The 288358-nt window shown below is 48.2% G+C and overlaps 2 protein-coding genes across 4 annotated transcripts; both read left to right on the top strand.

Moving 5' to 3' along the window:
- The first annotated feature begins 64035 nt into the window (after positions 1-64035).
- LOC135054664 (NACHT, LRR and PYD domains-containing protein 3-like) lies at positions 64036-195375 on the top strand. 3 transcript variants are annotated; one of them, XR_010243550.1, is made up of 12 exons: positions 64036-64122; positions 67265-67316; positions 68200-68490; positions 168446-168484; positions 174963-176652; positions 176968-177066; positions 185741-185908; positions 187205-187375; positions 189283-189453; positions 190074-190244; positions 190680-190748; positions 193768-193836. XR_010243550.1 is itself a non-coding variant. In XM_063957904.1 (12 exons), exons 2-12 carry the CDS (start codon positions 67295-67297, stop codon positions 195223-195225), a joined length of 3162 nt encoding a protein of 1053 aa, XP_063813974.1. In that variant the 5' UTR covers positions 64036-64122; positions 67265-67294; the 3' UTR covers positions 195226-195375. The 3 variants fall into 3 exon arrangements, 2 of the variants coding, with proteins under 2 accessions (XP_063813974.1, XP_063813975.1); XM_063957904.1 differs by lacking the exon at positions 190680-190748 and adding an exon at positions 195057-195375 and having other exon boundaries at positions 193768-193938; XM_063957905.1 differs by lacking the exons at positions 187205-187375; positions 190680-190748 and adding an exon at positions 195057-195375 and having other exon boundaries at positions 193768-193938.
- A 25807-nt stretch (positions 195376-221182) lies between these two features.
- LOC135054667 (zinc finger protein OZF-like) lies at positions 221183-262950 on the top strand. Its single transcript, XM_063957911.1, has 2 exons — positions 221183-221387; positions 261289-262950. Exons 1-2 carry the CDS (start codon positions 221198-221200, stop codon positions 262533-262535), a joined length of 1437 nt encoding a protein of 478 aa, XP_063813981.1. The 5' UTR covers positions 221183-221197; the 3' UTR covers positions 262536-262950.
- Positions 262951-288358: the final 25408 nt, after the last annotated feature.

Genomic DNA, 288358 nt, shown 5'->3' with positions numbered 1-288358 from the left:
TCGCTATAGCGTAGCGGACGCTCGGGACCACGAGGAGATCACCAGCGGCGCTGACGCTCACAATGTTAAACCTTTATATCTAAACCATAAACAATGAAATATGCTGTAAAACCTTAGTGTAGAGATAGGGTGTAGATGCAACCTAGTGTAACCTTATTAACTTAAAAGCTGTTTGAGCGTCACCGACGCTCTGAGAATACTAGACACTATAAGAAATACACAGATACCTGGGCTTAGGGTCCAACGCCTAATATGTATATATTTTGAATGATAAACTTGCAAAAGAATTAATACAAATACAAATCATACACTACAATATAACATAGACTACCTAACCAGCTAACTACACAGGAAATATATTACAATTACTATTTAAAGGAAAATAAGAGAGAAAGAGGAGAAGGGAGAGAGAGAGAGAGAAATTGGCCCACAATAACAAGAGGATCAATATAGTTGCGGAGAAACACTTACGCACAAGGGGAAACGATCGCATGCGCCTCGATATCCAGCTCCCGATTATCAGCAATGAGAACCGTTGAAGAGAGTGAACTGGATATGGTCGGCCTGCCTATTTATGCCCCACACACAATACAATTCAATGGTCCCTACAATCTCATTGTTCATTGGACACAGGAATTCGGCTTCGCATTATAACAAAAGGTCATAGGTTGATTCATACAGGTGGGCTGTGACTGCTTCCAACTGTTCAGGTGGGTGGGATACTGGGTTTCCCGCCGCATGACTAAATAAGAACAAATAATAGTAAATGGACATAAACTTCTTATGTCCATAACTATTCGCACGAGCGATTAATCCGCTCCAAACCAACACCGGAATATTGCTATTTAAATACTCTTCCGATGGGTACTAAACACCACTGTATTACTCCTGTCTGACCCTTCGTATCAAACAAAGAGGGATTTCTCTGTTCATGAACATTCTATATTAACCAAACTTTCAGAATCTATCAAAGGGACCATGATCTACAAAATACATTATATAGTGAAAATATGTAATGATTGAGTCGCACGCTACGATCACATAAACTCTACCGTAAATACGCATACCGTGCGCCTGCGGGTGCCCGCGACTGTGAGTATGCGCACGTACGGGAGAGCGTACGCATGCGCAGCACGGACCTGTGTGAGGTGCAAATATGGTAGTGTGCATAGAGATATTTTTCTGACTTTGACATAACCCTCCTCATCAAACATGTCGACACAGCCGTACCGACACACCGCACACACACAGGGAATGCTCAGACTGAGGACAGGACCCCACAAAGTCCTTTGGGGAGACAGAAAGAGAGTATGCCAGCACACACCACAGCGCTATATAACACAGGGATTTACACTGCTAATAAGTGATTTTCCCAATAGCTGCTTGTTTGTATCTATTTGCGCCTAAATTTATGTGCCCCCCCTCTCTTTTTAACCCGTCTTGTACCTGGATACTGCAGGGGAGAGCCTGGGGAGCGTGCTTCCAGCGGAGCTATGAAGGGAAAATGGCGCTGGTGTGCAGAGGAAGAAGGCCCCGCCCCCTCAGCGGCGGGCTTCTGTCCCGCGTTTTCTTTAACTTAATGGCGGGGGTTTTTACACATATACAGTTAACTGACTGTATTATGTGTATATTTAGCCAAAAGGTAATATAATTGCTGCCCAGGGCGCCCCCCCCCCCCCCCAGCGCCCTGCACCCTACAGTGACCGGAGTGTGTGGTGTGCTGTGGGAGCAATGGCGCACAGCTGCAGTGCTGTGCGCTACCTTAATGAAGACCGGAGTCTTCTGCCGCCGATTTCATCTTCTGTCTTCTGGCTCTGCAAGGGGGACGGCAGCGCGGCTCCGGGAACGGACGATCGAGGTCAGGCCCTGTGTTCGAACCCTCTGGAGCTAATGGTGTCCAGTAGCCTAAGAAGCACAAGCTAGCTGCACGCAGGTAGGTTTGCTTCTCTCCCCTCAGTCCCACGTAGCAGTGAGTCTGTTGCCAGCAGATCTCACTGAAAATAAAAAACCTAACAAATACTTTCTTTCTAGCAAGCTCAGGAGAGCCCACTAGGAGCACCCAGCTCTGGCCGGGCACAGATTCTAACTGAGGTCTGGAGGAGGGGCATAGAGGGAGGAGCCAGTGCACACCAGATAGTACCTAATCTTTCTTTTAGAGTGCCCAGTCTCCTGCGGAGCCCGTCTATTCCCCATGGTCCTTACGGAGTTCCCAGCATCCACTAGGACGTCCGAGAAATAGTCTATAAACAGCCCGGGAGTCAGGAGCATAAACTTGTATGATTACATAGGCAAATGCAGGGGGGGTTTCTGGTTGCCCAGAAACCCCCCTCCTCTTGGCAAGTGGCTCAAATTATGACAACAATAGCAATGGTATATTGGGGGTCATTCCGAGTTGATCGCTCGCTAGCAGTTTTTAGCAGCCGTGCAAACGCATAGTCGCTGCCCACAGGGGAGTGTATTTTCGCTTTGCAGGAGTGCGAACGCCTGTGCAGCAGTGCGCCTGCAAACACATTTTGTGCAAAACACGACCAGCCCTGTAGTTACTTATTCTGTGCGATGATTGCTGCGTCGAGTGACACGGTAATGACGTCAGATACCCGCCCAGCAAACGCCCGGCCACGCTTGCGTTTTTCCAAACACTCCCAGAAAACGGTCAGTTGACAACCACAAACGCCCTCTTCCTGTTTATCTCCTTGCGTTCGGCTGTGCGATTGGAATCGTCGCTAGAACCAAAGGACTTCGTAACCGTACGACGTGTGTGTGCATTGCGGTGCATACGCAAGCGCAGATTAGCCGTTTTTTTTCACTGATCGCTACGCAGCGAACAACGGCAGCTAGCGATCAACTCGGAATGACCCCCATAATACACTGGGCGGGGGTCAGCGTTACAGCATGTCAGGAGACATTTCCTCACAGCGAGACCAGCAAGTAGTGGGCTGTATCTGTAATGACAATGGCCCTCATTCCGAGTTGATCGCTCGCTGCCGTTTTACGCAACATAGCGATCAGGCTAAAAATCGGCTGTTGTGCGCATGCGTATGGGCCGCAGGGCGCACGCGCCAAGTAATTTCACACAAAACTATGCAATTTTACACAGGGGCGAGTGACGCTTTTCAGTCGCTCTGCTGATCGGTGAGTGATTGACAGGAAGTGGGTGTTTCTGGGTGGTAACTGAGCGTTTTCTGGGAGTGTGCTAAAAAACGCAGGCGTGTCAGGCTAAAACGCAGCAGTGGCTGAGGAAACGGGGGAGTGGCTGGCCGAACGTAGGGCGTGTTTGAAACGTCAAAGCAGGAACTAAACGGACTGAGGTGATCGCAATCTAGGAGTAGGTCTGGAGCTACTCAGAAACTGCAGTAAAATATTTTCGTGCAGTTCTGCTAATCTTTCGTTCGCTATTCTGCTAAGCTAAGATACACTCCCAGAGGGCGGCGGCCTAGCGTGTGCACTGCTGCTAAAAGCAGCTAGCGATCGATCAACTCGGAATGAGGGCCCATGTGTAACTGGCAGCTGTTAATCCGTGTTAGCACTTTTTTTTTTTTCATTGTCACACTTAGAAATATCTGCGCGGAGTTCCCCTTTATACAACTGTGCAGGGTCATTGGGAGGTATGAGGAAATCTTGCTGCCGCAGTCTTTCCTTCCGACTCAGAAGAGTAATGCAGTACAGTGATACTGACATGAGCTATATGTGCATAGAGAGTGACAGCGCTAGTTACACAGACAGCAGTAATTACAGTACAATTAGCTAAGGATCAGTGATAGTAATATACACTTGTTATGGTGCTTGTAGTGTACAGTCCTGAGCAGTGTCTGTCCTGAATATGTGCAGGCCCGGCGATAGGGGGGGACAAAGGGGACACCTGTGCTGTCCCTTCTCTCCACGCCGTCCTTTCTCACCGTGCCGTTCCTTTTCTGGCCCTGCTGCCACCTAGGAAGAGCTGGACGGGAGCAAGAGCGCAGCGTGGCCAATTAAGACAAGCAGCAAGCAACACCTCACCATCCACATCACCATCCCCACCCCAGATACAGCACAGCAGCGGTCTCGGTGCCAGGCCAGCAGTACCTACTAGTCTACTCTCTAGTCAAGATGAAGTACACACCGCCCTCATCATCACGCACACCTCATCACGCAAACCTACTAATCTACTCTCTAGTCAAGATGAAGTACATACACCGCCCTCATCATCACACAGACCTCATCACGCAGACCTACTAATCTACTCTCTAGTCAAGATGAAGTACACACACCGCCCTCATCATCACGCAGAACTCATCACGCAGACCTACTAGTCTACTCTCTAGTCAAGATGAAGTACACACACCGCCCTCATCATCACGCAGAACTCATCACGCAGACCTACTAGTCTACTCTCTAGTCAAGATGAAGTACATACACCGCCCTCATCATCACGCAGAACTCATCACGCAGACCTACTAGTCTACTCTCTAGTCAAGATGAAGTACATACACCGCCCTCATCATCACGCAGAACTCATCACGCAGACCTACTAGTCTACTCTCTAGTCAAGATGAAGTACATACACCGCCCTCATCATCACGCAGAACTCATCACGCAGACCTACTATTCTACTCTCTAGTCAAGATGAAGTACATACACCGCCCTCATCATCACGCAGACCTCATCACGCAAACCTACTAATCTACTCTCTAGTCAAGATGAAGTACATACACCGCCCTCATCATCACGCAGAACTCATCACGCAGACCTACTAGTCTACTCTCTAGTCAAGATGAAGTACATACACCGCCCTCATCATCACGCAGACCTCATCACGCAAACCTACTAGTCTACTCTCTAGTCAAGATGAAGTACATACACCGCCCTCATCATCACACAGACCTCATCACGCAGACCTACTAGTCTACTCTCTAGTCAAGATGAAGTACATACACCGTACATACACCGCCCTCATCATCACGCAGAACTCATCACGCAGACCTACTAGTCTACTCTCTAGTCAAGATGAAGTACATACACCGCCCTCATCATCACGCAGAACACATCACGCAGACCTACTATTCTACTCTCTAGTCAAGATGAAGTACATACACCGCCCTCATCATCACGCAGACCTCATCACGCAAACCTACTAATCTACTCTCTAGTCAAGATGAAGTACATACACCGCCCTCATCATCACGCAGAACTCATCACGCAGACCTACTAGTCTACTCTCTAGTCAAGATGAAGTACATACACCGCCCTCATCATCACACAGACCTCATCACGCAGACCTACTAGTCTACTCTCTAGTCAAGATGAAGTACACACCGCCCTCATCATCACGCAGACCTCATCACGCAGACCTACTAATCTACTCTCTAGTCAAGATGAAGTACACACCGCCCTCATCATCACGCAGACCTCATCACGCAGACCTACTAGTCTACTCTCTAGTCAAGATGAAGTACATACACCGCCCTCATCATCACGCAGAACTCATCACGCAGACCTACTAGTCTACTCTCTAGTCAAGATGAAGTACATACACCGCCCTCATCATCACGCAGACCTCATCACGCAGACCTACTAGTCTACTCTCTAGTCAAGATGAAGTACATACACCGCCCTCATCATCACGCAGAACTCATCACGCAGACCTACTAGTCTACTCTCTAGTCAAGATGAAGTACATACACCGCCCTCATCATCACACAGACCTCATCACGCAGACCTACTAGTCTACTCTCTAGTCAAGATGAAGTACACACCGCCCTCATCATCACGCAGACCTCATCACGCAGACCTACTAATCTACTCTCTAGTCAAGATGAAGTACACACCGCCCTCATCATCACGCAGACCTCATCACGCAGACCTACTAGTCTACTCTCTAGTCAAGATGAAGTACATACACCGCCCTCATCATCACGCAGAACTCATCACACAGACCTACTAATCTACTCTCTAGTCAAGATGAAGTACATACACCGCCCTCATCATCACGCAGAACTCATCACGCAGACCTACTAGTCTACTCTCTAGTCAAGATGAAGTACATACACCGCCCTCATCATCACGCAGACCTCATCACGCAGACCTACTAGTCTACTCTCTAGTCAAGATGAAGTACATACACCGCCCTCATCATCACGCAGACCTCATCACGCAGACCTACTAGTCTACTCTCTAGTCAAGATGAAGTACACACCGCCCTCATCATCACGCAGACCTCATCACGCAGACCTACTAATCTACTCTCTAGTCAAGATGAAGTACACACCGCCCTCATCATCACGCAGACCTCATCACGCAGACCTACTAGTCTACTCTCTAGTCAAGATGAAGTACATACACCGCCCTCATCATCACGCAGAACTCATCACACAGACCTACTAATCTACTCTCTAGTCAAGATGAAGTACATACACCGCCCTCATCATCACGCAGAACTCATCACGCAGACCTACTAGTCTACTCTCTAGTCAAGATGAAGTACATACACCGCCCTCATCATCACGCAGACCTCATCACGCAGACCTACTAGTCTACTCTCTAGTCAAGATGAAGTAAATACACCGCCCTCATCATCACGCAGACCTCATCACGCAGACCTACTAGTCTACTCTCTAGTCAAGATGAAGTACACACACCGCCCTCATCATCATGCAGACCTACTAGTCTACTCTCTAGTCAAGATGAAGTACATACACCGCCCTCATCATCACGCAGAACTCATCACGCAGACCTACTAGTCTACTCTCTAGTCAAGATGAAGTACATACACCGCCCTCATCATCACGCAGAACTCATCACGCAGACCTACTAGTCTACTCTCTAGTCAAGATGAAGTACATACACCGCCCTCATCATCACGCAGAACTCATCACGCAGACCTACTAGTCTACTCTCTAGTCAAGATGAAGTACATACACCGCCCTCATCATCACGCAGAACTCATCACGCAGACCTACTAGTCTACTCTCTAGTCAAGATGAAGTACATACACCGCCCTCATCATCACACAGACCTCATCACGCAGACCTACTAATCTACTCTCTAGTCAAGATGAAGTACACACCGCCCTCATCATCACGCAGACCTCATCACGCAGACCTACTAGTCTACTCTCTAGTCAAGATGAAGTACATACACCGCCCTCATCATCACGCAGACCTCATCACGCAGACCTACTAGTCTACTCTCTAGTCAAGATGAAGTACATACACCGCCCTCATCATCACGCAGAACTCATCACGCAGACCTACTAGTCTACTCTCTAGTCAAGATGAAGTACATACACCACCCTCATCATCACGCAGAACTCATCACGCAGACCTACTAGTCTACTCTCTAGTCAAGATGAAGTACATACACCGCCCTCATCATCACGCAGAACTCATCACGCAGACCTACTAGTCTACTCTCTAGTCAAGATGTAGTACATACACCGCCCTCATCATCACGCAGAACTCATCACACAGACCTACTAATCTACTCTCTAGTCAAGATGAAGTACATACACCGCCCTCATCATCACGCAGACCTCATCACACAGACCTACTAATCTACTCTCTAGTCAAGATGAAGTACATACACCGCCCTCATCATCACGCAGAACTCATCATGCAGACCTACTAGTCTACTCTCTAGTCAAGATGAAGTACACACACCGGTGCAGACCTCATCATCACGCAGACCTCATCATCAGTGTCACAGTGCAGTGTGATGTAAGTCATACCTCCCAACGTTGTAATGATGTCCGGCGGGACCCGCCGCTCCAGTGTCGCGGGCGCGGCCAAATATGGGGCGGGGCTTTGTCAGAATGGGCATGTTTTCCTCAGAAAAGGCGTGGCCTCTTCGTCCGGCCCCTGTTTGCGCACGGCATCTACAGTAATTCAGTGATCACCGGCTGCTTGGCAGAGCAGTGGTGATCACAGGATCTCCCACCTGCCCGCAGGACACTGCGACCCACAGGAGGGACAGTGGGACAGTGTCCGAATAGCGGGACTGTCCCGCTGAAATTGGGACAGTTGGGAGGTATGGGTAAGTGCATGTTTACTTTCATTTCCACTGCAAGCCTGCGTTCTTTTCTTTCTTTTTTACAGCATAACAGTGTCTTTTATTTGGTGTTACACACAGGGAAGTGTGGGTGATGGGCTCAAGGGGGAGGGGCCCTAGAGACATCGGTGTACCGGGCTCTAGGATTTCTATTGCCGGCCATGCATGTGTGTATGGGTATGGGGGCTGGGTGTTATTGGTGGGTTGGTTCGTGTGACACGGCAGTTGGGAGACCGCCGGTCACCACACTGACGGCGGGATCCACGGCTTTTAGATGGCCGGCAGGGGTGGCAAGCGCTCACCACGCAGCGGGCTTGGTGTATCGCTGCACTTGCCACAGGTTCTATTCCCATTCTATGGGTGGCGTGGCTATTCACAGTTCGGGATCCCGACCGCTGGTCTCCTAGCCGCATCCTGTTACTGGCATATAGGCCTATCAGCACTGGTAACCTGCCTGTGACATGTAAGTGATACAGGACACAACACACAACTGCTTCTATTATACAAAGCCCAGAGTATCTGTTACCACAACGTGTGTAACTAAGGGGGAGGTTATACACTCTATTACACCCTCATACCCGTTCCACATATTCTGTATACTGCTCTGTGATACCATATGCTCTCCTGTGATGTGACATACCTCTGTATACTGCTCTGTGATACCATATGCTCTCCTGTGATGTGACATACCTCTGTATACTGCTCTGTGATACCATATGCTCTCCTGTGATGTAACATACCTCTGTATACTGCTCTGTGATACCATATGCTCTCCTCTTATGTAACATACCTCTGTATACTGCTCTGCGATACCATATGCTCTCCTGTGATGTAACATACCTCTGTATACTGCTCTGTGATACCATATGCTCTCCTCTTATGTAACATACCTCTGTATACTGCTCTGTGATACCATATGCTCTCCTCTTATGTAACATACCTCTGTATACTGCTCTGTGATACCATATGCTCTCCTCTGATGTAACATACCTCTGTATACTGCTCTGTGATACAATGTGCTCTCCTCTTATGTAACATACCTCTGTATACTGCTCTGTGATACCATATGCTCTCCTCTTATGTAACATACCTCTGTATACTGCTCTGTGATACCATATGCTCTCCTCTTATGTAACATACCTCTGTATACTGCTCTGTGATACAATGTGCTGTCCTCTGATGTAACATACCTCTGTATACTGCTCTGTGATACCATATGCTCTCCTGTGATGTAACATACCTCTGTATACTGCTCTGTGATACAATGTGCTCTCCTGTGATGTAACATACCTCTGTATACTGCTCTATGATACCATATGCTCTCCTGTGATGTGACATACCTCTGTATACTGCTCTGTGATACAATGTGCTCTCCTCTTATGTAACATACCTCTGTATACTGCTCTGTGATACCATATGCTCTCCTCTTATGTAACATACCTCTGTATACTGCTCTGTGATACCATATGCTCTCCTCTTATGTAACATACCTCTGTATACTGCTCTGTGATACCATATGCTCTCCTCTTATGTAACATACCCCTGTATACTGCTCTGTGATACAATGTGCTCTCCTCTTATGTAACATACCTCTGTATACTGCTCTGTGATACAATGTGCTCTCCTCTGATGTAACATACCTCTGTATACTGCTCTGTGATACCATATGCTCTCCTGTGATGTAACATACCTCTGTATACTGCTCTGTGATACCATATGCTCTCCTGTGATGTGACATACCTCTGTATACTGCTCTGTGATACAATGTGCTCTCCTCTTATGTAACATACCTCTGTATACTGCTCTGTGATACCATATGCTCTCCTCTTATGTAACATACCTCTGTATACTGCTCTGTGATACCATATGCTCTCCTCTTATGTAACTTACCCCTGTATACTGCTCTGTGATACAATGTGCTCTCCTCTTATGTAATATACCTCTGTATACTGCTCTGTGATACAATGTGCTCTCCTCTGATGTAACATACCTCTGTATACTGCTCTGTGATACCATATGCTCTCCTGTGATGTAACATACCTCTGTATACTGCTCTGTGATACCATGTGCTCTCCTGTGATGTAACATACCTCTGTATACTGCTCTATGATACCATATGCTCTCCTGTGATGTAACATACCTCTGTATACTGCTCTGTGATACCATATGCTCTCCTCTGATGTAACATACCTCTGTATACTGCTCTGTGATACCATATGCTCTCCTCTGATGTAACATGCCTCTGTATACTGCTCTGTGATACCATATGCTCTCCTCTGATGTAGTGATGAGCGGGTTCGGTTTCTCGGAAACCGAACCCCCCCGAACTTCACCCTTTTTACACGGGTCCGAGCCATACTCGGATTCTCCCGTATGGCTCGGGTAACCCGAGCGCGCCCAAACGTCATCATCCCGCTGTCGGATTCTCGCGAGATTCGGATTCTATATAAGCAGCCGCGCGTCGCCGCCATTTTCACTCGTGCATTGGAAATGTTAGGGAGAGGACGTGGCTGGCGTCCTCTCCGTTATTGTTGAACTTGATTGTGCTGTGCACTATTGCTTAATTGTGGGGAGGGCTGGGGAGCAGCTGTATATAGGAGGAGTACAGTGCAGACTTTTGTTGATCAGTGACCACCAGTTATCCGTTCTCTGCCTGAAAAAAATGCTCCATATCTGTGCTCACAGTGTGCTGCATATATCTGTGCTCACACTACTTAATTGTGGGGACTGGGGAGCAGCTGTATTATATAGCAGGAGTACAGTGCAGAGTTTTGCTGACAGTGACCACCAGTATACGTTGTCTGCCTGAAAAACACTCCATATCTGTGCTCAGTGTGCTGCTTTATTGTGGGGACTGGGGACCACCAGTATAATATCATATAGGAGGAGTACAGTGCAGAGTTTTGCTGACCAGTGACCACCAGTATATAATATATAGCATTACGGTACAGTAGGCCACTGCTGTACCTACCTCTGTGTCGTCATTAAGTATACTATCCATCTACATTCTATACCTGTGGTGCATTTTAGTTTTGCAGTTTGCTGACACAGTGACCACCAGTATACTATATATAGCAGTACGGAAGGCCACTGCTGTACCTACCTCTGTGTCGTCATTAAGTATACTATCCATCTACATTCTATACCTATGGTGCATTTTAGTTTTGCAGTTTGCTGACACAGTGACCACCAGTATACTATATATAGCAGTACGGAAGGCCACTGCTGTACCTACCTCTGTGTCGTCATTAAGTATACTATCCATCTACATTCTATACCTGTGGTGCATTTTAGTTTTGCAGTTTGCTGACACAGTGACCACCAGTATACTATATATAGCGGTACGGTACGGAAGGCCACTGCTGTACCTACCTCTGTGTCGTCATTCATTAAGTATACTATCCATCTACATTCTATACCTGTGGTGCATTTTAGTTTTGCAGTTTGCTGACACAGTGACCACCAGTATACTATATATAGCAGTACGGAAGGCCACTGCTGTACCTACCTCTGTGTCATCATTCATTAAGTATACTATCCATCTACATTCTATACCTGTGGTGCATTTTAGTTTTGCAGTTTGCTGACACAGTGACCACCAGTATACTATATATAGCAGTACGGAAGGCCACTGCTGTACCTACCTCTGTGTCGTCATTAAGTATACTATCCATCTACATTCTATACCTATGGTGCATTTTAGTTTTGCAGTTTGCTGACACAGTGACCACCAGTATACTATATATAGCAGTACGGAAGGCCACTGCTGTACCTACCTCTGTGTCGTCATTCATTAAGTATACTATCCATCTCTTTTATCCGCCTCTTTTTTTCTTTGCATCATGTGCTGTTTGGGGACTATTTTTTTGAAGTGCCATCCTGCCTGACACTGCAGTGCCATTCCTAGATGGGCCAGGTGTTTGTGTCGGCCACTTGTGTCGCTTAGCTTAGTCTCACGGCGACCTTGGTGCGCCTCTTTTTTTCTTTGCATCATGTGCTGTTTGGGGACTATTTTTTTGAAGTGCCATCCTGCCTGACACTGCAGTGCCACTCCTAGATGGGCCAGGTGTTTGTGTCGGCCACTTGTGTCGCTTAGCTTAGTCTCACAGCGACCTTGGTGCGCCTCTTTTTTTCTTTGCATCATGTGCTGTTTGGGGACAATTTTTTTGAAGTGCCATCCTGCCTGACACTGCAGTGCCACTCCTAGATGGGCCAGGTGTTTGTGTCGGCCACTTGGGTCGCTTAGCTTAGTCTCACAGCGACCTTGGTGCGCCTCTTTTTTCTTTGCATCATGTGCTGTTTGGGGACTATTTTTTTGAAGTGCCATCCTGTCTGACACTGCAGTGCCACTCCTAGATGGGCCAGGTGTTTTTGTCGGCCACTTGGGTCGCTTAGCTTAGCCATCCAGCGACCTTGGTGCACCTCTTTTTTTCTTTGCATCATGTGCTGTTTGGGGACTATTTTTTTGAAGTGCCATCCTGTCTGACACTGCAGTGCCACTCCTAGATGGGCCAGGTGTTTGTGTCGGCCACTTGTGTCGCTTAGCTTAGCCATCCAGCGACCTCGGTGCAAATTTTAGGACTAAAAATAATATTGTGAGGTGTGAGGTGTTCAGAATAGACTGGAAATGAGTGGAAATTATGGTTATTGAGGTTAATAAAACTATGGGATCAAAATGACCCCCAAATTCTATGATTTAAGCTGTTTTTTAGGTTTTTTTGTAAAAAACACCCGATTCCAAAACACACCCGAATCCGACAAAAAAATTTCGGTGAGGTTTTGCCAAAACGCGTCCGAATCCAAAACACGGCCGCGGAACCGAATCCAAAACCAAAACACAAAACCCGAAAAATGTCCGGTGCACATCACTACTCTGATGTAACATACCTCTGTATACTGCTCTGTGATACCATATGCTCTGCTGTGATGTAACATACCTCTATATACTACTATGTGATACCATATGTTCTCCTGTGATGTCACATACCTCTATATACTGTTCTGTGATACCATATGCTCTGCTGTGATGTGACATACCTCTATATACTACTATGTGATACCATATGTTCTCCTGTGATGTAACATACCTCTGTATACTGCTCTGTGATACCATATGCTCTGCTGTGATGTGACATACCTCTATATACTACTATGTGATACCATATGCTCTCCCGAGATGTGACATACCACTGTATACTGCTCTCCTGTGATGTGACATAACTCTATATCCCGGATACCATATGCTCTCCTGTGATGTGATATAGATAGGGATGGGGCTTCGTAAATTGCAGATGGAGCAGAGCTATACTCAGTGGGACACTGCCAGGGAGATTAATAAATCATTGCTGGGCTCTGTGCTGTCAATGGTGGAGAACCATTTTAGCACCACCATCAATGGCAAATCTACATTCTATAGGTGATTAACCATTGATAGTCAATGGCCACCTGTAATTTGTGGGCTGCATGCAAAAACAGCCAGTATACCCAGCTTGCAAACATAATACATGTATTTGACCCCTTGCATTGCAGCATGGTTTGTCCACGGTCTCTAATCTGCCACTTAGCTAGAGTGACAGTTGGAAGTAAGACGCCAGGGTAAGTACAACGGCAAATAAAACTGAGGTTGCTGGCTGGAACACTCCCAGAAAATGCTTTCCTGAAACATTCGCTGAAAACACTTAAAGTATTCTAGAAAGAATTCCAAAGGTAGTTTTAATCCTTTATGCTTGAGTCCTTAGGTACAGGGCCTGATCCACAGGCATCTAGGATGCATCAATCGGAAATTACAGCATCCAACAAAAGTTGGAAAAACATGAAACCCCACAAAAAAATTGTGTTGACCATATGCTACGTCGACTGCTGTCATGTTGACCCTTTGAACCTATGGACCTTTTGGCCTTGACGACCTTTTGTACAGTCTACCTTTTACATGTTGACCATATGCTGTCAGCCTACTGAGTGTCAAATTATCATCCACTACCCGGATGTACACAAGGGAAGACGTTTATAGGCCATTTGCCTAAACTCACAGATGGGTGAGATGCTGCTGTGTGCTCTTTTGCTCGCGAATCTTGCCCATAATGCTGACTTTACAATTTAGCTATGAGTAGGGAGGAGGTCGGTCAGGTGGAGGAGGTGAGTGTGAGTGAGGTTAGTGAGGTGGAGGAGGGTTGGTGAGTTTGCTGCAGCAGCCTCAAGTGACAGTGATAGTGACAGTCAGAGAGCTCCGCAGCCACGCACCACTACTAAGACTGGGCGGAATGTCAAGTTTAGTTATGCAGAAAATGTGGCATTGGTGCGGGAGCTGATGAAGTATCAGCGCCAGCTATTTCGTCCTGAGTCCGCCAAGGTGCCAACACGGAGGAAGACGGTGTTGTGGGCGAAAGTAGTTGCTGCTGTAAATAGTGAGGGGGTGGTGAAGCGGACGGAGGACACGTGCCGCAAACGGTACTATGACATAAAGCGACGTGTCAAGTCCAAAATGGCCAAGGAGGCGAAGTCGGCTCGCAAAACCGGTGGTGGTCCGCCCTTTATTGCCACATATCTGGACTATGAGGAGCCTATGCGGACTATAATCCCTCCAGAAGTAGTGTCTGCAACTCATGTCCGGGATTCCGATCGCCCCAGGAAGGATGGTGAGCATGTGTATTTGCCTTAACATTCTATGACATTACTTCTGGCTTACTGTATGTTTTAAATGTGTGTCATGTGACGTTGCATATTACTCCCATCTTCAAGTGTGCGTCATCAAATACATTGTTTTGGGTCATGTTTTATTCAAAAGTCAATGTAACGTCTTACTTGCTTGTATGTCATGTGGTTTTTGGACAGTACATTTTCCATGTGTAGTTTGGACTTGGTGTGTCATTGAATTGTCCCGCAATAATGTTTTCCTTTTGCACATTGTACATTTTGAAAGTTGGAATATGTTTTTTATTTCAGTTATCCATGTGCAATGTTTCCAAATCAGTGGTTGATATGTTAGAGGCTGGAGTAGTGCAAAGTGTCTTTGAAGGCAGTTACATGTGTAATTTCATTAGTACTCAATGTAATATTGTTTTAGTCAAGGCCACTATTTGCTGGTTCATTTTGAGTCTGTATTTGTACACTGACACAACAACTGCAGACTTAGTTACCTTACTGTTTTTTATTTTTTTTTATTTTTTTTTATTTTTTGTTGTTGGCCTCATATTGTGGTAATGTGTGTTTGGAGTGCCACATCACAGACCTATTTCTATATTGCATCTGTCATTTTTTTCATTTTATTAGAAAATGAAGCTGTGTGTGTTTTGACTTGTTAGTGTATGTTTTTGGAATTGTGTCCTATGTCTGTGTCCTGTATATGATTCCCTGTGTTGCACTTTCCATAGTGCATATGGCTATTGGACGTTTTTTTGGGTTTGATGTTGTGCTTTTTGTGTTTAATGTCCTTATTTTTAAATTCATAATAAAACATCCATTTTTTAAAGATGTAATGTTTATAAGCATAATGGGTGGATGTATTAACAATAGCATGTTTTTTTTTTGGGGGGGATTTACAGTGTTGAAAAAAAGCAGTACTGGTCGTCCTACAGTCACTCCCATCACATCTGATGATGATGACGCTGCGGAAGCAGGTAAAGTGTCCATTGTAGTATAGGTTAGGTTTGTAAATGAATGGCCATAACAAAATGCCACTTTCAATACTAGGTCCATCCAAAGAAGTCTTAAGCAGCAGAAGGCGCACTTCTGGAACACACCACAAAAAACATCTGCCAGCAAAGAAAGCAAGGTCTGATGTCCAGGGCCAACCACAGCAGGCTACCCCACCACGAAGATTATCTACTGTTTGTTCGGTGCCCCCACTCCAAATTTTGGACACACCTCCAAGACGCCAACCACACTTCCCTCATCTTGATTGTGAGTAACAAACTGATAACAATTAAAAATGTCAGATCATTAAAAAACCATTTCCTTAAACTCATTAAGTAAATACCCATCAAAATCTGCTATACTTACCCAAGTCAGTAAAACATGAAATGGAAACCTAACAAAATGGCCTTCACAACATCCAGTAAAGATATGTATGTCCACTTCAGCCATACAGTAGCACATTGTGTGGAAGATGCTGCAACATAAACTCATGTGTAAGCTTTGCAAATAGTAAGGTTGTTAGAATCATTTACACATGTGTGTTTGTCCTAACATTGCCAACTGCATACAAAAACATTACTATGTTTTGGTTGGAGACACTATAAGGCAACACATTATGGATTACAATGTGTTTTTAGTCAGGAGTATGTCTGATGTACCATACAACTCATGTGTTTGCTTTCAGAATGAAGTAACCAGACACATTTGCCACAAACAGGCATACGTATGTATTTAAGTAATGAGTGATGATGTTGCTAGGCCGGATATCTGAAAGCACCAGTCCATTACATGTGTTCCATGTTTAGTGCTTTGTACCAATGTATTAAACATATGGATAAGTAACGGATAAATGTTTTTAATTTCATCTTCTAGTCCTGGTACCAGCATCCCTCTGCAACAACAGCAACACAGTGACATGGATGACACAATCATGTTAGAAATGCATCCAGTAATCGAAGGAATCAGCCCCCCAGCACCTGTGAGTACTCCACCACAGCAAAGCACACCACCACCCCAAACAGCCCAACAACACCAGTAACACAAGGCCCTGATCAAGTGTTCTGGACCATTTGGGCTAGACAGCAGGCCACTAATGAAGATTGCCTGCGTAGGCAGACCCAAATGTTTGCAAGCCTACCATCTCACCTCAGACGAATCAGCAGAAATCTGAGTAGACAATATGAAACAAACACAAGAATTGCAAATACCATGGAAATCATGCGTGCAGACATTACACATGTCATGGGCAACTTACAGCGCATAATGGAAGAACAGCACAGACAACAGCAAAGCTATATCAACATTTTAGAAAGCAATCAAATGATCAATGAATCCATGTCCAGAATTGTAGACAATCAAAATGCTGCAACACGTGAACTCAATGCCACCCTCACTAACCTCAATGAAACACTCAGATCCCTGCAGCAACAGCAAACAAGCAGCAGTTCTGGTACGACTACTCCAAATGTAACGCCAGTGTCATCACCACCAAGGCGCTCCACCAGAGCATGCCAACACGACAGTGGTAAAGGCAAAGGCAAGGACAAGCAACCACCCAAATAAACATTTTAAAAAAGCCACACCCATTTCTTTAAAGAGAAGCGAAACAAAACACTTACCAAGTGTATGATTAACAGAATATATATAACACTTAGCTCCTTGACAATTTGTACAACATCATTAATTATAACTGGTACAAACAACAACAGGAATTTCTCTGACGTCCTAGTGGATGCTGGGAACTCCGTAAGGACCATGGGGAATAGACGGGCTCCGCAGGAGACTGGGCACTCTTAAAAGAAAGATTAGGCACTATATCTGGTGTGCACTGGCTCCTCCCTCTATGCCCCTCCTCCAGACCTCAGTTAGAATCTGTGCCCGGCCAGAGCTGGATGCACTTAGTGGGCTCTCCTGAGCTCACTAGAAAAGAAAGTATTTGTTAGGTTTTTTTTATTTTCAGTGAGATTTGCTGGCAACAGACTCACTGCTACAAGGGACTGAGGGTAGAGAAGCAAACCTACCTGCTTGCAGCTAGCTTGTGCTTCTAAGGCTACTGGACACCATTAGCTCCAGAGGGATCGAACACAGGGCCCGACCTCGATCATCCGTTCCCGGAGCCGCGCCGCCATCCCCCTTGCAGAGCCAGAAGACGGAAGATAAAGATGAAAAACGGCGGCTGAAGACTCCTGTCTTCATTAAGGTAGCGCACAGCACTGCAGCTGTGCGCCATTGCTCCCATAGCACACCACACACTCCGGTCACTGTTGGGTGCAGGGCGCTGTATATGTGCAAAAACCCCCGCCATTAACATTATAAAAAGCGGGAGAAGCCCGCCGCTGAAGGGGCGGGGCTATCTTCCTCAGCACAGCCAGCGCCATTTTCTCTTCACAGCTCCGCTAGAAGGACGCTCCCCAGGCTCTCCCCTGCAGTATCCAGTACAACAAGGGTAAAAAAGAGAGGGGGGGCACATAAATTTAGGCGCAAATTGGTCTTAATAAGCAGCTATTGGGAAAAATCACTCAGTATAGTGATAATCCCTGTGTTATATAGCGCTGTGGTGTGTGCTGGCATACTCTCTCTCTGTCTCCCCAAAGGACTTTGTGGGGTCCTGTCCTCAGTCAGAGCATTCCCTGTGTGTGTGCGGTGTGTCGGTACGGCTGTGTCGACATGTTTGATGTGGAGGGCTACGTGGAGGCGGAGCAGGAGCCGATAAGTGTGATGTCGCCCCCTACGGGGCCGACACCGGAGTGGATGGATATGTGGAAGGTATTAACCGACAGTGTCAACTCTTTACATAAAAGGTTTGATGACGTAACAGCCTTGGGACAGCCGGCATCTCAGCCCGCGCCTGCCCAGGCGTCTCAGAGGCCATCAGGGGCTCAAAAACGCCCGCTAGCTCAGATGGCAGACACAGATGTCGACACGGAGTCTGACTCCAGTGTAGACGAGGATGAGACAAATGTACAGTCCACAAGGGCCATCCGATGCATGATTACGGCAATGAAAAATGTGTTGCACATTTCTGACATTAACCCGGTTACCACAAAAAAGGGTATTATGTTTGGGGAGAAAAAGCAGCCAGTGACTTTTCCCCCATCTGATGAATTAAATGACTTGTGTGAAGAAGCGTGGTGTTCCCCTGATAAGAAACTAGTGATTTCTAAGAGGTTACTGATGGCGTACCCTTTCCCGCCAACGGATAGGTTACGCTGGGAGACATCCCCTAGGGTGGACAAGGCGCTCACACGATTATCTAAAAGGGTGGCACTGCCGTCTCAGGATACGACCGCCCTAAAGGAGCCTGCAGATAGAAAGCAGGAGGCTATCCTGAAGTCTGTATATACACACTCAGGTACTATACTGAGACCTGCTATTGCTTCAGCATGGATGTGTAGTGCTGCAGCAGCATGGTCTGATACCCTGTCAGACAACATTAATACCCTCGACAGGGATGCTATTTTGCTAACCATAGAGCATATAAAGGACGTTGTCTTATATATGAGGGATGCACAGAGGGACATTTGCCGGCTGGCATCTAGAATTAATGCAATGTCCATTTCTGCCAGGAGAGTATTATGGACTCGGCAGTGGACAGGTGATGCTGATTCTAAAAGGCACATGGAGGTTTTGCCTTATAAGGGTGAGGAATTGTTTGGGGATGGTCTCTCGGACCTCGTATCAACAGCAATAGCTGGGAAGTCGACTTTTTTACCTCAGGTTTCCTCACAGCCTAAGAAAGCACCGTATTATCAAGTACAGTCCTTTCGGCCTCAGAAAGGCAAGCGGGTCAGAGGCGCATCCTTTCTGCCCAGAGGCAGGGGTAGAGGGAAAAAGCTGCACCAGACAGCCAGTTCCCAGGAACAAAAATCCTCCCCTGCTTCCACTAAGTCCACCGCATGATGCTGGGGCTCCACAGGTGGAGCCAGGTGCGGTGGGGGCGCGTCTCTGGAACTTCAGCGACCAGTGGGTTCGCTCACAGGTGGATCTCTGGGTTATACAAGTGGTATCTCAGGGATACATGCTGGAGTTCGAGGCGACTCCCCCTCGCCGTTACCTCAAATCAGCCTTGCCAGCGGCTCCCAGGGAAAGGGAGGTAGTGCTGGCGGCTATTCACAAGCTGTACCTTCAAGGTTCCCCTCCTTCAACAGGGACGGGGTTACTATTCCACAATGTTTGTGGTACCGAAACCAGACGGTTCGGTGAGACCCATTCTAAATTTGAAATCCTTGAACACTTATGTAAGGAAGTTCAAGTTCAAAATGGAATCGCTCAGGGCGGTTATTGCAAGCCTGGAAGAGGGGGATTTTATGGTGTCGCTGGACATCAAGGACGCTTATCTGCATGTCCCCATATACCCACCTCACCAGGAGTACCTCAGGTTTGTGGTACAGGACTGTCATTACCAATTCCAGACGTTGCCGTTTGGTCTGTCCACGGCACCGAGGGTATTTACCAAGGTAATGGCCGAAATTATGATACTCCTTCGGAAGAAGGGAGTTATAATTATCCCGTACTTGGACGATCTCCTTATAAAGGCGAGGTCCAAGGAGCAGTTGTTAGTCAACGTAGCACTATCTCGGGAAGTGCTGCAACAGCACGGCTGGATTCTGAATATCCCAAAGTCGCAGCTGATTCCTGCGACGCGTCTGCTGTTCTTGGGCATGATTCTGGACACAGAACAGAAGAAGGTGTTTCTACCGGTGGAGAAGACCCAGGAATTGTCATCTCTGGTCAGGGACCTCCTGAAACCAAAACAGGTGTCGGTGCATCACTGCACGCGAGCCCTGGGAAAGATGGTAGCTTCTTACGAAGCAATTCCCTTCGGCAGATTCCATGCAAGGATCTTTCAGTGGGATCTGTTAGACAAATGGTCCGGATCGCATCTTCAGATGCATCGGCTGATCACCCTGTCCCCGAGGGCCAGGGTGTCTCTGCTGTGGTGGCTGCAGAAGGCTCATCTTCTCGAGGGCCGCAGATTCGGCATACAGGACTGGGTCCTGGTGACCACGGATGCAAGCCTCCGAGGTTGGGGGGCAGTCACTCAGGGAAGGAACTTCCAAGGACTGTGGTCAAGTCAGGAGACTTCCCTTCACATAAATATTCTGGAACTAAGGGCCATTTACAACGCCCTGAGTCAAGCAGAACCCCTGCTTCAAAACCAACCGGTGCTGATTCAGTCAGAATAAATCACGGCGATCGCCCATGTAAACCGACAGGGCGGCACAAGAAGCAGGATGGCGATGGCAGAAGCCACAAGGATTCTCCGATGGGCGGAGAATCACGTGCTAGCACTGTCAGCAGTGTTCATTCTGGGAGTGGACAACTGGGAAGCAGACTTCCTCAGCAGACACGACCTCCACCCGGGAGAGTGGGGACTTCATCCAGAAGTCTTCACGCTGATTGTAAATCGTTGGTAACGGCCACAGGTAGACATGATGGCGTCCCATCTCAACAAAAAGCTAAAAAAATATTGCGCTAGGTCAAGGGACCCTCAGGCGATAGCTATGGACGCACTAGTGACACCGTGGGTGTACCAGTCGGTTTATGTGTTCCCTCCTCTTCCTCTCATACCCAAGGTACTGAGGATTGTAAGAAAGAGAGGAGTATGAACTATACTCATCGTTCCGGATTGGCCAAGAAGAACTTGGTACCCAGAACTACAAGAAATGATCTCAGAGGACCCATGGCCTCTGCCTCTCAGACAGGACATGTTACAACAGGGGCCCTGTCTGTTCCAAGACTTACCGCGGCTGCGTTTGACGGCATGGCGGTTGAACGCCGGATCCTAACGGAAAAGGGCATTCCAGATGAAGTGATTCCTACGCTGATAAAGGCTAGGAAAGACGTGACAGCACAACATTATCACCGTATATGGCGAAAATATGTTGCTTGGTGTGAGGCCAGGAAGGCCCCTACGGAAGAATTCCAGCTGGGTCGATTCCTGCACTTCCTACAGTCAGGAGTGACTATGGGCCTAAAATTAGGATCCATAAAGGTCCAGATTTCGGCCCTATCTATTTTCTTTCAAAAAGAACTGGCTTCACTGCCTGAAGTTCAGACGTTTGTTAAGGGAGTGCTGCATATTCAGCCCCCTTTTGTGCCTCCAGTGGCACCTTGGGATCTTAACGTTGTGTTGGATTTCCTGAAATCCCACTGGTTTGAGCCACTTAAGACCGTGGAGCTAAAATATCTCACGTGGAAAGTGGTCATGCTATTGGCCTTAGCTTCGGCTAGGCGTGTGCCAGAATTGGCGGCTTTGTCATGTAAAAGCCCTTATCTGATCTTTCATATGGACAGGGCAGAATTGAGGACTCGTCCCCAATTTCTCCCTAAGGTGGTATCAGCGTTTCATTTGAACCAACCTATTGTGGTGCCTGCGGCTACTAGGGACTTGGAGGACTCCAAGTTACTAGATGTAGTCAGGGCTTTGAAAATATATATAGCCAGGACGGCTGGAGTCAGGAAAACTGACTCGCTGTTTATCCTGCATGCGCCCAACAAGCTGGGTGTTCCTGCTTCAAAGCAAACTATTGCGCGCTGGATCTGTAGCACGATTCAGCAAGCTCATTCTGCGGCAGGATTGCCGCATCCTAAATCAGTAAAAGCCCATTCCACAAGGAAGGTGGGCTCTTCTTGGGCGGCTGCCCGAGGGGTCTCGGCTTTACAGCTTTGCCGAGCTGCTACTTGGTCGGGTTCAAACACATTTGCTAAGTTCTACAAGTTTGATACCCTGGCTGAGGAGGACCTTGCCTTTGCTCATTCGGTGCTGCAGAGTAATCCGCACTCTCCCGCCTGTTTGGGAGCTTTGGTATAATCCCCATGGTCCTTACGGAGTTCCCAGCATCCACTAGGACGTCAGAGAAAATAAGAATTTAGTCACCGGTAATTCTATTTCTCGTAGTCCGTAGTGGATGCTGGGCGCCCGTCCCAAGTGCGGACTTTCTGCAATACATGTATATGGTTATTGCTTAACTAAAGGGTTATTGTTATGAGCCATCTGTTACTGAGGCTCAGTTGTTGTTCATACTGTTAACTGGGTATGGTTATCACGAGTTGTACAGTGTGATTGGTGTGGCTGGTATGAGTCTTACCCTGGATTCCAAATCCTTTCCTGGTAATGTCAGCTCTTCCGGGCACAGTTTCCCTAACTGAGGTCTGGAGGAGGGCCATAGAGGGAGGAGCCAGTGCACAACAGATATAGTACCTAATCTTTCTTTTAAGAGTGCCCAGTCTCCTGCGGAGCCCGTCTATTCCCCATGGTCCTTACGGAGTTCCCAGCATCCACTACGGACTACGAGAAATAGAATTACCGGTGAGTAAATTCTTATTTTTGTTTGCAAATTTCTTCATTATCATCTTTGTATTTTTTGTTAGCAGGAAACTGTTGTTTGAGCTGCACATAGATGTTAGCATGCAGAAAGCAGACCACTTGATTTTTTTCTAATCATTACTCTTTCTAGATTCTAATCATTCTTTGAGCCAGCAGACAGACTAATTGGCAGCCAGGCAGATTGTCTTAAGCAGGCAGAAAGCAGACCACTTGATTTTTTTCTAATCATTACTCTTTCTAGATTCTAATCATTCTTTGAGCCAGCAGACAGACTAATTGGCAGCCAGGCAGATTCATCCATGACCAATACAATTTACAATGTGAATTGTAACTGTTTAACATTTCTTCTCTAGATGTTTTGACAATAAAAACACAATTGAGTTGGCTAAAAGTGTCCTAATATGTTGGGGATAATATTTAGATAATTCAGTCCGAAAATGACTGACATTATTGTTGTGCCATGTTTGTGTGTGTTAAAAATAAGTAATCAGATTTAAAAACATGGGGGGTCATTCCGAGTTGTTCGCTCGTTATTTTTTTGTCGCAACGGAGCGATTAGTCGCTAATGCGCATGCGCAATGTCCGCAGTGCGACTGCGCCAAGTAAATTTGCTATGCAGTTAGGTATTTTACTCACGGCATTACGAGGTTTTTTCTTCGTTCTGGTGATCGTAATGTGATTGACAGGAAGTGGGTGTTTCTGGGCGGAAACTGGCCGTTTTATGGGTGTGTGCGAAAAAACGCTACCGTTTCTGGGAAAAACGCGGGAGTGGCTGGAGAAACGCTGGGTGTGTTTGTGACGTCAAACCAGGAACGACAAGCACTGAACTGCTCGCAGATGCCGAGTAAGTGTGGAGTTACTCAGAAACTGCTAAGAAGTGTCTATTCGCAATTTTGCTAATCTTTCGTTCGCAATTTTGATAAGCTAAGATTCACTCCCAGTAGGCGGCGGCTTAGCGTGTGCAAAGCTGCTAAAAGCAGCTTGCGAGCGAACAACTCGGAATGACCCCCATGATGCAGAAACAACATTTGAAATATTTGAAAGTTGAACACAAATGTGTGTAATAATGGATACATGTTAAAAAATGTGTATTGCCTTACAAATCTACAAGTTTTGGGCTGCAAACAGAAGGAAATAAATTATTTTGCATGAGAGAAGTTTGTGTCCCTTTTATAAGCATCCTAATTCTGGTTAGAATGATTTGTAAGTGTCAACACATGTAAACACGGATGAAAAAAGCAGGTCTATTTTTTGCCGCTTTTTTTACCGATTCGCAAAAAAATACGACCGCAATTGAGCACTCAGAAACTAACACCCAAATACGAATGAATAGTGAATGCCCGTATTCTATGAAATAACAGCCGCGTTTGACCGATGGTCTATTCATTCGTATTTCTGAACGTTGCCATTCAAACCATTACGAATAGTCCAAACACTGCCGAGATTGGTGCTTAGTGAATTCCCGGATTGGGATTTAGAAAAAAACACACAAATCGGACAAACTCGAATTTTTAATAAATACTGGCCCAGGTCTGAATTAGGCCCTATATTTCTTGGCTACCAGCTGTACAGCTATGTACATGAACTATATAGAGAAAAAACAGTAACAATGTCTTAAACTATAATATTGAGTATCATTAAAGCAGCAACCAATTTGACATAACTTTGCGCACAGGCAGAAGTGACGCCTGGACAGCAGTGACCACACACACATCATCTGTATCAGAGATCAGCAGCCGATCAGGTCTGAACTGCACATGCGTCGGTGCCGATGGTCACCTCAGCCCAGCGCGCACCTCTGCCTGATTGACAGGGGTGGGAGGGTGCGTTCGGCCTCCGTTTTGGTGGCGCGGTCCGGGCATCGCAGGCGTGCCTGGACCGTGCGGGGGGGGGGGGGGGGGGCGCGGTGACTGCGTGACGTCACACGCAGCCGCTGAGACCCATACAGCTATGGGTATCTCCCTGCCAGCGTGCAGCAGCTGCACTGGTAGGGAGCTACTCACCAAGTACAAAAGCATCGCCACTGTGCGATGCTTTTGTACTTGTGTAGAGATGTGCCCTGTAGGCACATCAGCGGTGCTGACTGTGGACAGCGCTGGGGCAGCTTGTCTGCCCCCAGCGCCTGTCAGTGCGTGGCGGTGGCGGGTGTCCGGTGCAGGGATTACCCTTTTCCCTGCACCGGACCAGAGGCTGCGGAGGGCTTTGAATGTTGGCGCCCTCCGGGAGCCAATCGCGGCTCCCAGAGCGGCGGCCAGTCAGAGAGGGACGCGGTGAGCCAATCGGCGCTCGCCGCGTCATAGGCCCCGCCCCCGGCGTCTGACGTCAGGCGGGAGCCGAAGAGGTGCAGAAGCGCGCCGAAGAGCGGGAGAGAAGCGGCCGGGACTCGGAGGGAGAAGACCGCGCGGGTGAGCGGAGGAGACGCCGCGAGGAGAAGAAGAAGACGGCCGTGGAAAGAGGAGCTCCGGTGGCCGCTGAAGAGGCCGGAAGACGTTGGGCTCCTGCAAGAAGATGTCCAGCGGCGGCTGGACGCGGAGGAGCGGAGGCGACGCCGCTGGCCAGGACGGGTCAGCGGCAGAAGAGGGCGCTGGAGATCCCTGGAGCAGGTGAGGCCTCAGTGAGGCTAACCTTCCCCCTCCCCTTTTCCTTCCTTGACCACCAGGGACGGGCATTAGGCCCGAGGGCACAATTCGGGCACTAGGCCTGGGCGCAGACAGGAGGTTGGGGGTCATCATTGCCTTTGGTGGTTTGGGCATTAGGCCCAAGCTACCAGGAAGCAGCGCAGTAGGCGGGCACCTGGCCCGGGGGCAATTCAGGCAATAGGCCTGTGGGAACATTAGAGGGCATTAGGCCCTAGTGTATTTGGGCAGTAGGTACATATAAGGTGACCCTGGGTACAAGGCCCAGGTCACCCAACGGGCAACAAGTTAGGCGGGCGCTAGGCCCGTGGGTGAAGACAGGTCTCTGGCCTGTGTGCAGCTAGGGGGCGCTAGGCCCAGTGAATAAGACCCCTGAGGTGAATAAAGGAGGCACTGGGCGCAAGGCCCAGGCCACCCTGAGGTATTTAGGTAGGCAGGCCTGGGGCCCACATAAGGGAAGGTACAGGAGGTGGGTAGGCCGTGCGGCGCCCACCCCCTTACCAGCGGGAGGGATTTAAAGGGACAGCACCGTGTGATCTGGTATTCCGATATTGTGATGTATGTTGTTACCGTGCAGGGCAAAGTGTATGCGTTGTTTAAGTTGTGCATAGTTGTGTCGCACCACCCACACGAGCTAGTTTGAGGGCTCTGTTTATGTAGCTAGTGTAGCGGACGCACACTAGGGTAGTTCTTGGCCCTGCACGGCTGTTTCTCTTTGCCTCCTTACAGGGACCTGTAAGTGGAGAAGATCGGAGTGCAAGACTTGTGACGGTGAGTAGCATCCGTGTACGTTTGTCCCTTGTCTGTCCCCAAGCGCCGGAGTCGGGATTGCTCACGGACGTGAGAATCCTTTTCATCACACTACGTGCGAGAGCGCGAGTGTGTGAAATCTGGGTGGCTGAAGCTTTGTGCCGGTGATGACCTTTCACCCAACCGGTGAAGGTCGCGGTCACCCCTGGGGTATCCCCTTTTCCAGTGGAAGAAGGGTCGATACCCCCCTTGAGGTAACCTATTCTCTCCTCAGCTCGATCGTCGGTCAGCTCCGAGAGGGAATCGCCGTGTCCGGATCCGATTGAAGATTGCCAGGTCCGTTGAAGGTTCCGGTACCTGAAGGTGAGAGAGAGCGGCGCCTGGTGACTACCGAAAATACACCTGCACGGCAGCAGGCACCACCACACGCGCAGCCGCACCTCTTACACTTGTGCGGGGGAGGGCCAGACACGCGGGGCGGACTAGCATGTCTGAGTAACTGATCGCAGCCGTGCAAAATTCTGTACGGCTTTGATCAGGTCTGAATTAGGCCCCATGCCAGCCAGGAGGGGCTGGACAGTGGCTACTAGGAGGGCTGAATTTTTGCCTAGGCAGCTAGCATTATAGTTCAGGACTTAATTGCAGAGCGGTAAACCTAACTCTGGAATGGTTTCCTAAAATACTTTATATAACTGTTCTCAGCTAATAGTTTAGAAACTCGCATTTCCATTGTTAAAAACACATACACAATGATCAGATTTACCTGGAGGAAAAACTGACAGCACAGCGCGGACCGGTCCAGCAACATTCTACTCCTATAGTTTACTTGTAGATTGTGGTTGCTGTTACTTTCCTGTAAGCATTATAGACGCCTAAGGGTTGATTTGCAGCAGAGCAAAAACAGAAAGTAACTCTGTATGTGGACAAACCATGCAGGACCCATACATACATACATACTCATGTGCAGGACCATACATACTCATGTGCAGGACCCATACATACATACATACATACATACATACATACTCATGTGCAGGACCATACATACTCATGTGCAGGACCATACATACTCATGTGCAGGACCCATACATACATACATACATACATACATACATACTCATGTGCAGGACCATACATACTCATGTGCAGGACCCATGCATACATACATACATACTCATGTGCAGGACCCATACATACATACATACATACACACACATGTGCAGGACCCATACATACATACATACATACATACATACATACTCATGTGCAGGACCCATACATACATACATACATACATACATACATACTCATGTGCAGGACCCATACATACATACATACATACATACATGCATACTCATGTGCAGGACCCATACATACATACATACTCATGTGCAGGACCCATACATACATACACATGTGCAGGACCCATACATACATACATACATACTCATGTGCAGGACCCATACATACATACATACATACATACATACTCATGTGCAGGACCCATACATACATACATACATACATACATACTCATGTGCAGGACCCATACATACATACATACATACATACATACACATGTGCAGGACCCACATACACATGTGCAGGACCCATACATACATACATACATACATACATACATACTCATGTGCAGGACCCATACATACATACATACATACATACATACATACTCATGTGCAGGACCCATACATACATACATACTCATGTGCAGGACCCATACATACATACATACACATGTGCAGGACCCATACATACATACATACTCATGTGCAGGACCCATACATACATACATACATACTCATGTGCAGTACCCATACATACATACATACATACATACATACATACTCATGTGCAGGACCCATACATACTCATGTGCAGGGCCCATACATACATACATACATACATACATACTCATGTGCAGGACCCATACATACATACATACATACATACATACTCATGTGCAGGACCATACATACTCATGTGCAGGACCCATACATACATACACACACATGTGCAGGACCCATACATACATACATACATACATACTCGTGTGCAGGACCCATACATACATACATACATACATACATACTCATGTGCAGGACCCATACATACATACATACATACATACATACATACTCATGTGCAGGACCCATACATACTAGAGATGAGCGCCGGAAATTTTTCGGGTTTTGTGTTTTGGTTTTGGGTTCGGTTCCGCGGCCGTGTTTTGGGTTCGACCGCGTTTTGGCAAAACCTCACCGAATTTTTTTTGTCGGATTCGGGTGTGTTTTGGATTCGGGTGTTTTTTTCAAAAAACCCTAAAAAACAGCTTAAATCATAGAATTTGGGGGTAATTTTGATCCCAAAGTATTATTAACCTCAAAAAACATAATTTACACTCATTTTCAGCCTATTCTGAACACATCACACCTCACAATATTATTTTTAGTCCTAAAATTTGCACCGAGGTCGCTGTGTGAGTAAGATAAGCGACCCTAGTGGCCGACACAAACACCGGGCCCATCTAGGAGTGGCACTGCAGTGTCACGCAGGATGTCCCTTCCAAAAAACCCTCCCCAAACAGCACATGACGCAAAGAAAAAAAGAGGCGCAATGAGGTAGCTGTGTGAGTAAGATTAGCGACCCTAGTGGCCGACACAAACACCGGGCCCATCTAGGAGTGGCACTGCAGTGTCACGCAGGATGTCCCTTCCAAAAAACCCTCCCCAAACAGCACATGACGCAAAGAAAAAAAGAGGCGCAATGAGGTAGCTGACTGTGTGAGAAAGATAAGCGACCCTAGTGGCCGACACAAACACCGGGCCCATCTAGGAGTGGCACTGCAGTGTCACGCAGGATGTCCCTTCCAAAAAACCCTCCCCAAACAGCACATGACGCAAAGAAAAAAAGAGGCGCAATGAGGTAGCTGACTGTGTGAGAAAGATAAGCGACCCTAGTGGCCGACACAAACACCGGGCCCATCTAGGAGTGGCACTGCAGTGTCACGCAGGATGTCCCTTCCAAAAAACCCTCCCCAAACAGCACATGACGCAAAGAAAAAAAGAGGCGCAATGAGGTAGCTGACTGTGTGAGAAAGATAAGCGACCCTAGTGGCCGACACAAACACCGGGCCCATCTAGGAGTGGCACTGCAGTGTCACGCAGGATGTCCCTTCCAAAAAACCCTCCCCAAACAGCACATGACGCAAAGAAAAAAAGAGGCGCAATGAGGTAGCTGTGTGAGAAAGATAAGCGACCCTAGTGGCCGACACAAACACCGGGCCCATCTAGGAGTGGCACTGCAGTGTCACGCAGGATGTCCCTTCCAAAAAACCCTCCCCAAACAGCACATGACGCAAAGAAAAAAAGAGGCGCAATGAGGTAGCTGTGTGAGTAAGATTAGCGACCCTAGTGGCCGACACAAACACCGGGCCCATCTAGGAGTGGCACTGCAGTGTCACGCAGGATGGCCCTTCCAAAAAACCCTCCCCAAACAGCACATGACGCAAAGAAAAAAAGAGGCGCAATGAGGTAGCTGACTGTGTGAGTAAGATTAGCGACCCTAGTGGCCGACACAAACACCGGGCACATCTAGGAGTGGCACTGCAGTGTCACGCAGGATGTCCCTTCCAAAAAACCCTCCCCAATCAGCACATGATGCAAAGAAAAAGAAAAGAAAAAAGAGGTGCAAGATGGAATTATCCTTGGGCCCTCCCACCCACCCTTATGTTGTATAAACAAAACAGGACATGCACACTTTAACCAACCCATCATTTCAGTGACAGGGTCTGCCACACGACTGTGACTGATATGACGGGTTGGTTTGGACCCCCCCCAAAAAAGAAGCAATTAATCTCTCCTTGCACAAACTGGCTCTACAGAGGCAAGATGTCCACCTCATCTTCACCCTCCGATATATCACCGTGTACATCCCCCTCCTCACAGATTATCAATTCGTCCCCACTGGAATCCACCATCTCAGCTCCCTGTGTACTTTGTGGAGGCAATTGCTGCTGGTCAATGTCTCCGCGGAGGAATTGATTATAATTCATTTTAATGAACATCATCTTCTCCACATTTTCTGGATGTAACCTCGTACGCCGATTGCTGACAAGGTGAGCGGCGGCACTAAACACTCTTTCGGAGTACACACTTGTGGGAGGGCAACTTAGGTAGAATAAAGCCAGTTTGTGCAAGGGCCTCCAAATTGCCTCTTTTTCCTGCCAGTATAAGTACGGACTGTGACGTGCCTACTTGGATGCGGTCACTCATATAATCCTCCACCATTCTATCAATGTTGAGAGAATCATATGCAGTGACAGTAGACGACATGTCCGTAATCGTTGTCAGGTCCTTCAGTCCGGACCAGATGTCAGCATCAGCAGTCGCTCCAGACTGCCCTGCATCACCGCCAGCGGGTGGGCTCGGAATTCTGAGCCTTTTCCTCGCACCCCCAGTTGCGGGAGAATGTGAAGGAGGAGATGTTGACAGGTCGCGTTCCGCTTGACTTGACAATTTTGTCACCAGCAGGTCTTTCAACCCCAGCAGACCTGTGTCTGCCGGAAAGAGAGATCCAAGGTAGGCTTTAAATCTAGGATCGAGCACGGTGGCCAAAATGTAGTGCTCTGATTTCAACAGATTGACCACCCGTGAATCCTTGTTAAGCGAATTAAGGGCTGCATCCACAAGTCCCACATGCCTAGCGGAATCGCTCCGTGTTAGCTCCTTCTTCAATGCCTCCAGCTTCTTCTGCAAAAGCCTGATGAGGGGAATGACCTGACTCAGGCTGGCAGTGTCTGAACTGACTTCACGTGTGGCAAGTTCAAAGGGCATCAGAACCTTGCACAACGTTGAAATCATTCTCCACTGCACTTGAGACAGGTGCATTCCATCTCCTATATCGTGCTCAATTGTATAGGCTTGAATGGCCTTTTGCTGCTCCTCCAACCTCTGAAGCATATAGAGGGTTGAATTCCACCTCGTTACCACTTCTTGCTTCAGATGATGGCAGGGCAGGTTCAGTAGTTTTTGGTGGTGCTCCAGTCTTCTGTACGTGGTGCCTGTACGCCGAAAGTGTCCCGCAATTTTTCTGGCCACCGACAGCATCTCTTGCACGCCCCTGTCGTTTTTTAAAAAATTCTGCACCACCAAATTCAAGGTATGTGCAAAACATGGGACGTGCTGGAATTTGCCCATATTTAATGCACACACAATATTGCTGGCGTTGTCCGATGCCACAAATCCACAGGAGAGTCCAATTGGGGTAAGCCATTCCGCGATGATCTTCCTCAGTTGCCGTAAGAGGTTTTCAGCTGTGTGCGTATTCTGGAAAGCGGTGATACAAAGCGTAGCCTGCCTAGGAAAGAGTTGGCGTTTGCGAGATGCTGCTACTGGTGCCGCCGCTGCTGTTCTTGCGGCGGGAGTCCATACATCTACCCAGTGGGCTGTCACAGTCATATAGTCCTGACCCTGCCCTGCTCCACTTGTCCACATGTCCGTGGTTAAGTGGACATTGGGTACAACTGCATTTTTTAGGACACTGGTGAGTCTTTTTCTGACGTCCGTGTACATTCTCGGTATCGCCTGCCTAGAGAAGTGGAACCTAGATGGTATTTGGTAACGGGGGCACACTGCCTCAATAAATTGTCTAGTTCCCTGTGAACTAACGGCGGATACCGGACGCACGTCTAACACCAACATAGTTGTCAAGGACTCAGTTATCCGCTTTGCAGTAGGATGACTGCTGTGATATTTCATCTTCCTCGCAAAGGACTGTTGAACAGTCAATTGCTTACTGGAAGTAGTACAAGTGGGCTTACGACTTCCCCTCTGGGATGACCATCGACTCCCAGCGGCAACAACAGCAGCGCCAGCAGCAGTAGGCGTTACACGCAAGGATGCATCGGAGGAATCCCAGGCAGGAGAGGACTCGTCAGACTTGCCAGTGACATGGCCTGCAGGACTATTGGCATTCCTGGGGAAGGAGGAAATTGACACTGAGGGAGTTGGTGGGGTGGTTTGCGTGAGCTTGGTTACAAGAGGAAGGGATTTACTGGTCAGTGGACTGCTTCCGCTGTCACCCAAAGTTTTTGAACTTGTCACTGACTTATTATGAATGCGCTGCAGGTGACGTATAAGGGAGGATGTTCCGAGGTGGTTAACGTCCTTACCCCTACTTATTACAGCTTGACAAAGGGAACACACGGCTTGACACCTGTTGTCCGCATTTCTGGTGAAATACCTCCACACCGAAGAGCTGATTTTTTTGGTATTTTCACCTGGCATGTCAACGGCCATATTCCTCCCACGGACAACAGGTGTCTCCCCGGGTGCCTGACTTAAACAAACCACCTCACCATCAGAATCCTCCTGGTCAATTTCCTCCCCAGCGCCAGCAACACCCATATCCTCCTCATCCTGGTGTACTTCAACACTGACATCTTCAATCTGACTATCAGGAACTGGACTGCGGGTGCTCCTTCCAGCACTTGCAGGGGGCATGCAAATAGTGGAAGGCGCATGCTCTTCACGTCCAGTGTTGGGAAGGTCAGGCATCGCAAACGACACAATTGGACTCTCCTTGTGGATTTGGGATTTCAAAGAACGCACAGTTCTTTGCGGTGCTTTTGCCAGCTTGAGTCTTTTCAGTTTTCTAGCGAGAGGCTGAGTGCTTCCATCCTCATGTGAAGCTGAACCACTAGCCATGAACATAGGCCAGGGCCTCAGCCGTTCCTTGCCACTCCGTGTGGTAAATGGCATATTGGTAAGTTTACGCTTCTCCTCCGACAATTTTATTTTAGGTTTTGGAGTCCTTTTTTTTCTGATATTTGGTGTTTTGGATTTGACATGCTCTGTACTATGACATTGGGCATCGGCCTTGGCAGACGACGTTGCTGGCATTTCATCGTCTCGGCCATGACTAGTGGCAGCAGCTTCAGCACGAGGTGGAAGTGGATCTTGATCTTTCCCTAATTTTGGAACCTCAACTTTTTTGTTCTCCATATTTTATAGGCAGAACTAAAAGGCACCTCAGGTAAACAATGGAGATGGATGGATTGGATACTAGTATACAATTATGGACGGACTGCCACGGTTAGGTGGTATAAAAAAACCACGGTTAGGTGGTATATATTATAATAATAATACAATTATGGATGGACGGACTGCCTGCCGACTGCCGACACAGAGGTAGCCACAGCCGTGAACTACCGCACTGTACACTGGTTGATAAAGAGATAGTAGTATACTCGTAACAACTAGTATGACACTATGACGACGGTATAAAGAATGAAAAAAAAACCACGGTTAGGTGGTATATATTATAATAATAATACAATTATGGATGGACGGACTGCCTGCCGACTGCCGACACAGAGGTAGCCACAGCCGTGAACTACCGCACTGTACACTGGTTGATAAAGAGATAGTAGTATACTCGTAACAACTAGTATGACACTATGACGACGGTATAAAGAATGAAAAAAAAACCACGGTTAGGAGGTATATATTATAATAATAATACAATTATGGATGGACGGACTGCCTGCCGACTGCCGACACAGAGGTAGCCACAGCCGTGAACTACCGCACTGTACACTGGTTGATAAAGAGATAGTAGTATACTCGTAACAACTAGTATGACACTATGACGACGGTATAAAGAATGAAAAAAAAACCACGGTTAGGTGGTATATATTATAATAATAATACAATTATGGATGGACGGACTGCCTGCCGACTGCCGACACAGAGGTAGCCACAGCCGTGAACTACCGCACTGTACACTGGTTGATAAAGAGATAGTAGTATACTCGTAACAACTAGTATGACACTATGACGACGGTATAAAGAAAGAAAAAAAAATACCACAGTTAGGTGGTATATATTATAATAATAATACAATTATGGATGGACGGACTGCCTGCCGACTGCCGACACAGAGGTAGCCACAGCCGTGAAGTACCGCACTGTACACTGGTTGATAAAGAGATAGTAGTATACTCGTAACAACTAGTATGACACTATGACGACGGTATAAAGAATGAAAAAAAAACCACGGTTAGGTGGTATATATTATAATAATAATACAATTATGGATGGACGGACTGCCTGCCGACTGCCGACACAGAGGTAGCCACAGCCGTGAACTACCGCACTGTACACTGGTTGATAAAGAGATAGTAGTATACTCGTAACAACTAGTATGACACTATGACGACGGTATAAAGAATGAAAAAAAAACCACGGTTAGGTGGTATATATTATAATAATAATACAATTATGGATGGACGGACTGCCTGCCGACTGCCGACACAGAGGTAGCCACAGCCGTGAACTACCGCACTGTACACTGGTTGATAAAGAGATAGTAGTATACTCGTAACAACTAGTATGACACTATGACGACGGTATAAAGAATGAAAAAAAAACCACGGTTAGGTGGTATATATTATAATAATAATACAATTATGGATGGACGGACTGCCTGCCGACTGCCGACACAGAGGTAGCCACAGCCGTGAACTACCGCACTGTACACTGGTTGATAAAGAGATAGTAGTATACTCGTAACAACTAGTATGACACTATGACGGTATAAAGAATGAAAAAAAAACCACGGTTAGGTGGTATATATTATAATAATAATACAATTATGGATGGACGGACTGCCTGCCGACTGCCGACACAGAGGTAGCCACAGCCGTGAACTACCGCACTGTACACTGGTTGATAAAGAGATAGTAGTATACTCGTAACAACTAGTATGACACTATGACGACGGTATAAAGAAAGAAAAAAAAATACCACGGTTAGGTGGTATATATTGTAATACAATTATGGATGGACGGACTGCCTGCCGAGTTCCGACTGCCGACACAGAGGTAGCCACAGCCGTGAACTACCGCACTGTACTGTGTCTGCTGCTAATATAGACTGGTTGATAAAGAGATAGTATACAATACATACAACAATATACTACTATACTGGTGGTCAGGCACTGGTCACCACTAGTCACACTGGCAGTGGCACTCCTGCAGCAAAAGTGTGCACTGTTTAATTTTAAATTAATATAATATTATGTACTCCTGGGGGCTCCTGCTATAACAACCTGCAGTGCTCCCCAGTCTCCCCCACAATTATTATAAGCTTTGCCTTTTATACATTGATGTGCAGCACACTGGGCTGAGCTGAGTGCACACAGACTGAGTCACACTGTGTGACTGGCTGCTGCTGTGTATCGTTTTTTTTCAGGCAGAGAACGGATATAGCAGAGAACGGATATATTATATTAAAATAAATAAAAGTTAACTAACAACAACTGCACTGGTCACTGTGGTAAACTCTGTCTGACTCTGCACAATCTCTCTCTCTCTTCTAATCTAATTTCTAATGGAGAGGACGCCAGCCACGTCCTCTCCCTATCAATCTCAATGCACGTGTGAAAATGGCGGCGACGCGCGGCTCCTTATATAGAATCCGAGTCTCGCGAGAATCCGACAGCGTCATGATGACGTTCGGGCGCGCTCGGGTTAACCGAGCAAGGCGGGAGGATCCGAGTCTGCTCGGACCCGTGAAAAAAACATGAAGTTCGTGCGGGTTCGGTTTCAGAGAAACCGAACCCGCTCATCTCTAATACATACTCATGTGCAGGACCCATACATACATACATACATACATACATACATACATACTCATGTGCAGGACCCATACATACATACATACACATGTGCAGGACCCATACATACATACATACATACTCATGTGCAGGACCATACATACTCATGTGCAGGACGCATACATACATACATACATACATACATACACACACACACATGTGCAGGACCCATACATACATACACACACATGTGCAGGACCCATACATACATACATACATACATACATACATACTTATGTGCAGGACAAATACATACTCATGTGCAGGACCCATACATACATACATACTCATGTGCAGGACCCATACATACATACTCATGTGCAGGACCCATACATACATACATACATACTCATGTGCAGGACCCATACATGCAGACGCTTGTGCAGGACCCATACATACTCATGTGCAGGACCCATACATGCAGACGCATGTGCAGGACCCGTGCAGACGCATGTGCAGGACCCGTGCAGACGCATGTGCAGGACCCGTACATACGCATGGGCAGGACCCGTACATACTCATGTGCAGGACCCGTACTGAGCATGTGCCGGACCTGTGTATACGCATGTGCAGGACTCGTGCATACGCATGTGCAGGACCTATACATACACATGTGCAGGACCTGTACTGAGCATGTGCTGGACCCGTACTGAGCATGTGCTGGACCCATACATACACATGTGCAGGACCCATACTGAGCATGTGCAGGACCTATACATACACATGTGCAGGACCTGTACTAAGCATGTGCAGGACCCGTACTGAGCATGTGCATGACCCATACTGAGCATGTGCTGGACCCATACTGAGCATGTTCTGGACCCGTACTGAGCATGTGCCGGACCCGTACTGAGCATGTGCAGGACCCATACTGAGCATGTGCAGGACACGTACTGAGCATGTGCAGGACACGTACTGAGCATGTGCTGGACCCATACTGAGCATGTGCTGGACCCATACTGAGCATGTGCAGGACACGTACTGAGCATGTGCAGGACCTATACATACACATGTGCAGGACCCATACATACATACATACTCATGTGCAGGACCCATACATACATACACATGTGCAGGACCCATACATACATACATACATACATACATACATACATACATACTCATGTGCAGGACCCATACATACATACATACATACATACATACATACTCATGTGCAGGACCCATACATACATACATACATACATACTCATGTGCAGGACCCATACATACATACATACATACATACATACTCATGTGCAGGACCCATACATACATACACATGTGCAGGACCCATACATACATACATACTCATGTGCAGGACCATACATACTCATGTGCAGGACCCATACATACATACACACATGTGCAGGACCCATACATACATACATACATACATACTTATGTGCAGGACAAATACATACTCATGTGCAGGACCCATACATACATACATACATACATACATACATACTCATGTGCAGGACCCATACATACATACTCATGTGCAGGACCCATACATACATACTCATGTGCAGGACCCATACATGCAGACGCTTGTGCAGGACCCATACATACTCATGTGCAGGACCCATACATGCAGACGCATGTGCAGGACCCGTGCAGACGCATGTGCAGGACCCGTGCAGACGCATGTGCAGGACCCGTACATACGCATGGGCAGGACCCGTACATACTCATGTGCAGGACCCGTACTGAGCATGTGCCGGACCTGTGCATACGCATGTGCAGGACTCGTGCATACGCATGTGCAGGACCTATACATACACATGTGCAGGACCTGTACTGAGCATGTGCTGGACCCATACATACACATGTGCAGGACCCATACTTATGCATGTGCAGGACCTATACATACACATGTGCAGGACCTGTACTAAGCATGTGCAGGACCCGTACTGAGCATGTGCATGACCCATACTGAGCATGTGCTGGACCCGTACTGAGCATGTTCTGGACCCGTACTGGGCATGTGCCGGACCCGTACTGAGCATGTGCAGGACCCATACTGAGCATGTGCAGGACACGTACTGAGCATGTGCAGGACACGTACTGAGCATGTGCTGGACCCATACTGAGCATGTGCTGGACCCATACTGAGCGTGTGCAGGACACGTACTGAGCATGTGCAGGACACGTACTGAGCATGTGCAGGACCTATACATACACATGTGCAGGACCCATACATACATACATACTCATGTGCAGGACCCATACATACATACACATGTGCAGGACCCATACATACATACATACTCATGTGCAGGACCCATACATACATACATACATACATACATACATACTCATGTGCAGGACCCATACATACATACATACATACATACATACATACATACTCATGTGCAGGACCCATACATACATACATACATACATACATACATACATACTCATGTGCAGGACCCATACATACATACATACATACATACACATGTGCTGGACCCATACATACATACATACATACATACATACTCATGTGCAGGACCCATACATACATACATACATACATAATCCTGTGCAGGACCCATACATACATACATACATACATACATACTCATGTGCAGGACCCATACATACATACTCATGTGCAGGACCCATACATACATACACATGTGCAGGACCCATACATACATACATACATACATACATACATACTCATGTGCAGGACCCATACATACATACATACTCATGTGCAGGACCCATACATACATACATACATACATACATACATACTCGTGTGCAGGACCCATACATACATACATACATACATACTCATGTGCAGGACCCATACATACTCATGTGCAGGACCCATACATACATACATACATACATACTCATGTGCAGGACCCATACATACATACATACTCATGTGCAGGACCCATACATACATACATACATACATACATACATACTCGTGTGCAGGACCCATACATACATACATACATACATACTCATGTGCAGGACCCATACATACTCATGTGCAGGACCCATACATACATACATACATACATACTCATGTGCAGGACCCATACATACATACATACTCATGTGCAGGACCATACATACTCATGTGCAGGACCCATACATACATACACACACATGCGCAGGACCCATACATACATACATACATACTTATGTGCAGGACAAATACATACTCATGTGCAGGACCCATACATACATACATACATACATACATACATACTCATGTGCAGGACCCATACATACATACATACATACTCATGTGCAGGACCCATACATACATACTCATGTGCAGGACCCATACATACATACTCATGTGCAGGACCCATACATACTCATGTGCAGGACCCATACATGCAGACGCATGTGCAGGACCCGTGCAGACGCATGTGCAGGACCCGTACATACGCATGGGCAGGACCCGTACATACGCATGGGCAGGACCCGTACATACTCATGTGCAGGACCCGTACATACTCATGTGCAGGACCCGTACTGAGCATGTGCCGGACCCGTGCATACGCATGTGCAGGACTCGTGCATACGCATGTGCAGGACCTATACATACACATGTGCAGGACCTGTACTGAGCATGTGCTGGACCCGTACTGAGCATGTGCTGGACCCATACATACACATGTGCAGGACCCATACTTATGCATGTGCTGGACCTATACATACACATGTGCAGGACCTGTACTAAGCATGTGCAGGACCCGTACTGAGCATGTGCATGACCCATACTGAGCATGTGCTGGACCCGTACTGAGCATGTGCTGGACCCGTACTGAGCATGTGCTGGACCCGTACTGAGCATGTTCTGGACCCGTACTGAGCATGTGCCGGACCCGTACTGAGCATGTGCAGGACCCGTACTGAGCATGTACTGGACCCATACTGAGCATGTGCAGGACACGTACTGAGCATGTGCAGGACACGTACTGAGCATGTGCAGGACACGTACTGAGCATGTGCAGGACCTATACATACACATGTGCAGGACCCGTACTGAGCATGTGCTGGGCCCGTACTGAGCATGTTCTGGACCCGTACTGAGCATGTGCTGGACCCGTACTGAGCATGTTCTGGACCCGGACCCATACTGAGCATGTGCAGGACCCATACTGAGCATGTGCTGGATCCGTACTGAGCATGTGCAGGACCCGTACTGAGCATGTGCAGGACCCGTACTGAGCATGTGCAGGACCCATACTGAGCATGTGCTGGACCCGTACTGAGCATGTGCAGGACACGTACTGAGCATGTGCAGGGCCCGTACTGAGCATGTGCAGGGCCCGTACTGAGCATGTGCAGGACCCGTACTGAGCATGTGTTGGACCCGTGCATACACGTGCAGGAACTATACATACACATGTGCCGGACCTGTACTGAGCATGTGCAGGACCCATACTGAGCATGTGCAGGACCCGTGCATACACATGCAGGACCTATACATACACATGTGTAGGACGGGGACCCATACTGAGCATGTGCAGAACCCGTACTGAGCATGTGCAGGACCCGTGCATACACATGCAGGACCTATACATACACATGCAGGACCTATACCATACTTACCTACATTTTCTTTCCCCTCTCCGGGAGAAGCCCGGAGAGGAGACGCTGCAGTGACTTCGGGGGGCGGGGCCGGACTGTGACATCACTAAGCCCCGCCCCCGCATCGGGAAATGCCGCGATTCGCGGGTCCGCGGGAAGGGGGCGGGGCCAAAATGACGCGATTTGCGTCATTTTAACCCCTTCACCCGACGGACCCGCAACCGGGAGGTTATCTCTCTAGGGTGCAAGCAGGATGCGGGAGACCTGCCCACTCTTCCAGGGGTGCGGGGGGCTACCCCAAAAAACGGGAGCTTCCCGCAGCTTCCGGGAGAGTAGGTAAGTATAACCTATACATACACATGTGCAGGTCCCGTACTGAGCATGTGCAGGACCTGTACATACACATGTGCAGGACCCGTACTGAGCATGTGCAGGACCCATACTGAGCATGTGCAGGACCCATACTGAGCATGTGCAGGACCCATGCATACACATGCAGGACCTATACATACACATGTGCAGGACCCGTACTGAGCATGTGCAGGACCTGTACAGCCACTGTTACACCCTGCCGCCCTCCTTCACTGTGCCCCCCCCCCCCCCTCCCTCGAATCCCTGCTGCCTGTTGAATTCAGCTTCCCCATGCTCTGTTTGCCTGATGCAGTAGACCAACAGCAGTTGCCCTCTTCAGAGTCTGTGGTGCGCTGGCTAGCACCTCTGAGGTCTCCTGCTGGTCACAGGTGCCTCACGCCTCTGCCTCGCTTGGGTCAGCCTGCCTCTCAGAAACTGACACCCGGTGCAAGCAATTCCATTTGCCACCCTTCTCAGTGCCGGGGAAACAACTTCTCTCCTAGTCCCAACCCCTTCCTGATGTTATTGGCACCTGAACCTCCCGCTCTGCCCACACACACATACTAGCCATCTTCCTAGAGGAGAGCTTACTGCATGCTATCGGCACAGCACCCCCTCTATCGGATCTGCAGCAGCTAGCGTGAAAATAACTCAAAATACTGTTTTCATTACAGACGTCAGACAGATCTGGGCCCTAGGCAGCTGCCTGGTCCGCCTCTGGGAATATCCAGCTCTGTTCCACCCCCTATCATGTGGCACCTTTACCTCTACCAACATTGTCTAACTTAAACATGTTTACCCTAATGTAGCAGGGGTAAAGAGGGTGGGGGTTGAAGACCCCTGCTTAATTCCCTATACTTTGCTGAGCATTAAACCATTTTATTTATTATCCTTTATTTATATGGCACCACAAGGGATCCGCAGCGCCCAATACACAGTACATAATAAAATGAATAAACAAGAAAACCGCACTAACAGTACAGGATAAAATAGGACAGGTATAGAAAACCCGGGGTTAGGTGCCGTCAAAGGGAGTATGGAGTATAAGATAGTGTAAGTGAGAAAAGGAAAGGCACATGAGGAAAGAAAAGTAGAAATTTTTCACACTGCGCTCATCCCCGGTTTTGGATTTGCTTGTGTCTACACTAGTGTAATAATGGTGAAATGCTTGTTTGAGTTTCAAAGTGATGTTTATTTAATGAATAAAATTGAAAAGCAGAAAAGGATAGTCTTAAATTAAATGCACTATATTTGGCTGTAATTAGCCTTCTTGCTAATGGTGCATGAATATGCTTGATTCTAAGCGTATTTTGATGAAGTCCAAATATAGTGAAAAAAATGAAAAAAATGAAAAAAGGAAAAAATAAAAATAAAAATGAATGAATGAATGAATTATTGAAAAATGAAGAAAAATTGAAAAAGGAGAGAAAATGTCTATTTGATTGAAAATCGGGCCGCGGCGTCCCGCTGGTATTAACTGAGTGCACTTGTTTAAAAGTATTCTGCTCCTGACAGACAAACAGCAGTGGAGAGTGCGTGAGGAAGAAAGGGACTCCGGACTGGTCTGCCTCCCCCTGCTTTCGCCGCCGTCACTGTGACTGTGTTCTGTCACAGATCGGAGGCTTGTCAGCCTGGGTTTGGTGCCTGTCTTGGAGGGGGAGATGCACGCACTGCGACCACTCTCAGAGTGGTTCGTTGCCGCACTTCCCCCACCTACAGAGACTCACCTTTGATCTCCTTCTCCTCTGCTGGATGTGTCAGCGGCAAGTTGTATCCACGCTGTTTGGCCGTCGTCCGTGATCTGCAGACACTTCCTGGTTTTCAGTCACGTGACCGGGTTCTGTGTCTTGTTCCGTTCTTTCTGCTCGATCGTGCAGCTGTTGTAGATATTGTGGGGAAAGTGCTCCAACGCGTTTCGGCCCTTGGGGGCCTTCCTCTGGGAGAAGAAGTGTATTCTTCTCCCAGAGGAAGGCCCCCAAGGGCCGAAACGCGTTGGAGCACTTTCCCCAACATAATATCTACAACAGCTGCACGCTCGAGCAGAAAGAACGGAACAAGACACAGAACCCGGTCACGTGACTGAAAACCAGGAAGTGTCTGCAGATCACGGACGACGGCCAAACAGCGTGGATACAACTTGCCGCTGACACATCCAGCAGAGGAGAAGGAGATCAAAGGTGAGTCTCTGTAGGTGGGGGAAGTGCGGCAACGAACCACTCTGAGAGTGGTCGCAGTGCGTGCATCTCCCCCTCCAAGACAGGCACCAAACCCAGGCTGACAAGCCTCCGACCTGTGACAGAACACAGTCACAGTGACGGCGGCGAAAGCAGGGGGAGGCAGACCAGTCCGGAGTCCCTTTCTTCCTCACGCACTCTCCACTGCTGTTTGTCTGTCAGGAGCAGAATACTTTTAAACAAGTGCACTCAGTTAATACCAGCGGGACGCCGCGGCCCGATTTTCAATCAAATAGACATTTTCTCTCCTTTTTCAATTTTTCTTCATTTTTCAATAATTCATTCATTCATTCATTTTTATTTTTATTTTTTCCTTTTTTCATTTTTTTCATTTTTTCCACTATATTTGGACTTCATCAAAATACGCTTAGAATCAAGCATATTCATGCACCATTAGCAAGAAGGCTAATTACAGCCAAATATAGGCCCTCATTCCGAGTTGATCGGTCGCAAGGCGAATTTAGCAGAGTTACACACGCTAAGCCGTCGCCTACTGGGAGTGAATCTTAGCTTCTTAAAATTGCGAACGATGTATTCGCAATATTGCGATTACTAACTACTTAGCAGTTTCAGAGTAGCTCCAGACTTACTCTGCCTGTGCGATCAGTTCAGTGCTTGTCGTTCCTGGTTGACGTCACAAACACACCCAGCGTTCGCCCAGGCACTCCCACCGTTTCTCCGGCCACTCCTGCGTTTTTTCCGGAAACGGTAGCGTTTTCAGCCACACGCCCCTGAAACGCCGTGTTTCCGCCCAGTAACACCCATTTCCTGTCAATCACATTACGATCGCCGGAGCGAAGAAAAAGCCGTGAGTAAAAATACTTTCTTCATAGTAAAGTTACTTGGCGCAGTCGCAGTGCGAACATTGCGCATGCGTACTAAGCGGATTTTCACTGCGATGCGATGAAAAATACCGAGCGAACAACTCGGAATGAGGGCCATAGTGCATTTAATTTAAGACTATCCTTTTCTGCTTTTCAATTTTATTCATTAAATAAACATCACTTTGAAACTCAAACAAGCATTTCACCATTATTACACTAGTGTAGACACAAGCAAATCCAAAACCGGGGATGAGCGCAGTGTGAAAAATTTCTACTTTTGCACCAATATTCTAACAAGTAGGACCAACTTGTTAAACACCAGCAGCACTCCCCGTAACGATAGCACATTTCTGTGCGCAGTCCACCCAAATCCTATATCTTTCTGACATGAGGAAAGAAGTCCCTGCTCTTGCGAGCTTACAATCTAAAAGGTGAGGGGCTAACAGACCGGGGTGACACAGAAGGGGTAGACAGTGAGCATAGACAAGAGGGTTAGGAGGAGAGTTGGCTGAGTTTGGTGAAGAAGTGGGTCTTGAGAGCCCGTTTGAAGTTTTGTAGAGAGGTGGAGAGTCTGAGGGGGAGAGGTAGAGCATTCCAGAGATAGGGAGCAGCACGTGCAAAATCTTGTAGGTAGGAGTGGGAGGAGGTAATTAGTTGGCAGGAGAGACGGCGTGCATTAGCAGAGCGAAGAGGACGGGTGGGAATGTAATGAGAGATAAGGTCAGAGATGTAAGAGGGAGAAGAGTGGGTGAGGGCTCTGTAGGTGAGTGTGAGAAGCTTGAATTGGATTCTGAATGGGAAAGGTAGCCAGTGAAGGTCAGTGGCGCACCCAGGGGGGGGGGGGTTCCGAGTACCCAGAAACCCCCCTCCACTTAAAAAAAAATTTTTTTTTTTTTTTTAGCTGCATGAGTATTATTAATGACTGTCTAGCGTCCTCTGCAGCCTGCTGTCTTCCTGGTGGCACTTGCAAGTGCAATAAAATGTACTTTATTTTAATTATAGTACATATATATCCATGTGCCTACATATATACACATGTATATACATACATACATACATATATACACACACACATATGATATATATATATATATACATGTGTATATATATGTGTACTGTATGTGTGTGTGTATATATATATATATATATATATATATATATGTATGCATGTTTAATATGCTATGTATATGTGTATATGGGTTCACTACGATCTCCCGGCGGCCGGCCTCCCGGCGACCAGCATACCAGCGCCGGGAGGCCGGCCGCCGGCTTACCAACAGTGTGGCGAGCGCAAATGAGCCCCTTGCGGGCTCGCTACGCGCGCCACACTATTCTACTCTGCCCAGTTCTGGAAACCCCCCCATGCAAATCCTGCGTTTGCCACTGAAGGTCCTGCAAGAGAGGGGATGTGGATGTAGTACGTTTGGTGAGGAAGAGGAGACGGGCAGCAATATTCAGGATAGATTGAATTGGAGGGAGGCCAGATACGAGGAGATTGCAGTAGTCCAATCTGGAGATGACCAGTGAGCGGATGAGGGTCTTAGTAGCATCCTGAGTGAGAAAGGGTCTGATCCTGGAGATGTTTTTGAGGGGAAATGACAGGTTTGTGAGAGGTGCTGAATGTGTGGTTTGAAGGAGAGTGAGGAGTCAAGGACAGAGGCGTAACTAGGGCTTTTGGAGCCCAGGGCAAGATTAATTATGGCGCCCCCCCTGAAAAAAAAACCTACAAAGGAAAGTATGTGCACACGCCACTGGCACGCACTGAAAAAAAATGGCCAACATGACATTCCAGCTGTTTCATGTCATACTGGGAACATACTTTTAAATTCTACATGCACCTTACCATCATCATTTCTTGCACAAATAGGTGTCACTGTATATAAAGATGTCAGGTGTGTATGTATAGATGTAGGTGCAGTGGTTAAAGTGTAATTTTTGAAGTGGGGGTATAGAAAAGTGAAGGGTGCAATTATGTGCGCGCCGAAGGCGCGCACGCTCCGGAAAAGGAGGCGTGGCCACTCAAAAGGGGACGTGTCCTTCAGTGCTATAAGTTCACATTATAGCACACAGAATGAGCTGAAATTCACATTATAGCACACAGAATGAGCCGAAATTCACATTATAGCACACAGAATGAGCCGAAATTCACATTATAGCACACAGAATAAGCCGAAATTCACATTATAGCACACAGAATGAGCTGAAATTCACATTATAGCACACAGAATGAGCCGAAATTCACATTATAGCACACAGAATGAGCCGAAATTCACATTATAGCACACAGAATAAGCCGAAATTCACATTATAGCACACAGAATGAGCTGAAATTCACATTATAGCACACAGAATGAGCCGAAATTCACATTATAGCACACAGAATGAGCTGAAATTCACATTATAGCATACAGAATGAGCCGAAATTCACATTATAGCACACAGAATGAGCCGAAATTCACATTATAGCACACAGAATGAGCTGAAATTCACATTATAGCACACAGAATGAGCCTAAATTCACATTATAGCACACAGAATGAGCTGAAATTCACATTATAGCACACAGAATGAGCCGAAATTCACATTATAGCACACAGAATAAGCCGAAATTCACATTATAGCACACAGAATGAGCTGAAATTCACATTATAGCACACAGAATGAGCCGAAATTCACATTATAGCACACAGAATGAGCTGAAATTCACATTATAGCATACAGAATGAGCCGAAATTCACATTATAGCACACAGAATGAGCCGAAATTCACATTATAGCACACAGAATGAGCTGAAATTCACATTATAGCACACAGAATGAGCTGAAATTCACATTATAGCATACAGAATGAGCCGAAATTTACATTATAGCACACAGAATGAGCCGAAATTCACGTTATAGCACAAAGAATGGGGTGGTCTTCTGTATGCCGGCGGCCAGGCTCCCGACGTCCAGCATCCCGGCGCCGGAATCCCGACCGCCGGCATACCGACATTTATTCTCCATCTTGGGGGTCCACGACCCCCCTGGAGGGAGAATAAATAGCGTGCATAGCGCGCCACCGTGCCCGCAGTGTGGCGAGCGCAGCAAGCCCGCAAGGGGCTCATTTGCGCTCGCCCAGCTGTCGGTATGCCGGCGGTCGGGATTCCGGCGCCGGTATGCTGGTCGCTGGGAGCCCGGCCGCCGGCATACACTACTACAGTCAAAGAATGAGCCGAAATTTACATTATAGCACACAGAATGAGCCGAAATTTACGTTATAGCACACAGAATGAGTCGAAATTTACAGTATATCACAAAGAATGAGCCGAAATTCACGTTATAGCACAAAGAATGAGCCGAAATTCACGTTATAGCACAAAGAATGAGCTGAAATTTACATTATAGCACACAGAATGAGCCGAAATTTACATTATAGCACACAGAATGAGCCGAAATTTACATTATAGTACACAGAATGAACCGAAAATTCAAAGGGAAAGTGACAGCAGGGACATAGGGACAGGGAGAGTGACAGAGAGAGGAGTGGGGAGGGAGGCAGGGGGGTGTAATGTTTGGGGAGAGAGGAAGGGGGGTGTAATGGGTGGGGAGAGAGGCAGGGGGGTGTAATGTGTGGGGAGGGAGGCAGGGGGGTGTAATGTGTGGGGAGGGAGGCAGCGGGGTGTAATGTGTGGGTAGGGAGGCATGGGGGTGTAATGGGTGGGGAGAGAGGCAGGGGGTGTAATGTGTGGGGAGGGAGGCGGGGGGGTGTAATGTGTGGGGAGGGAGGCAGGGGGGTGTAATGTTTGGGGAGGCAGGGGGGGTGTAATGTGTGGGGAAGGAGGCAGGGGGTGTAATGTGTGGGTAGGGAGGCATGGGGGTGTAATGGGTGGGGAGAGAGGCAGGGGGTGTAATGTGTGGGGAGGGAGGCGGCGGGGTGTAATGTGTGGGGAGGGAGGCAGGGGGGTGTAATGTTTGGGGAGGCAGGGGGGGTGTAATGTGTGGGGAAGGAGGCAGGGGGTGTAATGTGTGGGGAGGGAGGCAGGGGGGTGTAATGTTTGGGGAGGCAGGGGGGGTGTAATGTGTGGGGAAGAGGCAGGGGGTGTAATGTGTGGGGAGGGATGCGGGGGGGTGTAATGTGTGGGGAGGGAGGCAGGGGGGTGTAATGTTTGGGGAGGCAGGGGGGGTGTAATGTGTGGGGAAGGAGGCAGGGGGTGTAATGTGTGGGTAGGGAGGCAGGGGGGTGTAATGGGTGGGGAGAGAGGCAGCGGGTGTAATGTGTGGGGAGGACGCAGTTGTTGGTGCTGCACTACATCACTACATCCCCCCCCCCATATGCTGAACTACATCACTACACTATATCCCCCTAACTATACAATCCACTACACTAAATCACTGCAGTACACTACAGAGTAACATTAAAATGATCCCTGCAGGATAACTTCCCAGCTCCTCAGCCCTCTGGAGCTCCAAAAGGGTAGAACGAGGGGATCTGGTCAAGATCCCGGCAGTTGGGATGGCGGCTGTCAAAATTGCGATGCCGGAATCCCAACACTTGTCAGAATGTTGGCGCCATCATCCCGATCACATTTGGGCAAGGGGAGGGGCAGGGGGAGGTTAGGTTTAGGATGTGGGGGGAGGGTTAGGCTGTGGGAAAGGGTGGTTTCATATTGGCTGCGAGGAGGGGGGTTTAGGCTGCGGGGAAGGGGGGGGGGGTAGGTATTCTATACAGTGGGATGCCGCCGTCGGTATTCTCACCGCCAGCATTTCAGCCCCAACCCAGAATGAGGGCGCAAGGAGGGTAGAGTAGAAGGAGGGGGAGCAAATTAGAATTGGGGTGACAGGATGAAGGAGAAGGAACAGGAGGGATCAGTTTAGAATAGAGCGGCAGGTTAGAGGGGAGGAGGGTGGCCCTGTAGAGGGGATGAAGGAGCGAGTCTAATTCCTAATTGCTATCTCTCCGGTGAACATTCTCCTTAGCAGACAGACAGAAGGCAGCGTCCCCTCATAGAGCAAAGAACTCAGGGTCACTCACTTGCTGGTGACTCCACCTCCGGCATTATACACCGGGGGCCGGGGAGAGCTGCGACACCATAAGGAACGGGCTCCTTCCTCTCCTGGCGGCTGCTATGATGCTGTCATGGCAACCGCAGTGCGCCAGATGACCACGTTCCCGGGAAGACGGGGGGAACCAGTGGAGGGGGGGGGGGGGTTTGTCCCCTCGCTGCCTGCAGCCCCCACAAGACGTCTTTATTTGCAGATGCTGGAAAGCAGCACAGCCGCCGCGCTCCTGCATGACTGACACGCACGAATCTGTCAGGCCAGCAGGTAATGTCCTCCTACACTGCCGGATGCCGTGCTCCCGTGCGGAACAGAGGGTGAGGGAAGGAGGGAGATCACACTCTAGTCTCCATGGTCTCCTCCCCTTCCTCTGCAGTTGGGCAAGGAGGGTGATTGACAGCACAGGACAGCGCTGCTGATTGGTCAGAGCGCGTCCTGATGAACCCAGCATTTTTTTTATTTTCGGGTCCCCACCATCGCTTATCGGGTGAAATATGCTTCGTTTTTGCAAACACTGCTACCTGGATGGCAGCGCCCCTTCTGCTGAGTCTCCACAGCGCCCAGGGCACATGCCCCACTCGCCCTGCCATAGATACGCCTCTGGTCAAGGATTACTCCAAGACAGTGCACTTGGGGGCTAGGGGAGATAGTTGTGCTATCAATGGATAATGAGAATGTGGGAGGTGAGGTTATGCGGGAGGGAGGGAAGATGATCAGCTCAGTCTTAGACATGTTAAGTTTAAGAAAGCGCTGGGACATCCAGGAGGAGATAGCATCTCCCCTTCCTATTCCTGGCTCCAGGGTGGGGGCCCGTGCTATGGGATCCGGTGTCTAGGTCGACAGGGTCTCTAGGTCGACATGTTCTAGGTCGACAGGTCAAAAGGTCGACATGAGTTTTTCACAATTTTTTGCCTTTTTTTGAACCTTTTCATACTTAACGATCCACGTGGACTGCAATTGGGAACGGTATCCTGTGCCGAGTGCAGCGGTAGCAGAGTGAGGCACCTTGCCCGAAGCATGGCGAGCGAAGCGAGCCATGCTAGGGGACGCGGTGCACTAATTGGGGTTCCTGGTCACTGTACGAAGAAAACGACACAAAAAAACATTAAGAACTCATGTTAAACTTTTGACCTGTCGACCTAGAAACCCTGTCGACCTAGTTACTGTCGACTTAGTTACTGTCGACCTTCCATACCACACCCCCGTGCTTTGTTGTCAGGTCTGTGTAGACCTCTCTCCTCTTTGTCAATACAAGTAAAAATGTTGGATTACTTACAGAGACTGCAGCAGCAGAGCAGGCGCGCCACGTTCTGTCTCCAGTTCCTTATATGTTAGATCAGGGCGTAGTGCCTGTATTACCAGATACTTTCACTTTACACTTTACGGGAACAGCGAGGGGAACGTCCGTCTCTAACACACAGTGACAGGTAACATGTTCTGTTTATAGGAAATCTGTTTCCTAAATATCACCTGTGTTATTAGTTACCCTGTGCTAGTAATAATCCTGTGATAGTATCACCCTGTGTTATTAGTTATCCTGTGCTAGTAATAATCCTGTGACAGTATCACCCTGTGTTATTAGTTACCCTGTGCTAGTAATAATCCTGTGACAGTATCACCCTGTGTTATTAGTTACGCTGTGCTAGTAATAATCTTGTGATAGTATCACCCTGTGTTATTAGTTACGCTGTGCTAGTAATAATCCTGTGATAGTATCACCCTGTGTTATTAGTTACCCTGTGCTAGTAATAATCCTGTGACAGTATCACCCTGTGTTATTAGTTACGCTGTGCTAGTAATAATCTTGTGATAGTATCACCCTGTGTTATTAGTTACGCTGTGCTAGTAATAATCCTGTGATAGTATCACCCTGTGTTATTAGTTACCCTGTGCTAGTAATAATCCTGTGACAGTATCACCCTGTGTTATTAGTTACGCTGTGCTAGTAATAATCCTGTGACAGTATCACCTGTGTTATTAGTTACCCTGTGCTAGTAATAATCCTGTGATAGTATCACCCTGTGTTATTAGTTACCCTGTGCTAGTAATAATCCTGTGACAGTATCACCCTGTGTTATTAGTTACCCTGTGCTATAATCCTGTGACAGTATCACCCTGTGTTGTTAGTTACCCTGTGCTATAATCCTGTGACAGTATCACCTGTGTTATTAGTTACCCTGTGCTAGTAATAATCCTGTGATAGTATCACCCTGTGTTATTAGTTACCCTGTGCTAGTAATAATCCTGTGATAGTATCACCCTGTGTTGGTAGTTACCCTGTGCTAGTAATAATCCTGTGACAGTATCACCCTGTGTTATTAGTTACCCTGTGCTAGTAATAATCCTGTGACAGTATCACCCTGTGTTATTAGTTACCCTGTGCTAGTAATAATCCTGTGACAGTATCACCCTGTGTTATTAGTTACGCTGTGCTAGTAATAATCTTGTGATAGTATCACCCTGTGTTATTAGTTACGCTGTGCTAGTAATAATCCTGTGATAGTATCACCCTGTGTTATTAGTTACGCTGTGCTAGTAATAATCCTGTGATAGTATCACCCTGTGTTATTAGTTACCCTGTGCTAGTAATAATCCTGTGACAGTATCACCCTGTGTTATTAGTTACGCTGTGCTAGTAATAATCTTGTGATAGTATCACCCTGTGTTATTAGTTACGCTGTGCTAGTAACATGTTCTGTTTATAGGAAATCTGTTTCCTAAATATCACCTGTGTTATTAGTTACCCTGTGCTAGTAATAATCCTGTGATAGTATCACCCTGTGTTATTAGTTACCCTGTGCTAGTAATAATCCTGTGACAGTATCACCCTGTGTTATTAGTTACGCTGTGCTAGTAATAATCTTGTGATAGTATCACCCTGTGTTATTAGTTACGCTGTGCTAGTAATAATCCTGTGATAGTATCACCCTGTGTTATTAGTTACCCTGTGCTAGTAATAATCCTGTGACAGTATCACCCTGTGTTATTAGTTACGCTGTGCTAGTAATAATCCTGTGACAGTATCACCTGTGTTATTAGTTACCCTGTGCTAGTAATAATCCTGTGATAGTATCACCCTGTGTTATTAGTTACCCTGTGCTAGTAATAATCCTGTGACAGTATCACCCTGTGTTATTAGTTACCCTGTGCTATAATCCTGTGACAGTATCACCCTGTGTTGTTAGTTACCCTGTGCTATAATCCTGTGACAGTATCACCTGTGTTATTAGTTACCCTGTGCTAGTAATAATCCTGTGATAGTATCACCCTGTGTTATTAGTTACCCTGTGCTAGTAATAATCCTGTGATAGTATCACCCTGTGTTGGTAGTTACCCTGTGCTAGTAATAATCCTGTGACAGTATCACCCTGTGTTATTAGTTACCCTGTGCTAGTAATAATCCTGTGACAGTATCACCCTGTGTTATTAGTTACCCTGTGCTAGTAATAATCCTGTGACAGTATCACCCTGTGTTATTAGTTACCCTGTGCTAGTAATAATCCTGTGACAGTATCACCCTGTGTTATTAGTTATGCTGTGCTAGTAATAATCCTGTGACAGTATCACCCTGTGTTATTAGTTATGCTGTGCTAGTAATAATCCTGTGACAGTATCACCCTGTGTTATTAGTTACCCTGTGCTAGTAATAATCCTGTGATAGTATCACCCTGTGTTATTAGTTATCCTGTGCTAGTAATAATCCTGTGACAGTATCACCCTGTGTTATTAGTTACCCTGTGCTAGTAATAATCCTGTGACAGTATCACCCTGTGTTATTAGTTACGCTGTGCTAGTAATAATCTTGTGATAGTATCACCCTGTGTTATTAGTTACCCTGTGCTAGTAATAATCCTGTGACAGTATCACCCTGTGTTATTAGTTACGCTGTGCTAGTAATAATTAGAGATGAGCGGGTTCGGTTTCTCTGAATCCGAACCCGCCCGAACTTCATGGTTTTTTTCACGGGTCCGAGCAGACTCGGATCCTCCCGCCTTGCTCGGTTAACCCGAGCGCGCCCGAACGTCATCATGACGCTGTCGGATTCTCGCGAGACTCGGATTCTATATAAGGAGCCGCGCGTCGCCGCCATTTTCACACGTGCATTGAGATTGATAGGGAGAGGACGTGGCTGGCGTCCTCTCCATTTAGATTATAAGAGAGAGAGATTTACTGGAGCTTAGGACTAGGAGGAGTACTGTAGAAGTGTAGAGAGTGCAGAGAGTTTACTAGTGAGTGACCACCAGACAGTGCAGTTTATTTAATATATCCGTTCTCTGCCTGAAAAAAGCGATACACACAGTGACTCAGTCACATACCATATCTGTGTGCACTGCTCAGGCTCAGCCCAGTGTGCTGCATCATCTATATATATTATATATCTGTCTGACTGCTCAGCTCACACAGCTTATAATTGTGGGGGAGACTGGGGAGCACTGCAGTGCCAGTTATAGGTTATAGCAGGAGCCAGGAGTACATAATATTATATAGTGAGTGACCACCAGACAGTGCAGTTTATTTAATATATCCGTTCTCTGCCTGAAAAAAGCGATACACACAGTGACTCAGTCACATACCATATCTGTGTGCACTGCTCAGGCTCAGCCCAGTGTGCTGCATCATCTATATATATTATATATCTGTCTGACTGCTCAGCTCACACAGCTTATAATTGTGGGGGAGACTGGGGAGCACTGCAGTGCCAGTTATAGGTTATAGCAGGAGCCAGGAGTACATAATATTATATTAAAATTAAACAGTGCACACTTTTGCTGCAGGAGTGCCACTGCCAGTGTGACTGACCAGTGACCTGACCACACTGACCACCAGTATAGTTAGTAGTATACTTATATTGTGATTGCCTGAAAAAGTTAAACACTCGTCGTGTGACTTCACTTGTGTGTTGTTGTTTTTTTATTCTATAAAAATAAAACTCATTCTGCTGACAGACAGTGTCCAGCAGGTCCGTCATTATATAATATATAATATATACCTGTCCGGCTGCAGTAGTGATATATATATATTTTTTATATCATTTATCATCCAGTCGCAGCAGACACAGTACGGTAGTTCACGGCTGTGGCTACCTCTGTGTCTGCACTCGGCAGGCAGTCCGTCCATAATTGTATACCACCTAACCGTGGTTTTTTTTTCTTCTTTATACATACATACTACTACGACATCTCTTTATCAACCAGTCTATATTAGCAGCAGACACAGTACAGTACGGTAGTTCACGGCTGTGGCTACCTCTGTGTCTGCACTCGGCAGGCAGTCCGTCCATAATTGTATACCACCTAACCGTGGTTTTTTTTTCTTTCTTCTTTATACATACATAGTTACATAGACATCTCTTTATCAACCAGTCTATATTAGCAGCAGACACAGTACAGTACGGTAGTTCACGGCTGTGGCTACCTCTGTGTCTGCACTCGGCAGGCAGTCCGTCCATAATTGTATACCACCTAACTGTGGTTTTTTTTTCTTTCTTCTTTATACATACATAGTTACATAGACATCTCTTTATCAACCAGTCTATATTAGCAGCAGACACAGTACAGTACGGTAGTTCACGGCTGTGGCTACCTCTGTGTCTGCACTCGGCAGGCAGTCCGTCCATAATTGTATACCACCTAACCGTGGTTTTTTTTTCTTTCTTCTTTATACATACATAGTTACATAGACATCTCTTTATCAACCAGTCTATATTAGCAGCAGACACAGTACAGTACGGTAGTTCACGGCTGTGGCTACCTCTGTGTCTGCACTCGGCAGGCAGTCCGTCCATAATTGTATACCACCTAACCGTGGTTTTTTTTTCTTTCTTCTTTATACATACATAGTTACATAGACATCTCTTTATCAACCAGTCTATATTAGCAGCAGACACAGTACAGTACGGTAGTTCACGGCTGTGGCTACCTCTGTGTCTGCACTCGGCAGGCAGTCCGTCCATAATTGTATACCACCTAACCGTGGTTTTTTTTCTTTCTTCTTTATACATACATACTACTACGACATCTCTTTATCAACCAGTCTATATTATTAGCAGCAGACACAGTACAGTACGGTAGTTCACGGCTGTGGCTACCTCTGTGTCTGCACTCGGCAGGCAGTCCGTCCATAATTGTATACCACCTAACCGTGGTTTTTTTTTCTTTCTTCTTTATACATACATAGTTACATAGACATCTCTTTATCAACCAGTCTATATTAGCAGCAGACACAGTACAGTACGGTAGTTCACGGCTGTGGCTACCTCTGTGTCTGCACTCGGCAGGCAGTCCATAATTGTATACTAGTATCCATCTCCATTGTTTACCTGAGGTGCCTTTTAGTTGTGCCTATTAAAATATGGAGAACAAAAATGTTGAGGTTCCAAAATTAGGGAAAGATCAAGATCCACTTCCACCTCGTGCTGAAGCTGCTGCCACTAGTCATGGCCGAGACGATGAAATGCCAGCAACGTCGTCTGCCAAGGCCGATGCCCAATGTCATAGTACAGAGCATGTCAAATCCAAAACACCAAATATCAGAAAAAAAGGACTCCAAAACCTAAAATAAAATTGTCGGAGGAGAAGCGTAAACTTGCCAATATGCCATTTACGACACGGAGTGGCAAGGAACGGCTGAGGCCCTGGCCTATGTTCATGGCTAGTGGTTCAGCTTCACATGAGGATGGAAGCACTCAGCCTCTCGCTAGAAAAATGAAAAGACTCAAGCTGGCAAAAGCAGCACAGCAAAGAACTGTGCATTCTTCGAAATCCCAAATCCACAAGGAGAGTCCAATTGTGTCGGTTGCGATGCCTGACCTTCCCAACACTGGACGTGAAGAGCATGCGCCTTCCACCATTTGCACGCCCCCTGCAAGTGCTGGAAGGAGCACCCGCAGTCCAGTTCCTGATAGTCAGATTGAAGATGTCAGTGTTGAAGTACACCAGGATGAGGAGGATATGGGTGTTGCTGGCGCTGGGGAGGAAATTGACCAGGAGGATTCTGATGGTGAGGTGGTTTGTTTAAGTCAGGCACCCGGGGAGACACCTGTTGTCCGTGGGAGGAATATGGCCGTTGACATGCCAGGTGAAAATACCCAAAAAATCAGCTCTTCGGTGTGGAGGTATTTCAACAGAAATGCGGACAACAGGTGTCAAGCCGTGTGTTCCCTTTGTCAAGCTGTAATAAGTAGGGGTAAGGACGTTAACCACCTCGGAACATCCTCCCTTATACGTCACCTGCAGCGCATTCATAATAAGTCAGTGACAAGTTCAAAAACTTTGGGTGACAGCGGAAGCAGTCCACTGACCAGTAAATCCCTTCCTCTTGTAACCAAGCTCACGCAAACCACCCCACCAACTCCCTCAGTGTCAATTTCCTCCTTCCCCAGGAATGCCAATAGTCCTGCAGGCCATGTCACTGGCAATTCTGACGATTCCTCTCCTGCCTGGGATTCCTCCGATGCATCCTTGCGTGTAACGCCTACTGCTGCTGGCGCTGCTGTTGTTGCTGCTGGGAGTCGATGGTCATCCCAGAGGGGAAGTCGTAAGCCCACTTGTACTACTTCCAGTAAGCAATTGACTGTTCAACAGTCCTTTGCGAGGAAGATGAAATATCACAGCAGTCATCCTGCTGCAAAGCGGATAACTGAGGCCTTGACAACTATGTTGGTGTTAGACGTGCGTCCGGTATCCGCCGTTAGTTCACAGGGAACTAGACAATTTATTGAGGCAGTGTGCCCCCGTTACCAAATACCATCTAGGTTCCACTTCTCTAGGCAGGCGATACCGAAAATGTACACGGACCTCAGAAAAAGACTCACCAGTGTCCTAAAAAATGCAGTTGTACCCAATGTCCACTTAACCACGGACATGTGGACAAGTGGAGCAGGGCAGGGTCAGGACTATATGACTGTGACAGCCCACTGGGTAGATGTATGGACTCCCGCCGCAAGAACAGCAGCGGCGGCACCAGTAGCAGCATCTCGCAAACGCCAACTCTTTCCTAGGCAGGCTACGCTTTGTATCACCGCTTTCCAGAATACGCACACAGCTGAAAACCTCTTACGGCAACTGAGGAAGATCATCGCGGAATGGCTTACCCCAATTGGACTCTCCTGTGGATTTGTGGCATCGGACAACGCCAGCAATATTGTGTGTGCATTAAATATGGGCAAATTCCAGCACGTCCCATGTTTTGCACATACCTTGAATTTGGTGGTGCAGAATTTTTTTAAAAACGACAGGGGCGTGCAAGAGATGCTGTCGGTGGCCAGTAGAATTGCGGGACACTTTCGGCGTACAGGCACCACGTACAGAAGACTGGAGCACCACCAAAAACTACTGAACCTGCCCTGCCATCATCTGAAGCAAGAAGTGGTAACGAGGTGGAATTCAACCCTCTATATGCTTCAGAGGTTGGAGGAGCAGCAAAAGGCCATTCAAGCCTATACAATTGAGCACGATATAGTAGGTGGAATGCACCTGTCTCAAGCGCAGTGGAGAATGATTTCAACGTTGTGCAAGGTTCTGATGCCCTTTGAACTTGCCACACGTGAAGTCAGTTCAGACACTGCCAGCCTGAGTCAGGTCATTCCCCTCATCAGGCTTTTGCAGAAGAAGCTGGAGACATTGAAGGAGGAGCTAACACGGAGCGATTCCGCTAGGCATGTGGGACTTGTGGATGGAGCCCTTAATTCGCTTAACAAGGATTCACGGGTGGTCAATCTGTTGAAATCAGAGCACTACATTTTGGCCACCGTGCTCGATCCTAGATTTAAAGCCTACCTTGGATCTCTCTTTCCGGCAGACACAAGTCTGCTGGGGTTGAAAGACCTGCTGGTGACAAAATTGTCAAGTCAAGCGGAACGCGACCTGTCAACATCTCCTCCTTCACATTCTCCCGCAACTGGGGGTGCGAGGAAAAGGCTCAGAATTCCGAGCCCACCCGCTGGCGGTGATGCAGGGCAGTCTGGAGCGACTGCTGATGCTGACATCTGGTCCGGACTGAAGGACCTGACAACGATTACGGACATGTCGTCTACTGTCACTGCATATGATTCTCTCAACATTGATAGAATGGTGGAGGATTATATGAGTGACCGCATCCAAGTAGGCACGTCACACAGTCCGTACTTATACTGGCAGGAAAAAGAGGCAATTTGGAGGCCCTTGCACAAACTGGCTTTATTCTACCTAAGTTGCCCTCCCACAAGTGTGTACTCCGAAAGAGTGTTTAGTGCCGCCGCTCACCTTGTCAGCAATCGGCGTACGAGGTTACATCCAGAAAATGTGGAGAAGATGATGTTCATTAAAATGAATTATAATCAATTCCTCCGCGGAGACATTGACCAGCAGCAATTGCCTCCACAAAGTACACAGGGAGCTGAGATGGTGGATTCCAGTGGGGACGAATTGATAATCTGTGAGGAGGGGGATGTACACGGTGATATATCGGAGGGTGATGATGAGGTGGACATCTTGCCTCTGTAGAGCCAGTTTGTGCAAGGAGAGATTAATTGCTTCTTTTTTGGGGGGGGTCCAAACCAACCCGTCATATCAGTCACAGTCGTGTGGCAGACCCTGTCACTGAAATGATGGGTTGGTTAAAGTGTGCATGTCCTGTTTTGTTTATACAACATAAGGGTGGGTGGGAGGGCCCAAGGACAATTCCATCTTGCACCTCTTTTTTCTTTTCTTTTTCTTTGCATCATGTGCTGATTGGGGAGGGTTTTTTGGAAGGGACATCCTGCGTGACACTGCAGTGCCACTCCTAAATGGGCCCGGTGTTTGTGTCGGCCACTAGGGTCGCTAATCTTACTCACACAGTCAGCTACCTCATTGCGCCTCTTTTTTTCTTTGCGTCATGTGCTGTTTGGGGAGGGTTTTTTGGAAGGGACATCCTGCGTGACACTGCAGTGCCACTCCTAGATGGGCCCGGTGTTTGTGTCGGCCACTAGGGTCGCTAATCTTACTCACACAGCTACCTCATTGCGCCTCTTTTTTTCTTTGCGTCATGTGCTGTTTGGGGAGGGTTTTTTGGAAGGGCCATCCTGCGTGACACTGCAGTGCCACTCCTAGATGGGCCCGGTGTTTGTGTCGGCCACTAGGGTCGCTAATCTTACTCACACAGCTACCTCATTGCGCCTCTTTTTTTCTTTGCGTCATGTGCTGTTTGGGGAGGGTTTTTTGGAAGGGACATCCTGCGTGACACTGCAGTGCCACTCCTAGATGGGCCCGGTGTTTGTGTCGGTCACTAGGGTCGCTTATCTTACTCACACAGCGACCTCGGTGCAAATTTTAGGACTAAAAATAATATTGTGAGGTGTGAGGTATTCAGAATAGACTGAAAATGAGTGTAAATTATGGTTTTTGAGGTTAATAATACTTTGGGATCAAAATGACCCCCAAATTCTATGATTTAAGCTGTTTTTTAGTGTTTTTTGAAAAAAACACCCGAATCCAAAACACACCCGAATCCGACAAAAAAAATTCGGTGAGGTTTTGCCAAAACGCGTTCGAACCCAAAACACGGCCGCGGAACCGAACCCAAAACCAAAACACAAAACCCGAAAAATTTCAGGCGCTCATCTCTAGTAATAATCCTGTGACAGTATCACCTGTGTTATTAGTTACCCTGTGCTAGTAATAATCCTGTGATAGTATCACCTTGTGTTATTAGTTACCCTGTGCTAGTCATAATCCTGTGACAGTATCACCCTGTGTTATTAGTTACCCTGTGCTATAATCCTGTGACAGTATCACCCTGTGTTGTTAGTTACCCTGTGCTATAATCCTGTGACAGTATCACCTGTGTTATTAGTTACCATGTGCTAGTAATAATCCTGTGACAGTATCACCCTGTGTTATTAGTTACCCTGTGCTATAATCCTGTGACAGTATCACCCTGTGTTATTAGTTACCCTGTGCTAGTAATAATCCTGTGACAGTATCACCCTGTGTTATTAGTTACCCTGTGCTAGTAATAATCCTGTGACAGTATCACCCTGTGTTATTAGTTACCCTGTGCTAGTAATAATCCTGTGACAGTATCACCCTGTGTTATTAGTTATGCTGTGCTAGTAATAATCCTGTGACAGTATCACCCTGTGTTATTAGTTATGCTGTGCTAGTAATAATCCTGTGGCAGTATCACCCTGTGTTATTAGTTATGCTGTGCTAGTAATAATCCTGTGATAGTATCACCCTGTGTTATTAGTTACCCTGTGCTAGTAATAATCCTGTGATAGTATCACCCTGTGTTATTAGTTATCCTGTGCTAGTAATAATCCTGTAACAGTATCACCCTGTGTTATTAGTTACCCTGTGCTAGTAATAATCCTGTGATAGTATCACCCTGTGTTATTAGTTACCCTGTGCTAGTAATAATCCTGTGACAGTATCACCCTGTGTTATTAGTTATGCTGTGCTAGTAATAATCCTGTGACAGTATCACCCTGTGTTATTAGTTACCCTGTGCTAGTAATAATCCTGTGATAGTATCACCCTGTGTTATTAGTTATGCTGTGCTAGTAATAATCCTGTGACAGTATCACCCTGTTATTAGTTATGCTGTGCTAGTAATAATCCTGTGATAGTATCACCTGTGTTATTAGTTACCCTGTGCTGGTAACAATCCTGTGATAGCATCACCCTGTGTTATTAGTTATCCTGTGCTAGTAATAATCAGAGGAGAGCATATGGTATCACAGAGCAGTAGACAGAGGTATGTCACATCACAGGAGAGCATATGGTATCACAGAGCAGTATACAGAGGTATGTCACATCACAGGAGAGCATATGGTATCACAGAGCAGTATACAGGGGTATGTCACATCACAGGAGAGCATATGGTATCATAGAGCAGTATACAGAGGTATATTACATCGGAGGAGAGCACATGGTATTACAGAGCAGTATACAGAGGTATGTCACATCACAGGAGAGCATATGGTATCACAGAGCAGTATACAGAGGTATGTTACATCAGAGGAGAGCATATGGTATCACAGAGCAGTATACAGAGGTATGTCACATCACAGGAGAGCATATGTTATCACAGAGCAGTATACAGGGGTATGTCACATCACAGGAGAGCATATGGTATCATAGAGCAGTATACAGAGGTATGTTACATCAGAGGAGAGCACATGGTATCACAGAGCAGTATACAGAGGTATTTCACATCACAGGAGAGCATATGGTATCACAGAGCAGTATACAAAGGTATGTCACATCACAGGAGAGCATATGGTATCACAGAGCAGTATACAGAGGTATGTCACATCACAGGAGAGCATATGGTATCACAGAGTAGTATACAGAGGTATGTCACATCACAGGAGAGCATATGGTATCACAGAGCAGTATACAGGGGTATGTCACATCACAGGAGAGCATATGGTATCACAGAGCAGTATACAGGGGTATGTTACATCACAGGAGAGCATATGGTATCATAGAGCAGTATACAGAGGTATGTCACATCACAGGAGAGCATATGGTATCATAGAGCAGTATACAGAGGTATGTCACATCACAGGAGAGCATATGGTATCACAGAGCAGTATACAGAGGTATGTTACATAAGAGGAGAGCATATGGTATCACAGAGCAGTATACAGGGGAATGTTACATAAGAGGAGAGCATATGGTATCACAGAGCAGTATACAGAGGTATGTCACATCACAGGAGAGCATATGGTATCACAGAGCAGTATACAGAGGTATGTCACATCACAGGAGAGCATATGGTATCACAGAGCAGTATACAGAGGTATGTTACATAAGAGGAGAGCATATGGTATCACAGAGCAGTATACAGAGGTATGTCACATCACAGGAGAGCATATGGTATCACAGAGCAGTATACAGAGGTATGTTACATAAGAGGAGAGCATATGGTATCACAGAGCAGTATACAGAGGTATGTCACATCACAGGAGAGCACATGGTATCACAGAGCAGTATACAGAGGTATGTTACATAAGAGGAGAGCATATGGTATCACAGAGCAGTATACAGAGGTATGTCACATCACAGGAGAGCATATGGTATCACAGAGCAGTATACAGAGGTATGTTACATAAGAGGAGAGCATATGGTATCATAGAGCAGTATATAGAGGTATGTTACATAAGAGGAGAGCATATGGTATCACAGAGCAGTATACAGAGGTATGTTACATAAGAGGAGAGCATATGGTATCACAGAGCAGTATACAGAGGTATGTTACATAAGAGGAGAGCATATGGTATCACAGAGCAGTATACAGAGGTATGTTACATAAGAGGAGAGCATATGGTATCACAGAGCAGTATACAGAGGTATGTTACATAAGAGGAGAGCATATGGTATCACAGAGCAGTATACAGAGGTATGTTACATAAGAGGAGAGCATATGGTATCACAGAGCAGTATACAGAGGTATGTTACATAAGAGGAGAGCATATGGTATCACAGAGCAGTATACAGAGGTTTGTTACATAAGAGGAGAGCATATGGTATCACAGAGCAGTATACAGAGGTATGTTACATAAGAGGAGAGCATATGGTATCACAGAGCAGTATACAGAGGTATGTTACATAAGAGGAGAGCATATGGTATCACAGAGCAGTATACAGAGGTATGTTACATAAGAGGAGAGCATATGGTATAATGGAGCAGTATACAGAGGTATGTTACATAAGAGGAGAGCATATGGTATCACAGAGCAGTATACAGAGGTATGTTACATAAGAGGAGAGCATATGGTATCACAGAGCAGTATACAGAGGTATGTTACATAAGAGGAGAGCATATGGTATCACAGAGCAGTATACAGAGGTTTGTTACATAAGAGGAGAGCATATGGTATCACAGAGCAGTATACAGAGGTATGTTACATAAGAGGAGAGCATATGGTATCACAGAGCAGTATACAGAGGTATGTTACATAAGAGGAGAGCATATGGTATCACAGAGCAGTATACAGAGGTATGTTACATAAGAGGAGAGCATATGGTATAATGGAGCAGTATACAGAGGTATGTTACATAAGAGGAGAGCATATGGTATCACAGAGCAGTATACAGAGGTATGTTACATAAGAGGAGAGCATATGGTATCACAGAGCAGTATACAGAGGTATGTTACATAAGAGGAGAGCATATGGTATCACAGAGCAGTATACAGAGGTTTGTTACATAAGAGGAGAGCATATGGTATCACAGAGCAGTATACAGAGGTATGTTACATAAGAGGAGAGCATATGGTATCACAGAGCAGTATACAGAGGTATGTTACATAAGAGGAGAGCATATGGTATCACAGAGCAGTATACAGAGGTATGTTACATAAGAGGAGAGCATATGGTATAATGGAGCAGTATACAGAGGTATGTTACATAAGAGGAGAGCATATGGTATCACAGAGCAGTATACAGAATATGTGGAACGGGTATGAGGGTGTAATAGAGTGTATAACCTGCCCCTTAGTTACACACGTTGTAGTAACAGATACTCTGGGCTTTGTATAATAGAAGCAGTTGTGTGTTGTGTCCTGTATCACTTACATGTCACAGGCAGGTTACCAGTGCTGATAGGCCTGTATGCCCGGTAACACCCGGCCCCCCAAACCCATACACACACGCAGGGCAGACAGTGCGCAGGAGTGTACACTGCAGGCACCATAAGTGCAGAGCCGGATTAAGGGGGGGGGGGGGTCCCCGGGATACGTAACCCCGGGCCCCCCTTTCCAAAAGGGACCCCTGCCACACCACATATCGGTTCTCTCTTCCGATCCGATCTGTGGTGCTGTGCTCCCGTCCGCACTGCAGAGGCTGCCGTACAAACAGGACAGCTGTCCAATAATGTATGAGTGAAGTAGGCTGCCCCATTGGCTGAGCGGCAGGCTGCTTCACTCATACATGATTGGAGAGCTGAACCATCACTCAGCTGTGTGTGTGGTTGCCGGGGATGGGAGCGGAGTTACCTCATGAGCGTTGCCGTACAGCCAGTGGCACTCTGGACCCGGGAAAGCAGAGAACACCTGGCGCAGCTCCTGCCACCTCAGGTACAGCGTAGAGGCTTTGTACAGCAGGTAGAGGAGGAAGAGCTAGGCAGCCCAGTGACAGAGGCCGCTCAGGGACAGCACAGAGGAGGGAGCCATGCCTGGGGTACTCGCTGCTGCTGTTCTCACAGGGACACTATGTGCTCACATACAGGGGCATAATAATGTGTCAGGGGCAGGTGGATAGCTCATGTCGGTATCACTGTACTGCATTACTCTTACTGAAGAGTCCCATAAATCTGAGTTGGATGATAGCCTGTGGCAGCCAGATTTCATCCTACCTCCCAACCACCCTGCTCTCCGTGGGACAGCCCAGCTTTTCCAGGACTGTCCCGCGGGCCGCAGTGTCCTGCAGGAGGTAGAAAGTGCAGGGAGGGGGCGCTCTGAGTCTCACTGCTGCTCTGCTGGTGACTAGTTGCCATGTGAGGAGTCAGGCCGCCTCACTTGCTGCAGAGCAGAGATAGCATGACCTGCAGCTCCCGGAGCACTCGGAATGCCCTCACGGTAATGGAAAACGAGGGTGAGGCTTGCAGTCGTTGCATTTCCCCTATATAGCCATATATGGAAATAGTGACTGCAATGAAAACATATTTAATACACACTGATCACCCTTTTACAGAGGCATTATCCTATTGCACTAATCTTGGTCATACCACATGCTCTTATAGTGGTAAACTACGCCCCCATGTGGAAGGATATGTAATGGTACTGTCACGCTGTGAGGAAATATCTCCTGACATGGGCCCTCATTCCGAGTTGATCGCAGCAGCAAATTTGTTAGCAGCTGGGAAAAACCAGGGCCCTCATTCCGAGTTGTTCGCTCGCAAGCTGCTTTTAGCAGCATTGCACACGCTAAGCCGCAGCCTACTGGGAGTGAATCTTAGCTTATCAAAATAGCAAAGAAAGATTCGCAATATTGTGAAAAGACTTCTCTGTGCAGTTTCTGAGTAGCTCGAGACTTACTCTTCCAGTGCGATCAGTTCAGTGCTTGTCGTTCCTGGTTTGACGTCACAAACACACCCAGCGTTCGCCCAGACACTCCTCCGTTTCTCCAGCCACTCCCGTGTTTTTCCCAGAAACGGTAGCGTTTTTTCACACACTCCCATAAAACGTCCAGTTTCCGCCCAGAAACACCCACTTCCTGTCAATCACATTACGATCACCAGAACGAAGAAAAAACCTTGTAATGCCGTGAGTAAAATTCCTAACTGCATAGCAAATTTACTTGGCGCAGTCGCAGTGCGAACATTGCGCATGCGCAATTTGCGGAAAATCGCTGCGATGCGAAGAAAATTACCGAGCGAACAACTCGGAATGACCACCCATGTGCACTACACGGGGGACACAAATAACATATGCAGACAGAGTTAGATTTGGGTGGGGTGTGTTCAAACTGAAATCTAAATTGCAGTGTAAAAATAAAGCAGCCAGTATTTACCCTGCACAGAAACAAAATAACCCACCCAAATCTAACTCTCTCTGCACATGTTATATCTGCCCCACCTGCAGTGCACATGGTTTTGCCTAACTGCTAACAAACTTGCTGCTACGATCAACTCTGAATTACCCCCATGCTCTACAGCTGACCCCTTGTCGCCTCATCTCTGCAACTACACAGGTAGGAGTATGAGGTAAATATAGCATAGTGTGCTTTCATTGCTACTTATCAGTCATGGCAATGTGACTTAATATTGGTAATCATTACTAATTTTTTTATAACCTCAGTGAAGATAAAATTATTAGTGTTTGTTTCCTTTTAATTATTATTATTATTATTATTATTTTTTAATCATTTTGCCCCGCTCCCCAATATTGAAATCTATAAATAATGGTGGCTCCACAAAAAATTTTTTTTATTTCTGGGGGCCCTTAATTGAGTATTATGTAGAGTGTTAACGAAGTTGTGTAGTGGAAGCACAAACTGACTGTAGACTTCTCCACTAAGGCTTTATTTTGTCAGGATGACCACAGACTAGTAACCATTACACAGTAATACACCTTTCAGACTGCCAGGTCATGTGATCTCCAAATGCCGCCTCCGCTGCGTCACTGCTGACGTCACGAACCCAGCTTTCCCAATTTTGGTCGTCAACATAAATCTCCCCAGACAGCCTTTTATACCTTAGACTCCTCCTCCCCTCTCAAGACTGACAGGAAAATGACACTCTCACCTTGCCTTTAAAAGGGAGCTCTTCACAGCTGCTCTTGTTGATTAATCACAGGCTTTCAGCTGCCCCAGGCTGGAGAAGAGAACTGCTGGGGGTACATTTAGGTATTTACTAAGAGGCGGCTTGTGTCTTTAACGTGAAAATTTAAAAAGGCAGTGACTTTTAAAGCCAACTCTTTTTATGGGCCCTACACACTGGGCGATAATACTGAAAGATATGAACGATCTCGTTCATTAATGAACAAGATACCGTTCATATCTTTCGGCGTGGAGGCACCAGCGATGAACGATGTGTGGTCCCACGCTCGCTCATCGCTTGTGCATGTAGGCCAATATGGACGATCTCGTCCATATTTGCCTGCACTGCAATAGAGCTGGGTGATGGGGGAGTGAAGAAACTTCACTCCCCCAGTCACTGCCCCCCCTTCCCCCCTCGCTGCCGGGTCGCTCGTCAGCCGTATCCGCCGTCGGGCAGCTCGGCGGCGGATCGCAAAGTGTGTAGGGCCCATTAGTCCATACTTGCCTACCTGACCCTCTCCATGAGGGAGAAAATGCTCTGTTCCCGGACTTTCCTGGTAATGTATGATTGCCATCACCTGTGGTGAGCTAGCTAATTGATAAGAAAGGTGTTTCACCACAGGTGATGGCAATCATACATTACCAGTAAAGTCCAGGAACAGAGCATTTTCTCCCTCATGGAGAGGGTCAGGTAGGCAAGTATGCATTAGTCGCCTTTGTCTTTTGCCACCCACAGCTGCATGATAATGTAGCTATGAAGCCCTTCCCTGGTGTAGATCCATGCAAGGAGTGGAAAAGCCATTGCTTAGTACATTTACCCCCATGAGATCATGGCTTGCAGTCATGTGACTACCTCTGCGACAGGTCAGCGAGCCAGGACGGACTACAAAGTCATTTGGAAAGAACCCCTGATTTGTCAGGAGTAATCTGATTTGCAATCTGCTTTTTATTTTCTACCAGGATACGTAGAGCCCAGTTGTCTCCTGTGTGATGGCCGCTTCCTCCTTCAAAAGTGAGTGACAGCTTTCATTGTTATAATAGTAATGAAATGTATAATATGTATATGTGGGGTAATAAGTATTGTATACCTGGGAGACTGACTGCCACTGAGTGACATAAGGCCTCATGCTGATGTTTCCCCACATCTGAGAGATACTGTATATAACGTACCAGTTATAGCACAATAGATGGTGGAAAGCTTTCTGACAGCTGGTGTCTGTAGAGGAAACTCAGATACCCTTTAATTCTTCCAAAAGACTACTAGTCCCAGCATGCCCCATGAGCAGTGCCACCAAGAGGGGGGGAAGCAGGTACTAATTACCCGGGCTGCTGGAGGGGTCCAGTGGGGGCCCAGGTCCATTATTCCCCCTCCCGAGTATAGCTATACTTATGTCCGCCACCATGTTCTCAGTGATATCTTCGAGAAGATGGTTCCTGCACGTTGAAAGCAAAGACTTCCCAAATATCAATAGGAAAATGGGCCCTGCCGAGGAGGAGGAACCCGCTTCATGCAGCAAGGTAGAAAGTGGGGGCTTTCTCCCAGAGTCCCCTCCTGCCCCTTTCATTAGATGGTGCTCCCTGTGGAGTGCGCAGGACAGCTTTGCAGACTCGCAATTATTACGTTTTAACATTCTCTTATTTGTGGGGGGGGCACCCCCCTTTTAGGCCAAACCCGTGTTCATTACTGGGGCCCCACGTGGCTCTCTACACCCCTGCCCATGAGCCACTACAGCTGTGGAGCCACTTGGTCTCAACCTTGTACTTCTATTATCAGGGAGATCTGTATCTCAGGGAGCTGGCAATAGATGCGTCAGCCAGTATATTTATTGCTGTGTTATGTGTGTCAGATGCTGGTGGATGTGTTTCTCTGCCTAACATTATTCTGTTTTCATCAGGGTCTCCGTGTGAGGGGAGCAGGACACCGGGAGACATTCTCTATGAGTCTCTGGAAGACCTCATGCAATATGACTTCACACGATTTAAGGACAAATTATGTGATTTCTCCTATGAAGAGCGACCTGCCATATTACGTGGGCAACTGGAAGGAGCAGATCGCGTTACCACTAAGAGCCTCCTCTTAGATGTCTACGGAGAGGAGACAGCTCTGTATGTGGCCATAGAGGTCCTCAAGTTGATCAGTCTCATGGGACCTGCAGAGACTCTCCAACATGATGTGACACAATATTGTGAGTTCTATTAAGGTGCTGCGGTAATGTGGCCTGTTTCCCACATGGGGCTTATCATGCATTCCATACATAGACGTAAAACAACCAATGGAATCACAGGCTGTATTCACAATGGTGACATCCTGCAGCCACCCAATATCTGAAATACCATGGTCACTGCACTCCTCATATACTTACTGCAGTAGGAAATGTTACACACAGGACAGTTGTGATAGCCGGGCAGCGGCCGGTCCATCAGTCATATTAAAAAGCATTGCACACCAGGCCATCTCATCACATAAGCAAGCAGTTTATTCACAGATCAGACAGGGTTATCACGACAGTAACATTTAACTTCTTTTTCTTCTCTCCAGCACAATATTCATATGGGTTACATCAGATTACATCTCCTTTCATTTGCTTCACTGGCAATAACAGCATTAACAGTGATGTGGCAGCATTACAGTACAGTACATACCAGCGCAGTCTCTGGGAATCAGTAGTGTGGCTTCCGCAAACTGAGATTCATTTCAGTGTGCTCTCCCCCATTCGCTAGGGGCTCTATCTAAACGAGATCTCTCATGGACACGTTACTGGGGGCCTTCCGCCAAACGTGATTTCCTATCACTCACCCAGCTCGTCCTCTCCCGCAGACTCACACCTCCCATCCTGCTTCTGGGGTACCCCTGAAGGTGAGGATCCCCTTTATTTCTTCCACTGATTGCTCATGCTGTAACTTCTCTCACACAGCACATCTGGATATCTCTTGCTCTTCCTAGCAGCACCTACATGCTGTTCCATAATGCCAGGGACTGTGGAGTTATAGATGCTTGTTCCACAGTCCCCAGACTGCGTTTCTCCTGGACACTAGCCTCTGCCCTCCATCTCAGTCCTCAGCTCACACTGAACTGTCCTGTGCTTTGTTCCTTTTGCTAAAATTCCCCTGCACTTCCTGTCCTAACCCCCTAGATGTGGCAGGGTCTGCCAGAACTGATTTTGGGGCCATAAAACTCCCCCCCTCACTGATAAGAATTAAATGGATTTTGGAACTTTCCAATATCTCTTGTCTCCTAACATTCCAGTATGCCACACAATCACTGTGTTTCCTATTATACTGACTGCAGGAGGACACATTACACACAGGACAGTCACTGTCCACTAGGACAGTCACTGTGCGCTTCCTCTTATACTGACTGCAGGAGGACACATCACACACAGGACAGTCACTGTGCACCTCCTCTTATACTGACTGCAGGAGGAGACATCATACACAGGACAGTCACTGTGTACCACCTCTTATACTGACTGCAGGAGGACACATCACACACAGGACAGTCACTGTGCACTAGGACAGTCACTGTGCGCTTCCTCTTATACTGACTGCAGGAGGAAACATCACACACAGGACAGTCACTGTGCACTAGGACAGTCACTGTGCGCTTCCTCTTATACTGACTGCAGGAGGAAACATCACACACAGGACAGTCACTGTGCACTTCCTCTTATACTGACTGCAGGAAGAAACATCACACACAGGACAGTCACTGTGCACTTCCTCTTATACTGACTGCAGGAGGACACATCACACACAGGACAGTCACTGTGCACTTCCTCTTATACTGACTGCAGGAGGAAACATCACACACAGGACAGTCACTGTGCACTTCCTCTTATACTGACTGCAGGAGGACACATCACACACAGGACAGTCACTGTGCGCTTCCTCTTATACTGACTGCAGGAGGAAACATCACACACAGGACAGTCACTGTGCACTTCCTCTTATACTGACTGCAGGAAGAAACATCACACACCGGACAGTCACTGTGCACTTCCTCTTATACTGACTGCAGGAGGACACATCACACACAGGACAGTCACTGTGCACTTCCTCTTATACTGACTGCAGGAGGACACATCACACACAGGACAGTCACTGTGCACCTCCTCTTATACTGACTGCAGGAGGAGACATCACACACAGGACAGTCACTGTGCGCTTCCTCTTATACTGAGTGCAGGAGGACACATCACACACAGGACAGTCACTGTGCACTTCCTCTTATACTGACTGCAGGAGGACACATCACACAGGACAGTCACTGTGCACTTCCTCTTATACTGAGTGCAGGAGGACACATCACACACAGGACAGTCACTGTGCGCTTCCTCTTATACTGACTGCAGGAGGACACATCACACACAGGACAGTCACTGTGCGCTTCCTCTTATACTGACTGCAGGAGGAAACATCACACACAGGACAGTCACTGTGCGCTTCCTCTTATACTGACTGCAGGAGGACACATCATACACAGGACAGTCACTGTGCACTTCCTCTTATACTGACTGCAGGAGGAGACATCATACACAGGACAGTCACTGTGCACTTCCTCTTATACTGAGTGCAGGAGGACACATCACACACAGGACAGTCACTGTGCACTTCCTCTTATACTGAGTGCAGGAGGACACATCACACACAGGACAGTCACTGTGCACTTCCTCTTATACTGAGTGCAGGAGGACACATCACACACGGGACAGTCACTGTGCACTTCCTCTTATACTGACTGCTGGAGGAGACATCATACACAGGACAGTCACTGTGTACCACCTCTTATACTGACTGCAGGAGGACACATCACACACAGGACAGTCACTGTGCGCTTCCTCTTATACTGACTGCAGGAGGACACATCACACACAGGACAGTCACTGTGCGCTTCCTCTTATACTGAGTGCAGGAGGACACATCACACACAGGACAGTCACTGTGCACTTCCTCTTATACTGACTGCAGGAGGAGACATCATACACAGGACAGTCACTGTGCACTTCCTCTTATACTGAGTGCAGGAGGACACATCACACACGGGACAGTCACTGTGCACTTCCTCTTATACTGACTGCAGGAGGAGACATCATACACAGGACAGTCACTGTGTACCACCTCTTATACTGAGTGCAGGAGGACACATCACACACAGGACAGTCACTGTGCGCTTCCTCTTATACTGACTGCAGGAGGACACATCACACACAGGACAGTCACTGTGCACTTCCTCTTATACTGACTGCAGGAGGACACATCACACACAGGACAGTCACTGTGCACTTCCTCTTATACTGACTGCAGGAGGACACATCACACACAGGACAGTCACTGTGCGCTTCCTCTTATACTGACTGCAGGAGGACACATCACACACAGGACAGTCACTGTGCACTTCCTCTTATACTGACTGCAGGAGGACACATCACACACAGGACAGTCACTGTGCGCTTCCTCTTATACTGAGTGCAGGAGGACACATCACACACAGGACAGTCACTGTGCACTTCCTCTTATACTGACTGCAGGAGGAGACATCATACACAGGACAGTCACTGTGCACTTCCTCTTATACTGAGTGCAGGAGGACACATCACACACAGGACAGTCACTGTGCACTTCCTCTTATACTGACTGCAGGAGGAGACATCATACACAGGACAGTCACTGTGTACCACCTCTTATACTGAGTGCAGGAGGACACATCACACACAGGACAGTCACTGTGCGCTTCCTCTTATACTGACTGCAGGAGGACACATCACACACAGGACAGTCACTGTGCGCTTCCTCTTATACTGAGTGCAGGAGGACACATCACACACAGGACAGTCACTGTGCACTTCCTCTTATACTGACTGCAGGAGGACACATCACACACAGGACAGTCACTGTGCGCTTCCTCTTATACTGAGTGCAGGAGGACACATCACACACAGGACAGTCACTGTGCACTTTCTCTTATACTGACTGCAGGAGGACACATCACATACAGGACAGTCACTGTGCACTTCCTCTTATACTGACTGCAGGAGGACACATCACACACAGGACAGTCACTGTGCACTTCCTCTTATACTGACTGCAGGAGGACACATCACACACAGGACAGTCACTGTGCACTTTCTCTTATACTGACTGCAGGAGGACACATCACACACAGGACAGTCACTGTGTACCACCTCTTATACTGACTGCAGGAGGACACATCACACACAGGACAGTCACTGTGCACTTCCTCTTATACTGACTGCAGGAGGACACATCACACACAGGACAGTCACTGTGCACCTCCTCATACTGACTGCAGGAGGACACATCACACACAGGACAGTCACTGTGCACCTCCTCTTATACTGACTGCAGGAGGACACATCACACACAGGACAGTCACTGTGTACCACCTCTTATACTGACTGCAGGAGGACACATCACACACAGGACAGTCACTGTGCGCTTCCTCTTATACTGAGTGCAGGAGGACACATCACACACAGGACAGTCACTGTGCACTTCCTCTTATACTGACTGCAGGAGGACACATCACACACAGGACAGTCACTGTGCGCTTCCTCTTATACTGACTGCAGGAGGACACATCACACACAGGACAGTCACTGTGCACCTCCTCATACTGACTGCAGGAGGACACATCACACACAGGACAGTCACTGTGCGCTTCCTTTTATACTGACTGCAGGAGGACACATCACACACAGGACAGTCACTGTGCACTTCCTCTTATACTGACTGCAGGAGGACACATCACACACAGGACAGTCACTGTGCACTTCCTCTTATACTGACTGCAGGAGGAGACATCACACACAGGACAGTCACTGTGCACCTCCTCTTATACTGACTGCAGGAGGACACATCACACACAGGACAGTCACTGTGCACTTCCTCTTATACTGACTGCAGGAGGACACATCACACACAGGACAGTCACTGTGCGCTTCCTCTTATACTGAGTGCAGGAGGACACATCACACGGGACAGTCACTGTGCGCTTCCTTTTATACTGACTGCAGGAGGACACATCACACACAGGACAGTCACTGTGTACCACCTCTTATACTGACTGCAGGAGGACACATCACACACAGGACAGTCACTGTGCGCTTCCTCTTATACTGACTGCAGGAGGACACATCACACACAGGACAGTCACTGTGCGCTTCCTCTTATACTGACTGCAGGAGGAGACATCATACACAGGACAGTCACTGTGTACCACCTCTTATACTGACTGCAGGAGGAGACATCACACACAGGACAGTCACTGTGTACCACCTCTTATACTGACTGCAGGAGGAGACAACACACACAGGACAGTCACTGTGTACCACCTCTTATACTGACTGCAGGAGGAGACATCACACACAGGACAGTCACTGTGTACCACCTCTTATACTGACTGCAGGAGGACACATCACACACAGGACAGTCACTGTGCACTTCCTCTTATACTGACTGCAGGAGGAGACATCATACACAGGACAGTCACTGTGTACCACCTCTTATACTGACTGCAGGAGGAGACAACACACACAGGACAGTCACTGTGCACTTCCTCTTATACTGACTGCAGGAGGAGACATCATACACAGGACAGTCACTGTGTACCACCTCTTATACTGACTGCAGGAGGACACATCACACACAGGACAGTCACTGTGTACTTCCTCTTATACTGACTGCAGGAGGACACATCACACACAGGACAGTCACTGTGCACTTCCTCTTATACTGACTGCAGGAGGAAACATAACACACAGGACAGTCACTGTGTACCACCTCTTATACTGACTGCAGGAGGAGACAACACACACAGGACAGTCACTGTGCACCTCCTCTTATACTGACTGCAGGAGGAGACATCACACACAGGACAATCACTGTGCACTTCCTCTTATACTGACTGCAGGAGGACACATCACACACAGGACAGTCACTGTGCACTTCCTCTTATACTGACTGCAGGAGGAGACATCACACACAGGACAGTCACTGTGCACTTCCTCTTATACTGACTGCAGGAGGAGACATCACACACAGGACAGTCACTGTGCACTTCCTCTTATACTGACTGCAGGAGGACACATCACACACAGGACAGTCACTGTGTACCACCTCTTATACTGACTGCAGGAGGACACATCACACACAGGACAGTCACTGTGCGCTTCCTCTTATACTGACTGCAGGAGGACACATCACACACAGGACAGTCACTGTGCACCTCCTCATACTGACTGCAGGAGGACACATCACACACAGGACAGTCACTGTGTACCACCTCTTATACTGAGTGCAGGAGGACACATCACACACAGGACAGTCACTGTGCACTTCCTCTTATACTGACTGCAGGAGGACACATCACACACAGGACAGTCACTGTGCACTTCCTCTTATACTGACTGCAGGAGGACACATCACACACAGGACAGTCACTGTGCGCTTCCTCTTATACTGAGTGCAGGAGGACACATCACACGGGACAGTCACTGTGCGCTTCCTTTTATACTGACTGCAGGAGGACACATCACACACAGGACAGTCACTGTGCACTTCCTCTTATACTGAGTGCAGGAGGACACATCACACACAGGACAGTCACTGTGCACTTCCTCTTATACTGAGTGCAGGAGGACACATCACACACAGGACAGTCACTGTGCGCTTCCTCTTATACTGACTGCAGGAGGACACATCACACACAGGACAGTCACTGTGCGCTTCCTCTTATACTGACTGCAGGAGGACACATCACACACAGGACAGTCACTGTGCGCTTCCTCTTATACTGACTGCAGGAGGACACATCACACACAGGACAGTCACTGTGCACTTCCTCTTATACTGACTGCAGGAGGACACATCACACACAGGACAGTCACTGTGCACCTCCTCTTATACTGACTGCAGGAGGACACATCACACACAGGACAGTCACTGTGCGCTTCCTCTTATACTGACTGCAGGAGGACACATCACACACAGGACAGTCACTGTGCACCTCCTCTTATACTGAGTGCAGAAGGAAACATCACACACAGGACAGTCACTGTGCACTTCCTCTTATACTGACTGCAGGAGGACACATCACACACAGGACAGTCACTGTGCACTTTCTCTTATACTGACTGCAGGAGGACACATCACACACAGGACAGTCACTGTGCACCTCCTCTTATACTGACTGCAGGAGGACACATCACACACAGGACAGTCACTGTGCACTTCCTCTTATACTGACTGCAGGAGGACACATCACACACAGGACAGTCACTGTGCTCTTCCTCTTATACTGACTGCAGGAGGACACATCACACACAGGACAGTCACTGTGCGCTTCCTCTTATACTGACTGCAGGAGGACACATCACACACAGGACAGTCACTGTGCGCTTCCTCTTATACTGACTGCAGGAGGACACATCACACACAGGACAGTCACTGTGCACCTCCTCTTATACTGAGTGCAGAAGGAAACATCACACACAGGACAGTCACTGTGCGCTTCCTCTTATACTGAGTGCAGAAGGAAACATCACACACAGGACAGTCACTGTGCGCTTCCTCTTATACTGACTGCAGGAGGAGACATCATACACAGGACAGTCACTGTGTACCACCTCTTATACTGACTGCAGGAGGACACATCACACACAGGACAGTCACTGTGCACTTCCTCTTATACTGACTGCAGGAGGACACATCATACACAGGACAGTCACTGTGTACCACCTCTTATACTGACTGCAGGAGGACACATCACACACAGGACAGTCACTGTGCACTTCCTCTTATACTGACTGCAGAAGGAAACATCACACACAGGACAGTCACTGTGCACTTCCTCTTATACTGACTGCAGGAGGACACATCATACACAGGACAGTCACTGTGTACCACCTCTTATACTGACTGCAGGAGGACACATCACACACAGGACAGTCACTGTGCACTTCCTCTTATACTGACTGCAGGAGGACACATCATACACAGGACAGTCACTGTGTACCACCTCTTATACTGAGTGCAGAAGGAAACATCACACACAGGACAGTCACTGTGCACCTCCTCTTATACTGACTGCAGGAGGACACATCACACACAGGACAGTCACTGTGCACTTCCTCTTATACTGACTGCAGGAGGACACATCACACACAGGACAGTCACTGTGCACTTTCTCTTATACTGACTGCAGGAGGACACATCATACACAGGACAGTCACTGTGCACTTCCTCTTATACTGAGTGCAGGAGGACACATCACACACAGGACAGTCACTGTGCACCTCCTCTTATACTGACTGCAGGAGGACACATCACACACAGGACAGTCACTGTGCACCTCCTCTTATACTGACTGCAGGAGGACACATCACACACAGGACAGTCACTGTGCACTTCCTCTTATACTGACTGCAGGAGGACACATCACACACAGGACAGTCACTGTGCACCTCCTCTTATACTGACTGCAGGAGGACACATCACACACAGGACAGTCACTGTGCGCTTCCTCTTATACTGAGTGCAGGAGGAAACATCACACACAGGACAGTCACTGTGCACTTCCTCTTATACTGAGTGCAGGAAGACACATCACACACAGGACAGTCACTGTGTACCACCTCTTATACTGACTGCAGGAGGAGACATCATACACAGGACAGTCACTGTGTACCACCTCTTATACTGACTGCAGGAGGACACATCACACACAGGACAGTCACTGTGCGCTTCCTCTTATACTGACTGCAGGAGGACACATCACACACAGGACAGTCACTGTGCACTTCCTCTTATACTGAGTGCAGGAGGACACATCACACACAGGACAGTCACTGTGCGCTTCCTCTTATACTGACTGCAGGAGGACACATCACACACAGGACAGTCACTGTGCACCTCCTCTTATACTGACTGCAGGAGGACACATCACACACAGGACAGTCACTGTGTACCACCTCTTATACTGACTGCAGGAGGGAACATCACACACAGGACAGTCACTGTGCACTTCCTCTTATACTGACTGCAGGAGGAAACATCACACACAGGACAGTCACTGTGCACTTCCTCTTATACTGACTGCAGGAGGAAACATAACACACAGGACAGTCACTGTGTACCACCTCTTATACTGACTGCAGGAGGAGACAACACACACAGGACAGTCACTGTGCACCTCCTCTTATACTGACTGCAGGAGGAGACATCACACACAGGACAATCACTGTGCACTTCCTCTTATACTGACTGCAGGAGGACACATCACACACAGGACAGTCACTGTGCACTTCCTCTTATACTGACTGCAGGAGGAGACATCATACACAGGACAGTCACTGTGTACCACCTCTTATACTGACTGCAGGAGGACACATCACACACAGGACAGTCACTGTGCGCTTCCTCTTATACTGACTGCAGGAGGACACATCACACACAGGACAGTCACTGTGCACCTCCTCTTATACTGAGTGCAGGAGGACACATCACACACAGGACAGTCACTGTGCGCTTCCTCTTATACTGAGTGCAGGAGGACACATCACACGGGACAGTCACTGTGTGCTTCCTTTTATACTGACTGCAGGAGGACACATCACACACAGGACAGTCACTGTGCACTTCCTCTTATACTGACTGCAGGAGGACACATCACACACAGGACAGTCACTGTGCACCTCCTCTTATACTGACTGCAGGAGGACACATCACACACAGGACAGTCACTGTGTACCACCTCTTATACTGACTGCAGGAGGACACATCACACACAGGACAGTCACTCTGCGCTTCCTCTTATACTGAGTGCAGGAGGACACATCACACACAGGACAGTCACTGTGCACTTCCTCTTATACTGACTGCAGGAGGACACATCACACACAGGACAGTCACTGTGCGCTTCCTCTTATACTGACTGCAGGAGGACACATCACACACAGGACAGTCACTGTGCACCTCCTCATACTGACTGCAGGAGGACACATCACACACAGGACAGTCACTGTGCGCTTCCTCTTATACTGACTGCAGGAGGACACATCACACACAGGACAGTCACTGTGCGCTTCCTCTTATACTGACTGCAGGAGGACACATCACACACAGGACAGTCACTGTGTACCACCTCTTATACTGAGTGCAGGAGGACACATCACACACAGGACAGTCACTGTGCGCTTCCTCTTATACTGACTGCAGGAGGACACATCACACACAGGACAGTCACTGTGCGCTTCCTTTTATACTGACTGCAGGAGGACACATCACACACAGGACAGTCACTGTGCACTTCCTCTTATACTAACTGCAGGAGGACACATCACACACAGGACAGTCACTGTGCGCTTCCTTTTATACTGACTGCAGGAGGACACATCACACACAGGACAGTCACTGTGCACTTCCTCTTATACTGACTGCAGGAGGACACATCACACACAGGACAGTCACTGTGCACCTCCTCTTATACTGACTGCAGGAGGACACATCACACACAGGACAGTCACTGTGTACCACCTCTTATACTGACTGCAGGAGGAGACATCATACACAGGACAGTCACTGTGCACTTCCTCTTATACTGACTGCAGGAGGACACATCACACACAGGACAGTCACTGTGCACCTCCTCTTATACTGACTGCAGGAGGACACATCACACACAGGACAGTCACTGTGTACCACCTCTTATACTGACTGCAGGAGGACACATCACACACAGGACAGTCACTGTGCACTTCCTCTTATACTGACTGCAGGAGGACACATCACACACAGGACAGTCACTGTGCGCTTCCTCTTATACTGAGTGCAGGAGGACACATCACACGGGACAGTCACTGTGCGCTTCCTCTTATACTGACTGCAGGAGGACACATCACACACAGGACAGTCACTGTGTACCACCTCTTATACTGAGTGCAGGAGGACACATCACACACAGGACAGTCACTGTGCGCTTCCTCTTATACTGACTGCAGGAGGACACATCACACACAGGACAGTCACTGTGCGCTTCCTTTTATACTGACTGCAGGAGGACACATCACACACAGGACAGTCACTGTGCACTTCCTCTTATACTGACTGCAGGAGGACACATCACACACAGGACAGTCACTGTGCGCTTCCTTTTATACTGACTGCAGGAGGACACATCACACACAGGACAGTCACTGTGCACTTCCTCTTATACTGACTGCAGGAGGACACATCACACACAGGACAGTCACTGTGTACCACCTCTTATACTGACTGCAGGAGGAGACATCATACACACAGGACAGTCACTGTGCACTTCCTCTTATACTGACTGCAGGAGGACACATCACACACAGGACAGTCACTGTGCACTTCCTCTTATACTGAGTGCAGGAGGACACATCACACACAGGACAGTCACTGTGTACTTCCTCTTATACTGACTGCAGGAGGACACATCACACACAGGACAGTCACTGTGCACTTCCTCTTATACTGACTGCAGGAGGACACATCACACACAGGACAGTCACTGTGTACCACCTCTTATACTGACTGCAGGAGGACACATCACACACAGGACAGTCACTGTGCGCTTCCTCTTATACTGACTGCAGGAGGACACATCACACACAGGACAGTCACTGTGCGCTTCCTCTTATACTGACTGCAGGAGGACACATCACACACAGGACAGTCACTGTGCACTTCCTCTTATACTGACTGCAGGAGGACACATCACACACAGGACAGTCACTGTGCACCTCCTCTTATACTGACTGCAGGAGGACACATCACACACAGGACAGTCACTGTGCGCTTCCTCTTATACTGACTGCAGGAGGACACATCACACACAGGACAGTCACTGTGCACCTCCTCTTATACTGAGTGCAGAAGGAAACATCACACACAGGACAGTCACTGTGCACTTCCTCTTATACTGACTGCAGGAGGACACATCACACACAGGACAGTCACTGTGCACTTTCTCTTATACTGACTGCAGGAGGACACATCACACACAGGACAGTCACTGTGCACCTCCTCTTATACTGACTGCAGGAGGACACATCACACACAGGACAGTCACTGTGCACTTCCTCTTATACTGACTGCAGGAGGACACATCACACACAGGACAGTCACTGTGCTCTTCCTCTTATACTGACTGCAGGAGGACACATCACACACAGGACAGTCACTGTGCGCTTCCTCTTATACTGACTGCAGGAGGACACATCACACACAGGACAGTCACTGTGCGCTTCCTCTTATACTGACTGCAGGAGGACACATCACACACAGGACAGTCACTGTGCACCTCCTCTTATACTGAGTGCAGAAGGAAACATCACACACAGGACAGTCACTGTGCGCTTCCTCTTATACTGAGTGCAGAAGGAAACATCACACACAGGACAGTCACTGTGCGCTTCCTCTTATACTGACTGCAGGAGGAGACATCATACACAGGACAGTCACTGTGTACCACCTCTTATACTGACTGCAGGAGGACACATCACACACAGGACAGTCACTGTGCACTTCCTCTTATACTGACTGCAGGAGGACACATCATACACAGGACAGTCACTGTGTACCACCTCTTATACTGACTGCAGGAGGACACATCACACACAGGACAGTCACTGTGCACTTCCTCTTATACTGACTGCAGAAGGAAACATCACACACAGGACAGTCACTGTGCACTTCCTCTTATACTGACTGCAGGAGGACACATCATACACAGGACAGTCACTGTGTACCACCTCTTATACTGACTGCAGGAGGACACATCACACACAGGACAGTCACTGTGCACTTCCTCTTATACTGACTGCAGGAGGACACATCATACACAGGACAGTCACTGTGTACCACCTCTTATACTGAGTGCAGAAGGAAACATCACACACAGGACAGTCACTGTGCACCTCCTCTTATACTGACTGCAGGAGGACACATCACACACAGGACAGTCACTGTGCACTTCCTCTTATACTGACTGCAGGAGGACACATCACACACAGGACAGTCACTGTGCACTTTCTCTTATACTGACTGCAGGAGGACACATCATACACAGGACAGTCACTGTGCACTTCCTCTTATACTGAGTGCAGGAGGACACATCACACACAGGACAGTCACTGTGCACCTCCTCTTATACTGACTGCAGGAGGACACATCACACACAGGACAGTCACTGTGCACCTCCTCTTATACTGACTGCAGGAGGACACATCACACACAGGACAGTCACTGTGCACTTCCTCTTATACTGACTGCAGGAGGACACATCACACACAGGACAGTCACTGTGCACCTCCTCTTATACTGACTGCAGGAGGACACATCACACACAGGACAGTCACTGTGCGCTTCCTCTTATACTGAGTGCAGGAGGAAACATCACACACAGGACAGTCACTGTGCACTTCCTCTTATACTGAGTGCAGGAAGACACATCACACACAGGACAGTCACTGTGTACCACCTCTTATACTGACTGCAGGAGGAGACATCATACACAGGACAGTCACTGTGTACCACCTCTTATACTGACTGCAGGAGGACACATCACACACAGGACAGTCACTGTGCACTTCCTCTTATACTGACTGCAGGAGGACACATCACACACAGGACAGTCACTGTGCGCTTCCTCTTATACTGACTGCAGGAGGACACATCACACACAGGACAGTCACTGTGCACTTCCTCTTATACTGAGTGCAGGAGGACACATCACACACAGGACAGTCACTGTGCGCTTCCTCTTATACTGACTGCAGGAGGACACATCACACACAGGACAGTCACTGTGCACCTCCTCTTATACTGACTGCAGGAGGACACATCACACACAGGACAGTCACTGTGTACCACCTCTTATACTGACTGCAGGAGGGAACATCACACACAGGACAGTCACTGTGCACTTCCTCTTATACTGACTGCAGGAGGAAACATCACACACAGGACAGTCACTGTGCACTTCCTCTTATACTGACTGCAGGAGGAAACATAACACACAGGACAGTCACTGTGTACCACCTCTTATACTGACTGCAGGAGGAGACAACACACACAGGACAGTCACTGTGCACCTCCTCTTATACTGACTGCAGGAGGAGACATCACACACAGGACAATCACTGTGCACTTCCTCTTATACTGACTGCAGGAGGACACATCACACACAGGACAGTCACTGTGCACTTCCTCTTATACTGACTGCAGGAGGAGACATCATACACAGGACAGTCACTGTGTACCACCTCTTATACTGACTGCAGGAGGACACATCACACACAGGACAGTCACTGTGCGCTTCCTCTTATACTGACTGCAGGAGGACACATCACACACAGGACAGTCACTGTGCACCTCCTCTTATACTGAGTGCAGGAGGACACATCACACACAGGACAGTCACTGTGCGCTTCCTCTTATACTGAGTGCAGGAGGACACATCACACGGGACAGTCACTGTGTGCTTCCTTTTATACTGACTGCAGGAGGACACATCACACACAGGACAGTCACTGTGCACTTCCTCTTATACTGACTGCAGGAGGACACATCACACACAGGACAGTCACTGTGCACCTCCTCTTATACTGACTGCAGGAGGACACATCACACACAGGACAGTCACTGTGTACCACCTCTTATACTGACTGCAGGAGGACACATCACACACAGGACAGTCACTCTGCGCTTCCTCTTATACTGAGTGCAGGAGGACACATCACACACAGGACAGTCACTGTGCACTTCCTCTTATACTGACTGCAGGAGGACACATCACACACAGGACAGTCACTGTGCGCTTCCTCTTATACTGACTGCAGGAGGACACATCACACACAGGACAGTCACTGTGCACCTCCTCATACTGACTGCAGGAGGACACATCACACACAGGACAGTCACTGTGCGCTTCCTCTTATACTGACTGCAGGAGGACACATCACACACAGGACAGTCACTGTGCGCTTCCTCTTATACTGACTGCAGGAGGACACATCACACACAGGACAGTCACTGTGTACCACCTCTTATACTGAGTGCAGGAGGACACATCACACACAGGACAGTCACTGTGCGCTTCCTCTTATACTGACTGCAGGAGGACACATCACACACAGGACAGTCACTGTGCGCTTCCTTTTATACTGACTGCAGGAGGACACATCACACACAGGACAGTCACTGTGCACTTCCTCTTATACTAACTGCAGGAGGACACATCACACACAGGACAGTCACTGTGCGCTTCCTTTTATACTGACTGCAGGAGGACACATCACACACAGGACAGTCACTGTGCACTTCCTCTTATACTGACTGCAGGAGGACACATCACACACAGGACAGTCACTGTGCACCTCCTCTTATACTGACTGCAGGAGGACACATCACACACAGGACAGTCACTGTGTACCACCTCTTATACTGACTGCAGGAGGAGACATCATACACAGGACAGTCACTGTGCACTTCCTCTTATACTGACTGCAGGAGGACACATCACACACAGGACAGTCACTGTGCACCTCCTCTTATACTGACTGCAGGAGGACACATCACACACAGGACAGTCACTGTGTACCACCTCTTATACTGACTGCAGGAGGACACATCACACACAGGACAGTCACTGTGCACTTCCTCTTATACTGACTGCAGGAGGACACATCACACACAGGACAGTCACTGTGCGCTTCCTCTTATACTGAGTGCAGGAGGACACATCACACGGGACAGTCACTGTGCGCTTCCTCTTATACTGACTGCAGGAGGACACATCACACACAGGACAGTCACTGTGTACCACCTCTTATACTGAGTGCAGGAGGACACATCACACACAGGACAGTCACTGTGCGCTTCCTCTTATACTGACTGCAGGAGGACACATCACACACAGGACAGTCACTGTGCGCTTCCTTTTATACTGACTGCAGGAGGACACATCACACACAGGACAGTCACTGTGCACTTCCTCTTATACTGACTGCAGGAGGACACATCACACACAGGACAGTCACTGTGCGCTTCCTTTTATACTGACTGCAGGAGGACACATCACACACAGGACAGTCACTGTGCACTTCCTCTTATACTGACTGCAGGAGGACACATCACACACAGGACAGTCACTGTGTACCACCTCTTATACTGACTGCAGGAGGAGACATCATACACACAGGACAGTCACTGTGCACTTCCTCTTATACTGACTGCAGGAGGACACATCACACACAGGACAGTCACTGTGCACTTCCTCTTATACTGAGTGCAGGAGGACACATCACACACAGGACAGTCACTGTGTACTTCCTCTTATACTGACTGCAGGAGGACACATCACACACAGGACAGTCACTGTGCACTTCCTCTTATACTGACTGCAGGAGGACACATCACACACAGGACAGTCACTGTGTACCACCTCTTATACTGACTGCAGGAGGACACATCACACACAGGACAGTCACTGTGCGCTTCCTCTTATACTGACTGCAGGAGGACACATCACACACAGGACAGTCACTGTGCACCTCCTCATACTGACTGCAGGAGGACACATCACACACAGGACAGTCACTGTGCGCTTCCTCTTATACTGACTGCAGGAGGACACATCACACACAGGACAGTCACTGTGCGCTTCCTCTTATACTGACTGCAGGAGGACACATCACACACAGGACAGTCACTGTGCACCTCCTCTTATACTGACTGCAGGAGGACACATCACACACAGGACAGTCACTGTGCGCTTCCTCTTATACTGACTGCAGGAGGACACATCACACACAGGACAGTCACTGTGCACCTCCTCATACTGACTGCAGGAGGACACATCACACACAGGACAGTCACTGTGCACTTCCTCTTATACTGACTGCAGGAGGAAACATCACACACAGGACAGTCACTGTGTACCACCTCTTATACTGACTGCAGGAGGAGACATCATACACAGGACAGTCACTGTGTACCACCTCTTATACTGACTGCAGGAGGACACATCACACACAGGACAGTCACTGTGTACCACCTCTTATACTGACTGCAGGAGGACACATCACACACAGGACAGTCACTGTGCACTTCCTCTTATACTGAGTGCAGGAGGACACATCACACACAGGACAGTCACTGTGCACCTCCTCTTATACTGACTGCAGGAGGACACATCACACACAGGACAGTCACTGTGTACCACCTCTTATACTGAGTGCAGGAGGACACATCACACACAGGACAGTCACTGTGCACTTCCTCTTATACTGAGTGCAGGAGGACACATCACACACAGGACAGTCACTGTGCACTTCCTCTTATACTGACTGCAGGAGGACACATCACACACAGGACAGTCACTGTGCGCTTCCTCTTATACTGACTGCAGGAGGACACATCACACACAGGACAGTCACTGTGCACCTCCTCATACTGACTGCAGGAGGACACATCACACACAGGACAGTCACTGTGCGCTTCCTCTTATACTGAGTGCAGGAGGACACATCACACACAGGACAGTCACTGTGCGCTTCCTCTTATACTGAGTGCAGGAGGACACATCACACGGGACAGTCACTGTGCGCTTCCTTTTATACTGACTGCAGGAGGACACATCACACACAGGACAGTCACTGTGCACTTCCTCTTATACTGACTGCAGGAGGAAACATCACACACAGGACAGTCACTGTGTACCACCTCTTATACTGACTGCAGGAGGAGACATCATACACAGGACAGTCACTGTGTACCAGCTCTTATACTGACTGCAGGAGGACACATCACACACAGGACAGTCACTGTGTACCACCTCTTATACTGACTGCAGGAGGACACATCACACACAGGACAGTCACTGTGTACCACCTCTTATACTGACTGCAGGAGGAAACATCACACACAGGACAGTCACTGTGCGCTTCCTCTTATACTGACTGCAGGAGGACACATCACACACAGGACAGTCACTGTGCACTTCCTCTTATACTGACTGCAGGAGGACACATCACACACAGGACAGTCACTGTGTACTTCCTCTTATACTGACTGCAGGAGGACACATCACACACAGGACAGTCACTGTGCGCTTCCTCTTATACTGACTGCAGGAGGACACATCACACACAGGACAGTCACTGTGTACCACCTCTTATACTGAGTGCAGGAGGACACATCACACACAGGACAGTCACTGTGTACCACCTCTTATACTGACTGCAGGAGGACACATCACACACAGGACAGTCACTGTGCACTTCCTCTTATACTGACTGCAGGAGGACACATCACACACAGGACAGTCACTGTGCACTTCCTCTTATACTGACTGCAGGAGGACACATCACACACAGGACAGTCACTGTGCGCTTCCTCTTATACTGACTGCAGGAGGACACATCACACGGGACAGTCACTGTGCGCTTCCTTTTATACTGACTGCAGGAGGACACATCACACACAGGACAGTCACTGTGCACTTCCTCTTATACTGACTACAGGAGGACACATCACACACAGGACAGTCACTGTGCACTTCCTCTTATACTGACTGCAGGAGGAAACATCACACACAGGACAGTCACTGTGCACTTCCTCTTATACTGACTGCAGGAGGAAACATCACACACAGGACAGTCACTGTGCACCTCCTCTTATACTGAGTGCAGGAGGACACATCACACACAGGACAGTCACTGTGCACTTCCTCTTATACTGACTGCAGGAGGAAACATCACACACAGGACAGTCACTGTGCACCTCCTCTTATACTGACTGCAGGAGGAGACATCATACACAGGACAGTCACTGTGTACCACCTCTTATACTGACTGCAGGAGGAGACATCATACACAGGACAGTCACTGTGTACCACCTCTTATACTGACTGCAGGAGGACACATCACACACAGGACAGTCACTGTGCGCTTCCTCTTATACTGACTGCAGGTGGACACATCACACACAGGACAGTCACTGTGCACTTCCTCTTATACTGACTGCAGGAGGACACATCACATACAGGACAGTCACTGTGCACTTCCTCTTATACTGACTGCAGGAGGACACATCACACACAGGACAGTCACTGTGCGCTTCCTCTTACACTGAGTGCAGGAGGACACATCACACACAGGACAGTCACTGTGCACTTCATCTTATACGGACTGCAGGAGGACACATCACACACAGGACTGTCACTGTGCACTTCCTCTTATACTGACTGCAGGAGGACACATCACACACAGGACAGTCACTGTGCACTTCCTCTTATACTGACTGCAGGAGGAGACATCACACACAGGACAGTCACTGTGCACTTCCTCTTATACTGACTGCAGGAGGACACATCACACACAGGGCAGTCACTGTGCACTTCCTCTTATACTGAGTGCAGGAGGACACATCACACACAGGACAGTCACTGTGCACCTCCTCTTATACTGAGTGCAGGAGGACACATCACACACAGGACAGTCACTGTGTACCACCTCTTATACTGAGTGCAGGAGGAAACATCACACACAGGACAGTCACTGTGCACTTCCTCTTATACTGACTGCAGGAGGACACATCACACACAGGACAGTCACTGTGCACTTCCTCTTATACTGACTGCAGGAGGACACATCACACACAGGACAATCACTGTGCACCTCCTCTTATACTGACTGCAGGAGGAGACAACACACACAGGACAGTCACTGTGCACTTCCTCTTATACTGACTGCAGGAGGAGACATCACACACAGGACAGTCACTGTGCGCTTCCTCTTATACTGAGTGCAGGAGGAAACATCACACACAGGACAGTCACTGTGCACCTCCTCTTATACTGAGTGCAGGAGGACACATCACACACAGGACAGTCACTGTGTACCACCTCTTATACTGACTGTAGGAGGACACATCACACACAGGACAGTCACTGTGCACCTCCTCTTATACTGACTGCAGGAGGACACATCACACACAGGACAGTCACTGTGCACTTCCTCTTATACTGACTGCAGGAGGACACATCACACACAGGACAGTCACTGTGCGCTTCCTCTTATACTGAGTGCAGGAGGAAACATCACACACAGGACAGTCACTGTGTACCACCTCTTATACTGAGTGCAGGAGGAAACATCACACACAGGACAGTCACTGTGCACTTCCTCTTATACTGACTGCAGGAGGAGACATCACACACAGGACAGTCACTGTGCACTTCCTCTTATACTGACTGCAGGAGGACACATCACACACAGGGCAGTCACTGTGCACTTCCTCTTATACTGAGTGCAGGAGGACACATCACACACAGGACAGTCACTGTGCACCTCCTCTTATACTGAGTGCAGGAGGACACATCACACACAGGACAGTCACTGTGTACCACCTCTTATACTGAGTGCAGGAGGAAACATCACACACAGGACAGTCACTGTGCACTTCCTCTTATACTGACTGCAGGAGGACACATCACACACAGGACAGTCACTGTGCACTTCCTCTTATACTGACTGCAGGAGGACACATCACACACAGGACAATCACTGTGCACCTCCTCTTATACTGACTGCAGGAGGAGACAACACACACAGGACAGTCACTGTGCACTTCCTCTTATACTGACTGCAGGAGGAGACATCACACACAGGACAGTCACTGTGCGCTTCCTCTTATACTGAGTGCAGGAGGAAACATCACACACAGGACAGTCACTGTGCACCTCCTCTTATACTGAGTGCAGGAGGACACATCACACACAGGACAGTCACTGTGTACCACCTCTTATACTGACTGTAGGAGGACACATCACACACAGGACAGTCACTGTGCACCTCCTCTTATACTGACTGCAGGAGGACACATCACACACAGGACAGTCACTGTGCACTTCCTCTTATACTGACTGCAGGAGGACACATCACACACAGGACAGTCACTGTGCGCTTCCTCTTATACTGAGTGCAGGAGGAAACATCACACACAGGACAGTCACTGTGTACCACCTCTTATACTGAGTGCAGGAGGAAACATCACACACAGGACAGTCACTGTGCACTTCCTCTTATACTGACTGCAGGAGGACACATCACACACAGGACAGTCACTGTGCACCTCTTCTTATACTGACTGCAGGAGGACACATCACACACAGGACAGGCACTGTGCACTTCCTCTTATACTGACTGCAGGAGGAAACATCACACACAGGACAGTCACTGTGCACTTCCTCTTATACTGAGTGCAGGAGGACACATCACACACAGGACAGTCACTGTGTACCACCTCTTATACTGAGTGCAGGAGGACACATCATACACAGGACAGTCACTGTGCACCTCCTCTTATACTGACTGCAGGAGGACACATCATACACAGGACAGTCACTGTGCACCTCCTCATACTGACTGCAGGAGGACACATCACACACAGGACAGTCACTGTGCACCTCCTCTTATACTGAGTGCAGGAGGACACATCACACACAGGACAGTCACTGTGCACCTCCTCTTATACTGAGTGCAGGAGGACACATCACACACAGGACAGTCACTGTGCACCTCCTCTTATACTGAGTGCAGGAGGACACATCACACACAGGACAGTCACTGTGTACTTCCTCTTATACTGACTGCAGGAGGACACATCACACACAGGACAGTCACTGTGCACTTCCTCTTATACTGACTGCAGGAGGACACATCACACACAGGACAGTCACTGTGCACCTCCTCTTATACTGAGTGCAGGAGGACACATCACACACAGGACAGTCACTGTGTACCACCTCTTATACTGAGTGCAGGAGGAAACATCACACACAGGACAGTCACTGTGCACTTCCTCTTATACTGACTGCAGGAGGACACATCACACACAGGACAGTCACTGTGCACCTCCTCTTATACTGAGTGCAGGAAGACACATCACACACAGGACAGTCACTGTGTACCACCTCTTATACTGAGTGCAGGAGGACACATCACACACAGGACAGTCACTGTGTACCACCTCTTATACTGAGTGCAGGAGGACACATCACACACAGGACAGTCACTGTGTACCACCTCTTATACTGAGTGCAGGAGGAAACATCACACACAGGACAGTCACTGTGCACTTCCTCTTATACTGACTGCAGGAGGACACATCACACACAGGACAGTCACTGTGCACCTCCTCTTATACTGAGTGCAGGAGGACACATCACACACAGGACAGTCACTGTGCACTTCCTCTTATACTGACTGCAGGAGGACACATCACACACAGGACAGTCACTGTGTACCACCTCTTATACTGAGTGCAGGAGGAAACATCACACACAGGACAGTCACTGTGCACTTCCTCTTATACTGACTGCAGGAGGACACATCACACACAGGACAGTCACTGTGCACCTCCTCTTATACTGAGTGCAGGAGGACACATCACACACAGGACAGTCACTGTGTACCACCTCTTATACTGAGTGCAGGAGGAAACATCACACACAGGACAGTCAATGTGCACTTCCTCTTATACTGACTGCAGGAGGACACATCACACACACAGGACAGTCACTGTGCACCTCCTCTTATACTGAGTGCAGGAGGACACATCACACACAGGACAGTCACTGTGTACCACCTCTTATACTGACTGCAGGAGGACACATCATGCACAGGACAGTCACTGTGTACCACCTCTTATACTGACTGCAGGAGGACACATCACACACAGGACAGTCACTGTGCACCTCCTCATACTGACTGCAGGAGGACACATCACACACAGGACAGTCACTGTGCGCTTCCTCTTATACTGAGTGCAGGAGGACACATCACACACAGGACAGTCACTGTGTACTTCCTCTTATACTGACTGCAGGAGGACACATCACACACAGGACAGTCACTGTGCACCTCCTCATACTGACTGCAGGAGGACACATCACACACAGGACAGTCACTGTGCGCTTCCTCTTATACTGAGTGCAGGAGGACACATCACACGGGACAGTCACTGTGCGCTTCCTTTTATACTGACTGCAGGAGGACACATCACACACAGGACAGTCACTGTGCACTTCCTCTTATACTGACTGCAGGAGGAAACATCACACACAGGACAGTCACTGTGTACCACCTCTTATACTGAGTGCAGGAGGACACATCACACACAGGACAGTCACTGTGCACTTCCTCTTATACTGAGTGCAGGAGGACACATCACACACAGGACAGTCACTGTGCACTTCCTCTTATACTGAGTGCAGGAGGACACATCACACACAGGACAGTCACTGTGCACTTCCTCTTATACTGACTGCAGGAGGAAACATCACACACAGGACAGTCACTGTGCACCTCCTCTTATACTGACTGCAGGAGGAGACATCATACACAGGACAGTCACTGTGTACCACCTCTTATACTGACTGCAGGAGGAGACATCATACACAGGACAGTCACTGTGTACCACCTCTTATACTGACTGCAGGAGGACACATCACACACAGGACAGTCACTGTGCGCTTCCTCTTATACTGACTGCAGGAGGACACATCACACACAGGACAGTCACTGTGCACTTCCTCTTATACTGAGTGCAGGAGGACACATCACATACAGGACAGTCACTGTGCGCTTCCTCTTACACTGAGTGCAGGAGGACACATCACACGGGACAGTCACTGTGCGCTTCCTTTTATACTGACTGCAGTAGGACACATCATACACAGGACAGTCACTGTGTGCCACCTCTTATACTGAGTGCAGGAGGACACATCACACACAGGACAGTCACTGTGTACCACCTCTTATACTGACTGCAGGAGGACACATCACACACAGGACAGTCACTGTGCACTTCCTCTTATACTGACTGCAGGAGGACACATCACACACAGGACAGTCACTGTGCACTTCATCTTATACGGACTGCAGGAGGAGACATCACACACAGGACAGTCACTGTGTACCACCTCTTATACTGACTGCAGGAGGACACATCACACACAGGACAGTCACTGTGCGCTTCCTCTTATACTGACTGCAGGAGGACACATCACACACAGGACAGTCACTGTGCACTTCCTCTTATACTGACTGCAGGAGGAAACATCACACACAGGACAGTCACTGTGCGCTTCCTCTTATACTGACTGCAGGAGGCCACATCACACACAGGACAGTCACTGTGCGCTTCCTCTTATACTGACTGCAGGAGGAGACATCACACACAGGACAGTCACTGTGCGCTTCCTCTTATACTGACTGCAGGAGGACACATCACACACAGGACAGTCACTGTGCGCTTCCTCTTATACTGACTGCAGGAGGAAACATCACACACAGGACAGTCACTGTGCGCTTCCTCTTATACTGACTGCAGGAGGACACATCACACACAGGACAGTCACTGTGCACTTCCTCTTATACTGACTGCAGGAGGACACATCACACACAGGACAGTCACTGTGCGCTTCCTCTTATACTGACTGCAGGAGGACACATCACACACAGGACAGTCACTGTGCACTTCCTCTTATACTGACTGCAGGAGGACACATCACACACAGGACAGTCACTGTGCACTTCCTCTTATACTGACTGCAGGAGGACACATCACACACAGGACAGTCACTGTGCACTTCCTCTTATACTGACTGCAGGAGGACACATCACACACAGGACAGTCACTGTGCACTTCCTCTTATACTGACTGCAGGAGTACACATCACACACAGGACAGTCACTGTGTACTTCCTCTTATACTGACTGCAGGAGGAGACATCACACACAGGACAGTCACTGTGCACTTCCTCTTATACTGACTGCAGGAGGACACATCACACACAGGGCAGTCACTGTGCACTTCCTCTTATACTGACTGCAGGAGGACACATCACACACAGGACAGTCACTGTGCACCTCCTCTTATACTGAGTGCAGGAGGACACATCACACACAGGACAGTCACTGTGTACCACCTCTTATACTGAGTGCAGGAGGAAACATCACACACAGGACAGTCACTGTGCACTTCCTCTTATACTGACTGCAGGAGGACACATCACACACAGGACAGTCACTGTGCACTTCCTCTTATACTGACTGCAGGAGGACACATCACACACAGGACAATCACTGTGCACCTCCTCTTATACTGACTGCAGGAGGAGACAACACACACAGGACAGTCACTGTGCACTTCCTCTTATACTGACTGCAGGAGGACACATCACACACAGGACAATCACTGTGCACCTCCTCTTATACTGACTGCAGGAGGACACATCACACACAGGACAGTCACTGTGCACTTCCTCTTATACTGAGTGCAGGAGGACACATCACACACAGGACAGTCACTGTGCACTTCCTCTTATACTGACTGCAGGAGGACACATCACACACAGGACAGTCACTGTGCACTTCCTCTTATACTGACTGCAGGAGGACACATCACACACAGGACAGTCACTGTGTACTTCCTCTTATACTGACTGCAGGAGGAGACATCACACACAGGACAGTCACTGTGCACTTCCTCTTATACTGACTGCAGGAGGACACATCACACACAGGGCAGTCACTGTGCACTTCCTCTTATACTGAGTGCAGGAGGACACATCACACACAGGACAGTCACTGTGCACCTCCTCTTATACTGAGTGCAGGAGGACACATCACACACAGGACAGTCACTGTGTACCACCTCTTATACTGAGTGCAGGAGGAAACATCACACACAGGACAGTCACTGTGCACTTCCTCTTATACTGACTGCAGGAGGACACATCACACACAGGACAGTCACTGTGCACTTCCTCTTATACTGACTGCAGGAGGACACATCACACACAGGACAATCACTGTGCACCTCCTCTTATACTGACTGCAGAAGGAGACAACACACACAGGACAGTCACTGTGCACTTCCTCTTATACTGACTGCAGGAGGAGACATCACACACAGGACAGTCACTGTGCGCTTCCTCTTATACTGAGTGCAGGAGGACACATCACACACAGGACAGTCACTGTGCACTTCCTCTTATACTGACTGCAGGAGGAAACATCACACACAGGACAGTCACTGTGCACCTCCTCTTATACTGACTGCAGGAGGAGACATCATACACAGGACAGTCACTGTGTACCACCTCTTATACTGACTGCAGGAGGAGACATCATACACAGGACAGTCACTGTGTACCACCTCTTATACTGACTGCAGGAGGACACATCACACACAGGACAGTCACTGTGCGCTTCCTCTTATACTGACTGCAGGAGGACACATCACACACAGGACAGTCACTGTGCACTTCCTCTTATACTGAGTGCAGGAGGACACATCACATACAGGACAGTCACTGTGCGCTTCCTCTTACACTGAGTGCAGGAGGACACATCACACGGGACAGTCACTGTGCGCTTCCTTTTATACTGACTGCAGTAGGACACATCATACACAGGACAGTCACTGTGTGCCACCTCTTATACTGAGTGCAGGAGGACACATCACACACAGGACAGTCACTGTGTACCACCTCTTATACTGACTGCAGGAGGACACATCACACACAGGACAGTCACTGTGCACTTCCTCTTATACTGACTGCAGGAGGACACATCACACACAGGACAGTCACTGTGCACTTCATCTTATACGGACTGCAGGAGGAGACATCACACACAGGACAGTCACTGTGTACCACCTCTTATACTGACTGCAGGAGGACACATCACACACAGGACAGTCACTGTGCGCTTCCTCTTATACTGACTGCAGGAGGACACATCACACACAGGACAGTCACTGTGCACTTCCTCTTATACTGACTGCAGGAGGAAACATCACACACAGGACAGTCACTGTGCGCTTCCTCTTATACTGACTGCAGGAGGCCACATCACACACAGGACAGTCACTGTGCGCTTCCTCTTATACTGACTGCAGGAGGAGACATCACACACAGGACAGTCACTGTGCGCTTCCTCTTATACTGACTGCAGGAGGACACATCACACACAGGACAGTCACTGTGCGCTTCCTCTTATACTGACTGCAGGAGGAAACATCACACACAGGACAGTCACTGTGCGCTTCCTCTTATACTGACTGCAGGAGGACACATCACACACAGGACAGTCACTGTGCACTTCCTCTTATACTGACTGCAGGAGGACACATCACACACAGGACAGTCACTGTGCGCTTCCTCTTATACTGACTGCAGGAGGACACATCACACACAGGACAGTCACTGTGCACTTCCTCTTATACTGACTGCAGGAGGACACATCACACACAGGACAGTCACTGTGCACTTCCTCTTATACTGACTGCAGGAGGACACATCACACACAGGACAGTCACTGTGCACTTCCTCTTATACTGACTGCAGGAGGACACATCACACACAGGACAGTCACTGTGCACTTCCTCTTATACTGACTGCAGGAGTACACATCACACACAGGACAGTCACTGTGTACTTCCTCTTATACTGACTGCAGGAGGAGACATCACACACAGGACAGTCACTGTGCACTTCCTCTTATACTGACTGCAGGAGGACACATCACACACAGGGCAGTCACTGTGCACTTCCTCTTATACTGACTGCAGGAGGACACATCACACACAGGACAGTCACTGTGCACCTCCTCTTATACTGAGTGCAGGAGGACACATCACACACAGGACAGTCACTGTGTACCACCTCTTATACTGAGTGCAGGAGGAAACATCACACACAGGACAGTCACTGTGCACTTCCTCTTATACTGACTGCAGGAGGACACATCACACACAGGACAGTCACTGTGCACTTCCTCTTATACTGACTGCAGGAGGACACATCACACACAGGACAATCACTGTGCACCTCCTCTTATACTGACTGCAGGAGGAGACAACACACACAGGACAGTCACTGTGCACTTCCTCTTATACTGACTGCAGGAGGACACATCACACACAGGACAATCACTGTGCACCTCCTCTTATACTGACTGCAGGAGGACACATCACACACAGGACAGTCACTGTGCACTTCCTCTTATACTGAGTGCAGGAGGACACATCACACACAGGACAGTCACTGTGCACTTCCTCTTATACTGACTGCAGGAGGACACATCACACACAGGACAGTCACTGTGCACTTCCTCTTATACTGACTGCAGGAGGACACATCACACACAGGACAGTCACTGTGTACTTCCTCTTATACTGACTGCAGGAGGAGACATCACACACAGGACAGTCACTGTGCACTTCCTCTTATACTGACTGCAGGAGGACACATCACACACAGGGCAGTCACTGTGCACTTCCTCTTATACTGAGTGCAGGAGGACACATCACACACAGGACAGTCACTGTGCACCTCCTCTTATACTGAGTGCAGGAGGACACATCACACACAGGACAGTCACTGTGTACCACCTCTTATACTGAGTGCAGGAGGAAACATCACACACAGGACAGTCACTGTGCACTTCCTCTTATACTGACTGCAGGAGGACACATCACACACAGGACAGTCACTGTGCACTTCCTCTTATACTGACTGCAGGAGGACACATCACACACAGGACAATCACTGTGCACCTCCTCTTATACTGACTGCAGGAGGAGACAACACACACAGGACAGTCACTGTGCACTTCCTCTTATACTGACTGCAGGAGGAGACATCACACACAGGACAGTCACTGTGCGCTTCCTCTTATACTGAGTGCAGGAGGAAACATCACACACAGGACAGTCACTGTGCACCTCCTCTTATACTGAGTGCAGGAGGACACATCACACACAGGACAGTCACTGTGTACCACCTCTTATACTGACTGCAGGAGGACACATCATACACAGGACAGTCACTGTGTACCACCTCTTATACTGAGTGCAGGAGGACACATCACACACAGGACAGTCACTGTGTACCACCTCTTATACTGAGTGCAGGAGGAAACATCACACACAGGACAGTCACTGTGCACTTCCTCTTATACTGACTGCAGGAGGACACATCACACACACAGGACAGTCACTGTGCACCTCCTCTTATACTGAGTGCAGGAGGACACATCACACACAGGACAGTCACTGTGCACCTCCTCTTATACTGAGTGCAGGAGGACACATCACACACAGGACAGTCACTGTGCACCTCCTCTTATACTGAGTGCAGGAGGACACATCACACACAGGACAGTCACTGTGTACTTCCTCTTATACTGACTGCAGGAGGACACATCACACACAGGACAGTCACTGTGCACTTCCTCTTATACTGACTGCAGGAGGACACATCACACACAGGACAGGCACTGTGCACCTCCTCTTATACTGAGTGCAGGAGGACACATCACACACAGGACAGTCACTGTGTACCACCTCTTATACTGAGTGCAGGAGGAAACATCACACACAGGACAGTCACTGTGCACTTCCTCTTATACTGACTGCAGGAGGACACATCACACACAGGACAGTCACTGTGCACCTCCTCTTATACTGAGTGCAGGAAGACACATCACACACAGGACAGTCACTGTGTACCACCTCTTATACTGAGTGCAGGAGGACACATCACACACAGGACAGTCACTGTGTACCACCTCTTATACTGAGTGCAGGAGGAAACATCACACACAGGACAGTCACTGTGTACCACCTCTTATACTGAGTGCAGGAGGAAACATCACACACAGGACAGTCACTGTGCACTTCCTCTTATACTGAGTGCAGGAGGACACATCACACACAGGACAGTCACTGTGCACTTCCTCTTATACTGACTGCAGGAGGACACATCATACACAGGACAGTCACTGTGTACCACCTCTTATACTGAGTGCAGGAGGAAACATCACACACAGGACAGTCACTGTGCACTTCCTCTTATACTGACTGCAGGAGGACACACCACACACAGGACAGTCACTGTGCACCTCCTCTTATACTGAGTGCAGGAGGACACATCACACACAGGACAGTCACTGTGTACCACCTCTTATACTGACTGCAGGAGGACACATCACACACAGGACAGTCACTGTGTACCACCTCTTATACTGACTGCAGGAGGACACATCACACACAGGACAGTCACTGTGCACTTCCTCTTATACTGACTGCAGGAGGACACATCACACACACAGGACAGTCACTGTGCACCTCCTCTTATACTGAGTGCAGGAGGACACATCACACACAGGACAGTCACTGTGTACCACCTCTTATACTGACTGCAGGAGGACACATCACACACAGGACAGTCACTGTGTACCACCTCTTATACTGACTGCAGGAGGACACATCACACACAGGATAGTCACTGTGCACTTCCTCTTATACTGACTGCAGGAGGACACATCACAGACACAGGACAGTCACTGTGCACCTCCTCTTATACTGAGTGCAGGAGGACACATCACACACAGGACAGTCACTGTGTACCACCTCTTATACTGACTGCAGGAGGACACATCATGCACAGGACAGTAGCTGTGTACCACCTCTTATACTGAGTGCAGGAGGACACATCACACACAGGACAGTCACTGTGTACCACCTCTTATACTGAGTGCAGGAGGAAACATCACACACAGGACAGTCACTGTGCACTTCCTCTTATACTGACTGCAGGAGGACACATCACACACAGGACAGTCACTGTGCACCTCCTCTTATACTGAGTGCAGGAGGACACATCACACACAGGACAGTCACTGTGCACCTCCTCTTATACTGAGTGCAGGAGGACACATCACACACAGGACAGTCACTGTGTACTTCCTCTTATACTGACTGCAGGAGGACACATCACACACAGGACAGTCACTGTGCACTTCCTCTTATACTGACTGCAGGAGGACACATCACACACAGGACAGTCACTGTGTACCACCTCTTATACTGAGTGCAGGAGGAAACATCACACACAGGACAGTCACTGTGCACTTCCTCTTATACTGACTGCAGGAGGACACATCACACACAGGACAGTCACTGTGCACCTCCTCTTATACTGAGTGCAGGAAGACACATCACACACAGGACAGTCACTGTGTACCACCTCTTATACTGAGTGCAGGAGGACACATCACACACAGGACAGTCACTGTGTACCACCTCTTATACTGAGTGCAGGAGGACACATCACACACAGGACAGTCACTGTGTACCACCTCTTATACTGACTGCAGGAGGACACATCACACACAGGACAGTCACTGTGTACTTCCTCTTATACTGAGTGCAGGAAGACACATCACACACAGGACAGTCACTGTGCACCACCTCTTATACTGACTGCAGGAGGACACATCATACACAGGACAGTCACTGTGTACCACCTCTTATACTGAGTGCAGGAGGACACATCACACACAGGACAGTCACTGTGTACCACCTCTTATACTGAGTGCAGGAGGAAACATCACACACAGGACAGTCACTGTGCACTTCCTCTTATACTGACTGCAGGAGGACACATCATACACAGGACAGTCACTGTGTACCACCTCTTATACTGAGTGCAGAAGGAAACATCACACACAGGACAGTCACTGTGCACTTCCTCTTATACTGAGTGCAGGAGGACACATCACACACAGGACAGTCACTGTGTACCACCTCTTATACTGACTGCAGGAGGACACATCACACACAGGACAGTCACTGTGTACTTCCTCTTATACTGAGTGCAGGAGGACACATCACACACAGGACAGTCACTGTGCACCACCTCTTATACTGACTGCAGGAGGACACATCACACACAGGACAGTCACTGTGTACCACCTCTTATACTGAGTGCAGGAGGAAACATCACACACAGGACAGTCACTGTGCACTTCCTCTTATACTGACTGCAGGAGGACACATCATACACAGGACAGTCACTGTGTACCACCTCTTATACTGAGTGCAGAAGGAAACATCACACACAGGACAGTCACTGTGCACTTCCTCTTATACTGAGTGCAGGAGGACACATCACACACAGGACAGTCACTGTGTACCACCTCTTATACTGACTGCAGGAGGACACATCACACACAGGACAGTCACTGTGTACTTCCTCTTATACTGAGTGCAGGAGGACACATCACACACAGGACAGTCACTGTGCACCACCTCTTATACTGACTGCAGGAGGACACATCATACACAGGACAGTCACTGTGTACCACCTCTTATACTGAGTGCAGGAGGACACATCACACACAGGACAGTCACTGTGTACCACCTCTTATACTGACTGCAGGAGGACACATCACACACAGGACAGTCACTGTGCACTTCCTCTTATACTGACTGCAGGAGGACACATCATACACAGGACAGTCACTGTGTACCACCTCTTATACTGAGTGCAGAAGGAAACATCACACACAGGACAGTCACTGTGCACTTCCTCTTATACTGACTGCAGGAGGACACATCACATACAGGACAGTCACTGTGCACCTCCTCTTATACTGAGTGCAGGAGGACACATCACACACAGGACAGTCACTGTGCACTTCCTCTTATACTGAGTGCAGGAGGACACATCACACACAGGAAAGTCACTGTGCACTTCCTCTTATACTGAGTGCAGGAGGACACATCACACACAGGACAGTCACTGTGCACTTCCTCTTATACTGAGTGCAGGAGGAAACATCACACACAGGACAGTCACTGTGCACCTCCTCTTATACTGAGTGCAGGAGGACACATCACACACAGGACAGTCACTGTGTACCACCTCTTATACTGACTGCAGGAGGACACATCATACACAGGACAGTCACTGTGTACCACCTCTTATACTGAGTGCAGGAGGACACATCACACACAGGACAGTCACTGTGTACCACCTCTTATACTGAGTGCAGGAGGAAACATCACACACAGGACAGTCACTGTGCACTTCCTCTTATACTGACTGCAGGAGGACACATCACACACACAGGACAGTCACTGTGCACCTCCTCTTATACTGAGTGCAGGAGGACACATCACACACAGGACAGTCACTGTGCACCTCCTCTTATACTGAGTGCAGGAGGACACATCACACACAGGACAGTCACTGTGCACCTCCTCTTATACTGAGTGCAGGAGGACACATCACACACAGGACAGTCACTGTGTACTTCCTCTTATACTGACTGCAGGAGGACACATCACACACAGGACAGTCACTGTGCACTTCCTCTTATACTGTCTGCAGGAGGACACATCACACACAGGACAGTCACTGTGCACCTCCTCTTATACTGAGTGCAGGAGGACACATCACACACAGGACAGTCACTGTGTACCACCTCTTATACTGAGTGCAGGAGGAAACATCACACACAGGACAGTCACTGTGCACTTCCTCTTATACTGACTGCAGGAGGACACATCACACACAGGACAGTCACTGTGCACCTCCTCTTATACTGAGTGCAGGAAGACACATCACACACAGGACAGTCACTGTGTACCACCTCTTATACTGACTGCAGGAGGACACATCATACACAGGACAGTCACTGTGTACCACCTCTTATACTGAGTGCAGGAGGACACATCACACACAGGACAGTCACTGTGTACCACCTCTTATACTGAGTGCAGGAGGAAACATCACACACAGGACAGTCACTGTGCACTTCCTCTTATACTGAGTGCAGGAGGACACATCACACACAGGACAGTCACTGTGCACTTCCTCTTATACTGACTGCAGGAGGACACATCATACACAGGACAGTCACTGTGTACCACCTCTTATACTGAGTGCAGGAGGAAACATCACACACAGGACAGTCACTGTGCACTTCCTCTTATACTGACTGCAGGAGGACACATCACACACAGGACAGTCACTGTGCACCTCCTCTTATACTGAGTGCAGGAGGACACATCACACACAGGACAGTCACTGTGTACCACCTCTTATACTGACTGCAGGAGGACACATCACACACAGGACAGTCACTGTGTACCACCTCTTATACTGACTGCAGGAGGACACATCACACACAGGACAGTCACTGTGTACCACCTCTTATACTGACTGCAGGAGGACACATCACACACAGGACAGTCACTGTGCACTTCCTCTTATATTGACTGCAGGAGGACACATCACACACACAGGACAGTCACTGTGCACCTCCTCTTATACTGAGTGCAGGAGGACACATCACACACAGGACTGTCACTGTGTACCACCTCTTATACTGACTGCAGGAGGACACATCATGCACAGGACAGTCACTGTGTACCACCTCTTATACTGAGTGCAGGAGGACACATCACACACAGGACAGTCACTGTGCACTTCCTCTTATACTGACTGCAGGAGGACACATCACACACAGGACAGTCACTGTGCACCTCCTCTTATACTGAGTGCAGGAGGACGCATCACACAGAGGACAGTCACTGTGCACCTCCTCTTATACGGAGTGCAGGAGGACACATCACACACAGGACAGTCACTGTGTACTTCCTCTTATACTGACTGCAGGAGGACACATCACACACAGGACAGTCACTGTGCACTTCCTCTTATACTGACTGCAGGAGGACACATCACACACAGGACAGTCACTGTGTACCACCTCTTATACTGAGTGCAGGAGGAAACATCACACACAGGACAGTCACTGTGCACTTCCTCTTATACTGACTGCAGGAGGACACATCACACACAGGACAGTCACTGTGCACCTCCTCTTATACTGAGTGCAGGAAGACACATCACACACAGGACAGTCACTGTGTACCACCTCTTATACTGAGTGCAGGAGGACACATCACACACAGGACAGTCACTGTGTACCACCTCTTATACTGAGTGCAGGAGGACACATCACACACAGGACAGTCACTGTGTACCACCTCTTATACTGACTGCAGGAGGACACATCACACACAGGACAGTCACTGTGCACCACCTCTTATACTGACTGCAGGAGGACACATCATACACAGGACAGTCACTGTGTACCACCTCTTATACTGAGTGCAGGAGGACACATCACACACAGGACAGTCACTGTGTACCACCTCTTATACTGAGTGCAGGAGGAAACATCACACACAGGACAGTCACTGTGCACTTCCTCTTATACTGAGTGCAGGAGGACACATCACACACAGGACAGTCACTGACTGTGTACCACCTCTTATACTGACTGCAGGAGGACACATCACACACAGGACAGTCACTGTGTACTTCCTCTTATACTGAGTGCAGGAGGACACATCACACACAGGACAGTCACTGTGTACCACCTCTTATACTGAGTGCAGAAGGAAACATCACACACAGGACAGTCACTGTGTACCACCTCTTACACTGAGTGCAGGAGGAAACATCACACACAGGACAGTCACTGTGCACTTCCTCTTATACTGACTGCAGGAGGACACATCATACACAGGACAGTCACTGTGTACCACCTCTTATACTGAGTGCAGAAGGAAACATCACACACAGGACAGTCACTGTGCACTTCCTCTTATACTGAGTGCAGGAGGACACATCACACACAGGACAGTCACTGTGTACCACCTCTTATACTGACTGCAGGAGGACACATCACACACAGGACAGTCACTGTGTACTTCCTCTTATACTGAGTGCAGGAGGACACATCACACACAGGACAGTCACTGTGCACCACCTCTTATACTGACTGCAGGAGGACACATCATACACAGGACAGTCACTGTGTACCACCTCTTATACTGAGTGCAGGAGGACACATCACACACAGGACAGTCACTGTGTACCACCTCTTATACTGAGTGCAGGAGGAAACATCACACACAGGACAGTCACTGTGCACTTCCTCTTATACTGACTGCATGAGGACACATCATACACAGGACAGTCACTGTGTACCACCTCTTATACTGAGTGCAGAAGGAAACATCACACACAGGACAGTCACTGTGCACTTCCTCTTATACTGACTGCAGGAGGACACATCACACACAGGACAGTCACTGTGCGCTTCCTCTTATACTGACTGCAGGAGGACACATCACATACAGGACAGTCACTGTGCACCTCCTCTTATACTGAGTGCAGGAGGACACATCACACACAGGACAGTCACTGTGCACTTCCTCTTATACTGACTGCAGGAGGACACATCACACACAGGACAGTCACTGTGCACTTCCTCATACTGACTGCAGGAGGACACATCACACACAGGAAAGTCACTGTGCACCTCCTCTTATACTGAGTGCAGGAGGACACATCACACACAGGACAGTCACTGTGCACTTCCTCTTATACTGACTGCAGGAGGACACATCACACACAGGACAGTCACTGTGCACTTCCTCTTATACTGAGTGCAGGAGGACACATCACACACAGGACAGTCACTGTGTACCACCTCTTATACTGACTGCAGGAGGAGACATCACACACAGGACAGTCACTGTGCACCTCCTCTTATACTGAGTGCAGGAGGACACATCACACACAGGACAGTCACTGTGCACTTCCTCTTATACTGAGTGCAGGAGGACACATCACACACAGGACAGTCACTGTGTACCACCTCTTATACTGAGTGCAGGAGGACACATCACACACAGGACAGTCACTGTGCACTTCCTCTTATACTGACTGCAGGAGGACACATCACACACAGGACAGTCACTGTGTACCACCTCTTATACTGAGTGCAGGAGGACACATCACACACAGGACAGTCACTGTGCACCTCCTCTTATACTGAGTGCAGGAGGACACATCACACACAGGACAGTCACTGTGCACTTCCTCTTATACTGACTGCAGGAGGACACATCACACACAGGACAGTCACTGTGCGCTTCCTCTTATACTGAGTGCAGGAGGACACATCACACACAGGACAGTCACTGTGCACTTCCTCTTATACTGAGTGCAGGAGGACACATCACATACAGGACAGTCACTGTGCACCTCCTCTTATACTGACTGCAGGAGGACACATCACACACAGGACAGTCACTGTGCACCTCCTCTTATACTGAGTGCAGGAGGACACATCACACACAGGAAAGTCACTGTGCACTTCCTCTTATACTGAGTGCAGGAGGACACATCACACACAGGACAGTCACTGTGTACCACCTCTTATACTGACTGCAGGAGGAGACATCACACACAGGACAGTCACTGTGCACCTCCTCTTATACTGAGTGCAGGAGGACACATCACACACAGGACAGTCACTGTGCACTTCCTCTTATACTGAGTGCAGGAGGACACATCACACACAGGACAGTCACTGTGTACCACCTCTTATACTGAGTGCAGGAGGACACATCACACACAGGACAGTCACTGTGCGCTTCCTCTTATACTGAGTGCAGGAGGACACATCACACACAGGACAGTCACTGTGCACTTCCTCTTATACTGACTGCAGGAGGACACATCACACACAGGACAGTCACTGTGTACCACCTCTTATACTGAGTGCAGGAGGACACATCACACACAGGACAGTCACTGTGCGCTTCCTCTTATACTGAGTTCAGGAGGACACATCACACACAGGAAAGTCACTGTGCACTTCCTCTTATACTGAATGCAGGAGGACACATCACACACAGGACAGTCACTGTGTACCACCTCTTATACTGAGTGCAGGAGGACACATCACACACAGGACAGTCACTGTGCACTTCCTCTTATACTGACTGCAGGAGGACACATCACACACAGGACAGTCACTGTGCACTTCCTCTTATACTGACTGCAGGAGGACACATCACACACAGGACAGTCACTGTGCACTTCCTCTTATACTGACTGCAGGAGGACACATCATACACAGGACAGTCACTGTGCGCTTCCTCTTATACTGACTGCAGGAGGACACATCACACACAGGACAGTCACTGTGTGCTTCCTCTTATACTGACTGCAGGAGGACACATCACACACAGGACAGTCACTGTGCACCTCCTCTTATACTGAGTGCAGGAGGACACATCACACACAGGACAGTCACTGTGCGCTTCCTCTTATACTGAGTGCAGGAGGACACATCACACACAGGACAGTCACTGTGCACCTCCTCTTATACTGAGTGCAGGAGGACACATCACACACAGGAAAGTCACTGTGCACTTCCTCTTATGCTGAGTGCAGGAGGACACATCACACACAGGACAGTCACTGTGTACCACCTCTTATACTGACTGCAGGAGGAGACATCACACACAGGACAGTCACTGTGCACCTCCTCTTATACTGAGTGCAGGAGGACACATCACACACAGGACAGTCACTGTGCACTTCCTCTTATACTGAGTGCAGGTGGACACATCACACACAGGACAGTCACTGTGTACCACCTCTTATACTGAGTGCAGGAGGACACATCACACACAGGACAGTCACTGTGCACTTCCTCTTATACTGAGTGCAGGAGGACACATCACACACAGGACAGTCACTGTGTACCACCTCTTATACTGAGTGCAGGAGGACACATCACACACAGGACAGTCACTGTGCACCTCCTCTTATACTGAGTGCAGGAGGAAACATCACACACAGGACAGTCACTGTGTACTTCCTCTTATACTGACTGCAGGAGGATACATCACACACAGGACAGTCACTGTGTACCACCTCTTATACTGAGTGCAGGAGGACACATCACACACAGGACAGTCACTGTGCACCTCCTCTTATACTGAGTGCAGGAGGACACATCACACACAGGACAGTCACTGTGCACTTCCTCTTATACTGACTGCAGGAGGACACATCACACACAGGACAGTCACTGTGTACCACCTCTTATACTGAGTGCAGGAGGACACATCACACACAGGACAGTCACTGTGTACCACCTCTTATACTGACTGCAGGAGGACACATCACACACAGGACAGTCACTGTGCACTTCCTCTTATACTGAGTGCAGGAGGACACATCACACACAGGACAGTCACTGTGCACTTCCTCTTATACTGAGTGCAGGAGGACACATCACACACAGGACAGTCACTGTGCGCTTCCTCTTATACTGACTGCAGGAGGACACATCACACACAGGACAGTCACTGTGTACCACCTCTTATACTGAGTGCAGGAGGACACATCACACACAGGACAGTCACTGTGTACCACCTCTTATACTGACTGCAGGAGGACACATCATACACAGGACAGTCACTGTGCACTTCCTCTTATACTGACTGCAGGAGGAGACATCATACACACAGGACAGTCACTGTGCACTTCCTCTTATACTGACTGCAGGAGGAGACATCATACACAGGACAGTCACTGTGCACTTCCTCTTATACTGAGTGCAGGAGGACACATCACACACAGGACAGTCACTGTGCACTTCCTCTTATACTGAGTGCAGGAGGAAATGTCACACACAGGACAGTCACTGTGCGCTTCCTCTTATACTGACTGCAGGAGGACACATCACACACAGGACAGTCACTGTGTACCACCTCTTATACTGACTGCAGGAGGACACATCACACACAGGACAGTCACTGTGTACCACCTCTTATACTGACTGCAGGAGGACACATCACACACAGGACAGTCACTGTGTACCACCTCTTATACTGACTGCAGGAGGACACATCACACACAGGACAGTCACTGTGCACTTCCTCTTATACTGAGTGCAGGAGGACACATCACACACAGGACAGTCACTGTGTACCACCTCTTATACTGAGTGCAGGAGGACACATCACACACAGGACAGTCACTGTGCACTTCCTCTTATACTGAGTGCAGGAGGACACATCACACACAGGACAGTCACTGTGTACTTCCTCTTATACTGAGTGCAGGAGGACACATCACACACAGGACAGTCACTGTGCACCACCTCTTATACTGACTGCAGGAGGACACATCACACACAGGACAGTCACTGTGTACCACCTCTTACACTGAGTGCAGGAGGAAACATCACACACAGGACAGTCACTGTGCACTTCCTCTTATACTGACTGCAGGAGGACACATCATACACAGGACAGTCACTGTGTACCACCTCTTATACTGAGTGCAGAAGGAAACATCACACACAGGACAGTCACTGTGCACTTCCTCTTATACTGAGTGCAGGAGGACACATCACACACAGGACAGTCACTGTGTACCACCTCTTATACTGACTGCAGGAGGACACATCACACACAGGACAGTCACTGTGTACTTCCTCTTATACTGAGTGCAGGAGGACACATCACACACAGGACAGTCACTGTGCACCACCTCTTATACTGACTGCAGGAGGACACATCATACACAGGACAGTCACTGTGTACCACCTCTTATACTGAGTGCAGGAGGACACATCACACACAGGACAGTCACTGTGTACCACCTCTTATACTGAGTGCAGGAGGACACATCACACACAGGACAGTCACTGTGCACTTCCTCTTATACTGACTGCATGAGGACACATCATACACAGGACAGTCACTGTGTACCACCTCTTATACTGAGTGCAGAAGGAAACATCACACACAGGACAGTCACTGTGCACTTCCTCTTATACTGACTGCAGGAGGACACATCACACACAGGACAGTCACTGTGCGCTTCCTCTTATACTGACTGCAGGAGGACACATCACATACAGGACAGTCACTGTGCACCTCCTCTTATACTGAGTGCAGGAGGACACATCACACACAGGACAGTCACTGTGCACTTCCTCTTATACTGACTGCAGGAGGACACATCACACACAGGACAGTCACTGTGCACTTCCTCATACTGACTGCAGGAGGACACATCACACACAGGAAAGTCACTGTGCACCTCCTCTTATACTGAGTGCAGGAGGACACATCACACACAGGACAGTCACTGTGCACTTCCTCTTATACTGACTGCAGGAGGACACATCACACACAGGACAGTCACTGTGCACTTCCTCTTATACTGAGTGCAGGAGGACACATCACACACAGGACAGTCACTGTGTACCACCTCTTATACTGACTGCAGGAGGAGACATCACACACAGGACAGTCACTGTGCACCTCCTCTTATACTGAGTGCAGGAGGACACATCACACACAGGACAGTCACTGTGCACTTCCTCTTATACTGAGTGCAGGAGGACACATCACACACAGGACAGTCACTGTGTACCACCTCTTATACTGAGTGCAGGAGGACACATCACACACAGGACAGTCACTGTGCACTTCCTCTTATACTGACTGCAGGAGGACACATCACACACAGGACAGTCACTGTGTACCACCTCTTATACTGAGTGCAGGAGGACACATCACACACAGGACAGTCACTGTGCACCTCCTCTTATACTGAGTGCAGGAGGACACATCACACACAGGACAGTCACTGTGCACTTCCTCTTATACTGACTGCAGGAGGACACATCACACACAGGACAGTCACTGTGCGCTTCCTCTTATACTGAGTGCAGGAGGACACATCACACACAGGACAGTCACTGTGCACTTCCTCTTATACTGAGTGCAGGAGGACACATCACATACAGGACAGTCACTGTGCACCTCCTCTTATACTGACTGCAGGAGGACACATCACACACAGGACAGTCACTGTGCACCTCCTCTTATACTGAGTGCAGGAGGACACATCACACACAGGAAAGTCACTGTGCACTTCCTCTTATACTGAGTGCAGGAGGACACATCACACACAGGACAGTCACTGTGTACCACCTCTTATACTGACTGCAGGAGGAGACATCACACACAGGACAGTCACTGTGCACCTCCTCTTATACTGAGTGCAGGAGGACACATCACACACAGGACAGTCACTGTGCACTTCCTCTTATACTGAGTGCAGGAGGACACATCACACACAGGACAGTCACTGTGTACCACCTCTTATACTGAGTGCAGGAGGACACATCACACACAGGACAGTCACTGTGCGCTTCCTCTTATACTGAGTGCAGGAGGACACATCACACACAGGACAGTCACTGTGCACTTCCTCTTATACTGACTGCAGGAGGACACATCACACACAGGACAGTCACTGTGTACCACCTCTTATACTGAGTGCAGGAGGACACATCACACACAGGACAGTCACTGTGCGCTTCCTCTTATACTGAGTTCAGGAGGACACATCACACACAGGAAAGTCACTGTGCACTTCCTCTTATACTGAATGCAGGAGGACACATCACACACAGGACAGTCACTGTGTACCACCTCTTATACTGAGTGCAGGAGGACACATCACACACAGGACAGTCACTGTGCACTTCCTCTTATACTGACTGCAGGAGGACACATCACACACAGGACAGTCACTGTGCACTTCCTCTTATACTGACTGCAGGAGGACACATCACACACAGGACAGTCACTGTGCACTTCCTCTTATACTGACTGCAGGAGGACACATCATACACAGGACAGTCACTGTGCGCTTCCTCTTATACTGACTGCAGGAGGACACATCACACACAGGACAGTCACTGTGCGCTTCCTCTTATACTGACTGCAGGAGGACACATCACACACAGGACAGTCACTGTGCACCTCCTCTTATACTGAGTGCAGGAGGACACATCACACACAGGACAGTCACTGTGCGCTTCCTCTTATACTGAGTGCAGGAGGACACATCACACACAGGACAGTCACTGTGCACCTCCTCTTATACTGAGTGCAGGAGGACACATCACACACAGGAAAGTCACTGTGCACTTCCTCTTATACTGAGTGCAGGAGGACACATCACACACAGGACAGTCACTGTGTACCACCTCTTATACTGACTGCAGGAGGAGACATCACACACAGGACAGTCACTGTGCACCTCCTCTTATACTGAGTGCAGGAGGACACATCACACACAGGACAGTCACTGTGCACTTCCTCTTATACTGAGTGCAGGTGGACACATCACACACAGGACAGTCACTGTGTACCACCTCTTATACTGAGTGCAGGAGGACACATCACACACAGGACAGTCACTGTGCACTTCCTCTTATACTGAGTGCAGGAGGACACATCACACACAGGACAGTCACTGTGTACCACCTCTTATACTGAGTGCAGGAGGACACATCACACACAGGACAGTCACTGTGCACCTCCTCTTATACTGAGTGCAGGAGGAAACATCACACACAGGACAGTCACTGTGTACTTCCTCTTATACTGACTGCAGGAGGATACATCACACACAGGACAGTCACTGTGTACCACCTCTTATACTGAGTGCAGGAGGACACATCACACACAGGACAGTCACTGTGCACCTCCTCTTATACTGAGTGCAGGAGGACACATCACACACAGGACAGTCACTGTGCACTTCCTCTTATACTGACTGCAGGAGGACACATCACACACAGGACAGTCACTGTGTACCACCTCTTATACTGAGTGCAGGAGGACACATCACACACAGGACAGTCACTGTGTACCACCTCTTATACTGACTGCAGGAGGACACATCACACACAGGACAGTCACTGTGCACTTCCTCTTATACTGAGTGCAGGAGGACACATCACACACAGGACAGTCACTGTGCACTTCCTCTTATACTGAGTGCAGGAGGACACATCACACACAGGACAGTCACTGTGCGCTTCCTCTTATACTGACTGCAGGAGGACACATCACACACAGGACAGTCACTGTGTACCACCTCTTATACTGAGTGCAGGAGGACACATCACACACAGGACAGTCACTGTGCACCTCCTCTTATACTGAGTGCAGGAGGACACATCACACACAGGACAGTCACTGTGCACTTCCTCTTATACTGAGTGCAGGAGGACACATCACACACAGGACAGTCACTGTGTACCACCTCTTATACTGAGTGCAGGAGGACACATCACACACAGGACAGTCACTGTGCACTTCCTCTTATACTGACTGCAGGAGGACACATCACACACAGGACAGTCACTGTGTACCACCTCTTATACTGAGTGCAGGAGGACACATCACACACAGGACAGTCACTGTGCACCTCCTCTTATACTGAGTGCAGGAGGACACATCACACACAGGACAGTCACTGTGCACTTCCTCTTATACTGACTGCAGGAGGACACATCACACACAGGACAGTCACTGTGCGCTTCCTCTTATACTGAGTGCAGGAGGACACATCACACACAGGACAGTCACTGTGCACTTCCTCTTATACTGAGTGCAGGAGGACACATCACATACAGGACAGTCACTGTGCACCTCCTCTTATACTGACTGCAGGAGGACACATCACACACAGGACAGTCACTGTGCACCTCCTCTTATACTGAGTGCAGGAGGACACATCACACACAGGAAAGTCACTGTGCACTTCCTCTTATACTGAGTGCAGGAGGACACATCACACACAGGACAGTCACTGTGTACCACCTCTTATACTGACTGCAGGAGGAGACATCACACACAGGACAGTCACTGTGCACCTCCTCTTATACTGAGTGCAGGAGGACACATCACACACAGGACAGTCACTGTGCACTTCCTCTTATACTGAGTGCAGGAGGACACATCACACACAGGACAGTCACTGTGTACCACCTCTTATACTGAGTGCAGGAGGACACATCACACACAGGACAGTCACTGTGCGCTTCCTCTTATACTGAGTGCAGGAGGACACATCACACACAGGACAGTCACTGTGCACTTCCTCTTATACTGACTGCAGGAGGACACATCACACACAGGACAGTCACTGTGTACCACCTCTTATACTGAGTGCAGGAGGACACATCACACACAGGACAGTCACTGTGCGCTTCCTCTTATACTGAGTTCAGGAGGACACATCACACACAGGAAAGTCACTGTGCACTTCCTCTTATACTGAATGCAGGAGGACACATCACACACAGGACAGTCACTGTGTACCACCTCTTATACTGAGTGCAGGAGGACACATCACACACAGGACAGTCACTGTGCACTTCCTCTTATACTGACTGCAGGAGGACACATCACACACAGGACAGTCACTGTGCACTTCCTCTTATACTGACTGCAGGAGGACACATCACACACAGGACAGTCACTGTGCACTTCCTCTTATACTGACTGCAGGAGGACACATCATACACAGGACAGTCACTGTGCGCTTCCTCTTATACTGACTGCAGGAGGACACATCACACACAGGACAGTCACTGTGCGCTTCCTCTTATACTGACTGCAGGAGGACACATCACACACAGGACAGTCACTGTGCACCTCCTCTTATACTGAGTGCAGGAGGACACATCACACACAGGACAGTCACTGTGCGCTTCCTCTTATACTGAGTGCAGGAGGACACATCACACACAGGACAGTCACTGTGCACCTCCTCTTATACTGAGTGCAGGAGGACACATCACACACAGGAAAGTCACTGTGCACTTCCTCTTATACTGAGTGCAGGAGGACACATCACACACAGGACAGTCACTGTGTACCACCTCTTATACTGACTGCAGGAGGAGACATCACACACAGGACAGTCACTGTGCACCTCCTCTTATACTGAGTGCAGGAGGACACATCACACACAGGACAGTCACTGTGCACTTCCTCTTATACTGAGTGCAGGTGGACACATCACACACAGGACAGTCACTGTGTACCACCTCTTATACTGAGTGCAGGAGGACACATCACACACAGGACAGTCACTGTGCACTTCCTCTTATACTGAGTGCAGGAGGACACATCACACACAGGACAGTCACTGTGTACCACCTCTTATACTGAGTGCAGGAGGACACATCACACACAGGACAGTCACTGTGCACCTCCTCTTATACTGAGTGCAGGAGGAAACATCACACACAGGACAGTCACTGTGTACTTCCTCTTATACTGACTGCAGGAGGATACATCACACACAGGACAGTCACTGTGTACCACCTCTTATACTGAGTGCAGGAGGACACATCACACACAGGACAGTCACTGTGCACCTCCTCTTATACTGAGTGCAGGAGGACACATCACACACAGGACAGTCACTGTGCACTTCCTCTTATACTGACTGCAGGAGGACACATCACACACAGGACAGTCACTGTGTACCACCTCTTATACTGAGTGCAGGAGGAAACATCACACACAGGACAGTCACTGTGTACCACCTCTTATACTGACTGCAGGAGGACACATCACACACAGGACAGTCACTGTGCACTTCCTCTTATACTGAGTGCAGGAGGACACATCACACACAGGACAGTCACTGTGCACTTCCTCTTATACTGAGTGCAGGAGGACACATCACACACAGGACAGTCACTGTGCGCTTCCTCTTATACTGACTGCAGGAGGACACATCACACACAGGACAGTCACTGTGTACCACCTCTTATACTGAGTGCAGGAGGACACATCACACACAGGACAGTCACTGTGTACCACCTCTTATACTGACTGCAGGAGGACACATCATACACAGGACAGTCACTGTGCACTTCCTCTTATACTGACTGCAGGAGGAGACATCATACACACAGGACAGTCACTGTGCACTTCCTCTTATACTGACTGCAGGAGGAGACATCATACACAGGACAGTCACTGTGCACTTCCTCTTATACTGAGTGCAGGAGGACACATCACACACAGGACAGTCACTGTGCACTTCCTCTTATACTGAATGCAGGAGGAAATGTCACACACAGGACAGTCACTGTGCGCTTCCTCTTATACTGACTGCAGGAGGACACATCACACACAGGACAGTCACTGTGTACCACCTCTTATACTGACTGCAGGAGGACACATCACACACAGGACAGTCACTGTGTACCACCTCTTATACTGACTGCAGGAGGACACATCACACACAGGACAGTCACTGTGTACCACCTCTTATACTGACTGCAGGAGGACACATCACACACAGGACAGTCACTGTGCACTTCCTCTTATACTGAGTGCAGGAGGACACATCACACACAGGACAGTCACTGTGTACCACCTCTTATACTGAGTGCAGGAGGACACATCACACACAGGACAGTCACTGTGCACTTCCTCTTATACTGAGTGCAGGAGGACACATCACACACAGGACAGTCACTGTGTACCACCTCTTATACTGAGTGCAGGAGGACACATCACACACAGGACAGTCACTGTGCACCTCCTCTTATACTGAGTGCAGGAGGAAACATCACACACAGGACAGTCACTGTGTACTTCCTCTTATACTGACTGCAGGAGGACACATCACACACAGGACAGTCACTGTGTACCACCTCTTATACTGAGTGCAGGAGGACACATCACACACAGGACAGTCACTGTGCACCTCCTCTTATACTGAGTGCAGGAGGACACATCACACACAGGACAGTCACTGTGCACTTCCTCTTATACTGACTGCAGGAGGACACATCACACACAGGACAGTCACTGTGTACCACCTCTTATACTGAGTGCAGGAGGACACATCACACACAGGACAGTCACTGTGTACCACCTCTTATACTGACTGCAGGAGGACACATCACACACAGGACAGTCACTGTGCACTTCCTCTTATACTGAGTGCAGGAGGACACATCACACACAGGACAGTCACTGTGCACTTCCTCTTATACTGAGTGCAGGAGGACACATCACACACAGGACAGTCACTGTGCGCTTCCTCTTATACTGACTGCAGGAGGACACATCACACACAGGACAGTCACTGTGTACCACCTCTTATACTGAGTGCAGGAGGACACATCACACACAGGACAGTCACTGTGTACCACCTCTTATACTGACTGCAGGAGGACACATCATACACAGGACAGTCACTGTGCACTTCCTCTTATACTGACTGCAGGAGGAGACATCATACACACAGGACAGTCACTGTGCACTTCCTCTTATACTGACTGCAGGAGGAGACATCATACACAGGACAGTCACTGTGCACTTCCTCTTATACTGAGTGCAGGAGGACACATCACACACAGGACAGTCACTGTGCACTTCCTCTTATACTGACTGCAGGAGGACACATCACACACAGGACAGTCACTGTGCACTTCCTCTTATACTGAGTGCAGGAGGACACATCACACACAGGACAGTCACTGTGCACTTCCTCTTATACTGAGTGCAGGAGGAAACATCACACACAGGACAGTCACTGTGCGCTTCCTCTTATACTGAGTGCAGGAGGACACATCACACACAGGACAGTCACTGTGTACCACCTCTTATACTGACTGCAGGAGGAGACATCACACACAGGACAGTCACTGTGCACCTCCTCTTATACTGAGTGCAGGAGGACACATCACACACAGGACAGTCACTGTGCACTTCCTCTTATACTGAGTGCAGGAGGACACATCACACACAGGACAGTCACTGTGTACCACCTCTTATACTGAGTGCAGGAGGACACATCACACACAGGACAGTCACTGTGCGCTTCCTCTTATACTGAGTGCAGGAGGACACATCACACACAGGACAGTCACTGTGCACTTCCTCTTATACTGACTGCAGGAGGACACATCACACACAGGACAGTCACTGTGTACCACCTCTTATACTGAGTGCAGGAGGACACATCACACACAGGACAGTCACTGTGCGCTTCCTCTTATACTGAGTTCAGGAGGACACATCACACACAGGAAAGTCACTGTGCACTTCCTCTTATACTGAATGCAGGAGGACACATCACACACAGGACAGTCACTGTGTACCACCTCTTATACTGAGTGCAGGAGGACACATCACACACAGGACAGTCACTGTGCACTTCCTCTTATACTGACTGCAGGAGGACACATCACACACAGGACAGTCACTGTGCACTTCCTCTTATACTGACTGCAGGAGGACACATCACACACAGGACAGTCACTGTGCACTTCCTCTTATACTGACTGCAGGAGGACACATCATACACAGGACAGTCACTGTGCGCTTCCTCTTATACTGACTGCAGGAGGACACATCACACACAGGACAGTCACTGTGCGCTTCCTCTTATACTGACTGCAGGAGGACACATCACACACAGGACAGTCACTGTGCACCTCCTCTTATACTGAGTGCAGGAGGACACATCACACACAGGACAGTCACTGTGCGCTTCCTCTTATACTGAGTGCAGGAGGACACATCACACACAGGACAGTCACTGTGCACCTCCTCTTATACTGAGTGCAGGAGGACACATCACACACAGGAAAGTCACTGTGCACTTCCTCTTATACTGAGTGCAGGAGGACACATCACACACAGGACAGTCACTGTGTACCACCTCTTATACTGACTGCAGGAGGAGACATCACACACAGGACAGTCACTGTGCACCTCCTCTTATACTGAGTGCAGGAGGACACATCACACACAGGACAGTCACTGTGCACTTCCTCTTATACTGAGTGCAGGTGGACACATCACACACAGGACAGTCACTGTGTACCACCTCTTATACTGAGTGCAGGAGGACACATCACACACAGGACAGTCACTGTGCACTTCCTCTTATACTGAGTGCAGGAGGACACATCACACACAGGACAGTCACTGTGTACCACCTCTTATACTGAGTGCAGGAGGACACATCACACACAGGACAGTCACTGTGCACCTCCTCTTATACTGAGTGCAGGAGGAAACATCACACACAGGACAGTCACTGTGTACTTCCTCTTATACTGACTGCAGGAGGATACATCACACACAGGACAGTCACTGTGTACCACCTCTTATACTGAGTGCAGGAGGACACATCACACACAGGACAGTCACTGTGCTCCTCCTCTTATACTGAGTGCAGGAGGACACATCACACACAGGACAGTCACTGTGCACTTCCTCTTATACTGACTGCAGGAGGACACATCACACACAGGACAGTCACTGTGTACCACCTCTTATACTGAGTGCAGGAGGACACATCACACACAGGACAGTCACTGTGTACCACCTCTTATACTGACTGCAGGAGGACACATCACACACAGGACAGTCACTGTGCACTTCCTCTTATACTGAGTGCAGGAGGACACATCACACACAGGACAGTCACTGTGCACTTCCTCTTATACTGAGTGCAGGAGGACACATCACACACAGGACAGTCACTGTGCGCTTCCTCTTATACTGACTGCAGGAGGACACATCACACACAGGACAGTCACTGTGTACCACCTCTTATACTGAGTGCAGGAGGACACATCACACACAGGACAGTCACTGTGTACCACCTCTTATACTGACTGCAGGAGGACACATCATACACAGGACAGTCACTGTGCACTTCCTCTTATACTGACTGCAGGAGGAGACATCATACACACAGGACAGTCACTGTGCACTTCCTCTTATACTGACTGCAGGAGGAGACATCATACACAGGACAGTCACTGTGCACTTCCTCTTATACTGAGTGCAGGTGGACACATCACACACAGGACAGTCACTGTGTACCACCTCTTATACTGAGTGCAGGAGGACACATCACACACAGGACAGTCACTGTGCACTTCCTCTTATACTGAGTGCAGGAGGACACATCACACACAGGACAGTCACTGTGTACCACCTCTTATACTGAGTGCAGGAGGACACATCACACACAGGACAGTCACTGTGCACCTCCTCTTATACTGAGTGCAGGAGGAAACATCACACACAGGACAGTCACTGTGTACTTCCTCTTATACTGACTGCAGGAGGATACATCACACACAGGACAGTCACTGTGTACCACCTCTTATACTGAGTGCAGGAGGACACATCACACACAGGACAGTCACTGTGCACCTCCTCTTATACTGAGTGCAGGAGGACACATCACACACAGGACAGTCACTGTGCACTTCCTCTTATACTGACTGCAGGAGGACACATCACACACAGGACAGTCACTGTGTACCACCTCTTATACTGAGTGCAGGAGGAAACATCACACACAGGACAGTCACTGTGTACCACCTCTTATACTGACTGCAGGAGGACACATCACACACAGGACAGTCACTGTGCACTTCCTCTTATACTGAGTGCAGGAGGACACATCACACACAGGACAGTCACTGTGCACTTCCTCTTATACTGAGTGCAGGAGGACACATCACACACAGGACAGTCACTGTGCGCTTCCTCTTATACTGACTGCAGGAGGACACATCACACACAGGACAGTCACTGTGTACCACCTCTTATACTGAGTGCAGGAGGACACATCACACACAGGACAGTCACTGTGTACCACCTCTTATACTGACTGCAGGAGGACACATCATACACAGGACAGTCACTGTGCACTTCCTCTTATACTGACTGCAGGAGGAGACATCATACACACAGGACAGTCACTGTGCACTTCCTCTTATACTGACTGCAGGAGGAGACATCATACACAGGACAGTCACTGTGCACTTCCTCTTATACTGAGTGCAGGAGGACACATCACACACAGGACAGTCACTGTGCACTTCCTCTTATACTGAATGCAGGAGGAAATGTCACACACAGGACAGTCACTGTGCGCTTCCTCTTATACTGACTGCAGGAGGACACATCACACACAGGACAGTCACTGTGTACCACCTCTTATACTGACTGCAGGAGGACACATCACACACAGGACAGTCACTGTGTACCACCTCTTATACTGACTGCAGGAGGACACATCACACACAGGACAGTCACTGTGTACCACCTCTTATACTGACTGCAGGAGGACACATCACACACAGGACAGTCACTGTGCACTTCCTCTTATACTGAGTGCAGGAGGACACATCACACACAGGACAGTCACTGTGTACCACCTCTTATACTGAGTGCAGGAGGACACATCACACACAGGACAGTCACTGTGCACTTCCTCTTATACTGAGTGCAGGAGGACACATCACACACAGGACAGTCACTGTGTACCACCTCTTATACTGAGTGCAGGAGGACACATCACACACAGGACAGTCACTGTGCACCTCCTCTTATACTGAGTGCAGGAGGAAACATCACACACAGGACAGTCACTGTGTACTTCCTCTTATACTGACTGCAGGAGGACACATCACACACAGGACAGTCACTGTGTACCACCTCTTATACTGAGTGCAGGAGGACACATCACACACAGGACAGTCACTGTGCACCTCCTCTTATACTGAGTGCAGGAGGACACATCACACACAGGACAGTCACTGTGCACTTCCTCTTATACTGACTGCAGGAGGACACATCACACACAGGACAGTCACTGTGTACCACCTCTTATACTGAGTGCAGGAGGACACATCACACACAGGACAGTCACTGTGTACCACCTCTTATACTGACTGCAGGAGGACACATCACACACAGGACAGTCACTGTGCACTTCCTCTTATACTGAGTGCAGGAGGACACATCACACACAGGACAGTCACTGTGCACTTCCTCTTATACTGAGTGCAGGAGGACACATCACACACAGGACAGTCACTGTGCGCTTCCTCTTATACTGACTGCAGGAGGACACATCACACACAGGACAGTCACTGTGTACCACCTCTTATACTGAGTGCAGGAGGACACATCACACACAGGACAGTCACTGTGTACCACCTCTTATACTGACTGCAGGAGGACACATCATACACAGGACAGTCACTGTGCACTTCCTCTTATACTGACTGCAGGAGGAGACATCATACACACAGGACAGTCACTGTGCACTTCCTCTTATACTGACTGCAGGAGGAGACATCATACACAGGACAGTCACTGTGCACTTCCTCTTATACTGAGTGCAGGAGGACACATCACACACAGGACAGTCACTGTGCACTTCCTCTTATACTGACTGCAGGAGGACACATCACACACAGGACAGTCACTGTGCACTTCCTCTTATACTGAGTGCAGGAGGACACATCACACACAGGACAGTCACTGTGCACTTCCTCTTATACTGAGTGCAGGAGGAAACATCACACACAGGACAGTCACTGTGCGCTTCCTCTTATACTGAGTGCAGGAGGACACATCACACACAGGACAGTCACTGTGTACCACCTCTTATACTGACTGCAGGAGGAGACATCACACACAGGACAGTCACTGTGCACCTCCTCTTATACTGAGTGCAGGAGGACACATCACACACAGGACAGTCACTGTGCACTTCCTCTTATACTGAGTGCAGGAGGACACATCACACACAGGACAGTCACTGTGTACCACCTCTTATACTGAGTGCAGGAGGACACATCACACACAGGACAGTCACTGTGCGCTTCCTCTTATACTGAGTGCAGGAGGACACATCACACACAGGACAGTCACTGTGCACTTCCTCTTATACTGACTGCAGGAGGACACATCACACACAGGACAGTCACTGTGTACCACCTCTTATACTGAGTGCAGGAGGACACATCACACACAGGACAGTCACTGTGCGCTTCCTCTTATACTGAGTTCAGGAGGACACATCACACACAGGAAAGTCACTGTGCACTTCCTCTTATACTGAATGCAGGAGGACACATCACACACAGGACAGTCACTGTGTACCACCTCTTATACTGAGTGCAGGAGGACACATCACACACAGGACAGTCACTGTGCACTTCCTCTTATACTGACTGCAGGAGGACACATCACACACAGGACAGTCACTGTGCACTTCCTCTTATACTGACTGCAGGAGGACACATCACACACAGGACAGTCACTGTGCACTTCCTCTTATACTGACTGCAGGAGGACACATCATACACAGGACAGTCACTGTGCGCTTCCTCTTATACTGACTGCAGGAGGACACATCACACACAGGACAGTCACTGTGCGCTTCCTCTTATACTGACTGCAGGAGGACACATCACACACAGGACAGTCACTGTGCACCTCCTCTTATACTGAGTGCAGGAGGACACATCACACACAGGACAGTCACTGTGCGCTTCCTCTTATACTGAGTGCAGGAGGACACATCACACACAGGACAGTCACTGTGCACCTCCTCTTATACTGAGTGCAGGAGGACACATCACACACAGGAAAGTCACTGTGCACTTCCTCTTATACTGAGTGCAGGAGGACACATCACACACAGGACAGTCACTGTGTACCACCTCTTATACTGACTGCAGGAGGAGACATCACACACAGGACAGTCACTGTGCACCTCCTCTTATACTGAGTGCAGGAGGACACATCACACACAGGACAGTCACTGTGCACTTCCTCTTATACTGAGTGCAGGTGGACACATCACACACAGGACAGTCACTGTGTACCACCTCTTATACTGAGTGCAGGAGGACACATCACACACAGGACAGTCACTGTGCACTTCCTCTTATACTGAGTGCAGGAGGACACATCACACACAGGACAGTCACTGTGTACCACCTCTTATACTGAGTGCAGGAGGACACATCACACACAGGACAGTCACTGTGCACCTCCTCTTATACTGAGTGCAGGAGGAAACATCACACACAGGACAGTCACTGTGTACTTCCTCTTATACTGACTGCAGGAGGATACATCACACACAGGACAGTCACTGTGTACCACCTCTTATACTGAGTGCAGGAGGACACATCACACACAGGACAGTCACTGTGCTCCTCCTCTTATACTGAGTGCAGGAGGACACATCACACACAGGACAGTCACTGTGCACTTCCTCTTATACTGACTGCAGGAGGACACATCACACACAGGACAGTCACTGTGTACCACCTCTTATACTGAGTGCAGGAGGACACATCACACACAGGACAGTCACTGTGTACCACCTCTTATACTGACTGCAGGAGGACACATCACACACAGGACAGTCACTGTGCACTTCCTCTTATACTGAGTGCAGGAGGACACATCACACACAGGACAGTCACTGTGCACTTCCTCTTATACTGAGTGCAGGAGGACACATCACACACAGGACAGTCACTGTGCGCTTCCTCTTATACTGACTGCAGGAGGACACATCACACACAGGACAGTCACTGTGTACCACCTCTTATACTGAGTGCAGGAGGACACATCACACACAGGACAGTCACTGTGTACCACCTCTTATACTGACTGCAGGAGGACACATCATACACAGGACAGTCACTGTGCACTTCCTCTTATACTGACTGCAGGAGGAGACATCATACACACAGGACAGTCACTGTGCACTTCCTCTTATACTGACTGCAGGAGGAGACATCATACACAGGACAGTCACTGTGCACTTCCTCTTATACTGAGTGCAGGAGGACACATCACACACAGGACAGTCACTGTGCACTTCCTCTTATACTGAGTGCAGGAGGAAATGTCACACACAGGACAGTCACTGTGCGCTTCCTCTTATACTGACTGCAGGAGGACACATCACACACAGGACAGTCACTGTGTACCACCTCTTATACTGACTGCAGGAGGACACATCACACACAGGACAGTCACTGTGTACCACCTCTTATACTGACTGCAGGAGGACACATCACACACAGGACAGTCACTGTGTACCACCTCTTATACTGACTGCAGGAGGACACATCACACACAGGACAGTCACTGTGCACTTCCTCTTATACTGAGTGCAGGAGGACACATCACACACAGGACAGTCACTGTGTACCACCTCTTATACTGAGTGCAGGAGGACACATCACACACAGGACAGTCACTGTGCACTTCCTCTTATACTGAGTGCAGGAGGACACATCACACACAGGACAGTCACTGTGTACCACCTCTTATACTGAGTGCAGGAGGACACATCACACACAGGACAGTCACTGTGCACCTCCTCTTATACTGAGTGCAGGAGGAAACATCACACACAGGACAGTCACTGTGTACTTCCTCTTATACTGACTGCAGGAGGACACATCACACACAGGACAGTCACTGTGTACCACCTCTTATACTGAGTGCAGGAGGACACATCACACACAGGACAGTCACTGTGCACCTCCTCTTATACTGAGTGCAGGAGGACACATCACACACAGGACAGTCACTGTGCACTTCCTCTTATACTGACTGCAGGAGGACACATCACACACAGGACAGTCACTGTGTACCACCTCTTATACTGAGTGCAGGAGGACACATCACACACAGGACAGTCACTGTGTACCACCTCTTATACTGACTGCAGGAGGACACATCACACACAGGACAGTCACTGTGCACTTCCTCTTATACTGAGTGCAGGAGGACACATCACACACAGGACAGTCACTGTGCACTTCCTCTTATACTGAGTGCAGGAGGACACATCACACACAGGACAGTCACTGTGCGCTTCCTCTTATACTGACTGCAGGAGGACACATCACACACAGGACAGTCACTGTGTACCACCTCTTATACTGAGTGCAGGAGGACACATCACACACAGGACAGTCACTGTGTACCACCTCTTATACTGACTGCAGGAGGACACATCATACACAGGACAGTCACTGTGCACTTCCTCTTATACTGACTGCAGGAGGAGACATCATACACACAGGACAGTCACTGTGCACTTCCTCTTATACTGACTGCAGGAGGAGACATCATACACAGGACAGTCACTGTGCACTTCCTCTTATACTGAGTGCAGGAGGACACATCACACACAGGACAGTCACTGTGCACTTCCTCTTATACTGACTGCAGGAGGACACATCACACACAGGACAGTCACTGTGCACTTCCTCTTATACTGAGTGCAGGAGGACACATCACACACAGGACAGTCACTGTGCACTTCCTCTTATACTGAGTGCAGGAGGAAACATCACACACAGGACAGTCACTGTGCGCTTCCTCTTATACTGACTGCAGGAGGACACATCACACACAGGACAGTCACTGTGCACCTCCTCTTATACTGACTGCAGGAGGACACATCACACACAGGACAGTCACTGTGCACTTCCTCTTATACTGACTGCAGGAGGACACATCACACACAGGACAGTCACTGTGCACTTCCTCTTATACTGAGTGCAGGAGGACACATCACACACAGGACAGTCACTGTGCACCTCCTCTTATACTGACTGCAGGAGGACACATCACACACAGGACAGTCACTGTGTACCACCTCTTATACTGACTGCAGGAGGACACATCACACACAGGACAGTCACTGTGCACTTCCTCTTATACTGACTGCAGGAGGACACATCACACACAGGACAGTCACTGTGCACTTCCTCTTATACTGAGTGCAGGAGGACACATCACACACAGGACAGTCACTGTGCACCTCCTCTTATACTGACTGCAGGAGGACACATCACACACAGGACAGTCACTGTGTACCACCTCTTATACTGACTGCAGGAGGACACATCACACACAGGACAGTCACTGTGCACTTCCTCTTATACTGACTGCAGGAGGACACATCACACACAGGACAGTCACTGTGCACTTCCTCTTATACTGAGTGCAGGAGGACACATCACACACAGGACAGTCACTGTGCACCTCCTCTTATACTGACTGCAGGAGGACACATCACACACAGGACAGTCACTGTGTACCACCTCTTATACTGACTGCAGGAGGACACATCACACACAGGACAGTCACTGTGCACCTCCTCTTATACTGACTGCAGGAGGACACATCACACACAGGACAGTCACTGTGCACATCCTCATACTGACTGCAGGAGGACACATCACACACAGGACAGTCACTGTGCGCTTCCTCTTATACTGACTGCAGGAGGACACATCACACACAGGACAGTCACTGTGCACTTCCTCTTATACTGACATGTAGGAGGACACATCACACACAGGACAGTCACTGTGCTCTTCCTCTTATACTGACTGCAGGAGGACACATCACACACAGGACAGTCACTGTGCACCTCCTCTTATACTGACTGCAGGAGGACACATCACACACAGGACAGTCACTGTGCACCTCCTCTTATACTGACTGCAGGAGGACACATCACACACAGGACAGTCACTGTGCACTTCCTCTTATACTGACTGCAGGAGGACACATCACACACAGGACAGTCACTGTGTACCACCTCTTATACTGAGTGCAGGAGGACACATCACACACAGGACAGTCACTGTGCACCACCTCTTATACTGACTGCAGGAGGACACATCACACACAGGACAGTCACTGTGCACTTCCTCTTATACTGACTGCAGGAGGACACATCACACACAGGACAGTCACTGTGCTCTTCCTCTTATACTGACTGCAGGAGGACACATCACACACAGGACAGTCACTGTGCACCTCCTCTTATACTGACTGCAGGAGGACACATCACACACAGGACAGTCACTGTGCACCTCCTCTTATACTGACTGCAGGAGGACACATCACACACAGGACAGTCACTGTGCACTTCCTCTTATACTGACTGCACTAGGAGACATCACACGCAGGACAGTCACTGTGCTCTTCCTCTTATACTGACTGCAGGAGGACACATCACACACAGGACAGTCACTGTGCACTTCCTCTTATACTGACTGCAGGAGGACACATCACACACAGGACAGTCACTGTGCACCTCCTCTTATACTGACTGCAGGAGGACACATCACACACAGGACAGTCACTGTGCACCTCCTCTTATACTGAGTGCAGGAGGACACATCACACACAGGACAGTCACTGTGCGCTTCCTCTTATACTGACTGCAGGAGGACACATCACACACAGGACAGTCACTGTGCGCTTCCTCTTATACTGACTGCAGGAGGACACATCACACACAGGACAGTCACTGTGCACCTCCTCTTATACTGACTGCAGTAGGACACATCACACACAGGACAGTCACTGTGCACCTCCTCTTATACTGAGTGCAGAAGGAAACATCACACACAGGACAGTCACTGTGCGCTTCCTATTATACTGACTGCAGGAGGACACATCACACACAGGACAGTCACTGTGTACCACCTCTTATACTGAGTGCAGAAGGAAACATCACACACAGGACAGTCACTGTGCGCTTCCTCTTATACTGACTGCAGGAGGACACATCACACACAGGACAGTCACTGTGCACTTCCTCTTATACTGACTGCAGGAGGACACATCACACACCGGACAGTCACTGTGCACTTCCTCTTATACTGACTGCAGGAGGACACATCACACACAGGACAGTCACTGTGCACCTCCTCTTATACTGAGTGCAGGAGGACACATCACACACAGGACAGTCACTGTGTACTTCCTCTTATACTGACTGCAGGAGGACACATCACACACAGGACAGTCACTGTGTACCACCTCTTATACTGAGTGCAGGAGGACACATCACACACAGGACAGTCACTGTGCACCTCCTCTTATACTGAGTGCAGGAGGACACATCACACACAGGACAGTCACTGTGTACCACCTCTTATACTGACTGCAGGAGGACACATCACACACAGGACAGTCACTGTGCACCTCCTCTTATACTGACTGCAGGAGGACACATCACACACAGGACAGTCACTGTGCACCTCCTCTTATACTGACTGCAGTAGGACACATCACACACAGGACAGTCACTGTGCACCTCCTCTTATACTGAGTGCAGAAGGAAACATCACACACAGGACAGTCACTGTGCGCTTCCTCTTATACTGACTGCAGGAGGACACATCACACACAGGACAGTCACTGTGTACCACCTCTTATACTGAGTGCAGAAGGAAACATCACACACAGGACAGTCACTGTGCGCTTCCTCTTATACTGACTGCAGGAGGACACATCACACACAGGACAGTCACTGTGCACTTCCTCTTATACTGACTGCAGGAGGACACATCACACACAGGACAGTCACTGTGCACTTTCTCTTATACTGACTGCAGGAGGACACATCATACACAGGACAGTCACTGTGCACCTCCTCTTATACTGACTGCAGGAGGACACATCACACACAGGACAGTCACTGTGCACCTCCTCTTATACTGACTGCAGGAGGACACATCACACACAGGACAGTCACTGTGTACCACCTTTTATACTGAGTGCAGGAGGACACATCACACACAGGACAGTCACTGTGCGCTTCCTCTTATACTGAGTGCAGGAGGAAACATCACACACAGGACAGTCACTGTGCACTTCCTCTTATACTGAGTGCAGGAGGACACATCACACACAGGACAGTCACTGTGTACCACCTCTTATACTGACTGCAGGAGGAGACATCATACACAGGACAGTCACTGTGTACCACCTCTTATACTGACTGCAGGAGGACACATCACACACAGGACAGTCACTGTGCGCTTCCTCTTATACTGACTGCAGGAGGACACATCACACACAGGACAGTCACTGTGTACCACCTCTTATACTGAGTGCAGGAGGACACATCACACACAGGACAGTCACTGTGCGCTTCCTCTTATACTGACTGCAGGAGGACACATCACACACAGGACAGTCACTGTGCACCTCCTCTTATACTGAGTGCAGGAGGACACATCACACACAGGACAGTCACTGTGCACCTCCTCTTATACTGAGTGAAGGAGGACACATCACACACAGGACAGTCACTGTGCACCTCCTCTTATACTGACTGCAGGAGGAGACATCACACACAGGACAGTCACTGTGCACCTCCTCTTATACTGACTGCAGGAGGACACATCACACACAGGACAGTCACTGTGTACCACCTCTTATACTGACTGCAGGAGGAGACATCACACACAGGACAGTCACTGTGCACCTCCTCTTATACTGACTGCAGGAGGAGACATCACACACAGGACAATCACTGTGCACTTCCTCTTATACTGACTGCAGGAGGAAACATCACACACAGGACAGTCACTGTGCACTTCCTCTTATACTGACTGCAGGAGGAAACATCACACACAGGACAGTCACTGTGCACTTCCTCTTATACTGACTGCAGGAGGAAACATAACACACAGGACAGTCACTGTGTACCACCTCTTATACTGACTGCAGGAGGAGACAACACACACAGGACAGTCACTGTGCACCTCCTCTTATACTGACTGCAGGAGGAGACATCACACACAGGACAATCACTGTGCACTTCCTCTTATACTGACTGCAGGAGGACACATCACACACAGGACAGTCACTGTGCACTTCCTCTTATACTGACTGCAGGAGGACACATCACACACAGGACAGTCACTGTGCACCTCCTCATACTGACTGCAGGAGGACACATCACACACAGGACAGTCACTGTGCACTTCCTCTTATACTGACTGCAGGAGGACACATCACACACAGGACAGTCACTGTGCACTTCCTCTTATACTGACTGCAGGAGGACACATCACACACAGGACAGTCACTGTGCGCTTCCTCTTATACTGACTGCAGGAGGACACATCACACACAGGACAGTCACTGTGCACCTCCTCATACTGACTGCAGGAGGACACATCACACACAGGACAGTCACTGTGCGCTTCCTCTTATACTGACTGCAGGAGGACACATCACACACAGGACAGTCACTGTGCGCTTCCTCTTATACTGACTGCAGGAGGACACATCACACACAGGACAGTCACTGTGTACCACCTCTTATACTGAGTGCAGGAGGACACATCACACACAGGACAGTCACTGTGCGCTTCCTCTTATACTGACTGCAGGAGGACACATCACACACAGGACAGTCACTGTGCGCTTCCTTTTATACTGACTGCAGGAGGACACATCACACACAGGACAGTCACTGTGCACTTCCTCTTATACTGACTGCAGGAGGACACATCACACACAGGACAGTCACTGTGCGCTTCCTTTTATACTGACTGCAGGAGGACACATCACACACAGGACAGTCACTGTGCACTTCCTCTTATACTGACTGCAGGAGGACACATCACACACAGGACAGTCACTGTGCGCTTCCTTTTATACTGACTGCAGGAGGACACATCACACACAGGACAGTCACTGTGCACTTCCTCTTATACTGACTGCAGGAGGACACATCACACACAGGACAGTCACTGTGCACCTCCTCTTATACTGACTGCAGGAGGACACATCACACACAGGACAGTCACTGTGTACCACCTCTTATACTGACTGCAGGAGGAGACATCATACACAGGACAGTCACTGTGCACTTCCTCTTATACTGACTGCAGGAGGACACATCACACACAGGACAGTCACTGTGCACCTCCTCTTATACTGACTGCAGGAGGACACATCACACACAGGACAGTCACTGTGTACCACCTCTTATACTGACTGCAGGAGGACACATCACACACAGGACAGTCACTGTGCACTTCCTCTTATACTGACTGCAGGAGGACACATCACACACAGGACAGTCACTGTGCGCTTCCTCTTATACTGAGTGCAGGAGGACACATCACACGGGACAGTCACTGTGCGCTTCCTCTTATACTGACTGCAGGAGGACACATCACACACAGGACAGTCACTGTGTACCACCTCTTATACTGAGTGCAGGAGGACACATCACACACAGGACAGTCACTGTGCGCTTCCTCTTATACTGACTGCAGGAGGACACATCACACACAGGACAGTCACTGTGCGCTTCCTTTTATACTGACTGCAGGAGGACACATCACACACAGGACAGTCACTGTGCACTTCCTCTTATACTGACTGCAGGAGGACACATCACACACAGGACAGTCACTGTGCGCTTCCTTTTATACTGACTGCAGGAGGACACATCACACACAGGACAGTCACTGTGCACTTCCTCTTATACTGACTGCAGGAGGACACATCACACACAGGACAGTCACTGTGTACCACCTCTTATACTGACTGCAGGAGGAGACATCATACACAGGACAGTCACTGTGCACTTCCTCTTATACTGACTGCAGGAGGACACATCACACACAGGACAGTCACTGTGCACTTCCTCTTATACTGAGTGCAGGAGGACACATCACACACAGGACAGTCACTGTGTACTTCCTCTTATACTGACTGCAGGAGGACACATCACACACAGGACAGTCACTGTGCACTTCCTCTTATACTGACTGCAGGAGGACACATCACACACAGGACAGTCACTGTGTACCACCTCTTATACTGACTGCAGGAGGACACATCACACACAGGACAGTCACTGTGCGCTTCCTCTTATACTGACTGCAGGAGGAAACATAACACACAGGACAGTCACTGTGTACCACCTCTTATACTGACTGCAGGAGGAGACAACACACACAGGACAGTCACTGTGCACCTCCTCTTATACTGACTGCAGGAGGAGACATCACACACAGGACAATCACTGTGCACTTCCTCTTATACTGACTGCAGGAGGACACATCACACACAGGACAGTCACTGTGCACTTCCTCTTATACTGACTGCAGGAGGAGACATCATACACAGGACAGTCACTGTGTACCACCTCTTATACTGACTGCAGGAGGACACATCACACACAGGACAGTCACTGTGCGCTTCCTCTTATACTGACTGCAGGAGGACACATCACACACAGGACAGTCACTGTGCACCTCCTCATACTGACTGCAGGAGGACACATCACACACAGGACAGTCACTGTGCGCTTCCTCTTATACTGAGTGCAGGAGGACACATCACACGGGACAGTCACTGTGTGCTTCCTTTTATACTGACTGCAGGAGGACACATCACACACAGGACAGTCACTGTGCACTTCCTCTTATACTGACTGCAGGAGGACACATCACACACAGGACAGTCACTGTGCACCTCCTCTTATACTGACTGCAGGAGGACACATCACACACAGGACAGTCACTGTGTACCACCTCTTATACTGACTGCAGGAGGACACATCACACACAGGACAGTCACTCTGCGCTTCCTCTTATACTGAGTGCAGGAGGACACATCACACACAGGACAGTCACTGTGCACTTCCTCTTATACTGACTGCAGGAGGACACATCACACACAGGACAGTCACTGTGCGCTTCCTCTTATACTGACTGCAGGAGGACACATCACACACAGGACAGTCACTGTGCACCTCCTCATACTGACTGCAGGAGGACACATCACACACAGGACAGTCACTGTGCGCTTCCTCTTATACTGACTGCAGGAGGACACATCACACACAGGACAGTCACTGTGCGCTTCCTCTTATACTGACTGCAGGAGGACACATCACACACAGGACAGTCACTGTGCGCTTCCTCTTATACTGACTGCAGGAGGACACATCACACACAGGACAGTCACTGTGCGCTTCCTTTTATACTGACTGCAGGAGGACACATCACACACAGGACAGTCACTGTGCACTTCCTCTTATACTGACTGCAGGAGGACACATCACACACAGGACAGTCACTGTGCGCTTCCTTTTATACTGACTGCAGGAGGACACATCACACACAGGACAGTCACTGTGCACTTCCTCTTATACTGACTGCAGGAGGACACATCACACACAGGACAGTCACTGTGCGCTTCCTTTTATACTGACTGCAGGAGGACACATCACACACAGGACAGTCACTGTGCACTTCCTCTTATACTGACTGCAGGAGGACACATCACACACAGGACAGTCACTGTGCACCTCCTCTTATACTGACTGCAGGAGGACACATCACACACAGGACAGTCACTGTGTACCACCTCTTATACTGACTGCAGGAGGAGACATCATACACAGGACAGTCACTGTGCACTTCCTCTTATACTGACTGCAGGAGGACACATCACACACAGGACAGTCACTGTGCACCTCCTCTTATACTGACTGCAGGAGGACACATCACACACAGGACAGTCACTGTGTACCACCTCTTATACTGACTGCAGGAGGACACATCACACACAGGACAGTCACTGTGCACTTCCTCTTATACTGACTGCAGGAGGACACATCACACACAGGACAGTCACTGTGCGCTTCCTCTTATACTGAGTGCAGGAGGACACATCACACGGGACAGTCACTGTGCGCTTCCTCTTATACTGACTGCAGGAGGACACATCACACACAGGACAGTCACTGTGTACCACCTCTTATACTGAGTGCAGGAGGACACATCACACACAGGACAGTCACTGTGCGCTTCCTCTTATACTGACTGCAGGAGGACACATCACACACAGGACAGTCACTGTGCGCTTCCTTTTATACTGACTGCAGGAGGACACATCACACACAGGACAGTCACTGTGCACTTCCTCTTATACTGACTGCAGGAGGACACATCTCACACAGGACAGTCACTGTGTACCACCTCTTATACTGACTGCAGGAGGAGACATCATACACACAGGACAGTCACTGTGCACTTCCTCTTATACTGACTGCAGGAGGACACATCACACACAGGACAGTCACTGTGCACTTCCTCTTATACTGAGTGCAGGAGGACACATCACACACAGGACAGTCACTGTGTACTTCCTCTTATACTGACTGCAGGAGGACACATCACACACAGGACAGTCACTGTGCACTTCCTCTTATACTGACTGCAGGAGGACACATCACACACAGGACAGTCACTGTGTACCACCTCTTATACTGACTGCAGGAGGACACATCACACACAGGACAGTCACTGTGCGCTTCCTCTTATACTGACTGCAGGAGGACACATCACACACAGGACAGTCACTGTGCACCTCCTCATACTGACTGCAGGAGGACACATCACACACAGGACAGTCACTGTGCGCTTCCTCTTATACTGACTGCAGGAGGACACATCACACACAGGACAGTCACTGTGCGCTTCCTCTTATACTGACTGCAGGAGGACACATCACACACAGGACAGTCACTGTGCACCTCCTCTTATACTGACTGCAGGAGGACACATCACACACAGGACAGTCACTGTGCGCTTCCTCTTATACTGACTGCAGGAGGACACATCACACACAGGACAGTCACTGTGCACCTCCTCATACTGACTGCAGGAGGACACATCACACACAGGACAGTCACTGTGCACTTCCTCTTATACTGACTGCAGGAGGAAACATCACACACAGGACAGTCACTGTGTACCACCTCTTATACTGACTGCAGGAGGAGACATCATACACAGGACAGTCACTGTGTACCACCTCTTATACTGACTGCAGGAGGACACATCACACACAGGACAGTCACTGTGTACCACCTCTTATACTGACTGCAGGAGGACACATCACACACAGGACAGTCACTGTGTACTTCCTCTTATACTGAGTGCAGGAGGACACATCACACACAGGACAGTCACTGTGCACCTCCTCTTATACTGACTGCAGGAGGACACATCACACACAGGACAGTCACTGTGTACCACCTCTTATACTGAGTGCAGGAGGACACATCACACACAGGACAGTCACTGTGCACTTCCTCTTATACTGAGTGCAGGAGGACACATCACACACAGGACAGTCACTGTGCACTTCCTCTTATACTGACTGCAGGAGGACACATCACACACAGGACAGTCACTGTGCGCTTCCTCTTATACTGACTGCAGGAGGACACATCACACACAGGACAGTCACTGTGCACCTCCTCATACTGACTGCAGGAGGACACATCACACACAGGACAGTCACTGTGCGCTTCCTCTTATACTGAGTGCAGGAGGACACATCACACACAGGACAGTCACTGTGCGCTTCCTCTTATACTGAGTGCAGGAGGACACATCACACGGGACAGTCACTGTGCGCTTCCTTTTATACTGACTGCAGGAGGACACATCACACACAGGACAGTCACTGTGCACCTCCTCTTATACTGACTGCAGGAGGACACATCACACACAGGACAGTCACTGTGCGCTTCCTCTTATACTGAGTGCAGGAGGACACATCACACACAGGACAGTCACTGTGCGCTTCCTCTTATACTGAGTGCAGGAGGACACATCACACGGGACAGTCACTGTGCGCTTCCTTTTATACTGACTGCAGGAGGACACATCACACACAGGACAGTCACTGTGTACCACCTCTTATACTGAGTGCAGGAGGACACATCACACACAGGACAGTCACTGTGCGCTTCCTCTTATACTGAGTGCAGGAGGACACATCACACACAGGACAGTCACTGTGCGCTTCCTCTTATACTGAGTGCAGGAGGACACATCACACGGGACAGTCACTGTGCGCTTCCTTTTATACTGACTGCAGGAGGACACATCACACACAGGACAGTCACTGTGTACCACCTCTTATACTGACTGCAGGAGGACACATCACACACAGGACAGTCACTGTGCACTTCCTCTTATACTGACTGCAGGAGGAAACATCACACACAGGACAGTCACTGTGTACCACCTCTTATACTGACTGCAGGAGGAGACATCATACACAGGACAGTCACTGTGTACCACCTCTTATACTGACTGCAGGAGGACACATCACACACAGGACAGTCACTGTGTACCACCTCTTATACTGACTGCAGGAGGACACATCACACACAGGACAGTCACTGTGTACCACCTCTTATACTGACTGCAGGAGGAAACATCACACACAGGACAGTCACTGTGCGCTTCCTCTTATACTGACTGCAGGAGGACACATCACACACAGGACAGTCACTGTGCACTTCCTCTTATACTGACTGCAGGAGGACACATCACACACAGGACAGTCACTGTGTACTTCCTCTTATACTGACTGCAGGAGGACACATCACACACAGGACAGTCACTGTGCGCTTCCTCTTATACTGACTGCAGGAGGACACATCACACACAGGACAGTCACTGTGTACCACCTCTTATACTGAGTGCAGGAGGACACATCACACACGGGACAGTCACTGTGTACCACCTCTTATACTGAATGCAGGAGGACACATCACACACAGGACAGTCACTGTGCACTTCCTCTTATACTGACTGCAGGAGGACACATCACACACAGGACAGTCACTGTGCGCTTCCTCTTATACTGACTGCAGGAGGACACATCACACACAGGACAGTCACTGTGCACTTCCTCTTATACTGACTGCAGGAGGACACATCACACACAGGACAGTCACTGTGCGCTTCCTCTTATACTGACTGCAGGAGGACACATCACACGGGACAGTCACTGTGCGCTTCCTTTTATACTGACTGCAGGAGGACACATCACACACAGGACAGTCACTGTGCACTTCCTCTTATACTGACTACAGGAGGACACATCACACACAGGACAGTCACTGTGCACTTCCTCTTATACTGACTGCAAGAGGAAACATCACACACAGGACAGTCACTGTGCACTTCCTCTTATACTGACTGCAGGAGGAAACATCACACACAGGACAGTCACTGTGCACTTCCTCTTATACTGAGTGCAGGAGGACACATCACACACAGGACAGTCACTGTGCACTTCCTCTTATACTGACTGCAGGAGGAAACATCACACACAGGACAGTCACTGTGCACCTCCTCTTATACTGACTGCAGGAGGAGACATCATACACAGGACAGTCACTGTGTACCACCTCTTATACTGACTGCAGGAGGAGACATCATACACAGGACAGTCACTGTGTACCACCTCTTATACTGACTGCAGGAGGACACATCACACACAGGACAGTCACTGTGCGCTTCCTCTTATACTGACTGCAGGTGGACACATCACACACAGGACAGTCACTGTGCACTTCCTCTTATACTGACTGCAGGAGGACACATCACATACAGGACAGTCACTGTGCACTTCCTCTTATACTGACTGCAGGAGGACACATCACACACAGGACAGTCACTGTGTACCACCTCTTATACTGAGTGCAGGAGGACACATCACACACAGGACAGTCACTGTGCACTTCATCTTATACTGAGTGCAGGAGGACACATCACACACAGGACAGTCACTGTGCACCTCCTCTTATACTGACTGCAGGAGGAGACATCACACACAGGACAGTCACTGTGTACCACCTCTTATACTGAGTGCAGGAGGACACATCACATACAGGACAGTCACTGTGCACTTCCTCTTATACTCACTGCAGGAGGACACATCACACACAGGACAGTCACTGTGCACCTCCTCTTATACTGAGTGCAGGAGGAGACATCACACACAGGACAGTCACTGTGCGCTTCCTCTTATACTGAGTGCAGGAGGACACATCACACACAGGACAGTCACTGTGCACCTCCTCTTATACTGAGTGCAGGAGGACACATCACACACAGGACAGTCACTGTGCACTTCCTCTTATACTGACTGCAGGAGGACACATCACACACAGGACAGTCACTGTGCACTTCCTCTTATACTGACTGCAGGAGGACACATCACACACACACACAGGACAGTCACTGTGCGCTTCCTCTTATACTGAGTGCAGGAGGACACATCACACACAGTACAGTCACTGTGTACTTCCTCTTATACTGACTGCAGGAGGACACATCACACACAGGACAGTCACTGTGCACTTCCTCTTATACTGACTGCAGGAGGACACATCACACACAGGACAGTCACTGTGCACTTCCTCTTATACTGACTGCAGGAGGACACATCACACACAGGACAGTCACTGTGCACTTCCTCTTATACTGACTGCAGGAGGACACATCACACACAGGACAGTCACTGTGCACTTCCTCTTATACTGACTGCAGGAGGAGACATCACACACAGGACAGTCACTGTGCACTTCCTCTTATACTGACTGCAGGAGGACACATCACACACAGGGCAGTCACTGTGCACTTCCTCTTATACTGAGTGCAGGAGGACACATCACACACAGGACAGTCACTGTGCACCTCCTCTTATACTGAGTGCAGGAGGACACATCACACACAGGACAGTCACTGTGTACCACCTCTTATACTGAGTGCAGGAGGAAACATCACACACAGGACAGTCACTGTGCACTTCCTCTTATACTGACTGCAGGAGGACACATCACACACAGGACAGTCACTGTGCACTTCCTCTTATACTGACTGCAGGAGGACACATCACACACAGGACAATCACTGTGCACCTCCTCTTATACTGACTGCAGGAGGAGACAACACACACAGGACAGTCACTGTGCACTTCCTCTTATACTGACTGCAGGAGGAGACATCACACACAGGACAGTCACTGTGCGCTTCCTCTTATACTGAGTGCAGGAGGAAACATCACACACAGGACAGTCACTGTGCACCTCCTCTTATACTGAGTGCAGGAGGACACATCACACACAGGACAGTCACTGTGTACCACCTCTTATACTGACTGTAGGAGGACACATCACACACAGGACAGTCACTGTGCACCTCCTCTTATACTGACTGCAGGAGGACACATCACACACAGGACAGTCACTGTGCACTTCCTCTTATACTGACTGCAGGAGGACACATCACACACAGGACAGTCACTGTGCGCTTCCTCTTATACTGAGTGCAGGAGGAAACATCACACACAGGACAGTCACTGTGTACCACCTCTTATACTGAGTGCAGGAGGAAACATCACACACAGGACAGTCACTGTGTACCACCTCTTATACTGAGTGCAGGAGGACACATCATACACAGGACAGTCACTGTGCACCTCCTCTTATACTGACTGCAGGAGGACACATCATACACAGGACAGTCACTGTGCACCTCCTCATACTGACTGCAGGAGGACACATCACACACAGGACAGTCACTGTGCACCTCCTCTTATACTGAGTGCAGGAGGACACATCACACACAGGACAGTCACTGTGCACCTCCTCTTATACTGAGTGCAGGAGGACACATCACACACAGGACAGTCACTGTGCACCTCCTCTTATACTGAGTGCAGGAGGACACATCACACACAGGACAGTCACTGTGTACTTCCTCTTATACTGACTGCAGGAGGACACATCACACACAGGACAGTCACTGTGCACTTCCTCTTATACTGACTGCAGGAGGACACATCACACACAGGACAGTCACTGTGCACCTCCTCTTATACTGAGTGCAGGAGGACACATCACACACAGGACAGTCACTGTGTACCACCTCTTATACTGAGTGCAGGAGGAAACATCACACACAGGACAGTCACTGTGCACTTCCTCTTATACTGACTGCAGGAGGACACATCACACACAGGACAGTCACTGTGCACCTCCTCTTATACTTAGTGCAGGAAGACACATCACACACAGGACAGTCACTGTGTACCACCTCTTATACTGAGTGCAGGAGGACACATCACACACAGGACAGTCACTGTGTACCACCTCTTATACTGACTGCAGGAGGACACATCACACACAGGACAGTCACTGTGTACCACCTCTTATACTGAGTGCAGGAGGACACATCACACACAGGACAGTCACTGTGTACCACCTCTTATACTGAGTGCAGGAGGAAACATCACACACAGGACAGTCACTGTGCACTTCCTCTTATACTGACTGCAGGAGGACACATCACACACAGGACAGTCACTGTGCACCTCCTCTTATACTGAGTGCAGGAGGACACATCACACACAGGACAGTCACTGTGCACTTCCTCTTATACTGACTGCAGGAGGACACATCACACACAGGACAGTCACTGTGTACCACCTCTTATACTGAGTGCAGGAGGAAACATCACACACAGGACAGTCACTGTGCACTTCCTCTTATACTGACTGCAGGAGGACACATCACACACAGGACAGTCACTGTGCACCTCCTCTTATACTGAGTGCAGGAGGACACATCACACACAGGACAGTCACTGTGTACCACCTCTTATACTGAGTGCAGGAGGAAACATCACACACAGGACAGTCAATGTGCACTTCCTCTTATACTGACTGCAGGAGGACACATCACACACACAGGACAGTCACTGTGCACCTCCTCTTATACTGAGTGCAGGAGGACACATCACACACAGGACAGTCACTGTGTACCACCTCTTATACTGACTGCAGGAGGACACATCATGCACAGGACAGTCACTGTGTACCACCTCTTATACTGACTGCAGGAGGACACATCACACACAGGACAGTCACTGTGCACCTCCTCATACTGACTGCAGGAGGACACATCACACACAGGACAGTCACTGTGCGCTTCCTCTTATACTGAGTGCAGGAGGACACATCACACACAGGACAGTCACTGTGCACTTCCTCTTATACTGACTGCAAGAGGAAACATCACACACAGGACAGTCACTGTGCACTTCCTCTTATACTGACTGCAGGAGGAAACATCACACACAGGACAGTCACTGTGCACTTCCTCTTATACTGAGTGCAGGAGGACACATCACACACAGGACAGTCACTGTGCACTTCCTCTTATACTGACTGCAGGAGGAAACATCACACACAGGACAGTCACTGTGCACCTCCTCTTATACTGACTGCAGGAGGAGACATCATACACAGGACAGTCACTGTGTACCACCTCTTATACTGACTGCAGGAGGAGACATCATACACAGGACAGTCACTGTGTACCACCTCTTATACTGACTGCAGGAGGACACATCACACACAGGACAGTCACTGTGCGCTTCTCTTATACTGACTGCAGGTGGACACATCACACACAGGACAGTCACTGTGCACTTCCTCTTATACTGACTGCAGGAGGACACATCACATACAGGACAGTCACTGTGCACTTCCTCTTATACTGACTGCAGGAGGACACATCACACACAGGACAGTCACTGTGTACCACCTCTTATACTGAGTGCAGGAGGACACATCACACACAGGACAGTCACTGTGCACTTCATCTTATACTGAGTGCAGGAGGACACATCACACACAGGACAGTCACTGTGCACCTCCTCTTATACTGACTGCAGGAGGAGACATCACACACAGGACAGTCACTGTGTACCACCTCTTATACTGAGTGCAGGAGGACACATCACATACAGGACAGTCACTGTGCACTTCCTCTTATACTCACTGCAGGAGGACACATCACACACAGGACAGTCACTGTGCACCTCCTCTTATACTGAGTGCAGGAGGAGACATCACACACAGGACAGTCACTGTGCGCTTCCTCTTATACTGAGTGCAGGAGGACACATCACACACAGGACAGTCACTGTGCACCTCCTCTTATACTGAGTGCAGGAGGACACATCACACACAGGACAGTCACTGTGCACTTCCTCTTATACTGACTGCAGGAGGACACATCACACACAGGACAGTCACTGTGCACTTCCTCTTATACTGACTGCAGGAGGACACATCACACACACACACACAGGACAGTCACTGTGCGCTTCCTCTTATACTGAGTGCAGGAGGACACATCACACACAGGACAGTCACTGTGTACTTCCTCTTATACTGACTGCAGGAGGACACATCACACACAGGACAGTCACTGTGCACTTCCTCTTATACTGACTGCAGGAGGACACATCACACACAGGACAGTCACTGTGCACTTCCTCTTATACTGACTGCAGGAGGACACATCACACACAGGACAGTCACTGTGCACTTCCTCTTATACTGACTGCAGGAGGACACATCACACACAGGACAGTCACTGTGCACTTCCTCTTATACTGACTGCAGGAGGAGACATCACACACAGGACAGTCACTGTGCACTTCCTCTTATACTGACTGCAGGAGGACACATCACACACAGGGCAGTCACTGTGCACTTCCTCTTATACTGAGTGCAGGAGGACACATCACACACAGGACAGTCACTGTGCACCTCCTCTTATACTGAGTGCAGGAGGACACATCACACACAGTACAGTCACCTGTGTACCACCTCTTATACTGAGTGCAGGAGGAAACATCACACACAGGACAGTCACTGTGCACTTCCTCTTATACTGACTGCAGGAGGACACATCACACACAGGACAGTCACTGTGCACTTCCTCTTATACTGACTGCAGGAGGACACATCACACACAGGACAATCACTGTGCACCTCCTCTTATACTGACTGCAGGAGGAGACAACACACACAGGACAGTCACTGTGCACTTCCTCTTATACTGACTGCAGGAGGAGACATCACACACAGGACAGTCACTGTGCGCTTCCTCTTATACTGAGTGCAGGAGGAAACATCACACACAGGACAGTCACTGTGCACCTCCTCTTATACTGAGTGCAGGAGGACACATCACACACAGGACAGTCACTGTGTACCACCTCTTATACTGACTGTAGGAGGACACATCACACACAGGACAGTCACTGTGCACCTCCTCTTATACTGACTGCAGGAGGACACATCACACACAGGACAGTCACTGTGCACTTCCTCTTATACTGACTGCAGGAGGACACATCACACACAGGACAGTCACTGTGCGCTTCCTCTTATACTGAGTGCAGGAGGAAACATCACACACAGGACAGTCACTGTGTACCACCTCTTATACTGAGTGCAGGAGGAAACATCACACACAGGACAGTCACTGTGTACCACCTCTTATACTGAGTGCAGGAGGACACATCATACACAGGACAGTCACTGTGCACCTCCTCTTATACTGACTGCAGGAGGACACATCATACACAGGACAGTCACTGTGCACCTCCTCATACTGACTGCAGGAGGACACATCACACACAGGACAGTCACTGTGCACCTCCTCTTATACTGAGTGCAGGAGGACACATCACACACAGGACAGTCACTGTGCACCTCCTCTTATACTGAGTGCAGGAGGACACATCACACACAGGACAGTCACTGTGCACCTCCTCTTATACTGAGTGCAGGAGGACACATCACACACAGGACAGTCACTGTGTACTTCCTCTTATACTGACTGCAGGAGGACACATCACACACAGGACAGTCACTGTGCACTTCCTCTTATACTGACTGCAGGAGGACACATCACACACAGGACAGTCACTGTGCACCTCCTCTTATACTGAGTGCAGGAGGACACATCACACACAGGACAGTCACTGTGTACCACCTCTTATACTGACTGCAGGAGGACACATCACACACAGGACAGTCACTGTGTACCACCTCTTATACTGAGTGCAGGAGGACACATCACACACAGGACAGTCACTGTGTACCACCTCTTATACTGAGTGCAGGAGGAAACATCACACACAGGACAGTCACTGTGCACTTCCTCTTATACTGACTGCAGGAGGACACATCACACACAGGACAGTCACTGTGCACCTCCTCTTATACTGAGTGCAGGAGGACACATCACACACAGGACAGTCACTGTGCACTTCCTCTTATACTGACTGCAGGAGGACACATCACACACAGGACAGTCACTGTGTACCACCTCTTATACTGAGTGCAGGAGGAAACATCACACACAGGACAGTCACTGTGCACTTCCTCTTATACTGACTGCAGGAGGACACATCACACACAGGACAGTCACTGTGCACCTCCTCTTATACTGAGTGCAGGAGGACACATCACACACAGGACAGTCACTGTGTACCACCTCTTATACTGAGTGCAGGAGGAAACATCACACACAGGACAGTCAATGTGCACTTCCTCTTATACTGACTGCAGGAGGACACATCACACACACAGGACAGTCACTGTGCACCTCCTCTTATACTGAGTGCAGGAGGACACATCACACACAGGACAGTCACTGTGTACCACCTCTTATACTGACTGCAGGAGGACACATCATGCACAGGACAGTCACTGTGTACCACCTCTTATACTGACTGCAGGAGGACACATCACACACAGGACAGTCACTGTGCACCTCCTCATACTGACTGCAGGAGGACACATCACACACAGGACAGTCACTGTGCGCTTCCTCTTATACTGAGTGCAGGAGGACACATCACACACAGGACAGTCACTGTGTACTTCCTCTTATACTGACTGCAGGAGGACACATCACACACAGGACAGTCACTGTGCACCTCCTCATACTGACTGCAGGAGGACACATCACACACAGGACAGTCACTGTGCGCTTCCTCTTATACTGAGTGCAGGAGGACACATCACACAGGACAGTCACTGTGCGCTTCCTTTTATACTGACTGCAGGAGGACACATCACACACAGGACAGTCACTGTGCACTTCCTCTTATACTGACTGCAGGAGGAAACATCACACACAGGACAGTCACTGTGTACCACCTCTTATACTGAGTGCAGGAGGACACATCACACACAGGACAGTCACTGTGCACTTCCTCTTATACTGAGTGCAGGAGGACACATCACACACAGGACAGTCACTGTGCACTTCCTCTTATACTGAGTGCAGGAGGACACATCACACACAGGACAGTCACTGTGCACTTCCTCTTATACTGACTGCAGGAGGAAACATCACACACAGGACAGTCACTGTGCACCTCCTCTTATACTGACTGCAGGAGGAGACATCATACACAGGACAGTCACTGTGTACCACCTCTTATACTGACTGCAGGAGGAGACATCATACACAGGACAGTCACTGTGTACCACCTCTTATACTGACTGCAGGAGGACACATCACACACAGGACAGTCACTGTGCGCTTCCTCTTATACTGACTGCAGGAGGACACATCACACACAGGACAGTCACTGTGCACTTCCTCTTATACTGACTGCAGGAGGACACATCACATACAGGACAGTCACTGTGCGCTTCCTCTTACACTGAGTGCAGGAGGACACATCACACGGGACAGTCACTGTGCGCTTCCTTTTATACTGACTGCAGTAGGACACATCATACACAGGACAGTCACTGTGTGCCACCTCTTATACTGAGTGCAGGAGGACACATCACACACAGGACAGTCACTGTGTACCACCTCTTATACTGACTGCAGGAGGACACATCACACACAGGACAGTCACTGTGCACTTCCTCTTATACTGACTGCAGGAGGACACATCACACACAGGACAGTCACTGTGCACCTCCTCATACTGACTGCAGGAGGACACATCACACACAGGACAGTCACTGTGCACCTCCTCTTATACTGACTGCAGGAGGAAACATCACACACAGGACAGTCACTGTGCGCTTCCTCTTATACTGACTGCAGGAGGACACATCACACACAGGACAGTCACTGTGCACTTCCTCTTATACTGACTGCAGGAGGACACATCACACACAGGACAGTCACTGTGCACTTCATCTTATACGGACTGCAGGAGGAGACATCACACACAGGACAGTCACTGTGTACCACCTCTTATACTGACTGCAGGAGGACACATCACACACAGGACAGTCACTGTGCGCTTCCTCTTATACTGACTGCAGGAGGACACATCACACACAGGACAGTCACTGTGCACTTCCTCTTATACTGACTGCAGGAGGAAACATCACACACAGGACAGTCACTGTGCGCTTCCTCTTATACTGACTGCAGGAGGACACATCACACACAGGACAGTCACTGTGCGCTTCCTCTTATACTGACTGCAGGAGGAGACATCACACACAGGACAGTCACTGTGCGCTTCCTCTTATACTGACTGCAGGAGGACACATCACACACAGGACAGTCACTGTGCGCTTCCTCTTATACTGACTGCAGGAGGAAACATCACACACAGGACAGTCACTGTGCGCTTCCTCTTATACTGACTGCAGGAGGACACATCACACACAGGACAGTCACTGGTGTGCACTTCCTCTTATACTGACTGCAGGAGGACACATCACACACAGGACAGTCACTGTGCGCTTCCTCTTATACTGACTGCAGGAGGACACATCACACACAGGACAGTCACTGTGCACTTCCTCTTATACTGACTGCAGGAGGACACATCACACACAGGACAGTCACTGTGCACTTCCTCTTATACTGACTGCAGGAGGACACATCACACACAGGACAGTCACTGTGCACTTCCTCTTATACTGACTGCAGGAGGACACATCACACACAGGACAGTCACTGTGCACTTCCTCTTATACTGACTGCAGGAGTACACATCACACACAGGACAGTCACTGTGTACTTCCTCTTATACTGACTGCAGGAGGAGACATCACACACAGGACAGTCACTGTGCACTTCCTCTTATACTGACTGCAGGAGGACACATCACACACAGGGCAGTCACTGTGCACTTCCTCTTATACTGACTGCAGGAGGACACATCACACACAGGACAGTCACTGTGCACCTCCTCTTATACTGAGTGCAGGAGGACACATCACACACAGGACAGTCACTGTGTACCACCTCTTATACTGAGTGCAGGAGGAAACATCACACACAGGACAGTCACTGTGCGCTTCCTCTTATACTAACTGCAGGAGGACACATCACACACAGGACAGTCACTGTGCGCTTCCTCTTATACTGACTGCAGGAGGACACATCACACACAGGACAGTCACTGTGCACTTCCTCTTATACTGACTGCAGGAGGACACATCACACACAGGACAGTCACTGTGCGCTTCCTCTTATACTGACTGCAGGAGGACACATCACACGGGACAGTCACTGTGCGCTTCCTTTTATACTGACTGCAGGAGGACACATCACACACAGGACAGTCACTGTGCACTTCCTCTTATACTGACTACAGGAGGACACATCACACACAGGACAGTCACTGTGCACTTCCTCTTATACTGACTGCAAGAGGAAACATCACACACAGGACAGTCACTGTGCACTTCCTCTTATACTGACTGCAGGAGGAAACATCACACACAGGACAGTCACTGTGCACTTCCTCTTATACTGAGTGCAGGAGGACACATCACACACAGGACAGTCACTGTGCACTTCCTCTTATACTGACTGCAGGAGGAAACATCACACACAGGACAGTCACTGTGCACCTCCTCTTATACTGACTGCAGGAGGAGACATCATACACAGGACAGTCACTGTGTACCACCTCTTATACTGACTGCAGGAGGAGACATCATACACAGGACAGTCACTGTGTACCACCTCTTATACTGACTGCAGGAGGACACATCACACACAGGACAGTCACTGTGCGCTTCCTCTTATACTGACTGCAGGTGGACACATCACACACAGGACAGTCACTGTGCACTTCCTCTTATACTGACTGCAGGAGGACACATCACATACAGGACAGTCACTGTGCACTTCCTCTTATACTGACTGCAGGAGGACACATCACACACAGGACAGTCACTGTGTACCACCTCTTATACTGAGTGCAGGAGGACACATCACACACAGGACAGTCACTGTGCACTTCATCTTATACTGAGTGCAGGAGGACACATCACACACAGGACAGTCACTGTGCACCTCCTCTTATACTGACTGCAGGAGGAGACATCACACACAGGACAGTCACTGTGTACCACCTCTTATACTGAGTGCAGGAGGACACATCACATACAGGACAGTCACTGTGCACTTCCTCTTATACTCACTGCAGGAGGACACATCACACACAGGACAGTCACTGTGCACCTCCTCTTATACTGAGTGCAGGAGGAGACATCACACACAGGACAGTCACTGTGCGCTTCCTCTTATACTGAGTGCAGGAGGACACATCACACACAGGACAGTCACTGTGCACCTCCTCTTATACTGAGTGCAGGAGGACACATCACACACAGGACAGTCACTGTGCACTTCCTCTTATACTGACTGCAGGAGGACACATCACACACAGGACAGTCACTGTGCACTTCCTCTTATACTGACTGCAGGAGGACACATCACACACACACACAGGACAGTCACTGTGCGCTTCCTCTTATACTGAGTGCAGGAGGACACATCACACACAGGACAGTCACTGTGTACTTCCTCTTATACTGACTGCAGGAGGACACATCACACACAGGACAGTCACTGTGCACTTCCTCTTATACTGACTGCAGGAGGACACATCACACACAGGACAGTCACTGTGCACTTCCTCTTATACTGACTGCAGGAGGACACATCACACACAGGACAGTCACTGTGCACTTCCTCTTATACTGACTGCAGGAGGACACATCACACACAGGACAGTCACTGTGCACTTCCTCTTATACTGACTGCAGGAGGAGACATCACACACAGGACAGTCACTGTGCACTTCCTCTTATACTGACTGCAGGAGGACACATCACACACAGGGCAGTCACTGTGCACTTCCTCTTATACTGAGTGCAGGAGGACACATCACACACAGGACAGTCACTGTGCACCTCCTCTTATACTGAGTGCAGGAGGACACATCACACACAGGACAGTCACTGTGTACCACCTCTTATACTGAGTGCAGGAGGAAACATCACACACAGGACAGTCACTGTGCACTTCCTCTTATACTGACTGCAGGAGGACACATCACACACAGGACAGTCACTGTGCACTTCCTCTTATACTGACTGCAGGAGGACACATCACACACAGGACAATCACTGTGCACCTCCTCTTATACTGACTGCAGGAGGAGACAACACACACAGGACAGTCACTGTGCACTTCCTCTTATACTGACTGCAGGAGGAGACATCACACACAGGACAGTCACTGTGCGCTTCCTCTAATACTGAGTGCAGGAGGAAACATCACACACAGGACAGTCACTGTGCACCTCCTCTTATACTGAGTGCAGGAGGACACATCACACACAGGACAGTCACTGTGTACCACCTCTTATACTGACTGTAGGAGGACACATCACACACAGGACAGTCACTGTGCACCTCCTCTTATACTGACTGCAGGAGGACACATCACACACAGGACAGTCACTGTGCACTTCCTCTTATACTGACTGCAGGAGGACACATCACACACAGGACAGTCACTGTGCGCTTCCTCTTATACTGAGTGCAGGAGGAAACATCACACACAGGACAGTCACTGTGTACCACCTCTTATACTGAGTGCAGGAGGAAACATCACACACAGGACAGTCACTGTGTACCACCTCTTATACTGAGTGCAGGAGGACACATCATACACAGGACAGTCACTGTGCACCTCCTCTTATACTGACTGCAGGAGGACACATCATACACAGGACAGTCACTGTGCACCTCCTCATACTGACTGCAGGAGGACACATCACACACAGGACAGTCACTGTGCACCTCCTCTTATACTGAGTGCAGGAGGACACATCACACACAGGACAGTCACTGTGCACCTCCTCTTATACTGAGTGCAGGAGGACACATCACACACAGGACAGTCACTGTGCACCTCCTCTTATACTGAGTGCAGGAGGACACATCACACACAGGACAGTCACTGTGTACTTCCTCTTATACTGACTGCAGGAGGACACATCACACACAGGACAGTCACTGTGCACTTCCTCTTATACTGACTGCAGGAGGACACATCACACACAGGACAGTCACTGTGCACCTCCTCTTATACTGAGTGCAGGAGGACACATCACACACAGGACAGTCACTGTGTACCACCTCTTATACTGAGTGCAGGAGGAAACATCACACACAGGACAGTCACTGTGCACTTCCTCTTATACTGACTGCAGGAGGACACATCACACACAGGACAGTCACTGTGCACCTCCTCTTATACTGAGTGCAGGAAGACACATCACACACAGGACAGTCACTGTGTACCACCTCTTATACTGAGTGCAGGAGGACACATCACACACAGGACAGTCACTGTGTACCACCTCTTATACTGACTGCAGGAGGACACATCACACACAGGACAGTCACTGTGTACCACCTCTTATTCTGAGTGCAGGAGGACACATCACACACAGGACAGTCACTGTGTACCACCTCTTATACTGAGTGCAGGAGGAAACATCACACACAGGACAGTCACTGTGCACTTCCTCTTATACTGACTGCAGGAGGACACATCACACACAGGACAGTCACTGTGCACCTCCTCTTATACTGAGTGCAGGAGGACACATCACACACAGGACAGTCACTGTGCACTTCCTCTTATACTGACTGCAGGAGGACACATCACACACAGGACAGTCACTGTGTACCACCTCTTATACTGAGTGCAGGAGGAAACATCACACACAGGACAGTCACTGTGCACTTCCTCTTATACTGACTGCAGGAGGACACATCACACACAGGACAGTCACTGTGCACCTCCTCTTATACTGAGTGCAGGAGGACACATCACACACAGGACAGTCACTGTGTACCACCTCTTATACTGAGTGCAGGAGGAAACATCACACACAGGACAGTCAATGTGCACTTCCTCTTATACTGACTGCAGGAGGACACATCACACACACAGGACAGTCACTGTGCACCTCCTCTTATACTGAGTGCAGGAGGACACATCACACACAGGACAGTCACTGTGTACCACCTCTTATACTGACTGCAGGAGGACACATCATGCACAGGACAGTCACTGTGTACCACCTCTTATACTGACTGCAGGAGGACACATCACACACAGGACAGTCACTGTGCACCTCCTCATACTGACTGCAGGAGGACACATCACACACAGGACAGTCACTGTGCGCTTCCTCTTATACTGAGTGCAGGAGGACACATCACACACAGGACAGTCACTGTGTACTTCCTCTTATACTGACTGCAGGAGGACACATCACACACAGGACAGTCACTGTGCACCTCCTCATACTGACTGCAGGAGGACACATCACACACAGGACAGTCACTGTGCGCTTCCTCTTATACTGAGTGCAGGAGGACACATCACACGGGACAGTCACTGTGCGCTTCCTTTTATACTGACTGCAGGAGGACACATCACACACAGGACAGTCACTGTGCACTTCCTCTTATACTGACTGCAGGAGGAAACATCACACACAGGACAGTCACTGTGTACCACCTCTTATACTGAGTGCAGGAGGACACATCACACACAGGACAGTCACTGTGCACTTCCTCTTATACTGAGTGCAGGAGGACACATCACACACAGGACAGTCACTGTGCACTTCCTCTTATACTGAGTGCAGGAGGACACATCACACACAGGACAGTCACTGTGCACTTCCTCTTATACTGACTGCAGGAGGAAACATCACACACAGGACAGTCACTGTGCACCTCCTCTTATACTGACTGCAGGAGGAGACATCATACACAGGACAGTCACTGTGTACCACCTCTTATACTGACTGCAGGAGGAGACATCATACACAGGACAGTCACTGTGTACCACCTCTTATACTGACTGCAGGAGGACACATCACACACAGGACAGTCACTGTGCGCTTCCTCTTATACTGACTGCAGGAGGACACATCACACACAGGACAGTCACTGTGCACTTCCTCTTATACTGACTGCAGGAGGACACATCACATACAGGACAGTCACTGTGCGCTTCCTCTTACACTGAGTGCAGGAGGACACATCACACGGGACAGTCACTGTGCGCTTCCTTTTATACTGACTGCAGTAGGACACATCATACACAGGACAGTCACTGTGTGCCACCTCTTATACTGAGTGCAGGAGGACACATCACACACAGGACAGTCACTGTGTACCACCTCTTATACTGACTGCAGGAGGACACATCACACACAGGACAGTCACTGTGCACTTCCTCTTATACTGACTGCAGGAGGACACATCACACACAGGACAGTCACTGTGCACCTCCTCATACTGACTGCAGGAGGACACATCACACACAGGACAGTCACTGTGCACCTCCTCTTATACTGACTGCAGGAGGAAACATCACACACAGGACAGTCACTGTGCGCTTCCTCTTATACTGACTGCAGGAGGACACATCACACACAGGACAGTCACTGTGCACTTCCTCTTATACTGACTGCAGGAGGACACATCACACACAGGACAGTCACTGTGCACTTCATCTTATACGGACTGCAGGAGGAGACATCACACACAGGACAGTCACTGTGTACCACCTCTTATACTGACTGCAGGAGGACACATCACACACAGGACAGTCACTGTGCGCTTCCTCTTATACTGACTGCAGGAGGACACATCACACACAGGACAGTCACTGTGCACTTCCTCTTATACTGACTGCAGGAGGAAACATCACACACAGGACAGTCACTGTGCGCTTCCTCTTATACTGACTGCAGGAGGACACATCACACACAGGACAGTCACTGTGCGCTTCCTCTTATACTGACTGCAGGAGGAGACATCACACACAGGACAGTCACTGTGCGCTTCCTCTTATACTGACTGCAGGAGGACACATCACACACAGGACAGTCACTGTGCGCTTCCTCTTATACTGACTGCAGGAGGAAACATCACACACAGGACAGTCACTGTGCGCTTCCTCTTATACTGACTGCAGGAGGACACATCACACACAGGACAGTCACTGGTGTGCACTTCCTCTTATACTGACTGCAGGAGGACACATCACACACAGGACAGTCACTGTGCGCTTCCTCTTATACTGACTGCAGGAGGACACATCACACACAGGACAGTCACTGTGCACTTCCTCTTATACTGACTGCAGGAGGACACATCACACACAGGACAGTCACTGTGCACTTCCTCTTATACTGACTGCAGGAGGACACATCACACACAGGACAGTCACTGTGCACTTCCTCTTATACTGACTGCAGGAGGACACATCACACACAGGACAGTCACTGTGCACTTCCTCTTATACTGACTGCAGGAGTACACATCACACACAGGACAGTCACTGTGTACTTCCTCTTATACTGACTGCAGGAGGAGACATCACACACAGGACAGTCACTGTGCACTTCCTCTTATACTGACTGCAGGAGGACACATCACACACAGGGCAGTCACTGTGCACTTCCTCTTATACTGACTGTAGGAGGACACATCACACACAGGACAGTCACTGTGCACCTCCTCTTATACTGAGTGCAGGAGGACACATCACACACAGGACAGTCACTGTGCACTTCCTCTTATACTGACTGCAGGAGGACACATCACACACAGGACAGTCACTGTGCACTTCCTCTTATACTGACTGCAGGAGGACACATCACACACAGGACAATCACTGTGCACCTCCTCTTATACTGAGTGCAGGAGGACACATCACACACAGGACAGTCACTGTGCACTTCCTCTTATACTGACTGCAGGAGGACACATCACACACAGGACAGTCACTGTGCACCTCCTCTTATACTGAGTGCAGGAGGACACATCACACACAGGACAGTCACTGTGCACTTCCTCTTATACTGACTGCAGGAGGACACATCACACACAGGACAGTCACTGTGCACTTCCTCTTATACTGACTGCAGGAGGACACATCACACACAGGACAATCACTGTGCACTTCCTCTTATACTGAGTGCAGGAGGACACATCACACACAGGACAGTCACTGTGCACTTCCTCTTATACTGACTGCAGGAGGACACATCACACACAGGACAGTCACTGTGCACTTCCTCTTATACTGACTGCAGGAGGACACATCACACACAGGACAGTCACTGTGTACTTCCTCTTATACTGACTGCAGGAGGAGACATCACACACAGGACAGTCACTGTGCACTTCCTCTTATACTGACTGCAGGAGGACACATCACACACAGGGCAGTCACTGTGCACTTCCTCTTATACTGAGTGCAGGAGGACACATCACACACAGGACAGTCACTGTGCACCTCCTCTTATACTGAGTGCAGGAGGACACATCACACACAGGACAGTCACTGTGTACCACCTCTTATACTGAGTGCAGGAGGAAACATCACACACAGGACAGTCACTGTGCACTTCCTCTTATACTGACTGCAGGAGGACACATCACACACAGGACAGTCACTGTGCGCTTCCTCTTATACTGACTGCAGGAGGACACATCACACACAGGACAATCACTGTGCACCTCCTCTTATACTGACTGCAGGAGGAGACAACACACACAGGACAGTCACTGTGCACTTCCTCTTATACTGACTGCAGGAGGAGACATCACACACAGGACAGTCACTGTGCGCTTCCTCTTATACTGACTGCAGGAGGAAACATCACACACAGGACAGTCACTGTGCACCTCCTCTTATACTGAGTGCAGGAGGACACATCACACACAGGACAGTCACTGTGCACTTCCTCTTATACTGAGTGCAGGAGGACACATCACACACAGGACAGTCACTGTGCACTTCCTCTTATACTGACTGCAGGAGGACACATCACACACAGGACAGTCACTGTGCACTTCCTCTTATACTGACTGCAGGAGGACACATCACACACAGGACAGTCACTGTGTACTTCCTCTTATACTGACTGCAGGAGGAGACATCACACACAGGACAGTCACTGTGCACTTCCTCTTATACTGACTGCAGGAGGACACATCACACACAGGGCAGTCACTGTGCACTTCCTCTTATACTGAGTGCAGGAGGACACATCACACACAGGACAGTCACTGTGCACCTCCTCTTATACTGAGTGCAGGAGGACACATCACACACAGGACAGTCACTGTGTACCACCTCTTATACTGACTGCAGGAGGACACATCACACACAGGACAGTCACTGTGCGCTTCCTCTTATACTGACTGCAGGAGGACACATCACACACAGGACAATCACTGTGCACCTCCTCTTATACTGAGTGCAGGAGGACACATCACACACAGGACAGTCACTGTGCACCTCCTCTTATACTGAGTGCAGGAGGACACATCACACACAGGACAGTCACTGTGTACTTCCTCTTATACTGACTGCAGGAGGACACATCACACACAGGACAGTCACTGTGTACTTCCTCTTATACTGACTGCAGGAGGACACATCACACACAGGACAGTCACTGTGCACTTCCTCTTATACTGTCTGCAGGAGGACACATCACACACAGGACAGTCACTGTGCACCTCCTCTTATACTGAGTGCAGGAGGACACATCACACACAGGACAGTCACTGTGTACCACCTCTTATACTGAGTGCAGGAGGAAACATCACACACAGGACAGTCACTGTGCACTTCCTCTTATACTGACTGCAGGAGGACACATCACACACAGGACAGTCACTGTGCACCTCCTCTTATACTGAGTGCAGGAAGACACATCACACACAGGACAGTCACTGTGTACCACCTCTTATACTGACTGCAGGAGGACACATCATACACAGGACAGTCACTGTGTACCACCTCTTATACTGAGTGCAGGAGGACACATCACACACAGGACAGTCACTGTGTACCACCTCTTATACTGAGTGCAGGAGGAAACATCACACACAGGACAGTCACTGTGCACTTCCTCTTATACTGAGTGCAGGAGGACACATCACACACAGGACAGTCACTGTGCACTTCCTCTTATACTGACTGCAGGAGGACACATCATACACAGGACAGTCACTGTGTACTACCTCTTATACTGAGTGCAGGAGGAAACATCACACACAGGACAGTCACTGTGCACTTCCTCTTATACTGACTGCAGGAGGACACATCACACACAGGACAGTCACTGTGCACCTCCTCTTATACTGAGTGCAGGAGGACACATCACACACAGGACAGTCACTGTGTACCACCTCTTATACTGACTGCAGGAGGACACATCACACACAGGACAGTCACTGTGTACCACCTCTTATACTGACTGCAGGAGGACACATCACACACAGGACAGTCACTGTGTACCACCTCTTATACTGACTGCAGGAGGACACATCACACACAGGACAGTCACTGTGCACTTCCTCTTATACTGACTGCAGGAGGACACATCACACACACAGGACAGTCACTGTGCACCTCCTCTTATACTGAGTGCAGGAGGACACATCACACACAGGACAGTCACTGTGTACCACCTCTTATACTGACTGCAGGAGGACACATCATGCACAGGACAGTCACTGTGTACCACCTCTTATACTGAGTGCAGGAGGACACATCACACACAGGACAGTCACTGTGTACCACCTCTTATACTGAGTGCAGGAGGAAACATCACACACAGGACAGTCACTGTGCACTTCCTCTTATACTGACTGCAGGAGGACACATCACACACAGGACAGTCACTGTGCACCTCCTCTTATACTGAGTGCAGGAGGACACATCACACAGAGGACAGTCACTGTGCACCTCCTCTTATACGGAGTGCAGGAGGACACATCACACACAGGACAGTCACTGTGTACTTCCTCTTATACTGACTGCAGGAGGACACATCACACACAGGACAGTCACTGTGCACTTCCTCTTATACTGACTGCAGGAGGACACATCACACACAGGACAGTCACTGTGTACCACCTCTTATACTGAGTGCAGGAGGAAACATCACACACAGGACAGTCACTGTGCACTTCCTCTTATACTGACTGCAGGAGGACACATCACACACAGGACAGTCACTGTGCACCTCCTCTTATACTGAGTGCAGGAAGACACATCACACACAGGACAGTCACTGTGTACCACCTCTTATACTGAGTGCAGGAGGACACATCACACACAGGACAGTCACTGTGTACCACCTCTTATACTGAGTGCAGGAGGACACATCACACACAGGACAGTCACTGTGTACCACCTCTTATACTGACTGCAGGAGGACACATCACACACAGGACAGTCACTGTGCACCACCTCTTATACTGACTGCAGGAGGACACATCATACACAGGACAGTCACTGTGTACCACCTCTTATACTGAGTGCAGGAGGACACATCACACACAGGACAGTCACTGTGTACCACCTCTTATACTGAGTGCAGGAGGAAACATCACACACAGGACAGTCACTGTGCACTTCCTCTTATACTGAGTGCAGGAGGACACATCACACACAGGACAGTCACTGTGTACCACCTCTTATACTGACTGCAGGAGGACACATCACACACAGGACAGTCACTGTGCGCTTCCTCTTATACTGACTGCAGGAGGACACATCACACACAGGACAGTCACTGTGCACTTCCTCTTATACTGACTGCAGGAGGACACATCACATACAGGACAGTCACTGTGCGCTTCCTCTTACACTGAGTGCAGGAGGACACATCACACGGGACAGTCACTGTGCGCTTCCTTTTATACTGACTGCAGTAGGACACATCATACACAGGACAGTCACTGTGTGCCACCTCTTATACTGAGTGCAGGAGGACACATCACACACAGGACAGTCACTGTGTACCACCTCTTATACTGACTGCAGGAGGACACATCACACACAGGACAGTCACTGTGCACTTCCTCTTATACTGACTGCAGGAGGACACATCACACACAGGACAGTCACTGTGCACCTCCTCATACTGACTGCAGGAGGACACATCACACACAGGACAGTCACTGTGCACCTCCTCTTATACTGACTGCAGGAGGAAACATCACACACAGGACAGTCACTGTGCGCTTCCTCTTATACTGACTGCAGGAGGACACATCACACACAGGACAGTCACTGTGCACTTCCTCTTATACTGACTGCAGGAGGACACATCACACACAGGACAGTCACTGTGCACTTCATCTTATACGGACTGCAGGAGGAGACATCACACACAGGACAGTCACTGTGTACCACCTCTTATACTGACTGCAGGAGGACACATCACACACAGGACAGTCACTGTGCGCTTCCTCTTATACTGACTGCAGGAGGACACATCACACACAGGACAGTCACTGTGCACTTCCTCTTATACTGACTGCAGGAGGAAACATCACACACAGGACAGTCACTGTGCGCTTCCTCTTATACTGACTGCAGGAGGACACATCACACACAGGACAGTCACTGTGCGCTTCCTCTTATACTGACTGCAGGAGGAGACATCACACACAGGACAGTCACTGTGCGCTTCCTCTTATACTGACTGCAGGAGGACACATCACACACAGGACAGTCACTGTGCGCTTCCTCTTATACTGACTGCAGGAGGAAACATCACACACAGGACAGTCACTGTGCGCTTCCTCTTATACTGACTGCAGGAGGACACATCACACACAGGACAGTCACTGGTGTGCACTTCCTCTTATACTGACTGCAGGAGGACACATCACACACAGGACAGTCACTGTGCGCTTCCTCTTATACTGACTGCAGGAGGACACATCACACACAGGACAGTCACTGTGCACTTCCTCTTATACTGACTGCAGGAGGACACATCACACACAGGACAGTCACTGTGCACTTCCTCTTATACTGACTGCAGGAGGACACATCACACACAGGACAGTCACTGTGCACTTCCTCTTATACTGACTGCAGGAGGACACATCACACACAGGACAGTCACTGTGCACTTCCTCTTATACTGACTGCAGGAGTACACATCACACACAGGACAGTCACTGTGTACTTCCTCTTATACTGACTGCAGGAGGAGACATCACACACAGGACAGTCACTGTGCACTTCCTCTTATACTGACTGCAGGAGGACACATCACACACAGGGCAGTCACTGTGCACTTCCTCTTATACTGACTGTAGGAGGACACATCACACACAGGACAGTCACTGTGCACCTCCTCTTATACTGAGTGCAGGAGGACACATCACACACAGGACAGTCACTGTGCACTTCCTCTTATACTGACTGCAGGAGGACACATCACACACAGGACAGTCACTGTGCACTTCCTCTTATACTGACTGCAGGAGGACACATCACACACAGGACAATCACTGTGCACCTCCTCTTATACTGAGTGCAGGAGGACACATCACACACAGGACAGTCACTGTGCACTTCCTCTTATACTGACTGCAGGAGGACACATCACACACAGGACAGTCACTGTGCACCTCCTCTTATACTGAGTGCAGGAGGACACATCACACACAGGACAGTCACTGTGCACTTCCTCTTATACTGACTGCAGGAGGACACATCACACACAGGACAGTCACTGTGCACTTCCTCTTATACTGACTGCAGGAGGACACATCACACACAGGACAATCACTGTGCACTTCCTCTTATACTGAGTGCAGGAGGACACATCACACACAGGACAGTCACTGTGCACTTCCTCTTATACTGACTGCAGGAGGACACATCACACACAGGACAGTCACTGTGCACTTCCTCTTATACTGACTGCAGGAGGACACATCACACACAGGACAGTCACTGTGTACTTCCTCTTATACTGACTGCAGGAGGAGACATCACACACAGGACAGTCACTGTGCACTTCCTCTTATACTGACTGCAGGAGGACACATCACACACAGGGCAGTCACTGTGCACTTCCTCTTATACTGAGTGCAGGAGGACACATCACACACAGGACAGTCACTGTGCACCTCCTCTTATACTGAGTGCAGGAGGACACATCACACACAGGACAGTCACTGTGTACCACCTCTTATACTGAGTGCAGGAGGAAACATCACACACAGGACAGTCACTGTGCACTTCCTCTTATACTGACTGCAGGAGGACACATCACACACAGGACAGTCACTGTGCGCTTCCTCTTATACTGACTGCAGGAGGACACATCACACACAGGACAATCACTGTGCACCTCCTCTTATACTGACTGCAGGAGGAGACAACACACACAGGACAGTCACTGTGCACTTCCTCTTATACTGACTGCAGGAGGAGACATCACACACAGGACAGTCACTGTGCGCTTCCTCTTATACTGACTGCAGGAGGAAACATCACACACAGGACAGTCACTGTGCACCTCCTCTTATACTGAGTGCAGGAGGACACATCACACACAGGACAGTCACTGTGCACTTCCTCTTATACTGAGTGCAGGAGGACACATCACACACAGGACAGTCACTGTGCACTTCCTCTTATACTGACTGCAGGAGGACACATCACACACAGGACAGTCACTGTGCACTTCCTCTTATACTGACTGCAGGAGGACACATCACACACAGGACAGTCACTGTGTACTTCCTCTTATACTGACTGCAGGAGGAGACATCACACACAGGACAGTCACTGTGCACTTCCTCTTATACTGACTGTAGGAGGACACATCACACACAGGACAGTCACTGTGCACCTCCTCTTATACTGAGTGCAGGAGGACACATCACACACAGGACAGTCACTGTGCACTTCCTCTTATACTGACTGCAGGAGGACACATCACACACAGGACAGTCACTGTGCACTTCCTCTTATACTGACTGCAGGAGGACACATCACACACAGGACAATCACTGTGCACCTCCTCTTATACTGAGTGCAGGAGGACACATCACACACAGGACAGTCACTGTGCACTTCCTCTTATACTGACTGCAGGAGGACACATCACACACAGGACAGTCACTGTGCACCTCCTCTTATACTGAGTGCAGGAGGACACATCACACACAGGACAGTCACTGTGCACTTCCTCTTATACTGACTGCAGGAGGACACATCACACACAGGACAGTCACTGTGCACTTCCTCTTATACTGACTGCAGGAGGACACATCACACACAGGACAATCACTGTGCACTTCCTCTTATACTGAGTGCAGGAGGACACATCACACACAGGACAGTCACTGTGCACTTCCTCTTATACTGACTGCAGGAGGACACATCACACACAGGACAGTCACTGTGCACTTCCTCTTATACTGACTGCAGGAGGACACATCACACACAGGACAGTCACTGTGTACTTCCTCTTATACTGACTGCAGGAGGAGACATCACACACAGGACAGTCACTGTGCACTTCCTCTTATACTGACTGCAGGAGGACACATCACACACAGGGCAGTCACTGTGCACTTCCTCTTATACTGAGTGCAGGAGGACACATCACACACAGGACAGTCACTGTGCACCTCCTCTTATACTGAGTGCAGGAGGACACATCACACACAGGACAGTCACTGTGTACCACCTCTTATACTGAGTGCAGGAGGAAACATCACACACAGGACAGTCACTGTGCACTTCCTCTTATACTGACTGCAGGAGGACACATCACACACAGGACAGTCACTGTGCGCTTCCTCTTATACTGACTGCAGGAGGACACATCACACACAGGACAATCACTGTGCACCTCCTCTTATACTGACTGCAGGAGGAGACAACACACACAGGACAGTCACTGTGCACTTCCTCTTATACTGACTGCAGGAGGAGACATCACACACAGGACAGTCACTGTGCGCTTCCTCTTATACTGACTGCAGGAGGAAACATCACACACAGGACAGTCACTGTGCACCTCCTCTTATACTGAGTGCAGGAGGACACATCACACACAGGACAGTCACTGTGCACTTCCTCTTATACTGAGTGCAGGAGGACACATCACACACAGGACAGTCACTGTGCACTTCCTCTTATACTGACTGCAGGAGGACACATCACACACAGGACAGTCACTGTGCACTTCCTCTTATACTGACTGCAGGAGGACACATCACACACAGGACAGTCACTGTGTACTTCCTCTTATACTGACTGCAGGAGGAGACATCACACACAGGACAGTCACTGTGCACTTCCTCTTATACTGACTGCAGGAGGACACATCACACACAGGGCAGTCACTGTGCACTTCCTCTTATACTGAGTGCAGGAGGACACATCACACACAGGACAGTCACTGTGCACCTCCTCTTATACTGAGTGCAGGAGGACACATCACACACAGGACAGTCACTGTGTACCACCTCTTATACTGACTGCAGGAGGACACATCACACACAGGACAGTCACTGTGCGCTTCCTCTTATACTGACTGCAGGAGGACACATCACACACAGGACAATCACTGTGCACCTCCTCTTATACTGAGTGCAGGAGGACACATCACACACAGGACAGTCACTGTGCACCTCCTCTTATACTGAGTGCAGGAGGACACATCACACACAGGACAGTCACTGTGTACTTCCTCTTATACTGACTGCAGGAGGACACATCACACACAGGACAGTCACTGTGTACTTCCTCTTATACTGACTGCAGGAGGACACATCACACACAGGACAGTCACTGTGCACTTCCTCTTATACTGTCTGCAGGAGGACACATCACACACAGGACAGTCACTGTGCACCTCCTCTTATACTGAGTGCAGGAGGACACATCACACACAGGACAGTCACTGTGTACCACCTCTTATACTGAGTGCAGGAGGAAACATCACACACAGGACAGTCACTGTGCACTTCCTCTTATACTGACTGCAGGAGGACACATCACACACAGGACAGTCACTGTGCACCTCCTCTTATACTGAGTGCAGGAAGACACATCACACACAGGACAGTCACTGTGTACCACCTCTTATACTGACTGCAGGAGGACACATCATACACAGGACAGTCACTGTGTACCACCTCTTATACTGAGTGCAGGAGGACACATCACACACAGGACAGTCACTGTGTACCACCTCTTATACTGAGTGCAGGAGGAAACATCACACACAGGACAGTCACTGTGCACTTCCTCTTATACTGAGTGCAGGAGGACACATCACACACAGGACAGTCACTGTGCACTTCCTCTTATACTGACTGCAGGAGGACACATCATACACAGGACAGTCACTGTGTACCACCTCTTATACTGAGTGCAGGAGGAAACATCACACACAGGACAGTCACTGTGCACTTCCTCTTATACTGACTGCAGGAGGACACATCACACACAGGACAGTCACTGTGCACCTCCTCTTATACTGAGTGCAGGAGGACACATCACACACAGGACAGTCACTGTGTACCACCTCTTATACTGACTGCAGGAGGACACATCACACACAGGACAGTCACTGTGTACCACCTCTTATACTGACTGCAGGAGGACACATCACACACAGGACAGTCACTGTGTACCACCTCTTATACTGACTGCAGGAGGACACATCACACACAGGACAGTCACTGTGCACTTCCTCTTATACTGACTGCAGGAGGACACATCACACACACAGGACAGTCACTGTGCACCTCCTCTTATACTGAGTGCAGGAGGACACATCACACACAGGACAGTCACTGTGTACCACCTCTTATACTGACTGCAGGAGGACACATCATGCACAGGACAGTCACTGTGTACCACCTCTTATACTGAGTGCAGGAGGACACATCACACACAGGACAGTCACTGTGTACCACCTCTTATACTGAGTGCAGGAGGAAACATCACACACAGGACAGTCACTGTGCACTTCCTCTTATACTGACTGCAGGAGGACACATCACACACAGGACAGTCACTGTGCACCTCCTCTTATACTGAGTGCAGGAGGACACATCACACAGAGGACAGTCACTGTGCACCTCCTCTTATACGGAGTGCAGGAGGACACATCACACACAGGACAGTCACTGTGTACTTCCTCTTATACTGACTGCAGGAGGACACATCACACACAGGACAGTCACTGTGCACTTCCTCTTATACTGACTGCAGGAGGACACATCACACACAGGACAGTCACTGTGTACCACCTCTTATACTGAGTGCAGGAGGAAACATCACACACAGGACAGTCACTGTGCACTTCCTCTTATACTGACTGCAGGAGGACACATCACACACAGGACAGTCACTGTGCACCTCCTCTTATACTGAGTGCAGGAAGACACATCACACACAGGACAGTCACTGTGTACCACCTCTTATACTGAGTGCAGGAGGACACATCACACACAGGACAGTCACTGTGTACCACCTCTTATACTGAGTGCAGGAGGACACATCACACACAGGACAGTCACTGTGTACCACCTCTTATACTGACTGCAGGAGGACACATCACACACAGGACAGTCACTGTGCACCACCTCTTATACTGACTGCAGGAGGACACATCATACACAGGACAGTCACTGTGTACCACCTCTTATACTGAGTGCAGGAGGACACATCACACACAGGACAGTCACTGTGTACCACCTCTTATACTGAGTGCAGGAGGAAACATCACACACAGGACAGTCACTGTGCACTTCCTCTTATACTGAGTGCAGGAGGACACATCACACACAGGACAGTCACTGTGTACCACCTCTTATACTGACTGCAGGAGGACACATCACACACAGGACAGTCACTGTGTACTTCCTCTTATACTGAGTGCAGGAGGACACATCACACACAGGACAGTCACTGTGCACCACCTCTTATACTGACTGCAGGAGGACACATCACACACAGGACAGTCACTGTGTACCACCTCTTATACTGAGTGCAGGAGGAAACATCACACACAGGACAGTCACTGTGCACTTCCTCTTATACTGACTGCAGGAGGACACATCATACACAGGACAGTCACTGTGTACCACCTCTTATACTGAGTGCAGAAGGAAACATCACACACAGGACAGTCACTGTGCACTTCCTCTTATACTGAGTGCAGGAGGACACATCACACACAGGACAGTCACTGTGTACCACCTCTTATACTGACTGCAGGAGGACACATCACACACAGGACAGTCACTGTGTACTTCCGCTTATACTGAGTGCAGGAGGACACATCACACACAGGACAGTCACTGTGCACCACCTCTTATACTGACTGCAGGAGGACACATCATACACAGGACAGTCACTGTGTACCACCTCTTACACTGAGTGCAGGAGGACACATCACACACAGGACAGTCACTGTGTACCACCTCTTATACTGAGTGCAGGAGGAAACATCACACACAGGACAGTCACTGTGCACTTCCTCTTATACTGACTGCAGGAGGACACATCATACACAGGACAGTCACTGTGTACCACCTCTTATACTGAGTGCAGAAGGAAACATCACACACAGGACAGTCACTGTGCACTTCCTCTTATACTGACTGCAGGAGGACACATCACACACAGGACAGTCACTGTGCGCTTCCTCTTATACTGACTGCAGGAGGACACATCACATACAGGACAGTCACTGTGCACCTCCTCTTATACTGAGTGCAGGAGGACACATCACACACAGGACAGTCACTGTGCACTTCCTCTTATACTGACTGCAGGAGGAGACATCATACACAGGACAGTCACTGTGCACTTCCTCTTATACTGACTGCAGGAGGACACATCACACACAGGACAGTCACTGTGCACTTCCTCTTATACTGAGTGCAGGAGGACACATCACACACAGGACAGTCACTGTGCACTTCCTCTTATACTGACTGCAGGAGGAGACATCATACACAGGACAGTCACTGTGCACTTCCTCTTATACTGAGTGCAGGAGGACACATCACACACAGGACAGTCACTGTGCACTTCCTCTTATACTGACTGCAGGAGGACACATCACACACAGGACAGTCACTGTGCACTTCCTCTTATACTGAGTGCAGGAGGACACATCACACACAGGACAGTCACTGTGCACTTCCTCTTATACTGACTGCAGGAGGACACATCACACACAGGACAGTCACTGTGCACCTCCTCTTATACTGAGTGCAGGAGGACACATCACACACAGGACAGTCACTGTGTACCACCTCTTATACTGACTGCAGGAGGAGACATCATACACACAGGACAGTCACTGTGCACTTCCTCTTATACTGACTGCAGGAGGAGACATCATACACAGGACAGTCACTGTGCACTTCCTCTTATACTGAGTGCAGGAGGACACATCACACACAGGACAGTCACTGTGCACTTCCTCTTATACTGAGTGCAGGAGGACACATCACACACAGGACAGTCACTGTGCACTTCCTCTTATACTGACTGCAGGAGGACACATCACACACAGGACAGTCACTGTGCACTTCCTCTTATACTGAGTGCAGGAGGACACATCACACACAGGACAGTCACTGTGCACTTCCTCTTATACTGAGTGCAGGAGGAAACATCACACACAGGACAGTCACTGTGCGCTTCCTCTTATACTGACTGCAGGAGGACACATCACACACAGGACAGTCACTGTGCACCTCCTCTTATACTGACTGCAGGAGGACACATCACACACAGGACAGTCACTGTGCACTTCCTCTTATACTGACTGCAGGAGGACACATCACACACAGGACAGTCACTGTGCACTTCCTCTTATACTGAGTGCAGGAGGACACATCACACACAGGACAGTCACTGTGCACCTCCTCTTATACTGACTGCAGGAGGACACATCACACACAGGACAGTCACTGTGTACTTCCTCTTATACTGACTGCAGGAGGACACATCACACACAGGACAGTCACTGTGTACCACCTCTTATACTGACTGCAGGAGGACACATCACACACAGGACAGTCACTGTGCACTTCCTCTTATACTGACTGCAGGAGGACACATCACACACAGGACAGTCACTGTGCACTTCCTCTTATACTGACTGCAGGAGGACACATCACACAGGACAGTCACTGTGCACATCCTCATACTGACTGCAGGAGGACACATCACACACAGGACAGTCACTGTGCGCTTCCTCTTATACTGACTGCAGGAGGACACATCACACACAGGACAGTCACTGTGTACCACCTCTTATACTGACTGCAGGAGGACACATCACACACAGGACAGTCACTGTGCGCTTCCTCTTATACTGAGTGCAGGAGGACACATCACACACAGGACAGTCACTGTGCACTTTCTCTTATACTGACTGCAGGAGGACACATCACACACAGGACAGTCACTGTGTACCACCTCTTATACTGACTGCAGGAGGACACATCACACACAGGACAGTCACTGTGCACCACCTCTTATACTGACTGCAGGAGGACACATCACACACAGGACAGTCACTGTGCACTTCCTCTTATACTGACTGCAGGAGGACACATCACACACAGGACAGTCACTGTGCGCTTCCTCTTATACTGACTGCAGGAGGACACATCACACACAGGACAGTCACTGTGCACTTCCTCTTATACTGACTGCAGGAGGACACATCACACACAGGACAGTCACTGTGCACCTCCTCTTATACTGACTGCAGGAGGAGACAACACACACAGGACAGTCACTGTGCACCTCCTCATACTGACTGCAGGAGGACACATCACACACAGGACAGTCACTGTGCACTTCCTCTTATACTGACTGCAGGAGGACACATCACACACAGGACAGTCACTGTGCACTTCCTCTTATACTGACTGCAGGAGGACACATCACACACAGGACAGTCACTGTGCACTTCCTCTTATACTGACTGCAGGAGGACACATCACACACAGGACAGTCACTGTGCACCTCCTCTTATACTGACTGCAGGAGGACACATCACACACAGGACAGTCACTGTGCACTTCCTCTTATAATGACTGCAGGAGGACACATCACACACAGGACAGTCACTGTGCACTTCCTCTTATAATGACTGCAGGAGGACACATCACACACAGGACAGTCACTGTGCGCTTCCTCTTATACTGACTGCAGGAGGACACATCACACACAGGACAGTCACTGTGCGCTTCCTCTTATACTGACTGCAGGAGGACACATCACACACAGGACAGTCAATGTGTACCACCTCTTATACTGAGTGCAGGAGGAAACATCACACACAGGACAGTCACTGTGCACTTCCTCTTATACTGACTGCAGGAGGACACATCACACACAGGACAGTCACTGTGCACCTCCTCTTATACTGAGTGCAGGAGGACACATCACACACAGGACAGTCACTGTGCACCACCTCTTATACTGACTGCAGGAGGACACATCACACACAGGACAGTCACTGTGTACCACCTCTTATACTGAGTGCAGGAGGAAATGTCACACACAGGACAGTCACTGTGCACTTCCTCTTGAATAATACTGGTGCTGTAAAGGAAGGAGAGTGTTTGGTATAATCCATACAAATGTGTGTCAGTTTTGCATTTATAAAGCGGGGGGTGTTTTATTTACAGACATTGGGAATTAATTTACAGTTTCTGGGGTGTAATAGCTGTTCTGTCAAATTGCTAATAAATTGTACATGTATATCTTATTACCCAATGCAGTAATCACGTTACTATATGTACAGTATAACACACAATTGTTATTTCTATGTATAAACTGAAGATCATCTTTCTGTATAGCTTATAACTAACAGTAGGGAACACATAGTGCCATTTATAAATGATTGTGGTGTCTCTATAAATAATAAGTGATAAGTTATAACTATTACCTATGCTGGTTACATTCACCTTCTACATTTATCTTTTCAGTGATATTACAGGCGATGTCATCAGCTATAACACTTGAAGGTCAGTAAAATGTTTTCTATAATGCTCTAAGAAGGAGCGTGGTGCGGTTTATTCATTCATGGGGGACACTGGTCCCCTGGAGGTTTAGTGGGCAGTTGCAACATTTTGAGTACTGTAAATTTACTAAGCTCCTCACCCTCTATGTCCCTATTGGCTGCCTGGGTTTCAGTCTTTTTGTCCTTTTAGGCTCCGACTGCAGTTTGGTGCTTTATCTATGGCTGCCTGAGGAAGCCACTTTGCTTTTATGTTTTATTTAGTTTATTCATATTACTGTTGGATCAGCATCCCACAGCCGCACTTTCCCATGCCTTCTTCTGCCTTCAGCACTCGGGGCCTGGACTGGTTTACCAAAAGTATTTTTTATAGCGGCAATCATTTACAAAGCAAAACCAGTTTGGAAATGATTGCCGTTTTAAAAAATACGGGAAGACTCCAACAAAGTCCAACCAAGTCCCGCACCTCCAGCAGCTCGCAGACTATTACTGTACTTGTAGCCCAAGATGTTTTCAGAGGTCCTTCCTTCACCAAGGTTTACCTCAGCTGGCTTTAAGGACGTGGATGTTGAAGCCATGATTTTTAGAGTTAAGGTTTTTTTTTCTGCAAATGAGGTTCAAACCATGCACCAGTCTGTTTTAGTCAAGAATTACGACAGGACGTGCATGATCTTTGGGCCTGTTTCTAATTTGTATGGCATTGCACAGCCACAAGGAGGCGTCCCGGATGACTCCACCAAAAAGCTGCAGTATGACTATCATGCTGCGGCTAAGGGGATATTGTGAGATTTTGTGCGTACATATATCTGATCAGTCACAAAGTTCAAAAGAAGAGGGAAAGTGTCCTCAATGTGGTGCACAAAAATTGTATAGATTGGTATATATATTATATCTATTTTTGTACCATAAGGATGGAGGATAATGGGTAGTTCCCAGATCTCAGATTAAGCTAGTACACTGAAGGAGAAAAGTGTTGTGAATAAAATAGCAATGGGTACCCTCCTTATAAATGGAGTTATAAATGGAGTTATGCATATGTGAAAATGACTTGTTCTATGTTGTAACTGCATTGCATATATTATCATGGATCATGTGTAAATATACTTAGACCCACAGTTCCGACTTATCTGGTGCATATCTGCCCCACAGTGGTAGGAAGTGAAAGTGTTTAGCATACAGGAATTATATATGCATTTCCCATAATTCCTGGTACCAATACAGTTTGGTCATAAGGGAAACATAAGTGATAGTATTCTCCTAGATTACTGTATTAGGTAATTGAACAGAGAATTTGTACACTCTATATATATTCCATTTCTTTATACCAATTAACTCCATGTATAAGGAGGGTACCCATTGCTATTTTATTCACAACACTTTTCTCCTTCGGTGTACTAGGCTTTTTATCTCCTAATATGAAGTGAAGCGTTTAATAAACTCCTTTTATTTATTGGGCATCTTACTACTTTTCGTTACGCATATTCTATAAGGGAGTTTGACCTGTCTTTCTTTACTAAAGTGTAAATCTTCCTTGAAAAAGTGATGCCAATGTAGCCTCCAGACATATCCACAGTAGCTTTTGGTGTCTCAATCTGGTGTGGACAGCCTTACATCTTTTGAGACATTGGATTTGGCAGCCTGCCCTATTGTGCGTGCAGCCAGGAAAACTGGTCACTTTTTTTTGTGTAGGCCTCATTACCCCATCTTCCTTACAGGAGGTCTCCTAGTTCCATTGTGATACCAGCCTGAGACCATGATAAATCTCCAGCATAAGAGGGCCATCTTCTCTTTCTGGATGTTGTAAGGGCATTGTGAATGTATGACCATAGGACCCAGAAGTCTGCAGGATGGATGAACCTTTGTCCCATTATGATGTCCATAAAAGATGGTGGCCTGCATCTTAACAGATCATTGTCAGGTTGATTACTTTGGTAGTTTGTCAGGCTAACATTGGAGCAGAACAACCTGTCCTGAAAATTTGAGGGTAATTTCCACCAGATTGGTGGAAGCTTCTTTGATGGGGCAGCAGATGGCCTCAGATGGGCAGCTGGGCCTACTGGTCTTCAGTGCACACCTTCGCAAATGTCTACTGATACAATACTTTAGTGTCCAAGGATGCAGCAACAACTTCTGCATGTACCCTTTTAAGGACAGCTTTGGTCCCTTCCGTGTGTTCCAATGTTCTCCATGGATGAATGAGAGTATGGAATGTTTAATTAAATCTCTTTTAGTAAATTCATTGGGGGCACTGTGTACCTTCCCTTTATGTTCTTTTGTCCTTTTTCTGTTCTTGTTTGTTCAATATCTTGTTCATTATCTGTTTGGATTGTTCTTGTTGGAAAATATTCACTCCTCTTCATTTTGCCCAAGCTCCGGCCACTCCATCTATACCCCAGTATACCAGTGTCCCCCAGAGGAATCAGAAAAAGAAAGAAAATTCAACTTAACTACCAAAAATACAGCTTTCTTCACACACAGATTCCTATCAAGAGTTAACAACCAGTGTTTCCTTCTTTTCCTCTGGTTATCTAGTCATTCAACACTCACCTTCTCAAACAGGGCCCTCTCCTGTACTGTCCTATGCTGACCTCACTGTCAGAATACTGGGGCAACTACATGCTATTTGTTACTCCGACCAGTATAGACAGTACCTGGAGTTGCTAGTGATTTCTGCACCAAGTCAGCACTGTACTGCTAACCTTTTAGCCAATTACTAGCCCCCCCCTACTGTTGAAGTGGTGAAGTACATTCTCACCTAGGCAAGTATCTGAATATAGCAGAGCTGTAGTGCTTTTAGAAATTAATTAAAGCAGCCAAACAATATTTGATTATAGGAAACAATATAATAAGATATCAGTCTTTTTATAGAAAATGACCGGGGCATCTGCTCCATTTTTACTTCCCATGTGGTCTATATATAATCCCCTCAGCATAGTATCGATAGTAAGAGATTACGACCTTAAATCTGCCACCATAGATCTGCTAACAGTAAGTTATATATGCCAGCTGTATTATTTTACACTGCCACTGTATCTTGTAATTGCATTCTATTGTTTGTATGTACATTTTTAGCATTTCCCTCTACTGTATAATACACACCATTCTTTGATCATTACATCTGATTGGATTATTGGAAAGTAGAGGTGGTTATGCTGTCTGTCTAAATCTGATCAAGGAAGATCTTAGTGAGGGCAGAACAATGTACCACACTTTCTGAGAATGTAAGAGACAGGACATGCTTTGTAGTATTAGTATAGGTATAGGGATGATTTTGTGAACTTATATCAGCAAGGTTTTTTTATTTAAATGGATATGAAAAGGGTTGGGTAGAGAATGCCGGCACTGGGGATGCCGGTGGTCAGGATACTGACCACGGCATCCCGATGTTCGTGATCCTGACAGGGGAAGGTAAGTATACTTCCCTTCCCCAAATGTCCCCCTGATTCTCCCTCCCCGCAGCCAGAACCTAACCTCCCCCACCCCGCAGTTTAACCCTAACCTCCCCCCGGTGATTCCTGAACCTAACACCCCTTACCACAGCCTAACCCTAACCCTCCCCCCTGCAGCCTAAACCTCCGGGTGGGATGCCTAACCCCCCCCCCCTGCAGCCTAACCCTAACCTCCTGATCCCCAGCCCAACCCTAACCCTTCACCTGCAGCCTAACCCTAACATCCCCCCGATGATGCCTGAACCTAACCCCGCCTTACTGCAGCCTAACCCTCCCCCCTGCAGCCTAACCCTAACTGGGTGGAGTGACTAACCCCCCGATCCGTAGCCCAACCCTAATCCACCCCCCGCAGCCTAAACCTAACCCCTGCGGCTTACCTCCGCAGGTTCTCGTTGCATCCTCATTCGAGATTCCGGTGGTCTGCATTCCGTCGCTGGATCCTGTTGGTATTCCAGTGTTGGTATGTAGACTGCCAGGATCCGAACTGCGGTTTCGTGACCGTATCCCCATGAAAAGGGGGAAATTATCAACCAGCTGTGTTTGATGGATAAAGTGTACTTCTGTCATAGTCCATTTAATGTGGAAAATGTAGTACATAAGAAATAGAGCATCTCTTATATTGCAATACCCACGCTTTCAACAAAAGAATCACCAGGAACCCTATAGCATTATTACAGATGTGGACAAATCTATCGGTACCCTTCCACAAAAGAAGAAGAACCCATATTTTTTTCTGAGATAACTTCAAGCTGACAAAAGTAATTGGCATCAATTATTGTTTACTCCAGAGGTTCTCAAACGTGGTCCTCAAAGCACCCCAATGGCCCAGGTTTTAAGTTTATCCATGCTTGGCCACATGTGACTTAATTAGCACCTCAGTCAAAGTTGATTTAACCATCTTTGCTGAGCCATGGATATACCTAAAACCTGGACAGTTGGGGTGCCTTGAGGACCGCATTTGTGAACATCTGGTTTACTCCATATTTAATAGAAATAAGACTTTGCTTTAGATGTTTGATTCAATAGACTATTAAAAAAAAACACAAATCGGTGTGGACAAAATGATGGGACCCTTATCCTATCATGATGTTGCAAAACCCTTAGAGGCAATCATTGCAGTCATGCAATTTCTGTAGCTCTCTATGAAACCCCTGCACCTGTCAACAGATAGTTTGGCCCATTCTGCCTTAGCAAACTGCTCCAACAGTCTCAGGTGCCTTCTCCATACTGGTCTCCATAATGTTAACATTAAGCTCCTGTCAGTAGAAGCAAAGTTACGATCCTAACAAAACATCAATACAGGGTGATTCAAAAGTCACAGTACATCCTTTTGTTTCAAAAACTGTGCAGGAAATGGGAAAACTGAATACTCCAGTAAGGTATGGATGAGGTAGGCTATCTTTTAGGGTATGTACCGAACATGGGTGCCATCTTGAAATCAGCCATCTTGAATCTAAGTCAGTTTTTTCAAATGGCTGAAAAGTTTATTGCTGCAAACAGATTTGAAATAGCAGTTACGGTCCAAAAGTTACAACACTTTTTTGGGGAAATTACAGGCTGAACTGTTCTCCATAAAGGACAGTCATTTAATGTGTGGGCATTGTGCTGTGTTGTGGGCTCTTCACAAAGGATGCCAAAACCATTGTTGAGGTTGTTTCATCAGTAGCACTTTCTGGACGACCACTCCGTGACTTGTCAACCACAGTCCCAGTTTCTCGGAATTTGGAAACTGGGACTGTGGTTGAAAATCAAATAAGGCACCTGACAGTGTTATGTGAAATTTGAGGTCTTTCTGGGTGCCGGTTGTTAAAATCTGCAGCTATGACAAGGAAACTTTGTTCTCCAGACATGAAAATGACCTCAATTCTCTCATCTTTTGTCAAGGCCATCTTCAGTTACCTGCAACAAAAAAAGTGTTGTAACTTTTGAACCATAACTGCTATTTCAAATCTGTTTGCAGCAATACACTTTTCAGCTAATTCTGATGGTGTTTGACATGTTACATGACCTCCTTTCCATTTGAAGAAACTGACTTAGATTCAAGATGACCGATTTAAAGATGTTCGGTACATACCATAAAAGATAGCCCTCCTCACCCATACCTTACCAGAGTATTCTCTTTTCCCATTTCCTGCACAGTTTTTGAAACAAAAGGGTGTACTGCGACTTTTGAATCACCCTGTACATAAACTAAAAATAAAACATTAAAAAAAATGGTCATATGTTGCAAAATCCTAATCAGAAAAGAGCACAGCCAAAAGAAACTCTGCATCTAATCAGGTATTAGGTTTATGATAAACGAGTAGAAGCAATTAAGTCTGTTGAGTGACTACAAATTGTGTAATCAGACAGTCCATCCTGGAATCAGTTGGATTTATAAGCAAATAAGCTGTACGTTGCTGTAATCAGATAAATGTGCACCAACATAATGGTGCACCAACATAATGGGGTCAGAATCTGGAAGCCAGAGGGCATAATTAGTATGTGCTGATCAGCCTATTTCGGGGACCAATGTCAAGGACATAACTAGGGGTTATGACTTCATGGGCCAAATGTAATAGAGTGAGAGTTTCAAAAAGTGAGAGATTTGGTAAGGTTTTGCAGGTTTCTTTTAAAGTGGCAATCATTTATACAGCAAGATCAACCTGGTTTTGTAGTGTAAATGATTGCCACTTTAAAAAAACCTGAAAAACCTTACCAAATCTCTCACTTTCTGAAACTATTACATTTGGCCTCATATGTTTGAGGACCGTGGCCACCACAGAACACGTTACAGCCATGCCCAGCATGCCTCATAACAATATTTAACACTATAAAGGGACTGTTATCTGGTAACAAATACAAAGCCACAGCTTATTTTTCATTTTTGTCATTGACACAACTTTCATGGAATGAGCTATTTATATAAAAGCCAAAGTCTGATTGAAGCTGAAGAGCTGTACTAAGGTTGTGAGTTTACAATTATATAAACATATATCTCTATGGTTTTTCAGAGTATTTAGAATTTATTAATACATACATTTATATTCCCAACAGACTGGCGGATAAAATATGCAAATGACATGGTAAATGAATACCAACGCATTGAAGATAGTAATGCAAGGATTGGGGAAGCTTTCAATATGAAGAAACGATACACAAGTCTTTTTCTGGTCAAGAATCACAGGGATGAAGCGGAAAGACAGCATGAGATAACATCTACAGGCCAGAGGCATCTACAGCTTATGGCTAAAAGGTCATCAGAGGACTATTCTCCAACCACTGTACAGGCTCTGTTTCAGCCACATGATAATGGGATTATTCCCAAGATTGTGGTGCTACAAGGACCTGCCGGGATAGGAAAAACGATGACCTCCCAGAAGATCATGCTAGACTGGGCCTCCGGGAATCTCTATAAAGACAAGTTTCATTTTGCGTTTTATGTTAACTGTAGAGAAGTCAACACCATTACTTGCAAAATAAGCCTGGCCGGATATTTATCCAGATTTTGCGGACTGAAGTGTTCATCTGATCTGTTGCAGTCAATTTTCAGTGACTCTGAGAGAATACTTCTTATTGTTGATGGTTTTGATGAATTAAAATTGGCTTCAATGAAAGATACGGAGGTTTGTGATGATCCGTTTCAGGAGGTCTCTAAAGAAGTCCTTCTAAACAGTCTGTTTAGGAAAAAGTTGCTTGTGGACAGTTCTCTGATCATCACCACAAGATCATCTTCATTGATGAAGTTGAAGGGCTTTGTTCAAAGCCCACGATATGTGGAAATTCTGGGGTTTACAAGGACTCAGCGTGAGGAATATTTCTACAATTTCTTTGAAACCAAAGAACAAGCGGACCTGGCACTTAGTGCCATTAAGGACAATAATACTCTGTTCACCTTGTGCATTGTCCCTGTAACTTGCTGGATTATATGTACTATAATCAAACAGCAACTAAGAGGCGGATCACATGTTATTAATTCCAGGACAACCACTTCCATTTACCTGTTGTACCTAAAGGGTCTAATAAAGTATCATGGAAGGAACTCTGCCCAGCCTATAAGTGCATGTATAAGGAAGCTGTGTGCTTTGGCCAATGAAGGTGTTTGGGACCGGACAATTCTGTTTGAAGAATCAGATCTTGAGAGACATGGACTCTCTATGTCAGAGCTGGAGTCTGTGTTTCTGAATGAGAGCATCTTCCACAGGGACGTCGATATCCACACCTGCTACAGCTTCATCCACCTGAGTGTGCAGGAGTTCTTTGCTGCTCTCTACTATGTCCTGGATGAGAAATCGGAAACAGCTACGAAAGTGACAGAGTTACTGAAGGCATCAGAAGATCAGGCCCATCTAACATTAACTGTACGGTTCTTATTTGGCCTTTCCAGTGAGAAACAGATTCAGGAGGCTCAGAGAACCATTGGCTGTCCCTTGTCTTTTGGAGACAAATCCATCTTGGAGGAATGGCTAAAGATACGTCCATCATTCTTCCACAATGAGACACTAAGCTGCCTGTACGAGACTCAGGATGAGGACTATGTGGGAAGAATGATGTCTCACTTCCCTGATGTGGAAATCAAAGGTCTTTATGGAGAAGAAAGTGACCAGGAGAACATTGGTTACCGGGCTGTAGCCTACTGTCTGGGGAGAAGCACAAACAAATACACTGTATCTTTTCATGACTACATAATAGGGCCAAACGCTCGGGACGTTTTAGCTCCAGCACTTTCTAAGTCTTCAAAACTCCGGTAAGTGTTTGCTGTATTACCCGATAACAGAGGAGTCTTAATGCACAGACAATGGGGCTCATCCGCTGATCTGCTCATGGTGTCTGGCGGAGGAGAACATGTGGTACAATTGCTTGAGCTGGGTCAAGGTAGGTTGGTCCAAGGTATTAAGTGCACTCACTGGAGAGAGCTCCTCCCGACCCGGGACCCAACTGGAGTTAGCATATAAATTCCATCAGTTTGGTTACATGAAATATTATTTTGAATGTTATATGCTTTAGCGGGTCATGTGATTCTCTGCAGTAAGAGCAGTTTGTGTTTCTGTGTGTTCTGCAGTTTCGCCAGATGCAGATTTCCCGATAAGGAGGAGGACGGATTTGAGGCAGGATCCAACTTTTCCGGTTTGTTTAAACAGTGTCAGATTGAGGAACTGGAGTAAGTAGATTACATTGTAAAACAAGAGGAACGAAGAATCACTTACAGTAGGCCTAGTAACTTAGTGAGGTCCTATATAGCACTGTCCTATATACAGTATGCCTGTATGCCTATGCCCACAGATCAGAGCCTTCTGTTATCTGACTTGTGGCCCTATTTATCACGATGCACATTTCTCTTACGTCCTAGAGGATGCTGGGGCCCACATTAGTACCATGGGGTATAGACGGGTCCACCAGGAGCCATTGGCACTTTAAGAGTTTGAGAGTGTGGGCTGGCTCCTCCCTCTATGCCTCTCCTACCAGACTCAGTCTAGAAAATGTGCCCGGAGGAGCCGGTCACAGCTAGGGGAGCTCTACAGAGCTTCTTTAGTAAAATTTTATTTCAAAGTTTATTATTTTACAGGGAGGCTGCTGGCAACAGCCTCCGTGCTTCGTGGGACTAAGGAAGGGGAGTAGTGGCCGCCCTGCGGGGTCTGAGCCACTATCTCTGCTGACAGGACACTGAGTTCCTGAGGAGATCGATCATTCCCAGCCACAGGCGATCGCTCACCCCAGCAGCATGCCGCCACACCCTTACAGAGCCAGAAGATTGGTGGCGAGTGAGTCACCGACCTCCCTAGCAAGCGGGGGGCCATTGTGAAGATGGCGGCAACAGGGTATGGAGCGCAATACTAACTGTGCTCCGGGGCTCAGCGGTACATAGTGCGGCGCTGTGAGGGGCGCCCTGAGCCAGCGCCTATACCCTACACTGGTCACACAGCCTGTCTGAGTCCCGGGATCTCAGCCAGCATAATTCATCAGGCCAGTATAATCCTATGAAGAGCGGGAATACAGCGCCATTTTGGGGGCGAGTATAATCCTATGAAGAGCGGGAATACAGCGCCATTTTGGGGGCGCAGCTTCTCCTTAGAGCGGACCCAGCAGCGTTCAGTGCCATTTTCCTGCCTGCACAATGCTGTCAGTGAAGAGCAAGTCCCTCCAGAACAACTCCAGCTATCTCTCAGGGTACCAGGGGGTTGTAGAAGGGGGGAGGCTGTATACAGGCTGTGTAACCTATTAAGATGCACAGTCAGCGCTGGTTAGGGTCTCCCTATACCTAAAAAGCACTGTGTGTGGGTTGGCTCCAATCTCTGTGTCTCTCTTGCCATTCTTGGGGGTGAAACTCTGTCTGCCCTCCCGTGTGTGTGTGTGTGTGTGTGTGTGTGTGTGTGTGTGTGTGTGTGTGTGTGTGTGTGTGTGGAATGTCTGTGGTCTCCATTAAGCTATGTCCAGGGACTCTGTGTCATATGCTGCAGAGGATATGTCCTCTCAGGATGATCTCATTCCATGTAATCAGGATTGCACTGTTTTAGCACAGATACCAGCAAGGAAGCCAGAAGCCTGAGTGGTTATCCTCTATCAAATCTATGATTTCTCAGATATCTACTAGGGTTGCACAAAATGAGTCTGCAACTCAGGCTTTATAGAGCTCTATGGCAGTCTGGCCCAGGTCTGTTACCTCAGCCCCCCCCCCCCCCTGCTGTATATTCCCAAAAACGTGCTCTTGCACAAATTATGCAAGATGACACGGATACGGATTTTGACACTGAGGACGATGATGGGGATGTGTTGAGGGGTGCAGCATCTCTTGCAAAGGGGGTGCAGTTGATGATAGAGGCCATAGGGATGTGTTAAATATTTCTGATACAACTGAGCAGGTTGAGGAGGCTTTTTGCCGCTAACCTTCCCTGCATGAAAATAATTAAATGCTATTTTTGAAAAAGCATGGGAAAACCCTGAGAAAATATTCCAGATCCCTAAAAGGGTCCTGGTGGCGTTTCCTTTCCCTGTGGAGGATAGAAAAAGATGGGAAAACCCACCCATTGTTGACGCGTCTGTATCCAGACTCTCAAAAAAGGTGGTTTTACCTGTTCCAGGATCCACCGCCTTGAAAGAGCCGGCTGATCGTAAAATTGATAATATGCTCAAATCCATGTACACGGCTTCAGGGGCTATATTACGTCCCACTATTGCCAGTGCTTGGATTGCCAAAGCTATAGTAAAGTGGTCAGGCACGTTACTTGAAGATTTGGATACTATGGATAAATCTGATGTTGAATTGTTTTTGCGTAATATTCAGGATTCGGCAGGATTTCTGGTAGAATCCATGAAAGACCTGGGTTCGATGGCTGCGGGAATTTCTTCCATGTCTGTCTCAGCTCGTTGAGGACTGTGGCTGCGACAGTGGTCTGCCGACGTAGAATCCAGGAGAAGTGTGGAGACCCTACCCTACACAGGTCAGGCTCTCTTTGGGGAAACGTTAGATGCGTGGATATCCACGGCTACAGCGGGTAAGTCACCTTTTCTTCCCTCAGCTGCACCTGCTACGAAGAAACCCTTTTCTTTAACTGCATCATAGCCCTTTCGGGCTGCCAAGCCACGAAAGGCCAGACCGTCCAACACCTTCTTTAGGGGAGGCCAAGAAACCGGCTGCGACCGGTTCCCAGGAACAGAAACCTGCTTCAGGTACGCCGAAGTCCTCCGCATGCCAGTGCACTGCACGCCCCGAAGGTGGGGCCGGTGGGAGCGAGACTCAGGCTTTTCTGTCACGTCTGGGTGTCGTCCGGCCTGGACCCCTGGGTGCAAGATATCGTGTCCCAGGGGTACAGGTTGGAATTTCAAGATCTCCCTCCTCACCGATTCTTCAATTCAGGCTTGCCAGCTTAGCTGGCAGACAGGGCTGTCCTGCAGGCAGCCGTCCAGAAGTTGGTGGAGGCACAGGTTATTGTACCGGTCCCTCCTCATCTGCAAAACAAAGGTTACTATTTGAACCTTTTCGTGGTACCGAAACCGGATGGTTCGGGTCAGGCCCATTCTGAACCTAAAATCGCTAAACCCCTTTCTGAAGGAGTTCAAGTTCAAAATGGAATCTCTAAGGGCGGTGATATAAAGTCTGGAGGAGGGTGAATTCATGGTATCCCTGGATATCAAGGATGCGTACCTCCACTTTCCGTTTTGGCTGCCGCATCAGGCTTATCTCCGATTCACACTGTTGGACTGTCACTATCAGTTCCAGGCTCTGCCATTTGGCCTCTCCACAGCACCGAGGGTTTTCACCAAGGTCATGGTGGAAATGATGGTTCTCCTCTGCAGACAGGGGGTGAACGTAATTCCATATCTGGACGATCTGCTGATAAAGGCACCGTCCAAGGAGAAGCTGGTACATTCCATCCTAGTCATGACCCACCTGCTCAGGGAACACCGTTGGATCCTGAATCTTCCAAAATCAAATTTGGAACCAACCAGGAGGTTGTCCTTTCTGGGAATGATCCTTGACATGCGAGTGCAGAGGGTGTTTCTTCCAGAGGAAAAAGCGTTGGTGATACAAACAATGGTCCGGGATGTCCTGAAGCCAGCCCTGGTGTCGGTTCATCAGTGCATTCGCCTTCTGGGGAAGATGGTAGCCTCTTACGAGGCTCTTCAGTATGGGAGGTTTCATGCTCGTCCTTCCAACTGGATCTCCTGGACAGGTGGTCGGGATCCCATCTACATATGCACCAGCGGATACGTCTGTGGCCAAAGGCCAGGATTTCACTCCTCTGGTGGTTGCAACTGCCTCACCTTCTGGAGGCCCGCAGGTTTGGGATTCAGGACTGGATCCTTCTAACCACGGATGCAAGTCTCCAAGGCTGGGGCGCAGTCACTCAAGGGGAGACCTTCCAAGGAAGGTGGTCAAGTCTGGAAGCCGGCCTGCCGATAAATATTCTAGAACTAAGAGTCGTATACAACGGTCTTCTCCAAGAGGCCCATCTTCTGAGAAATTGGGCCATTCAAGTGCAGTCGGACAATGTAACGACAGTGACTTACATCAACCGACAGGGCGGAACGAAGAGCAGAGCTGCAATGTCAGAGGTGACAGGAATCATCCTCTGGGCAGAAAAACACGTTGGCGCTGTCAGCAATCTTCATTCCGGGAGTAGACAACTGGGAAGCGGACTTCCTCAGCAGAAACGATCTCCGTCCAGGGGAGAGGGGACTCCATCCGGAGGTGTTCATGGAGGTGACAAATCTTTGGGGTATACCTCAAATAGACATGATGGCCTCTCGTCTCAACAAGAAGCTTTGGCGGTATTGTTCCAGGTCGAGGGACCCGCAAGCCGTGGCAGTGTACTCCCTAGTGTCTCCGTGGGTGTTCCAGTCAGTGTACGTGTTTCCTCCACTTCCACTCATTCCAAGAGTGCTAAAGATCATAAGGAGAACAAGGGTTCAAGCGATCCTCATTGCTCCAGATTGGCCAAGAAGGTCTTGGTACGCGGATCTTTCTGGATCTACTGGTAGAAGAGCCGAGGCCTCTTCCTCTTTGGGAGGACCTGCTGCAGCGGGGGCCATTTACCTATCAAGACTTACCGCGGCTGCGTATGACAGCATGGCGGTTGAACGCCAGATACTAGCTCGGAAGGGCATTCCGAACAAGGTTATTCCTACCCTGATACAGGCTAGGAAAGGAGTAACGTCTACACATTACAATCATGTTTGGAAAAAATATGTCTCTCGGTGTGAGTCCAAGGGGTTTCCTACGGTGGAGTTTCAACTGGGACATTTTCTCCTCTTCCTGCAAGCAGGTGTGGATATGGGCCGAAGGTTGGGATCCATAAAGTTACAAATTTCGTCCCTATCCATTTTCTTCTGTTACGATCCCTGGCGCTCAGAACATGGAAGATGTTATGAAGTGAGTTCAGAGCACCAGGACGCAATGCTGGATTTGGTGAAATAGAACGGGAATAGCCCCTGGCACCCTACCTCCGTTGTTTTACCCGTGTTGTCAATTCACTCTTGCAGGACTATGGTTTCTTGGGCCCATGGCAGCCGCGTTTGAAGGGCGGATTAGGTCTGCCCAACTCCGATGCCCCCTCAGGTCTTAAAGAGAGACAAAGCGTGAACTAAGACAGGGTAATAACAAGGGGCCCTCTAACTGAAACAACAAAAGCCAGGGGCTACTGACTAGCCTAAAACTAAATGTATGCACGGCTTGCCGCCAAAGGAAAAGAACAACCAAAAAGATACCACTGTCCACTCCCCTACACGGCACCACCGAGTTCCGGGGGGAACAGTGGAAGCGGAAACCTCCGCAAATGCACCAGTACAAAATAATGCAATACTAAAGCGGGCTAGGCCGCAACACGCGGCAAAGCCGCCACTCACGAAACCGGGCGAGAACCCCAAACGACAGTCACAGGTTCACGAGGACCAGAAGGATTCCCGGGACCGGCTAAAGAATTCCTGGATACAAGGACACAGGGAGCAGGACGGACCGGATACAGCAGACCAGGAACAGACGTTCACCAGACATAAACAGCAAACAGGAAGCTATCATCGGCGTTTGTGTGAGGCACTGGGGAGGCATATAACAGGGAACCCTCCAATAGGAATACAGAGCCTAATTAACAAATGTCGTGCAGCTGCCTTGCTGCACGAGCAGGGGAAAAACAGGTGTGAATGCTTCATTAATGCAACGGGGAACGCGGTCTGCCTGTGGCGTCCCCGTTGCTATGGACCCGGCGGCCCTGAACGCATGGCGTCCTAGCGTTGCCAGGGAGCCGGCGGCTATCGCGCGCCCGGCGTCCCGGCATTGCTAGGCCCCGTGCGGAGACAGACAGGGAGAGAGGCGCGGCGGCCGTGACTGCTGCTCTGTCAGAGAGCGGACGAGCACCGCCGCGCCTAACATCTTCTAGAAACAGTTGGCTGCCCTCCCTAAGGTTCAGACTTTTTTGAAGGGAGTTCTGCACATCCAACCTCCCTTTGTGCCACCTATGGCGCCCTGGGATCTTAACGTGGTGTTGCAGTTCCTCCAGTCGGACTGGTTTGAGCCTCTACAGGAGGTTGAGGTCAAGTTTCTCACGTGGAATGCTGTCACTTTGTTGGCCTTAGCTTCTGCTAGACGTATGTCGGTGTTGGGGGCTTTTTACTGTAGAACCCCATACTTGATCTTCCATGAAGATAGGGCTGAGCTTCGGACATGTCAGCAGTTTCTTCCGAAGGTTGTGTCGGCATTTCATATCAACCAACCTATTGTGGTGCCAGTTGCTACTGACTCCTCAATTTCTTCAAAGTCCTTGGATGTTGTAAGGGCTCTGAAAATCTATGTGAAGAGGAGCTCGTCACAGAAAATCTGACTCTTTGTTTGTCCTGTATGATCCCAAGAAAATTGGGTGTCCTGCTTCTAAGCAGACAATCTCTCGCTGGATTAGGTTCACTATCCAGCATGTGTATTCTATGGCAGGATTGCCGTGTCCTACGTCTGTTAAGGCCCACTCTACTTGTAAGGTGGGTTCTTCCTAGGCGGCTGCCCGGAGTGTCTCAGCTTTACAGATTTGCAGAGTGGCTACTTGTTCTGGGTCGAACACGTTTGCAAAGTTCTACAAGTTCGATACTTTGGCCGTTCAGGACCTGAAGTTTGGTCAATCAGTTCTGGGAGCTTTGGTACATCCCCATGGTACTAATGTGGACCCCAGCATCCTCTAGGACGTAAAAGAAAATAGGATTTTGGTTACCTACCGGTAAATCCTTTTCTCGTAGTCCGTAGAGGATGCTGGGTGCCCGCCCAGAGCTTTTTTTTCCTCCTATCGTTATTTGGTTCAGTACAACTTTGTTTAGTTGAGTACTGCGTTGTTACTTGGTAAGTAATGTTTCAGCGGTTGCTGCGTTTCAAGCTAGTTAGCTTGATGTGCATTGTATGTGTGAGTTGGTGTGAATCTCTCCACTATCTGTGTAAAATCCTTCTCTCGAAGATGTCCGTCTCCTCGGGCACAGTTTCTAGACTGACTCTGGTAGGAGGGGCATAGAGGGAGGAGCCAGCCCACACTCTCAAACTCTTAAAGTGCCAAAGGCTCCTGGTGGACCCGTCTATACCCCATGGTACTAATGTGGATCCCAGCATCCTCTACAGACTACGAGAAAAGGATTTACCCATAGGTAATTAAAATCCTATGATTTCAATTTATTCTATATCTGGCATGATTCTCCTTGCCGCTGGCCACCCCTTCAGCCTATACCTGGGTCTGCGGGCCTCCTTCACTGGCACCCTTCAGCTCCCCTCGAGGTGGAGCACCCAGGGGGGTTCTGCACCCACTTACCAAAGACAAAATATTTTTCCCCCTCCTTTTATTAACCATTTATTACCACCCATACCCACGGGCAATTGGAAATGGAGGAGAGCCCAAGTGCTATTGGCGCGAGGGCTGGTTATACCCAGGAAGGGGTAACACATGGTTTGTGCAAGGCCAACCCACCCAGTGTTGGTTTAAAACCATGATGGGAGTACCAGGGCTGATATAAAAAGTGGGGGACCTCCACTCATTTATTTTTAAGCATGTGGGTGAGTCCCCCCTACTTCTGACAGTGGGGGAAATAAGGTGTAACTTTCCCCCTACACTGGAACAATTATGGTTCCAACTAACTGGTGAAATCAGGTTTGATCTTACTCACATGTTTTACTAACAAACAGGTTTTAGCCTTGTAGTTGGCAACAAATGCCTGATTATCAATGTTTTCCCCTACATCCTATCCAATTATCGTTCCAACCGGCCATGGTGTTGGAACGATATTTGGTTAGTCTGTGGCCAGTTTTACACTAGGGTCTGGTAGTGGGGTCATACTACAGCAACATTTTCCAACATGTCCATTATTGATCAGAGCAATTTCCCTCTGATTCTTATTGAACATTGTGTTAGATTTGTCGCAACAGTCGAAGCGATATTGTATAATGGTATCGCAACGACTGTCACCAGCCGTAAGCTACCCGCATATGGGCGGGGACAAAGCCGATGACCTCTTACAGGATGACCTTGTATAAAACGACATGTGACAAGCAATAAACGTCAATAAAGGAGTACCGTATGAAAGATGATGTAGTTTTCCGACAATTGATGTGTCAGTATTAATAAAGCCTCATAACCTGTTAGTAAACACCTCCACTATCTGTGTGACTGTAAAGTGACCGCACTCTGCTGTAATGACTGACAATTAAGGCCCAATGAGTATGAGATCAACAACAACTTGGACTCCTGCATCCACCATGGACTTCTTCTGTACCTCATAGATTGGAAGGGATAAGGTTCTGAGAGAAGAGCTTGGAGTAACGCTTCCGATGCACACAAACCAGGACTGGGCATAATGCTTCATCGGAAATTTCATTCAAAACCTCACCAGTGCCCACTTGTAACAGGTGGGGGGTGGGAGGGGATACTGTCACACATCTGGGACCATGTCCCCCTTACTGGGTCTGGAGGTGTCATGGAATCTATGAGGGATGTTCTGACCAACCTGATTCCAGCAATTGTGGTCTCATGATCCACTCAGCCTATCGGCGCTAAGAAAGCCCTACTTAAACATGAACCTGCAATGTGTTCATGGCCAGAACCAACTTCTCTCCACGGTCACCAGTCTCCTGCTTTGCTAACCAGCATACTGGAGGAGCCTGCCCCTTCCAGCACTCACTCCACTGGAACTCCACATGTTCCAGATTTGCTGGAACATGCTCTATACTCAGTTATTTAATATCATCAGTGACGTCTATAGCCTAATAGCTGATATTTATTTACTTTTCACTTATGCTCTCAGTAATTACTCTGTGCTGCATGTGAGGCTGGAAATGGTGAACAATGGAATAATGCCCATATCTCATGTCTCATCAGGATACACGATTGTGGTCTGACCTCATCCTGCTGTGACAATCTCTCCTCCATCCTTACTACTAACCGGTGTCTGGTCAGAATGGAACTGACCTGGAACAATCTGGAGGATGGAGTGAAGCCTCTGTGTGACGGACTGAGACACCCGGACTGCAACCTACAGACACTTGCGTAAGCACTGCCTCTGTATCCATATAACTGTCCTCTCAGAAAGATAAAGAACAGAGGGCCCAGATTCAGCATGGACTGTAGATGTGTGAAAAATCACACATCAACAATGGGCGGCCATGCTTTCGCATGTTTAGGGTAGCCCTCTGCCTACGCAGCCTAGCTGAGAAGGCAGATGGCTACCCGCCGTGTTTCGGGTTGCAGCGGCTCTGTGCAAGGTTTGGTACATCTCCCCCAAAATATTTTATGCGACAACCATTGTTTGGTTTTATTATAATTTTCATAATAACACGTTTGTTGCCTTTCGTTATTTGTATTACTATTTAAATTATAGTTCAGAACAGTTTACACTCTTATTAGGTATTTGGAGAAACAGGGACCCATTTATTAATTAGACCTGATAATTAGAATTTCTTATCACCTCTACTGGCAGCAATAAGAAATTCTGTACCAGCCGGTTGTATGAAGAACCACATTCAGGAAAAGGGGCTCTGATAGGACCCCATCCCTGTGATGTGTAATGCATAGTGATTGCTGATATGATCCTTGTACCTTCTGCTGAAGGACCAGTGGTGGCCTACTACACATGAGAGGTCATCAGACCGCTGTCATCAGGTATCTCCAATATCTGCTGTGGAGCCTCTGTAACACATCCGAGGCATACTTCCACATCTTGTTTAATAAATAGGCCCCAAAGACAGAAGGATGGGAGATACTTGCATTACTCATATATAGCCATTCTTACATTTATGCCCGTAGCCAGTGGTGTGGACTAGGAAGGCATAGGGTGGCCACTCTTTGGACAAAACCCATTCGTTAATAGTTAATACTGGACGTGTGTGTGTGGCGGGCGGGTAGGGGTTGATGCAGTTTGCCACATGCCCTTGGGAGCTGAGTAGTGTCCCTCCCTCCTGTTTCCCTCTGTGGCTGTCATGAGGAACATCTTGTCCACCAGGTCCCTATTGAATTACCACTGCAGCTCCTTCCTGAACTTGCCATTGAGGAACTTCATGGAGAGTGATAATTTCTTTGGCATGATGAGCCAGGAGGAATTGCAGGGAATGCAAGCAGTCGTGACACGTTCTGTGTCCGCCAACATGGAAGGCCAGAAGCTTCGTATACCAGGTGCCTCTAATGAACCAGAGTGGTATAGAAACTCTACAGAGTATGGGGAATGACCCATACTCCCCATTGGTGTATATACATCACACCATTTTATTCGTTCAGTAGGAATGTCATTCTGTTCAAGGCTGGAAATAAGTAATTACCGGTAACTAATGGAGATGCCTCTTCCATCAGGTTACGGGAGTGTGATCTGACCTCATCCTGCTGTGATGATCTCCACTCTCTTATTATTACAAAGCAGTCTTTGGTGTCACTGGACCTATCGTGGAATAACCTGCTGGACTGCGGAATAACATTTCTGTGTGACGGACTAAGACATCCGGACTGTGCCCTACAAGAACTAAGGTGAGATCTGTACTGGTACTGTACTGTACTATCCACTCTGCACAAGGCAATACAACATAGGGTGTCATTCAGACCTGATTGCACGCTACGTTTTTTTGCAGCGCTGCGATCAGGTCTGAACTGCGCATGAGTATGCTATGCAATGCGCAGGCGCGTCACCCCCCAGCGACAGGGATCGCCGGACAGCGACGGGATTAACAAAGAAAGCGATCGCACTGGCGATCGCAAGAAGATTGACAGGAAGAGGCCGTTTGTGGGTGTTACCTGACCGTTTCCAGGGAGTGTCCGGAAAAACGCAGGCATGTCCAGCTGTTGGAAGGGAGGGTTCCTGACGTCAGCTCCGGGCCGGATGATCTGAGCTGTGCAGAGACTGCACAAACTTCTGTGTGCAGAAGTTTGTCCAGCTCTCCGCACATGCGATCGCACCCCTGCACTGCGACTACCCCCTCTCCCTGTAGGCGGCGACTACCAGATCGCAGGGATGCAAAAAACGCACCCTAGCGATCAGGTCTGAATTAGGCCTATAGACTGCACAAAGGAAAAATATAATGTTTTCGTTGTTAAGTTACAACCATTCTTTTGTTTTATTATGTTTTTTTTTCTTAAGAACCAGTTTTCTACTTTAATTACCGAATTAGCAAAATAAGTCCAAGACAGCACATGCCAGGTCCATTTACTAATACATCTACAGTACTGTGCAAAAGTTTTAGGCAGGTGTGGAAAAAATGCTGCAAAGTAAGACTTCTTTCACAAATAGAAGGCTGCTGAGGCTACAGGGAGAAGTCACAGGGAAAATGTATCATTAGATATACATTGCCTGGTCTGACGGATCTGAAGTTCTACTGTGGCATTGAGGTAGTATGGTCAGAGTTCTTAATACCAATGGAGCGTATTGTTGTTATGTTCATCCCTTTATGGTCAAGCTTACCGATCTTCAAAGCAGGAGACAACCGGACCAAGTCACATAAGGACACGTCCTCTCATGCTTGTTCCACAGACATGACAATGACTTTGGTGTCCATCAATGGCCTCCACAGGCCCTAGATACCTAACCAACAGAGCAGCTTTGGGATGCAGTGGAATGTGAGATCCACAGGGCAAATCTTCTGCAGCTCTGTGATGCAGTCCTGCCACCACAAACCAGGACCTTAAAGGCTCCATAAAGATTTCAGACTGTTCTGGCGGCAAAGGGTGAAGGGGTGGAGGAACCAGGACCTCTGATGGATTCATAAAGAATTCAGACTGTTCTGGCGGCAAAGGTGAGGGGGTGGAGGAACCAGGACCTCTATGAAGTGATGGATTCATAAAGAATTCAGACTGTTCTGGTGGCAAAGGGTGAGGGATCCAGGACCTCTACGGAGTGATGGCTCCATAAAGAATTCAGACTGTTCTGTTGGCAAAGGATGAGGGGATGGGGGAACCAGGACCTCTACAGAGTGATGACTCCATAATAAATTCAGACTGTTCTGTTGGCAAAGGATGAGGAGGGGGTGGGGCTGGGATGTATTAGTGAGGTATTCTGAGGCCACAGGATCTTTTTACTGATCAAAATTCTAAGCAGACATGAACAGGCTACAGATTCATCTACCCTGATCCGTACTCAGCGAATCAATAACCTTATCAGTGACATACACCGGGTTAGGTATGGGTTATCCAGACGCCGGGATCCTGGCTGCAGGATGCCGGTGGGGGGTTGGGGGAAATGTAGGTGCTGGTAATGTGACTGGCGGTCTCCTGACCACCGGTCACATAACTACATCCCCATACACCTACCGCCTAATAGCTGATATATACATCCTCTGCTATATCTATGTAATAGGTTTATTCTTTCATCTATGATGTCAGGCTGAGTGTGGGGCTGGTAATGACACGTAATGGCCTAATCTAGATCCCTCATCTCCCATCAGGTTACAGAGCTGTGATCTGACCTCGTCCTCCTGTTATACTCTCCACTCTGCTATTGCAACAAACCGGACCCTGATCACACTGGACCTGACCGAGAACAATCTGCAGGACTCGGGAATGAGACTTCTGTGTGAGGGACTAAGACACCCGGACTGTATCCTGCAGGAGCTTAGGTAAGAGCAGTCTTGAGTCTTCATGGCATAGCCTCCGAGTTCTGGTGTTCCAGGACTTTTGTGCGAGCCTGCCCGTTTTTTAAAACCAGCAATCACTTACAAGGCAAATCCAACCTTGACTGGTGAATACTCAGGCAAATACCATTGATTATATCACATTATATATTATATATCATATTATATTTTTAGATCCTTAGTATATATTTTATATTTATTGCTTAACGGGGGCTTGTCGCCCCTATTTTAAAAGCGTGATGGGTCCAGGCTTCCTGGACCCCGGTGTCTGGATTCTAGGGCCAGCCTGAGTAAGCTTCAGATGTAGCACTTGGATCTCTCAAATGCAAACAGGAGTTATCTATCTCCTACCGACGCCTCCTTCTGCAGTTGTGCAATTCCACACAACCATGATTCAGGCCCATTATCCGGCCATACAGCCACCTACCATAATCTATATGCAGTATGTCGATAACACTATCAGCGTCATACGTCAACAGCTTAATAGATGAAATATACAACGACAATTATATCAACTTTATACAGATTCATTGATGACGTCCTTCTGAATGTGAGGCTGTAAGAGATAAGAAATGACCTCATGCAGATCCCTCATCTTCCATCAGGTTAGGGAACTGTGATCTGACCTCCTCCTGCTGTGCTGATCTCCGCTCTGTCCTCATTACACATCACTCTCTGATCACGCTGGACCTGTCAAATAACGATTTGGAGGACTCGGGAATTAAGCTTCTGTGTGAGGGACTAAGACATCCGGCCTGTAACCTACGAGAAATTTGGTAAGAACTACATAGATGACATAAGTTACAATCACAGAAACGTATCTGTCATCTCATTTATGTCATCTATATACTGTATATAAAAGCGAAAGCCCTCACTTACTCACTGACTGACTGACTGATCACTAATTCTCTCACTTCCCGATATGTGAGGAAGCTGAAATGTAACATAGATATTCTTCAGGTGGGAAATAGGAAAACTACGTGATTAGAATTTTAATAAACCTCCCCTAAGGGGATGAAAAGAGGCTTGACATAATGACGTCATTACCGATGCGTGGCTTGCGTAGCGTGAACAATAACGCCCAAACGGACTATCGGATAAATGGTCCTGTCACCTTTTCCTGTATCTGCTACGGGTGCTCCTCGGGTAATGCAAGAACCATGGATTAATATTTACTTACATTAACACGTCTCTAATTTACATCTCTTTAGATTTACCAAATTTTTGCACTCATTTATATTTACAACCGTGAAAATCAGAAACTCCCGTGCGAAGAACAGGTAGAACAGCTAGTCTGAGTATATATTTAAGTAACTCTTTTTTATTTATTGTTAAGTTACAGCCATACTGTAGGTTGTTATATATTTTTTTGTAAATTGCACTTATCGAGAGGATAATGGTGATACATGTAATAATCAAATATCATATTAGTAGCCAAAAACTGATTATGCAGATGGTAAAAGTATTACAATCAGATACTCATCGTAGTGTAAATCACATATATCAAATAATAAAAAAGAGGAAATGCTGGAGGGCACAATATAAGTGGCATAAGTCATCAAAGCCATCAAGTAATAAAGGGTAGAACCATCAGCCGTTCATTCTGGCCTTAAGTTGAGAACCGTAGATAGAACTTGGAATAAACAGAAAAAAAAGGGGGGGGGGGGGCTGTAAAAAAAGAAAGAGAAAGGGGGAAGCAGTTAGCTTAATGACATACGGTATCCCGGCGGTCAATATACTGATGCTGGGATCCCGAGGGAGGGCGCATTGCCGGCATCAAGATACTGACACAGCTCGGTGTGCTGGTGTCATATTACTGACAGCCAGCATCCCAATCGTCCTCACAGTGGGACGCACTGCCGTCCTGGGGGGGGGGGGGGGGAGGTAGTTAGGTTTAGGCTGCAGAAGGGGGGTTGGGGGTTAGGCTGCAGCGCCGGGAGGTTTAGGAACCGGGGAGGGAGGGTTAGGCACATAGAAGGAGGTTAGGGTTAGGCATCAACCGGTGAGGGTTAGGTTTAGGCAGTGGGGAAGGGTTAAGGTTAGGCACCACTGGGGAGGGTTAGGTTCCCCGAAGAGAGGGTTAGGGGAAGAGGAGGTTTAGGGGCCTTAATGGGGGGCTGTCAGGATTTTGATGGACGGGATACCGCTGTCGGTATACTGACTGCCGGCATCCCATCCATCGGTAAATCATACTGATCCCGAGAAAGGAGGAAGGGAACAAGGGAAAGGGTAAGAAGCAAACAGGGAACCCAGGAGAGAAAATCTAAGATAACCAACTAACCACATCTAAGAAGGTGATGGTAGAGAGAATGGAGGAGGTGGATAAAACATCCCCACCACAGGGAAGAGCTAAAGGAGGAGATTGAAGGAGGCCACAGAGACCCCTCTAAGCAAAGAGGTCCAATAAAAGGACACAGCATGGACATTTCCAATCGGGGGGTCATTCAGTAATATTCGAGTCTCATGGGGAATCCCAGAAACAGTGGTACTACGTGGCAGGAGAAGTGGCATTGGCAATCAATACAATTGTGCATGTTCTAGATGGAGACAAATAACCCTTATAGAATATTTTATATAGCATCTGTCTATAAGCCCTTGCTGTTAACGTGCAGAGCAAAAAAGAAAGTGAGATGAAGGGGTGCAAAGTCCTCCTGCCATACCGTAATCCTTGTCCAGCGATCCTGAGAGAAGAGGGAAACATGGACGGTATGCGAGTGTAGAAAATGGAAATGGTTTTTGATGTCTGTTGTCTGACCTGAAATGCATTATCTAGTACATTAATAGTCACATGTAGGGAGGTTAGAAATAATCGTACAGACGATGTTGAGGGTGAAGGTAGGTGAATACAAGGTGGTGCAGTAATTCTAATTTGTCAGTGGCCTTGGCAAAGGTCAAGGGTCTACAAGTCCCACTATCTACCAACATCATGATGGAAGGTAAACCCCCAGCCAACCATAACTAAAAAGGAAATGCCTGACCTCTCTGAAAGTCCAGATTACCCAGCAGAGGGAGGAATAAAGGAGAGTAGGCATTGACCAGTAGGCTGGGACAACGGGCAACCTTGCCTCATGCTCTTAGACATTCTGACAAGATCCCCTCTCAAATAAATAATGAGTCGATCTGTAGGGTCAGTGTAGAAGAACCTTATTAAACAGGTTAATAAAAATCCAAATTCTCGTTCCAGAAGAACGCAATGTAGATGTGCTCAAGACAGCTTGTTGAATGCCTTCACTATATTGAGGCTCAACATGGAACTATAGCAGGAATTAGAAGTTTTTGACGTGGCAATAGCAGACCACCCAGGAATAGTGGTAAAACCAAATTGGTGGTGGGTTAGGAGAGATGGCATCAGGGGCATCAAGAGTTTAAAATCCTGGTTGAAAAGTACAATTGGAAGATATGAGTCAACCAATTCAATGTTTTTTAATTAGGTCTAGGGATCTAAGAGTTGTAGGCATCATTTAAGGCAGGGTAACACACATCTCCTTTAAAAAGACTTTGAAAAAGCTTATATTCTCAGTACATCTTTGGCGATACGGACAGTCTGACAACTGTATTCTCTAAAATAGACAAGCTTTTCTAGGTGTTTAGAGAGGGTGTAAATCTGTTCTGGTCCAATACTAATAGCAAGATGCATTTCTGCCTTCCGGCCACCACTTTTGTTGAAACGTGCATTTCTAGGCTCCCTAGATACTATGCAATACAAATTTTTAGACATTCAGGAGTGACACATCTGATGCAAACAATCCTGATGTCCCCATCACTTTCGTGATTAATGTAAGACATAAATGAAAAAGAAAAAACAATTGAGCGACAAACAGGAAAAAGACAAATGAGGAGGTGGTAACAGAGTGTTAATGAATTGAGCATTATGAAATCTTTCCTGTAATTCATGGAAAGTCATTCTAAGGTATTCAGAGACCACGTAATCTTTTATTGAACAATACTACAGTATAAGGAGACACTGGGCTAATTTTACCATGCATCATTTTTCAAAGCCATCAAGTCTTCATCCGTTTTGTCCATTGGATTTAAAAGGGCAATTATATGGGTTGGGTATGCGTGACCGGCCTTGAAAAGTTTTCCATAGTAGATTTATTCCATTATCCGTCTATGCATCCACTTTTCCTCATCCATAATCAGTAAATCAATTTCAGTGACGTATACCTACAGCCTAAAAGCTGAAATGTGCACCAACAATTGTATCTACTTTATACTTGTATTCTTTCAGTTATGACTACTTCTGAGTTTGTGAAGTTAAAAATTATAAGAAATGATACAATCCTCATCTTCCCCCAGGTTATGTGGCTGTGGTCTGACCTCCTCCGGCTGCGATGATCTCCACTCTGTTATTACTACAAGCCGTTCTCTGATCTCGCTGAACCTGTCCGTGAACGATCTGCAGGACTGTGGAATGAAATATCTGTGTAAGGGACTAAGACATCCGGACTGTATCTTACAAGAACTTGCGTAAGAACCATAGCCTTTTATTTTTGTCATGAAGTCTAACTTAATATGTCCTGGAGGGAGAGGCGCCATTTCAGCACATAAAAACCTACAGAAAACAATAGCTTTCATTCATGTTGCCGAAACCTTGTTGAATAGTGTTATACAGTATTTAAAGACTAGTTACCAGACCGCTTTACAATTGGAACAACAGTAATAAAACAAAACTGGGTAAAAAGAGAAAGACATAGAGGTAGGAAGGCCCTGCTCACAAGCTTACAATCTATAGGGAAATAGGCATTGATACACAAGGATAGGTGCTACCTATCGCACAATGGTCCACCAGATTGCAGTAGTTCTTAAAGGTCTGTATGATATGATCACCCAGCAATGTTGGCCAAGGGTCAGGAGGGTGTGAAAGTGAAGAAAGACAACATATGTGAGGTTATGTGTGGACTGTTCAGAGGGGATGTAATTAGATAAGGAGGCACTGAAGGTTATGTGAGCTGTTTTGGAATGTGATAAGCTTTTCTGAAGAGGTGAGTTTTCAGGGAACGTTTGGAGACTAGAGGTGAGTCTTATTGTGCATGGGAGGGCATTCCACAGAGTAGGTGCAGAACGAGATAATTATATACGATAATAATTAATTAGAATAAATGTCAGGTCCCTTCCGTCTATCAGAAGACCACTCTGGTGAGATTTTATAATTAACAAGACCTTGGCACCATATCACTACTATAAGACTACCCTCGCGAAACAGACAATAAATCTTCTTGCACATACTATATGTTATACATTAATACAAAAACCCGCAACACTGTAGTTTCGTTACTTGTGGTTGGATTATACTTAACTTCAATTGAAAGTGAGATATATTAGAAGCGCCGCCTGATGAAGTCATTCAGAGGCATGTAGTGGTTTTTCTGAGACCAACTGATCAATACTGTATGGAGGCATCATCTGGCCACACATCCACCTACCTTCATCTACATTCAGTAACTCTCTAGTCACATTATCAGTTACATACACCTACAATATAATAGATTAACTATACACCAACATTACACAGTGTCATTCTCTCCGTTATGAAAGTCTGGAAATGGTAAGACATTAACTCATCCAGATAACTCATTGTCCTCCAGGTTATGGGGCTGTGGCCTGACCGTGTCCTGCTGCGATGATCTCCTCTCTACTCTCCTTACCAACCGCTCCCTGATCAGACTGGACCTGAGGGGGAACCACTTGGAGGAGGCTGAAGGGAAACTGGCGGAGGGTGTGAGGCCGCCTCTGCAGCTTGTGTTACATGACTGAGTTGCAGTCACTGAATGTGTTATATTCAGAAGTGTGTTTATGTTTGTACAGAACTTTCAAATCTATGTAAGTAGACATTAAGAGACTATAAACAATCTCATATTAATTAGGACTGACTGTAAAATAAAGCTGCAATATACACCTGGCAAATGTCTCTCTCCAGACTCTTGTTTTAGTTCTAGTCTGAAAACAAATGGAAATGTAAAACCTCCGGGTTCTTTATATGAAAGTGTTTCCAATAAGGCTCAAATGTCCGTACACCATAGGGGTGTAGTATGGCTGACCGGCGGTCTCCTGACCACCGGTCAGCGTTACCAACGCCGGGATCCCGGCAGCATACCGACACCGGGATCCCGGCGGGGAGGGGCGAGTGCAGCAAGCCCCTTGCGGGCTCGCTGTACTCGCCACGCTGCGGGCTCGGTGGCAACCTGCGGTCGCCATGGGTTCTATTCCCACTCTATGGGTGTCGTGGACACCCACGAGTGGAAATAGTCCCTGTTGGTCGGCATGCCGACCATCGGGATACTGAGCCGGCGGGATGGTGGAGGTCATGTGACTGTCGGTCAGCAGACCGGCGGTCACATGAATACCACCCCACCATGGGTGTAGTATGGCTGACCGGCGGTCTCCTGACCGCCGGTCAGCTTACCGACGCCGGCATCCCGGTGGGGAGGGGCGAGTGCAACAAGCCCCTTGCGGGCTCGCGCCACGGTTTTATTCCCACTCTTTGGGTGTCGTGGACACCCACGAGTGGAAATAGTCCCTGTTGGTCGGCATGCCAGCAGTCCCGGAAATAGGTTATCCCCTCATAGTACATCTACTATAATGATATGATCTGAGGTAATCTGTTTGGGTATATCAGTGAATAGTACCTCTCACCATGTAGACTTCATGGCCATCCGGTAGCCACTTTATCCAGGTCTGAAATCTTTCAGTAAGCATAGCACTTCAGATGCATCCAAAGTGGTGGCAGTGTGTGTCTATTGCTGGGGACTGGGAGCTAGCTCCTGGCGCCCCATCACTATGGAGAGCCTGGCCTATTTGGATGAACGTTGGGGGCTAGGAAGAGCCAGCTCCCTGTACCCCCGAGCGCTTAGAGTACCATAAGGAGCACCTGCAGCCCAAACTGAGTTCCGTGGCTGGGGAGCTCTGGGGGCAGTATGGCTGTTAACCCATGGCATGTGGTGCTGCACGGGGGAGATTACATGGTGCTGTCCACCAGGGGGACCAGGAAAGTTGGCTCCCAGTGCGGCACTTAAAGCTGTTAACCCTCTGTGAACCGAAGGAGAGCCCCAGCAGTCCCAGACTGTGCCTAAAAAAAGGCAAATACATAAATATGTACAAATATATTTTACAATGCTACAAATGTATGTGCAGCACTGAGCTGGGTCCGCAGGCCCTGAACTGCAGTGCTGTAGTGTAAAGCACACAAAATAATTATTTGTTTAAAGTGTATTTGAATGTATTTAAAGAGAAAATGCATTTACTCTTTTTTTTCCCCTGGTGGTCTAGAGGTAATCCGGAGCTCTATGTGGGTTGCTGGGTTACCCCCAGCCACCTCTCAGGATAATGAAATGCCTTCCCAAGGAGCCTCCTAAATGAGAGTAGCATGGGAAGACTGGGGAAAAGCTGGCCAACCCAGCTAATTTTTTTTTCAGGGAGCCCCATTAGTCGGCAGGATACTGCCTGGGGACCCTGGTTGACCATCTCTGGAGCTTGGATTCATGCTACATGTGGCAGGTTTGAACCCTTTGCAGATTTCGTGCAGGGACTTGTCCAGGTCAGTGACCAGTGGGGGTCAACCAACACCAGTCAGGAGGTGTGGCAGCAGCATGTCTACACATACACAGCAGCAAGTGGTATCGGGTGCCGGTGGTAGAAGCCTGAGTAGAAACGTGACTCCAAGCTTTGTTGAAGGAACCTGGTGGTGGCAGCAAAATATCCACTCACTGAGCAGTGGGTGGAGCCAGTGACAGGAAGTTGCTGACGGTAGGAGGTCCCCTTTTGGCCCAGGTCCCATGAGAACCTAAACCAATCTGTGATTGCTTGGTGCAGGCAGCGAGGCGTATCCAGTCATAGGAGGGTACATGAGGGAAGCGTCAAGTCTATAAGGGATGGGCAGTGACATGAGTGACAGACGTCCTGGCACGACGCACAAACACAACGCAGTGTCTGGACACGATGCACAGAGGCCCCATTCTGATGTGCACTGACACCCCTGCATGATGCACAGATGTCCGGACACGACACACAGACACCTGGAAATGATGCATGTATGATGTACAGACGTCAGGACATGGTGCACAAATGCCCAATGCCCGGACATGGTGTGCGGATGCCCTGGCATGACGCACAGACACAGTGCTCAGAAATCTATGCATGAAGCACAGATGTCTGGATATGACGCACAGACGCCCAAACATGTTGCACAGATGCCCGCACACTGCGCACAGGCAGCCGGACGTGGTGCAGTGGGGGGGGCGATTGGTGCATTCACCCTCCCCCCAGCACACGGTCCATCTGACTCCTTTATCACATCTCTCCGCACGTCCCTGCTCTGTACTGCAGTGATCCTGTACTGAACAGGCTAAGATCCGCCCCTCCCGTTATCTGTACAGCCCCGTTCAGCCGATGTGTATGATGAGGCTGTGTTGTGATCAGAGGTCGGGTGCCTGGCAGCCTGAGAGGGTTGAAGAATGTGGCAAATTATTCAGGTTTCTTGTGTGGACTGCAGGCAGCTCTCCGTCTAAGGTGCACCGCTCCTGCAGAAAAGCCAGGTACATAGGGGCTAATTCAGACCTGATCGTAGCAGCAAACTTGCAAGCAGGGAGTTGCAGATATAACATTTGCAGAGAGATTTAACATGTAACAAGTATTGCGTTTTTCTTGACCATGAGATACTCAGAAAATTATACCAAGGGCTGGGAGTCTTGCAGTATACCAGTGCCAGGCACCTCTGCGCTCATCTCATCCCTATTGTAGGACTTTGTATAGATGTATTGGGTGGGGATATACTACACATTGCATTGTTGATGCAATACATGCCGCCACTTATTGGGTACATATCGGTGGGTACATATTAGACTCCACATAACACCTTTGATAAAAACTGTAAAGGGGAGGAGTTGGCACCAGAAGCAGAAGGTGCAAGAACTGGAAAGAGGCGGAGTCAGTATTAATCATTAATTAGCCCCCCCCCCCCCCAAAAAAAAAGAGTAGCGTGGACACGCCCCTGCGGTGCACAGATGTCCAGATATGATGACCAGACACCCGGCAACATGAGAACAGCACCCTTTCCCTCCCTCCCTGCAGATGTGCCGGCGCCCTGTACATCTATCTCTGGATATACACACAGAAAGCATTGCACCTATGCAGCCCTTGCTCTGTGTCCTGCAGCAGCTGCACGGGTACCCGCCCTCTCTCACACCTCCCTGCCTGCCCCCAGCGCCTGTCACACTGCCATGTGCGGGACCCGCGCCCTCTCCCTGTGCTGAGGCCGGGGGCGGGGCTGGAGGAGGGGCCGGGGGCGGGGCTGGAGGAGGGGCCGGGGGCGGGGATACGAACGTCAGTGTGGCCGGTCACTAAGGATGAAGCAGCTTGTGTTCCCCTGCCAATCACACCTCACTTCCGGCCTGTGCGTTTCAACCCGTTTTCGGATTTTGCGTTCCACTTCACTTTCGGCCTGTGCGTTCCACATACAGGAAGAGAGTTTTCTTCTATCGCTGCAACTTCCGGTTTTCGCTCGATCGGGAGTCAGTCGTCCGGCAACTGGTAATGGAGTCCGTCTATACAGGTGGAGCGGCCTGTGGTGTCCCGTTATTATTATTATTATTATTATTATTATACAGGGGGAGCAGCCTGTGGTGTCCTGTTGTTATTATTATACAGGGGGAGCGGTCTGTGGTGTCCTGTTATTATTATGTTATTATTATTATTATTATTATAATAATAATACAAGGAGAGCAGCCTGTGTTGTCCTGTTATTCTTATTCTTATTATTATACAGGGAACAGCCTGTGGTGTCCAGTCATTATTATGATAGATGGAGAGCAGCCTGCGGTGTCCTGTTATTATTATTATACAGGGGAGCAGCCTGTGGTGTCCTGTTATTATTATTATACAGGGAGAGCAGCCTATGGTGTCCTGTCAGTATTATTATACAGGGGGAGCAGCCTGTGGTGTCCTGTTACTACTGTTATACAGGGGGAGCAGCCTGTGGTGTCCTGTTACTACTATTATACAGGGGGAGTAGCCTGTGGTGTACTGTTATTATTTCTCTGGCATTCATAAAGGATATTGGGGACAGATTAGTACGATGGGGTATAGATGGGGTCCAAATGAGCCAGTGCACTTTAAATTCCTTCAACTGGGTGTGCTGGCTCCTCCCCACTATGCCCCCTCCCCCAGGCAGTTTAGAAAAAAGTGCCCTCAGGAGAGGATGCACATCTCTGCAGCTCCAGAGTTTTTCTTCAATTTCATTTAAACTTTTACGTATTTCGTTATGCCATGTGGGCAACAGCACACCTGCGCCGTGGGAGTTGGGGAGGAGGAGGGGGGGTAGACGGTCACCGGCCTCATGAGGTGCAGAGCCGCTTCTCCTTTGCAGGACCAAGGTCCTAAGGTGCTGTTTGTTCAGCGGTCACAGGGTCACTGCATCTCATGTGCTCCTATTGTGAGGGAACCGTACATCATACAAACACTGCAGGGTCACTGCATCTCATGTGCTACTATTGTGAGGGGAGCGTACATCGGAGGTCATTCCGAGTTGTTCGCTCGCAAGGCGATTTTAGCAGAGTTACACACGCTAAGCCGCCGCCTACTGGGAGTGAATCTTAGCTTCTTAAAATTGCGAACGATGTATTCGCAATATTGCGATTACAAACTTCTTAGCAGTTTCAGAGTAGCTTCAGACTTACTCGGCATCTGCGATCAGTTCAGTGCTTGTCGTTCCTGGTTTGACGTCACAAACACACCCAGCGTTCGCCCAGACACTCCCCCGTTTCTCCAGCCACTCCTGCGTTTTTTCCGGAAACGGTAGCGTTTTTTCCCACACGCCCATAAAACGGCCTGTTTCCGCCCAGAAACACCCATTTCCTGTCAATCACACTACGATCGCATGAGCGATGAAAAAGCCGTGAGTAAAAATACTAACTTCATAGCAAAATTACTTGGCGCAGTCGCAGTGCGGACATTGCGCATGCGCACTAAGCGGAAAATCGCTGCGATGCGATGAAATTTACCGAGCGAACGACTCGGAATGACCACCGATGTACGCTCCCCTCACAATAGTAGCACATGAGATGCAGTGACCCTGCAGTGTCTGTATGATGTACAGTCCCCTCACAATAGGAGCACATGAGATGCAGTGACCCTGCAGTGTCTGTATGATGTACGGTCCCCTCACAATAGGAGCACATGAGATGCAGTGACCCTGCAGTGTCTGTATGATGTACGCTCCCCTCACAATAGTAGCACATGAGATGCAGTGACCCTGCAGTGTTTGTATGATGTACGGTCCCCTTACAATAAGAGCACATGACAGGTAGTGACCCTGCAGTGTCTGTATGATGTACGGTCCCTCACAATAGGAGCACATGAGATGCAGTGACCCTGCAGTGTCTGTATGATGTACGGTCCCTCACAATAGGAGCACATGAGATGTAGTGACCCTGCAGCGTCTGTATGATGTACGGTCCCCTCACAATAGGAGCACATGAGATGTAGTGACCCTGCAGCGTCTGTATGTTGTGCGGTCTCCTCGCAATGGGGGCACATGAGATGCAGTGACCCTGCAGTGTCTGTATGATGTACGGTCCCTCACAATAGGAGCACATGAGATGCAGTGACCCTGCAGTGTCTGTATGATGTACGGTCCCCTCACAATAGGAGCACATGAGATGTAGTGACCCTGCAGCGTCTGTATGTTGTGCGGTCTCCTCGCAATGGGGGCACATGAGATGCAGTGACCCTGCAGCGTCTGTATGATGTACGCTCCCCTCACAATAGGAGCACATAAGATGCAGTGTATGTATGATGTACGGTCCCCTCACAATAGGAGCACATGAGATGCAGTGACCCTGCAGCGTCTGTATGATGTACGATCCCCTCACAATAGGAGCACATGAGATGCAGTGACCCTGCAGTGTTTGTATGATGTACGGTCCCCTTACAATAAGAGCACATGACAGGTAGTGACCCTGCAGTGTCTGTATGATGTACGGTCCCCTCACAATAGGAGCACATGAGATGCAGTCACCCTGCAGCGTCTGTGTGATGTACGGTCCCCTCACAATGGGAGCACATGAGATGCAGTGACCCTGCAGCTTCTTTATGATGTACGGTCCCCTCACAATAGGAGCACATGAGATGCAGTGACCCTGCAGCGTCTGTATGTTGTGCGGTCTCCTCGCAATGGGGGCACATGAGATGCAGTGACCCTGCAGCGTCTGTATGATGTACGATCGCCTCACAATAGGAGCACATGAGATGCAGTGACCCTGCAGTGTCTGTATGATGTACGGTCCCCTCACAATAGGAGCACATGAGATGCAGTGACCCTGCAGTGTCTGTATGATGTACGGTCCCCTCACAATAGGAGCACATGAGATGTAGTGACCCTGCAGCGTCTGTATGTTGTGCGGTCTCCTCGCAATGGGGGCACATGAGATGCAGTGACCCTGCAGCGTCTGTATGATGTACGCTCCCCTCACAATAGGAGCACATAAGATGCAGTGTATGTATGATGTACGGTCCCCTCACAATAGGAGCACATGAGATGCAGTGACCCTGCAGCGTCTGTATGATGTACGATCCCCTCACAATAGGAGCACATGAGATGCAGTGACCCTGCAAAGTTTGTATGATGTACGGTCCCCTTACAATAAGAGCACATGACAGGTAGTGACCCTGCAGTGTCTGTATGATGTACGGTCCCCTCACAATAGGAGCACATGAGATGCAGTCACCCTGCAGTGTCTGTATGATGTACGGTCCCCTCACAATAGGAGCACATGAGATGCAGTGACCCTGCAGTGTCTGTATGATGTACGGTCCCCTCACAATAGGAGCACATGAGATGTAGTGACCCTGCAGCGTCTGTATGTTGTGCGGTCTCCTCGCAATGGGGGCACATGAGATGCAGTGACCCTGCAGCGTCTGTATGATGTACGCTCCCCTCACAATAGGAGCACATAAGATGCAGTGTATGTATGATGTACGGTCCCCTCACAATAGGAGCACATGAGATGCAGTGACCCTGCAGCGTCTGTATGATGTACGATCCCCTCACAATAGGAGCACATGAGATGCAGTGACCCTGCAGTGTTTGTATGATGTACGGTCCCCTTACAATAAGAGCACATGACAGGTAGTGACCCTGCAGTGTCTGTATGATGTACGGTCCCCTCACAATAGGAGCACATGAGATGCAGTCACCCTGCAGCGTCTGTGTGATGTACGGTCCCCTCACAATGGGAGCACATGAGATGCAGTGACCCTGCAGCTTCTTTATGATGTACGGTCCCCTCACAATAGGAGCACATGAGATGCAGTGACCCTGCAGCGTCTGTATGTTGTGCGGTCTCCTCGCAATGGGGGCACATGAGATGCAGTGACCCTGCAGCGTCTGTATGATGTACGATCGCCTCACAATAGGAGCACATGAGATGCAGTGACCCTGCAGTGTCTGTATGATGTACGGTCCCCTCACAATAGGAGCACATGAGATGCAGTGACCCTGCAGTGTATGTATGATGTACTGTCCCCTCACAATAGGAGCACATGAGATGCAGTGATCCTGCAGTGTCTATGATGTACGGTCCCCTCACAATAGGAGCACATGAGGTGTAGTGACCCTGCAGCGTCTGTATGATATACGGTCCCCTCACAATAGGAGCACATGAGATGCAGTGCCCCTGCAGTGTCTGTATGATGTACACTCCCCTCACAATAGGAGCACATGAGATGCAGTGACCCTGCAGTGTCTGTATGATGAATGGTCCCCTCACAATAGGAGCACATGAGATGCAGTGACCCTGCAGTGTCTGTATGATGTACCGTCCCTACGTGTATATCATGTTTAGGTGAGTGATGCAGTCAGTACAAGTGGTATAAGTAAGTGTAGAGCTCCCACATAGTGACATTATATACTGCTGTCTTATTGTAATCACTATTTCTCTGACGTCCTAAGTGGATGCTGGGACTCTGTAAGGACCATTCGGAATAGCGGCTCCACAGGAGACTGGGCACAATTAAAGAAAGCTTTGGTGTGCACTGGCTCCTCCCCCTATGACCCTCCTCCAGACCTCAGTTAGATTTGTGTGCCCGGCTGAGCTGGATGCACATTAGGGGCTCTCCTGAGCTCCTAGAAAGAAAGTAATAGTTTAGGTTTTTTTAGTTTCAGTGAGATCTGCTGGCAACAGACTCACTGCTACGAGGGACTAAGGGGAGAAGAAGCGAACCTACCTGCTTGCAGCTAGCTTGGGCTTCTTAGGCTACTGGACACCATCAGCTCTAGATGGATCGAACACAGGGCCCGGCCTCGATCGTCCGGTCCCGGAGCCGCTCCGCCGTCCCCCTTAGAGAGCCAGAAGCAAGAAGTTGGTCCAGAAAATCGGCGGCAGAAGACTTCGGTCTTCAACAAGGTAGCGCACAGCACTGCAGCTGTGCGCCATTGCTCCTCATGCACACCTCACACTCCGGTCACTGATGGGTGCAGGGCGCTGGGGGGGGGGGGGCCCTGAGCAGCAATATAAGACACCTTGGCTGTCAAATCTACACCATATATAATCAGGAAGGCTATATAGGTGTAAAAATACCCCTGCCAGAGATCCAGAAAAAGCGGGAGAAAGTCAGCCGAAAAAGGGGCGGGGCTATCTCCCTTAGCACACTGGCGCCATTTTTCCCTCACAGCTCCGCTGGAAGGATCGCTCCCAGGCTCTCCCCTGCAGTCCTGACTACAGAAGGGTTATATAGCGCTCTGGTGTGTGCTGGCATACTCTCCCTCTGTCTCCCCAAAGGGCTTTGTGGGGTCCTGTCCTCTGTCAGAGCATTCCCTGTGTGTATGCGGTGTGTCGGTACGACTGTGTCGACATGTATGATGAGGAGAATTATGTGGAGGCGGAGCAGATGCCGGTAAATGTGATGTCACCCCCTGCGGGGCCGACATCTGAGTGGATGGACTTATGGAAGGAATTACGTGAAAGTGTCAACTTCTTACATAAAAGGTTTGACGACATGGGACAGCCGGCTACTCAGCTTGTGCCTGCCCAGGCGTCTCAAAGGCCATCAGGGGCTCTAAAACGCCCGCTACCTCAGATGGCAGACACAGACGTCGACACGGATACAGACTCCAGTGTCGACGACGATGAGACTAATGTAACTTCCAATAGGGCCACACGTTACATGATTGAGGCTATGGAAAATGTTTTACATATTTCTGATAATACCAGTACCACTAAAAAGGGTATTATGTTGGGTGAGAAAAAACTGCCTGTAGTTTTTCCTGCATCTGAGGAATTAAATGAAGTGTGTGATGATGCGTGGGTTTCCCCCAATAAAAACTGTTAATTCCTAAAAAAGTTATTAGCATCATACCCCTTCCCGCCAGAGGATAGGGCACGTTGGGAAACACCCCTTAGGGTCACACGCTTGTCTAAACAGGTGGCACTACCGTCCCCGGATACGGCCGCCCTTAAGGAACCTGCTGACAGAAAGCAGGAAAATATCCTAAAATGTATATACACTCACACGGGTGTGATACTGCGACCAGCAATCGCCTCAGCCTGGATGTGCAGTGCTGGGGTGGCTTGGTCGGGTTCCCTGACTGACAATATTGATACCCTAGATAGGGACAGTATATTACTGACTATAGGGCATTTAAAAGATGCATTTCTATATATGCGTGATGCACAGAGGGATATTTGCCGACTGGCATCAAGAGTAAATGCGCTGTCCATTTCTGCCAGAAGAGGGTTATGGACAAGACAGTGGTCAGATGATGCTGATTCCAAAAGGCATATGGAAGTATCGCCTTATAAAAGGGAGGAATTATTTGGGGTAGGTCTAACAGACCTGGTGGCCACGGCAACGGCTGGGAAATCCACATTTTTACCCCAGGTAGCCTCTCAACATAAGAAGACGCCGTATTATCAGGCGCAGTCCTTTCGTTCCCATAAGGGCAAGCGGGCAAAAGGCTCCTCATTTCTGCCCCGTGGCAGAGGGAGAGGAAAAAGGCTGCAGCAAACAGCCAGTTCCCAGGAACAGAAGCCCTCTCCCGTTTCTGCCAAGTCCTCAGCATGACGCTGGGGCTTTACAAGCGGACTCAGGCACGGTGGGGGCCCGTCTCAAAAATGTCAGCGTGCAGTGGGCTCACTCACAGGTGGACCCCTGGATCCTTCAGGTGGTATCTCAGGGGTACAAATTGGAATTCGAGACGTCTCCCCTTCGCCGTTTCCTAAAGTCTGCTTTACCGACGTCTCCCTCCGACAGGGAGGCGGTATTGGAAGCCATTCACAAGCTGTATTCCCAGCAGGTTATAATCAAGGTACCCCTCCTACAACAGGGAAAGGGGTATTATTCCACGCTATTTGTGGTACCGAAGCCGGACGGCTCGGTGAGACCTATTTAAAATCTGAAATCCTTGAACACTTACATACAAAGGTTCAAATTCAAGATGGAGTCACTCAGAGCGGTGATTGCGAACCTGGAAGAAGGGGATTATATGGTGTCTCGGGACATCAAGGATGCTTATCTCCATGTCCCAATTTACCCTTCACACCAAGGGTACCCCAGGTTTGTGGTACAGAACTGTCGCTATCAGTTTCAGACGCTGCCGTTTGGTTTGTCCACGGCACCCCGGGTCTTTACCAAAGTAATGGCCGAAATGATGATACTCCTTCGAAGGAAGGGAGTTTTAGTTATCCCTTACTTGGACAATCTCCTGATAAGGGCAAGATCCAGGGAACAGTTGGTAGTTGGGGTAGCACTATCTCAAGTAGTGTTGCGGCAGCACGGTTGGATTCTCAGTATTCCAAAATCGCAGCTGAACCCGACGACACGTCTTCTATTCCTAGGGATGATCCTGGACACAGTCCAGAAAAAGGTGTTTCTCCCGGAGGAGAAAGCCAGGGAGTTATCCGAACTAGTCAGAAACTGTTATGCACACCAGTGCCTGCAGGAAAGTACTGGTGTCAGAACTGTTATGCACTCCAGTGTCTGCAGGAATGTACTGGTGTTTGAACTGTTATGCAAAACAAATGGACTCACAGACAAACTGGGGAATATGACATAACGTACACAGAAGGTGATAGGGTAACAAAATACACACAAAGTGAAAAGAGAAGCCCAGAGGCTAAGGAACTGGGTATCTCCCTTGTATTAGAACTGCACAGATGGAAAAAGCAAGATGTTGTGTTTTAATACGTAGAGAACCCGAAATGCTGTTGCTAAGGGCAACAGCAAAACCCTAAAGGGTTACCAACGGGTGTGGCAGTAAACTCCTTGGTCAGAGATGGAATGATAGACACAAGGAGAGTCTCCACAATCCTGATTCTCACTTGCAGTGCACAGGTTTTAGCTTACTGCCACTAAACTGACCCCTGACACCTAGCACAGTGAGACAGGATTAGACAGGCAAGTCTTAGAATACAGCCGCAAACTTGCTAAGTTCACAGAGTAGTACAGAACCCCAGCAAGCTAAACGACTGACTCCAGTCTTACTGCTAGGTCTGGATTGGCAGAGTGTAATACCAAATCCCCAGGCCTATTTGCAGTAAGCAACAAACAAATACAAAGCTACACAGTACTGGCTAACTTTCATGAACTGACTAACCAACAAAGATTCAGCAGCATCTGCTTACCCTGAAAAGAGGCCTTATAAAGCAGGTGCTGTCCACGCCCCACTCAGACCTCACAGACTGTGAGCACAAAAACCAGCACCGGATCCCCTGCCGTGCACAGAGCCTATAACCACTGCACAGCAAAAGACCTGAACCGGAGTATCAGTTGCGCTCAGGTTACTCCACTAGCACTTGTCCCCCGGTTGCCATGACGACGTGGCAGCACAGGGCAGGAGACCCCAACAGTACAACCCCTCAAAGAACCCCTACCACCGGGTTTATCGGGGAACTGCGAGAAGAAAGAGCGTATCAGTCTGGGGGCATGAAGATCACAACTGCGCACCCACGACCGCTCCTCCGGGCCATACCCCTTCCAATGCACCAAAAATGACAGCCGACCCCGAACCACCTTGGAGTCAAGAATCCTTTCAACAACAAACTCCCTCTGGCCACGTATCAGAAGAGGGGAAGGTCTTCCACTGGAAGAAGGATTACTAATCGCCCGTTTTAAAAGGGAACAATGAAATGTTTTATTGATACCCAAAGAACGGGGCAGATCTAACTGAAATGCCACCGGATTGATAACCCTGGTGATCTTATAAGGGCCGATGAACCGGGGCCCTAACTTATGAGATGGCTGTCTCAACTTCAAATTCTTGGTAGACAACCAGACGAAGTCTCCTAATTTGAAGCTGCAGGGTCTTTTCCGCTTATCAAAAACCCTTTTGGTCACTAATGACACAGACACAAGGGCTTTCTTCACTTTCCGCCAAATACCTCTAAGGACCGAAACCACAGAGGAACCACCAGGCGTGGAGTCCAGGGGGTCAAAAGAATTGGCCTTAGGATGATGCCCATACACACAAAGGAAGGGAGAGATCCCTGTAGCAGAGTGAGCCGCGTTGTTATAAGCAAACTCCGCCATGGACAGATGAGCAACCCAAGAGAAAAAAGGTGAATACTTCCCTGCGCTGGAAATGTTGATGCTGCAAAAAGGTATACGTTCCGGAGTTATCCACCGGAAAAAACAAACAATACTATGATACAAGATTTGTATACAATTGCGCTTCAACTAAATAATGGCAGTAGAAGGAAGAATGGTACTCAAAAATAATCAACAAATGATGGTCATAAAAAATGCTGGTTTCTTAAAGCACATATAACCTGATGTTTATAATTGTTGAAAAGGTGGACTGAACTACAAGAACCATTTTAATTCAAAATCAAGGTTCAGGCCAGTGGGGGACAGAGTCTTCATATCGTAGATGTATTTCATTTCTGTTTTTGCTAATGCTGTACTGATATCTTTTTTCCTCCAACTACCTTCTACCTTTTTAATGCCTATGACTGCTGTAATTGAATCCAAAGAGCATTGGTGTTCTATCCTAAAATGATTGGATAAATTATGTTTATCCAGGCCTTTCTTGATGTTGCGAGTGTGTTCCCCCCATCGCTCGCGAAGCTTTCTTGATGTACGTCCTACGTACTGTAATTTACAGCTACATTGGACAAGATAAATGCAATTTCTACTATTACAAGTGATGAATTCTTTAATTTGATATTTCTTGCCGCTTCCAGTTGCGACGAATTCATTGACTTTTCTAGGTGTACTGGTGTGGGATTTGCACATAATGCAATCTCCACATCTGTGAAAACCCACAGTTTTTATTCTTCCAGTTTTCTTCTCAGGAATGGCACTTTTAACCAGATGGGTTTTCAAGTTGTTTGCTCTTCTATATATAAATTGCGAGGCTCTATATGAAAATTCTAAAGATACCTGCATAGGAGTTGTCACACATTTGTTGAATTGGAAGAAAATTTCCTGGAGTCTATGATCAGAGACTTACGTTTTTCTGAAAAAACCGAACTATATTATTTCTTTTTCATCCAGTGTTGAAGCGCAATTGTATACAAATCTTGTATCATAGATGAGCAACCCAGTCAGTCTGACACTTGAAGACATAACACCTGAGGAACTGCTCCAAGGACTGGTTCACCCTTTCAGTCTGCCCATTAGACTGCGGATGGTAGCCTGACGACAAGCTGACAGAAATCTGGAGATCGGAACAAAATGCCCTCCAGAATTTGGCCACAAACTGGGATCCGCGGTCAGAGACCACATCAAGTGGCAACCCGTGGAGACGCACAACATGCAGCATAAATAATTCAGACAGGCGTCTGGCTGATGGCAGCCCAACCAGTGGAACGAAGTGCGCCATCTTCGAAAACCTGTCAACGACAACCCAGATGGCTGTCATCCCCGAGGATTTGGGCAAGTCCACCACAAAATCCATTGAAATGTGGGTCCATGGCTTAGATGGGATAGAGAGTGGATGTAATGGGCCAACAGGAACCCCTCTAGGAGTCTTATTTTGGGCACAGATGTCACATGCCCGAACCCACTGATCCACATCCTTAGCCACCGAGGGCCACCACACCGCCCTAGATAGCAACTCCCGAGTTCTGGCAATACCCGGGTGACCTGCCGACTTCTTGGCATGGAATTCCAGGAACACTCGCTGTCTTAACCTAGGAGGCACAAACAAAAGACCTACCGGAAGGTCTGGAGGAGCCTGCTCCTGTGCTCTAAGGACTAATGATAAGAGGTCCTGGGTAATGCCCACTTTAATACATGATGGGGAAACAATGGGCAACGGCTCCTCGGTGGTCTCCTGGATTGGAGCAAAACTCCGCGAGAGCGCATCAGCCTTGATGTTTTTTGACCCAGGGCGATATGTTATCAAAAAATTAAAGCGAGCAAAAAACAAAGCCCATCGTGCCTGCCTGGCATTGAGACGCTTCGCTGACTCTAAATATGCCAGATTCTTATGGTCAGTGAGAATTGAGACCACAAACTTAGCCCCCTCAAGCCAGTGTCTCCACTCCTCGAGTGCATCCTTAATAGCCAACAATTCCCGGTTACCCACGTCATAATTCATCTCGGCAGGCGAAAATTTACGGGAAAAGTAAGCACAGGGATGAAGGCGATTATCAGACACTCCCATCTGAGAAAGCACTGCCCCAATACCCATCTCAGAGGCATCCACCTCCACCACAAAAGGACGCTCTGGATCTGGGTGTCGCAGCACCTTGGCCGAGACAAATGCCCTTTGAGACGGGCAAAAGCCGCTTTAGCCTCACAAGACCAGTGAGCAACATCCGCCCCTTTCTTAGTGAGTGCCACCAAGGGCGCCACTATAGATGAAAATCCAGCGATAAATCGTCTATAAAAATTCGCAAAGCCCAGGAAACGCTGAAGCGCCTTCAAACTAGTGGGCTGCACCCAATCCAGGACTGCCTGTACCTTGGAACCCTCCATTTGGAAACCTTCTGGGGAGATAATATATCCTAGAAATGCGATTTGCTGAACTTCAAATTCGCACTTCTCCAGCTTCGCCCCAAGCCGGTGGTCTCTGAGTTTCTGGAGGACTAAGCGTACATGCTTCCGATGTTCCTCCAGGGAATGGGAGAAGATTAGGATGTCATCTAAGTATACAACTAAGAATCTATCCAAATATTCCCTGAGCACATCATTCATGAAATCCTGGAAGACTGCCGGGGCATTACAGAGCCCAAAAGGCATCACCAAATATTCATAATGCCCTGAGTGGGTATTAAAGGCAGTCTTCCATTCATCCCCCTCTCTTATTCGGATTAGATTGTACGCACCGCGTAGGTCAATCTTAGAAAAAATGGTGGCAGTACGAAGCTGGTCAAACAAGACCGAAATGAGAGGCAGTGGGTATGAGTTTTTAATCGTGATACGGTTCAATTCCCTGAAGTCGATGCAGGGTCGCAACGAACCGTCCTTTTTACCCACGAAGAAGAACCCCGACCCAACTGGAGACTGTGAAGGTCTGATAAATCCCTTAGCCAAGTTCTCCTGAATGTACTCTGCCATAGCCTGAGTCTCAGGACGTGACAGGGAGTACAACCTGCTCTTGGGAAGCTTAGCATTTGGCAACAAATCAATGGCACAGTCATAGGGGCGATGGGGAGGTAGTACCTCTGCAACTTTTTTGGAGAACACGTCCGCAAAATCTGCATAACACCCTGGCAATCCTGGCAAACTTAGCTGCGAGAGCCTGACTGGAAGGCTCAAGCAACTCCTGAAACAATCAGTACCCCAACTAAGAATCTCCCCAGAGACCCAGTCAAATTGAGGATTGTGGGCCCTTAACCAGGGTAACCCCAACACCAATGGGGCAAAAGTACAGACAGTCACATAAAAGGACAATTTTTCAGAGTGTGTGGCTCCAATAAACAAAGAAATCTGGCTAGTGCAAGAGGTAATTTTACCTTGGGATAATGGTTCCCCGTTTAACCCACAAATCTCAATTTCCGATGCCAAGGGTACTAAGGGAACAGAGTGTTTCAGGACGAATTGGCGGTCCATAAAAACCCCGTCGGCCCCACTGTCCACAAAGGCCTCAGTCTTGACAGTTTGACCGAGGATCTTCAAGGTCACCGGAATGATAAAAGTCTTCTTGGGAAATTCTGACTTCTGGCCTGACAGGATATTTCCCATCACCCTCAGGCTCTGAAGTTTTCCGGCTTTTCTGGGCATGATACTACCACATGACCTTTATTCCCACAGTACAAACACAACCCCTGCTGTCTCCTCCGCGTCTTCTCACGCGAGGAGAGGCGGGTAGCCCCAATCTGCATAGGCTCCTCAGAAAATTCCTCAGAGTCTGAGGTTCCCTTGGGAAGGAAGGAAACCTCAGTCTCCCTTTCAAGCCTACGCTCTCTCAGCCGTCTATCCACCCGGATGGATAACTGCATGAGCTGATCCAAGCTATCAGGCAAGGGATATTGTACCAGTTGGTCCTTTATCTGGTTAGAAAGACCTTTTCGGTACTGGTGTCTCAGGGCTGGGTCATTCCACTGGGTATCATGGGCCAACCTCCGAAACTCCGTACAGTAAACCTCAACTGGCCTTCGCCCTTGCTTAAGGATCGAAATCTGAGCCTCGGCTGAGGCCGTCTTGTCAGGGTCATCATACAACATGCCCAGTGCCGTAAAAAAAGCATCAACACTTTTAAGCGACGGACAGTCAGGCTGCAACCCATATGCCCAGACCTGTGGGTCTCCTTGTAGCAAGGAAATCACTATGCCCACCCGCTGAATCTCCGACCCAGAAGACTGAGGCCTAAGCCGGAAGTATAGCTTGCAGCTCTCCTTGAAACAAAAGAACTGCGAGCGATCTCCAGAAAAACGATCCGGGAGATTTACTTTCGGCTCCTTAACCCCTGCAGGTGCTGCTGCTGCGGGAGCTCCGCCAGCAGCCTGGGAGGTGTGCATTTTAATGGACAAATCATTAAATTGTCGAGTCAGGACCTGCACCTGATCGACCACCTGTTGCAACGTATTTTGAGGGGTATTCTCCATATTCCCACAAAATTTCAACAGGAGTATTGGGCTGCTGAATATGTTATGCACACCAGTGCCTGCAGGAAAGTACTGGTGTCAGAACTGTTATGCACTCCAGTGTCTGCAGGAATGTACTGGTGTTTGAACTGTTATGCAAAACAAATGGACTCATAGACAAACTGGGGAATATGACATAACGTACACAGAAGGTGATAGGGTAACAAAATACACACAAAGTGAAAAGAGAAGCCCAGAGGCTAAGGAACTGGGTATCTCCCTTGTATTAGAACTGCACAGATGGAAAAAGCAAGATGTGTTTTAATACGTAGAGAACCCGAAATGCTGTTGCTAAGGGCAACAGCAAAACCCTAAAGGGTTACCAACAGGTGTGGCAGTAAACTCCTTGGTCAGAGATGGAATGATAGACACAAGGAGAGTCTCCACAATCCTGATTCTCACTTGCAGTGCACAGGTTTTAGCTTACTGCCACTAAACTGACCCCTGACATCTAGCACAGTGAGACAGGATTAGACAGGCAAGTCTTAGAATACAGCCGCAAACTTGCTAAGTTCACAGAGTAGTACAGAACCCCAGCAAGCTAAACGACTGACTCCAGTCTTACTGCTAGGTCTGGATTGGCAGAGTGTAATACCAAATCCCCAGGCCTATTTGCAGTAAGCAACAAACAAATACAAAGCTACACAGTACTGGCTAACTTTCATGAACTGACTAACCAACAAAGATTCAGCAGCATCTGCTTACCCTGAAAAGAGGCCTTATAAAGCAGGTGCTGTCCACGCCCCACTCAGACCTCACAGACTGTGAGCACAAAAACCAGCACCGGATCCCCTGCCGTGCACAGAGCCTATAACCACTGCACAGCAAAAGACCCGAACCGGAGTATCAGCTGCGCTCAGGTTACTCCACTAGCACTTGTCCCCCGGTTGCCATGACGACGTGGCAGCACAGGGCAGGAGACCCTAACAGAAACCTCCTAAAACCAGGCCAAGTGTCAGTGCATCAGTGCACAAGGGTCCTGGGGAAAATGGTGGCTTCCTACGAAGCAATTCCATTCGGCAGATTCCACGCAAGAATGCTGGACAAATGGTTCGGATCGCATCTTCAGATGCATCAGCGGATAACCCTGTCACCAAAGACAAGGGTGTCTCTCCTGTGGTGGTTGCAGAGTGCTCATCTTCTAGAGGGCCGCAGATTCGGCATTCAGGACTGGGTCCTGGTGACCACGGATGCCAGCCTGCGAGGCTGGGGAGCAGTCACACAGGAAAGAAATTTCCAGGGCTTGTGGTCAAGCCTGGAGACATCACTTCACATAAATATCTTGGAGCTAAGGGCCATTTACAATGCCCTAAGCCAAGCAAGACCTCTGCTTCAAGGTCAGCCGGTGCTGATCCAGTCGGACAACATCACGGCAGTCGCCCACGTAAACAGACAGGGCGGCACAAGAAGCAGGAGGGCAATGGCAGAAGCTGCAAGGATTTTTCGCTGGGCGGAAAATCATGTGATAGCATTGTCAGCAGTGTTCTTTCCGGGAGTGGACAACTGGGAAGCAGACTTCCTCATCAGGCACGACCTCCACCCGGGAGAGTGGGGACTTCACCCAGAAGTCTTCCACATGATTGTAAACCGTTGGGAAAAACCAAAGGTGGACATGATGGCGTCCCGCCTAAACAAAAAATTGGACAGGTATTGCGCAAGGTCAAGGGACCCTCAGGCAATAGCTGTGGACGCTCTGGTAACACCGTGGGTGTACCAGTCAGTGTAGGTGTTCCCTCCTCTTCCTCTCATACCAAAAGTACTGAGAATTATAAGACGGAGGGGAGTAAGAACTATACTCGTGGTTCCGGATTGGCCAAGAAGGTCTTGGTACCCGGAATTTCAAGAGATGCTCACGGAGGACCCGTGGCCTATACCTCTAAGAAGGGACCTGCTCCAGCAAGGACCCTGTCTATTCCAAGACTTACCGCGGCTGCGTTTGACGGCAGGGCGGTTGAACGCCGGATCCTGAAGGAAAAAGGCATTCCGGATGAAGTCATCCCTACCCTGATCAAAGCCAGGAAGGATGTAACCGCAAAGCATTATCACCGCATTTGGCGAAAATATGTTGCGCGGTGCGAGGCCAGTAAGGCCCCGATGGAGGAATTTCAACTAGGTCGATTCCTGCATTTCCTGCAAACAGGAGTGTCTATGGGCCTAAAATTGGGGTCCATTATGGTTCAAATTTCGGCCCTGTCAATTTTCTTCCAGAAAGAACTAGCTTCAGTTCCTGAATTTCAGACGTTTGTAAAAGGGGTACTGCATATACAGCCTCCTTTTGTGCCTCCAGCGGCACCTTGGGATCTCAATGTAGTTTTGGGGTTCCTAAAGTCACATTGGTTTGAACCACTTGAATCTGTGGAGTTAAAATATCTCACATGGAAAGTGGTCATGCTGTTGGCCCTGGCCTCGGCCAGGCGCGTGTCAGAATTGGCGGCTTTATCCTGTAAAAGCCCTTATCTGATCTTCCATTCAGACAGGGCGGAATTGAGGACTCGTCCTCATTTTCTCCCTAAGGTGGTTTCAGCGTTTCATCTGAACCAACCTATTGTGGTACCTGCGGCTACTAGTGACTTGGAGGACTCCAAGTTGTTGGACGTTGTCAGGGCCCTGAAAATATATGTTTCCAGGACGGCTGGAGTCAGAAAATCTGACTCGCTGTTTATCCTGTATGCACCCAACAAGCTGGGTGCTCCTGCTTCTAAGCAGACTATTGCTCGTTGGATTTGTAATACAATTCAGCTTGCACATTCTGTGGCAGGCCTGCCACAGCCAAAATCTGTAAAAGCCCATTCCACAAGGAAGGTGGGCTTATCTTGGGCGGCTGCCCGAGTGGTCTCACGGCTTTACAACTTTGCCGAGCAGCTACTTGGTCAGGGGCAAACACGTTTGCTAAATTCTACAAATTTGATACCCTGGCTGAGGAGGACCTGGAGTTCTCTCATTCGATGCTGCAGAGTCATCCGCACTCTCCCGCCCGTTTGGGAGCTTTGGTATAATCCCCATGGTCCTTACGGAGTTCCCAGCATCCACTAGGACGTCAGAGAAAATAAGAATTTACTTACCGATAATTCTATTTCTCGTAGTCCGTAGTGGATGCTGGGCGCCCATCCCAAGTGCGGATTCTCTGCAATACTTGTACATAGTTATTGTTAACTAAATCGGGTTATTGTTGTTGTGAGCCATCTATCCAGAGGCTCCTCTGTTATCATGCTATTAACTGGGTTCAGATCACAAGTTGTACGGTGTGATTGGTGTGACTGGTATGAGTCTTACCCGGGATTCATAAATCCTTCCTTATTGTGTACGCTCGTCCGGGCACAGTATCCTAACTGAGGCTTGGAGGAGGGTCATAGGGGGAGGAGCCAGTGCACACCAGGTAGTCCTAAAGCTTTACTTTTGTGCCCAGTCTCCTGCGGAGCCACTATTCCCCATGGTCCTTACGGAGTTCCCAGCATCCACTACGGACTACGAGAAATAGAATTATCGGTAAGTAAATTCTTATTTTTTCCCTCATCTGAGGAATTAAATGAGGTGTGTGAAGAAGCGTGGGCTTCCCCCGATAAGAAATTGGTAATTTCTAAACGGTTGTTATTGACGTACCCTTTCCCGCCAGAGGACAGGTCACGTTGCGAAACACCCCCTAGGGTAGATAAAGCGCTCACACGCTTGTCAAAGAAGGTGGCACTACCGTCTCCGGATACGGCTGCCCTAAAGGAGCCTGCTGATAGAAAGCAGGAGGCTATCCTTAAGTCTGTATATACACACACAGGTATTATACTGAGACCAGCTATTGCCTCAGCATGGATGTGCAGTGCTGCAGCTGCGTGGTCAGATTCCCTGTCGGAAAATATTGATAACCTGGACAGGGACACTATATTGCTAACCATAGAGCATATAAAAGACGCTGTGTTATACATGAGAGATGCACAGAGGGATATTTGCCGGCTGGCATCTAAAATAAGTGCAATGTCCATTTCTGCCAGGAGAGGGTTATGAACTCGGCAGTGGACAGGTGATGCAGATTCAAAAAGGCACCTGGAAATTTTGCCTTATAAGGGTGAGGAGCACCGTATTATCAGGTACAGTCCTTTCGGCCCCATAAGGGCAAGCGGGTTAAAGGCGCGTCCTTTCTGCCCAAAGGCAGAGGTAGGGGGAAAAAGCTGCAGCATACAGCCAGTTCCCAGGAGCAAAAGTCCTCCCCCGCTTCCGCCAAGTCCGCCGCATGACGCTGGGGCTCCACAGGCGGAGCCAGGTACGGTGGGGGCCCGTCTCAAAATCTTCAGCAATCAGTGGGCTCGCTCACAGGTGGATCTCTGGATCCTTCAAGTAGTATCTCAGGTGTACAAGCTGGAATTCGAGACGTTTCCCCCCCGCCGTTTCCTCAAATCTGCCTTGCCAACAACTCCCTCAGGCAGGGAGGCAGTGTTAGAGGCTATACACAAGCTGTATTCCCAGCAGGTGATAATCAAGGTGCCCCTCCTTCAACAAGGAAGGGGTTACTATTCCACAATGTTTGTGGTACCGAAACCGGACGGTTCGGTGAGACCCATTTTAAATTTGAAATCCTTGAACACATATATAAAAAGATTCAAGTTCAAGATGGAATCGCTCAGGTCGGTTATTGCAAGCCTGGACGAGGGGTATTACATGGTATCACTGGACATCAAGGATGCTTACCTGCATGTCCCCATTTACCATCCTCACCAGGAGTACCTCAGATTTGTGGTACAGGATTGTCATTACCAATTCCAGACGTTGCCGTTCGGTTTGTGCACGGCACCGAGGGTATTTACCAAGGTAATGGTCGAAATGATGATACTCCTTCGAAAAAAGGGTGTTTTAATTATCCCGTACTTGGACGATCTCCTGATAAAGGCGAGGTCCAGGGAGCAGTTGTTGGTCGGGGTAGCACTATCTCAGGAGGTGCTACAACAGCACGGTTGGATTCTAATTATTCCAAAGTCACAGCTGGTCCCTACGACACGTCTTCTGTCCCTGGGGATGATTCTGGACACAGACCAGAAAAAAGTGTTTCTCCCGGAGGAGAAAGCCAAGGAGCTGTCATCTCTAGTCAGAAGCCTCCTAAAACCAAGACAGGTGTCGGTGCATCAATGCACGCGAGTCCTGGGAAAAATGGTAGCTTCATACGAAGCAATTCCATTCGGCAGGTTCCATGCAAGAACCTTTCAGTGGGATCTGTTGGACAAGTGGTCCGGATCGCATCTTCAAATGCATCGGCGGATAACCATGTCTCCAAGGACCAGGGTGTCTCTGTTGTTGTGGCTACAGAGTGCTCATCTTCAAGAGGGCCGCAGATTCGGAATACAGGACTGGGTCCTGGTGACCACGGACGCCAGCCTTCGAGGCTGGGGGGCAGTCACACAGGGAAGAAATTTCCAGGGATTTTGGTCAAACCAGGAGATTTCACTACACATAAATATTCTGGAGCTAAGGGCCATTTACAATGCCCTAAGCCAAGCAAGACCCCTGCTTCAAAACCAGCCGGTACTGATTCAGTCAGACAACATCACGGCTGTCGCCCATGTAAACCGACAGGGCGGCACAAGAAGCAGGAGGGCAATGGCAGAAGCCACAAGGATTCTCCGATGGGCGAAAAATTACGTGTTAGCACTGTCAGCAGTGTTCATTCCAGGAGTGGACATCTTGGAAGCAGACTTCCTCAGCAGGCACAACCCCCACCCAGAAGTCTTCCAAATGATTGTAAACCGTTGGGAAAGGCCACAGGTGGATATGATGGCGTCCCGTCTCAACAAAAAGCTAAAAAGATATTGCGCCAGGTCAAGGGACCTTCAGGCGATAGCTGTGGACGCTCTAGTGACACCGTGGGTGTACCAGTCCGTTTATGTGTTCCCTCCTCTGCCTCTCATACCCAAGGTACTGAGAATAATACGAAGGAGAGGAGTAAGAACTATACTCGTGGTTCCGGATTGGCCAAGAAGAGCTTGGTACCCAGACCTTCAAGAGATGATCTCAGAGGACCCATGGCCTCTACCGCTCAGGCGGGACCTGCTGCAGTAGGGGCCCTGTCTGTTCCAAGACTTACCGCGGCTGTGTTTGACGGCATGGCGGTTGAACACCGGATCCTAAAAGAAAAGGGCATTCCGGAGGAAGTCATTCCTACGCTGATTAAAGCCAGGAAAGATGTAACCGCAAATCATTATCACCGCATATGGCGAAAATATGTTGCGTGGTGTGAGGCCAGGAAGGCCCCAACGGAGGAATTTCAGCTGGGTCATTTTCTGCACTTCGTGCAGTCAGGGGTGTCTATGGGCTTAAAATTGGGTTCCATTAAGGTCCAGATTTCGGCTCTGTCGATTTTCTTCCAGAAAGTACTGGCTTCACTGCCTGAAGTTCAGACATTTGTTAAGGGAGTGCTGCATATTCAGCCCCCTTTTGTGCCTCCAGTGGCACCTTGGGATCTCAATGTGGTGTTGGGTTTCCTAAAAGTCACATTGGTTTGAGCCACTTAAAACCGTGGATTTGAAATATCTCACGTGGAAAGTGGTCATGCTGTTGGCCTTGGCGTCGGCCAGGCGTGTGTCAGAATTGGCGGCTTTGTCATGTAAAAGCCATTATCTGATTTTCCATTTGGATAGGGCAGAATTGAGGACTCGTCCCCAGTTTCTCCCTAAAGTGGTATCAGCTTTTCACTTGAACCAACCTATTGTGGTGCCTGCGGCTACTAGGGACTTGGAGGATTCCAAATTACTGGACGTAGTCAGGGCCTTGAAAATATATGTTTCCAGGACGGCTGGAGTCAGGAAAACTGACTCGCTATTTATCCTGTATGCACCCAACAAGATGTGTGCTCCTGCTTCGAAGCAGACTATTGCTCGCTGGATCTGTAGTACAATTCAGCTTGCGCATTCTGCGGCTGGACTGCCGCATCCTAAATCTGTAAAAGCCCATTCCACAAGGAAGGTGGGCTCTTCTTGGGCGGCTGCCCGAGGGGTCTCGGCTTTACAACTTTGCCGAGCGGCTACTTGGTCAGGGTCTAACACTTTTGCAAAATTTTACAAATTTGATACCCTGGCTGAGGAGGACCTTGAGTTTGCTCATTCGGTGCTGCAGAGTCATCCGCACTCTCCCGCCCGTTTGGGAGCTTTGGTATAATCCCCATGGTCCTTACGGAGTCCCAGCATCCACTTAGGACGTCAGAGAAAATAAGATTTTACTCACCGGTAAATCTATTTCTCGTAGTCCGTAGTGGATGCTGGGCGCCCATCCCAAGTGCGGATTGTCTGCAATACTTGTATATAGTTATTGTTAACTAAAGGGTTATTGTTGAGCCATCTGTTGAGAGGCTCTGTTGTTATCATACTGTTAACTGGGTATAGTATCACGAGTTATACGGTGTGATTGGTGTGGCTGGTATGAGTCTTACCCGGGATTCAAAATCCTTCCTTATTGTGTCAGCTCTTCCGGGCACAGTATCCTAACTGAGGTCTGGAGGAGGGTCATAGGGGGAGGAGCCAGTGCACACCAGGTAGTCCTAAAGCTTTCTTCAGTTGTGCCCAGTCTCCTGCGGAGCCGCTATTCCCCATGGTCCTTACGGAGTCCCAGCATCCACTACGGACTACGAGAAATAGATTTACCGGTGAGTAAAATCTTATTTTCTTTCTTCCTTTTGTTTGGTAACTGATATTTTGCCATTTTATGGGCTGTTTTGTGAGGATTTCTATTATTTTAATAGTCATTAATAAAAGTTTGTGTTTTATATATGAGATGAGACCGGCGCCCATGCAGCTGTAGATTTTTGCTCTTTGTGTATACACTGTGGTAGTAGGTAGCGTCTCCCCATATTCACATTGACTAAGATAACACTAAGAGACAGTCAGGATAACCTGTGAGGATGTTCTTTTTCTATAGTTTGTATCATTGTGTGTGTCCGATTCCTATAAGGTGTCAGGATGTCACTGTCTATGTCTCCATGCAGGAGGAGACGTATATAGAGGAACACAGGGGTCTGTACAAAGACGTGATGATGGAGAATCACCGGCCCCTCATATCACTGGGTAAGAGGAGACTGTCATGTGTTGTACAGGGGAGAGCAGGTATGGGGCCCCCTATATACACACATCATCTGATAATCACATATATACAATGTACTCAGACACTGTGTGTCTCCTACAGATGGAACCATTACCAAAGATACCCCAGAGAGATGTCCCCGTCCTCTGTATTCCCAGGATTGTACAGAGGAGAATCACAGGATCCCACAGGAGGATCAGGTAGGTGGGAGTCAGGGTTTTACCAATATACCAAAGGTACTGTCACTATATGATCTGTAGAGGAGCTGTGTGTCTTATACTGTGATATTCTGTTGTTTGTCTTAAAGTAATCAGACATTACTAAACTGTTATTTTTTTGTTATTTAGGGTGAGCACCTTTCTGATATGAAGGCAGAAGATATAGAAGGAGAAGAAGAGACGTATGTGACTGATATGAAGGCAGAAGATATAGAGGGAGAAGAAGAGACGTATGTGACTGATATGAAGGCAGAATATATAGAGGGAGAAGAAGAGACGTATGTGACTGATATGAAGGCAGAAGATATAGAGGGAGAAGAAGAGACGTATGTGACTGATATGAAGGCAGAAGATATAGAGGGAGAAGAAGAGACGTATGTGACTGATATGAAGGCAGAAGATATAGAGGGAGAAGAAGAGACGTATGTGACTGATATGAAGGCAGAAGATATAGAGGGAGAAGAAGAGACGTATGTGACTGATATGAAGGCAGAAGATATAGAGGGAGAAGAAGAGATGTATGTGACTAATATGAAGGCAGAAGATATAGAGGGAGAAGAAGAGACGTATGTGAGGGGTGATCAGCAGTGTAAGGAGGAGGAAATCCCTACAGATATCAACAGAGGTGAGTAATAATTCTTATTACAAAAAAGAGTCACATTTCTCTATCGTCCTAAGTGGATGCTGGGGTTCCTGAAAGGACCATGGGGAATAGCGGCTCCGCAGGAGACAGGGCACAAAAAAGTAAAGCTTTACTAGGTCAGGTGGTGTGCACTGGCTCCTCCCCCTATGACCCTCCTCCAGACTCCAGTTAGATTTTGTGCCCGAACGAGAAGGGTGCAATCTAGGTGGCTCTCCTAAAGAGCTGCTTAGAGAAAGTTTAGTTTAGGTTTTTTTCTTTACAGTGAGTCCTGCTGGCAACAGGATCACTGCAACGTGGGACTTAGGGGGAAAGTAGTAAACTCACCTGCATGCAGAGTGGATTTGCTGCTTGGCTACTGGACACCATTAGCTCCAGAGGGATCGAACACAGGCCCAGCCGTGGAGTCCGGTCCCGGAGCCGCGCCGCCGACCCCCTTGCAGATGCTGAAGCGTGAAGAGGTCCGGAAACCGGCGGCTGAAGACTCCTCAGTCTTCATAAGGTAGCGCACAGCACTGCAGCTGTGCGCCATTTTCCTCTCAGCACACTTCACTGGGCAGTCACTGAGGGTGCAGAGCGCTGGGGGGGGGCGCTCTGAGAGGCAAATATAAACCTTATACAAGGCTAAAAATACCTCACATATAGCCCATAGGGGCTATATGGAGATATTTAACCCCTGCCTGACTGGAAAAATAGCGGGAGAAGAACCCGCCGAAAAAGGGGCGGGGCCTATCTCCTCAGCACACGGCGCCATTTTCTGTCACAGCTCCGCTGGTCAGAACGGCTCCCAGGTCTCTCCCCTGCACTGCACTACAGAAACAGGGTAAAACAGAGAGGGGGGGCACATTAATGGCTATATATATATATATATTAAAGCAGCTATAAGGGAGCACTTAATATAAGGATATCCCTTGTATATATAGCGCTTTGTGGTGTGTGCTGGCAGACTCTCCCTCTGTCTCCCCAAAAGGGCTAGTGGGTCCTGTCTTCATTCGAGCATTCCCTGTGAGTTTGCGGTGTGTGTCGGTACGTGGTGTCGACATGTATGAGGACGATATTGGTGTGGAGGCGGAGCAATTGCCAAATATGCAGATGTCACCCCCCAGGGGGTCGACACCAGAATGGATGCCTTTATTTGTGGAATTACGTGATGGTTTATCTTCCCTTAAACAGTCAGTTGAGGACATGAGGCGGCCGGACAATCAATTAATGCCTGTCCAGGCGCCTCAAACACCGTCAGGGGCTGTAAAACGCCCTTTGCCTCAGTCGGTCGACACAGACCCAGACACGGGCACTGATTCCAGTGACGACGGTAGAAATTCAAACGTATTTTCCAGTAGGGCCACACGTTATATGATTTTGGCAATGAAGGAGACGTTACATTTAGCTGATACTACAGATACCGTAAAACAGGGTATTATGTATGGTGTGAAAAAACTACAAACAGTTTTTCCTGAATCAGAAGAATTAAATGACGTGTGTGATGAAGCGTGGGTTGCTCCTGATAAAAAGTTGATAATTTCAAAAAAGTTATTGGCATTATACCCTTTCCCGCCAGAGGTTAGGGCGCGCTGGGAAACACCCCCTAAGGTGGACAAGGCGCTCACACGCTTATCCAAACAAGTGGCGTTACCCTCTCCTGAGACGGCCGCACTTAAGGATCCATCAGATAGAAAGATGGAAGTTATTCAAAAGAATATATACACACATGCAGGTGTTATACTACGACCAGCTATAGCAACTGCCTGGATGTGCAGTGCTGGAGTAGTTTGGTCAGAATCCCTGATTGAAAATATTGATACCCTAGATAGGGACAATGTTTTACTGTCGTTAGAACAAATAAAGGATGCATTTATCTATATGCGTGATGCACAGAGGGATATTTGCACACTGGCATCTCGGATGAGTGCTATGTCCATTTCAGCCAGAAGAGCCTTATGGACACGACAGTGGACAGGCGATGCGGATTCAAAACGTCACATGGAGGTTTTGCCGTATAAAGGGGAGGAGTTATTTGGAGTTGGTCTATCAGACTTGGTGGCCACGGCTACTGCCGGGAAATCCACTTTTTTACCTCAAGTCACTCCCCAACAGAGAAAGGCACCGACCTTTCAACCGCAGCCTTTTCGCTCCTACAAAAATAAGAGAGCAAAGGGCTTGTCGTACCTGCCACGAGGCAGAGGAAGAGGGAAGAGACACCAACAGGCAGCTCCTTCCCAGGAACAGAAGCCCTCCCCGGCTCCTGCAAAAACCTCAGCATGACGCTGGGGCCTCTCAAGCGGACTCGGGGACAGTGGGGGGCCGTCTCAAAAATTACAGCGCGCAGTGGGCTCACTCGCAGGTAGACCCCTGGATCCTGCAGATAATATCTCAGGGGTACAGGTTGGAATTAGAGACGGATCCTCCTCATCGTTTCCTGAAGTCTGCCTTACCAACCGTCTCTTCCGAAAGGGAGAGGGTGTTGGAAGCCATTCACAAGCTGTACGCTCAGCAGGTGATAGTCAAAGTACCCCTATTACAACAAGGAAAGGGGTATTATTCCACTCTATTTGTGGTACCGAAGCCGGATGGCTCGGTAAGGCCTATTCTAAATCTGAAGTCCTTGAACCTCTACATAAAAAAGTTCAAGTTCAAGATGGAGTCACTCAGAGCAGTGATAGCGAACCTGGAAGAAGGGGACTTTATGGTATCCTTGGACATCAAGGATGCGTATCTACACGTTCCGATTTACCCCGCACACCAGGGGTACCTCAGGTTCATTGTTCAAAACTGTCACTATCAGTTTCAGACGCTGCCGTTCGGATTGTCCACGGCGCCTCGGGTCTTTACCAAGGTAATGGCCGAGATGATGATTCTTCTTCGAAGAAAAGGCGTATTAGTTATCCCATACTTGGACGATCTCCTAATAAGGGCAAGGTCCAGAGAACAGCTGGAGACAGCTTTAGCACTATCTCAAGAGGTGCTAAGACAACACGGGTGGATTCTGAATATTCCAAAATCCCATTTAATCCCGACAACTCGTCTGCTGTTCCTAGGAATGATTCTGGACACGGTTCAGAAAAAGGTTTTCCTTCCAGAGGAGAAAGCCAAGGAGTTATCCGATCTGGTCAGGAACAAGAGTCCTGGGAAAAATGGTGGCTTCTTACGAAGCAATTCCATTCGGCAGATTCCATGCAAGAATATTCCAAAGGGATCTGTTGGACAAATGGTCAGGGTCGCATCTGCAGATGCACCTGCGAATAACCCTGTCACCAAAGACAAGGGTGTCACTTCTGTGGTGGTTGCAGAAGGCTCACCTATTAGAAGGCCGCAGATTCGGCATTCAGGATTGGATCCTGGTGACCACGGACGCCAGCCTGAGAGGCTGGGGAGCAGTCACACAAGGAAGAAACTTCCAGGGAGTATGGACGAGTCTGGAAAAGTCTCTTCACATAAACATTCTGGAACTAAGAGCAATCTACAATGCTCTAAGCCAGGCGGAACTTCTCCTGCAAGGAAAGCCGGTGTTGATTCAGTCGGACAACATCACGGCGGTCGCCCATGTAAACAGGCAGGGCGGCACAAGAAGCAGGAGTGCAATGGCAGAAGCTGCCAAGATTCTTCGCTGGGCGGAGAATCACGTGATAGCACTGTCAGCAGTGTTCATCCCGGGCGTGGACAACTGGGAAGCAGACTTCCTCAGCAGACACGATCTTCATCCGGGAGAGTGGGGTCTACATCCAGAAGTCTTCAACATGTTAATAGACCGTTGGGAAAGACCAATTGTAGACATGATGGCGTCTCGCCTCAACAAGAAACTGGACAAATATTGCGCCAGGTCAAGAGATCCACAGGCAATAGCTGTGGACGCACTGGTAACTCCTTGGGTGTACCAGTCAGTGTATGTGTTTCCTCCTCTGCCGCTCATACCAAAGGTATTGAAGATCATACGGCAAAGAAGAGTAAGAACAATACTAGTGGTTCCGGATTGGCCGAGAAGGACTTGGTATCCGGAACTTCAAGAGATGCTCACGGACGAACCGTGGCCTCTACCTCTGAGAAGGGACCTGCTACAGCAGGGTCCCTGTCTTTTTCAAGACTTACCGCGGCTGCGTTTGACGGCATGGCGGTTGAACGCCAGATCCTAAAAGGGAAAGGCATTCCAGAAGAAGTCATTCCTACCTTGATTAAGGCACGGAAGGAAGTCACCGTGAAACATTATCACCGCATTTGGCGAAAATATGTAGCGTGGTGCGAGGATCGGAGGGTTCCGACGGAGGAATTCCAACTGGGTCGTTTCCTACATTTCCTGCAATCAGGATTATCTATGGGTCTCAAATTGGGATCCATTAAGGTTCAAATTTCGGCCCTGTCAATATTCTTCCAAAAAGAATTGGCCTCTGTCCCTGAGGTCCAGACTTTTGTCAAGGGAGTACTGCATATACAGCCTCCTGTGGTGCCTCCGGTGGCACCGTGGGATCTAAATGTAGTTTTAGATTTCCTCAAATCCCATTGGTTTGAACCATTGAAAAAGGTGGATTTGAAATATCTCACATTGAAAGTGACTATGTTACTAGCCCTGGCCTCTGCCAGGAGAGTATCTGAATTGGCGGCTTTATCTTATAAAAGTCCTTATCTAATCTTCCATTCGGATAGGGCAGAACTGCGGACTCGTCCGCATTTTCTCCCTAAAGTGGTATCAGCATTTCATCTGAACCAACCTATTGTGGTGCCTGCGGCCACTAGCGACTTGGAGGACTCCAAGTTGTTGGACGTTGTCAGAGCCTTAAAAATATACATTGCAAGGACGGCTGGAGTCAGAAAATCTGACTCGCTGTTTATATTGTATGCACCCAACAAGTTGGGCGCACCTGCTTCTAAGCAGTCGATTGCTCGTTGGATTTGTAACACAATTCAACTTGCACATTCTGTGGCAGGCCTGCCACAGCCTAAAACTGTAAAAGCCCACTCCACAAGGAAGGTGGGCTCATCTTGGGCGGCTGCCCGAGGGGTCTCGGCATTACAACTCTGCCGAGCAGCTACGTGGTCGGGGGAGAACACGTTTGTAAAATTTTACAAATTTGATACCCTGGCAAAGGAGGACCTGGAGTTCTCTCATTCGGTGCTGCAGAGTCATCCGCACTCTCCCGCCCGTTTGGGAGCTTTGGTATAATCCCCATGGTCCTTTCAGGAACCCCAGCATCCACTTAGGACGATAGAGAAAATAAGAATTTACTTACCGATAATTCTATTTCTCGGAGTCCGTAGTGGATGCTGGGCGCCCATCCCAAGTGCGGATTATCTGCAATACTTGTACATAGTTATTGTTAACTAATTCGGGTTATTGTTAAGGAGCCATCTTTAAGAGGCCCTTTCTGTTGTCATACTGTTAACTGGGTTTAGATCACAAGTTGTACGGTGTGATTGGTGTGGCTGGTATGAGTCTTACCCGGGATTCAAAATGCCTCCCTTATTGTGTATGCTCGTCCGGGCACAGTACCTAACTGGAGTCTGGAGGAGGGTCATAGGGGGAGGAGCCAGTGCACACCACCTGACCTAGTAAAGCTTTACTTTTTTGTGCCCTGTCTCCTGCGGAGCCGCTATTCCCCATGGTCCTTTCAGGAACCCCAGCATCCACTACGGACTCCGAGAAATAGAATTATCGGTAAGTAAATTCTTATTATTTGGCTTCTGTCTCTAGAGAAGTCTTTTTTCCTCTACAGCCTCCTTTCTCAAGTTAAACTAATGAGGGAAACATATTTGCGCAGTGTGGAAGTCAGGAGCCACCAGCCCCTATTTCTCTGACGTCCTTGTGGATGCTGGGACTCCGTAAGGACCATGGGGAATAGCGGCTCCTCAGGAGACTGGGCACAAAAGTAAAAGCTTTATGACTAGCTGGTGTGCACTGGCTCCTCCCCCTATGACCCTCCTCCAAGCCTCAGTTAGATTTTTGTGCCCGAACGAGAAGGGTGCATACTAGGTGGCTCTCCTGAGCTGCTTAGAGTAAAAGTTTAAATAGGTTTTTTATTTTCAGTGAGTACTGCTGGCAACAGGCTCACTGCATCGTGGGACTAAGGGGAGAAGAAGCGAACTCACCTGCGTGCAGAGTGGATTGGGCTTCTTGGCTACTGGACATTAGCTCCAGAGGGACGATCACAGGTTCAGCCTGGATGGGTCCCGGAGCCGCGCCGCCGGCCCCCTTACAGAGCCAGAAGAGCGAAGAGGTCCGGAGAAATCGGCGGCAGAAGACGTTCCTGTCTTCAAATAAGGTAGCGCACAGCACCGCAGCTGTGCGCCATTGCTCTCAGCACACTTCACACGCTGGTCACTGAGGGTGCAGGGCGCTGGGGGGGAGCGCCCTGAGACGCAATGAAACACTGTTTAAACCTTATATGGCTAAAGAAATGCATCACATATAGCTCCTGGGCTATATGGATGCATTTAACCCCTGCCAGTTTTCCTGAAAAAAGCGGGAGAAAAGGCCGCCGTGAAGGGGGCGGAGCCTATCTCCTCAGCACACAAGCGCCATTTTCCCTCACAGCTCCGCTGGAAGGACGGCTCCCTGACTCTCCCCTGCAGTCCTACACTACAGAAACAGGGTAAAACAAGAGAAGGGGGGCACTATTGGCAGCTAAGATAAAACAGCAGCTATAAAAGGGAGAAACACTTATATAAGGTTATCCCTATACAGATATAGCGCTCTGGTGTGTGCTGGCAAACTCTCCCTCTGTCTCCCCAAAGGGCTCGTGGGGTCCTGTCCTCTATCAGAGCATTCCTTGTGTGTGTGCTGTGTGTCGGTACGATTGTGTCGACATGTATGAGGAGGAAAATGATGTGGAAGCGGAGCAATTGCCTGTGTTAGTGATGTCACCCCCTAGGGAGTCGACACCTGACTGGATGGTCGTATTTAAAGAATTACGTGACGACTTCCGGTTCCGGCGCCCATGTGAGGAGAAGCTGATTGCTGCAGCTCTCCTGCACCCTCGGCAACCGGAGCACACAGCGCCTCCAATTCGCGGCTTTTCTCCGCGCCGGTCGCACAATACCAGTGGGAAGGTGTAGAGACGTGGATGGAGAAGTTTCTGTCCCCCCCTATGCCCCCTAAAATGCAAAGATCAAGGTCAGAAAAACGGGCTGGAGAATCCAAGATGGCCGCCGCATCTGACATACAAACGTGTCTGCAAGCTGCTGGCAGCACCAAACAGGCTTCTGCAAAACACACTTCTCCCTCAGGTGAGCCTGACTGTACCCCTGTCTCTCCAGTGACTTATGCTGATGTAGTAAGGGCTGTTAGGGATGCCATGGAGCCTATCATGGATGCACATGCTGTTAAAATGCAGCAGGCAGTAAAAGATCTAAAATCCCAAATGAAGCAACTCACCAAAAATGTTCTAACAAATGAACAAAGGCTGGGGGAGACTTTTCAGGATGTGGGGGATCTTAAGCACAGATATGATGAGCTCCAGAAATCTCACTTTCAACTGCTGAATAAGGTTGATGATCTTGAAAACAGATCGAGGAGATCGAATCTTCGGGTACTGGGACTCCCTGAGTCACTGAAAGGTCCTGATTTGACTCTGTTTTTGCAAACGTCCCTCCTTGATTTACTGCATATCCAAGATGAATGCACCGGCTTGGTTGTTGAGAGAGCCCACAGACTGGGTCCCCCGCGCTCTGCACCTAATAGCAGACCACGTGTGGTCATATTTAAATGTCTGAACTTTCTCCATAAGGAAGCAATATGGTCGGCATCCAGAAAGCATAGAAATTTACAATGGGAGGGAGCTCGTTTGGCCATTTTCCAGGACTACTCCGCGGAGGTTTCCCGGGCCCGTCGAGAATTTACCCCCCTTTGCTCTCGTTTGGTAAAGGCGAATAAGAAATTTGCTCTGCTCTTCCCTGCAAGACTGCGTCTGTTCGATGGAAATTCTTTTAGAGACTTTACAAATCTTGCGGATGCAGAGGCTTATATTTCCGAGGCCTCCCAGGCAGATGACTACTCCTCTCAGGCGGACGACACCCGGGAGAGGAATGGCTGAGTATTGTTTCTGGACTTTTCTGTGTCTGACGATGCCCGTCAATCTAATATAATTTAATTACTGCGGTAGAAGCTGCAGCAGGTGTTTTTTTCCCATAAAAGAGCAATTGGTCATATACAAAGGACCGAACCACTTTACTTTGCTTTATGTTTTAGATTTTTCTTATACATCTGCTGTTTCCACCTGGAAATGGAATCCTTCTGGAATGTTCACATATGTTTAGAAGAAATATTTCCATCCTATTATTTATGTGACAGGCTGCATTTGTCTTCTTCTGTAACATGCTCTGTGTGCTCTGATATTTTCTGGTTAATTTTCTTATATATATTTTTATATAATATGTTGCCGAGGGTGGGTGGGGGCGCCCCCTCCCTCATTTTTTCTTTTTCTCTCAGGTTATCAAATTCTGGCTGGCTCAGTGGTGGTCTTTGACGGCCTCTGTGCTTGCTCGAACCGGTTGTTCTTGTTTTCTGAAGTTATGATCGTCCTTAGCAGGACTTTCTTTCACAATTTTAATATTATATTCTGTGTGTTCTCTTTGATGTTGTTCTTCTTATCTTCTCCCCCTCCCCTTCTTTTCCTTTTGTGTCCACCCAGGTATGTTTGGTGTTTGTTTTTCGACGGCTGTAGATATTATGGTTACTATGCATGTTTTCAGGTTCTCCCAAGTCATTTGATGCATGGCTAGTCTGAAGGTAGGCACGTGGAATGTGGGAGGGATCAACTCCCCAGCTAAACGCAGAAAGATTTTACTCTATCTTCGGAAGGTGGAGATGGATGTAGTTTTCATCCAGGAATCTCACCTTATGCCAAATGAGGTGGTGAAACTGAACACTTTGGGTTGGTCTGTGGTAGCCTCTTCCTCCTTCTCTTCTAAGGCTAGAGGAGTGATTATATTAGCACGACACACGGTCCCTATCTCTGTTCAAGCTATTATAGATGACACTCAGGGTAGATATGTATTGGCAGATGTCACTTTGCATGCCACCAGGTTCCTACTTTGTAATATTTATGCCCCTAATCAGTACTCTAAGCAATTCTATACGAACATGGTCACTAAGCTACTAAGTTACTCTGAAATTCCCATAATAATGGGTGGAGATTTTAATATATATTCTTCTCCTACCATGGATAAATCCCCTCCCCCCCGCACTCCCCCCTCGTTACCGCGTATTGGTATCCCCTATATTTGCTCGCAGCTGTCCTTAGTGGATGTGTGGCGCGCATGCTATCCATTAGAAAGGGAGTTCACATGTCTTTCTGCTGCGCACCACACACTCTCGAGGATTGATTATCTGCTGTTATCTGAATCCCTTTTCTCAAAAGTGGCTGACTCAAAAATTGAGAATATCTGTATTTCAGACCATGCTTTATGCTGGATGAAATTGATGCTCCTCCCAGAAAAACCCCCATTCCGCTCCTGGCACTTCCCCTCTCACTTAAGTGGCTCTCTGAAATTCCGCTCCTCATTAGACGCAGCGTGGCTGGATTATCATATGCACAATGGAGAAACTCTGAGCGACGATCCTGCTCTTTTCTGGCAGGCGTCAAAATCAGTTATCCGGGGACACATTATTTCCTACAGTAAAAAAAGGGATTTAGATTTAAATTCACAATATTTAGAAGCTCAGGCGACTCTTACTCTCGCTTTCCAGGAATTTAAGTCCTCCCCCTCCCCTTTTACTAGAGAACGGTACCTTACACAAAAAACACTATTCGATACCCTCCTTTCTCAATTGGAAGCGAAATATTCATTTTCAAGAGACTGTAGCATTTACAGATATGGCAACAAGTCTGGCAAACTGTTATCACGTTTATTAAAGGGCAGACATCCTAAAGTGGTCATTCACTCTCTGCTCACCCAGAGTGGGGACAGAGTGAGGACCTCGGCCGAGATTGCTGAGGTGCTGCAGTCTTTTTATTCCAATCTGTATTCACGTCCTATTATCAACCAGACACACAAGTCTAGCTTTTGGTCTTCTACTGATCTGCCTCAAATGTCTGAGTTGCATTGTACCTCTCTCCTTGCACCCATCACCACTGAGGAAGTTTCTCTAGCAATAGCTGGACTGAAGACTGGGAAGACTCCGGGTCCTGACGGTTTCGCCAATGACTACTATAAAATTCTATCTACTAGATTGAGTGAACCTCTTTCTGTATTGTTTAATTCTTTTATGCAGGGTGCTTCCCTACCCCAATATTTTAATTCAGCCGTCATAAAAGTTATCCCGAAGCCTGGCCGGGATCCTGAGTCTCCCAGCTCTTATCGCCCGATCTCCCTTTTAAACACGGATTATAAATTATTCACTAAAATCCTCTCAAATAGACTCAAATTCATAGTCCCGGACATAGTGCACACTGACCAGACTGGATTTGTCTGGGGTCGGCAATCAGTGAGCAATATCCGAAAGGTCTTGACTGTTATGCAGGCCTTTCAGCTTTCCAAACCCACGGATACTAATGTATTATTATCCATTGACGCCGAAAAGGCGTTCGACCTAGTCACCTGGGACCACCTGTATGAAACGCTCCATCGCTTTGGTGCACCTGAGGACTTTGTCTCTCTTATTTCCCGTCTATATGAATCTCCCTCCACCCAAGTTTTGGGGAATAGTATTCTCTCTTCCCCTTTCCTTATCCAGAGTGGTACACGACAGGGCTGCCCCTTGTCACCTTTATTATTTGCCTTAGCATTAGAACCTTTAGCTGTTTCCCTGAGAAACTCTTCCGAATTTGCAGGCATAAGGGTCGTGGACACTACGGTAAAGTTGTCACTGTATGCCGATGACATGCTGTTATTTATTTCCCATCCTGATACGTCCATCCCTGCGATTGTCTCCCTGATTGAACAATTTGGTTCTTTTGCGGGATACAAGGTTAATATATCCAAATCCGAGCTCCTCCTCCTATCAGGGGACTCCTCCCTCTTCCCATCACACCCTGTCCTGTCCCGATTCCCAGTTACCCGAGATAGTCTTAAATACTTAGGAGTTCAGATCCCTACTTCCCTCCCGGACCTATATGCGATTAATTTTGGTCCTATTTTGTCCAAAGTGTCTAAAACACTTACTGACTGGGCGTCCCTGCCCTTATCTCTTATGGGTCGTGCAGAGGTTATTAAATCTGTGATATTCCCCAAGATTGCCTATTTCCTGCTCATGCTCCCTATTGCCCTTGTTGAGAAAGATGTCCTTTTCCTTAAGCAATGTTTCACTAGATTTCTATGGGCCGGAAAACGACCAAGAGTCCCTTATGCAAGATTGCAACTATTACGTGAAGAGGGAGGAATGGGAATCCCGGATCCAGTCCTATTTAGCAGAGCAGCAATGTACAGGTATATCACAGACTGGCTTTGGGGCAGATCAGTATTTACTAACCTGACACTTGAACTGGCCGTATTTCATCCTTTCTCCCCTGCCGCACTTTTACACACCCCAAACTCCCGCCTCCCAGCTGGGATAAAACAGAATATTTTGTTTTGGCATACATATCGAGCATGGCAGGTTACACACACTAAAGCACAGAGAAAACCTGACACCTCTCTTCACACTACGTTCTGGGGTAACCCATGTTTCCTTCCTGGCCTCGATAACACACATTTTTTGAGTTGGAGAGAAAAGGGCATCGCAGCTATTAGGGACATTTATGACCCAGGAGGCAATGCAGTGCTTTCTTTCTCTGATATCCAGATAAAGTTTGGTATATCCCATCGGGAATTCTTTATGTACCTACAGGCTAGGCACTTTGCTCAATCCCAGTCTCATCCTATGATCTCTGAGGCTACCACAGACCCGCTGCGCACCCTAATGGTACTCACCAAAGATTGTCCTTACCATCTCAATTATTTCAGAAACACCTTTAGAGTCTCATATAGAGACCGGCTCTGGGAACCCGCGCTGTCCTCATGGTCCAGAGATATCCCCAATATGGGATCGAGCGCTGATTTATTAGATAACATTCTTCCCATTTTTAAGTCCTTATACTCTGCCTCTTTGCAAGAGGTACACTTGAAAACGCTCCAAAGGGCATATATAGCACCTAATCAGAGGGCACACATGGTCCCAGACGACACTGGCCGTTGCATCAAATGTACTGCGCAGAATGCCACCTTGTACCACAATATGTGGTCTTGCCGGAAAATATCTAAGTTTTGGTATAAGGTGGTCGCCTATCTCAACACAGTATTTAACTTACAGTTAATAAAATGTCCTAAGGCTTGCCTGTTACTTGATTTTAGAGAATGGTCTCTTGGGCCTGAGGATAGAGATATTGTTCCGGTAATCTCTGTCATTTTGACAATTGCCAAGAAACAAATTCTTAATAATTGGATCAAACCGTCTACCCCTTCTTTGATGGCTGTAAAACACATGACCCTCCGAATTATTTATTTTGAGAGGCGTGCTACTCTTCCTGATATAGAAATGGGGGTTAGGCGGTTTGCCAAGAAGTGGGAGAGGTACATTGATACTCTAGAGCCGGACATACAATCTTTCATTTATAAACTTTTTGAGACCACAAAGTGGTACCTATATAGACAAATCGATAGGGCATATTGTTAGCTTAGGACTATGTACTATTCCTTTGAGACCTCCTGTTCTTATTCTAGGAAAGGTAATCTAACTAATCTTAATACCCCACGCTGTATGTTTAGTCCGAGGACAAGTAGATACTGAACCTTATCTTTGGTTAGAGTGGATAACCATGCCGGAAATGCCTTCTTAATTTTATTAGTCTTAATTAAGATGTCTTTGGCCGTTACTTATTCAGGAACTGATCATACTTGTATTGTCTTCCCCATTTGTTTCCCCCCCCCTTTTTTCTCTCCTGTCTGTCTTCTTCATTGACCTCCTGGGTATATTGATGTACTGTGAACTCTGAGGTAAAATTAGGTGCTGGACCTTGGGTATATGATGACTTGGTATGCTGAGACGCACACGGGTACTGTTTTCATCATTTCTTAGAACTCACGCAAGTTAAGATTGTACACCCTTTGCCTCTTACCCAAGCCCGCAGCTACTAACCATATATGTATTTGTTGATTTCACTGATGTGATCTAAAAGCACTTAATGTTGAAAAACTGTGACTATACCGGTTTCTCTCCGGTCTTTGGTTTGTCTTTACCATGAAGGTCTCCCCTGTTTTTCTAATTTTTGTATTTCTATATAAAAATCTAATAAAAATTGTTGAATTAAAAAAAAAAAAAAAAAGAATTACGTGACAATGTCAGCACTTTGCAAAAAACTGTTGACGACATGAGACAGCCGGCAAATCAATTAGTGCCTGTCCAGGCGTCTCAGACACCGTCAGGGGCGCTAAAACGCCCGTTACCTCAGATGGTCGACACAGACCCAGACACGGATACTGACTCCAGTGTCGACGGTGAAGAGACAAACGTAATGTCCAGTAGGGCCACACGTTACATGATCACGGCAATGAAGGAGGCGTTGAACATTTCTGACACTACAAGTACCACAAAAAAGGGTATTATGTGGGGTGTGAAAAAACTACCCGTAGTTTTTCCTGAATCAGATGAATTAAATGAGGTGTGTGATAAAGCGTGGGTTTCCCCCGATAAAAAACTGCTGATTTCTAATAAATTATTGGCATTATACCCGCCAGAGGTTAGGGCGCGTTGGGAAACACCCCCTAGGGTAGATAAGGCGCTCACACGCTTATCAAAACAAGTGGCGTTACCGTCTCCTGATACGGCCGCCCTCAAAGAACCAGCTGATAGAAGGCTGGAAAATATCCTAAAAGGTATATACACACATACTGGTGTTATACTGCGACCAGCAATCGCCTCAGCCTGGATGTGCAGCGCTGGAGTGGCTTGGTCGGATTCCCTGACTGAAAATATTGATACCCTGGATAGGGACAGTATATTATTAACTATAGAGCATTTAAAGGATGCATTACTATATATGCGAGATGCACAGAGGGATATTTGCACCCTGGCATCAAGAGTGAGTGCGATGTCCATTTCTGCCAGAAGAGCGTTATGGACGCGACAGTGGTCAGGTGATGCGGATTCCAAACGACATATGGAAGTATTGCCGTATAAAGGGGAGGAGTTATTTGGGGTCGGTCTATCGGACCTGGTGGCCACGGCAACGGCTGGAAAATCCACCTTTTTACCCCAGGTCACCTCTCGGCAGAAAAAGACACCGTCTTTTCAAACTCAGTCCTTTCGTCCCCATAAGGGCAAGCGGGCAAAAGGCCACTCATTTCTGCCCCGGGGCAGAGGAAGAGGAAAAAGACTGCACCAGGCAGCCTCTTCCCAGGAGCAGAAGCCCTCCCCGCTTCTGCCAAGTCTTCAGCATGACGCTGGGGCTTTACAAGCGGACTCAGGCACGGTGGGGGCCCGTCTCAAAAATTTCAACGCGCAGTGGGCTCACTCGCAAGTGGACCCCTGGATCCTGCAGGTAGTATCACAGGGGTACAAATTGGAATTCGAGACGTCTCCCCCTCGCCGGTTCCTGAAGTCTGCTCTACCAACGTCTCCCTCCGACAGGGAGGCAGTATTGGAAGCTATTCACAAGCTGTATTCCCAGCAGGTGATAATCAAGGTACCGCTCCTACAACAGGGAAAGGGGTATTATTCCACGCTGTTTGTGGTACCGAAGCCGGACGGCTCGGTGAGACCAATTTTAAATCTAAAATCCTTGAACACTTACATAAAAAGGTTCAAATTCAAGATGGAGTCACTCAGAGCAGTGATAGCGAACCTGGAAGAAGGGGACTATATGGTATCTCTGGGCATCAAAGATGCGTATCTCCATGTCCCAATCTTCCCTTCTCACCAAGGGTACCTTAGGTTTGTGGTACAAAACTGTCATTATCAGTTTCAGACGCTGCCGTTTGGATTGTCCACGGCACCCCGGGTCTTTACCAAGGTAATGGCCGAAATGATGATTCTTCTTCGAAGAAAAGGCGTCTTAATTATCCCTTACTTGGACGATCTCCTGATAAGGGCAAGGTCAAGGGAACAGTTAGAGGTCGGAGTAGCACTATCTCAGGTAGTGCTACATCAGCACGGGTGGATTCTAAATATCCCAAAATCACAGCTGATTCCAACAACACGTCTACTGTTCCTAGGGATGATTCTGGACACAGTCCAGAAAAAGGTGTTTCTCCCGGAGGAGAAGGCCAGGGAGTTATCCGAGCTAGTCAGGAACCTCCTAAAACCAGGCCAAGTGTCAGTGCATCAATGCACGAGAGTCCTGGGAAAAATGGTGGCTTCTTACGAAGTGATTCCATTCGGAAGATTCCATGCAAGAACTTTTCAGTGGGATCTGCTGGACAAATGGTCCGGATCGCATCTTCAGATGCATCAGCGGATAACCCTATCTCCAAGGACAAGGGTGTCTCTCCTGTGGTGGTTACAGAGTGCTCATCTTCTAGAGGGCCGCAGATTTGGCATTCAGGATTGGATGCTGGTGACCACGGATGCCAGCCTGAGAGGCTGGGGAGCAGTCACACAGGGAAGAAATTTCCAGGGCTTGTGGTCAAGCATGGAAACGTCTCTTCACATAAATATCCTGGAACTAAGGGCCATTTACAATGCCCTAAGTCAAGCAAGGCCTCTGCTTCAGGGTCAACCGGTATTGATCCAGTCGGACAACATCACGGCTGTCGCCCACGTAAACAGACAGGGCGGCACAAGAAGCAGGAGGGCAATGGCAGAAGCTGCAAGGATTCTCCGCTGGGCGGAAAATCATGTGATAGCACTGTCAGCAGCGTTCATTCCGGGAGTGGACAACTGGGAAGCAGACTTCCTCAGCAGACACGACCTCCACCCGGGGGAGTGGGGACTTCACCCAGAAGTCTTCCAAGTGATTGTCAACCGTTGGGAAAAACCAAAGGTGGACATGATGGCGTCCCGTCTCAACAAAAAACTGGACAGATATTGCGCCAGGTCAAGGGACCCTCAGGCAATAGCGGTGGACGCTCTGGTAACACCGTGGGTGTACCAGTCGGTGTATGTGTTCCCTCCTCTGCCTCTCATACCCAAAGTACTGAGAATCATAAGAGAACGCCGGATCCTGAAGGAAAAAGGCATTCCAGATGAAGTCATCCCTACCCTGATTAAAGCCAGGAAGGATGTAACTGCAAAACATTATCACCGCATTTGGCGGAAATATGTTGCGTGGTGTGAGGCCAAGAAGGCCCCTACAGAGGAATTTCAACTGGGTCGTTTCCTACATTTCCTGCAAGCAGGACTGTCTATGGGCCTAAAATTAGGATCCATTAAGGTTCAAATTTCGTCCCTGTCAATCTTCTTCCAGAAAGAACTGGCTTCAGTGCCTGAAGTTCAGACGTTTGTCAAGGGGGTACTGCATATACAGCCTCCTTTTGTGCCTCCAGTGGCACCTTGGGATCTCAATGTAGTTTTAGGGTTCCTAAAATCACATTGGTTTGAACCACTCACCACTGTGGAATTAAGATATCTCACATGGAAGGTGGTCATGCGGTTAGCCCTGGCGTCAGCCAGGCGTGTCTCAGAATTGGCGGCTTTATCTTATAAAAGCCTTACCTAATTTTTCATTCAGACAGGGCAGAATTGAGGACTCGTCCTCAATTTCTCCCTAAGGTGGTTTCAGCGTTTCACATGAACCAGCCTATTGTGGTACCTGCGGCTACTAGGGACTTGGAGGACTCCAAGTTGCTTGACGTAGTCAGGGCCCTGAAAATATATGTTTCCAGGACGGCTGGAGTCAGAAAATCTGACTCGCTGTTTATCCTGTATGCACCCAACAAGCTGGGTGCTCCTGCTTCTAAGCAGACGATTGCTCGTTGGATTTGTAGTACAATTCAGCTTGCACATTCTGTGGCAGGCCTGCCACAGCCAAAATCTGTTAAAGCCCATTCCACAAGGAAAGTGGGCTCATCTTGGGCGGCTGCCCGAGGGGTCTCGGCTTTACAACTTTGCCGAGCAGCTACTTGGTCAGGGGCAAACACGTTTGCAAAATTTTACAAATTCGATACCCTGGCTGAGGAGGACCTGGAGTTCTCTCATTCGGTGCTGCTGAGTCATCCGCACTCTCCCGCCCGTTTGGGAGCTTTGGTATAATCCCCATGGTCCTTACGGAGTCCCAGCATCCACAAGGACGTCAGAGAAAATAAGTATTTACTTACCGATAATTCTATTTCTCGTAGTCCGTAGTGGATGCTGGGCGCCCATCCCAAGTGCGGATTGTCTGCAATACTTGTATATAGTTATTGTTACAAAAATTCGGGTTATTATTGTTGTGAGCCATCCTTTCAGAGGCTCCTTTCGTTTATCATACTGTTAACTGGGTTCAGATCACGAGTTGTACGGTGTGATTGGTGTGGCTGGTATGAGTCTTACCCGGGATTCAATATCCTTCCTTATTATGTACGCTCGTCCGGGCACAGTATCCTAACTGAGGCTTGGAGGAGGGTCATAGGGGGAGGAGCCAGTGCACACCAGCTAGTCATAAAGCTTTTACTTTTGTGCCCAGTCTCCTGCGGAGCCGCTATTCCCCATGGTCCTTACGGAGTCCCAGCATCCACTACGGACTACGAGAAATAGAATTATCGGTAAGTAAATTCTTATTTATACTCCTCCTCTCCCGCTCATATCATGTCACTGTGTGTTACCAGCCCAGAGATCTGACCAGTCTCCTCCCCACACTCTCTGGTGTATCTTATATATCAGGAGCCATCAGCCCCTATTATACTCCTGCTCTCCCCCTCACATCATGTCACTGTGTGTTACCAGCCCAGAGATCTGACCAGTCTCCTCCCCACACTCTCTGGTGTATCTCATACATCAGGAGCCATCAGCCCCTATTATACTCCTCTCCCCCTCACATCATGTCATTGTGTGTTACCAGCCCAGAGATCTGACCAGTCTCCTCCCCACACTCTCTGGTGTATCTCATACATCAGGAGCCATCATCCCCTATTATACTCCTGCCCTTCCCCTCACATCATGTCACTGTGTGTTACTAACCCAGAGATCTGACCAGTCTCCTCCCCACACTCTCTGGTGTATCTCATACATCAGGAGCCATCAGCCCCTATAATACTCCTGCTCACCCCTCACATCATGTCACTGTGTGTTACCAGCCCAGAGATCTGACCAGTCTCCTCCCCACAGTCTCTGGTGTATCTCATACATCAGGAGCCATCAGCCCCTGTTATACTCCTGCACTCCCACTTACATCATGTCACTGTGTGTTACCAGCCAAGAGATTTGTCCAGTCTCCTCCCCACACTCTCTGGTGTTTCTCATTCATCAGTAAATAGGTCATCACTATATTGATTGACTTATTATCTTATTTTAGTAGTATAAGTCTGGTTGAGCTATTCTACCTGGTGATGACCAGAGGACCATATAGAGGCGGCTGTTGTTACATACATATTCACCTGGAGCACTTTGTGTAATGTGGAAGGAGATGTTGGTAGTTCAGCCCACAGGTGTCCTGTATGTATGTATGTATGTATGTATGTGTGTGTGGGGGCAGTCTGGATGGATATTGTGGCTCAGCAATGTCACTGGCTGATGAGGATTCCTGTTCTGTAATGCTGGCACAGGAATGTTACCCAGCACAGGCTGCATTATGGGCGGGAAGATAATCATTGGTGATGTGCCATCTGCATGTCCCTGTGGCTGGGGTTATGACATGGGGTTATGACATGTGCTGATTATGTAGTTGTGGCAGCAGAAGACAATTTTTCTCCAGCAGGGTCAACAGGATAACATTGGGATATGATGAAGTGACAGCGGATTGGCATCAAACGATCACAAGCTTTCTGGCCTCCCAGGATGCAACGGGCTCGTCCATATATTCCCGCCCACTGGCTCAGTCAAATCATTTTTTTGTTTGGTGTGGCAGGAGCCGAACCATGGTCACAGGGCTGCTGTATTTGGCAGCCCTAAGCTTTATTACTTTATTTTTATAGTCTTAATATGTTTTGAGCGATCTTTCCTAACAGCATCTTACACGCATATTGGAAAGAGTCGCTCCAACATCTCTCCGCTGGGTCGCAACAACGCTTACCCACGTGTACAGTGCTGTCTCGACGGGCGTCTGTGTCGGATATACTAGCAGGTCCAGCAGACTTTACCAGGCTGTGGCCGGAGCACGGGGAGAAGGTAAGGCATCGGACGCTTAGAAGGGGAACACGGACACAGCCGCACTGTATTGGAGGAGACTACAAAACAGTGGCTGATGCGCTGCCACCACGGGTGCTCCAGCGCTAGGCCTTAGGGATCATAGGTGCCAGGATTAGGATGAGGCCGCGATCCCTGGGGTGATGTCAGCAGTGGGGAGTCAGACTCTCTCCTGGTCACCCCTTTCCCCAGTTCATGACCAGTTTCCGCGCGTCTCCCGCCATAAACAGATTGCCTCACTTCTGTCTCAGGCGCTACCACGAGGGGTCTCGGTCGCAGCATAGGCCGCTGAGTCTGTATATATTAGGGTTAACCGCTAAGAGACCGGGTCGCAGACATGAGCGTCTGCATGCACTAGCGTTCACTGAGCGTCTGTGTCCACTAAAACCGATCCTGGAAGTGGAGTGAGTTTCCCTGTATTCCACTCTACGGAGTAAGGATTATACAGCACTAAATTTCTCTGACGTCCTAGTGGATGCTGGGAACTCCGTAAGGACCATGGGGAATAGCGGCTCCGCAGGAGACTGGGCACAAAAGTAAAGCTTTAGGACTACCTGGTGTGCACTGGCTCCTCCCCCTATGACCCTCCTCCAAGCCTCAGTTAGATTTTTGTGCCCGGCCGAGAAGGGTGCACACTAGGGGCTCTCCTGAGCTTCTTAGTGAAAGTTTAGTTTTAGGTTTTTTATTTTCAGTGAGACCTGCTGGCAACAGGCTCACTGCATCGAGGGACTAAGGGGAGAAGAAGCGAACTCGCCTGCTTGCAGAGCGGATTGGGCTTCTTAGGCTACTGGACACCATTAGCTCCAGAGGGACCGAACACAGGCCCAGCCTCGGAGTCCGGTCCCAGAGCCGCGCCGCCGGCCCCTTTACAGAGCCAGAAGCAAGAAGAGGTCCGGAAAATCGGCGGCAGAAGACATCCTGTCTTCACCAAGGTAGCGCACGGCACTGCAGCTGTGCGCCATTGCTTCTCAGCACACTTCACACTTCGGTCACTGAGGGTGCAGGGAGCTGGGGGGGGCCCCCTGAGCAGCAATAAAAACACCTTGGCTGGCAAACATGCATCACATATAACCCCCAGGGCTATATGGATGTATTTTAACCCCTGCCAGAATCCATAAAAATGCGGGAGAAAAGTCCGCGAAAAAGGGCCGGAGCCTATCTCCTCAGCACACTGGCGCCATTTTCTCTCACAGCTCCGTTGGAGGGAAGCTCCCTGGCTCTCCCCTGCAGTTACTACACTACAGAAAGGGGTTAAAAAAGAGAGGGGGGCACTAATTAGGCGCAGTATTAATAAAACAGCAGCTATAAGGGGAAAAACACTTCTATAAGGTTATCCCTGTATATATATAGCGCTCTGGTGTGTGCTGGCATACTCTCCCTCTGTCTCCCCAAAGGGCTAGTGGGGTCCTGTCCTCTATCAGAGCATTCCCTGTGTGTGTGCTGTGTGTCGGTACGATTGTGTTGACATGTATGAGGAGGAAAATGGTGTGGAGGCGGAGCAATTGCCTGTAATGAAGATGTCACCCCCTAGGGAGTCGACACCTGAGTGGCTGAGCTTATGGAAGGAATTACGTGACAGTGTCAGCTCTTTACAAAAGATTGATGACATGAGACAGCCGGCTACTCAGCCTGTGCCTGTCCAGGCGTCTCAAAAGCCATCAGGGGCTCTAAAACGCCCGTTACCTCAGATGGCAGATACAGACGCCGACACGGATACTGACTCCAGTGTCCACGATGAAGAGACGAATGTGACTTCCAGTAGGGCCACACGTTACATGATTGAGGCTATGGAAAATGTTTTACATATTTCTGATAATACCAGTACCACTAAAAAGGGTATTATGTTTGGTGAGAAAAAACTGCCTGTAGTTTTTCCTGCATCTGAGGAATTAAATGAAGTGTGTGATGATGCGTGGGTTTCCCCCGATAAAAAACTGTTGATTCCTAAAAAGTTATTAACATCATACCCCTTCCCGCCAGAGGATAGGGCACGTTGGGAAACACCCCCTAGGGTGGATAAAGCGCTCACACGCTTGTCTAAACAGGTGGCACTACCGTCCCCGGATACGGCCGCCCTTAAGGAACCTGCTGACAGAAAGCAGGAAAATATCCTAAAATGTATATACACACACGGGTGTGATACTGCGACCAGCAATCGCCTCAGCCTGGATGTGCAGTGCTGGGGTGGCTTGGTCGGATTCCCTGACTGACAATATTGAGGTCAGGTGATGCTGATTCCAAAAGGCATATGGAAGTATTGCCTTATAAAAGGGAGTTATTTGGGGTAGGTCTAACAGACCTGGTGGCCACGGCAACGGCTGGGAAATCCACATTTTTACCCCAGGTAGCCTCTCAACATAAGAAGACGCCGTATTATCAGGCGCAGTCCTTTCGGCCCCATAAGGGCAAGCGGGCAAAAGGCTCTTCATTTCTGCCCCGTGGCAGAGGGAGAGGAAAAAGGCTGCAGCAAACAGCCAGTTCCCAGGAACAGAAGCCCTCTCCCGTTTCTGCCAAGTCCTCAGCATGACGCTGGGGCTTTACAAGCGGACTCAGGCACGGTGGGGGCCCGTCTCAAAAATTTCAGCGTGCAGTGGGCTCACTCACAGGTGGACCCCTGGATCCTTAAGGTGGTATCTCAGGGGTACAAATTGGAATTCGAGACGTCTCCCCCTCGCCGTTTCCTAAAGTCTGCTTTACCGACGTCTCCCTCCGACAGGGAGGCGGTATTGGAAGCCATTCACAAGCTGTATTCCCAGCAGGTGATAATCAAGGTACCGTCCTACAACAGGGAAAGGGGTATTATTCCACGCTGTTTGTGGTACCGAAGCCGGACGGCTCGGTGAGACCTATTTTAAATCTGAAATCCTTGAACATTTACATACAAAGGTTCAAATTCAAGATGGAGTCACTCAGAGCGGTGATTGCGAACCTGGAAGAAGGGGATTATATGGTGTCTCTGGACATCAAGGATGCTTATCTCCATGTCCCAATTTACCCTTCTCACCAAGGGTACCTCAGGTTTGTGCTACAGAACTGTCACTATCAGTTTCAGACGCTGCCGTTTGGTTTGTCCACGGCACCCCGGTCTTTACCAAAGTAATGGCCGAAATGATGATACACCTTCGAAGGAAGGGAGTTTTAGTTATACCTTACTTGGACGATCTCCTGATAAGGGCAAGATCCAGGGAACAGTTGGTAGTCGGGGTAGCACTATCTCAAGTAGTGTTGCGGCAGCACGGTTGGATTCTCAATATTCCAAAATCGCAGCTGATCCCGACGACACGTCTTCTACATTAATACAAAGTATTGAAGAAAAAACTGAGGCCCTTTGGGTGACCATAGAAACAGGGGAAAAGTTGATTATTCGTATTGGCGTGATATACAGGCCACCAGGTCAGGAAGAGGAACTTGACAAGAACCTATTGCAGGACATAACTAAAATGGCATTAAAAGGAGAGGTAATAATCATGGGAGACTTTAATCTTCCTGATGTAAACTGGGAGGTGTCTGTTGCTAGTTCCACTAGAAGTAGGAACATTTTAAATTCCCTTCAGGGAGCATCCCTCCACCAATTGGTGAGGGAGCCCACTCGGAAAGACGCAATATTAGACTTAATACTTACAAATGGAGACAGATTATCGGACGTAAAAGTGGGTGAAAACCTCGGATCCAGTGATCATCAAGCAGTATGGTTCAGCATTAAGACAGAGACTGACTCGTCCCATACAAAAACAAAGGTGTTGGATTTTAGGAAGGCTGATTTTGTAGGGATGGGAAAATGTGTAAGCGATTCTTTGGCAGAGTGGAGGAACTTGGAAACAGTGCAGGAGAGGTGGAAAACATTCAAATGTGCAATATTGAAGGCAACAGACCTTTGTATCAAAACTGTTAGGAAAAACACAAGGAAAAGGAAGCCAGTGTGGTTTGCAAAAGAAGTAGCAAATATTGTGAGAGCAAAAAAGATGGCTTTTAGGAAATATAAGCAGACACAAAATAATGAAGACAAAAAGATATATCTTGTTAGACAGAAGGAGACAAAGAAGGTAATCAGATGTGCAAAGGCACAAGCTGAGGAGAAAATGGCCCAGTCAGTGGGTAAAGGAGGCAAAACTTTTTTTAGGTATATAAGCGAAAAGAGAAAAACAAAAGGCGGAATTATAAAACTAAAGACGGACACTGGGAATCTTGTTGAAGGAGACAATTTAATAGCAGATCATCTTAATGATTATTTTTGCTCTGTATTTACTACTGAAAGAGAGGGGAAGGGGCCACAGTTAAGTTGCAGGGATATTCAGGAAAATGAAACAAGTACATTTACAGAGGAGAAGGTCCTAACAGAACTCTCAAAGCTGAAAGTGGACAAATCTATGGGGCCAGATGGGATACATCCAAGGATACTAAAAGAACTTAAAGAGGTGCTGGTAGCACCATTGACAGAATTATTCAACCAGTCATTAGCTACAGGAGAAATTCCAGGGGACTGGAAAAGAGCAAACGTAGTCCCACTGCACAAAAGTGGAAGCAAGGAAGAGGCAAACAACTACAGACCAGTGAGTCTTACATCAGTAGTAGGGAAATTGATGGAAACACTCTTAAAAGAAAGAGTTGTAGATCATCTCAAATCCGGCAATTTACTGGATCCCAAACAGCATGGATTCACTGGGGGGAGATCATGTCAAACAAATCTTATTGACTTTTTTGATTGTGTGACTAAAGTGATGGATAAAGGTGGAGCCATGGATATAGCTTATCTTGACTTTAGTAAGGGTTTTGATACAGTTCCACATCGCAGACTGCTAAATAAACTTGAAAGTTTGGGATTGGATATTAGGATTATTGAATGGATAAGATCTTGGTTGAAGGATAGAAAACAGAGAGTTGTGGTAAATGGAGTGCATTCACAGGAGGGAAATGTTACCAGTGGAGTACCCCAGGGATCTGTACTTGGACCAGTGCTTTTTAATATCTTTATTGGTGACATTGCAAATGGGATTAAAGGGAAAGTATGCCTTTTTGCAGATGACACAAAGGTATGCAACAGGGTAGACACACCAGGTGGGGTAAAACAAATGATTGAGGATCTAAGTAGACTAGAGGAATGGTCAAGAGTCTGGCAATTACAGTTTAATGCCCAAAAATGCAAAATCATGCACTTGGGTCTCAAAAATCCTAAAGCTAAATACAGTATTAATGGCACTATACTGAAAACTACTGAGGAGGAAAGGGATCTAGGAGTCACTATTTCAGATGACTTAAAAGCAGGTAAGCAATGTAACAAGGCAATGAGGAAGGCTAGTCAGATGCTTGGCTGCATTGGGAGAGGAATCAGCAGCAGAAAGAAAGAAGTAATAATGCCACTGTATAGGTCATTGGTACGGCCTCATCTAGAATACTGTATTCAGTTCTGGAGGCCATATCTTCAAAAGGATATTAATACATTAGAAACTGTACAAAGGAGGGCAACTAAAATGGTGCATGGCCTACATCACAAAACATACCCAGAAAGACTAAGAAATCTCAATATGTATAGTTTGGAGCAGAGAAGAGAAAGGGGGGACATGATAGAAACGTTCAAATATATGAAGGGTTTTAACAAAGTCCAGGAGGGAAACATTCTCCAAATGAAGAGAAGCAATAGGACACGAGGACATGCACTGAGACTGGAGGGGGGGAGGTTCAGGGGAAATTTGCGGAAAAATTATTTCACAGAAAGGGTAGTGGACAAGTGGAATAGCCTCCCATCAGAGGTGGTAGAGGCTAAGACAGTAGAGCAATTTAAACATGCATGGGATAGACATAAGGATATTCTTACACAGAAATAAGGATCAAATAAGGTTAGTGATAAAAAAAAATAATATAAATAAAAAAAAGGGGCAGACTAGATGGGCCAAGTGGTTCTTATCTGCCGACAAATTCTATGTTTCTATGTTTCTATTCCTAGGGATGATCCTGGACACAGTCCAGAAAAAGGTGTTTCTCCCGGAGGAGAAAGCCAGGGAGTTATCCGAACTAGTCAGAAACCTCCTAAAACCAGGCCAAGTGTCAGTGCATCAGTGCACAAGGGTCCTGGGAAAAATGGTGGCTTCCTACGAAGCAATTCCATTCGGCAGATTCCACGCAAGAACTTTCCAGTGGGACCTGCTGGACAAATGGTCCGGATCGCATCTTCAGATGCATCAGCGGATAACCCTGTCACCAAAGACAAGGGTGTCTCTCCTGTGGTGGTTGCAGAGTGCTCATCTTCTAGAGGGCCGCAGATTCGGCATTCAGGACTGGGTCCTGGTGACCACGGATGCCAGCCTGCGAGGCTGGGGAGCAGTCACACAGGGAAGAAATTTCCAGGGCTTGTGGTCAAGCCTGGAGACATAACTTCACATAAATATCTTGGAGCTAAGGGCCATTTACAATGCCCTAAGCCAAGCAAGACCTCTGCTTCAAGGTCAGCCGGTGCTGATCCAGTCGGACAACATCACGGCAGTCGCCCACGTAAACAGACAGGGTGGCACAAGAAGCAGGAGGGCAATGGCAGAAGCTGCAAGGATTTTTCGCTGGGCGGAAAATCATGTGATAGCATTGTCAGCAGTGTTAATTCCGGGAGTGGACAACTGGGAAGCAGACTTCCTCAGCAGGCACGACCTCCACCCGGGAGAGTGGGGACTTCACCCAGAAGTCTTCCACATGATTGTAAACCGTTGGGAAAAACCAAAGGTGGACATGATGGCGTCCCGCCTAAACAAAAAATTGGACAGGTATTGCGCCAGGTCAAGGGACCCTCAGGCAATAGCTGTGGACGCTCTGGTAACACTGTGGGTGTACCAGTCAGTGTATGTGTTCCCTCCTCTTCCTCTCATACCAAAAGTACTGAGAATTATAAGACGGAGGGGAGTAAGAACTATACTCGTGGCTCCGGATTGGCCAAGAAGGACTTGGTACCCGGAACTTCAAGAGATGCTCACGGAGGAACCGGGGCCTCTACCTCTAAGAAGGGACCTGCTCCAGCAAGGACCCTGTCTATTCCAAGACTTACCGCGGCTGCGTTTGACGGCAGGGCTGTTGAACGCCGGATCCTGAAGGAAAAAGGCATTCCGGATGAAGTCATCCCTACCCTGATCAAAGCCAGGAAGGATGTAACCGCAAAGCATTATCACCGCATTTGGCGAAAATATGTTGCATGGTGCGAGGCCAGTAAGGCCCCGATGGAGGAATTTCAACTAGGTCGATTCCTGCATTTCCTGCAAACAGGAGTGTCTATGGGCCTAAAATTGGGGTCCATTAAGGTTCAAATTTCGGCACTGTCAATTTTCTTCCAGAAAGAACTAGCTTCAGTTCCTGAAGTTCAGACGTTTGTAAAAGGGGTACTGCATATACAGCCTCCTTTTGTGCCTCCAGTGGCACCTTGGGATCTCAATGTAGTTTTGGGGTTCCTAAAGTCACATTGGTTTGAACCACTTGAATCTGTGGAGTTAAAATATCTCACATGGAAAGTGGTCATGCTGTTGGCCCTGGCCTCGGCCAGGCGCGTGTCAGAATTGGCGGCTTTATCCTGTAAAAGCCCTTATCTGATCTTCCATTCAGACAGGGCGGAATTGAGGACTCATCCTCATTTTCTCCCTAAGGTGGTTTCAGCGTTTCATCTGAACCAACCTATTGTGGTACTTGCGGCTACTAGTGACTTGGAGGACTCCAAGTTTTTGGACGTAGTCAGGGCCCTGAAAATATATGTTTCCAGGACGGCTGGAGTCAGAAAATCTGACTCGCTGTTTATCCTGTATGCACCCAACAAGCTGGGTGCTCCTGCTTCTAAGCAGACTATTGCTCGTTGGATTTGTAATACAATTCAGCTTGCACATTCTGTGGCAGGCCTGCCACAGCCAAAATCTGTAAAAGCCCATTCCACAAGGAAGGTGGGCTCATCTTGGGCGGCTGCCCGAGGGGTCTCGGCTTTACAACTTTGCCGAGCAGCTACTTGGTCAGGGGCAAACACGTTTGCTAAATTCTACAAATTTGATACCCTGGCTGAGGAGGACCTGGAGTTCTCTTATTCGGTGCTGCAGAGTCATCCGCACTCTCCCGCCCGTTTGGGAGCTTTGGTATAATCCCCATGGTCCTTACGAGTTCCCAGCATCCACTAGGACGTCAGAGAAAATAAGAATTTACTTACCGATAATTCTATTTCTCGTAGTCCGTAGTGGATGCTGGGCGCCCATCCCAAGTGCGGATTGTCTGCAATACTTGTACATAGTTATTGTTAACTAAATCGGGTTATTGTTGTTGTGAGCCATCTATCCAGAGGCTCCTCTGTTATCATGCTGTTAACTGGGTTCAGATCACAAGTTGTACGGTGTGATTGGTGTGGCTGGTATGAGTCTTACCCGTGATTCATAAATCCTTCCTTATTGTGTACGCTCATCTGGGCACAGTATCCTAACTGAGGCTTGGAGGAGGGTCATAGGGGGAGGAGCCAGTGCACACCAGGTAGTCCTAAAGCTTTACTTTTGTGCCCAGTCTCCTGCGGAGCCGCTATTCCCCATGGTCCTTACGGAGTTCCCAGCATCCACTACGGACTACGAGAAATAGAATTATCGGTAAGTAAATTCTTATTTTCTATCTACTTTTTGTCAGTATGAATAGTTAAGTTTATTGCCTATTGCATATGAGTTTGTGTACATTACTGTGGTTTTCTTCAGAATGCGTCTGAATATGTTAAATAACTGTATAGAACAGAATTCAGTAAATGTACTCCTACATACTTGAAATGTGTTCGTAGTTGATAATATGTTCATATAATTAATATATGAGATGTGACTGACTGCTAGTGTGATTGCTGACTTTATATATGTTTGTCAGTGGTTTCTTCTGAGCCTCAATGCTGGTGCGTGGGTTGGGGGCAGATTGATATCACTTTTATGCAAGTAAAGTGTTTACAGTCACAGATTGTGTAGTATACTGTGAAAAGCTGATTTTTTATTATGTATAAGAGCGTCAAAGGTGACGAGGTTACATTAACAGTAACACCAACACTCATGATATGTTTATCCTGCAAGGTGGGGTTATCAACTCAACATCTGGCACATGATGGGTTATGTGCAAATTGTTTTGCATTTCAGTAGATTGCGCGGCAGATCCCTGTTCAACGACAAGTGGATCCACCTTGGGCTATGTTTGCACAAACCTTATCCAGTATAGCTGACAGGTTGGTCCCTACATCTTCAACTTCAGGAATAGGGTACACTATTAACCCATACATGCAGGTCCCATCTTATGGAATAGCCCCAACAGCTTCTACAAATCAACAAGCTGATAAACCAAGGGTAAATATATCATCAAATTCACAAGCTACACAGGATGATACATCAGATGAGGATAGCTCCATATACTCTACTTCACCATATGAAGAACAACTGGAAGGTTTCAGCTCAGAGGATATAGCTGGGTTAATTGGATCAATGAAGGCTATTCTGTCTCTAGAGCAGGCATTCCCAACCACGGTCCTCAAGGCACACCAACAGTGCAGGTTTTAGTGATATCCAGGCTTCAGCACATATGGTTTAAATCAAAATAACTGAGCTACTAATTAAGTCACCTGTGTTCAAGCCTGGATATCACTAAAACCAGGACTGTTAGTGTGCCTTTGAGGACCGAGGTTGGGAAACACTGCTCTAGAGGATTCAGCTGAGCCAATAATAAAAACTAAGGCACCTGTGTTTAAATGTCCCAAAACAGTTAGGGTTGAGTTTCCAGAGTCAGAGAAGCTTGGGCTACACACAATAGGAAATATAGAATTCCCCAAAAATTGGATTCTTATTACCCTTTTCCAACTGGGGACTGTTTAAAAAGAGAAGGTAGATACGCACGTCATTCGATTAGTGCGAAATTCTATTTTGCCTTTACCATCTACATCATTAAATGATGTCACAGATAGAAGAGTGGATGTTTTTTTTTAAAACATATTTTCTCTGTCACGGGCAGTCATAAGACCGGCTATGGCCTCAGCCTGGATGGCAAAAGCGGTAGTTGAATGGGCTGAAGAACTGGAAAATGGGCTCTCAGCACCTACTAGGAAGCAGGAATCCCATATAGCCCATATGAAACAGGCTGCACTATTCCTAGAAGAAGCAGCAATGGATATGGGTACGATTGCTTCTAAAGCATCAGCCTTAACGGTAGCTGCTCGCAGAGCAATTTGGCTACGTACATGGAAAGCTGATTCAGAAATGAAGAAAGTTCTGGAAGCTTTGCCTTTTGTTGGGAACATTCTTTTTGGTACGGAATTGACAGATATTCTGGCGTCAGAAGCAGAATCCAAGAAGGTCAGGTTTCCTGCCAGTTATAACCCTAAGCCTAAGGGTTTGGAGTTTCGGCCATTTCGGTGGCAAGGTAAAACAAAAGGTAAAAATTAACCGAAGAAAACCCAGTACAATAAGTCTGGTAAAGCAAAGAAGCAATGGGCCACCAGAATTCCAGCTTCCAAACCAGAACAGAAACCTCAGCCTGATGGTGTGTGCCTCCACCTTGGGGACTCCAAGGTAGGGGGCCGTCTTCTTCAGTTTGCACACATATGGCAGCAATCGACAACAGATGCTTGGGTGGAAGAAGTGGTATCTCTGGGTTATGTTTTCCCTTTCAAGAAGCAGCCTCCTCAAAGGTTTTTTTGCACCAGCCCGTCTCATATAGATGCGAAGGCCAGGGCCCTGCAAGAAGCAGCACAACAGGGGCAGTGTTTTTACTCCAACCTATTTTTGTTCCAGAAGCCAAAATGTTAAACAAATACATTTGGGTCCCAAGGTTCCACATGGAGATGTTACACTCCATAGTTTTGGCCATGGAACCAGGGGATTACATGGTATCTATGGATATACAGGATGCTTACCTGCATGTGCCTATAGCATTGTCCCATCAGTGTTACCTCAGGTTCGCTATCCTCCAGCAACATTTTAAATTCCAGGCCTTACCCTTTGGGTACGCCACAGCCCCCAGAGTATTTACCAAGATCATGGTGGTTATGGCAGCTTATATCCACAAGCAGGGGATAAGGATTTTTACATACCTTGACGATCTTTTAATCCTGGCACAATCCCAGGAATTGCTATTGAGCCATCTCCAACAGACAATAAATTGTCTACAGAAACACGGATGGTTCATAAATTGGGCAAAGTCGTCTCTGATTCCGTCACAACGGATGATTCACTTGGGGGCTGTATTGGATTCAAGTCTGCAGAAAATATTTTTACCTCTGGAAAAGATATCCAAGGTGCAGTTAATGACTTAGGAATTGTTGCACAGTAAAACAATATCAATTCACGCAGCAACGCGAGTGATGGGGTTGATGGTGTCAACATTCGACATGATGGAATATGCACAGTTCCACTCAAGACCTCTGCAGTATCTGATTCTGGCCAGATGGAATGGAGTACATCAGACAATAAAGAAACAGATGATGATACTTCCAGTAAAGGTAAAAAGGTCATTAGCCAGGTGGTTACAGACATCCCATCTAGGCAAGGGGAGACCCTTTTGGATATCGGATTGGGAGATCCTGACAACGGATGCCAGTCTACAGGGCTGGGGAGCAGTGTCCGGAAAATTATGGTTCTAGGGACAATGGACCACAGAAGAAAGTTGCCTGCCAATAAACCTGTTGGAACTTCGGGCCATATACATGGCACTGATTCAAGGAAAAACAGTCCAGATCCGCTCGGACAATGCAACGACAGTAGCATACCTCAACCATCAGGGAGGAACTTGCGGCAAAAAAGCAATGAAGGAGGTAAATCACATACTAAAGTGGGCAGAGCTCCATCTTCCAGCATTGTCCGCAGTGTTCGTTCCAGGAGTCCTAAACAGGGAAGCGGACTTTCTCAGTCGACACACCATTCGTGCAACCGAATGGGCTCTACACCCGGAAGTATTTCAGACTCTAGTAGACAAGTGGGGGTTGCCAGAGGTAGATCTCATGGCGTTCCGGCATACGGGTCAAGAACAAAGGACCCCCGGAGAGATCCTTGTGGATGCACGGTCAGTGAAAAGGGACTTTCATCTGGAATATCTGTTTCCTCCGATCACCCTGTTACCCAGGGTGGATTCTAATAGCTCCGGCTTGGCCCAGAAGGCATTGGTACATAGATCTGCAGAGAATGTCGATGGATGCTCCAATTCTGCTCCCTCAATGTCCAGATCTACTAATGCAGGGTCCTTGTTATCACAGGCATCTGGATCGGCTGTCTTTGACGGCGTGGCTGTTGAAACCTCTATCCTGAAATCAAGAGGTTTCTCACAACAGGTAATTCAAACTATGCTCAGAGTAAGGAAACCCTCCTCAGCTCGCATTTATCACTGAATATAGCAAGCCTATATTCATTGGTGCTGTGAAAGAAGTATGGATCCAAGATCTTTCAGAGTATCCAGAATCTTAGATTTCCTTCAGGCAGGAATGGATAAGGGTTTGAAGGTGGCTTCCTTGAGAGTTCAAGTTTCAGCATTGACTGTATGGTTTCAAAAGAAAATTGCCACTTTACAGGATGTACGTACTTTTTTCCAGGGAACGCTGCGCATTCAACCACCCTTTGTTCCTCCTGCAGTACCTTGGGATTTAAGTCTGGTCCTCAAAGCTCTTCAAGGTGCTCCGTTTGAACCACTTAATAAAGTGGATCTTAAATGGTTGACAGCTAAAGTACTCTTTCTACTGACTATGACATCAGCTAGAAGAGTATCAGATTTAGGAGCACTGTCATGTAAGTCTCCTTTTCTGATTTTTTATCCAGATAAAGCAGTTCTCGGAACTAAGTCTGGTTATCTTCCGAAGGTGGTTTAGGAGTTTCACCTTAACAAAGAAATTGTAGTCCCGGATTTTCAGGTATCGGGACTTTCTGTGGGAGAAGTGTCGCTGGACGTAGTCCGTGCATTAAGAATCTACGTAGATCGTACCAGTGCCACCAGAAAGACAGATTCTGTCTTCATTCTCTACGGATTTCACAAGAAAGGATGGCCTGCTACTAAACAGACGCTAGCAAGAAGGCTTTGAATGACGATTTCAGAAGCACATTCTCAAGCTGATCTCCCTGTTCCAGCTAATGTCTCTGCTCACTCTACTCGTAAGGTAGGTCCTTCATGGGCAGCACAACATGGTGTTTCAGCAGAACAGATATGTAAGGCAGCCACATGGTCTTCCATTAACACATTCATTAGGCATTTTGCCTTGGATACCTTTGCCTCTCATGACGCTGAATTCGGATGAAAGGTTCTCCTGTCTAATCAGGAGCGTCCCCACCACTAAAAATTGCTTTGGGAAGTCCTGTGGATAACCTGTGGACCCTGCCGGAGAAATGTACGTTATGGTAAGAACTTACCGTTGATAACGGTATTTCTCCTATGTGCACAGGTTTCCACAGGGATCCCACCCTGACGCACATGATTTGAGGATCTTTATACTCGCTAACCTCTTCCGTCTTGCATGGAAGGGTGTTGATGTGTGTTCTTCTCATCTGAATAGGGTTCTACATAATGCTCCTGCCTAAATGCTTTGGATTACAACTGATTTGACTGAGTCGGTGGGTGGGAATATATGGACGAGCCCGTTGCATCCTGGGAGGCCAGAAAGCTTGTGATCGTTTGGTGCCAATCCGCTGTCGCTCCATCATATCCCAATGTTATCCTGTGGAAACCTGTGGACATAGGAGAAATACCGTTATCAACGGTAAGTTCTTACCATAACGTATATTTTATCTGTTCTCCGAGAGTTTTATTTGTTGTTGGCACATTTATCATTTTAATAATGTGGTCATAGGTCATAAGCTGAAATGTAACAACTAAACCTTATTCATAATAGTGACGCGGTGATGTAGTCTCACAGCACTAGTCATGAGTTCAGTTCTCAACCAACTATCTATATATGTGGAGTTTCTATGTGTTTCCCACAACTCCACATAACTCATACTGGTAGGTTAATTTGCTATTGACACAAATGACCCTAGTGTGTAATGTGTGTTCATGTGGGAAGGGAATATAGATTGTTAGCTCTCCTGGGGCTGGTACTGATGTAAATTTCTAGATATTCTCTGTACAGCAAAGTAATACATGTGCACTGTGCGTAGTAGTAGTTATATTATTTCTCTTACGTCCTAGAGGATGCTGGTGTCCATTTAGTACCATGGGCTATGGATGGGTCCCTTGGGTGCCATGGGCACTCCAAGAGTTTAATAGTGTGTGCTGGCTCCTACTTCTATGCCCCTCCTACCAGACTCAGTTTAGAAAATGTGCCCGGTGGAGCAGGTCACAGCTTGGGAAACTCCTAGGAGTTTCTCTGGTTTTATTGTTTTTCTACGATTGTTAGGTACAGGGACGCTGCTGGCAACAGCCTCCCTGCTTCGTGGGACTTAGGGGAGGGAGTAGGAACCAACTCTAGAAGTTAATGGTTCTCTATCTCCGCTGACAGGACACTGAGCTCCTGAGGGTGCTGATCACAAGCCCACGAGGCGACCGCTCACTCCCGCAGCACGGCCGCCACCCCCTAACAGAGCCAGAAGATGTTATGATTCCAGTACTCCTGACCGGAGGAAATCTCATGGCAATGGTCAGAGTACTGGAAGGGAATGCTGGTTATGGGAGCGGGAATAGAAAATAGCCCCTGGCGCCCTAACTCCGTTGTCTCGCCCGTGCTGTCAGAAATCCCCTGCGAGACTATGGTTGCTTGAGCCCATGGCAGCCGCGTTTGAAGGGCGGATTAAGTCTGCCCAACTCCGATGCCCCCTCAGGTCTTAATGGGAGACAAAGGGAAATCCGAGACAGGGTGATAACAAGGGGCCCTCTGACTAAACAACCAGGCCAGGGGCTACAAGCTAACTGACAAAACCTAAAGTATGTGCGGAAACCCGCCAGGGAAAAGGACAACCAAAATCCACTTGTCCAATACTCCTACCCGGCACCGCCGGATACCAGAGTGGACCTGTGGAAGCGGAACCCTCCGCAAAATGCACCAAAACATAAATAGTAAATAATAAAGCGGACAAGCCGCAACACACGGCAAGGCCGTGACTCACGAACACCACTGGATGTTATAAGGTGATTAGTCAGGACTCCAGGAATTAGATGACAAACTTCCGAGTTCAGAGCTTCCAATACTGGAATGACCGGATACAGCAAGACTGGAACAGACTCTCAGCAAACAAAGACAGCATGCAGGAAGCTATTACCGGCGTCTGTGAGAAGCCCTGGGAGTGTATTTAACAAGGAGTCCTCCAATCAGCTGCCAAAAGGCTGATTAGAATAAATGCCGTGCAGCTGCCTTGCTGCCCGGCCAGAGAGCAGGAGAAAACATTAACCCTTAAAGCCTAGCAACGGGGAACACGGTCCGCCAGTGGCGTCCCCGTTGCTAGGGTCCGTGCGGCTCAGCGCGCCCGGCGTCCAGCGTTGCCAGGGAGCCGGCGGATGTTCGCGTACGGCGTCCCTGGTTGCTAGGCGCCGGGCCGCACCGACGAGCGGACCCCGGCGCCTAACAGAAGATAGAAGAATGGTGTGTATGACGCCAGTGGCCCGGTAAGCGGGTCGCCGGCGGAAATTGCGGCACAAGGGTAGGAGCGCAGCTCTGACAGGCTGCGCTCTGGAGGACAGACGCATACTGTGTGCAGCGCTGTGAGGGGCATCCTGGGCCATCGTAAATACCCTACACTGGTCACATATAGCGAACAGGGCTAATCCCACTGTTAGCTGAAAAATTACCTCAGGCCAGTATAATACAATAGTGCGGGAAGACACGCCATTACAGGGGGCGGGACTTCTCCTCAGAGCGGATCCAGCACTCACCAGCGCCATTTCATCCCTGCAGATCATCAGACAGATGCTACCAGGGAGCGCTGCATTCCACATAACTCAGCTATCCTCTGCGGTACCAGGGTGTTATAGACGGGGTGGGGGGAGGATGATTATTAGCACTGTTTATCCTATTAAGGTTACTCAGTCAGCGCCGGCAGTTTAGTATATTACCTGCCTATGGGGGCGCTGTATGGCTGGCTACTTATACTCTGTGACTCTCTGAAGGTACTCTTGTCGAAACTGTGCCTGACATTTTCCTGTGTGTGTGTGTGTGTGTGTGTAAGTCTGTATATCGCACATTACCATGTCTAGAGACTCTATCATGTGCTGCAGAGTGTGTATCTTCTCCTGAAGAGTCTATTCTATGTACTCAGGAATGCCATGTACCTTCTCAGCCCTCTCAAGCCGATCCCCCTTGGGTGGATTTTATAAGGGAGATGATATCCCAGATGTCTTCTAGGGTGTCCCATACTGAGAATGTAACCCAGGTTTTGAAGTTTTCAGCTCCCACTACCTCATCTAAGGCCCCTATTACATACCCAAAAAAGCGTGCTCTTGCACAGATAATGCAAGCCGACACGGATACCGTCTCTGATACAGGGGGCGGTGATGGGGATATGCAGAGGGGAGATGCATCCTTTGCTAAGGGGGTGCAATTTATGATTGAGGCCATTAGGGACATTTTGCACATTACTGAAAAAGTACCTGAGCAAGTAGAGGAGACTTAGTTTACAGACAATAAGAAATCCTCCCTTGCCTTTCCCGCTTCTAAGGAATTAAACGCCTTGTTTGAAAAATCCTGGGAAACCCAGAAGAAATAAAAGAAAGATTCCAGATCCCAAAAAGGGTTCTCATTGCTTTCCCTTTCCCTGAAGAGGACAGGAAAAAGTGGGAAAACCCGCCTATATCTAGGTTGTCTAAAAAGGTGGTTTTACCTTTCCTTGGTTCTACCGCTTTGAAAGATCCGGCTGACCGCAAGATTGAGACTGCACTCAAATCACTATACACAGCTACAAGCGTGGCTTTATAGCCCACTATTGCTTGTGCATGGATTTCTAAAGCCATAGTAAAGTGGTCAGGCACATTACTAGAGGAGTTGGATACTATGGATTAGAGTGACATTGACTTGTTTTTACGTCACATACAGGATTCTGCAGGCTTCATGGTGGAGACCATGAAGGACCTTGGCCACCTTAACGCAAGGGCTTCTTCCATGGCTGTCTCGGCACGCAGAGGACTCTGGCTGCGCCAATGATCTGCGGATGCAGAATCCAAAAAAGTGTGGAGAACCTACCTTTTACAGGTCAGGCTTTGTTTGGGGACGCATTAGACGTGTGAATCTCCACGGCAACTGCGGGTAAGTCAACTTTTCTTGCCTCAGCAGCGCCACTGACTAGGAAATCTTATCCTACATCTACAATGCAGTCCTTTCGGTCCGCAAAAGTTGAAAAGTCCAAACCTCCTTCCACCTTCTTTAGAGGTGGTTGGGGAAAAATCGAGAAAACCTGTACCAACAGGTTCCCAGGAGCAGAAGCCAGGTTCTGCTTTCTCAAAATATTCAACATTACGGTGGACCTCCCAGCCTGGGGATAGGGCAGGTGGGAGCAAGACTAAGGGATTTCAGTCACGTCTGGGCATCATCATGCCTGGACCCCTGGGTACGAGACATCGTTACACAGGGGTACAGACTGGAGTTTCACGAACTCCCACCTCACAGATTCTTCAAATCAGGCTTACCAGCTTCGCTGATAGAAAGTGCTGTCCTACAGGAAGCCATTCAAAAATGTGTTCGAACAAATGTCATTGTTCCGGTTCCACCTCACCTACAACACAAGGGTTTTTACTCACACCTGTTTGTGGTCCCGAAACCGGACGGTTCGGTATGGCCGATTTTACACCTAAAATCATTAAACCCCTACTTGTGGGATTCAAATTCATGATGGAGTTTCCGAGAGCGGTGATCTCGGGTCTGGAGGAGGAGGGATTCCTGGTATCCCTAGATATCAAGGATGCGTACCTTCATGTTCCGATCTGGCCGCCTCACCAGGCTTATCTGAAATTTGCGTTGCTGGACTGTCACTATCGGTTCCAGGCGCTGCCATTTGGCCCCTCCACAGCACCAAGGGTGTTCACCAAGGTCATGGCAGAGATGATGCTACTCCTCCGCAAGCAGGGAGTGAACATTATTCCATATCTGGACGATCTGCTGTTAAAGGCATCTTCCAGGGAGAAGCTGTTACAGAGCATTGCTCTCAACTCGACTACTCCAGGATCACGGGTGGATCCTGAACCTTCCAAAGTCACATTTGGAACCAACAAGGAGACTGTCCTTCCTGGGGATGATCCTCGACGCGGAAGTACAGAGACTGTTTCTACCGGTGGAGAAAGCGTTGGTGATCCAGTCAATGGTCCGAGGTGTACTGAAGCCTGCCCGGGTATCGGTTCATCAGTGCATTCGCCTTCTGGGGAAGATGGTTGCCTCGTACGAGGCTCTACAGTATGGAAGATTTCATGTACGGTCCTTCCAACTGGATCTTCTAGACAAATGGTCGGGATCTCACCTTCACATGCACCAGCGGATAGGCCTGTTGCCGAAAGCCAGAATTTCACTCCTCTGGTGGCTGCAAACTTCTCACCTTCTCGAGGGCCGAAGGTTCGGGATTCAGAATTGGATCCTTCTAACCACGGATGCAAGTCTCAGAGGTTGGGGAGCAGTCACCCAAGGGGAAAACTTCTAAGGAAAGTGGTCAAGTCTGGAAACCATCCTTCCAATAAACATTCTGGAACTAAGGGCCGGGTACAACATCCTTCTACAAATGGCACATCTTCTACAAGATCAGGCCATTCAGGTTCAGTCGGACAAGGTAACGACGGTGTCCTACATAAACTAACAGGACGGAAAAAAGAGCAGAGCCGCAATGTCAGAGGTATCAGGAATCCCCTCTGGGCAGAAAAGCACGCGGTGGCGCTGTTAGCATTCTTCATTCTGGGAGTGGACAACTGGGAAGCGGACTTCCTCAGCCGACGCGATCTCCATCCAGGAGAATGGGGCCTCCACTTGGAGGTGTTCGAGGAGGTAACAAGTACCTCATATAGACATGATGGCCTCTCGCCTCAATAAGAGGCTTCGGAGGTACTATTCCAGGTGGTCCAGTCAGTGTATGTGTTCCCTCCACTTCCACTCATCCCAAGGATTCTCAAACTCATAAAAAGAACAAGAGTTCAGGCGATCCTCATTTCTCCGGACTGGCCAAGAAGGGCTTGGTACGCGGATCTTCTGGAATTACTGCTGGAGGATACAAGGCCTCTTCCTCTTTGTGAGGACCTTCTGCAACAGAGGCCGTTCGCTTATCAAGACTTACTGCGGCTACGATTGATGGCATGCAGGTTGAATGCCTGTTTTTTTAGCTCGGAAGGGCATTCCGGAAAAGGTCATTCCTACCCTGATTTAGGCTAGGAAGGGAGTAACGTCTAAATATTACCATTGGTTTTGGGAAAAGTATGTGTCTTGGTGTGAATCCAAGAAGTTTCCTACGGTGGAGTTTTAACTGGGACGGTTTCTCCTCTTTCTGCATGCAGTTATGGATGTGGGCCTACGCTTGGGCTCCATAAAAGTCCAGATTTTGTCCTTGTCCGTTTCTTCCAGAAACAATTGGCTGCTCTCCCTGAGGTTCAGACTTTCTTGAAAGTGGTTCTACACATCCAACCACCTTTTGTGCCTCCTACGGCACCGTGGGATCTTTATGTGGTGTTGCAGTTCCTGCAATCGGATTGGTTCGTACCGCTACTGGTGGTTGAGTACAAGTTTCTAACTTGAAAGGCTGTCATACTGTTGGCATTGGCATCTGCTAGGCGTGTGTCAGAATTGGGGGCATTGTCCTACAAGAGCCCCTACTTGATTTTCCATGAAGATAGGGCTGAGCTCAGAACCCGTCAGCAATTTCTTCCAAAGGTTGTGTCAGCTTTTAATATGAACCAACCTATTGTGGTGCCAGAGGCTACTGACTCCTCAATTACATCAAAGTCCTTGGATGTTGTGTGGGCTTTGAAGATTTATGCGAAGAGAACTTCTCATCATGGGAAGTCAGGCGCTCTGTTTGTCCTTTATGCTCCCAACAAGGTTGGGGGTCCTGCTTCTGAGCAGGCAATTTCTCGCTGGATCAGGTTCACTATCCAGTATGCATATTCTGCGGCAGGACTGCCATGTCCAAATTCTGTTAAGGCCCACTCTACCTGTAAAGTGAGTTCTTCCTGGGCATCTGCCCGGGGTGTCTCGGCTTTGCCGGACAGCTACTTGGTCAGGATCGAACATGTTTGCTAAGTTCTACACGTTCGATAGTTTGGCATCTGAGGACCTAAACTTTGGTCAATCTGCTCTGCAGGAGCCTCCACGCTCTCCCTCACGTACTGGGAGCTTTGTTTCATACCAATGGTACTAAATGGAACCCCAGCATCCTCTAGGATGTAAGAGAAAATAGGATTTTAATTACCTACCAGTAAATCTTTTTCTCGTAGTCTGTAGAGGATGCTGGGTGCCCGCCCAGCGCTTCGGTTTCCTGCATTGTTACTTAGTTAAGTACTGCATTGTTACTTGGTTAAGTACTGGGGTTCAGCAGTTGCTGAATCGTATCAAGTTGGTTAGCATGGCTTTCCTTTTGTTATGTGTGAGCTGGTGTGAATCTCACCACTATCTGTATTTCCTTCTCTCGAAGTATGTCCGTCTCCTCGGGCACAGTTTCTAGACTGAGTCTGGTAGCAGGGGCATAGAGGGAGGAACCAGCCCACACTATTAAACTCTTAAAGTGCCCATGGCTCCCAAGGGACCCGTCTATACCCCATGGTACTAAATGGAACCCCAGCATCCTCTGCGGACTACGAGAAAAGGATTTACCAGTAGGTAATTAAAATCCTATTTTCCAGCAGATGGAGGCACAACCAGGAATTCCTTGGAGGGAGATCTCTTGTCTGCAGAAAGTATAATAGAAGATAACATCACACAGGATTCTCCAGGAGACATCCCCATTACTCTAAATATACATCCAGTACCTCCCACTGCTGATATATCATCTGATCCCTCTAATCGCGATGATAGTCCTTCTCATACCTCGGATTTTGTTACACATTGTCCAGCTCATACACGTGATAAAATATTTGCTTGTTCTGAGTGTGTGAAATGTTTTGCACTCAAATCACAGCTTGTTAAACATCAGAGAAGTCACACAGGTGATAAACCATTTCCATGTTCTGAGTGTGGGAAATGTTTTGTAGCGAAATCAGATCTCGTTAGACATCAGAGAACTCACACAGGTGAGAAACCATTTCCATGTTCTGAGTGTGGGAAATGTTTTGCACTCAAATCAAACCTTGTTAAACATCGGAGAAGTCACACAGGTGAGAAACCATATGCATGCTCCGAGTGTGGGAAACGTTTTACACTGAAATCACATCTAGTTACACATCAGAGAAGTCACACAGGTGAGAAACCATTTTCATGTTCTGAGTGTGGGAAATGTTTTATGTATAAATTAGATCATGTTAAACATCTGAGGAGCCACACAGGTGAGAAACCATTTACATGCTCTGAGTGTGGGAAATGTTTTGCAGAGAATTCAGATCTCGTTAGACATCAGATAAGTCACACAGGTGAGAAACCATTTCCATGTTCTGAGTGTGGGAAATGTTTTGCACTCAAAACAAACCTTGTTAAACATCAGAGAAGTCACACAGGTGAGAAACCATATTCATGCTCTGAGTGTGGGAAATGTTTTATGTATAAATCAGATCATGGTAAACATCTGAGAATTCACACAGGTGAGAAACCATTGCCATGCTCTGATTGTGAGAAATGGTTTCTTTATAAATCACAACTTGTTAGACATCAGAGAAGTCACACAGGTGAGAAACCATTTCCATGCTCTGAGTGTGGGAAATGTTTTGCACTCAAATCAAACCTTATTACACATCAGAGTAGTCACACAGGTGAGAAACCATATGCATGCTCTGAGTGTGGGAAATTTTTTATGTATAAATCTCATCATGTTATACATCTGAGAAGTCACACAGGTGAGAAACCATTTCCTTGCTCTGAATGTGAGAAACGTTTTACACAGAAATCACAACTTGTTATACATCAAAGAAATCACACAGGTGAAAGTCCATTTCCATGACCCGAGTGTGGGAAATGCTTTATATGCAAATCACATCTTATTGAGCATGAGAGAACTCACACTGGTGAGAAACCATTTCCATTCTGTAAGTGTGGGAAATGTTTTACACAGAAATCACATCTTAATGAACATGAGAGAACTAGCACAGGTGAGAAACGATTTCCATGCTCTGTGGCAAGTGTTTTGCAGGCAAATAGTATGAGCTGATATACAACAGGGTTGTAGCGACACTCAAAATCACACAGTGACACTATTACCCATCCGCAGATAACTGGAATGTGTATCATTAATATAAGACTGGCAAAGATCACTCAGGTGAAACTTACAGTATTCCTTTATTCCAGTAGATATCGGCACTTCTCTCCACAGTAATAACAGACCATACTGTAGTTTTATATAAGCGTCTACATTTCTGCAGCAGGATACATTGGTTTCCACAGGAAAACATCAGGGTGTAGAGTGGATCTTGATCAAGAGACTCCAACAGGCTAAAGCTTTAGTCTGCCCCAGGATGCATTGGGGCCTCTATAAACCCCGCCTCCAGGCACTGGAGCTCAGTTTCGAGTTGGTGCCTGCAGCAGCAGATCACCTAACGGGGGCTGCACTGGCCAGCCCTGAAAAAGCTTCTAAGAAGATTTCTTCTCTGGGCTGTCAGGCTGTATGTCAGGGTGACACTTTAGTGCTGCAGCTCCATCACCTCTGAAGCGGCGTCACATACTCCCGTGGCTCGGTTCCCGGATACTTGCGATGGAGATGCTCCGGCTTAGGCACACAGTCACAGATGCGCTGCTGGTTCGCGTGGCTGCTACGGGGAGGAAGTAAGAGGGTTCCCCAGGCGGGACCCACCATTAAATCGCATTCCATCCGCGACCTAGGGAGATGGGTCGCAGTGCTGGCGTGGACACGGTAACACCGAGCAGGGACCCTAATAGACCACGTCTGAGTATAGGTCGGGTGTACTAACACATTTAAAAAGGCTCACAGTACCCGGGTTGGAAGTCCAGCATAGGGGATTTGGTGCTTGACCTGTAGACCCTCCCCCGACCCAGGGCGCCATTTCTGAGCAGATTTTCCTGCCCTGGTGCTGACTCACACTCTCCCTCACTCCCTGATTGAGATGCTGGGCGCCATCTTCTGAGCATAGCTGCGGCTGGTCTCCAGGGACTGCAGGGCTACATGTCTTTATACAGACAACGTTGGTTATGAAAAAGTGTACCTGTTACAGATTATATTGTACGATTACTCTACTATACACCTCCGGTGTAGGACTGCACTGAGTTTTTATATATATATATATATATATATATATATACACATACATACACACATATACACTGCCCAAAAAAAATAAAGGGAACACTTAACACAATGTACCTCCAAGTCAATCACACTTCTGTGAAATCAAACTGTCCACTTAGGAAACACCACTGATTGACAATCAATTTCACATGCTGTTGTGCAAATGGAATAACAGACCACTTCTCAGCGCCTATGCTTTCTGGCTGATGTTTTGGTCACTTTTGAAAGCTGGCGGTGCTTTCACTCTAGTGGTAGCATTAGACGGAGTCTGCAACCCACACAAGTGGCTCAGGTAGTGCAGCTCATCCAGGATGGCACATCAATGCGAGCTGTGGCAAGAAGGTTTGCTGTGTCTGTCAGCGTAGTGTCCAGAGCATGGAGGCGCTACCAGGAGACAGGCCAGTACATCAGGAGACGTGGAGGAGGCCGTAGGAGGGCAACAACCCAGCAGCAGGACAGCTACCTCCGCCTTTGTGCAAGGAGGAACAGGAGGAGCACTGCCAGACCCCTGCAAAATGACCTCCAGCAAGCCACAAATGTGCATGTGTCTACTCAAACGATCATAAACAGACTCCATGAGGGTGGTATGAGGGCCCGACGTCCACAGGTGGGGGTTGTGCTTGCAGCCCAACACCGTGCAGGACGTTTGGCATTTGCCAGAGAACACCACGATTGGCAAATTCGCCACTGGCGCCCTGTGCTCTTCACAGATGAAAGCAGGTTCTCAGTGAGCACATGTGACAGACGTGAAAGAGTCTGGAGATTCCAATGAGAATGTTCTGCTGCCAGCAACATCCTCCAGCATGACCGGTTTGGCAGTGGGTCAGTAATGGTGTGGGGTGGCATTTCTTTGGGGGGCCACACAGCCCTCCATGTGCTCGCCAGAGGTAGCCTGACTGCCATTAGGTACCGAGATGAGATTCTCAGACCCCTTGTGAGACCATATGCTGGTGCGGTTGGCCCTGGGTTCCTCCCAATGCAAGACAATGCTAGACCTCATGTGGCTGGAGTGTGTCAGCAGTTCCTGCAAGACAAAGGCATTGATGCTATGGACTGGCCCACCCGTTCCCCAGACCTGAATCCAATTGAGCACATCTGGGACATCATGTCTCGCTCCATCCACCAATGCCACGTTGCACTACAGACTGTCCAGGAGTTGGCAGATGCTTTAGTCCAGGTCTGGGTGGAGTTCCCTTAGGCGACCATCCGCCACCTCATCAGGAGCATGCCCAGGCATTGTAGGGAGGTCATACAGGCACGTGGAGGCCACACACACTACTGAGCCTCATTTTGACTTGTTTTAAGGACATTACATCAAAGTTGGGTCAGCCTGTAGTGTGTTTTTCCACTTTAATTTTGAGTGTGACCTCCATGGGTTAATAAATTTGATTTCCATTGATAATTTTTGTGTGATTTTGTTGTCAGCACATTCAACTATGTAAAGAAAATAGTATTTAATAAGAGTATTTCCTTCATTCAGATCTAGGATGTGTTATTTTAGTGTTCCCTTTATTTTTTTGAGCAGTGTATATATATATATATATATATATATATATACACACACACACATTCTAGTCCAGTGCAGCCTTCTTGTTTAATAATTAACTGTCACTATATTCTGTAAATAGAGGCTAGGTGCGTCTGGGTCCACTAATATGGTGCATCACAGTATTTATCCAATACGCATATTATACTGTGTACTCAGTCTCATAATACCGGATTTATTCACAGCTATTGTATTTTGTCTAACTCTATCGTACTAAGTTGCTCTGTTGTTGCATTTTATCATGCCTAACAGAAAGGGCAGTAAATCAGTGGAAGCTCCTGCATCATGCAGAGCATGCTCCAAGGATTTACCAGAAGGGGAAGTTTTGTATGATGGTCTGTGTACTATGTGTCATACACCTCCTAGTCAGTTTGCAGCTTCTGGGTCTACTCAGGAGCCACCCTGGGCTGTGTTCACTAACCTACTATGTACTCTGGTAGAATGCCTTACGCCCCCTATGGGACTACCTGTGCCACTACAGCCACATATTGTCCCTATGGTTATCCACCTTGGGTGGAAAATGTATCTAACCAGTTGCAATAATGAAATCAGTCGTTGGTTAGACAGAAAGTCAGGTCACTCCCGTGCCTCTGGGACATCTCAGCGGGCTACTTCCTCCTTGCAGTCTACATACCGCTCTGATGTTTCATCTGAAGAGGAGGGGGAGCATGTGGTCCTGTCAGACACTGAATCCTGTGTTACTGATGATGATTTCACCTTGCAGATTGATGTCCCTGCCTTAGTGGTTGCTATTAAACAAATCCGACAAATCTCTAATAATGAGTGGCAAAGAAAACTGATATGTTTAAACGGCAGAAGGTGGTTAAAACTCTGTTACCCCATTCTGATCATTTAGTGGACATCAGACGGGAACCCTGGTCTATTCCAGGGAAGAAACTCCCTCTGCCTAAAGGGGCTTTGGCTCGCTATCCTCTCCCTGCAGAGTTATGTAGCAAGTGGGAAAATTCACCGCCGGTCGCCCGCCTTGTGGTGTCGTCCACTCTGCCTGTCACCACTGTCACCTCACTGAAGGAACCGACAGATGAGCGTGTGAAGGGATGCTGGAAATCTATTTACTCACTTACAGGTGCTGTACATAGACCCACTATTGCTGCCTCCTGGGCTGCTAAAGGTATTGAAGCATGGGTTCAGGCATTAGAGGAAGAGCTGCCCGAGGATATATCTGACACAGCCAGACAATACCTGTTTCACATTACCACCGCCGCGTATTACATTCAGGAGGCGTCCTCTGAGGCGGGTGAGTTGGCGGCCAAGGTTTCGACTACATCTATCCTGGCTCAACGTATTCTGTGGTTGAGGTCATGGAAAGTGGACCTAGACTCCAAAAAGACCTTGGAGGTACTCCCCTTTACTGGGGACATTTTGTTTGGGGAAGACCTGAATAAAATTGTGTCTGAGTTAGCAGCTGCTAAGACTGCCTTTTTCCCAAATACTAATCCTTCTGCACAGAAGGCAAAAGGTACCACTTTTCGTTCCTTTTGGCCTCAAGGGAAAGGTCAGGCATACCCGAGACAATCTCGTGCTCCCAAAACCACTAAGCCCAAGGCGAAACAATCCTGGACAGCCCATCAGCCTGCTTCTAAACAAGACAAGCCTACTGAATAATGGGGCGGGCCTCCCCCTGGGGGACCCCAGGGTGGGAGGCCAACTTCTTCAGTTCGCCCAGGTCTGGTTAAAGACCAATTCAGATGGATGGGTGCTGGAAGTTGTCTCTCACGGGTACACTGTCTCCTTTCAAGAGACGTTCCATTCGCCAGTTTTGCACCATGGATCTATCTTCGGATCCATTAAAGGTGCAAGCTTTGCAAACAGGTGTCAGTTCTCTCCTGAGTTCAGGAGTGGTTGTGCAGGTACCTCGGTCCCAGAGAGGAAGAGGTTATTACTCAACCCTGTTTCTAGTCCCAAAATCAATTGGGTCATTCAGGTCTATTCTCAACCTCAAATCTCAGAAACAAATTTGTGAAAGTGTCCAGGTTTCATATGGAAACACTGTGCTCAATTGTTCTGGCTATGGAACCCAGAGACTATATGGTATCCTTGGATATACAGGATGCATACCTACATATACCTATTGCCATGTCTCACAAGCAGTTTCTGCAGTTTGCTATTGACAACCTACATTATCAATTCCAGGCTCTACCACTTGGACTGGCCACGGCTCCTTGGATCTTCACCAAGGTCATGGCTGTGATGACGGCCCATCTCTGTCGCCAGGGGATCAGAATCCTGCCGTATCTGGACGACCTGCTGATTCTGGCAAATTCCCATGATGTCCTCCTCAGTCATCTGTAACTAACGGTAACCTTCCTGCAAGCCCACGGATGGCTTATCAATTGGAAGAAGTCCTCGCTGGTCCCTGCTCAGAGCATGGTGCACCGGGGGGCACTTCTGGACACATACAGTTAACAGCTGTTTCTGTCTCCAGAAAAGGTTCTGAAGCTTCAGGACAGGATAAGATGCTTCCTTTGTCACCCCAGATGCAAGTACTTGGCCTGATGGTGTCGACATTCGACATGGTAGAGTACGCTCAATTTCATTTCCACCCACTACAGAGGTTAATCCTTTCCAAATGGGACAGCCAACCTCAGCGGATCAGATCTCAGATGATCACTTTAACTCCGAAGGTTCATCTGTCGCTGACCTGGTGGCTACAGGACCAGCGATTAACCAAGGGCCGTCCCTTCTGGATCCCCGACTGGGTCCTGCTGACAATGGACGCCAGTCTGAGGGATGGGGTGTCGTGTTGGCGCAACACTCGTTTCAGGGTCGCTAGACCAAGGAGAAATCACTTCTCCCAATAAACATTCTGGAGTTGAAGGTGGTGATCAATGCATTATCTCTCGCCCTGGCTGTGGTACAGAACAGGCCTGTTCAAGAACGGTGAGCCAACGCCACCACGGTGGCATACATAAACCATCAAGGTGGCACTCAAAGCCGCATGGCAATGATGGAAGTGTCAAAAATCTTTTGTTGGGCAGAACGCCATCTGCCAGCCATATCTGCAGTGTTCATTCCGGGTGTCCTAAATTGGGAAGCGGACTTCCTCAGTTGCCAGGACGTGCATGCCGGAGAGTGGAGTCTTCATCCGGAAGTCTTTCAACTCTGTGGACAGAAGGGGCCTACCGGACGTAGACCTCATGGCGTCTCGACACAATCACAAGGTACCAATCTTCAGATCAAGGACCAGGGATCCTCAAGCAGCGTTGGATGCACTGGCAGTTCCATAGAACTTTCGGCTGCCCTACGTGTTCCCTCCAGTGTCACTCCTGTCCAGGGTACTACGGAAGTTCAAACAAGAAGGAGGACTACTACTTCTAGTCGCTCCAGCGTGGCCTCGAAGGCAATGGTTCTCAGACCTGCAGGCCTATCAACAGAGAGAGCCCATCTACTTACTCAGCGCCCCGACCTTATCGTACAGGGCCCTTGTCTTTACCCAGACTTGGCCAGACTAGCTTTGACAGCGTGGCTCGTGGGCCAAAGGATTTTCCGAGGCGGTTATCTAGACTATGTTGAAAGCCCGCAAGCCGGCATCTGCCCGGATTTAATACAAGGTCCTGAATTCTTACTTCACCTGGTGTGCTGATAAGATTTATGATGCATATCGATTCAGACTGTCCACAATCCTGGCTTTTATGCAACAAGGCCTTGGCCTAGGCCTTTGGTCACCCTCAAGGTTCATATATCTGCCTTTTTGGTATGGTTTTAGAAGAAAATTGAGTCTACACCTGACAATCCTTTCACTCAGGAACCTCTTGAGTCAGTGGACCTGAAATGGCTTACGGCCAAGGTCTTGTTCTTGCTGGCTATTGCCTCTGCAAGAAGAGAGTCAGATCTAGGCGCTTTGTCCTGTCGTCCACCCTTTCTGATATTTCACCGTGGCTGGGCAGTTTTAAGAACGCAACCGGATTATTTACCCAAGGTGGTGTCCTCTTTTCACCTTAACCAAGAGATTGTGGTTTCCGGCCTTTATCTCTTCAGATTTGTCCTCCGGTCTTTGGATGTGGTAAGGGCTCTCTGTATATATGTGGAGAGGACTGCCTCTATTAGGAGGTCAGATACCCTATTTGTCTTGTTGGCTGACCTGCAAATGGCTTTGTTGGCTTGCCTGCGAATAAGCAAACCTTGGACAGATGGATTAGAATGGTGATTGCACAAGCTTATACGCCGGCTGATCTCCCAGCTCCTGCTGCTTTTAAAGCCCGTTCTACTCTGTTGGACCTTCTTGGGGGGCTCATCGTTGCGCTTCCGGGTGGGGTATGTAAGGTCGATAGTTAGTAGGTCGACAAGGTTGGGTCAACCACTATTGGTCGACAGGAATGAGTTTTTAATGTTTTTTTTGGTGTTTTCTCCATAAAGTGACCGGGAACCCCAATTAGTGCACCGATTCACTCGCCAGCTTCCGGCAACGTTACTATTCCCAATCGTAGTCCGCATGGATCGCTAAGTATTGAAAAACTCATGTCGACCTTTTGACCTTATCGACCTAGCATCCCTGTCGACCTAGGGACCGGATCCCGGTGCGTCCGCAGAATAGTTGTGCAAGGCGACCACGTGGTCCTCAGTGAGCACATTTATTAGGTCTATGCCATTGATACTTCCGCCTCCCAGGATGCTTCCTTTGGACGCCAGGTTCTCGTATAAGGTGCGTCCCCTCTCTTGAGGAACTGCTTTAGGACTTCCCTGATGTTTTCCTGTGGAAACCAATATATTTTGCTGCAGAAAAGGAGTGTTATGGTAGACTTACCATGGTTAACACTCTTTGCGAGGTAAATTGGTTCCACAGGATGCCCACCCTGATGCACCTAGATTCTATGGATTTGTATGGCATTAGCCGCTGGTACCTTCTCCTGTCGTGAGAATGTGGTTCTATGTGACTAACATCTGCCTTCTCTCTTGACTGCTCCTGCATTTGACTGTTAAGTAGCCTGCTCTGCAGGCACCAACTCGAAACTGAGCTCCAGTGTCTGGAGGTGGGGTTTATAGAGGAGGCCCCAGTGCATCCTGGGACATCCTAAAGCTTTAGCCTGTTGGTGCCTCTGGATCAAGATCCACTCTACATCCCCAATGTTTTCCTGTGGAACCAATGAACCTCGCAGTCTACCATAACACTCCTTTTTACGCATTTCAGTCAGAAACGTACACGTGAAATCAGTATTATGTTTACATTTTATAATGGAAACTTATGGTTAGAATCCAGTGTTTGCTGTTTTGGAATAAAAATAAAACATTAACTTTCTTTTCACTGTCTTGCAATTTCTTTTAAAATACATCTTTCTCCTGCAGGGTCCACAGTAGTATCCACCGGATGTACATTGGGATATAAGGTAGCGTCAGCGGAATGGCACCAACAATCAAAGCTTTCAGCCTCCCAGAATGCAACGAGTCAGTCTCCTATATCCCGGCCTCCTGGCTCAGGCAATTAAGTTTTTTGTTTGGTGCAGCAGGAGCACTGCAGGGGGAGGGCAGATATAACATGTGCAGAGAGAGTTAGATTTGGGTGGGATGTGTTCAAACTGAAATCTAAATTGCAGTGTAAAAATAAAGCGGCCAGTATTTACCCTGCACAGAAACAAAATAACCCACCCAAATCTAACTCTTTCTGCACATGTTTTATCTGTCACACCTGCAGTGCACATGGTTTTGCCCAACTGCTAATAAATTTGCTGCCGCAATCAACTCTGAATCACCCCTTAAGAGAGGCAAGGGTGAGGAGTATACACTCTCCATTGCAGCACCTACATTGATATCATGTTTGTCATGCAAAGCAGGGTTAACCTCTCAAGATCTTGTACAAAATGGATTATGTGAAAATTGTTATAGCTTTCACAAAAGCCTCCTTAATAATCCAATGCAGGCACAGGTTCACTCAGAACCTCCATGGGCTTCTTTTCCACAAACATCCAATATAGCTGAGCTGATAATGCCAGCTTCCATATCAGGGATAGGTTACCCAGTGAACCTTACATGCAACATTCCCCCTGGGTTATGACACATCCAGTTCAGAGATCTGCAGCCTTTCAACAGAAGTAGGCTGAAAGGCCTGTGGAAAATAAATCACACAGACATGAAACAACATCTTCACAGTCTACACTTGTTTCAGAAGGGGATACTTCGGAGGATGAGGAGGATTCCTCACATTCTGGGTCTGCATACACAGATGAGGATGAAGGTCCCAGCTCGATAGATATACCTGAGCTAAATAATGCTATGAAAGCCATTCTATCCTTAGAGGAGGCAGCAGAGCCTTTGTTAAAATCCAAGGCATCTGTGCTTAAACGTCCCAAAACACTTAGAACTGAAATTCCGGAGTCAGAACAGCTGCCGGAAATCATGCTGATGCTTGGGTAACACCCAGTAAGAAGTTCAGAATTCCTAAAAAAAAATGAATTCTCATTATTTCTCTGACGTCCTAGTGGATGCTGGGAACTCCGTAAGGACCATGGGGAATAGCGGGCTCCGAAGGAGGCTGGGCACTCTAGAAAGATCTTAGACTACCTGGTGTGCACTGGCTCCTCCCACTATGACCCTCCTCCAAGCCTCAGTTAGATTTCGTGCCCGGCCGAGGTTGGATGCACACTAGGGGCTCTCCTGAGCTCTTAGAAAGTTATAGTCTTAGATTTTGTTATTTTCAGTGAGACCTGCTGGCAACAGGCTCACTGCAGCGAGGGACTAAGGGGAGAAGAAGCGAACTCGCCTGCTTGCAGCCGGATTGGGCTTCTTAGGCTACTGGACACCATTAGCTCCAGAGGGATCGACCGCAGGCCCAGCCTTAATGTTCGGTCCCGGAGCCGCGCCGCCGTCCCCCTTACAGAGCCAGAAGCAAGAAGATGGTCCGGAAAATCGGCGGCATGAAGACATCCTGTCTTCACCAAGGTAGCGCACAGCACTGCAGCTGTGCGCCATTGCTCCTCATACACACTTCACACTCCGGTCACTGAGGGTGCAGGGCGCTGGGGGGGGGCGCCCTGAGGCAGCAATAAAAACACCTTGGCTGGCTAAAATACCTCAATATATAGCCCCTGGGGCTATATATGAGGTAAATACCCCTGCCAGAATTCCATTAAAAGCGGGAGAATACGCAGCGAAAAAGGGGCGGAGCCTATCTCCTCAGCACACTGGCGCCATTTTTCCCTCACAGCTCCGCTGGAAGGAAGCTCCCTGGCTCTTCCCTGCAAACTACAGTACAGTAAGAGGGAAAAGAGAGGGGGGGCATTACATTTGGCACTATATACAATATATTTTAGTGAAAAGCAGCTATTAGGGACATAACTCAGTTAGTCCCTGTATATATATAGCGCTCTGGTGTGTGCTGGCATACTCTTACTCTGTCCCCCCAAAGGGCTTTTGTGGGTCCTGTCCTCTGTTTGAGCATTCCCTGTGTGTGTGGAGTGTGTCGGTACGGCTGTGTCGACATGTTTGAGGAGGATAATGATGTGGAGGGGGAGCAGATGCCTTTAGCAGGGATGTCACCCCATGGGGGGCAGACACCTGAGTGGATGGTATTATGGCAGGAAATGAGTGCACGTATAGACTCTTTACATAAAAAATTTGACGACATGCCGACTGTGGGACAGCCGAGTCTTCAGCTCGTGCCTGTCAAGGGGTCTCAAAAGTCATCAGGGGCTCTGAAACGCCCGCTATCTCAGATGGCACAAGTAGATGTCGACACGGATACTGACACCAGTGTCGACGACGATGAGTCAAATTTAATGCCCGTTAAGGCCATTCACTGCATGATTGAGGCAATGAAAGAGGTGTTAAATATTTCTGATTTACATCCAGGTACCACAAAAAAGGGTATTATGTTTGGGGAGAAAAAAATAAGATTTTACTTACCGATAAATCTATTTCTTGTAGTCCGTAGTGGATGCTGGGGACTCCGTCAGGACCATGGGGATTAGCGGCTCCGCAGGAGACAGGGCACAAAAATAAAGCTTTTAGGATCAGGTGGTGTGCCCTGGCTCCTCCCCCTATGACCCTCCTCCAAGCCTCAGTTAGGATACTGTGCCCGGACGAGCGTACACAATAAGGAAGGATTTATGAATCCCGGGTAAGACTCATACCAGCCACACCAATCACACCGTACAACTTGTGATCTGAACCCAGTTGATACAGAGGAGCCTCTGGATAGATGGCTCACAACAACAATAACCCGATTTTAGTTAACAATAACTATGTACAAGTATTGCAGACAATCCGCACTTGGGATGGGCGCCCAGCATCCACTACGGACTACGAGAAATAGATTTATCGGTAAGTAAAATCTTATTTTCTCTGACGTCCTAGTGGATGCTGGGGACTCCGTCAGGACCATGGGGATTATACCAAAGCTCCCAAACGGGCGGGAGAGTGCGGATGACTCTGCAGCACCGAATGAGAGAACTCCAGGTCCTCTTTAGCCAGGGTATCAAATTTGTAGAATTTTACAAACGTGTTTTCCCCCGACCACGTAGCTGCTCGGCAGAGTTGTAATGCCGAGACCCCTCGGGCAGCCGCCCAGGATGAGCCCACCTTCCTTGTGGAATGGGCCTTGACAGATTTAGGCTGTGGCAGGCCTGCCACAGAATGTGCAAGTTGAATTGTGCTACAAATCCAACGAGCAATCGTCTGCTTAGAAGCAGGAGCACCCAGCTTGTTGGGTGCATACAGTATAAACAGCGAGTCAGATTTTCTGACTCCAGCCGTCCTTGAAATATATATTTTCAATGCCCTGACAACGTCCAGCAACTTGGAATCTTCCAAATCGCTAGTAGCCGCAGGCACCACAATAGGCTGGTTCAGGTGAAACGCTGACACCACCTTAGGCAGAAACTGAGGACGCGTCCGCAGTTCTGCCCTGTCCGAATGGAAAATCAGATATGGGCTTTTATACGATAAAGCCGCCAATTCTGATACTCTCCTGGCTGAAGCCAGGGCCAGTAGCATGGTTACTTTCCATGTAAGATATTTCAAATCCACCGATTTGAGTGGCTCAAACCAATGGGATTTGAGAAAATCCAAAACTACATTAAGGTCCCACGGAGCCACTGGGGGCACAACCGGGGGCTGTATATGTAGTACTCCTTTTACAAAAGTCTGGACTTCAGGAACTGAAGCCAATTCTTTCTGGAAGAAAATCGACAGGGCCGAAATTTGAACCTTAATGGACCCCAATTTGAGGCCCATAGACAATCCTGTTTGCAGGAAATGTAGGAATCGACCCAGGTGAAATTCTTCCGTGGGGGCCTTCCTGGCCTCACACCATGCAACATATTTTCTCCAAATGCGGTGATAATGTTGTGCAGTCACCTCCTTCCTGGCTTTAACCAGTGTAGGAATGACCTCTTCTGGAATGCCTTTTTCCTTTAGAATTCGGCGTTCAACCGCCATGCCGTCAAACGCAGCCGCGGTAAGTCTTGGAATAGACACGGTCCCTACTGAATCAGGTCCCGTCTTAGAGGTAGAGGCCACGGATTTTCCGTGAGCATCTGCTGAAGTTCCGGGTACCAAGTTCTTCTTGGCCAATCCGGAGCCACGAGTATCGTTCTTACTCCCCTTTGCCGTATAATTCTCAGTACTTTGGGTATGAGAGGCAGAGGAGGAAACACATACACTGACTGGTACACCCATGGTGTTACCAGAGCGTCCACAGCTATTGCCTGAGGGTCTCTTGACCTGGCGCAATACCTGTCCAGTTTTTTGTTGAGGCGTGACGCCATCATATCCACCTTTGGTTTTTCCCAACGGTTCACAATCATGTGGAAGACTTCTGGGTGAAGTCCCCACTCTCCCGGGTGTAGATCGTGTCTGCTGAGGAAGTCTGCTTCCCAGTTGTCTACTCCCGGAATGAACACTGCTGACAGTGCTATCACATGATCTTCCGCCCAGCGAAGAATCCTTGCAGCTTCTGCCATTGCTCTCCTGCTTCTTGTGCCGCCCTGTCTGTTTACGTGGGCGACTGCCGTGATGTTGTCCGACTGGATCAACACCGGCTGACCCTGAAGCAGGGGTTTTGCCAGGCTTAGAGCATTGTAAATCGCTCTTAGCTCCAGTATATTTATGTGAAGAGACATCTCCAGGCTTGACCATACTCCCTGGAAGTTTCTTCCCTGTGTGACCGCTCCCCAACCTCTCAGACTGGCATCCGTGGTCACCAGGACCCAGTCCTGTATGCCGAATCTGCGGCCCTCTAACAGATGAGCACTCTGCAACCACCACAGAAGAGACACCCTTGTCCGTGGTGATAAGGTTATCCGCTCATGCATCTGCAGATGCGATCCGGACCATTTGTCCAGCAGATCCCACTGAAAAGTTCGTGCGTGGAATCTGCCGAATGGAATTGCTTCGTAAGAAGCCACCATCTTTCCCAGGACTCTTGTGCATTGATGCACAGACACTTTTCCTGGTTTTAGGAGGTTCCTGACAAGTTCGGATAACTCCTTGGCTTTCTCCTCCGGAAGAAACACCTTTTTCTGAACCGTGTCCAGAATCATTCCCAGGAACAGCAGACGTGTTGTCGGGGTCAACTGAGATTTTGGAAAATTCAGAATCCACCCGTGTTGTTGCAACACTACTTGGGTTAGTGCTACTCCGTCCTCCAGCTGTTCTCTGGACCTTGCCCTTATCAGGAGATCGTCCAAGTAAGGGATAATTAATACGCCTCTTCTTCGCAGAAGAATCATAATTTCGGCCATTACCTTGGTAAAGACCCGAGGTGCCGTGGACAATCCAAACGGCAGCGTCTGAAACTGATAATGACAGTTTTGCACCACGAACCTGAGGTACCCTTGATGTGAAGGGCAAATTGGGACATGCAGGTAAGCATCCTTTATGTCCAGGGACACCATAAAGTCCCCTTCTTCCAGATTCGCTATCACTGCTCTGAGTGTTTCCATCTTGAACTTGAATTTTTGTATGTACAGGTTCAAAGATTTCAGATTTAGAATAGGTCTTACCGAGCCGTCCGGCTTCGGTACCACAAATAGCGTGGAGTAATACCCCTTTCCCTGTTGTAGGAGGGGTACTTTGACTATCACCTGCTGAGAAAACAGCTTGTGAATGGCTTCCAATACCGTCGCCCTGTCTGAGGGAGACGTTGGCAAAGCAGACTTTAGGAACCGGCGAGGGGGAGACCTCTCGAATTCCAACCTGTAACCCTGAGATACTACCTGAAGGATCCAGGGGTCCACCTGTGAGCAAGCCCACTGTGCGCTGAAATTCTTGAGTCGACCCCCCACCGCTCCTGAGTCCGCTTGTAAAGCCCCAGCGTCATGCTGAGGGCTTTGCAGAACCCGGGGAGGGCTTCTGTTCCTGGGAAGGAGCTGCTTGCTGCCCTCTCTTACCCTTTCCTCTGCCTCGGGGCAGATATGACTGTCCTTTTGCCCGCTTGTTCTTATAGGACCGAAAGGACTGCGGCTGAAAAGACGGTGTCTTTTTCTGTTGGGAGGGGGTCTGAGGTAAAAAGGTGGATTTCCCGGCAGTTGCCGTGGCCACCAGATCTGATAGACCGACGCCAAACAATTCCTCCCCTTTATACGGCAATACTTCCATATGCCGTTTGGAATCCGCATCACCTGACCACTGTCGCGTCCATAAACTTCTTCTGGCAGATATGGACATCGCACTTACTCTCGATGCCAGAGTGCAAATATCCCTCTGAGCATCTCGCATATAAAGAAAAGCATCCTTTAATTGCTCTAAAGTCAATAAAATACTGTCCCTATCCAGGGTATCAATATTTTCAGTCAGGGAATCCGACCAGACCACCCCAGCACTGCACATCCAGGCTGAGGCGATGGCTGGTCGCAGTATAACACCAGTATGTGTGTATATACTTTTTAGGGTAGTTTCCAGCCTCCTATCAGCTGGATCCTTGAGGGCGGCCGTATCAGGAGACGGTAACGCCACTTGTTTTGATAAGCGTGTGAGCGCCTTATCCACCCTAGGGGGTGTTTCCCAGCGCACCCTAACCTCTGGCGGGAAAGGGTATAATGCCAATAACTTTTTTTAAATTAGCACTTTTCTATCTGGGTTAACCCACACTTCATCACATACATCATTCAATTCCTCTGATTCAGGAAAAACTACAGGTAGTTTTTTCACCCCCCACATAATACCCCTCTTTGTGGTACTTGTAGTATCAGAGAGATGCAAAGCCTCCTTCATTGCCGTGATCATATAACGTGTGGCCCTACTGGAAAATACGTTTGTTTCTTCACCGTCGACACTAGATTCAGTGTCCGTGTCTGGGTCTGTGTCGACCGACTGAGGTAAAGGGCGTTTTACAGCCCCTGACGGTGTCTGAGATGCCTGGGCAGGTACTAACTGGTTTGTCGGCCGTCTCATGTCGTCCACTGATTTCTGTAAAGTGCTGACATTATCACGTAATTCCATAAACAAAGCCATCCATTCCGGTGTCGACTCCCTGGGGGGTGACATCACCATTACCGGCAATTGCTCTGCCTCCACACCAACATCGTCCTCATACATGTCGACACACACGTACCGACACACAGCAGACACACAGGGAATGCTCTATTGAAGACAGGACCCCACTAGCCCTTTGGGGAGACAGAGGGGGAGTTTGCCAGCACACACCCAAGCGCTATAATATATATGGGAACAACCCTATATAAGTGTTGTATCCTTATAGCCACTTAAATATAGTAATATCGCCAAAAAAAGTGCCCCCCCTCTCTGTTTTACCCTGTTTCTGTAGTGCAGTGCAGGGGAGAGTCCTGGGAACCTTCCTCACAGCGGAGCTGAGCAGGAAAATGGCGCTGTGTGCTGAGGAGAATAAGCCCCGCCCACAATTTCGGCGGGCTCTTCTCCGGAGTTTGTGATATCTGGCAGGGGTTAAATACATCCATATAGCCTCAAGGGCTATATGTGATGTATTTTTAGCCATAAAAGGTATTATACATTGCTGCCCAGGGCGCCCCCCCCAGCGCCCTGCACCCTCCGTGACACGCTGTGTGAAGTGTGCTGACAACAATGGCGCACAGCTGCAGTGCTGTGCGCTACCTCAGGAAGACTGAAAAGTCTTCTGCCGCCTGTCTCTGGACCTCTTCAATCTTCAGCATCTGCAAGGGGGGTCGGCGGCGCGGCTCCGGGACCGGACTCCATGGCTGGGCCTGTGTTCGATCCCTCTGGAGCTAATGGTGTCCAGTAGCCTAAGAAGCCAATCCATCCTGCACGCAGGTGAGTTGACTTCTCTCCCCTAAGTCCCTCGATGCAGTGAGCCTGTTGCCAGCAGGACTCACTGAAAATAAAAACCTAAAAAACTTTTTCTAAGCAGCTCTTTAGGAGAGCCACCTAGATTGCACCCTGCTCGGACGGGCACAAAAACCTAACTGAGGCTTGGAGGAGGGTCATAGGGGGAGGAGCCAGTGCACACCACCTGATCCTAAAAGCTTTATTTTTGTGCCCTGTCTCCTGCGGAGCCGCTAATCCCCATGGTCCTGACGGAGTCCCCAGCATCCACTAGGACGTCAGAGAAGCTACCTGTAGTTTTTCCCCCGTCAGATGAATTAAATGAAGTGTGTGAAGAAGCGTGGGCTTCCCCTGATAAGAAATTGGTAATTCCTAAGAAGCTACTAATGGCGTTCCCTTTCCCGCCAGAGGATAGGTTACGTTGGGAAACACCCCCGAGGGTGAATAAAGCGCTCACACGTTTGTCTAAAAAGGTGGCACTACCGTCCCAGGATACGGCCGCCCTTAAGGAACCTGCTGATAGAAAGCAGGAGGCGATCCTGAAGTCTGTATATACACACTCAGGCATTATACTTAGACCAGCTATTGCGTCAGCATGGATGTGCAGTGCTGCCGCTGCGTGGTCAGATAAACTGTCAGAAAATATTGACACGTAAGACAGAGACACGATCCTGCTAACAATTGACCATATCAAAGACTCAGTTTTATACATGAGAGATGCACAGAGGGAAATCTGCCGGCTGGCATATAAAGTAAGTGCATTATCCATCTCTGCTAGGAGATGCTTATGGACTCGCCAGTGGACTGGAGATGCAGATTCCAAAAGGCACATGGAAGTTTTGCCTTATAAGGGGGAGGAATTATTTGGGGATGGTCTCTCCGACCTAGTTTCCACAGCAACGTCTGGGAAGTCAGCATTTTTACCCCATGTCCCCTCACAGCCTAAGAAGGCGCCATTTTATCAGGTTCAGTCCTTTCGGTCCCAGAAAAACAAGCGGGGAAAAGGAGGGTCTTTTCTGTCAAGAGGCAGAGGCAGGGGAAAAAGGCTGCAGCAAACAGCAGGTTCCCAGGAACAAAAGTCCTCCCCCGCTTCCTCTTCCAAGTCCGCCGCATGACAGTGGGGCTCCACAGGCGGAGCCAGGTACGGTGGGGGCCCGCCTCAGGAATTTCAGCGATCAGTGGGCTCGCTCACAGGTGGATCCCTGGATCCTTCAAATAGTATCTCAGGGATACAGGCTGGAATTCGAGGCGACTCCACCCCGCCGTTTCCTAAAATCCGCCTTGCCGATTGCTCCCTCAGACAGGGAGGCGGTGCTAGCAGCAAATCACAAGCTGTATTCCCAGCAGGTGATAATCAAGGTACCCCTACTTCAACAAGGCCGGGGTTACTATTCCACATTATTTGTGGTACCGAAACCGGACGGTTCGGTGAGACCCATTTTAAATTTGAAATCCTTGAACACATACATAAAAAAATTCAAGTTCAAGATGGAATCGCTCAGGGCGGTTATTGCAAGCCTGGACGAGGGGGATTACATGGTATCCCTGGACATCAAGGATGCTTACCTGCATGTCCCCATTTACAATTCTCACCAGGAGTACCTCAGATTTGTGGTACAGGATTGCCATTACCAATTCCAGACGCTGCCGTTTGGACTCTCCACGGCACCGAGGGTATTTACCAAGGTTATGGCGGAAATGATGATACTCCTTCGAAAAAAGGGAGTTTTAATTATCCCATACTTGGACGATCTCCTAATAAAGGCACGATCCAAGGAACAGTTGTTAGTGGGAGTAGCACTATCTCAGGAAGTGCTGAGCCAGCACGGCTGGATTCTGAATATCCCAAAGTCACAGCTGGTCCCCACGACACGTCTAATGTTCCTGGGAATGATTCTGGACACGGCCCAGAAAAAAGTGTTTCTCCCGGAGGAGAAAGCCAGGGAGTTGTCTTCTCTAGTCAGAGACCTCCTAAAACCAAAACAGGTATCGGTGCATCACTGCACGCGGGTCCTGGGAAAGATGGTAGCTTCTTACGAAGCAATTACATTCGGCAGGTTCCATGCCAGATTATTTCAGTGGGACCTGTTGGACAAGTGGTCCGGATCGCATCTTCAGATGCATCGTTTAATAACCATGTCTCCAAGAACCAGGGTGTCTCTTCTGTGGTGGCTGCACAGTGCTCATCTTCTGGAGGGCCGCAGATTCGGCATACAGGACTGGGTCCTGGTGACCACGGATGCCTGCCTACGAGGCTGGGGGGCAGTCACAAAGGGAAGAAATTTCCAAGGACTATGGTCAAGTCAGGAGACTGCCCTTCACATAAATATTCTGGAACTAAGGGCCATTTACAATGCCCTAAGTCAAGCAAAATCCCTGCTCCTACACCTGCCGGTGCTGATCCAGTCAGACAACATCACGGCAGTCGCCCATGTGAATTGACAGGGCGGCACAAGAAGCAGGACGGCGATGGCAGAAGCCACAAAAATTCTCCGATGGGCGGAGAATCATGTACTAGCACTGTCAGCAGTGTTCATCCCGGGAGTGGACAACTGGGAAGCAGACTTTCTCAGCAGGCACGACCTCCACCCGGGAGAGTGGGGACTTCATCCAGAAGTCTTCCAAATGATTGTAAATCAATGGGGTCGTCCACAGGTGGACATGATGGCGTCCCGCCTAAACAAAAAACTAGAGAAGTATTGCGCCAGGTCAAGAGACCCTCAGGCGATCGCTGTGGACGCTCTGTGACACCGTGGGTGTACCGGTCAGTTTATGTGTTCCCTCCTCTACCTCTCATACCAAAGGTATTGAGAATAATAAGAAAGCGAGGAGTAAACACAATTCTCGTGGTTCCGGATTGGCCAAGAAGAGCGTGGTACCCGGAACTTCAAGAGATGATCACAGAGAACTCGTGGTCTCTGCCGCTCAGACAAGACCTGCTGCAGCAGGGCCCCTGTCTGTTCCAAGACTTACCACGGCTGCGTTTGACGGCATGGCGGTTGAACGCCGGATCCTGAAGGAAAAGGGCACAGCCAGGAAAGAGGTCACAGCAACTCATTATCACCGCATATGGCGGAGGTATGTTGCATGGTGTGAGGCCGAAAAGGCCCCAACGGAGGAATTTCAACTAGGTCGATTTCTGCATTTCCTGCAAGCAGGAGTGAATATGGGCCTAAAACTGGGCTCCATTAAGGTACAGATCTCGGCTCTGTCGATTTTCTTTCAAAAAGAACTAGCTTCAGTATCTGAAGTTCAGACATTTGTAAAAGGAGTGCTGCATATTCAGCCCCCGTTTGTGCCCCCCGTGGCACCTTGGGATCTCAACGTGGTGATGAGTTTCTTAAAATCACATTGGTTTGAACCACTAAAAACCGTGGATCTGAAATATCTCACGTGGAAGGTGGTTATGTTATTGGCCTTGGCTTCTGCCAGGCGAGTATCAGAATTGGCGGCTTTGTCTTGTAAAAGCCCTTATTTGATTTTCCATATGGATAGGGCAGAATTGAGGACTCGTCCCCAGTTTCTCCCAAAGGTGGTGTCAGCGTTTCACCTGAACCAGCCTATTGTGGTGCCTGCGGCTACTAGGGACTTAGAGGACTCCAAGTTGCTAGACGTTGTCAGGGCACTGAAAATATATGTTTCCAGAACGGCTAGAGTCAGAAAATCTGACTCGCTGTTTATCCTATATGCACCTAACAAGCTGGGTGCTCCTGCTTCTAAGCAGACTATTGCTCGTTGGATTTGTAGTACAATTCAGCTTGCACATACTGTGGCAGGCCTGCCACAGCCAAAATCTGTCAATGCCCATTCCACAAGGAAGGTGGGCTCATCTTGGGCGGCTGCCCGAGGGGTCTCGGCTTTACAACTTTGCCGAGCAGCTACTTGGTCAGGGAAAAACACGTTTGCAAAATTCTACAAATTTGATACCCTGGCTGAGGAGGACCTGGAGTTCTCTCATTCGGTGCTGCAGAGTCATCCGCACTCTCCCGCCCGTTTGGGAGCTTTGGTATAATCCCCATGGTCCCAGCATCCACTAGGACGTCAGAGAAAATAAGAATTTACTCACCGGTAATTCTATTTCTCGTAGTCCGTAGTGGATGCTGGGCGCCCATCCCAAGTGCGGTTTATCTGCAATACTTGTACATAGTTATTGTTAACTAAATCGGGTTATTGTTGAGCCATCTGTTGAGAGGCTCTATTGTTTCATACTGTTAACTGTGTTTCATATCACGAGTTGTACGGTGTGATTGGTGTGGCTGGTATGAGTCTTACCCGGGATTCAAAATCCTTCCTTATTGTGTACGCTCGTCCGGGCACAGTATCCTAACTGAGGCTTGGAGGAGGGTCATAGTGGGAGGAGCCAGTGCACACCAGGTAGTCTAAGATCTTTCTAGAGTGCCCAGCCTCCTTCGGAGCCCGCTATTCCCCATGGTCCTTACGGAGTTCCCAGCATCCACTACGGACTACGAGAAATAGAATTACCGGTGAGTAAATTCTTATTTTTCTTCCAGCTGGGGATTGTTTGGAAAGGGAGGTTGCTCCAAAAGTAGATATGCATGTCATGTGGTTGGTGTATAAATCTACATTACCGATGCCTTCAACATCATTAAATGATGTAACAGATAGAAATATAGATGTTTTTCGAAAAACTGTTTTTTCCTTGTCAGAGGCAGTTTAGACTGGCAATGGCTTCATTCTGGATGGCGAAAGCAGTTGGGGGCCTGGGCTGATGAATTGGAAGATGATCTGTCAGTGGCGTCTAGAGAAGTCCCATATTGCACATATTAAACAGGCAGCTATTTTTATGGAAGAAACAGCCTTGAATATAGGTGTACTATAGCTTCTCAAGCAGTAGCAGTACGCAGAGCTGTCTGGCTACGTACATGGAAGGGCTGACTCAGAGTCCAAAAAGGTACTAAAGTCTTTGCCCTTTACTGGAGATATTCTTTTTGGTAAATAATTAAACAATATTCTGGAGTTGGAAGAAGACTCTCAGAAAGTGAAGTTTCCTTCAACCTACAACTCTAAACCTAGGTTTCTGGCTTTCAGTCCTTTCGGACCCAAGGAAAAGTGAAAGGAAAGGGTTACGGCAAACAGTCCCAATCGGATAAGTCTGGAACAGTGATGACAAACCTTGACACTCCAGCTGTTGTTGAACTACACATCCCAGCATCAGTTTTAGCAAGGCCAAATAGCAAAACTGTAGCAGGGCATGCTGGGATGTGTAGTTCAACAACAGCTGGAGTGTCAAGGTTAGCCATCTCTGGTCGGGAAAGACTAAAAAGCATTGGGCTACCAGAGGGCCTGCTTCCAAACCAGAAGATAAGCCATCAGCCTGATGGCACAGGCCTCCACCTGGGGGACTCTAGGGTGGGAGGCTGACTACTATTTGCAAAGACCTGGCAGCAGTGCTCCTTGCCTGGGTGCAAGAAGTGGTAACTCACGTTTATGCGTTTGGTTTTAAGAAACACACTCCGCAAAGATTTTTTTTTTTTACCAGCCCATATTCAGTGGAAATGAAGGCCAGGGCTCTTTAGGAGGCAGTTCAGAAGTTGCTACAATCGGGGGTGATAGCACCGGTCCCTCCTGCACAGCAGGTACAAGGTTTCTATTCCAACCTATTTCTAGTACAGAAATTGAATGGGTCAGACCGGCACATTCTCCATCTCAAAGCTCTGAACAAATACATTTGGGCGCCTCATTTTCATATGGAAACTTTACGATCCATTATCTTGGCCATGGATCCGGGGAATTTTATTTTATCCCTAGATACCCAGGATGTTTACCTCCATGTACCTATAACACCGTCCCTTCAGTGCTATCTCAGGTTTGCTATCCTCCTGCAACATTTTCAGTTTCAGGCCTTACCATTTGGACTTGCTACAGCTCCAAGAGTGTTTACCAAAATTATGGTGGTGATGGCTTATCTCCATCATCAGGGGATAAGGAATTTCTAATTCCTGGATGAGTTGTTAATCCTGGCTCAATTCCAGGAAATTCTCAAGTGCCATGTACAGCTGACAATAACCTGTTTACAAAGCCACGGCTGGCTCGTAAATTGGGCAAAGTCTTCCCTGGTTCCGTCAGAACACATGACGCACCTGAGGGCTGTATTGGATTCCAGGCTTTAGAGAGTTTTTCTACCTCTGAACAAAATATCCAAAATACAGACAAGGATTCAGGAGCTACTACACAGTTGAAGAGTATCCATTCATACAGCAATGCGAGTGATGGGATCTATGGTGTCAACATTCAACATGGTGGAATATGCTCAATTCTACTGGAGGCCCCTTCAACATCTGATTCTTTCCAGATGGACTACATCAGACGATAAAAACTCAGAATATGGTCCTTCCTCAAGAAGTTCGGAGGTCATTTGCGTGGTGGCTACAGACATCCCATCTGGACAAAGTGCAACCATTTTGGGTCTTGGATTGGGAGGTTCTGACAACGGATGCCAGTCTTCAGGGAGGGGGAGCCGTGTCAGAAAAGTGCTGCTTCCAGGCACAGTGGACCAAGGAAGAAAGTTGCCTGCCAATAAATATTTTGGAACTTTGGGCCATATATATGACACTCACTCAGGCAAAGGACATACTTCAAGGAAAACCGGTTCAGATTCGTTCAGACAATGCAACAGCAGTAGCGTACTTCAATCATTAGTCAATCAACACCACCATCTCCCTCGTTCCCCAACTCCGCTGCTTGGGCGTCACTCTTGACTCCTCCATCTCCTTTGCACTCCACATCCAAGCTCTGGCACAATCCTGTCGCTTCCAGCTACGCAACATTGCTCGTATCAGGCCACATCTCTCAAAGAGTGCAACTAAACTGATCATCCACTCACTGGTCATCTCACGACTTGACTACTGCAATGCTCTCCTCACTGGCCTCGCTTGCTGTCATCTTGATCCCCTCCAATTTCTCCTGAACTCCGCAGCTAGGCTTATCTTCCTCTCCCGATGAACCACATCTGCCACTCCCCTTCGACAAAATCTACACTGGCTCCCATTCCCCTAGAGAATCCTCTTCAAACTTCTCACCCTCACATACAAGGCTCCCTACATCTCCAACCTCCTCTCTTCATACTCCCTCCCGCTCCCTACGGTCGACCAATTACCGCTGCCTCTCCACCGCCCTGATCACTGCTTCCCATGCTCGTGTTCAAGACTACGCCCGTGCTGCACCCCTTCAGTGGAACACACTCCCCCACTCCATTAGAGCAAAGCTTCAAACGGGCACTAAAAATCCACCTATTCATCAAAGCATACCCTCCCGATGCATAACCCAGTCCTGAAGCCGCGCCTCCACCCCCCTGCCCCATGCCGTGAACATCTCATCTTTGCTTGCATACTGCCATCACGCTATCTCCCGCTTGCCTGCACCTCTTGTCATCTGCCTGTCATCCCTCCCCACTAGATTGTTAGCTCTTTAGAGCAGGGCCCTCTTTCCTCTTATCTAAGCCTTCGTCTCGACACATTTCACTCGCAGCTCTCCCCTACTCAACGACCATCTTTACCCTGCTAGTAAAGACTTATCTCCATCTATGGCCACCAGCCCCTATTAGTACGATGATCACTCCCTCAATACATACATCTTAGCTGTATTATGTCTTGAGAATGTGTGGTGCTCTATGTTGCCTGCACTCTATTTTTGTTATTTATTTACTGTAATGCCAAGTTTGTCTCCCTGTACTGTCCTTTGTACGGCGCTGCAAAACACATGTGGCGCCTTATAAATAAAATGTAATAATAATAATCAGTCTGCAGTGTTCGTTCCGGGAGTCCTAAACTGGGAATTAATTTTCTCAGTCGAAACGCCAATCGTGCAAACGAATGGGCTTTACACCCAGAGGTCTTCAAGATTCTGATAAACAAGTGGGGGCTACCGGAGATAGATCTTATGGCTTCTCATCAGAACAACAAAGTTCCCACATACTTGTCAAGGGCAAAGGATCCCAAAGCGATCTTCATGGATTCTCTGTCAGTGAGATGAGAGTTTTGTCTGGCCTATGTGTTTCCACCAATCGCCCTATTGCCCAGGGTGATTTGAAAAGTCAAACAAGGAAAGAGCACCGTGATACTAATAGCTCTGGCATAGCCCAGAAGACATTGGTACATAGATCTGCAGAAGATGTCTGTGGATACTCCGTTTCTATCACCTCAATGTCCAGATCTTCTGTCTCAGGGTCCTTGTCATTACAAGCACCTGGATCAGCTGTCTTTGACGGAGTGGCTCTTGAGACCCTGAAAGCAAAAGGATTTTCACAACAAGTAATTCAAACAATGCTTAGAGCAAGGAAACCGTCCGCTGCGGCTCGCATTTATTACCAAATATGGCATGCTTATATTTAATGGTGCAGTGCCAGGAAGCTTGACTTTAGGTCTCTTAGAGTTTCTAGGGTCCTAGCATTCCTTCAGGCAGGAATGGACAACGGTCTTCATGTGGCTTCCTTGAGAGTTCAGGTGTCAGCATTGACTGTACGGTTTCAAAAGAAAATTGCTAACCTATAGGATGTTCGCACTTTTTTCCAGGGAATGCTTTACTTCCAACCTCCTGTTCATCCTACAGCTCCTAGGGACCTAACTATAGTCCTAAAGGTGCTTCAAGTTGCCACATTTGAACCACGGAGTCGAGTGGATCTAAAATGGTTGAAAGCTAAGGTTCTCTTTCTACTGGCTATTGCTTCAGCTAGAAGTGTCTAAGATTTAGGGGCACTGTTATGTTGCCCTCCTTTTCTGATTTTAGAGCAGTTCTAAGAACCAAATCTGGATATCCTTCTAAGGTGATCGTTAAGTTAGTTCCATCTTAACAAAGAAATTGTAATTCCGGTTTTCCGAGGGTCAAACCTTTCTGCGGAAGATTCATCTTTAGACGTAGTCCGGGCTCTAAGGATCTACTTGGATCGTACCAGTGCCATCAGAAAGACAGATACTATTTGTTCTCTATTCGTTCCATAAGAGAGGATGGCCTGCTGACAAGCAGACACTGGTGAGGTGGCTTCGGATGACTATCGCGGAAGCATATTCTCAAACTGATCTCCCTGTTCCAGCTAATGTCTCTGCTCATTCTACTCATAAGGTAGGTCCATCTTGGACAGCACGCCGTGGTGCCTCTGCGGAGCAGATATGTAGGGCAGCCACATGGTCTTCTATCAAAACATTCATTAGACATTATGCCTTTGATACCTTTGCCTCTCAGGACTCTGCATTCAGGTGAAGGATTCTCTTGTCCAATCAGGAGCATCCCCCTCCACTAAATTTGCTTTGGGAAATCCCAATGTATATCCTGTGAATACTACTGTGGGCCCTGCTGGAGAAATAAGAAGTTATGGTAGACCTACCATTGGTAACTCTTTTTCTCTTATGTCCTAGAGGATGCTGGGGCCTCCAAAAGGACCATGGGGTATAGACGGGATCCGCAGGAGTTTGGGCACACTGAAAAGACTTAATCTGGATGTGAACTGGCTCCTCCCTCTATGCACCTCCTCCAGACCTCAGTTAGACTTTGTGACCAGGACTGACTGGACACTCACTAGGGGAGCTCTCCTGAGTTTCTCTGGAAAAGACTTTGTTAGGTTTTTTATTTTCAGGGAGACCTGCTGGCTACAGGCTCCCTGCATCGTGGGACTGAGGGGAGAGAAGCAGACCTACTTCTTAGTTTAAGGGCTCTGCTTCTTAGGCTACTGGACACAATTAGCTCCAGACGGTTCGATCACTTGGTGCGCCTAGCTGCTTGTTCCCGGAGCCACGCCATCACCCCCCTCACA

Source organism: Pseudophryne corroboree, chromosome 3 (assembly GCF_028390025.1).
Source record: "Pseudophryne corroboree isolate aPseCor3 chromosome 3, aPseCor3.hap2, whole genome shotgun sequence".
NCBI lineage: Eukaryota > Metazoa > Chordata > Amphibia > Anura > Myobatrachidae > Pseudophryne > Pseudophryne corroboree.
This window is presented reverse-complemented; position numbering and strand designations above follow the sequence as displayed.

Coding starts and splice junctions, on each gene's coding strand:
- LOC135054664 (XM_063957904.1), top strand. CDS start 67,295: ATGGCCGCTTCCTCCTTCAAAA. Junction 68,491..168,445: donor ACATGATGTGACACAATATT/GTGAGTTCTATT, acceptor TTATCTTTTCAG/TGATATTACAGGCGATGTCA. Junction 177,067..185,740: donor TGTCAGATTGAGGAACTGGA/GTAAGTAGATTA, acceptor ATGTCTCATCAG/GATACACGATTGTGGTCTGA.
- LOC135054667 (XM_063957911.1), top strand. CDS start 221,198: ATGAAGGCAGAAGATATAGAGGGAGAAGAAGAGACGTATGTGACTGAT. Junction 221,388..261,288: donor CCCTACAGATATCAACAGAG/GTGAGTAATAAT, acceptor CCTATTTTCCAG/CAGATGGAGGCACAACCAGG.